Below are 235,736 nucleotides of genomic sequence, written 5' to 3'. Positions count from 1 at the left end.
ATCAGAAGGTTGGCAGTTCGAATCCCCGCGATGGGGTGAGCTCCCGTTGCTCGGTCCCTGCTCCTGCCAACCTAGCAGTTCGAAAGCACCTCAAAGTGCAAGTAGATAAATAGGTACCGCTCCAGCGGGAAGGTAAACAGTGTTTCTGTGCGCTGCTCTGGTTCACCAGAAGTGGCTTAGTTATGCTGGCCACATGACCTGGAAGCTGTATGCCGGCTCCCTCGGCGAATAAAGCAAGATGAACGCTGCAACCCCAGAGTCGCCCATGACTGGACCTAATGGTCAGGGGTCCCTTTACCTTTACTAAGCCCCATTGAATTCTGTGGGTGGGATTCCTGCTTAAAGGATGACTGGGAAGGTGTTGTTTTTCCTCATTTCCATCACCAATTTAACAGACATGTGTAAATATGGACTAGGCCACTAATTTCAGCAATAATGGATTGGCATTATATGAAAGAAGAGAGCTCCTCCCCCGTGCAATTTAATGCTTTCCCCTCAAATGGAAAATGATCACGTTTTAAATTAAATGACATTGATGAGAATAAAACAAGAAACAATTAGGTTCCATTTTTGAACATGATTGGGCTGCGTAAGGGCAACCGGGAATAGACATAGGGTGGGCAGAAAGAGAGTTGGGGAAATAGTGTGGGGTCAGCCCCCCCCCATGAATGCCTTAGCATCACTTGTCCAGATGTATGTTTAGCATGCTCAACAGGTCCCAGCTCAATCCCAGCTGCTTGGAAGTTGCAGAAGGAAGGAGAGAGAGGGAGTAGGAGGAAACAAGTAGGTGGAATGATTTCTCTGTGTCTCTGCTTGTGTCAGGGTGGGAGAGGAGGCAAAGGGAAGCGTTTCCTCTGCTCCATCCCCTCCACTAAAAGGACATAATATGTGTGTGAGCATCTATTGGATTGGGGGGGAGGCAAATGGACTCCTGTTGCGCTTCCTTGCATCTTACCACATGGTGCAGTGTGCATGCGTATGTCTGTGTGCATGACAGTGGGTAGTAATGCACATGTACATAGAAGTGTGTGTTGATGCAGGAGACATTATTCTCTCATTCCATGCCTCCCTCTTATTTATTAAGGGCCTCAATTACTTGCAGCATGCAACCAATGCAGAACCATAACACTGTCCATTGGCTTGCAATTAAAATAAACATTTGGTAGTCTCATTAATTTTATCCAGAAAGAGTTTTAAGCTGTGTAACCAAAGAGCTCTCAGAGCAGTGTACATTGTACAGCTGTAGATGAAGCACGGTTAGAATTCACAAAGCCCTTAAGAAAGAAGCATACATAAAACAACTATAATTAAACACTGGGGGGGGGGGGACCAGAATTTTAAAAAAATCACATATAGAGAACTGGGTAGGCTTCCTGATTTTTTTTAAAAAAAGGTTTATGCAGATGTTTAAAACAATGTGGTGGAGGAACCTTCCTAATAACAGACAGGAAGTTCCAAAGCGCAAGTTTTGCCGTAACACAACCATAGCACCCATGCTTAAACAGCAGTTTGGTCTGCAGATGCTAGCAGGTGATAGCATTTAATTCCATGCTGCAAAGAGGTTCATCTCCTGATTTCTGCAAATGAAACAGCAGTTAAAAGTACAGGAGGAGTCACACCCATATCTGGCCAGTTGGCCACCAACCACTTGGATGGTTTTTCTTAAGGTTGTCTGAATGCCTCCACTCTTTGAGCCTGGGTGTCAGATGCAATAGTTAGCACATCCCTGTGAGTCCCAAATGGCGGACTCCCCCGCCTCTTCAATATATTTAGCCTTCACAACTCTGGATGTTTGCTTAGACTTAGAGATATAAAAGCAGTGTTTGATCAAGGATCTTGGACTTCAGGGAATTCTATCGGACTGTGCAAGAGCCATTTTTCACTTTGCAGTTATCTGTCCTTATGGAATCTAGTCCCAGATTTCCTGCAGTGGTGACCAGAGATGCCATAGAAAATGAAACCCCCCGTATCCTTAATAATTGTGTAGATCAGAGAATTTCAGTAGAGGCCATTTTCCTCTGCAGCACCAGAGCATGACAAGCTGTCCCATGTCTGAAATATACTTTCTGCGTCTGCATTCATTCCCACCTGTATTTCCATTTCTATTCTGGGATTGCTAATGCATTGTAAAAGGCACATGAAGTAGCCACATAAAGCATCTCAGCTTCTCTTAAGCCTGTGTATATAAATATATTTTCAGTGTGATTAAAACAAAAATTGCAAATTATTTTTCTATTGAGAGATTTAAATTGTTGTACTTCTGATTGGGGCCAGTGCTACCATTTGGCAGAGGGAGCCAGCTACCCCAGGCATCAAATGCTGATGGGCAGGAAGTGGTGGTGAGGTGTTAGCAGACAGGCTGAGTTTGCCACTTGGCCTGCCCCACACCTCCTAAGCTAGCCTGCTGCCTCCAGGCACAGCGGATAATGTTGCCTGCGATGAAGTAAGATTCATGGATGATATCTTGTTATTTGCCTCAAGCGGCAAGATGGCTTGGGCTGACTCTTTTCCAGGTACTCCTTTGCTTGTTCTTATGTGAATGATGTGCAATACTTCTGCTTTCAAGGTGTGAACTCTTTGTGGCCATTGAAACATCCAGAATGTCTCTGAGGTATGTCAAATTCTACAGTGGAATAATATGTGGTCAGTGTTCTCTACCCTCCTCCCCATCCAAAGCAATCTATGATATTTATGAGTTTTATGGGTGAATAAATTTGTTTATTAATTGCCATGGATTCAGATTTTTTTTTCTATGATGTGTATATGAAAGTATAGCAGCATGAACATATCAACATGCTTTTTGTGTGATTTTTCATTACCATACTTCTAGAGGGCTGCCTCACATTCTTAACATCATGAATAGTGTCACTTCTGCATACACAACATATATTTAGAACACATTCCACCCCCCCAATGAATCCTGGAAACTCCTTGGGGCTGAGGTCCCTTCGGCCCCTCCAAAAAAATATTTGAGGGGGCTGCCCCCCCAAGCTAATGGGCATTGCCATTCAAATGGTGTGCATACCAACATCTTGTGATAGATTATGCGGGCTGGGGGCTTATCTGGCCCCCCATATTTTATTCAAGTTGGTACCCCTGCTAGAAGCTGTAGCTTGCCCCTCACAGAGCTAAAATTCCCAGCATCCTCAGCAAACCATGGTTCCTGGGATTATTGAGGTGGGGAAATATGCCTTAAATGTCTGGTGTGCAAGCAACCCAAGCCATCATGAATTGCATCGTTGCTGCAGCTTTCACCCAGTGAATCACACAGAAGAGTACAGCATCAGTGGTACCCATCTCCTGGATTCCCCCAGCCCACTCTGTTTTCCAGACTCTGATCCACTCCCTTTTAAAGCTGGAATTATCTAACAGCAATGGGTTTCACAATTACGGAGTTCATATGCACAGGCAATATTGACATTTGCATACTGCATGCAAAATGCAAGCGGTGTAGCATTAAGGTATGCAGCCTCCGTTTCTTTCAACCCAGCAATAGTTTTGGAAGGTTTACAAGAGATCAAGTTAAATTGCTCAAGGGGCTTACATATGGTCTACTGGCTGCCAGTTAGTCATCCCCGAGGTAGTCCAACCAGCTGCCAAAGTTCAAAGCCTTTTGTGCAGATCTATGACGTGTCCACAGTGCACTCTTGGGTGGACATGCTGAGTTCTTGGCTTCTTTGCCACATTTTTGTTTTTTATAAACCATGTAGATAATAAATTAGCAATCTGAGTTTCAATCAGGTTCCCAACAATTAGCGATGCTGCAGCAGCAACAGCTGGTAACTGGATGGTCCCGAAAACATCTCAGTGGGATATTTTCTTTTATATGTATTTCAAAGGGACTTCATTTCTGGGAATGGGACAAGATTAATTTGGCCTTAGTAAATAACTTGAAGACTCTGTATTGGGCTGGAATTTTGGTACCCAAGAAAAAAAAAAAAGATCATTTGAATTAATAATTCTTTCCTTCTGAGAAGCATGCTTTCCCCCAAAGACTTGATATTCCTTCTACAGAGACCAATTAATTGAGGCAGTGCTTTCTTCTAATAGCCAATTATATTAATTACCAGTAAAACAACGTGTTTGCTTTGCTAGAATCCAACCAGTATGGCTTTGTCAAACGCTTTGCATTTCAAACTGCTCAAGTCTACGGGCAACCACTATCTAGGAATCAGCAAACGAAATGCAAATTCCCCATGAATGTGGAAGGTCAGGTGCTAGCAATGGGACTGGGCAATTAAAGGAGGCATAGCTCTTCCCCCGGCTGATCCCCTTGTTCTATTTCTAGTCCTCATTAATTTCTTACACTTGCATGGAGCTGGTAATGGAGATTCATTGTACAGAAAGAGTTGGCACTTTTCACTGGCAGGGCTCCTGTGCCTTTACCAGCTGAGTGTCAGGCGTTCGACAGGAGGAATGGTTCCCGATGCCACATCGCCCTACCCTGAAATGTTGCCCCAGTTGCATTCCCAGTGCAGCTCTTAAAATGCATGGGAGTCCTTTCCTACCACAAAACATTGGCTTACTCTAACTCAGCATATCAACATGTTACCTGCTCCTTAAGCATACAGAATGGCCTCAGAGAAGTCTAAACTTACCCAGGCAAATTCTGCCATGGGGAACCGTAACTCTGATTAGCCCCATGCTTCCACCTGGAGTGTTCATTTCAAAAGGCGCTAATGGAACTGAGGAAATGGTGTGCTTTTCAGGTATACAGTGGTACCTCGGGTTAAGTACTTAATTTGTTCCGGAGGTCCGTACTTAACCTGAAACTGTTCTTAACCTGAAGCACCACCTTAGCTAATGGGGCCTCCTGCTGCCGCCACGTCGCCGGAGCATGATTTCTACTCTCAACCTGAAGCAAAGTTCACAGTGTGGTGTAGTGATTAAGAGCGGCAGTCACATAATCTGGGGAACCGGGTTCGTGTCTCCGCTCCTCCACATGCAGCTGCTGGGTGACCTTGGGCCAGTCACACTTCTGTGAAGTCTCTCAGCCCCACTCACCTCACAGAGTGTTTGTTGTGGGGGAGGAAGGGAAAGGAGGTTGTTAGCCGCTTTGAGACTCCTGAAGGGGAGTGAAAGGCGGGATATCAAATCCAAACTCTTCTTAACCTGAAGCACTATTTCTGGGTTAGCGGAGTCTGTAACCTGAAGCGTATGTAACCTGAAGCGTATGTAACCCGAGGTACCACTGTACAGTCACGCATGGAAAAGGCCCATCTATTATCTGTGCATTCTTCTACTTTGGAGAAGGTTCCAGGTTCAACCCCTGGAATCTCCTGGTAGGGCTGGGAAATACCCCCCCCCCCCATAGGAAGTGCTGGAGATCTGCTGCTGGTCAGTGTAGACAATACCAAACTAGATGGACCAGTGGCCTGACTCAGTATGAAGCAGCTTCCTATGGCCACAAACCTCTGCTCATTGTTTTACCCAGATGAATCTGCCTGAAATGAATGTGTAAGGCCTCTTGCTTCAGCAAACGCTCCCGTTCTTTCTGCTGTGAAATTTCAGAGGAGGTTTCTCTCCAGCTCTCCGGAGAATTTCTATGACCACCCCCACCCATTCTCTCCATTTCCCACTGATGTATCATCCCTCGCAGTCATCTTGGCATCTCAGGTGTTCTTCCCACAATCGTTGCTTTCAAATGCACACACACTCTTGGCTTCATTCCCCGACTACCTACACACACACACACACACAAACAGACACACACAGAGCAGAAATTGCTCATTACTGTAGAAAGAACAGATCAAAGTTCACATTCGGCTTTTTGTATCACATGTGTGGGCTGTGTCTTAATTGTGCCTCTTGTGCTCAGTGATGCTCAGCCAGGCAAAGAGAAACCTGCAGAAAGAGAGGATATGAGAAGGGGAAAGGCTGGCAAACTTTTCAAGAACCACTTAATGTTTAAAAATGCTTCCCCTCCCTCTACCCATTCGTTGAATAATTCACACTTCAAAAGGATGTGGCTGTATTATGCATTAAGTATCTCCCTATGTATGAAAAAATGTAAGGTTGTCATCACCTAGCCCCCTTTGGAGGATCTGCAGTGCCGCATCACAAGCCCAGATTTGCATGAAATTAGGGTTGGGTAGAGGAATAAAACAGAAGTCAGATTGAGTAACAGGAGTGGCTGTGGCAGGGGAGCCCAAAGGAAAGGACTTTGAGAGTGGACTTCATCCTCAGAGGTGCACTTCTTTGTCTCTTGAGACAGATGCCAACAACCACCCCCTAATAATGTATTAACCTTGTATGAATCAAATGGTCTCTCCATTTAGTTTATTTCAGCCCAGGATTTGGGTTTTTGGGGCAGACCTGACAGACACCAGTAACACTGCCTTTCTCTATGCGTGCACAAGGTGTTTGTGTTGAAACATGTCCCCCAGAAACACAAAAACACGGCTGAGAGGAAGGATTCCTCAGGCTACATTTCATGCGGTATTTTTGTTTTAAGGGCACTAGATGACACTGTGGAGCAGCATTCATGTGAGATGAAGAGCTGTGGTTCTCTTCCAGCATTTCAAAGATTTATGCAGGACACAACAGTGATAGTGACATGCATAGCTAGCTGCCCTCTTTCGTTCCTTGTCCCTCTGTCTTGCAAAAGCGTTTGTATCACAAACACAAATGAGCTACAGAGCAGCTTTCTTCTATGCGGGTTTGATGGTGGCTGTGAATTGCTGAGAAAAATACTGAGTTATCTTTTAGAAAGAAAGAAAGAAAGAAAGAAAGAAAGAAAGAAAGAAAGAAAGAAAGGCTGGATCCAAGGTTTGAGGAGGGGTTTTGGTCCCTGGAAAAAGAGGAGCACTGCAATCTCCTTCCTGCTACACAACAGAGCTTCCTATCCCAAATCCCTTATCTAGAGCCAATGGGAGCAATATACCATTTAGACTTCCTGCTCGCTTCTCTTGCCTGCTGTGTGACACACACACACACACACACACACACACACACACACACAGCACCAAATGCTCCTGCACAGGCTGATGGCTGAGTCAGTCCATTAGTCCATCTAGTAGGTGCCAGACTTTGGGCTCCTAAACTTCAGCAGCACCCCATGTGACACTACAATTCAGCCCCCCTGCCCCCCTCTCATGCTCTGTTCTATAGTCTTGTTGTGGCATCCCCTGCAGCAGGGCACCCAGTGTGACTGCCCTGGTCATGCTACCCTAAAATCACCTCGTCATTCTGCAGGTTACAACCTTAATACCAGCAGTTAGGCTTTAGTGCTCTGTTCAACAATGGGCTCCTTGCCAGGGCACAGACACTGACAGCAAGTGTCTAGTGATGCCCACCAATGGGATGCAGCAAAGTGTCTAACTAAATAATAAAAGGGGTCTTCTATTGCTTCCTAAAAATGAATACCTCTGGTTACGTACTTAATTCGTTCCAGAGGTCCATTCTTAACCTGAAACTGTTCTTAACCTGAAGCACCCCTTTAGCTAATGGGGCTTCCTGCTGCTGCCGTGCCACCGCTGCACGATTTCTGTTCTCATCCTGAAACAAAGTTCTTAACACAAGGTACAATTTCTGGGTTAGCGGAGTCTGTAACCTGAAGCATATGTAACCTGACGCATATGTAACCCGAGGTACCACTGTAGATCCCATTTGGATGCTACCTTCTTTGCAGCTTTATTGCACATTTACTTGAGTGGCCTACTCACATGAGCAGCATAGTGTCAGAGGAAGCAGCTCGTGGGAGCTTGGAAACAGGAAGTAAATAAAATCACACTGAAAGATGGGAAGCTCTTTACCAGCTTTGGTCTGACTGCCTTCTCACTTCTTCTGAAGGCTGCACATGCAAGGTAGGCTCTGTACATTTTGAACTTTATGCAGAGGCTCAATGTGTGGCTCAATCCAAAGAGAATTAATCATCTGTCTGATTAAATCTATACAATCGCAACTTTGGCTCTCTCTAGTGCCCTGAGGTGGGCAAGGGAATAAAGAACTCTGTCCTCATTTACACAATTGTTTTATTGTTGAGCTATGCAAAACTCAAATGAACATTCAAGAGAGGATTAACATAATGTGTTAAACTGGCAACTTTAAACAGAACAGCCACAATCAGCTGATTAAATTGAATAACACAACTTTAAACTACACTGCATTCCAGTATGACTCCAAGACATCCACAACATATCTGTAAATGAACTTCTCACTGAGTTAGTTGGGTGCTTTGTGGTGCATCAAGCCAAGAAGCCCTGGAAGATATAAACAACATTAGATAGAGTAGGACCATACAGCATGCTGGAACCACTAGCCTAGGCTTCAACAAAGATGAGATCCAGGAACTTGCAGCTGAAAGAGGAGAGGAGGTTATCCCACGGGACATGATGCTGAGCAATCTATTTTCTCCATTAAGCTTGAGGTGAGAAAGGCAAGGTAATTGTCACACCGTGGGAAGCCCCCAAATTGGGACCTCCCACAGTGTAACAATTACCTTTCCTTCCCAACTCATGGGTAATGAATAAAAAATATTCCAGTCTCTGATTTTGTTCCCTGGCATGGATGCAGTATATCCCAAGGGCAAGCTTGGTACAACCCCAAACTTTGACAGATTTATTTTCCCCCCACACTGCCTATAAATTGCTGGCACAGAAAGAGAATGGTTGAAGAACAATTTATGATGGAAGCATTAGCTATCAGTAAATAAGCAAGCCAACGTGGGGCTCTTTGATGTAACATATGATGACTGGGAGCTGTGTTGACACCAGGAAGAATTGTTGCTGTTGCTTCATTGAGAAACTCTCGGCAAGTAGATGGTTCCTGCTATCAGGCACTGTCTTCAAAGCTGCCGCTGTTGCTGCAGGAATGAAATCGCATCGTACTCATGGGATCCGACACGTAACCTGTGGAAGGTGAAGAGTAGCTCAGGTGAGCGAGTCACAAACGCCATTCAGCCCAGCAAACCCTTCTCCCTCCCCTCTCCGCTTCCAACAGGCCTCTGTATTTATGAAGGTATAAAAGGATGTTTTCGCTAACTAAATAAGCAATGCACAGGAAATTGTGTTTCGGGCAAATCTCTTTGCTACCTGAAATGCCCAAGTTTAATGCCATTCTCTGAAGGAAAATGCTAGGAGGCGAAATATGAAATACAGATACGCAGGCCATTCAAATGCAGTGTAGTCACAATAGCCATTTAAACTGGTGGCCGACACAAAATGGGAACCAAGGTATTTAAATACACTGTCACATTTCTATTTGATTTTTAAATATACCTATTTTGACCTTGAATGGGAGATCCAACAGTCAACAATAAGCAGCCTGCCAGAAATAATTATGCCCTTAATCCTGGGCAATTATCATGACAATAGCTGCTATTGCAAGTACCAGGTTGTCTATTAAGGACTATTATTATTCCTTTACCATCTGGGCCACTGGTCAAATGTGATTGCTACTATTATTCTTCTGCTATAATATTTGTCATCCTTGCCTAGTCATTAACAGTGCAATCCTATGCATGCCTGCTTAGAAGTAAACCCATTGGAGTTTAACGGGACTATCCACCCCACCCCCTGGAAAGAGTGTACAGGGTTGCAGCCTGTCTTTCTAAACATCAGGGTAATATTATATGGAGATATATGTATATATATATATATAAAATAATTTTTATTAACCGGCCAATCAAATCAAATCACATCACATAAATTCCGAATTACAAAGCCGAATTTTAAATTTTGTTGAGGGAACCCATATTTCAAGATCCGAAGGGGGATTCTGATCATCTTCTTGCCACTGCGTTAATGTCCAAATCAGTCCAAACAAAGTTCATAATTCTATCCAGTCTTATCTTGCTGTTTCCACATCACATCTTGTTCATATATTTTCTCTTTTTTCTTTATGATCTCTTCTGATAGTCTCCTTAAGCCGATAAACACCAATAATAATCCTGTGTGAATTTTTCTGTTCTTCCAATCCTCAAATCGAGATGGTTTCCATATACCATCGCCTTCATAGATAACAGCGCTCTTTCCATCATTAATTACAGAACTGTCGTTCTTAAGCCCCACTGAGGAGTTTCGCCCACAATATAAAAACACCTCTATTTCTCTATTTCTCCTCTCAGACTTAAGTCCTCCGACAGAACTTCCCAATATGGTGACGGAATTTTTAACTGCATCATTCCAAAGCCCTTATACATTCCACGCTCTTCTTAAAACATGCTTTGGTTCGAAAGTTTATCTCCACACAGCCTTAAATCCACAGCTTAAGTCCTTAAAACGACATTTCTGACTTGTGAGGGGGAGGGATTCTTGTTTAATCACATAAGGGAAAGAAAGGAAAGTTTTTTCCCCTCCCCCATCAGTCCCTTTGCCATACGGAGTCTTGGCGTATCTTCTCATGATTTATACTTGTTCCTCCGACTCGTCTTGTTTTATCAGAGATCTCTTCTGTTAGCAGTCTTTACTCCCCCTTCTTCCTTGAAATATGTGCATTCACTTCATCCAAATTGTTTCTTTTGAAGTTCTTGCAGCTAGTGGCGTGGATCAGAGACGGCGTCCAGGAACGCCAAAATCCCACAGGAGGGCATTGTGCCTAGTGCCCCATCCCCACAAATTCGGGGGTGGTATAGGGCACAGCAGGCAAGGGCAGTCCCCCACCACAATCCTGGGGGGGTAGGGAGGCTATTTACTCCCATCACAGCCTCCAATTTACCTCGTGTGGGTCGGAGAGATGTTATTGTCAGCCATCTTCTGATGCGCCCCCAGTGGTCCCCCATATTATATGGAGATATTATGTACAAAGGCCAAAAGGTTAGGAGAAATAAAGTATACTTTTAAAAGTTTGTGGAGGGCAGCGGGACTCAATTCTAACATCAGGACAGTCCCTATAGTACTATAATTTGGCACCTGCCCTAAAAGGCTGCAACATTTAGCACTAGGGTATAACAAAAGAGCACAACAGCACAAAGGAATGAAAACTAGTGTTGAAGACTCGTGATAAATGGATTTATTTATTTATTTTTAAAAAGAATCACATTTTTGTTCTGACCATTATTCTGCTTGCCCCACAATGCTTTGCTATGCCCAGGTATCATAGGAAAAATAAAATGACAGATCGTGGGAGGCTTCCACTCCTTAGTTAAGAGGAAAAACCTGATACTCTGTGGGCTACAAGGCAAGTTTGCCGCTGAACCATGAAGGGGACACCCAAGGGGCCTGCCAAGGACACTTTGCCAAAGGCTCTCTCAAACCGGTCTTACAGTGAACACTTGACAAAGAATTGCAACCAGTCAGAGCTTCCCACAAGTGTACCTAAATGACACCTATGTTTGTAGACATGCTCATTGTGTTCACATTTCACAGTTTAGAGGCACAGTTAAAACTTCTTCAGTGTGAAATGGCTCTCCAGTGGTGGCAGGAATCACAACAATCTCCCTGGAGGGTCTAAGGTGTAGTTAAAGTTTTTCCCGAGTCTTGGGGAAACTTGTCACATGCCTGGTTTCTACAATCTGTAATAGAAACATTTCCAGATCTTTTTACTGAAGCTGACGGTTTGCTATTTTCAGTGTACTTCCAATTTGTGTGTGTGTGCCAGCCAGTTTCATCCCAAAGAAAATGGATTAGCCCATAAATCGAACTTATCTTTGTTACATCTGAGGGACCTCTTACCATTTCGGTCAATAGGCGGGTACTGGAAATTTCTCCTCATTTCTTCCAGAGAAAGACCTTGAGAAGGGTGCTGTCCAGTGCTGTAAAATCGACAGGATGTCTTCATTATAGATGACTGAATATGTTATCTTTGTAATATTAGAGCTTTTCTACAGAAACAACATCCTTTAAAAAAAACACCAGCGGAAAACACAACCGGCTTTTTAGAAGAAGCAATTGCACAGGAAGAAAAATAACATGGATGGAGAAGGAATACATTTCCAGAACAACTTCTTCTCAGAGTTTTGAGTTTTGTTCTACAATGCTTTCAACCTGAAGAACAATTCTAGGTGACAATTCCAATATACCATAAATAATGTATCTACCCCAGTACTATCAGGTTCATGCATGTTAATTGCTTTGTGAAAGAGAACATCACCCTTCAGACGCAAATCCAAATGTCGCTCACTGAAAATATGTTCCTTTATCCTTGGAAGCAATCAGATAAAGACTGCCTGTACCAGCTGTTCTCAAATGATGGGCTAGCAGATACTGAGTACGCCCAGAGAGTGTGAAATAACGCCTCAAACTGCACATTAATATCCAGAGGATTCATAACAATATGTCTCTACTTGTTCATGGTAAGGTATGCAGTTATCTGAGGTTCTTTCAAAAAACAAGAGCTTCAAAGAATTTGTTGTCAAGTTGTGGCTGAAAGGACAAGCTGAAAGGATTATTCCCAGCAATGTACCTTCCTTGGTGATTTTGATAAGGGCAATTTCTAACTGATGGCAGGTAAGAAATTTATATATTGGTTTGGCAGATTTTTTTTCCCTTTCCCCAGTGAAAAAACTGAAGCTTTGTTCCTAAATGTACCTTCCTGGAAGTACACATAGGACTTGCTGCCAGTAAATATACCTGTAACTGTGGAGCCTGTATGGATTTGCAGTGTTGATATTTTCCCCCTTTCCTCTCATTTTAGCAGACTCTAATAGCACCTATATAGTCTTGCTAAAATGTGCCTTTTCCCCCCTTTACGTGGTATCATTGCCCCAATACAATGACATTTCCTCCTTCATAATACTCCCCTCCAAGTCTCATCAAAGCAGTTGCTATGGAAAACTGACCATGTTGCCTTCATAAACGTCTCAACACTTTCAACCATCCCTATATTTACCTTGGTTAGAATATTATACTCGAATTACAGTTTGCAATACTGTCTGTCTGTCTGTCCATCTAGCTATCTGGAGAGCGGTGACAATGCTGAGAATTAAAGTAGGGGTTATTAATTGGATCCAAGGAGCCAGTTCGGGCAAGTCTGATGTTTTGTGTGCACTCAGTAGGATTGATTGATTGATTGATTGATTGATTGATGAATAGATGGATTGAAACCTGTTTAAAACAGCAAAAATCTACTTGCCACATTGCGTGGCAGACTGTGGTTTTGAGCAGGAGAAGCTCAAAGACACTCTTCTTTAAATTCTGGCCACAAAAGCCATTTAACTAGCTAGCAACATTCACCAACAAATGGATCGCTATTTCAAAGCAGAGTGTTCCGAAATATAGTAAGCCCTCAACTTACATGGGGGTTACGTTCCTGGGATCATGCCTAAAGCCAAAACACATTGGGTGCAATGGTGGGTGGGATTGCCAAAGTCTTTTTTCCTGGACACTAGCTGCTTTCCACCGCATCTTTCTAATTCCCCCCCCCCCCAGTGGTAAAGCTGAATGTGCACATGTTAAATGTGCATAAATTGTGGGCTTCCTGTATAGCATGGGTAGGATTTGCCTACTGAACCCTGCCAGGGAAAACCCTGTGCAAGGGTTTCCACTTGCGCAATGGAACCTTCTCCTCTCCTCACCACATGCCCCCCCTCATTTGGTTATGGGGGGAGGGTTGGGAGAGCCCTAGAAAAGCATGCAGGGAGAGGGGATTCTTTCATCCGGCAAGCTGATATGTTTGCACAGATGGAACATTCATCACACTGCAATGCATGATTCTTAATACTATGATTGTTCAGAGAAGGCATTCTGCTTTAATCCCAGTCCTATTTATAACCCTGAAACCAAATGCCCATACAATGCAATTTGAGACACGAGTTGCTCCCTATCCATGTAATGTATAACCTGCAACTCTACTCTGTGGCTAGTGGAAGAGGAAATCCACATTGTTAGAGCTGCAGGGTCCCTGCTGAATTGAAATGGCTTCTTCATTTATTAGCCTAATTCAATCCATTTATTCATTCATGCTATGTGGAGTGTCTCTGTCACTAATCCAGCTCCACATTTACCTAAATGAAAACTAATGTATGGTTCCTAAACCGTGCTCAAGCAACAAAATCTAATGGGGGCCAAGGTTAAACGCAGAGCTCACCATCAACCCAGCATTAATATTAGTCAACGTGGCTGTCAGATATAAGACATTGCCTCAAACTCTATACACACAAACACTTCATGATTTCTGGGTCAGGCTATTGCTTTGCAGGGGCACCATTTAGCAACACTGTTTGAACTGCCAGCTTAGAGTGCTGATAAACTGGGAAGAATGGAGAAAATGACTAAGGTGTACAGCTTCCAGATGCATCTATTATATCAAGGCAGGCAAAGGCAGGCAAATGCCAGGTAAAAAGACAGAAAGAAGCATTCACACATTCAATCATAACACGTATATGATGGGATAGTGAGCTGCTTGTGCGTAAAAGCTTGATCCCTCTGGGGTTTGGCTGGTCATCCAAACCGAGGCACTAACGGAGCCCCCAAAGCATGACTCCGTCAGTCGCTGGTAGAATCTGACAGTGGGCGTCTACGGAATTTACACCAACATAAAAGCTGTTTGACGGACATGCGCCTTCGTGACTCTCTGCGTGACAGTTTCCGGCGAAGGGTGGGAGTTCCTAATGGGGGTTTTGTTACCTCTTCGCTGTTCTCACTAGAAGTATCCCAGAGCCTCCCCTCCGCTGTGACTCCTGCACTCCCCCTGCTGGTTCCTTCCTCTGCTGCAGATTCTCTCCTATTCTCCTGGAGCCTGTCCACCACCTGTCCCTCCGATGGCAGTTCCCTGACATCCACCTCCCCCCCAGGGCCCCCTTCACCCCCTCCCGCCTCCTCTCCCACTGGCGGTGAGGGCGGAAAGCCCCTGAAGGAACTCTCCTCGTCATCCGAGGATTCAAACACTTCTAGCCACGGCGTACCGTCTCTCTCCCCGTCTTCCTCTTCTTCGTCGGAGTCGGCTTCCTCACCCACCCCTGACTCTGGGAACCCTTCAAACTCTCCTTCCTCATCGGTGGTCCCAAAGTGTTCCCTTCTAAATCGTGCTACGGGTTGCGGTTTTCTTGGGAAACGCTGATGAAATGTTTCTATTAAGACCTCGTCATTGACTACCTCTGCTGGTACCCAAGTGTTTTCCGACTCTACTTCCCCCTCCCATTCTACCAGATATTCCACCTGATTCCCCTTCCACCTGGAATCAATGATTCCTGCCACGTTCATGTCACGCTCTCTCTCTTCTATCACGGGCGTTTGGGTGGCCTCTCTCTCACGCTCCCCCCACTCACGTCCCTCTCGGTACGGCGACAGTAATGACCTGTGAAATACTGGGTGTAATTTCATGTGACTGGGCAGCCTGAGTTTGAATGCTACTGGGTTGACCTGCTGTATGACCTCAAAGGGTCCCAATCTTTTGGGTCTCAATTTCTTACTCCCGCCCTTGAACGGTAGTCCTTGGGTGGATAACCACACCCGGTCTCCCACCCTTATAGTTTCACCTTCCCTCCTATTTCTGTCTGCTTGCTTCTTATATTCTTCCTTGGCTTTCTCTAAGTTAAGTTGAAGCTGACGGTGGATCGCTTCCATCTCTTCAAAAAAATATTCCGCCGCCGGCACGCTCCACCTCTCCCCTCCCTCTCCTGGGAATGCCCGGGGGTGACACCCATAATTTGCCAGAAAGGGACTCATCCCTGTGGACACGTTCTCCGCGTTGTTGTAGGCAAATTCTGCTAGAGGTAACTTATCCACCCAATCATTTTCTCTGTCTTTTACATAACACCTCAGGTATTGTTGTAAAATCCCGTTTGCCCTTTCCGCTTGCCCATTTGTTTCTGGGTGCCGGGCAGTTGAGAAATTGAGTTCTACGTGCAGTAAGCTCATAAGTTTCCTCCAGAACCTGGAAGTAAATTGTTTCCCTCTGTCGCTCAAAACCCTCAAGGGGGCGCCATGCAACCTAAAAATATGTTCTACAAACAACTTGGCGGTTTCCTCCGCTGTGACCGCATGTGAACAAGCTATAAAATGACACATCTTGGTTAATAGATCTACCACCACCATGACAGCTGTTTTGCCTTTGGATTTTGGCAGGTCCGTCATAAAATCTATGGATACTGCCTCCCATGGCCTTTCTGGCGTGGGTAAGGGTTGTAATAGCCCCGCTGGCGCCACCCTCTCTCCTTTCGCTCGCTGGCACCTGTCGCAACCCCTGACATATTCCCGTACGTCCTCCCTCACCTTGGGCCACCAAAACTCCCTGGTAACCAACCACATGGTTTTGTGCTGTCCAAAATGTCCCGCTGTGGGGCTGTCATGCAACTGCTTGAGTACTCTGCCCCTCAGTTCCCCATCGGGTATGTACAGTGCCCCTTTGTAATACAATGCCCCGTTCTTTTCTTCAAACCCCCCTGTGTTCTCCTCTGTCCTCCTGAGCTCTCTGAGTTTCTCTTGGGCGTATTCATCGTTCTCAGTACCCTCTATCAGTTCCCTCTGCCCCACCAATGCCGCCCCACACACCCAGCGGTCTTCAGGGATTACATGCCTTGCCTCAGGCGCTCCCTCCCCCTCTAAGTACTCAGGTTTCCTGGAAAGAGCGTCCGCCCTCACGTTCTCGGAGCCGGGCACGTAACGAATCTCAAAGTGGAATTTGGAGAACTCCTGGGCCCATCGCACTTGTCTCTGGTTCAGCACTCGGGCTGTTCTCCAGTATTCCAGATTTTTGTGGTCAGTTCGGACTTGAACCTTGTGCTGCGCCCCAATCAGCAAGTGCCGCCATTTCCGGAATGCTTCATGAATGGCGAGCAGTTCTCGGTCGTATACTGTGTAGTTCCTCTCGGATTTGTTCAACTTCCGCGAGAAGAATGCACACGGTCTCCATTCAGACGTATCTTTTCCCGGCTGGAGAAGAACGGCCCCCACCGCTCGGTCTGACGCGTCAGTCTCTACTCTCATTGGTTGTTGTAGATCCACGTGCAAAAGTTGCTCTTCCGACGCAAACGCCTGCTTTAAACGTTCGAACGCCCGCTGCGCTTCTTCCGTCCAAACAAATTTCTTTTTGCTACTAAGACAATCCGTGATGGGCGCTGTTAAATGGGCAAAGTTTTTGATGAACTTCCTATAGAAGTTTCCGAAGCCCAGGAACCTTTGCACGTCCTTCTTGGTCTTTGGTGTTTTCCATTCCAGTACCGCTTGAACCTTGCTGGGATCCATGGCCAATCCCTTGTCAGACAACCGGTACCCCAGGAATTCCACCTCCCTGGTATGAAACTGACACTTCTCCAGTTTCACCCACAGCCGGTTTTCTCGCAGCTTGCTCAGTACCTCTCTTACATCTCGCACATGCTGCTCCTCATTCTCTGAGTACACCAGGACGTCATCTAAGAACGCTACGCAGTTCTTGTAGAGCAGTGGCCCCAGGACGTGATTCATGAATGATTGAAAGCAGGCGGAGCCCGCTTGTAATCCGAAAGGCATAACCCGGTACTCAAAAGCCCCCAAGGGGGTGAACATAGTGGTCTTCCACTCATCCCCCTTTCTCACACGTATCAAGTTATATGCCCCCCTAAGGTCCAGCTTGGTAAAAATTTTCCCTTTTCTCACCCGTGTTAGAATGTCATCAATTCTAGGCATAGGGAAAGTCACTGGTTCTGACACTGCATTTAGGGCCCTGAAATCACATACAAGCCTGGGCCTGCCCGTGTTTTTTTTGTCCACAAAGAACACTGGGCTGCCCCCCACCGCTCGTGACTCTCTGATGAAACCTCGCTTGAGGTTCTTGTCAATGAACTCCCTTAACTCCTGCATCTCACTGTCTGACATTGCATACAGCTTGCCCACTGGCAATTGTGCTCCTGGGAGTAAGTTAATTTGACAGTCAAAGGGTCTGTGCGGGGGCAGTTTATCTGCTTCTTTTTCGCTGAATACGTCAATCAAGTCAGCGTATTGTGGTGGCACCCTCCCCTTGTCCATCACTTCCATCCCTGCTAGAGTGGCCCTGGCCCCTGCCTGAGCCTCTCCCTCCTTGCAGTGTTCTAGGCAATGTGCTGATCCAAAGGAAACCACTCTCTGATGCCAGCCTACTAGCGGATCGTGTAGTGCCAGCCAGCTCATTCCCAAGATAATAGGAGCTCCTCCCAAGGTGGCTACGTTAAACGCTATCAGTTCTGTGTGTCTTGCCACCCTCATTATCATTGGTACAGTTTGTTGGTTCACTTCTCCTCCCAACAGCTCCCTCCCATCAATCGTGGTAACCTGCAAAGGCTTACTTAATGGGATAGTCTGTATCTGGTGTTCAGCTGCAAACTCCTTACTCATGAAATTACATGAGCTACCTGAATCCAATAGCGCTTTTATCTTCAGTGGGTGTCCGTTTGCCAGTTCCAGCAACACCTCTATCACAAGCGCTGGTCTTGGAGGTTCCGGCGTGGGCACATTCACTACTCCCTGGCCTGGCTGCTGTGCCCTGATGTTGGCAACCAGGCGTTGGCTTTTACTTGCTCCGTGATTTCTTCTTCCTCCTTCCCCCCAACAGTTCCCGCCATCCCTTGCCATTCCTTCCTTTGCGGACAGACTCTGGCAAAGTGACCTGGCTGTTGGCAGAGATAGCATCTCTTGCCGCTCTTTCCCTCCTTCTTCCGCCCTTCACTGGTGTTTGAAACTGCGCGCGCGCGCGCTGTTCCAAGTTCCATCGGCTCTGCTGGCGGGAAAGGCTGCTCCGGAATCTCTGGAATGCGGAAGTCCTTCCAACGTTCCCCCTTTCCTTCCCGCTTTTCCATAGCTCTAGCCTCCTGGCGTGCTCCTATGGACAGCGCTGATTTAGTCAGCTGATCCATAGACTCCGCCCTAGGCGCCCGGGAAAGTTCATCTTTCACTGCCGGAGAGAGACCTTCTTCAAACAGCATTTGAATAGGTTCACTAGCAAGGTCCCACCCTAGTCTATGAATCAGCATGGTGAACTCAGTCCAGTACTCACGTACTGATCGGCTCCCCTGTTTACACGCCATTAACTGTCTGCGCACCACCCCCTGCTCGATCTCGCTGGAAAACATCAAGTCCATGGCGCGAAAAAACTTCATAGTGTCCTTTAAGATTTCATTATTGGCTGCCATCAGGGGCCGAACCCAGTCCTTCGCCCCTCCCTCTAGATGGCCAATCACGTACGCCACTCTAGAGTTCTCATCGGGGAAGTCATCAAACAGTAGATTGAGAGCATATTGCATCTCTGTCCTAAAGGCTTGATAGTTCCTGGGATCCCCCCCAAATTTCTGCACCAATCCAGGCACCCGTCTGGCAAGTGGGGTGGTTTTCCCTTTATCCGCATCTTGAGCCCTCCTCTCCTCGAGCCTCGCCGTTTGCAGCGCCAGCTGGACCTCCAACGCCCTGTACCTTTCTTCCAGGCTTGGACCTGCTCCAGCTCCTCCGGTTCCGGCTGGTTCGCTCATGATGCCCTCTGCTTGCACAAGCTGCTTTCAAAGACTGTCAGATTGCTATGATGGGATAGTGAGCTGCTTGTGCGTAAAAGCTTGATCCCTCTGGGGTTTGGCTGGTCATCCAAACCGAGGCACTAACGGAGCCCCCAAAGCATGACTCCGTCAGTCGCTGGTAGAATCTGACAGTGGGCGTCTACGGAATTTACGCCAACATAAAAGCTGTTTGACGGACATGCGCCTTCGTGACTCTCTGCGTGACAGTTTCCGGCGAAGGGTGGGAGTTCCTAATGGGGGTTTTGTTACCTCTTCGCTGTTCTCACTAGAAGTATCCCAGAGCCTCCCCTCCGCTGTGACTCCTGCACTCCCCCTGCTGGTTCCTTCCTCTGCTGCAGATTCTCTCCTATTCTCCTGGAGCCTGTCCACCACCTGTCCCTCCGATGGCAGTTCCCTGACAACGTAGAAGACAAACATGTCTGTGATACTTAAAAAAAAAGAAAAAGATCTTCATTTTTGTTAGGGCAAATATACTGGATTTTTTCCTACAGGAGTGCCATCCAAGGAAATGCATGCAAATAATTTGTTCAACAAATTCTGCTACATCAGAAGGTGGGAAACTGGTATGTGCTCAGAACTCAGAGCATCAAGCCATGCTGGCTTCTCTTGTAATCTTAATATGGATGTTTGAGAACTCCAGACTGACCTGATTGGTTTGGGATTCTGCTAATTTATTCAGAGTGTTGTCCAAGAGCCAGTGAGATATGGGGGAAAGAAGAAACATCAGCAGCTGCTTGGTGCTTCTACCTCACTTACTTTTGTGTGTGTGTGTGTATGTATGTAAAATATAGGTAAAGGTAAAGGGACCCCTGACCATTAGGTCCAGTCGTGACCGACTCTGGGGTTGCGGCGCTCATCTCGCTTTACTGGCCAAGGGAGCCGGCGTACAGCTTCCGGGTCATGTGGCCAGCATGACTAAGCTGCTTCTGGCGAACCAGAGCAGCGCACGGAAACACCGTTTACCTTCCCGCCGGAGCGGTACCTATTTATCTACTTGCACTTTGACATGCTTTTGAACTGCTAGGTTGGCAGGAGCAGGGACAGGAGCTCACCCCGTTGTGGGGATTCGAACCACCGATCTTCTGATCAGCAAGTCCTAGGCTCTGTGGTTTCACCCACAGCTGACACATTTCCACAGCCCAAGTGCCTTAAAAATGGTTGGGCTCAGGCTTGGCTACCACTGGTGGGAGCATCCTGTATTAAGAGCTCCACTCAGGACTTTCCTGCTAGTGGAAGTGTAGAAGCAACTTTTAATGCTTTCCCCGCCCCCTCTCACACTGTTCCAGAGAGCTGAGGGGGAATCCTCAAAAATCACTTCCTCCGCTATTGGCGAGATCTCCACCCACCACTGGATCAGAAGCCTCCTGTGGATGCGTCCATTCTAGCCCTGGAAAGCAATGTCTGGATCCAACCCAGTAAATATGCAATGGGAATCCTGATATGAGTGGCTTGCCAGGAAGACATTCTGGCAGTTATCATGAAGATTTAAGGAATATGAACATGTGTGTTTATAGATGTACTGCTTCCTGTATGCCATCACTTTGTCTTCCTGTAGTGTGACCAAGAAACCACATGTAGGAAGCCCACTTCTGGGAAGATTAGGTACCTGTGATGTGGAATGTATTTGCCAGAGATTCTGGAGAGCTGCTGCAAGTCCAAGTAGGCAGTACTGAGATAGATGGACAAAGAGTTATAACCATGTAGATGGCTGACTTTTGACGTTTCCCTCCTTATTAAAGGTGAGAACCAGGTGGCAGGCATTCCAGATTCCCTGTGGCAGCAATTCACTTTTATTTTCATCTTTCCGTGTGGGATAAATATTGCCTTCCTGACTTTACACAGCTTGCTTAGGAGGCCTGGGGAATGGTCAGCTTTGCAGCTCTGGGCCCCATAACCAAATGGGTACTTCCAAGGGCAGAAAGATTATCAGGGCCACGAATATACAGTCAGAAATAAACAACTCCACAATCCGTCTCTTAAAAGCACACCCTGAAGTGTAGGATTTTCGCACAGAAACTTAACTGAAAGGGAACTCTAGCTGGGGAATAGGTAATCCAATATGCCAAAGGTTCCCATAGGAACACCACATCTTTTATTTATACCTGCTTGGAACAGCTGCCTCATTTGGAGTCTGGCTTGTTGAAAGTGCAGGCGGCAGCCCCTAAAGCTGAGCGGCTGCAGACTAGTCTCCCCGCTGCTAGACAAGCTTCTTGGTGCTCTCGAGCCCCACTGCCTTTCAGTGGTTATTGGCTTCTCATGGTTCATTAAAGACCTTCATGCAGCATTTTTAAGTCTCTCTCTCTCTCAATCTTGTGCTCAGAAACATCCCTCCTGTCTCCTGTCCTTGTAAAGCCATAGGATAATCTGTGTGTTGGGCTGGAGGGGGGGGGAGTGCAGCTCCCTTCACCTGTGTGCCTGTTGCGCTCTGTCTCAGAGACACACCTGTGGAGGATGCAAAGATCATACCCAGATTCCTCTCATTAGCACTGAGCCACTGGCCATGGCTCCAAGGCTTGAAAAAAAAAAAAAAAAACCAGCAGCAGCAAGATGATTAGCGAGCCTGCTGTATTATTGCATGAGGCTGCCGGCGGAGAGGTATATGTGCCGTGCAATTTCAAAGAGAGCATCAGTGCAAATCTGGGACAACTTCTCTGCTGTGGCCTTCTTGATTCCGCCCCCCCCCCCGTCCCCCTCACATTTGCTTAAGGTCTGAAAGATGGCAGGGTTGTTCTTCTTTTAGATCAACAATGCTTGGTACTTTTGCAATAATTAAAATTAAGAGGAAACTGGGCTACCCAGAAAAAAAAGTCTTGCTGAGCACTTAGGAGCATAACAGCAGACTGCAAAGGTTTTATCAGACAGGCTGTGCAACATGGATACTCTGTGAAAGAGGCTGATGTTCCTGCGTATGTGCAGCATGATAGCTGAGAGCTAATCAAAGAATTATGAGCTCGAGATTCTTTTGCCAGGTTAAAAAGTTGTGTAAGAAGGAACACGGCAAGGCTATAAAAACTGTAGAGAAAGCAAGTCATGGAACCATGGCCCTGGGAAAAGGTTTCATGCACTTATTTTTGAGGGAAAGATGTAGAACAGGCCCTTTTCAGACCTTTCTAGCAATTGGGTGCCTTTGATTAACCACTATGCCAAGTTTCAGCAGTGACTAAGGTCATAATCCTTGCTTGCAAGCTCCTCTGAAAGCAATTACTATACAATCCATTACTTGGATCCTAATTTTAACTCTGTGAGTGGAACAGAAGGCCACACGGAGGATACATGTAGCAAACACAACTTAAATATGAAAGGTTATGGAGGGAAAAGCCACGCTGCAAGCCCACGCTGCTCACAGCAGACTAAGCAACTCACTGTGCCCAAGGGCTAACACGGACAAATCCTGGTATGGCAAGCCAGAGGGGCCAAACACTACCATGCATGTTTGCAGAATGGAGTTTCTCCAGCCTCACCCTTCCCTCCGCAGCTCCCTGCACCCACTGAACATCTGCTCCTCAAAACCCATGGGACCTTGAGGGATAGTGTGGGATATGGAATGGTGGACCACTAATGGAGGTGATGCAAGCCTTCCCTCAGGAAAGCATTCCACAATCCTGGAAGCTCAACTGCTCACCTGCCTCTAGGCATCTCAAGTGCTCACCTCAGGTGGTGGTGGAAGAAACAAAGAGCAGGGTCCCCTACTACTGATCTAACTGGTTAGGGGGTTATATGAAAAGGGTGTGCCTTAAGGTAAGGAGGCCCACTCATTCATTCATGGCAGGGATAGGGAACCTGTGGTTCTCTAGATGTTGCTCCCAGCAGCCCCACTAAGTATGGCCAGTGTTCAAGGATGATGGGATTTGTGTGGTCCAGGAACATCCAGCGGACCACAGGTTCCCCACCCCCTGATTCATGGAGTAACAATAAGGTTAAGGTCATGCCACCACAGACAGTAGTTGAATTTGGAGCTCTCTCACTTACCATTCCAGAGCTGGGTCAGTGGTGGCAGCCATGGAGGGTGGGGGAATGAAACTTTTGAACTGCGTTTGTGTGTGTGTGTGTGTGTGTGTTATTAAGTGACACTATCTCAAGTTACTTTTCTCTTCCCAATTACACAAAGAGTTGGTTGAGTTCAGTGTTCAGATACACAAGAGATCCGTGACTGTGCCCAAACACTTCAAGGCATTCATGCAAGGCTACATCTATCAGAACAAAGCTGATACTCAGTTGGGTTAAAAAGTGGCTGTTGGTTTTTAAATGTCCTAGGGAAAAAATAATAACCTGACTTGAGTTCTGTGCTTTTGAAAACAGATCCCCCCCTCCCTCCACTTGGTCTGCCTTCAGTGAATTTGCTTGCATAAACCTTGAAGAGTCTTTTGAAAATATATATGTATTTTTTTTATAAAAAAAAATTAGCCATGATTCCAGGACACTGACACGCTTTTCTCAAAGAGCAGAAAGGAGCTGTGTTACTAACACAGGACTTTGCAGAAACTTAATTAGTCTTTGGGGATATTATTTACTTCACAAGATGGGGAAGAAAACAAAGGTCTGTCACCAGCTAACACAGCTGAACTCCATAGCTGCATTCATAGCTTCTGGGTTCGATTAAAGATTCTCTCTCTTTTCTTCTTTTTTATGCTTTCAAGGTCTCTTTTGCGGAACTTGACAGGATAATAGAATCAGATTTGTTGAATTCCGCTAAACTGTAAAGTAACGTGTCATCAGCTTCACTTACTTCTCAAATATTTTTCTGTGGTGGAGCTCATTAATCTATCCCTGCTCGCACATAAAACCATGAAACCAAAAGGGCAACTCAATCGGTTATCCAAGTGACAGGAAGTTAAACATTTAGCATGACTGCATACTATGACTGGCCACTGTCAGCAAAGGGCAGACAGCCTGCGGAAAGCCTGTCTCTCCACCTTTGGATGCAGAGTGCAGATCCCCTAAGAGATTACAACTTTTTAGCTTAGAGAAAAGGTGAATAAGAGGTGTATACAACCATGGAAGGTGTGGAGAAAGTAGAGAGAGAAAAGTTTGCCCTCCCTCACTCATAATATTAGGGCCATGCCATGTAATGAAGCAGAAAAAGGCTACAAGATTCAGGACAAAGGAAAGCACTTATTCACACAGTGTGAAGCTAAACTATGGAATTCGCTCTCACACAAGGTAGGGATAATGGCCCCCAGTTTGGATGGCTTTAAGAGAGGAGTAGGCAAATTCATGGAGGACAAGGCTATCAGTAGCTACTAGCCAGAATGGCTGTGTTCTCCCTCCACTGCCAGAGGCATTCGGCCTAGGATACTAGTTCCTTCTATGATGCTCAGGTTCTGCTTGTCCGCAGGGGCATCTGGTGAGCAACAATGAGAACTGGGTACTGGACTAGATGGGCCTGATCCAGCAGGGCTGATCCTGTGTTCTTATGATGCAAATTTCATTCTTCTAGATATGTTAAAAAAGACAAAATGTTTTAGGCAGAGCAATAGCTATGGAGCAGCTAGCCAGGGTGAAGCCCCAGGTGAAGCCTCCAGAGGGGTGCCAGCCTGTGTGTGTGTGCGCGCACACACACACAAATGCATGTGGAGGAGGTGCCAAACTGGGTTTCTGACTCAGGTGAAATGAAGCCTTGTTTAACCCCTGTTTAGGTCTCCAAACATGCCCCCCCAATTCCTTCCCACTTTAGTCATCAGCAAGAGGATATAAAAGCCCGGTTCTGAAATTTCCTGCTTAAGCAAAACCGAATCAGCTCAGTGAATTATCCTGTTGCTCCATGAGCAACTGCTTCTCCTAATTATTGTTGTTGCTGTTTAAATTATTACCCACCTTTCAGCGTAAGGTCCTAAGATAGATTACATTTTTTTTTAATACAGTATTAAAATACAGTTTAAAACAATTGACAGTCGCAAGAATAGGGTGGGACCATTCTGAACATGCCCGATTGACACACGACTTCTGACGCACACATAGTTTTCGGTCCTGGAAGGGGTGGAATGGGCTGACATTTGACTGCTGACGCACACAATGACTCAGAACACACACACAACCTGTGCAAATGGGGAATTGCCTCTATATCTCATGTGTCAGAGGTGTTTCTTCTGCCTACAGCAGAAACTGCATAATGAAGATGCCAGGCACGCCTCTCTGGGGAGGGAATGCTACAACCTGTTAGGCCCAGTCATTCTGAGTTTCCTTACAAAGGAGACTAGTGTGAAGAGGGAACATTTAGACCAAAAGCAGCCTATGACTGCGTGAAGAATTGTTGGAGGTTGAAAAACCTGGGTGTGCAAATCTTGAAATACATTGGCTCTACCTGTCATTGGCTCCTGGCCTCTCTGCCTTTCCAATGGTCACTAGCTGCCATTATGTGCATGCCGAAAGGTCTTGCACACACCAAAAGCTGCTCTCTCTCTAGATTCTGAGCCAAGCTTTCATCCCCAGCTTAAGTTCCCACAGCATTCTTTGGAACACTGTAGCGTTATGAACAGAAAGGACTGCATTTACAAGGCAAGCATTGAGCAGGTAATTTCATGCCTCCTTAACTTTGTGTGTAGGTGAGAAGGCAAAAGTAGATGTGTGTGTACCTTGCTACTTTGGGTAGCTAAAATGGGTGTGGAGGGTGTGGAAAAAATGCACTGCAATGGATGTTAGCACATAGCACAGAATCCCTCTCTCGATTTGTATGTTTTAAAAAATTGAAGCCTCAAGAAACTATTGTCATTAGAAAGCTAGGTCATTAATCATCCCAGTGTGTTGTATAATTGAAAAAAACACTGAATCTGCAGAAACCATCTTCATTTTACTTTACATTTTGCCTGTGGGCGACTCTTTTAATGTTCTATTTATAGGACTGGAGTTAGTTAATTTGTATTGCACAGAATTTGAGGGGGGAAACTGTTCTGTAACCCTTTGGGTTATACAGGAACCCATTTCAGCAAGCTAATGAGCTTGGGTGGCGCACTGAGATGAACATTAAATTACAGTAGCAGGGAGGCTGCTGTGATAACTACTTTTCTCACCCTCTTGGGTATCTATAGTGTAACCTAAATGTGTCACTCGCTCATTCTTTTCATGCAAATCTATTATATGCTGCAGCACAAAGGAGGAATGTGGTATAAGATCCTTCTAACATTTCCATAACCTGCTTGTTTCCAGCTCACTCTTGTTGATCTTTCTTTTAACTGTTACAGATAGGTAGCCGTGTTGGTCTCCCATAGTCAAAACAAAAAAAATTCCTTCCAGTAGCACCTTAAAGACCAACTAAGTCAGTTCTTGGTATGAGCTTTCGTGTGCACGCACGTGTTAACAGTAGCTGTGATAACAGGCTCATCACAGCTATCTGCCAATCACCCATTCCCACCACCCTTCTGAGTAATACCCCTCCCCACCTTCTCACTATATAGAAGGGTCTGGAAACTTCTGTTTCAGTGTATCTGAAGAAGTGTGCATGCACACGAAAGCTCATACCAAGAACTAACTTAGTTGGTCTTTAAGGTGCTACTGGAAGGATTTTTTTTTTGTTTTTTCTTTTAACTGGTGAGCATTGGAAGGGTGCAAGTGGAACATTTAACCAAAGGAGTGTGGAGTATTGCTATTTGTATGGAGTACTGCTATTTGGGTTTCCTGCCACTCCATTCCATTTCCCCTGGTTTTCTTTTTCCTTCCCTCTAATACTTATGCAGCATTTGGTGCCTACTGAACATTCTCATTCTTCACTAAGCTGTTTTTCGGGTCCAACCCTTTGGGGCTCCCCAACCCCAAAGATCCATTATACTTCTGAAAACCTTACAAACCATTTTACCAGGACTTTTAGAACTAAGTTCGGGAAATAATCAACTACACATTTTTCTAGTGCTGTTGTAGATTGTGTTGCCAGAGTGACACTTAAGATGCTGAAGCACACAGATTGTGTTTTGTCTCCTCCAAGAAATAAAGAGACTAATTTTCTTTCTGTGTTGCTTTCAGGTGACATTTCTACTAGGTGCTAGTAGTTGTCCAAACAGCCGATTATTTAAGTACCAGGCAACTCTTAGAATCCCATGGCCAAGGAAGGATCCTTCCTTCCTTCCTTCCTTCCTTCCTTCCTTCCTTCCTTCCTTCCTTCCTTCCATTTGCATTCTTACCTTTGTGACCAGACAGCATAAGTTCTTGCATTCAAGGCATATTCCAGCTCAAAACGGCTTCGTAAAGCAGCAACATGGCTGCGCCCAGGGCATCCTCGAGCGACCAGGCAATCCGAGGAAGAGGAAGGAGAAAGAGAACCACTGCTGTTGCTAGAGGCTGGTGACATCAGCTGGAATTAACAGAGAGAACACTGTCAATACCCGCTTATGAGAACTGTGAAATCTTGCCAGAAAAGCTGACAGCAGCAGAACTCACCATATGCAGTATCTCACAAGTAACTTTGCTCCAGTCCCCAGCTATTTCTACTGCTCTCAACATGTTAGGTTTCAGAAATTGTTGCCAAGAGGATGCTAATCATTGTCGCCTGTACAAAGCATTCTGTTATGTTTTCTGTTCAGGGGACTGAACATGTACTCTCGCATGTATATGCTGTTCCAAGGGTTGGCCAAAGAGAGACCCTTCAACTATCCTCCAACCCCACTGGAAGATGGCAGCCTCCCCGGACCCACCACACACCCCAGATTTAATCTCATATAAACTGCTGACTATGTATCACAGGAGTTAGCTAAGTCTCCTCTGAGACAGCACAGTTACTTGTGATATACTGCTTCAGGCTGTCAACAAAACAAAACACACATGTACACACACACTTTCTTAGAGGCACTTCCACCTACACACAATGTATCATGCTGTAGCTGGAGCTTGAAAAATGAAATAGATGATGGGAGTCACTGCTCTGACCCTTTGGCTCAAGAGTGGTGATATGCTTTGATAGGAGGGGAAAGGAAATGGGGAACTTTCCCCACATGTGCAGCCCTGGTTGCCAAGATCAAGCATGTCGTCTATTTCATCAGCTCTCCTCTCAGTTGAAAGCCAAAAGGACTGGGATATTTTTTTTTAGCCATAGACTGAAGTTAAGTTCCACTGACTCAGCTGATTGCTTTAGAAAATACTTGATCTGGTATTTTCTCCCTTCAACACTGTGAAATTTACCTTTTCTGAGGGATGAAGCCACAGGACTCAAAGCAAGGAAAGGATTGGCAGGAAGAAGCCCCAGAATTTGTTTTTAAACTGCAGGGTACAGCCCTTGGACATGTGAAAACTTAGAGCATTGGAGAGCAGTGAACCTTTGGGCATGATTTTTCTTTAACCACAGTCCTTGCCCAAACCAGTGGTGCACTTGGGGCTTACCACATTTTGAAATAATACACAATGCCACATTAATGTTCTTATGGGAAGGGGACCCTCTCAAGTTCAGAATGTAATTCCTTGCATTTGGCATTAGACATCACCAGGACAGGATTTCAAGGATGCTTCAGAGCTTGTTTCTTAATGGTGAGTGTCATGGAAGTTGCTGCAGTATCATCCCTGGCCACTAAGGTGAAGTGAGAAGCCCTAGATCACATAGGATGATCTGTGGCCATTGTACAGCCATCAACCACATGATATGAGGCTCCTCATGAAAGCTAATAAAACTAGTTCAGTAATATTCGGATTCATTCACATTCTGATCTGAAAAAATATGCTGAAAGCAAAGGCATTAGGATGTTGTATGCTAAACCCAAATGCTAGACTGTAAGCCCTTGTAAGCAGGAAAAGTTGATCTTGCTTGCGCTAATTAACTTCTGCTAATCACATTATGTTGAGTAAGCTCATTTAGCAAGGACCTTTGGTATGATCTGGAGGCTCAGCTCTTACAAAACTTTTCTTGCATGTCCTAATTGCCAATAACCCTATAACATCAATGCAGACATTTACCCTTTGCACCATTTCAGTTTGTAAAGTTTAGAAGAAGAAAATGCAAAACTAAAGCAAGTAGTGTAAGGGTGGTAGTTTGACCCATTTTGTGACACCATGGATAGGAGCTGGTTGCTCTGGTTTAGAGATGCTGCAGGACAAGTGAAACATGGTTCCAGATACCTGTTTTCTGCATTGTTTCTCTTTATGGCAAAATGGGAAACAGACAAGCAACCGTTTTCTCCAGGGAGCCAAAGGTAGACATTGTAGCTTATGAAGTGCACACTCAAAATTTCACATACAAAGGGCTGAATTAGACATTACATGAAATTTCAGTGGTGGGTGGGTGGCAGGGGAGGGGCTGGGGGAGGGGAAGTTAAATAGCAGACGTGGGAACAAAGATATATATGATTGTGCACAGTATGGGAATTGTATTTATTTATACATATATAGCCCACTTTTCTTCCATCATGGAACCCCAGCCTGAGTTCATGTGGTTCCCCAGCTGCCCTTCTTCCAGGCACTGTCCAGACCCTCACCTGCAAGATGGGCATCTTGTGTGCCTTCAATTCATACCTTGGGACCAATGATGTTTCCCCCATGCCACCTTTAACTCTCATTGCTTGTTTCTATGAATGGAGACGAATGAGGACTTCTAACTTTAGGCTCTATTTTTTATGGTGTGATGTCTCTGTTCCTTCAATATTTAAATGGCATTCGTTTCCTGCATCTCCTTCCTATCTCATAGCTAAGATCGCAGCGGAGCACATCAGCTTGAGAATGCCAGGCACCATATCTTGCAATATTTCTGGAGTTCCTTCTGTGAGCAACCAGCCCAGCCATCATCACACTCGCTCAGAACCATGCATTCATGTTGCTTACCAACTGTGAATGTTCTGCCATTACCTCAATATTGCACAGGCACTCTTCTAATTTGGAGACCACTTCAGAAAATTCAGGCCTTCCCTGCAAATATATAAGGACAGAACAACAATATAAGTACAAAGAAAAGTCTGTTTTGGTGAAGATAGAGAAAAAAAAAACCACTTCCAGCCATACACTTCCAATTTCTAAAAGGTACTGGCTTGGATCCTAAGGCAAGTTAACTTAAATTACAGCTTCAAGGTTTAGGGATCCAGCACCTCAACCCACCCCCCTAAAGTGAAGCTATCACTTGTAACAACTTAAGCAGCATGTATGATGCTTATAAAAACACAGACTAATTTAAGGGCCAAATTAGACAGGGTGATAAATGTGTTTCTTATAAATGAAAACAAAAATGGAAGAATCACAATTGTTTTCCAACCCTGTAGACTGCATCAACACCTGACTTTTAAACAAGTGTAATTCTTTGAAAAGTGATGGGTTCACTGCTTAATTACAATTTTGTCATGAATAACAATATTAAAAAGTCAGGGCCAAGATATGTGTGTGTGTATACAGATATATGTACTTGTACCCTTTTTTTGTCCCTTTTAGGTGCATTGCTCAGTCTGCTTGCTATGATGATTCAGTTAACCACATCATGCCCTCCTTCATGCGTGGTATGCTCTGAAGATATTACTCTGTGTCAAGGATTAACATATATACTAGGTAACTAAGTAAGACACTTACAGAGAACTGATATTTATTCTATACTGTAAGCTCACACAGCACAGCTGTAATTGTATTGACTGCTTCTTGTGCCTGCTGCTGCGAGGTAAACTATCAGAGAGCTAGCCTTTCACATTTTGACTGGAGAGTGATAGCATTGTTTCATTTCTCTTTGCCTAGAGGCCTTATCCAAACTATTCCAAGCCCTTCAGAGGTAATTGAAAACCTTTGTTACCGAGAACAGAGTCATTTCACTCAGCCAAACGCTTTAAGAAAAACAAAATAGATCATTTTAATAAGTTTTATCCACATTTTGTGCAAAGTTCAAGCTGTCCACTGGCTGAATGAGCTATCAATTGCCTTCTAACCCTGCCAAGGAACCCTTCAGCATTAGCAAGATTAAGTGATGTACCAATGATACAGATTAGCATCATAAAGTGCATTATAATTCTGAAAGAAAGTATGCTTTTTCTTCTCTTGGTGTTAAATGAGCTGTGGAAATGCTAACAAGATACAATGCCTGTGTTCATTATGTATTGCTTGTTTAAGTCAACAATTTAATAAGACACCTGATTAACAAATTTAAAGCAAAGTGCTGCTGATTCTTAGGAAAGGAAAATTTGCTTACTGCCACCAGCAGAAAAAAAAATCCTAACCTAATAGTTATTAAAATAATATAAAATGACCCACAAAATCAATAATCCTTTTCCCTGGCTATACTGTTCCCATTTGGCATATGAGGAAGAAAAAATTAAGGGATCCAAATGTGACGCCAAATGTAAATAAATGCAGTAACTTCCTGGGTTTTGTGATGATCTCCTTTGCTGCCATCCTACTCCCATAACAAATATGCCAGTGAAAGTCTCTCTTCCTAGAAAAGCTTTGAAGCATTGGCTCTACATTAAGCTCGTAGCTAAATACTCAGTAGGTCTTTAATGGGAGATTCAAGGTACAGGTGGTATTTAGGCCTTGTCCTCAAGCTGGGAAGGCATGTGAGGAGATGCTGAAGGTTCGTCCCTGAGTCAAGCAACCTCTCTGTCAGGGATGGGGACCTCCAGATGTTGTTGGACTCAAACTACCTTCAGTCCCAGCTAGCATGGCCCAAGATCAGGGGTGGCGAGAACTGCAACCAAAATTCATTTGGAAGGTTACAGCCCCCCCTCCCCCCGCTGTATGTCTCCCTCAGCCATGTCTTAGGGGAGCATGGAAGGCTATGAAAGCAAGGCAGGACATGGTCAGAACAACTGTTTTCAAAGTCATATTGGGCCGAAAACAGGGAGGATGGTGCATGCCTATGTTAAACATTCCTCAAATGCCTTACCATGTGTAAATGTACTTAACGCACGAGTCAGCTTATCTGTGTGCAGAGCTGATGGCCTGGACAAGGTAGCTAGCAGTGGCACGCTACCTCCTCTAAACACAAACCGACTCAAGTGTTAAATGCATTTATACCTGATGGTGATTCATGGGACACTTACACAGGCAAGTGCTTTGCCCACAGTCGCCATCGAGTCTACTTTGGCTTTTAATGAGAGGCTAATTTGGCTGTGAGGATAGTAGAGGCCCAATGATTTTAAACTCTAATCAAAATCAATACAAATTAAGCTCCCACTTTGCAAGATGAATTCCCTGACTTTGAAGGCTGTTCTATGTGGAAGAATTGATGCCAATTTAATTAAACCACATTGTAATTGAAAGCTGTGTGAAAGTCGGTGGTTTCCAGGGAATAATGGGAATGTTTCTTTGCTTGCTGCTCAATGCCCATGTGTTCTCATTCAAAGTTGTGCTTTGGAGGTAGTCAAAAGCAATGTCAAAAGAACTCCATTCCATTTCAAGTGGGAATGCTATGCTACATATAAAGTCATATATAATTGTTTCAATTAAGGAGGATCAAGATTGCGTCACATAGGCCATAGTTATTTTAGGAAGAATCTCTGAATAGTCACAGAAGTCATTTAAAAGGGTAATGTTAAACTTCTGGGCTACATTTCATAACCAATTTTGATATTAGGCCATTGATATTAGGCTTTCAAGAGCAAGCGCATTCGGCCTTTGCAGAAGAAAGATTGGACAGAGCCTTGTAGGAACTAAGCTGAAATAAGGAAGGATAGATCTACAATAGTGGGATTTGCTGAGTACAACTATTTCAAAATCAAGTTTACCGTTCAGTCCATGGGTCAGAGGAAGGGTCAGGCAAGGCCGGGATGACAGGCAGGTACATCAAGGAAAGGAGTAACTCAAATGAGGTGAATACGCAAAAAACGACTCACACTACGCAGACGCGTACTTAGGGGGTGGGAGGCACTGGGCACCACACGGAAGGGGGAGGCACTTACCACAGGGCCTGTAGAGCACTCTCCTGGGAGTGATACAGTGGTTTAGGCATCTGCAGGCTCTGCCGCCCTACAGATGATGGGGAGGCTGTGGCAAGGCTCCATGCAGAGTGGCCTACCCTTGCTCACCCTGCCCAATGGTTGGCTTGCCCTGCTCCCAAGGGTGGCTAGCCCCAGCCCTGGGCGCAGGGTGTGCGTGCTGCCCCGGGTGCTCAAGCAGCTAGCTACACCACTGCACTAGCCTAGGATTAAGTTATGGAAGACTTGGATGGGGACTAGTGAGATGAGATGAAATTTCTGGAGGGAAGGGAATAGAACCAAAGCATGAAGAGGAATCTAACCCTATGTAGCCCAAGGAAGAGTCCATAGCAAAAGGCTAATGAACCTATTGCTAGCTGCTTCCTGTTAAAAGTCGTAGAAGGCAGCTGAAAGGCTGGTGCTTGAAGAGTTTTAGCACAGCTGGGTGCTGCCAAACTTATGGACTCTGCTCAATACGTGCAAAAACTGAGAAGCTTTCTGTTATTTGGTTTTTCATTTAAGCGAGAAATTAAAATGCAAATCTCACAAAGTGTTAAAAACAATAAATTAGAGCTTTTGGTGTTTTTAAGTAATTGATGGCCTGCAGGCAACAACTTGTAGTGTACTGCTGCATGGGGGGGGGGGGTACTGATTAGCCCTCTAGCCAATTGCCTCAAATCGTCACTTTAAACCTTTGTGCTGGATTGAATGTTAAGATCAGGTAACATTGTTAACAGCTGTCACAAGCATACCTGTGCTGGTATTGCAAGTTATAGAATCCGGCAGTTAAACTATTTCATTTGCAAGTAATCTAGCAGTACTTAACTACCCTTGTGCCTTTGCTGTTTTAAAGCCTGCGTTACTTTGCTCGGTGACAAATGTATCACCATATCTGTTTTAACATGCAGATGCAACGTAAGCACACTTTCGCAACCATTCTGCCTCATTCAATTAGTACACGCATGCTAATATGCTGAAGTGGCGGCGCAGTAGCCAGCGTTGTCATGATAACCCATAATAACATCAACTTTTATCTTGCGAAAAGTGCTACTTGTTTAATGGCGGCTCTGTAGTCTTCCGTCAGTCATTTTAGCAACTGTACGATACGTAAGCTAAGACTGGGCTAATCTCTATCATATAGAGGGACCTGATTAAAAGCAATACATACCACAGCAGGGGGGCTGCATTCAGATGCCTTAATGAGAGCCCTATGGGAAATCCTCCAAGGCATCAATAAGAAAACAGACCCCCTGTCAAGTTTATTACAACCGCCCGAGGCAAAATAATCCATATTGTAAAGGGAAAACAACAAATGACTTCCCAGCACAGATAAACATTAGCATCAGTAAATTGGTGAGGTAGCTCAAATGACAGTCGCTACTCAGGGGACGCCCTTGCTGGTAATAGCAGGAGTGCATCAGGTCAGGATTGAGGCACGGTGGCTGAGCAGCATGTGGGAAGCTTGCCTGCTCAGCGTGCTTATGTTAAAGTGCTGTTCGTTTCTCACTTCCATTAGAAAGGTGGAGAGGCGGGGAAAGTCTTTTTGCATATTACAACATAAAAATCATTGTGATAAGCAATGCATTAACTTTGACATCTAGTGGAACAGATGGTTTTCTGTTTCTTGAAGAAATCTGTCACACAGGAGCACAGGAAACCCCCCCCCCACCCCCCAAAAAATATTAATACACTGGTAACGACAAGAGTGTTGTATGAAGCTTTTGATGAATTTAAGCTACTGTCTGAGTGAGCATGGTGCTGGGAGAGGGCAAGCTGGCAGTGACTTAATCCAGGCAGGGCAGGGAGATTGATGATGGCAGTCAGCTGAGAGAGGCAGCTTGGAGTGCTGGCATAACACATATCTATGCCGCTCCAGTTAAGGGAAGCAGTCCACTCTTTCCATCATCTTGGTCTGACCTGGATATATTATTATTAGATTCTGGGCTGTTTTGCTATGAGTTTTTTCATTGGTGCTTTCCAGTCATAGGCTGCATCCAGGATGCAAGCAGCATGCTCCAGATGGGGTTTTGATGGCAATGCACCTCTGCAGCGATGTATACCTTCCAGCCACTTGGTGCAGAATTGTGCTGTCAGTTTATGAAGCCATTAAAGCTCTACCCTCCACAGCCGGAGTGAAAGATCACACGGAATGCCAGATATTACATGTATAGCATGCTTATTGCATTCACTAGATACAATGCGGCAAAATAATGAAACAGAAAAGGAGTGGGGCCCTGCCTTTCCATTCTGAAGCATGAAATAAGGACAATGCATAAAAACATCTTCCTACTTAATGTTGAATTTGGGGCCCTGTGATGCAGATCTACTTGGGATCTGTTCCAGGGGTTAGCGCACTTTTGCCTTAGGGATGAGCAGCCTTGGATAGCCTTTATGAACTGCCCCCAAGTACCGTATTTTTCTCTCTATAAGACACACTTTTTCCCTTCTAAAAAGTAAGGGAAAATGTGGGTGCGTCTTATGGAGCGAATGCAGGCTGCACGGCTAAGCCAGAAGCTAGAATAGGGAGAGGGAGTGTTTCGCAGCGCTCCCTCTCGCTGTTCTAGCTTCTGGCTTAGCTGTGCAAAGCCTCCGCAGGGCAGCGGGATGAAGGCACCATGCAGGACACGGGGATGAAGGCTCCCCGTGCCCTGCAGAGGCTTTGCGCGAAGCTAGACCAACTAGAGGGAGTGCTGCGCAGCACCCCCTCTAGCTATTCTGGCTTTTGGATAGGCCCCCAAAGCCTCCATAGGGCAGTGGGATGAAGGCTCCCTGCTGCCCTGCGGAGGCTTCGTGCATGGCTCTGTCCCTTCCCACATTTCCCAGAAAAGCCCCCAAGAGCCACGCTCCTTTTTAAGAGCGTGCGGATCTTGCAGGAGATGGGGGAAGGGACAGAGGGCAGCCTCTTCCAGGCAGGGGGAGCCTTCATCCCACTGCCCAGGAAAGGCTTCAGGGGCTATCCCAGAAGCCAGAACAGCAAGAGGCTATCCCAGAAGCCAGATCCCTCTTGCTGTTCTGGCTTCTGGGATTCAGAATATTTTTTTTCTTGTTTTCCTCCCCCCAAAACTAGGTGTGTCTTATCGTCTGGTGCGTCCTATAAAGCGAAAAATGCGGTAAGTTTCTCTTTCAACAGGATAGAGGTAATTAACTACATGCTCCTTTTCCTTTCCCCCCTTTTGAAATGATAAAATATTGCTTTAAAAAGTGATATTTGATTGTAAAAGCAGGTTGCTCAAATGACCTATCACACTGTACTTCATCACTGACCTAAGTTGTCTTCTAATGCTCTCTCTGACTCACACACACACACACACACACACACACACAGCCTATATCCATAGATGTGGATGATATAGATATATCAGCAACCAGACTGTTGATGGGGACAAACTATTCCCTCTACATGACTCCAGTGTTCAAAAGCTTGCACTGGTTGCCCATATGTTACAAGGCCAGGTTCAAGGCACTTGTATTCATTTGCAAAGTCCTTAACAACTTGAGTCTAAGATAGCTCGAGGAATGCAAGATTCTTGATATCCCTGTCCAACCACTGAGGTCTTCAGGGGAGTTACTCCTAGTGGTCCCCCATGACTCAGATGTATGGATGCATTCAATATTGTGGGCCCCATTTCATGGAATTCCCTTCCAGTTGAGGTCAGGCAACTTGAATTTCCAGTGCCTACTAAAGACACGTTTATTCCAGCAAGAATTTTAACTCAATTCTGAATTTATATTTTTAACTGGTTTTTTATTTTCATTGCACGCCCCTAGATAATGATTGTAATTAAGCAGCACATAAACTGTCAAAACAAATAAATAAAATTTATCAAAGCAATACTTTGTATCAATAAATTGTATATTAAGAATGCTAGTAGGTATTTTGTAAATTAGAATGGGAAGTTTTCTCTTTTAACAAATGAAAAATAACTTTTGATTCATCACCCCATTAATATGAGTTGCTTAAAATCCAAGCAAAGATTACGAGGAGCAAGCCTGCACCTCTATAGAAACTTAACTATATTTCTATTCCTTTCGTATAGCTGTTCCTGCATCCACAAAAGCTTTGATTGTTACTGATGGAAGTATCACTTCAGTAGAAGGGTTTAACCTGTCCTTCCTGTTCAATGCAACTTTACTAAGACTCAGCGCTAATGGGATTACAACCATTAGAGATGATGCTTTTCTTGGACTTAGAACCCTGAAGACTTTACTTCTGGACCAGAACCAAATATCAAGCTCTTCTATCACGTACAGCACATTTCATGAACTTCAAAAGCTGCAAGTGCTAGTGTTAAGCAACAACATTTTGAGCCGCATTCGTGGAATTTGGTTTATGAGCACAAAGGATCTTATTAGACTCCACTTAAATGGGAATCAACTAATGAGCATCACAGGGGAAAGCTTTGAGATGGCAAAGCTTGGCAAACTCAGGATCCTAGATTTGTCAAACAATTTCATTAGCTCCATTGAAAAGAGAGCCTTCCACAGCCTCGCCCAACTGATGGAAATTGACCTTTCAAGGAACAGGCTAGCCATTATTCCTGACACCTTTTCCTCTCTCGCTCAATTAAGTCTTCTAAGTTTAGACCAGAACTCATGGAACTGCACATGCAAACTTCATGACCTAGCCTCCTTTCTAAGGAAATACGTCAATTCTTCATCAAGGATGCTCAGAAATGCTGATAATGTGAGTTGCAGAGCTTCTGAAAACCCATCAGTGACCAATCTGCTTGAGCTCACAGAGGTCAACTGTAAGTCTGCACTTAAAAACCCTCCTGGTATTTTAGAAAACAGGAGGAGGAACTACGGACGAGATGTTGCACTGGTTGCTGTTTTTTCCTTTCTAGGTAATGGCACCCCCACCCCTTGCCAGCATATTTGTCACCTGATCTATTCCGAGATCCTCCTTCTTTTAAACCATTTTATGAAAAAATAATCATGAAATCATAGTCATGGAGAACCTAATAACCAGCCAATCCCACACCTTGTCCTAAGTAACATCTCCTGTGTATTAGCTATCATGAAGAGTCCAGGGTTGCCCAAACTTGGGTCTCTAGCTGTTTTTGAACTACAATTCCCATCTTCTTTGACCACTGGTCCTGCTAGCTAGGGATGATAGGAGTTGTAGTCCCAAAACAGCTGGAGACCTAGCTGGTGGTCCTTGAAGTATTGTGGTCCTGAGGCTTTATAGGTTGAAATCAAAGTGTAACATGGGCGGTGGGCTACCAGAGCAATTGCCCGAGGCACATTTTTAGGGACAAGCCTCTGCAGCTGGTGCTGCAACTGGAGGTGCTCCCCATTCTGTCTCATGTGAGCAGCATGCTGAACAGGAGCTGGGAGAGGACAGGCTCTTGCATCCCTTGGCCATACAGCATCCCCTGCCAGCAGAGATGGGCAGATGGTGAGACTCACAGCGGTGGCAGTGGTGAAGGCACACACCCATGTCCCACCACTGCTCCACTGCTCTTTCTGGCAGCAGCAGTAGCACTGCATGGAGGCACCAGTTAAGGGGCACAATACTTTCCTTGCCCTGCATGCTGGCAACCCACGCTACACCACTGGTCAAAACCAGCACTTTGAATTGGGCTCACAAGCTAATTGGCAGCCGGTCAGGCCAGGACCGGTGTAATATGCTCAAACCGTCTTGCTCCAGTGAGCAACTTGGCTGCCAAATTCTTCACCAGCTGAAGTTTCCAAACCGTCTTCAGATGCAGCTCCTATGTAAAATGCATTGCAGTAATCTGAACTAGAGGTTACTAGAGAATAGACGGCAGAAGTTAGGCTTTCTTGTCCAGATAGGGGCACAGCTGGGCCACCAGCTGAAGCTGATGGAAGGCACTGCACACCATTAAGGCCTCCTGAGCCTCAAGACACAGCTTCAAGGATGGCACCGTTCATATTGCTCAGTCGTGTGCCTCCTTTTGTCTTTTTAAAAAGGAGTGCTTCTTCTTGTGTTCCAAGGCCTGGGACTCTTAGAAATGAGAACCTGGACTCAGAGGGCAATTAGTTTCTTCCTTGCCTGCAGCAACATGCAAACTACTGTTCTTCCTTCCAGAATATGCCTTACACCTATTCTGCTTACTGTTAGTCCCAGAAATTATTTATTTATCTTGGAATGGTGGCTCCGTTGCACTTTTGCGATGACCCTGAGTTCTCTTCAACCAACAATACATTGTCCTTCTGACAGAAACATATAAAAATATATCTTGGAGTTGAAAGTCTCGCCCGGAGCTATACCACTGCCTGAAGCTATACCACCTCAGGCTGTGATCTCATTTCATTTCACAAGCGAAGAAATGTTAGGCACAGGTTGTAAGTGGAAGGGAGACTGCCAAGATGAAAACAAGACAGGGAGGCTGCTGGATGAATTGATAAGTGATATTTCTCCTCTGGTGCCAAAGAGAACCAGTTACTCTACTAGCTTCTTATTTGGAATGCCAAAGCAGTTCGAGATACAACCAGCCTGAATTTCCCTAGACAGTTAAAATGCCCTCAAATTTTCCTTCTCACTGCTTGGGCTGCTTCCTTCACAGCCTACATTACTGAAAAACATATACTGTGTCTAATGGGTTTCAAAGGTTCACATAACCTCGTGACATGGCTTAATGTATATAGCAGGTGTGAGGATACTCTGCCCCACAGGCCTAAGGTCCTCCACAGGCCCCAACTTGGCCCACAAGACCATGTTCCTCAAACCATGTCAACCTGCCCCACGTGATGTGACTACGAAAATGTGGCTACAAATAAACAACTGGGAGCTAACTTTTAAGCTTTCATTATTCCTCTGCAAGTGAGGCTTAATGACAGTGCCAATCAGCTGACTAGTGCTGTCAATGAGCCCTATTGTATAGGAATGCCTGATTTTCCCATGTGGGTGGCAACTGCCATGGCATTGTGGTACAGAGGACAGAACGTTATGTCTGGCCCCCAGGAATCTGGATTCCAATCCCACCTCAGTTTATGATTTTTAATTCTCAGGATCTGAAGAATACTCTCCAAAATTTAGTCTGTTTGTTTTTTTTTAAAAAACACACAAACCAACAATTTATCCTCATTCAATAATAGTCTTTATTCTAAATGAATTTTATTTTGTATTTGTGCAGACCCTCATAGACAAAGAAAGCCCAAGTCTAGGGTTTATTTTGCGGTCTGCAGAACTGCTGGGATGGGATGAAATTGAGGAGGAATTTAGACTTCCCAGGACCGCTGTAAACAAAGTCATAATTGGACAAATCTGGACAAAAAAGTTGTTGAGCTTTCTTTAGTCTGCTGACATGACTTACATCCAGATTTTCCCAGATATTTTTAAAAAGCCATTTTCCTTTGCGATCTAATTATGCCCTCCATTAGACTGCAGCCAAGCATGTTAATTAGCATTCCCATAGAAACAAAATTTCACAAAAATTACAAAATATTACAATTTTTTAAAATGTGGACATTTACTTCAAAAGCCATATTTTTCAAACTAATCAGCATCTCTCAATGTTTTTTGTTTTTGTTTTGCAGATGTCAAATATGAAATGTCATAAGCTGTCAACTGCTAAGTCAAATATCAGATACTGAAGTCAAATTTCAAACCCAAATGTCAAAAACTGACATCCAAAACGCCATTATCATATAATCAATAATTTGTTTGCTAATTATTCTGCTACCCAACAAGCATTCAATGTCAATATCTGAAAGAAAGAATTATGAGAATATTGGGGAGTAAATTTTTTTCTGCTATAATTTGCAACTACTTGAGAAGGCAAGAGAAATGTGACTGGATCGCTCTTATGCACACAGAGCGATAAGACAAAAATATAAAGGGGAGATCGTAATCAGATCAGGGCCACTGTGTTCTGTGCTGTCCACCTGAACAAGTTTTCTGATCTAAATTGCCTTCCACGCAACTACTATTAGTTTCATGAAGCAAAACATATAGGTATAGTTCTTAAATGAACAAACTTCCTTTAACTTCCCTTCTGGAGACTTAACCTCCTTTCATTGGATGGTGGCAGACAATAGTTCATGAACTAAAAAGACTTATCAGACTTTTCTGCAATGCAGTTACTGTCATTTCAAAGATAAAGCTTCCATCTACAACTATTTACTTTCATTCAATGAAAATATTTCTATATCACCATATCATAAAATGTCAGGCCGGTGTACAACAATATAATACCACTGAAAAAAAGAGAGACAAATAATCATTAAAGCATCTGGCTAATCAATTTTAAACATCTGCAAATGCCTGTTGGCATAAAAAGGTCTTCAAGAGGTACTTTTTCTCTTTTAAGGAGATCTCGGATATATCTCCAATCATTACAAATGCATTTGCTCCTTGAATAATTGCTGCGGATGACACAGAATGATAGAATTATATAGATAAAAATGTGTGGGGATTTAATTGGATTCCTGTTCTACCCCCTCCTCTGCTACATTTTAATAATCTCATATAGCAGGATTATCCCTTTAGTGGTTTTGTTTTATTATGTTCTGATGTGTATGTTTAATGTCTAACGAGCTCTACCTTAATTTACCTGATTTCATCTTTGATAAACCTTGTATTTGTCACAGGAGGTGTTGGTCTCACCTGCCTAGTTTTAGCCCTCTTTAACAGGAAGTTTCAACACGGCAAAGCAAATGAACACTCATCAGGAAACTGCTGTTGCAGAACCCTAGATGAATCCCAGTGTGGTCATGAGCCAAGAAATTACCTCACTAAGGGATACTGTAACTGCCACTTAACTCGGGAAAATGAAATAAAGGTCATGTCCATGTTGGGGTCTGGCAGGGAAACGCCACTTTTAAAGGAAAATAGCCATCAAGCAACAGTAAAGGCAGAGTCTAAGTGCACAGGCCTAAAAATGCCACTCAGAAGCATTCAAAAGGAGAATGAACAGATGAAAAATGACCATTTCTTGTGCCTTAACTGTAGACTGCTACAGTCTTATCCTCCAGAGTCTTCTGGGAATGCAGCTGTGCCTAATGAAGCAGATGGACTGTGCCAAAAACAATTCCAAAGGAGAGTTAGAAGCCCAGACAACTTTGGGCAGTGGGAGGAAGACACACAGGCGACAAGATCTGAGGACCATCACAAACTGAATCAAGGTGAGCTCTTTTTCCTGGGAACTGGACATCGCTTCTGTTTTGACTGATGATTCCCCAGTCGCTCCCTCTCATGAAGAGTTATCACAGATCAATAGAAGCACGTCTCACTGCTTCCATAATATTAGAACAAGAAAGGCCACAGGTGTGATGATTTCCCATGCCAATGTGCCCTGTCTGAGGTTTGGGGAATGAGAACTAAGCCCACTGTTAGCTCCTGATACATTATAGCCTTCCTGTTCTAAGGTTACTATAGCAGTGAGGGGGAGAGCTATGGGGCTGTGGCAATGATATTGTACCTGCTGAGAAAGAAGAACAAACTCATGGGGCAGTGCAAGGATCTTCCTCGATCCTGCCTTCCTGTTGGCATCCAATGTACATCTTAGGAAGGCACTTGGAGATGAAGTATCAGAAGGAGGTAGAAAATTCTGGAGTATATGAGTAGGAAAATAGGAAACTGCCTTAAAGGGAGTCCATACCCTCCATTTCTCTGATGAAAATAGGGACACCCTATTCCATCTGATTGGGTTGCCCAGCCACTCTGGGTGGCTTCCAACACATATAAAAACATAATAAAGCATTAAACATTAAGAAACCTCCCTATACAGGGCTGCTCTCAGGTGTCTTCTAAAGGTTGTATAGTTACTCATCTTCTTGGCTTGGAGGTTGCATAACTCCAACATTTCTCCGATGAAAATAGGGATGTCCTAAGGAAAAGTGGGACATTCCAGGATCAAATCAGAAACCAGGATGGCTTCTGTAAATCCAGGACTGTCCCTGGAAAATAGGGACACTTGAAGGGCCTGTAGACCATTGGTCTATCTAGTTCAGTACTGTCTACACTGACTGGCAGTGACTCTCCAAGGTTTCAGGCAAGGAATCCTTCTCAGCCCTACCTGGAGATGCCAGGGATCAAACCTGCTGGCAAATGCTCTTTCAATAAACTACAGTCATTCCCAGATGGGTAGAGAAGGGTGCCACTGAAGTATGAGATAGGATGAACTCACTCAGGAAGAGCATGTAGAAAGGTGTTAGCAGAGGGTTAAGGTTAGAGCCCTAAGATACCCCAGCTAGGGAGGGAAACACTGAAAGAGAGATTAGAAGAGAATCAACTGAGGTCAGAATTGCACAGAACTATGGCAAAAAGGGACGTGGGTGGCGCTGTGGGTTAAACCACAGAGCCTAGGACTTGCTGATCAGAAGACCGGCGGTTCGAATCCCCGTGACGGGGTGAGCTCCCGTTGCTCAGTCCCTGCTCCTGCCAACCTAGCAGTTCGAAAGCACCTCAAAGTGCAAGTAGATCAATAGGAACCGCTCCGGCAAGAAGGTACCGTATTTTTCACCCCACAGGACACACTTTTCCCCCTCCAAAAATGAAGGGGAAATGTGTGCGCGTCCTATGGGGCGAATGCAGGCTTTCGCTGAAGCCTGGAGAGTGAGAGGCATCGGTGCGCACCGGTCCCTCTTGCTCTCCAGGCTTCAGGAAGCTATCCACAAGCCTTGCAAGCCCGGTGGGAGTTCCCGCGGGCTCACAAGGCTTGCGGGCAGCAGCCTGCAGCCCGAAGCATGGGGAGCCCTCCGGAGGGCGCCCCGTGCTTCGGGCAGGTGTGCGGAAGGCTTGGGGTGGCAGCCACGGCTGGGGGGGGGGAATAATTTTTTTTATTCCTCCCCCCCCCAAAAAAAACGAGGTGCGTCCTATGGGCCGGTGCGCCCTATAGGACGAAAAATATGGCAAACGTCGTTTCCGTGTGCTGCTCTGGTTCGCCAGAAGCGGCTCAGTCATGCTGGCCACATGACCCAGAAGCTGTACGCTGGCTCCCTCGGCCAGTAAAGCGAGATGAGCGCCACAACCCCAGAGTCATCCGTGACTGGACCTAATGGTCAGGGGTCCCTTTACCTTTACCTATGGCAAAAAAAAAGAAGCCAAGCCAAGCAGAATGATCAGCTGTATCAAAAGCAGCAGTAAAGTCAAAGAGGAAGAAGACTGAGCTGAGATCATTTGGGAGAAGCAAGAATATGGTGATTGTGAAGATGGCATGCTCAGTGGAATGAAGAGGGTTGAAGCCTGCCTGGAAGTGGTGGGCGCGGGAATGTTCAAAAGGAATAGGGAAAAAGTAGAAACGGTGAGGGTCAGCAGCATGAGCCAAGAGTTCAGAAAGGAAATTGGCTAATAGTTTGAGAGAAAGCGTTTTGTTTGACTGTACCAGCAAAAGAACCAGAAAGGAGGGGGGAGGGAAAAAAATCTAGAGGCGGAATAAGGGTAGGGTAGATAGTAACCAGAAACGGGGAAGCGAGGGGAGCAAGAGGGGGCATATAAGGATAGCAGAGTGGCTTTCATCAAGTGAAATGCAACAAAAGAAAGAGTTGTGCAGGAGGAAGGCTGGGAAATGAGGGGAAGGGAAGCAGAGAAGATCAGAGAATGTGGTTTCAATGTTAGTATTACAGTGCTAAATAAATAATTGCACAGTCAACACAAGAGCTTCAATTCGGATATTTAGAAATTATGGTGTTGACAGAATTATCTTGCAGAAGCATACATGACTGATTGACTGTATAGTTCAGTACAGAGAACAAGAACAAAGTTGTCTTCATATCAGTCATTATTCAGTTCATTTTTTTAAAAATGGCCACTCCAAAAGAATACATTAGCCATTGCTTTGCAACGTAAAAATGTTTTGCTGAGCCTGAGACATTAGCTAGTTGTTTTGCATTTTCCCATAAGCAGGGAAGCCCTCTTCTTTTTGGCACCCCCGATGTAGGTGTTCCAAACATCTGTTTAGCCAGTGTAAGAGAACTCCTCTGCATGTGCTAAGTTTTAATGTTTGCTGTTTCACAGGAATCAGAAGTGACACATTCTGTGGAAGACATTCAAGAGCTGCGTGTGTTTTGGCAAAAGAAGGGCTTGGAAAACGTTTAGCAAATGAGTCGTGTCTGTCTGTATCCAAAACCGAGGAGGATGAGGACTGCTTAAAGCCTTACAGGCTGAGGCAAAGGCATTTTATTACAGCCTCATCATCAGCACCTGACACACCAGAGGAATCCAAGGACCACTGCGTGAAAGAAGCAACATTAGGAAGCCATGGATGGCAACAGGATGATCCATGTGGATCGTTAGAAAGGAGCAAAAATATTTCTCCGCAGCTAGACAACTTCCTTATCTGTAAATACATAGGCTGTGATAAATATCGCAACTACCCGACAGAAAAGAAACAGAACCATGGCAAAAATGTGAAGTTGGATGAAGGACAGAGTGAAGTTAAGAGCAAAAGAGCAGGCAGTTCCTGTATGACTGATGAAGAGATGTCGTTATCGCCAGCAATCAAGAGAATCTATCAGCCCAAGAGTGTTAGCTTTTATGTACCTGACCTGACAACAATAAAGAGGGTGGATGTGACAAGTGGCTTAAGTGGGGTGAGATCCCCAGAGAACAAAGGACAAGGCAAGAGTATTCAAGGAAACCTCACCCCTGCTCTGGGAAGGAGATTGCACTGTGATTCAAGAGCAAAAAATGGAGAAAGGAAACCATCTCCCACCTCTGCAGGACCTGGGGAAAAACTGATTGGATTCATCCAGAAGCATAAAATGAAAACTAAAAGCCGGGATTCTCTAACTGTGAAGTTAAATTTACATCCTTTTAGAAAAGCAAGAATCCAGCCTGAAGAGCTTCTCCCCAAAGAAAACAAAGAACAGTGCCCAAGTTGTCGACAGGCAAAATTGCCACATGCTTCCACGAGGGAAGACAGAAGAAGGAGAACAAAAACAAAATCAGAATCGGAATATTCTGTGGCTGCCCAAAAGATCTCAGAGTGCAGCAAAGATATTATTTATTCTAGAAAATCTGTTGGGAAACTGCCTGAAGAAAATGGTACAGATGCTGTTACAGTCATCTCTTGTCCTTCTAAGAGTGTTTCTCACATGACAATTGCTGAGGGTACTTCACCCGCCAAGCTTTTACAAGCTCAAAGTTGCACCAGGAGCTCATCTCTATTCTCACCAAATGGAACTTCAAGGATGACTGTTTCAGCTATTGCTGTTTCACCCAACCATTCACTGAGTGTTTTGCAGAATGAAGCAAATAACATTCCAGCACCAGTGAATTCTAAAGAGCTTAGTGAAGATATTACAGAAACTGCAGTCCTGGCCTTTCACCAGAGTTCTTTGATGATGGCAGCACAGGAAAAAGACCACAGTCTTTCTCAAGCTCTCTTTATTGAAAGAGAAGGGCTCAATTTGCAAAATGCCACCAAAGACGATAATATGCAGTTTCAGCAAATTGCTGAGAATATAATGCAAGGCAGGAATCCGAAGCAGTTCCAAAAACAACAAGATAAAAGCTTAACAGTGGAAGATGGACTGGAAGGGCACAAAAGGGCTATAGAGACTGAATCTGCACAAAGAAATCTAGTTGCTGTGGAGTCCCATAGCTTTGGTGAAATTCCACCATCAAGTAGACACCAAATTCCGACAGAAAAGGACATAAATAGATTCAAATCTCCAGTTCAGTTCAGCAGCACACTTTCTAAATCTCAGGCCGCTGGGTGTATAACCACCAAACAACTTCAAATGCCAGCTAGAACTAATGACATGGAAGTATATGGAACAAAATCACAGCACCAGAGAGCAGATTTCAAAGCAGAAAGCAACAGTGAGTCAACGAAAATGTTTATCCCAGATACACTCATGGTCTCAGCGGGCCTAAAAGAGGAAGGAGTGCAAACTGGGAATGAGTGGGAGAATAACAAATGCAAAACGTTTCATAAAAATGTTGTCAAAGTGACCATTATCTCTAACACATCAAACGTCCCCACTTCCCCTGAAACTGGAAACACACATCTGGAGAGCAACATCAATCTTGAAATGAACAATAAGGTGCATATGGATAATGAGAGTGATTTGCAAGAAGTTCCAAACAATCAACTTGATGAAGGTAGCAGTGATTATAAAGAATGTAAAATGCCACCAGCAACATGTCAAGAGCATCCTTTGTTATCAAAGCTTAAAGACGTCAGTTATGAGGAACAAACTGAGATGCCTTCACTTCCTTACAAGACACATAAAGCCGAAATCTCTGTCTCCAAACCTACATTGTCTCCCACATCTGCTGATTGTGATAAAGAATTGCCTTCACAGGCAGAACAAAGCAAAGCAAATATTTCAAAAAACATTTATCCTTCCTTAGTTCTCTTCAAAGACAAAAAACCCTTTTCAATATGAAAAGCTAGACTTTCTAACCCAGGACTGAAACTTTCAGACCAATATAGGATGGGGAAAAACAAGGAGCTCTTGAGCTGTGAAAGCCAAAGCAAAATGCAGAATAAAAAAGAGCATGCAATTACTGAACAGAATTGTGCTTATAAATTACAGTTAGGAAGGCATTGCATATTTTGTATAAAGTTTTCTTACAATAGAATAACTGCTTTTTTAAATAAAACAACAACTAGGAACTGCCACCCCTGCTCACATTACGCATCAACCCCCTCCACCAAACCCTCAGCCACCTTGCCAACCTGACCCATCCCTTTCCCCCTCACCCCAATCCCCAAATCCCATAACAGCTCCTTCAAGTGTCCATATTCTCAGAGCTTCTTCAAGTCCTCCATGTCGTCACAGCTCCCTCAACATGCCCCCACAACATTCTCACAGCTTCTGTGTCCCTCCATCCCTGCTTTATTCAAACATCTGTTGTTGTTTGAAAATGCCCTTTTAAAGACTGCCTTCCCATTTGCTTCCCTCTCCTGCCCTGACTTCCAGCAAATCCAGGATTGCGATAAGACAGTACAAATTATCCAATGGAGGGTGCAAGCTCTGACTTCATGCAAATCAAGATTGTGATGCAGCACGACAGGTCCTCCAATGGGGGTTGCACAATGACAGTGTTACTTTTTATGTATGCATTTTTAATAAAATGGATTAGATATAGAGTCACTATATATACCTTTTAGGAGGGTAGAATTTGATAGAGGCATCGTTTTGCTATATGTAGAAACGGACAAAGGGTTTACAAAAGCCTATCCCCCTGCTAAATACTGTTATAGATCAAAACTTGAGGGGCAAACCGAAATTTGGAGAGACTGTTGCTCAATATGTTAATTCTTCACCCCACTGCCTAGATGAATCTGAATCTGCAATAAGACATCTGTGCATCCTCAGCTTAGGGATATTTCTCCATTAAAATTCTCCTCTACCAACCAAGCAGGATTGTTGGTCTTTATAATACGTGTGACTATAAGAAATAGTGAAATATTTTGATAGTATATTACTAAGGTTGCTTCCACACATGCCCCTAGGTTCTCTGGAATGGCTGCCTTCTGTTCACTCACTTTTTATGAAGAACCTAGATAACTTCCAGATAACATTACCGTGCCACTGCAGACCAGTGTTTTTTTTATATTATCCTTCCGTATTTTTTAGAGCTGATTTTTTTAAAATAAAAAAAGACACAGTTGCAGGACCCAGTGTGGTCAAGTGAAGCACCACCGAGCCTTTTAAGAAGGCAGAAAGCAACAATATCCTGTAAGAACCCTTCTGGGGAATTGCTTACAGCATCTTCAAAGATGAGCTTCTGTTCCTGGCTCTGTGTGTGTGTGTGTGTGTGTGTGTGTGTGTGTGTGAGAGAGAGAGAGAGAGAGAGAGAGAGAGAGAGAGAGAGAGTATATGATGATGTGGAAGCTGAGCAAACAGCTGGCTCCTTAGTCTGCTCCTTGGGTGGCCAGAACAGGAACAGGAAAGGAGGCCTGTCTCACACTTTGAACTGGGACTGGCTAGTTTCCACCACAGAAGAAGCATTTTTGGTGTGCACCAGCAACATGCCATATCCAGTCACAAAATGGTGGCGGTGATGGGGGGGGGGGGAATATTGGGAACAACTGACTGGCTTGTTTACCAGCATGAACTCTTTATATCTGTATTACATTTGTATCCCAATTTTCCTTCAAGGAGCTCAAGGCGGCATACATGGTTCTCCCCCTCTCCACATTAATCTCTGTGACATAAGTTAGGCTGAGAGCTGGTGACAGGCCCAAGGTCACCCACCTAGTAGGCTTTGTGGCTAAGCAGGGATGTGAACCACAGTCTCCCAGATTCTAACCCAACATTACAAAGCGTGTTCTCACTAAAAGGAGAGCACGGGTTGCGGATGGGGCTATACAAGGCACCCCATGATTGCTAGGCAAGTTAAAGCCAGGGCTTGTTTAGATGGGAGGATCTGGTTATCTGGGGAAAGTTGATGTTGCAAACTTAGGGGTGGGGTCAGTGGCTATTTAAGCAAGGTCCACAGCTTTCTCTTTCTCTTTTGCTGTGGACATCGGATCTCATCGGATCTCTGAGTGACTACAGCAGAAGTTTGGGTCGTATACCTTTTCCCTTTGTTTTTCTTCCTCCATTTTCTCCTCTTTCTTTAATTTGTTGCTGAAAGATCCTTCCCCACTTTATTTAATTTTCCTGTTTGTTTTAATTCCCTTTAATTTAGTCGGGGGGGGGGTGCTCGGCCTGGGCCCAGGGGCCGTGTGGGGAGGGCTTCCCTCAATTCCCCTGCCCTCTTGCAGGGTCGATCCCCAGTCAAGGGAACATTTCTTCTCAGTTTGTCCTTGCTTCTCCCTTCCCCACAGGCTTCTGTTGGTGCCGGAGTAGGCCTCCTGGGCGGCTTTCGCGCGATCCCCCCCCCCCCGCCGCCTGGGCCTGCAGGTGCCGGGGGCCTCCCTGCGATTTGGCGCTCCCTGGGCCTCCGGAGGCTCCGGAGAGGCCTGCATCGGCCTCCGAAGGCAAGCGGGGCCCCGATTCCCCGTGAGAGCCGGGGGTGCGCGCTTTGTGGGGGGGTGGGCGCGCTCGCGCCGCGACGTGCCGCGGCCTGTGTTTTCGGGCCTTTTTTCCTCCCCCCCTCCCCCCCCCGCGAAAACGCTATTCAGGGCCTTTGCTTCCCTGCGGCTGGCTGCCTGGCTAGGGGTGGCTTACCTTGCCCTGTAGCAGGCCCTGGGAGGCCGGCCTGGTGTTGCTGGGGGGCTGGGTGCCGCTGGTTGTCCCCAGAGGTGCATTGATTTGAGCGGAGAGCTGTGAGGCCTCCATTTTGCAGCCTCATTAGGCGGGAGCGCCATTTTGATTCCTCTCGGCCACGTGGCGGCCTCTAGCGTTCAGGCCTAGTAATTGCAGGGCCTGGTGGTTGCTTTATCCTAGGCTGAGTATAATTGGTACTACTGCGACCTCTTGTGGCAGTTGATATGTTTGCAGGCAATTAATTTCTTCAATTGCACGTAGCCTGGACGGCTAGTGTAGGTGTGTGTGCTGGTAAAGAGCACAAGGTTGTGGTTTGTTTCCGTATTGGACAGCTTCTGATTTGGTGGCTGGTGCTCTTCCCAGCTGCTCCTGGGTTACCGATCTGTTGCATAATCTGTAGGCAAGGGGTTGCCTCCTGTCTACTGGTGCATCATTTTATAGTCTAGGTCTTAGTTTTAATTAACTATTTAATTCATTCTGCTTCATTTTCTTGCAGATTCTAGCGTCTTAAAGAACTTAGTTGGTTTTTTTTGTTTTTTTTTTTTCCCTACTTAATTTTATTTTCTTTTCTTTTCTCACCAGTAGTAGGAATGGCTCCTAAGAAGGCAGCAGGAAGGCCTGTTCCAGCCCGCTCCTCGAAGCGGCCTATAAAAGGCCCATCCCAGGCCTTGCGATCTCCGCAGCCTGGTCAGTCCTTGAAACACATCCAGGCTATGGTTTCAAGTTTGTCTGGCGACCCGGTGACACTGGCAAGGGTAGAGGCGGAGATGGATGGCCTGCTACACCGTTGCTCGACCCCGTCAACGTCATCAGCATTCCCGCCTCCCCCGGTGGATGTTTCCTCTCCTGCATCATCATCTAGTGAAGAAGGGGAGCCACTGTTAGCCGGAGTTGGCTTACCTGATGCTCCGCAGGTCCAACCTTCGGTGCTGCCTGTATCGCAGGATGCAGTGCCTAGGGGCCGTGGTCGTGCCAGGGTCGGCGCCAGAAGAAGCGCATCGACCCGGGGCCGCGCTGTACGGGGCTCACCTGTACGGCCCCCAGCGCTGGGGCATTCTAATCCAGTTCATTCACAAGTTGTCTCTGTTCAGTCAGCCCCAGGTGCAGTGCAACAGGGTGAAGCGTCAGATTCTTCGATTGAAGACAGTCTTCCTCTTCCTCCAAGGTCCTCTTCCGGTGGGCATCGTCGCCGAAAAAGGGGCTCCAGGAGGCACTCTAAGAAGAGACGGAGGGACACATCGTCCTCCACTTCAGGTACTTCCTCCATCAGCTCTAGCAGTGATGAGGGGGCCCCCCTTAAGCTTTACTGGGGCTACGGGGAGTCGTCGGGGCTGCCAAAGTGGGTTTGGGAGCGTAGGGCAAATTCTCATAGGGCCAGGTACGGCGCCGTACAGGAGTGTCGAGAAGGGGTCCTGGTGCCTGACGTAAGAGTCTCCACCAATTCTGCTAGGGATATTATTCCTGGTGCCCACTTGTCTTCCAAATTGCGGTCTAGGATTCTGGATGGCCGCTACGTGGATATTTTCAGCTTGGCTCCTCCGCTTGATGGTCGGGAGCCGCTGGACAAGGGCCTTTCCGTTCCCAAAAGACGGACAATTGTAGCAAAGGCTGACAGGACTTTTGAACGTTGGATGGATAGTTTCCAGGTTTTTGCTGGTGTGATTTCTGCAGCGTATCCCAAGAGGTCTCTGCACCTCTGGGTTTATCTGTCTATTGTCCGTTCAGCTTTTACGATGGCTGGCGAGACTGCTGCATTATCATATGACCAGAACTTTAGGCGTAGGGCGGCCAAGATACCGACGGCCCGCTGGGACAGGAAGGACTTGGATGTGTGGACCACTTATGTGGCACCACGTATTGAGAAGAAGGCTTCTGAGTTGCAAAAATTCAAGCCTGCCACCCAAAAAGTTGGGCGCAAGTGGTTCTGCTGGGACTTTAATAAGGGCATTTGCCAACGTCAAGCCTGTAAATTCGCACACCTTTGTGACAAATGCTCTGGGAGCCACTCGGCTTCTGCTTGCTCCGCGGCCAGGCGGCCCTTTCGCAGGGGAGGGGGCTCCCAGCAGCCCCCCAAGGTCCCTGCCCAGCCTCCTGTTCCCGGAGCAGGAAAGTGATATCTTTTCTTTGGCCTATACTCCGGTTCGGCTACAGCCGTTACTGGCGTTACTGGAATCTTACCCAGACAGAGAGTCAGCGTCGTATTTGAGTAATGGTTTTTCGCTGGGATTTAGGATCCCAGTGGTCGTGGCCCCTGTAGCCCAGAATCCTAGGAACCAGAAATCCGTTAAGGACATGCCTGGTGTGGCGCGTAAGAAAATTGAAAAGGAGCTGGCTTTACGTCGTATGGCTGGTCCTTTCGCCACCCCCCCCTTTCCTAATTTGCACATTTCACCCTTGGGAATAGTTCCCAAGAAGGCCCCGGGGGAGTTTCGCCTAATTCATAACCTCTCTCATCCTAATGGTACGTCGGTTAACGACGTAATTCCCCCGGAGCTCTGTTCGGTGAAGTATGCCTCTCTTGATCATGCGATCAAGATGATAAGGAAGTTTGGGCCTGGTGCCCTATTGGCCAAGTGCGACATTGAGTCGGCTTTTCGTTTGTTGCCAATTCATCCTGAGGATTTCTGGCTGCTGGGTTTTCAGTTTGACGGGGGATTCTATTTTGATAAGGCTATGCCCATGGGCTGCTCGGTAGCTTGTGCGGCTTTTGAGTGTTTCAGCTCATTCCTGGAATGGGCCTTGCGCGACAGAACCGGTTTGGGCGGGGTTACGCATTATTTGGATGACTTTTTACTGGCCTCCGCGAGGGACACGGGGAATTGCGTGGTTCTGCTGCGTGCCTTTGCGTCCCTGGCTGAAGACCTGGGGGTTCCATTAGCGGCAGAGAAAACTGAGGGTCCCACTACGCAACTTACCTATTTGGGTATCTTGTTGGATACCGTGGCCCAAACCTCTAGTTTGCCGCCAGATAAGTTAGTTGCTTTAAGGAAGGTCATTGAAGAACTGCTCCCATTGAGGAAGGTTACCTTGCGACAGCTTCAGTCGTTGCTAGGTCATTTAAACTTTGCTTGCAGGGTGGTGGCGCCGGGGCGCCCGTTCTGCTCTCGCCTGGCCAAACTTACCTCGGGGCTGCAGGCACCGCATCATAGGGTTCGTTTGTCCGCCCAAGTGCAAGCCGACCTCCGTGTGTGGCTGGAATTCCTGGAAGAATTTAATGGCGTATCACTGTGGCAGGACACTTTGAACCTCCACAATGATTTTCAAGTGCATTCGGACGCGGCAGGGTCACTGGGGTTTGGTTTGTTTTGGGACGGCAGGTGGTGTGCTGAACCTTGGCCCCAGGCTTGGTGTGGGGAAGCGATAACTCGAGACCTGACATTTCTTGAGTTTTTCCCCATAGTTGTTGCGGTACACTTGTGGGTCGAGCATTTTAAGGACCATCGGGTTTGTTTTTGGTCCGATAACCAGGCAGTAGTGACTGTTTTAGCTAAGCAGTCATCCCGGTCGTCTAGGGTTTCGGCCTTGCTTCGGGTGTTTGTTTTGCACTGTCTGCGTTTTAATATTGTATTTTCTGCTCGCTTCGTTCCGGGTATTTCTAACGAGATTGCTGATGCTCTGTCCCGTTTTCAGATGGAACGATTCAGGTCATTGGCGCCAGAGGCTCGAGACCGTCCGGAGATTTTCCCGGATCATCTCTGGAACCTTGGCAACACTTAGTTTCACAGGGAGTAGCAGCATCAGTCGCCCCTTCCACGCTAAGGTCCTATAAGAAGGCCTGGGCTGATTTTCTGTCCTTTAATGGCCAATCGGCGGGGGCGGTCATCACCCCTCATTCTACTGCCCAGGTGCTTAAGTATCTGGCACATTTGTTCCAGATGCGCCGGGCGGCTAGGACCCTGCGACTTCACTCGGCAGCAATTTCTTTCTTTAGCAGGGCCACTTTTGACAAGGACCCATGTAGGAAGTTTGTGGTGCGCCGGGCATTGGAGGGATGGGGACGGCTCACCCCATCGAGGACTGTTCCCAGAAGTCCCATCACTTTTGAGTTGCTGATACAGATGCGCAGTAAACTGCGGAGCATCTGTTGGTCCAAGTTTGAGGCCCGTCTATTTTCAGCAGCCTTTTCCTTGGCATTCTTTGGGGCACTGAGGGTAGGCGAGGTGGTCCTGGAGCAAAAACGGGATGGAGGTTCCAGGGGTTTGCTGTTGCAGGACGTGAGCATGTCACAGTCGGACCTGAGGGTGCATATCAGGAATTCGAAGACCGACCAGGTGGGTAGGGGAGCCGTCATTCGGCTCTCGGCAACGGGAGAGAAGGGTCCTTGCCCCGTAAAGGATCTTAAGAGATACTTGTCCTTGCGGCCGGCAGGCGAGGGGCCTTTGTTTATTCATGAAAATGGGCACCCTTTAGTCCGGCATCAGTTCACTAAGGTGATGCGCAAGGTGGTAGTGGCCTGCGGCCGCAAAGCATCGGAATTTGCTCCTCACTCCTTCCGTATTGGTGCCGCAACGACAGCTGCCCATTGGGGTTTGTCTGCAAGGAGGATAAAGGACCTGGGTCGTTGGAGATCGGATGCATTCAAAGTATATGTGAGGAAATAATGGTGGTGTGTGTACTGACATTTTTGTGTTTTAACCCTAGGTCTGGCCGCTATCCGTATTTGGATAGTGGGACACAGCATTGTGCACTGGGCCGCTGTCAGAGCTCGTCAATCTGGTCTGGGAGCTGGCTTGGGCCTTCCGCAGCACGTGCAGGTGTCCTGGATTTCCAGACGAGGGATGCAGTGGAGAGAATTATTGCCTCTCATGCACAGACGGGTCCTCCACGCTGGCCCCCCTACAGCGATAGTGGTGCAGCTGGGGGAGAATGATATGGTTTCCTCTTCCTGCTTTGGGCTGCGTGCTGCCATATTACTGGACTTGAGGGATTTGGCGGCCTTGGTGCCTTCAACCACACTAATTTGGTCGCAGCTGCTGAAACGCCGCATTTGGAGGGGTAGCCCTTGCCCGGCGGCCACCGAAAGAGTTAGGAAGCGGATTAATTCCGCGGCAAGCAAATTGGTGGTTGGTTTGGGCGGATTTGTGATTCCTCACCCTCTGATTTCGTTCAAGGCCTCTGAATTATTCAGGGATGATGGGGTGCATCTTTCCCCGTTGGGGAATGATGTCTGGTTGGATGCAGTGGTGTCCAAGTTGAGGGTGTGGTTTAGTCTGTGAGTGGTTGGCGGCGAGCGTAAAGGGCTCGGGTGGCGGTTAGGCATTGGTTAAAATTGGTTGGTGGAGGGGTATGGATAGGCTGGGCCTGCCCCTCCAATGCTGCACGGGTATTCCGTTAAAGGAATTCTGGAACTTACCATCCCCTTCGTCCAAACCCTTGGTGCAGGGTGCGGGCCGTGTAAGTTCCAAGGAGCATGCGGGGATTAGCTGAGGGTCTGTTTCGCAGCTCCAGTTGACCCTGATCTTGCTCTTCCGCACTGACTACGGAGTCAGGGCTGTCCCCAAGGCGGGGAGGACAGATAGTCTAACCAATGCCTAAGCAACCACTCACAATTTGTATTGATAATAAAGTTGTGGCCAAAATTATGCCAAAAACCTTAAACAAAAATAATGTGTGAAGTTTGAGTTATTGGGTTTGGGGTGTCTTGGGGACCTCAGCACGCAAAGCGTGTTCTCACTAAAAGGAGAGCACGGGTTGCGGATGGGGCTATACAAGGCACCCCATGATTGCTAGGCAAGTTAAAGCCAGGGCTTGTTTAGATGGGAGGATCTGGTTATCTGGGGAAAGTTGATGTTGCAAACTTAGGGGTGGGGTCAGTGGCTATTTAAGCAAGGTCCACAGCTTTCTCTTTCTCTTTTGCTGTGGACATCGGATCTCCCGCCCGCCCTCCCTTGTTGGGCTTCGCTTGACCTTGCTATGCCTGTCATGGGGTCGTTCGCCTTGGTGCGGGGGCCCAGTAGGAATTTACCTCTTGGCTGATTAGTGTGTGCCAATTGGGTTTTGCCTACTGCGTAGCAAATCGTCACAACTTGTAAGGTTGGCGGTTAGGCATTGGTTAAAATTGGTTGGTGGAGGGGTATGGATAGGCTGGGCCTGCCCCTCCAATGCTGCACGGGTATTCCGTTAAAGGAATTCTGGAACTTACCATCCCCTTCGTCCAAACCCTTGGTGCAGGGTGCGGGCCGTGTAAGTTCCAAGGAGCATGCGGGGATTAGCTGAGGGTCTGTTTCGCAGCTCCAGTTGACCCTGATCTTGCTCTTCCGCACTGACTACGGAGTCAGGGCTGTCCCCAAGGCGGGGAGGACAGATAGTCTAACCAATGCCTAAGCAACCACTCACAATTTGTATTGATAATAAAGTTGTGGCCAAAATTATGCCAAAAACCTTAAACAAAAATAATGTGTGAAGTTTGAGTTATTGGGTTTGGGGTGTCTTGGGGACCTCAGCACGCAACCATCACACCACTCTAACTATGGGTGAAACTGGTTCTTTGGCACTTGATCTGAACGTGGGGAGTGAGCCTTACTGAGCTATGAGTAGTTTTTCTCTCTTTTCTGGAAGCCTGCTGGGATTAAGGAAAGGGCAATGGAAGGGTATGGAACATGCATCTAATCTACTTATTTTAAATATTTATTTTAAAAGTTTGCTTGTGTTTTTTTCTTTTCTTTCGGCAAGCTCCGGTCCCCTCCCTTTTACCTGATATTTGTCAGCTAGGCTGGGCCAGTCTGGGAAGGAAGATAGTCTCTTCCCTTATTATCTCCCTTGTCATCTAGATTGCCTGTTGCCAGGACGGCACAACTGTTCTAACCATGGCACCCTGCCATCGTGAAGGTTGTTTTAATTTTCTAATATCTGTTAATTAAAATATAGAGTTTTAAAAATAATCGAAAGTGAAAAACCAGAGAAAGTAGAAAAACAACGTATGTCTCTTGACGTGGCATGCCAGATTTGCTCTTTTATGCAGAAATAGTTTTAATGGTTTTTAAACAATAGGTGGAGCTATCTCTTCTAGTTGCCCCACCAAGAAATAAAATAAATATGAAAATAATCAGCTAAAGAGTACCCAGATATCCAGCAGTAACAAAAGGCTTTAAACAGATCTGAAAGGCTCTTTATTATTATTAAGGTTTTGGAAAATAAATATCTTATTACCATATCAACAATCTACGACTGATCTCTTGCAGAAGCTGATATATTATCATCTGGGTTTAGCATTTCTGTTTTCCAAGGGAAGGAGGAGTAGGCTGCACAGAGATGAAGTCAAGGAGAAGCCAGAAGGGAAATGGCAGTGGTATTTCACAGACTGTACAGAAAGAAGAGAATCCGACTGACAGCTGGGCTAATCTGGGCTACTTTCTCACTTCTGGCTAAATCAGTGTGTTGTATGACAGGTCACTCCATATCTAGGTTACTAACCTTTTTCTTTTTCTTTGCTGGACTTCCTCCTTTGACTTCATAGCCTGATGGACAGAAATTTAGCAGATGAGTTTTCCTGGCATGGAGATCAGTTGCAGAAAAAGCTTCACCTGCTAAAATCTGGGTATGGAACAGCTGTTAAAAGACACAGGAGGAGGGCCAGAAAAAAGTGACAACCATAGCTTGGTGCCATCCTATTGAAGAATGCCTAAACCAAACCAGCCCTGTTGGTTGAAACTGAAGTGTACAAGCCAGTGCAAATCTGATACTATAGTATCAGATTATAGACAGGAAGCACTGCAGGCCAAGGCACAGGGCTCCTCTGTCCCCAACCCCCAAGACAATCGAAGGACAATGTAGACTGATTTTGGATCGAAACAGGCCACAACTTTATTGAATATAGATGAAAGAGGTTTGGCTTGCACATGGGGCAATTAATTACTTCTGGCCCGCCTGCCGGAGGTGATGCCGCAGGCCAATCCCAGAGCAGGGCTTCCTAAGACTTACATCAAATAGGGTGGCCCCTGCAGGAATTGCCATCTGAGGGTGTTCCATTTGCCCTGGCCCCTGACTGGGCATAAGGGCATAGGAAACACCAGATTCCTTTAATAGGATACCTCAGTATTGTGAGGAGAGACAGAGACAACAACTTCCCTTCCATCAAAGACTAAGATTGCCCCAATGCCCAAACCCAGTTGTGACAATTGTCATGAGTAGTGATCATCACAGCATGGCGGGTGTCCAGCTTTGGGTAACTAGCATGTCAATAATTTGCTGGTCATCCATAAAAGCACTACTCTCTCTGGACAAAGCCAGTGACTAGGAATCATATTTAGTAGGTCCAACAGTCAAATCTTCATTCGGGCACAACATTAATAAAACCATCTGTGATCCCACCCCTGTGTTTTCTTTTTGTATGTACGCCTGCAAGGAAATATCAGCAGAAAACAGATTAACACTACAGTTTCTATATCCTTTCATGAAAGAAACTGAAAATCAAAGCGATGGATCTAGGCCTCAGGTGTCCAATGTTTAAATGAGCAGGCAATTCTGCTTTCTATTCTTCATCAAGGAACAGTGGCATATATTGCTTGGAAAATTAAGAAATGGGGCCACTTACCTCAGGACATGCATTCCAGCCCCTCATTAACAATGATGAGATGGGCTTGGGAATTGAGTAGCCTATTGGAGGCCTGATGTGATGGTAGGCCATGTCTGCTGCTGCAGCCGCTGTAAATAAGAAAACGACAAGGAGGAGGAATTATTGTCCCTCCCAAAATGCAGGTGAAGGAAAAGAAGCCAACAATTAAAGTCAGTCCTCAGTCAGTAGCACTGTTTTCAACCAATTTTTATGGGCGTTACTCCTGCAGTGGCCTTTTATTTGCACTCTGTAGGATCACTTATGAACCTGGTAGGAAGTCAACATCTCTTAACAAGAGGAACAAATGGATGAAGAGTTTAATCCAGGTATATATTATCTGATTTAGTGAATATTCCTTCAAATGAGTGATGTTTGTAGAGACTCCCCTTTCCTCCGCTTCTCTCAGTTATTCACTCATTGATGAAACTATGCCGCAGTAATTTCTCCAATCAGCATGAGATTTCGGAATGATAGCATCAAACTCAGGCTGGTACACATTTAAATTTTGTATGTATGCTACGTTTAACTTGGTATTCTTGCCATCTGTTACCATGTTATGAGATGGGTAGGCTGCAGTTAGTCCCTGGTAGATGACCAATTAATCATAGTGAATTATATCTAGTAGGTCTTAATAGGTAAGGCTGCAGCTATCCAGCGATAAATATATACTTACCGTCTGGTACAGTAGCAAAGGACCTAAACATTAACTTATGCACAAGTCCTGAGCTGCAAATCATGCATCCACGTTTGAGGTGCCTGGTTTAACTGGAATCTAAACTTTTCTGTTAGTTTCAGTATTTATATTCATCATACAACTACTCAAGTGGGTTTTGCCATGCAACTATTACAGATAATGTAAGAAATCTAAAGAGGGTTCTGGACACTTGCATGGCCATAGTCTATGCCCCTGTGGTCTCTCCAAGAACCAAATGACCTTTTTACAGCCACATAGTAATGCCCATTTTAAAAGGAAGCTACTCCGACGTTCCCAAATGGTTTAATCTCTCAGATTTAGACTAGTCATTATGTGTAATTCATCTTCACGGCAGATCTTTAACTACCCAACATGGGCTGCCTCTGATTGATAAACACTATTGCTGTAGTCTAATTGGTTGGCACTTAGTGCTTAAGTAATGGGTTGTTACCTTTTTATTTCAATTATGCCTGCATTATAAAACCTAAACAGTTTCTCAGCTACATGGCCTATTCACTCTTCTTTTCTTTCTAATGTGCTTGTTTTCCACCTTCCCATCTGGCTCCCGGTATTATTTTTAAAAGTTGAAAAATTCATCATGGTTCAGCACTCCAGCCAAGCTGCATTTCTTTTTAAAAGATTGTTATGTTAACATCTGGGGTCAAAAGGTGCTTTGTGGTTAATCTTAGCTTTCTGCAAATCTTATGCATTTATATCTGTAAGAAGCGAAAGTACAGTTTCCCTTTGCTTCTGGAAGCTTTCAGAAGAGTCATGAAATGTTTAATAATTGGAATCCTGCATCTATATACCCTCCAACATCCTACTGATCAGAACTGGGATGCTCATTTTTCGATCCCAAGTTCTTGTAGGATCCAGCTGACTCTTGCAAGAGCATGAGACCAAAATACGAGTGTCTTTCGGTTCAGTGCTCTGGCACAAATCAGCTGATTCATGCCAGAACACTGGACCAAAAATTGGGACATCCAATGATCCAATCAGAAGCCAGAATAGCTTCTGAAATTAAGGGATATCCTGGTCAACTTGGGAAGGGTGAGGGGTATGTATCTGTTCTGGATTTGACAGCTGGCAAACAAGAGAAATTCACAGGGAAGGATATGAGACAGGGTCCAGACCAGGTAATGACCTACCCTCTGAGGGGGCCACTCTTGGTTCTCACCTGGACACAGAGCCTATCTTGAGTCTGGGGCAGGGTACACTCAGATCTTGCAGAGCTTCACATAAAGGGAGCCTTAGAACATCCTGGTATCATGCAAAGGTGCCTGGGATTGTCTCTTAAGCTGAATGCCTATTCCTGTGATTCACAGACAATTACACGGGCCCCACTGATGGGCCTTGAGGCACTTTCAGGTGGGCCTTAGTGCTACAGTCTGCCCAGTGCCTCCTTGCTTGCTCGCCATGCCCACTAGTCCTGCTAATGCCAGCACCAGCAACTCTTTCTAAGTCAACTAAATGAGGCTGGGAGACAGATGTTCAGCAGGGGAAGAGGGAAGGAATGTCTCCCTCCTCTAAAAGGCCTGAAGAGGTATTCAAGTAAATTAGAAAGTGAGATAAAATGTTATTACATTGCAATGATTATACAAACTGGGAATAGAAAAGAAGAGGACAAGGAGGAAGAAACAAATGCAAAAAGATTAGGGGGGAGGGGTGGAAGAAACTAGCAGGAAGGCAGAGATAAAGTTCAACCTGAGTATGAAAGGAAAATGTGAGAAGAAATCATAGGAGGTGGATAAAAATATTTTGAGAAGCATGTAGAGGTAGGAAGAGAGAAAAGTCAAATATAAAGCCTTCTCCACTGGATTTTTAGGATCAGCACATTTTGCCCCAGATGGGAAGGCTAGGTCAGAACACCTTCAGAGAAAATGTCTGTGCTTAGCTTGTGGAAAGCCGAGCTATGGAACTACAAGAAAAATGTTCTGGCAAATGTATCACTCTAGAGCAGATACTTGAATTTTTAGGGGTGGGGTGGGAAATGTTATTGTAAACTGTAGAAACAAAATAAAAAAACCATGAAGACTACCGTACTTTTCTGTCTATAAGACGTCCCCACCTATAAGACGCCCCCTATTTTGTGGGACTCAAATTTAAGAAAATGGGGGGAGATGGAACAGAGTTGTTGAGCTTCTTTTTGGAGGATTGCCCAGAGTTGTTCAGCTGGGAAGGGGAATTGCCAAAAATCGGTCACCCGCACAAGTCACAAAATCCACCTCCCGTCTGTCCCATCGCTGCCAGAAGCTGCCAATCACCCACCCAACTACTGGAGCAGCAGCCATTGATGCACCAAACAATAAGAAGAAGAAGAAGAAGAAGAAGAAGAAGAAGAAGAAGAAGAAGAAGAGGAAGAGTTTGGATTTGATATCCCGCCTTTCACTCCCCTTCAGGAGTCTCAAAGCGGCTAACAATCTCCTTTCCTTTCCTCCCTCACAACAAACACTCTGTGAGGTGAGTGGGGCTGAGAGACTTCAAAGAAGTGTGACTGGCCCAAGGTCACCCAGCCAGCTGCATGTGGAGGAGCGGAGACGCGAACCCGGTTCCCCAGATTAGGTGACTGCCGCTCTTAACCACTACACCACACAATAGCTGCTGACAGCCATGGCAGCAACCAATCAAACGTCCACCCTATGCACTACCCCTGTATAAGAAGACCCCCACTTTTTAGCATGATTTTTAAAGAAAAAAAAGTCTTATACACAGAAAAGTATGGTAATCTAAAAGCTTGACGTTTATTTCATGAAGGGCAAATGCTTATAAAAACGTGGGAAATCAAACTCTGAAATCAGATTGTGACAACATTTTATCTTCAACAAATCAGTAAAAGAAATGATAGAAACTAGAATAAGAAAAAGAAAAAGCTTAAGGATGCAGAAATTCCTGCAAACAAAAATGTATTAATGATACAATACCCAGTAAAGACACCAATAAAAGAAAATAGTATATTGTTTTTTTAAAAGGTGTAGGGAGAGAAAGCAAAAAGCATTGAACTAGTAAAATGATCATAATTCCATAAGTGGCAGAAGAGATGTGAATCTTGTTTTAATAAGATCTCCGGAGTATTTGGGAAGAGGAGAATTTTCTCCGGCTTTCCACCAACCAAGAACGAGCAAATAGGGTCAATAAATATATAACTTTAAATGCATCAGAGGAATAATGACTTTGAAAAGCTAAGCACCCTGGCTGTCTCAAATGGGAAAATGGAATGAATGGCTGTTGCACAAGACAAGTGAAGCTAATTAGTGAGAATCAATGGAGTCATGCTTAGAACAGGAAAGTTCAGGGGAATTCTCCAGACTGCAAGCTTCTCGGTGTTTAGAAAGTGCCTGGCCCTGTTAAAGTACTTGACTGTAAATAACAACAAGCACGAACCTGATAAAACTTTCAATAGGAGGAGGCTGCTGTGCAGAGGGAAGGAGACACTTTTGGATTCCTCTGGAACTCTTCTTCCCACGCCTTTTCTGCTATGTCCCTCTGCAAGTCAGCTCCAGGGAGCCTACCTGCAGCATTTTCATATAAGACCACTTTCCCCATGTTTTCCCCCCAGGTTCAGTGAACCTGACAGCATCCAGCTATAACTGAAACAGCAAAAGAACTCTCAACCCCCAGCAAACAGCCCCATTTATATGTAGATTTAAGGGCCATTTAAAAAATGAAGTTCAAGTACATTCTGAACCGGCATTCATTAGAAACTGGAGCAGTTTTCTGCTGCATTTGGTAGCTCATTCAATGCACAGTTTTGGCTCTAAAGGTTTCCCAGTGTAGAGTGAATGGCTGTGATGTCACACTGGGTCAAGACGATCTGGCTATGATGTCACACTGGGTGATCAGGGCACCTTTGCTCACAACAGCTATGTTGCTTTGATGGCAAAGTGTTGATCTCCTTGTTTTGCAGTACATTTTCAGCGATGCATGCATAAAAATATATATTAACATTCTAGTAAGCTTGAAACACCTCAGGCATCTGATAAGCTTAGTTTGGAGAAAGCACCTTAGGGTAAAAGCTAGTACAGACTCTTAAGTTGCCTGCATAATTCTTTTTCCTTGACGAAACATTGATTTCAGTGTACTGTGGCTGACTGCAAAACACCGGCTTTACAGTTCTATGTGGAAACTGAAAGCCCACGATGCAAAATTAAAACAAATACACATTTGGCTAAAAGCTGAGTTAGTGTTATACAAAGCAGCTTCTTTGTTGTGCACCAGAAAGAAGCAATCTTGATGCTAGCTTGCTGTGCATCTTACCTGGTTTGAGGTGAGCAAATGGAATTTCCCCTGTTAACAGTTCCCAGAGACACAAGGCATAGCTGAAAACATCGGCCTTTATAGTGTAGCGAGTACACTGTGTGAATACTTCAGGGGCCATCCAGCGCAGGTTCTGTACATCAAGACAACATCAATAATGCATTAATGGTATGTTTTGTTTCTTCACAGGGGCACCGATTCTCCAGCTTCATTTCTCTTTGCTTTCGGGCAATATGTTCACAAAACAATTCTCTTAATAGGAAGGGAGAATGGTGATCAGATTGTTCCTGTGCAACAGATTCCCAAGTCTTTTATTGAGTTTCAAACTGCACTGCGGGCTTCACTTCATGCATAAAACCAGGATGTTCTTCCATACCCTACAATATTTCTCCAATAAAAACAGGGGTTCCTATTTAATAATAATAATAATAATAATAATAATAATACCCTACCCATCTGACAGGGTTGCCCCAGCCACTCTGGACAGCTCCCAACATATAAAAATAAAACACTAAAGAGTAAAAAAAGCCTCCCTATACAGGGCTGCCTTCAGATGTCTTCTAAAGGCTGTATAGCAGGCTTCCTCAACCTTGGCCCTCCCGATGTTTTTGGCCTACAACTCCCATGATCCCTAGCTAGCAGGACCAGTGGTCAGGGAGGATGGGAATTATAGTCTCAGAACATCTGGAGGGCTGAGGTTGCGGAAGCCTGCTGTATAGCTATGTCCTTTGCTTGGGGGTTGCATAGCTCCAACATTTCTCCAATGAAAATAGAGATGTCCTAAGAAAAATAGGATATTCCAGGATCAAATCAGAAACCGAGATGGCTTCTGTAAATCCAAGACTGTCCCTGGAAAATAAGGACACTTGGCGGGTCTGCTCTTGGCAGCTCCTAGTCTGAGAGAAAGAAGTAAAGTTTCAGTGGCAGCACAACAAGTGGTGGGCAACAGTAATGCTCTGCATTGGTCAGGAGCTTCCATTTACATTTCCTGAAATGTCCTGAGGTGATACTATGTCGGAGGCTATGTTCAGAATGGAGGCTCCATTCTCTGGTAAGCCAACACCCCAAACCTTTTCATAGAATTCTCAGTACAAAACAACAATCCCTCCCTCTTAGAGTTCTCCATGAAAGCTCAGAAAAACAATTACAGTGCTGGGTGCCGGGGGAACTTACCCATCAACAGTCTGAAGATGATTCTGAACTACTAATATAAGAACTACTAATATAAGTAGCAAATTCTAATGCCAATTACTGTTGCAGACTAGAAATTCATTTCTGAGTGCAAAGCAGAGAGAACATTTTGTACCCACTAATCATCATTGATCTCAATTGACATGGCAAACAAATGGCATACACTGTCATTATACAATAGCATGTATGTTGGAAGAAGAAAATCCTAATCTTATTTCTTGCTCCTTGACTAGATTTTCATATACATTTGATAGTACTTATTTGTAACGAGAGAGAAAGAATAGGCAAACCCCAGGTTGTTTTGTCATATTATCTTCATCCAGAGACTGCAGAAATCTGGATTCTGGGATGTAAAAGCAAAACAAAATGGAGGGAGAGCAGTTAAATAAGTATCACTGAGTACAGGATAACCAAAGTATTTAAAAAAGAACAAAAATGCATATATATTTGTAAGTTGTATAAAGTTCAAATGGAAATACAATGACATCATAGCATTGTTTGTCAAGGACAGCATTCATTAAAAGGCTTGCATTAAATAATTAATATTTGTATTTGAATACTTCAGTTATTCAAAATCAGATTTACATCCACCACCAAAAACATGGATGCCCTGCCAGAAGCCATCAGCGTGATGTCATACTAGCATCTCTCAAAAACTCAAGCCAGCCTATATATAGGCTTTTAAGAGGCTGGTTTTATTTTTGAACCAATGGATTTTTCTGCATCAGTGCAGATAAGGAAGATCATTGGATTACAAAACATAGATTTGCATTGCCTGTTTAAAATTATGATCAGAATAGGAGATCAGTAATCATTAGCTTTTGCCCACCCCCACCCCCAAATTCCATTTGTTCCCCACAGGATATGTGACCAACAGTAATTACCCAGCTTATAATCACAGTATATCAGGATCTTATATAGCATGAGTCCTTGATCTATTTGCCTACAAGCTAGTTTTTTCTGGTTTTGACCCCATACATAGTACATCTAAAACATATGTGGGAAGGTAGCAGATAACAGGATTGGGAATAAGATGAGCAGGGGAACTGCAGAAGCCATATAATAACCTGGTATTGTGACTCAAGAACAACAGGAATGAAAGTGTAACAAGATCTAATGACATTGCAAATGAATCTCTCTCTTTCTTTTCAGAAACTTTATATATCTGATCGTCCTGAGAAATATGTTATTCAGCCCTTTGTACCATGCCAAACTTGACCCGATATTGAAAAGCCTCTTTAACTATCCCTGAACTGGGGAAATTAGTGAGTTACAAAATAATAATGCCCCTGATCCAGGTGCCTTTACAGTTGAGGATTATAGATATTCCTGAATAAACTTGAACATCTCGTATGGGAGATACTGAATGAAATTATTTCAAGTTATATACTCCTCAGAACATGGGAATTGGCAAGAATGGTGGTTATACATAAAAACAGCCAACTAATTCCAGCCATATTGTCCTATAGCATTATTGAATCAGGATTTTAAATTGTGGAGCACCATCCTTGCAAATAGATTAAATACAACAAATAGATACACTGGAGATGATCAGACCAGATTTATTAAAGAATGCAAATTATCTTCAAACATTCGTGAAGTGTTACATATCAATCATATTATCAAGTAAACAAAACAACCTTGTTTTTATTATTTCTGGGTGCTGAGAAAGTTTTTGACAGTTCATTGATGGGTGCCAAAATGATCAACTGTTATAACTGGAAGATAATGAAGAAACTAACTTTTAATAGTTAATTAAGGTTTGGGATATTGTCTGTATGGTTAAGTTCACAAATATGGGGAGAAGTGGAAAAGGAAGCCAGCCAGATAACATTTTTTGGTGGAAAAATAGAGTGTCTTTGTAATTTATTGTGGCAACAAGGTTCACGATAACGTAAACCCATTTATATTACTTGGAAATTTATGACTTCCATTTGTTCTACTTGATTCTGGTATGGAAATTTGTTCTTTGTTTTTAGATCTGGATATCTGATTCCCACCTCCCCAACCCCTTTTACAGATTTATCTGTTTTGTTTTCCCCCCTTCTGTTTATTAAACTGAGTGTAAGTAAATAATTTAAACTTAACAAAGAAAAGAAAGCAAAGTACATCAAAGGCTTCACTTGTTAGCCTACCACATAAAAACAACTGAACTCTAATAATGCAAGAGATACAATACATTAAACATCATTGTGGCTTCCTCATCAGTCTGTGGCTTATGATATCCAACCATCTTTCACATAATGGCTACCAATTCTGCCCTACAGCAGCGATGGGCAAGAGGTCTACTGGTAGATGTCATAATTTCCAATAGATAGAGCAGATCTTGCAGTCCAAAGTCTGCTCATCCTTGCTAGAGAGGTTACAAAACATACTGGGATTTTCTTTTAGTTTCCAATCTCTTACCTCCAAAATCAGCAACAACAGCATGACCATCTTCGTACAGGAGGATATTGTGACTGTGGAGAAGAATAAGTTGTTAGATTGGGTACCTGAATGGTATTGTCTTCAAAATGGATGTGTGCAACATGATCAGGAATTTTAGACTGTTTCCTGCTCTCTCTTATATTATACCGAAACAGAGTCTTAGGTTTAGTTTTTAGCTACATCCTACAGTTATTAACATGATTCAAAAATTGTCCAATATAAAAAAAATGGAGGGTGAAAAAAATTCTGACAGTTTAGTAAGTCCAAATGTCAGAGTCATTCTCTAATTAGTAGTAGAACAAGTACATCTCCTAATTAGTGGAAGATCATCTGTAACAGGTTTATTAATTATGTGACAGCATTACCTAGAAGGAATGAAGATGATGACATTTTGGACTGAACCCAGTGATAACCTTTCAATAAAATCAGAAGGCCTGATTATCCTCTCAGTTCAGCTCCACTCAGATAAAGTGGACTACTCCTAATTTACAATGGCATAAATGAGCCCAGGAAAAAGCCCATGGAATCCAGCTGTGAGCAGGCTACTGCCAGCAACTGTAAGATGCTCATAAGGAGGATATTTTGGACCGATCTCAAAAGGCTAATTTCCATTTTTTCCTCCCTATTTAATTTGACAGACAATCATTGTCCTTTGATTTTGTTCATTTCCCTTTCTACTTTGCATAAGAAAGCTTGTAGCCTCGTAAAGGATTTACATGAATCTTATCTCTTTATGATGAGGTAATCTTCACAATCATCTCCTCATTAGACCCCCATCGAGCAGGGCCTTGGGAGCATATTTGGCATGTAATGGTGGAAATCTCCACCAACCTATTCAAGGAAAGAGTCACAAATTCAGAATGGCTTGGTAGATGGTGGCAACAGGACCTACGGTAACAAACATTATGCACCTTCCGTCAGGCTTCCGTCAGTGTTGAAACCACCATGAGAGGAGAAAAAGCCCATGACAAAAGTCACGATATCGCCTGGGGAATGTCAGGCCTTGTGGGCTACCATGACATCTGGATGTTGGAGGAAAGGGCAAGGAGGCCAGAAGATATTTTTCACTTTCCCATTTGCCTCACCCAGGTCTCAGCACAGGTGATTCACAGGTCGGATAGGTTCTGAAAATCCAACCCTAATGTTAACACAACCAGACTAGCTTAGTGTTAATGTAACTAGATTTTCCAGTCCTTCCACTCACTCTGCATTTATTCCTGATGATACTTTTCTGTTAGTTTATTGAACAGTTATTTTAGGTGAACAATAGTGCAAATCATTGGCGTGGACATTTTTTAAAAACAAGAGCAAACAGACCCCAAAACAAGTGTTAACAGGATTTTGATTTTATATGAGAGACGAATTTGGGCATATTACATGCAACTAAGCTGTTCATAGCCTTTTTGCCCCTATCAATAAATGCTTCCACTTCTCCTTCACTTTTCTTTCTTACACAATACAGCGGTCCATAACTGATATAACCCAACTGCCGTATAAAGTATGAAGTGGTTTCCGAAATACTTAAAACCACACATAAGAGCATGAAAACAATGCAAGGCGCTGTTTAGTGAACATTAGGGGACATCTTATTTCAGCCCACATGATTATTTCTCTTTATATGTTGAAGTCAAAAACAAAGCTGCTGCATCAAATTCTCTTAAAAGTTTTGTGCTGCAATTTAATCTTGAATATATAAAAAAGCAGACCTTTTGACACTTTGCCATGGGCTGTTTCCTTCCACTAACAGGGGGCTCTTTAATCTAGGGGAGGCTTCCATGGGCTGAAGGGAGGAGAGGTGATTTTCACAAATCCCCCCTTTCGCCTGGAGTCCAGCGTGAACCTCCCATGCTGTTCTAGAGGGTTCCCATTAATAGATTTGGGAGAAGGGCCACATGGGTGGAATCTGTGAAAATTGCCTCCCTCCTAAAGAAAATATCCACTGAATTAAAGAACCTTCTCTCAACCATGCCTAAAGAGATATAATTGGATACAACCTTGTGAACCTTGCCCACTACTGAAAATCTGAGATGCTACCTTGGCCACCTGGAATCTGTTTGATATTTCTGATATTTATCCAGCTTGTTACTGTTGTTGAAGGTGTATCTCTTACTTCAAAATGGAGAACTTGTCCACCTCCCTTGAGATGCTTCTAGGCTACAGCCCAACATCTGGAGGGTCAGAGGTTGACCATCCTTGTCTTACTCAATACTCTAAACTTTTTGACTTATTTTTTCCCCTTCTCTCTCTCTACAGCTGCATGCACACACACACGATAAAATGTGGTTCCTCAAGACTTTCTGACCTTAGATCTCACCTTGTCCTTGATCACACATTCTGTTTACTTCCTTTTCTGTTAATTGGATGGCCAGCTCGATATAGCACAGACTCTTAAGCTGAGCTGAGAGTCAGGTTTCTGTATTTGAGAAGGAAGATTTCCGAGAGCAGTTGAGACGGGGAGCTGGGCAGGGTGCTTGCCTGTACTGGCCATGTTATCCATGTGTTCTCCATTGAACATTTTTCTCTAAGAACGCCTTCTCAAATGGAGATATTTGTAAAAAATTGAAAAGTTTTGCTATTGACCATGCCTACAGCCGCTCTTAGCTACAATATCTTGCTGTGTACTTCATCTTTCTAAAAGGGCTGTCCCCAAAAGGCACACAGTACCTGCCTGCCATACTGAGAAAATTAGGTGTCCGGTGAAGTGGGATCGCTTCTTGATGCACTGCTGAAATTTATTAACCTGCATGATTGGAGAGGCCTAGCCCTTGGCACATCTGGAAGCATTCCAAGGGTCAGCTGTGCTGTGGTAATTAGGCTTCGTTTTCAATCTCATCACATTATTAAAGCCATTAGTTTACAAACACATCTCCCCAACGTGTAATCACTCAAAAGTAACTGAAAACCAGGGAAAGTGCAGAAGGCATTTCAACAGCTTGGCACCATGTTCTTTCCTAACTAGAAACACTGCTATTATAAATGCACCACTCTTATATCAGTACCACTTTAAATATCTGGTTGTTCCACATGAAATAAGTAATATTTAAATGCTCCTTTGCTGCTTTGAATATCACACCATCATGGGGAACCCATTCATCCAAGCAAAAGTACCGATATTCCTAAGTTTCTGCTTTCATAGCATTATGAGCTGCACTATGGAAAAGACTTTTTGGTGACACTCTCAAGGGGTAGTAGCAACTAAAGCAGCTAGTAGCTGTCTCACCATGTTTTGTGTCAAAAATTATGTAAGTTATAAATGTATTTCGTGAAAAATAATTAATTTTATTCACGATGCTTACAAGAGAGAGAAAGAGAGAGGACCATCTCACTTTTTCTACTATATTTTCACTGTTAATTTCTTTTTTACAAAAATAAACCTCTAACATCCCATCCTTTCTCTACAAAGTCCCAATTTCTTATGTTTTTGTTTGTTTGTTTGTTTGTTTGTTTGTTTGTTTACTGCATTATTTCTTGTCAGGGCAACCCAGTCAGATGGGAGAGGCACACGTAATAAATCACTACTACTATTACTATTACTGCTACTTTTATTATTAATATTTCCTCAAGACTGTGAATCTCTTTCCTATTCTATTCTATCCTATCTTCACAACAACTTTCCAAGTTGGTTAAGAGGTTTTGTGAGGATTTGTGGATGATTGCCCAAGGTCACTCAGTGAAATTTATGGCTAAGTAGGAACATGAGGAGCTCCCTTATACTAAGTCAGACCATTGGCCCATCTAGCTTAGTATTGTTTAAACTGACTGGCAGCTACTCTCCAGGGTTATAGGCAGGAGTCTCTCTCGCAGCCCAACATGGAGATGCTGGGAATTGAACTTGGGACCTTCTGCATGCAAAGCAGAACTATGATCCTTCCAAAATGGGAATTTGATCAGAATTGTAGACTGTATTCTAAGATTGTCCAGTAGCACCTTAGAGATCTACTAAGTTTGTTCTTAGCTTTCGTGTGCATGCACACTTCTTCAGATACACTGAAACAGAAGTCACCAGACCCTTATATATAGTGGGAGGGTGGAGTGGGTTTTTTCTCAGAAGGGTAGTAACTTATACCCAGAATAAACTTAGTTGGTCTCTAAGGGACGCAGGTGGTGCTGTGGGTTAAACCACAGAGCCTAGGACTTGCCGATCAGAAGGCTGGCAGTTTGAATCCCTGCAACGGGGTGAGCTCCTGTTGCTCGGTCCCTGCTCCTGCCAACCTAGCAGTTCAAAAGCACACCAGTGGAAGTAGATAAATAGGTACCGTTCCGGCGGGAAGGTAAACGGTGTTTCTGTGCGCTGCTCTGGTTCGCCAGAAGCGGCTTAGTCATGCTGGCCACATGACCTGGAAACTGTACGCCGGCTCCCTCGGCCAATAAAGCGAGATGAGCGCCGCAACCCCAAAGTCGGCAGTGACTGGACCTAATGGTCAGGGGTCCCTTTAAGGTGCTACTGGACAATTTTTTAATTTATTTCGACTGTGTCAGGCCAACATGGCTACCTACCTGGATCTGTGTTATAAGGTGTGTGTACTGGAGAATATCAAGCCATCCATGTTGTAACTAGAGTAGGGGGAATACCACTACCCCTGTTTGTTTGTTTTTAAGTATGTACATCAACATACATGATTTTCTGTCCTTTCTTCTATTTGCTTTTTTCCTGTCAGAATCTCAATTCAGGACTGCAGACCAGTCATAAATAGTCTGAGAGGAACCATTTATAAAACTCATTAGTATTACAGAGGAAGTAAAAAAAAATAAAAATAAATAAATAAATGGTTTCAATTAAATCTTTGAAACCATAGCAACAGAAAACTCCAATAAAGGTAAAGGATTGCAGAACCATAACTTTTCCTACATCTGTCAGTCGATGTGTATTTAAGGCTTACTGCTAAATCTAGTGGATTTGTCCTGTAACCACTGGGACCGAAGAGGTGAATTATGAGATTTGTATTGTGGTTAAACCCATTTATTGAGGGTAATGTGAACAAAATGCTATCCTCTTTACGTTCAGTTTGCACAACACTAGGGAATGTAACAAGAGATATGTGTGTATGTAGGGGGGTTAATAATACTAGGAAATAAATTTAACTCTGCCACTGATAATAGTATTCCTCCCAAGAGGCTCACAAGTCTCCATACCAATTGAATGTCTAAAAATGTATGTGCCTTTTCATAATGGATTTGTCTCTTCCTGGCACAGAGAGGTGAGGGAACTGGAGAAGAATATATCAGCAATACACAAGGGCACCTGTTTTGTACCATTTCAACTTTTATAGCTTCCTTCCAAGAACCCTGGGAATCATAGTTTGGTGAGACTGCCAAGAATCCTGTTAAAGATATACAGTACATTTCCTTCATAGAACTACAGTTTCCTGTGTCCCCTGAGGAGAAGGAATGGCTGTTAATCCAGTTTAGGTCAAGCAGACCACAAGGGCTCTTTACTGAAATATTACAGAGGCGGCGTTGTAATTAGAGAAGAACCAAAATGCACATTTCAGTTTGTGTTTTGGCTTATAAAGGTGAAGAGATACCTGGATGAAATGTGATGCCTTAAAAACAATCATCTTCAAATCCACCTTTATTGCTATTTGCTATATGTAGCCATTACTCAGTGCCAGAGCTACTTTTCCACCGAGTTCTGAAACAGCCTAAGCATGACAGCCTCTTCTTATCTTACAATGGCTGGCACTGCAGCATAAAGGCTGCTGGACATGCCCCCCCATGGCACCTGGTTGGACGGCCACCGGGGGGGCGTGAGTGCCAACCAGGTGAGCTGGAGGCAGGGGGTGACACCCCCTGCTAGGAGCGGTGTTCGGGCTCCCGTCCACAACCACTCCCCTCTCTTTCAGGGAGGAGAGTCTTTCCTGAAATATTCAGTATGCCTCCTACCCACAAACCCTGCTCTTGACACACACTGCTACCACTTAGATCTGTTCAGCAGTGGCCCATGTTCTACTCTAAGTGACTAGCTTGGCCCTTAAGGGTCAGTAAATGAATACCATTCATTTTGAAATAAACTGCCTTTTTTGTTTTGATTGCAGTCACCTCACTGTTTGCTATTTTTGCGATTCGCTTCCAGGTATGTGTGAGGTTCTGATCAAACGACATAAATTTGATGTAGCATAATGGATGCCCTGAGAGACCTCGGGATTTTATTTGATGACTAACACTGCACCACAACAGCTCAGGATTGAACCTGTAATGAGTATCAACTCCAAGCCGATTTTTACTTGTCACGGTATCTGGTTAGTACCAGTCAGTTCCTCAGTTTTAAGGACACAAGCATTGCCTTCAAAATTGAAGAAAGACACCCCCCCCCCAAAAAAAATCCCTTAACTGTATATTTCCAGTCTGTTATTTATCCAGCTCATCTTTTTGTGTGTTCTCTTATACCACTTAAACTTCCAAGGTCAGCATTCTGAATGCAGTAACAATCACTCATATGTGAAGTTACTGAAGAGGCACAGTGAGTTTGGGCAGAAAGGGGGAAATGAGAGTAAGCAAAGCAGAGGAGAAAGGTCTAGGGAGGTTAAATGTATAGATATCAGGGCATTCAGACACAGGCACATTTTTTGTTGTTGGGAAGAAGCAAGGGAGAGGGTAAGCTTCAGCATCAAATGGAAGACTGCTCCTCCTGAACAGCAGTTGAGAAGCTGTTATTTATCCAGAACCACAGTTTCCCATTTTGCCTGATGAGCTTCCAATAGTTTAAACCTGCTTGCATCTGAGGATGTGCAAAAAAGTGACTCTCCTCTCCCTCCCTCTCTCTCTCTCTCTCTCTCTCTCTCTATATATATATATATGAATGAAAGGGTCAGGGGAAAATAAAAAGCACAATGGCGGGGGCATATTTGTCTCTCACATGCATATGGAATGAAAATGTGTAACCACTTCAAATGTGCATAAAGAACTGCAGGAAAATAAACTCCTGGAGCTGTGTTGCTACTCACACACCTTTGTGCTGGCTTCTTCTGTACATTTTCATTCGATTGAAGAATCTGAGGCTATGCCTCGGGGTTCCATTTTTATCTGACTGAAAAGTGGTGCAACTAAAAGGAGGGTGTTATGCACCTTTGCTCAATAGAACAACAGCCCCTTAACCACTGCTTACACCACTCTCTCCATATTCTTCCTGTTTCTTCCCTGGACCTGGACCTATTTAGCATCTCACCCTAGAACTTTAGGACTTCATCAAGAATCATTTTAAAATTGTAAAGACACTGAGAAATGTATTACATATACTCATACGTATATTTGGTATAAGCATGTTTATAATGTATAAACAAACAAACAAAAGGAGTGTAGTGCAATTTAGGGTGAGTTGGCATCTGCTCTTGCAATGGGGCTTCTTCTTCTTGCATGCCCCCAAAATCTGCTCCAGAAGGTCTGGAACAGTTGTGGGGAGGCAGTCATCAAAGGAAGAAAGAGAAACCAGAAGTCCTGTTGTACACATGGACTTTCGTTTCATAACATAGCTGCATGCTCCCCATATTGTAGGGTCTTTAAAGGCATCTGGATAAAGATGACCCTTTATCTGTATACATTCCTCCTTTATCCGTATCCCATATGTCCATTTGCAATTTCTTTTCATGAAAATTAATTCTAAGTAGACCCAGAACTAATTTGCATTAGCTCTGCTGAAAACAGTTCTGTTTCACCAAACATTTTTAGAGAATTAATTTGATTCAGTCCTGGTTGTCTGTTTTATATGTTATGACTTCATAATTTTATGATGCTTAATGCTTATATTGTACATCGCCATAGCATTTTTTTAAAAAATGAGTGGGTGGTTAAGAAATATTCCTAAGGACAGAATAAATTTAAAAAGAATCTTCTTCTAAAATAAGCCCATTTTAGTATGATATATATTATATAGCCAGGTTTGAGTTAATAGGAAAAAGACATTTGTCAGTAAAGAAAAAGGGGTGTTTTTATTTCTTTCATGACTAGATAGGAGCATATCACAGTGTTTTCAAACATATTTTTTGTATTTGTCCACACTTCTGCCAAAGCTTAAGATTACCAAATGTTCCTCCAGATTTTTTTTTTTAATGATGGTGGCAATTGAGCATTTGGCAGGTGCTGAAGTTTTCCTATATTTACCCCAGACATGCAAAATAGTGTCCCTATGGTGCTGACATGAAGACAGGCAAAAACAATTTACATCTTTCAGCCACTGCATGACCCACACTAATCAGTTAGGATAGTAATACCAGCTAACATTCAATGTGCTTAAGCCTCATTTTTTTCTAATCATATATAATTTCCTTATGTAGATTTCCTCTCCATTCAAATAAATTTGTTTTAAAATAGTTGGCACTCCAGTGCAAGTCATTAGAAATATGAATGTGCCTGCTTTGTAAAATCAATTTAGGGAATATATTCATTTTGATGGCATTTCTCTTCCCTGTGTTCCATACATTAATGCTATCTTGGATTTTCTTAAATGAAGAAACAATAATTACAGTTTTTTATCATCACTGGAAGTATTGTAATTTTGGAATACAATCCTAAACATACTTTTTGGAGAGCAGGGTGGCTAACCTGTGGCCATTCAAATGTTAGACTCTTAACTCCCATCAGATCCAGACACCAATGGCCTGGGATGGTGAGTGATGTAGCCCAACAACATCTGCCTAACTCTAGAGAATTAAAAAAGGAATGTCTTAAGTGTTCTCTCCTTCAAAGGAAGCCAAAACGGGAAAGCACCACACAGTAAAATTCACCAAAACTGGACAGCTCCACACAGTGGAATTCACGACTTGGTGAAGTTTGGAACATGAAATAATATGTTGCCCTATCCTCAACTTGGATGTGTCCTCTCTTAACACACAGAGAGAAATTGGGTGGTCCCAAGCATGGCCTAGAACAGCATTTGGTCAGTGTAGTCTTGGGCACCATTAATACCCTACCTGCTATGATGACAGAGAGCAGCAGCAGACCTTTTAACTCACTTCTTTGGAGACAAGTGTGCTGAATGATGGGATCAACCTGCTGGTAATATGCCTCAGACATTTTTCATTCTTCACTACACAGAAGATCCATTAATAAACCAAGAGTAAGATAGCCCATTCATAGCTAAGTAAACTCAGATACAATAGTTTGCATAGTGCAGCAGTTTAAACTCTTAGCTGTGGTCAGCAAAGGCTTCTGGGATGTCTTTGAAACATCTAGATGAGTTATAAAGCCAGGATGAGGAAACTGGAGCCCTGCAAGATGCTATTGGACTACAGCGCCCATCAACCTTGACCATTTTCTGTGCTGGAAGAAGCTGATGGGAGTTCTCTATCTGTGCTATAAAGGTTTACAGAAGTGGTGGTGGTGTGGAATTTATCTATAAAGGTAAAAGTGACACTTGGTATTTTTTCCTCCCAGAATACTATACTTAAACAAACATGGTTCCAATATGAAACTTTTTTCTTTAGTTGTATCTCAGAGTTTTCTATAAACATCAAGATGGTGAACATCACAGTTCCCAAAATATGTGAAGCTATGCAGATATATGGGACACAGGTGGTGCTGTGGGTTAAACCACAGGGCCTAGGACTTGCCGATCAGAAGGTCGGCAGTTCGAATCCCCGCTACAGGGTGAGCTCCCGTTGCTCGGTCCCTGCTTCTGCCAACCTAGCATTTGGAAAGCACATCAAAGTGCAAGTAGATAAATAGGTACCACTCTGGCGGGAAGGTAAATGGCGTTTCCGTGCGCTGCTCTGGTTCGCCAGAAGCGGCTTAGTCATGCTGGCTACATGACCCGGAAGCTGTACGCCGGCTCCCTCGGCCAATAAAGCGAGATGAGCACCGCAACCCCAGAGTCGGCCTTGACTGGACCTAATGGTCAGGGGTCCCTTTACCTTTTTATGCAAATATAGCTGGTTATGAATATGCTGATTTAAATAAACTAAATATGGATTTTAAACAATTTGACTTTGAACTTCACAATAGAAAATCTCATGAGTATTATCACAGTCAGAAGCAAATGACAGCCCAAAATAACCAACTGAACTATACCAAAATGCACATTCTGGAGTGTAAGTTGATATTATTTTATAATGAGAAAACAGAAAGCCCACAATTATATTTTACCTGTTTTTTCCCTATTTCATGACCATAGAAGAAGTGAGCAACACACACACAAACACACACACACACCACCTACCTCCCGCAATGCATGTTAAGTTACCAGAACTGAAGTTACTTAGAGCCAAAAAAGTAAGGGCTTTGTTTTCAGATCATAGCTAGTATTCCTGAATTTTGTTGAGAATCTTTGGAGTTCATTGTTCATCACTGGCTCTATTTTGATTTGTGGTAAATAAATTATTATTAATAAATAATAATAATAATAATAATAATAATAATAATAATAATAATAATGTGACAATTTAAACTCTGGGAAGATGATGCTCAGAAAGTGGAATAAAACACAGTTGTATGGCTATTGAAATTGTGGACAGAGAAATTTGGGGCTGATTTCACTCAATTTCTCCAATGGGGTGAAAAAAATCTCAATTAGTTTCTAGGAAGTGGGACTCACTATTAGCAGTGGCAGTCACTCTGAATGCCAGTTTGCACCATCCATAATGCCTCGAACCCAGCACCATTCTATACATCTCCTACCATAATAATAGAGATGATTCACACATGCATTTTCATCACTCAGTGACTACAACATCAAATGGTATATTTCTTGCTTGCACGACTGACTCATCACAAATCAAATACAACTGAGAGACTGAATCAAATACAACAACAGCTGAACCTCATAATTTTCAATAGAGTCAGTTCACACATTCATCTATTCTCACAATATGCTAGGTAATATGCTTTCATGAATTCTGAAACCAGTCATGATGTGGCACAATCCAACTTTGGTTGCACCAAACCCCCACAGAATGAAGGAAGATTCAAAAGCACAGAATGGACAGGTAAGAGCTCAGTCCTTTTTTTGTCTGCACTTTTCTCTCCGAAACCAAATATCAGATATTTTCTCCTGGTGAGTGCTACTTCCAATCACAGAGACCAATTGAAAAGGTATACCTTGCTCTCCAGATAATGGTTTGGGAGTTTGAAAATTTTGCTCATTCTGATTCTTCACATATAGTGTCTAGGCTCTTTTTAATCTTTATTTTAAAATCTATGTTGTCATATTTAAAGCAGATGTCTGTGCTTCAGTCTTTGAAAAGTGTTATGTACTGAAGTTCTCACCCTGGGCCAGCAGGGGGATACTGTAGATAGTTTTCACACAGGTCCACATATGCAAATAAGGGATTCAAAGTGACGTTCAGTGATTGGATAGTTACAGAAAATGGTTACTGTTGTGTTCTAGTGGAGCTCTATATAAGCAGGCTGGCTGAACCCTTCAGTTCAGTTCTGTTCTGGCCTGTGAATAAACAAGAGCTGTTTGAAGAATCACTGTGTCGTCGGATATGTTCGCCCACAACTTAACAAAAAGAATGTCCTTCTCCTTGTGAGTGAAACCATGCAAACTTTTTATCACACTTGAGCCACACTGGGCAAGGGATGCCAGGAGACGGATAAATTGCTTCACATACCAGATTGGATTATTCCCAGTTCTATTTAAATGGCTCCTTTATGCTCCAGTTATGCTCTAAAAAGGAAAATACTTCTCTGGGAGGAGTGAATCTTAGTGGAAAACTATATGTTACTAAGTGCTACTCATGGTGTTATTACCAGATTTACTTTTTCTAATCTACAAGAAGGGATGCTGATAGGAATTCAGGTTTTGATGAAAATGGACCTGCTCTGCTCCATAACTCCCAGACCAATGTGTGGATTGGAATGCAACTTAACCTTCAGATTTTGCACTTTTCCAAATTTTGTAATACGCTTTTTGGCTCAAAAATGCAATGAAACATTTCATTAAATGCATATATTAGGGGGAAACACATGTAGAAATATGTATGCTGATATAAAAATACATTTGTAAATATGCATTTTGTGTTAAAATATGTGTCTTTAAATACAAATTTTCATTCAGATTAAAAAAAAAAATCCAGTTAAATGTGAAAGTGGAATAGACTTACAAATTAACGTGTGTGAAACTGGCAGACCAGAAATTGGCTGATCCTTCCATGCATATGTAAAGGTGATGCAATTTATATTCAGCAAAGAATGTTTGAAAATCTTGCAGCCTCAAACATTCATGGAAGGTGAACACAAAGGCAGGATTGATTTTTAAAATGCCATTAAATGAATCGAAAACATGGCAGTTGTATCCTTTAGACCAGGATATGAACTTGGCAAGAGTTCAATGGCCGCATGTTCACACTCTGTTCTTTATCTCAACTCCGGAAGACGCCTGCTTGGGAATGTGATTACAATACTGGAGCCGCATGTCAAGTATACCCTCATCTTGTTTTGGTAGCAAGGGTATTAGTTCAGGGAGCAATTTGAATTCGGAAGGTCAGGAGTAGGTCAGGGTAAATCTTGGCAGCGTTTCTGCTTGTTTCTGAGCTCAGACCTAATAGATACACAGCAGTCGGCTGAGCTCGCAAGCTTTTGCAAATGAGTCTAGAGGGGCTTGTTCACCAGAGTTTACGTTTCTAGCAAACAGCAGCTTTTAATAAATAGCATATAACTTTATTTGAGTGGATCAGAGATATTTGTTTTTCAAGAGTTTGGCTAATATTCCCTTTATTGCTTATGCCCCTACATTTCTGGGGTTTATAGCACATGAAATATCTAGACGCTAAATAAGATATTCAGCTTTACTTTCCTCTTTCCTCTTTTCTTTCTTTTTGGGCTGTTGCAGTCTAACCTTTTGTTTTGCTTTGTTTAACTTCTAGTTCAACGTGGGTGAGTGTCAATTGAGCTTGACTGCATTGCAGGAAATAAATTATTTTGCAAGCGTTAACAAGAAAACAAGAGCAAAAGAAATTTCCCCAATAGTGAAAGGAGCTATAAATGTATCTGATTGCTTTGCCTGGTGATGCCCAAACTTCTCATAGGTGACAGGGAAGGCTCTTTTTATAAAGCCAGAACTCTGTTCCGGCACCTCTCAGGTGGGCACCATTGCCATTATAAGAAAACAAGGGAGGCATTCCTGGTGAGTTCCGGCACCTCTTTTTTCTAGAGAAACAGCACCGTTCATTAGCGTACCAAAGGCAGCGTGTTATTCCATGGAGCTATAGCTCAGAATTAGTGTTTGTTTGTACTTACAGACACAAATTTACATAAAACTTTATTCTGACTTCAGAAGACCAGCTCTGGCAGCTCTCTTGGAAAATCCTTGCACAAATGTATTGTTTTAAGTGTTCATACACACTAATCCAGGGGTAGGAGAACTTTTGAGCCCTTGGCTAACCCTCTTGGGGCCATCAACTACCACATTTTCCCAATAGTATGGATTCCTGTGAGGTCTGTCTGCAGTTTGTTCACTCCAGTCATGCCCTCACTGATACCTCCAAACCAGGAGTGTCGTAAGTGTCTTCACAGAGTGTGGGAGGTGTCAGTATAAGGCAGAGAACAGTCAAACTTGATCTTAAGAGTTTAGCTGGTTGCTTATTTTCCATCAAGGCCAATCTTTTTCTTATAAGCCCAGATGCTTCTGTTCCTACGAGGCAGCAGCGCTTGAGGTTGGAAGACTTAGCCCACATACACATGAGTGAAGCGAAGCCTGCTGCAGAAAAATATCTCAAAAAGAGAAGTCATTGTAAAGTGGCTGGTTTAGGAAGGATCATAGCTCAGTTGGGGAACATCTGCTTTGCATTCAGAAAACTCCAGGTACGACAGGGAATGTCCTGGTCTAAAACTCTGGAGAGCTTCTGCCAGCCTGTGTAGACAATATTAAGTTAGATGTTCCAATAGTTTGACTCAATAGGACAGCTTCCTACGGCCCTGTGCTACCAGACACAACTCCGAATGCTAATAATCTCTAAGGTACAAGTAAAGAAAAGCAATGCAGCAGTCACATGTACTCCAGAAATTATGGAAGTGGCTGGGAATACATGCTGGGGGTGGATTTGATTTGATTTGATTTGCATTTTAATGCAAACCTACCTAATGTTCTCTTCCTGAGACAACATACAGGCCAAAACCTTTCAACATTTGCCTCTCCAAATTTTGCGGTGCAGGTTTCCAACAAGAACAACAAGAAGAATGTACAATGAGCAAAAGCAAGTAAATGTGAAAACTAGGGCAGAAGAGAAGCGAAGCAGTTCCAAAATGGTCAGTATGGTGGTTTTGTGTTAATGGTGCTGAGAACCAGAACTCACTGGCTGTGATGCTTTCTTTCTCCTTGGCAGAGCTTTGGGAAAGGAAATTGCTGGTGCTACCTCAATTTCCTTATTGTATGATTAATACATGATTAATACATCATGGGCAGGAACATTGAAGAATATATTTGAGAACTGTATTCCCCATGTGTGTCTAGTTTGAATTGCTGTTTGTAAGTTTTTAACTGCTTCATGGTGTACGTTGAAAACAAATGCACCAATATGATGCATATGCACGCATTTTGCTGTGATTATCATGCGATTACCACAGCAAGCAGCAACACTATTTGACCTGTGCCTTAAGGCTCACTCCTCCCAGTGTGTGAAAGCACAGGTGCATGCTAAGGGAGTGGAGGAAATGAATAATTCTTCCTTTAGAGTGACATTACTAAACCAGAAAGTGCTTGTGTTCTGGCCTAGTCAGTTTTACATAAAAGATAAATGATGTTAGGAACTGGGAAAAGTTATGAATAGCCTCAACCACACACACATAGCGAGGAGCTTGCTCCATTACATTTGCCAAATCTGCTGGATCAAGGCTATTGAACTCAAACTTGCTTCCCCACCCACCTGGGCTCCCACCAATGCCTATCTGAAGGCAGCCTGAATGGATCAATCAGACAACAACTTCTCCTCAAAGTGCCTTAGCCTGGATAAATAACATACATTTGACCACACACCTAAAGATCATTTGAATTATCTCTCAGAAGCAGGCTAACAGCAGCACCCTAAGGGACTTCCAGTACTGGGTATAACATGAAACTTGGAAGGACAGTCCCTGCTCAGAATATTCTCCTTTCTCTCTTGCAGGCTCTAAATACTAAAATGGAGGGGGGGGGGAGAGATATGACCCCCCACTGATGCTCCATGGAGAGGAATCTCCCCCACCTGCATTAAGTGAGTAATCTCTCTCCCTCCCCCCTCCATGTCTTTGAATGCATTCCAATCACACAGGCCCAGCACATGCGCTGAGCTAATAAACCATAACAGCTCCATAACCGATCTGTTACTGTCTATTGACTCAACGATCCATGAAATAAAAATTCCTGCAACAGACTTTGATCAGAAAGACTAAAAGCCCTTTTAGAGCACTTACGGACTTTCACATACATAAACACCTATTTGGAAAAGGTGCGCTCGGCTGTAAGAGCTCCAGAAGAATTAGCATGCGCAGCTTGGAAAGGAGCATAATCGCACCAGTAACTAAAACTGGTTATAATTATAAGGCACCCTTCATCATATTGTCTTGACGGTGCAGTGCTGCAGTCTATTCAGTGAAAGATCATAGACTGGTAGGACAGGTGTCTTGCCCATCTGCTTCATCTAGCGATTCTTTTAAAGACAGCTTCAAAGCAGTGTCTTAAAAACAGCCCTCACATCACTCATGTTCAGGGGCACATTTCAGGATCAGCTTGGCCTCGTATTGTACCCTCATTTGGATTTATTTGAGGGATGCTGCCGTGCTCAGGCGACCCCCGTTGACTTTGACGACACTCGCATGAGCACGGAAACACCTTGGTAGCAAAGCGACGACGAGAGCTTTACTCCCTGACATGTACCCGTGTTAATTCATCCATTGACTCATTTGGAACTTGGCTACAAAGTGAAAAACATAATACGGTTGGGCTCTTGCGACTTCTTTCTAGGGCCGAGTAAACGATGGGCAGAAGGCTGTATGGATGAAACTACCTTGGAATTGTTGACAGGGATTGTTTTCCCCAGGACAACAGCCCAAAGATAACAACCTGTGAATTTTGACTGCATCATCAAGCTCCTATAGGAGGGTAGGCAATTGGGTGGCCTCCAAGTATCATTGGACTGCTATTCCCATCATCCCTCACTGCTGGCTACGCTGGCTGGGGCTGATGGGAGTTGGAGCCCAACACAGACAGACAGACAGACAGACAGACAGAGACTTCAAGCACTACTTGTACTTTTGGAGTGAGTTCCCAGTAGTGATGTATGGAAGTGAGAGCTGGACCATAAAGAAGGCTGATCGCTGAAGAATCAATGCTTTTGAATTATGGTGCTGGAGGAGACTCTTGAGAGTCCCATGGACTGCAAGAAGATCAAACCTATCCATTCTTAAGGAAATCAGCTCTGAGTGCTCACTGGAAGGACAGATCCTGAAGCTGAGACTCCAGTACTTTGGACACCTCACTTTGGAGAAGAGAAGACTCCCTAGAAAAGACCCTGATGTTGGGAAAGATGGAGGGCACAAGGAGAAGGGGACGACAGAGGACGTGATGGTTGGATAGTGTTCTCGAAGCTACCAGCATGAGTTTGACCAAACTGCGGGAGGCAGTGGAATACAGGAGTGCCTGGCGTGCTCTGGTCCATGGGGTCACGAAGAGTCGGACACGACTAATTGACTAAACAACAACATGTCTCTGAAATTGTAGGTGGGCAGAAGGCTGTTGTGCTCAGCATCTGCCTCCAGACTTATCTAAAATGGAATTTTCAGGGAAATGCCACACCTTCCTGCACTGAAAGGAATTCTGAGGCAAGGTCAAAGTGTTTTCTAGAAGGCAAGTGAAATTTCTCAAGGAGGTTTCTGCTGCCTGTCCAGATAAAGGCCATTAACTTTGCAAAACAAATTGGGAAAACGAAAAGAGAAAAGAGGAAAAGGAAATCCCTGCACAATGGCTCGTTGCTGATGTGGACTGACCACTAGAGGGGGATGCGAGACACATTTTGGACTCCTGAAACATTATCTCTGTCTTTCTTTTTCATCTGCACTCTGTTGTGCTTTTAAGGCTATAGATTAGCTATATCCTTCAGTTACATTTTATGAGCTTAATTGAACATGTTCATCCTGGAGAGATAATTCAAATTATATTTACTTTACCAATACTAAGAAGTGCTGGGTAAAGAAGCAGAGAAAACAGTAGCAGGTCTGAGAACTGCCAAGGTAGATAATGATACTATGCTTTTAACCATTTTATTTTATCACGAGCACCGCAGTTTTGTTATTTTCTGACGCATGCTTCTCGCGCGTCAGCACATTCATGAAGCGGAAGCTTACCTCTAACAATAGGTGCTCGGGAATGCCGTTGCAGTTTCTTTTAAAATAAAAATAAAATAAAACCCTATTATTTAATTTTCAAAAGGGGGAGAGAAAAAAACAGCGAAGACTCTTTCTGTTTGACAGTCTCTTAATCCCTACAGGATACCAGTGAGCCCTGAATGAAATCGGTCTATTTGACACTCTTGGCTACATCCCTCAAAAGAAAGACACAATCTGTGATCACTTACAAGACACCGCAGATTTCAAGAGCACAGCAATACTGTAAGTGGGGTTAGAGAACCTGGGGGGAAAAATTAATCTCTTTAGAAGATCTGGCTTTGCCCCATACATCAGTAACCGTGCTCTTGTCTTTTAAATGTACTGGGAAACCTAACACTTGTGCTGTTGGTTGTCTTTAATATAATGCTTTTTCACTGCAGGGCAGAAAATAGAGAAGAGAAAATGGCCACAGCACAAGGGTGTTCTTACTCTGTCTTGAACTCATTCTGTGGTTCCTAGATCTTGCAGATTAATAACAGAAGACACAGCAGTAGATTCAATTTTCTGTCAAATGAGCTGACACCTTGTCGGGAATAAAGGTTAGAAGCTGACATAGAGTAGTCATTTCATTTTTATATAGCTACTTAAATTACTCTGCTACTCAGCATATCACAAACCTTAAAGTGGGAGGGGGGGAGGTTAATTCTCTCCAGGAGTAAGGATAAATGGCCCCGAAATTTAGGAGTTTTTGTAGAGGAGGACCCAAGGGCTAAGAGGAATCTATTCTGCAGCAACATCCCACACTTATTATACAATGAAGCTTCGGGTTCTCAGCTTACTGAAGCATAGCTGTCAAGTGTCCCTTATTTGAAGGGACAGTCCCTTATTCCAGCGCCATGTCCCGCTGCTGTCCCTTATTGATAGATGTCCCTTAAATGTCCCTTAAATGATGTCCCTTAAATTTCAAAGGAAGCAGCTCCTCTCCCTCCCTCCCTGCCGGCCAGGGAGGAGGGAGGCTCCAATTGTGTTGCTTGGCTGTGTTGCTCACTCAATAAGAAGTCTAAGAACAACTGGGGGGTGGAGCTTGCATGCCTTGTGTGTGGCTAGTTAATGCAAGCTGAAGGGGTTTTTGAATGCTGGACACCATTTTGTTGCACGTGCTGCTGCAAACTTTGCAGTGCAAAGCCAGGCCCGGGAGCCATCTTAAGTTGAGGCTGCATAGGCCTTGTGGTGCATGTGATTCAGATTCTATTCAGTTGAACCTCTGGTTACAAAGTTGGTTGGACAGTGTTCTCGAAGCTACGAGCATGAGTTTGACCAGACTGCAGGAGGACAGGAAGACTGGAGTGCCTGGAACAGGTGAGGCTGCAGGTCCCTTATTTTGGCTGCTGGTCCCTTATTTTCAAGGCTGCTGGTCCCTTATTTTCAAATCTGTAAGTTGACAGCTATGCTGAAGGTTGTGGGTGTTTGCAGTTGACCTGCTCTTGGGCATTTGTTCTGATTTGTTTGCAGGGAGGTTGGATGATATTGCCTCAAAGCAAGTGTTATCCCATACTTTCCAGGGCGTTTCCCCATCACTTCCAGAGGCAGGAATGCTTCCGAATGTTAGTTGCTGAAAAACACAGGAGGGGAGAGTGCTCTTATGCTCAGGTCCTATGAGGGGGTTTCTCATAGGCATCTGTGTGGCCACCAGGGCTGGATTTAGGCTTGATGAGGTCCTAAGCTCCTGAAGGTAATGGGGGCCTTTATATGTCCAGCTGTCCTTTGTCACTGTTTTTTTGTGTTGAATATATGCTACATGGTAATTTATGGACCTAATAGGTGCCTAAAGCCATTTGCACATAACAAAATATGTATTTTATCAAAGTCATTGTTGAACTGAAATACAATTAAGAAGAAGTATACAGTGGTACCTCTAGTTACGAACTGAATTTGTTCCGGAGGTCCGTTCTTAACCAGAAATTGTTCTTAACTAGAGGCGTGCTTTCGCTAATGGGGCCTCTTGCTGCTGCTGTGCCGCCAGCGCACGATTTCCGTTCTCATCCTGGGGCAAAGTTCTCAACTTGAGATAACTCTTCCAGGTTAGCGGAGTTTGTAACCTGAAGCGTTTGTAATCTGATGCGTTTGTAACTTGAGGTACCAATGTATTAATAGTGAAATACAATTAAGAAGAAGTATATTAACAGTGAAATAATTATTAAGCTCTAACTTAAAATGATTTTTTATATGATTATGGCTTTCATTTTATGGATCAATGGTCTCGTTAGTAAAATTAATGTTCAATTGCTGCTTTAGGGGTTGTTTTTAAAAGTCTGGAACGGATTAATCCGTTTTGCATTCTATGGGAAAGCGCGCCTTGTTTTGGAACACTTTGGTTTTGGAACAGACTTCTGGAATGGATTAAGTTTGAGAACCAAGGTACCACTGTATACAGAAATGAGCAAACCAGTGATATTTTAGGGAGCAGGCTAGCAGACGGGGCCCTACAAAACACTGTTGCTGTATGTAGGATTTATTTTAATTTTTTTTATGTTATATTTTGAAAATGTACATCCAGGGTTTTTTTTCCTTTAAATTTTATTGGGGCCCCCAAGAGAGTGGGGCCCTAAGCTACAGCTTGTTTAGCTTATACGTAAATCCAGCACTGGTAGCCACTATAAGAATAGGATGCCAAACTTGATGAGCCACAGATCTGATCCAACCAGCTTTTCTTATGAGCCTTATCACAAAAAAGATCTAGGCTGAATCTAGACACATCTGTTAGAAAATAAGACTAAATTGCTTTCTAAAATGTATAAATTAATATTAGAATAGCATGGACAAGTCAAATCAGTTATGATATACTGGGCGATGGACTTTGGATATAATATGCAACTTGAAGCGTGGGAGAGGCTATGGAACCGGGATTCAAAGTTTACAGCATGTTATACTTAGAAAGAAAACTGCATGATAATGATGTGTTGGTGGTAGTTAACACCTAGTAAATTAGCAAAAATGTGAAAAACAAGGTCAAATACATGCTGGAAATGTAAGGAAAAGAAGACACCTTTTATCATATGTGGTGGACTTGTAAAGTTGTGAAAGAATTCTGGGAGATGATATATAATGAACTGAAAAAAAGTTTAAAATAACCTTTTCTTAAAAAACCCAAAGCTTTCCTTCTATGAATTCTAGTTGCCGAAATACCAATGGACCAGAAGAGACTATTTATATATGTGACCACTGCTGCCCAGATGTTAGTAGCCCAGAGACAGAAAGAAGACCTAGTACCTACCAGAGAAGAATGGCAGAAAAAACTGATGGATTATGCTGAGATGGCAAAAATGACTGGAAAAATCAGAAACCAGGAAGATCAAAATCCCAATAAGGAATGGGGAAATCATATAATTTACCTTAAAAATCATTTCAAACAATCAAAATCATTAGTAGGACTGGAATGACACTTGTAGTTTAACATTAGACTGTGTTTTTAATGGGATTTTAATAGAATTGGATTAATAGAGAAGATGCAGAAAGAAAAAAGTTAACATAAGGACCCACAAAGGGGAGGGGGGGTCCATGGGAATTTATGGAATTTTCTTTTTCTTTTGGTTGTTTGATAATTGTTTGTAAATTTCAAAATCTGAAAATTAAACAAATTTTATATTAAAAAACAGACACATCAAAAATGCGTTTTAGGAACATTTGTTGTAAACCGCAAAGTGATTCTCTCTAGTGGAAGCCTGTGCACAGTTTTCCACTAGTGGTATGGGGGTAGCTCAGTTTGTTAGAGTGTGGTGCTGATAATGCCAAGGTTGCAGGTTTGATCCCCATAAGGGATAGCTCAATATTCCTGCATTGCAGGTTGTTGGACTAGATGATCCTCAGTGTACCTTCCAACTATGATTCTATTATTTCCTCTTAGATTTTTTCTCTTCTCTCACCTACCCCCTTCAAGTTGGCTTGCAGGGGTCACGAGAACCCACAGAACAGTGCACAGGGGCAAGAAAAGTCAGATTGTTCCATTAGGAAGCAGAAATGCTTGTGCTGATGGAGGAATCTGTTTAGTGCTACCTCAAATTCCTCCTTAATAAATTAGAACCATTCCAGATTAACATTGTGAGCGCCCCAAATTAGGTATTTCCACACTTCTCCAGCTATGTAAATTAATACTGGCCATCGTATCCAAATTTAATGACTGTCAGAATATACTGATTTATCTCTGATGTTTTCGATATTGGCAAAATTATTCACATATGAATGCCAACACCCACCAGTTTTCAGACATCCACTGTAACCTATCCAGGCTTTCTCCCTCTTTTTTTAGCATTACATTTGCCAAACATACTTGCATCATGGGCACAAAGGTTATCATATGCTTGTTCCATTTTTATTCATAAGATGCATCCTATCTCACATCTTCTTTATCTCCTTTGAACGTGCATGTGCAGAAAGGCTACGTTACAGCCATTCCCCTCTTTGCCATAACTAGCTTCTTGTTTCACTTCATCACAACTGATAGCAGATCTCTAGTTGGCAGCAAAGCCCGTTACAAATGATTGTGTGCTCCTTTTGGATAGCAAAGAGAAAGGCCTTATCTCGAAACTTTATCTACTCTTATTACAGACACCCGATAAATATAGCAAGAAGGTTTATGTGGGGGAAAATGGGAGGGGGATTTAGATATGTACTTGTCTGTGATCTACCACTTGGACATCAGAGAGCTTTCTTCTCACCATGCGGAGAGGCCTCCTTTAGAATACACTTTCATCAGTATCCATCTTATCCCTTGAATGGGACTGCTATAAAATCCACAAAAGACCAAACTTTCATTGTTGCAAAGGATGTAAAATGAAAGCATGTTTTTAGCTTAAAAGGAATTGCAGCACAAGCCGAACCTTGCCTACTCAGAAGCTAGTCCTGTTGAATTCAGAGAGGATCACTCCCAGGTAAGCAGGGTTAGAATCGCCCTCTTAATTTACCAGGAAACTGACCTAGTGTTTACCTGAAGGATTCTATTCTTAAGGAGCAATAGAAAATCATGGCAAATGTCTTGCTACAAGACAATATTGCTACTGTGTAATCATGGAAGAGGAAAAGATCCCAGAATTTAATGAGGGGGTCTTAACAGATGTGGCACTGCCAAAAATGATCAAGCTAAGAGTTCAAGAAAGAGATAAATTGATACATTGGCAGGCTCAGACTACACACTTGCAATCAGCAAAATTTGGATAAAATTAGAAGAAGAATTGATGAAGTATAAGGAAATGCAGAAGAATTTTGTTAAAATCTGAAGAAGAATTGATGAAGTATGTGTATGGAAATGCAGAAGAATTTTATTAATACAAGGAACCAGAAGAGGAAATGGAGGGAAGTCATGAGGTCTAAAGAACCTCAAAGATAAGGTTTTGAAATGTTTTTGTGAATGGGGATTGGGGGAATTTGTTTTTTGTAGTTAATTATGGAAATTAATTGTGGAAAAAACAATAGAATTCCATTTCAAAAAAAGAAGAAATAGAAAGAAAGAGAAAAGCTTTAAACAATTTCCGGATAAAGCAAACATTCTAATCACGGATTGGAAGAAAACATAGCTTTTTCATTATTCCTTTCAGAAATCCTGGGGGCGGGGGGAAAGAACTGTTGCCCCATCTCTGTAAGCTTTTAAATAATGTCAAAAGAGATTGTCTAGCTGTCCTGGAAAAGCTATCCCAGAGTGCCAGCTCTGTGGAAGGATCCCCCATCCCTCCTGGAGACCAAGACAGGGAGAAGGGAATGCAGAGTGGGAGGAGCCCTGGTACTGCAGTTGCTCCCTTGAAACATTAACCATAAAGGAAGAGGAAGTCCAGCACAGCAAGGCATGCACCCAAGGTCCCTGGACAGTCATTTGCCTCATTTTGCCCCAGTTCTAACACTGGGGGCTTAATCTGGATGAGATGCCATTTTTAAATGGAAATATTCACAGCATGAATGGCATCTCGCCTTGTTTGATTCCACAGAGGACAAGCAACTGTCCATTTGTGAAGGGTTAATGAGTGGCTCCCTTTAAATAAAGAAAAACAAACAACACCGCCTTATTGTATTTACAGCTTGGCTGCCTTTAGAATATACCTTACACTTAATAATGCAGCAGATCGTCGTGGCTGATGGGCAAGATGACAAATAGTTACATTCCTCAAATAGCTTGGATTTAATAGCTTGTTACACTATACAAATGCCTTATGTGAGCAAAGTGCCTATTGACTTCATCAATGTTTGAATTACTTTCCATGTAATATTGACTTTCCCACATAGCTACACAAAGTGTGGGCAGAATAGTCTTTTGTGTTTAAAGAATCCAGCTTTCAAAACTGTTTAAAACCATTTCTGTGTAGCTGTCTTTGATCTCTTGAACGTTTCTTCGCACTGCTTTTCCAATGGCGGCATTCAGGCAGGTGAGCTAAATGTCTGTCTGCATAGGGTAGCCAATTATTTCTGCCATCTGCCTAAAGCAAGCCCTAGTATGGCTATTTTAGCCACTTAAAGTGATGTGTGTATATATAAAAAATATAGAACTTCCCATATTATTGTTAATTTGGTTGCCATGTGGACAGCCACATGCAATTATGTCAATAATAATAATAATAATAATAATAATAATAATAATAATTTATTTGTACCCCGCCCATCTGGCTGGGTTTCCCCAGCTACTCTGGGCGGTTTCCAACAAAGATTAAAAATACATTAAATGACACATTCCCCCCGCCCTTGATAGAATGCATGTGGTTCCAGGCGACCCTATCACTGCCTGAGTCTTAACAGGGAGAGAAAGGTGGCAGGAATTTCAAAGCATGTGAAAAGGAATTCTGAAATATACCGGTAGTTACACTTCAGTGACACCCCTTTTTCTTCATTCATCAAGGTTACCACGAAGATCCCACCTCCCTCCCCAGTTTCTATCTACTGAGGGGCATGTACATGTTCTTACTTCTCTCTCTATCCCCCCACCCCATTATTATTATTTTCTTAATTCCAGTATTATGTCCACTTCTGGCTTTTGCAAGGTCGTTCAACTACCTACATGCAACCTTTCTCCATTCCTGGTTTCCTCAAGGGAAGATTATTACACGTAAGATTATTAACAACAGTAAAAAAACACAATAGCAGAAGAGACATTTAAAAGAAGTCTAAAACCCCAAGAAAGGAGACATTCATAGTAGAAGAGACACATTTATCCAGCTGGGAAAGCCTGTCACAACAAGAGTGTCTTCAATTGTTTCTAGAAAGTGCAGATAGTGGGGGCCTGTCATATCTTGACAGGAACGCTATTCCACAGTACAGGGGCAGCCACACTAAACTTTTTTTGTTAAGAGACTGTACTCCATAGGAGGGTTGAAAATTTAACTGGAAGATAACATTTCAAAACCTGCACCATGAAATTAAAGAAGACCCACTGAAACCAGCCACCAGCTTCTGAGTTGTCTGCCATTTCTTGTTAGGCACTGCAATAGGCCTTCATAGCTTGAGATCCATCAAAATGAATACCACGAACCAGCCCTGTATTGTTGCCTGCAAGGTGCTTGACATCCTCATTTTTTAAAGACCCAAACAGGAAGCAGAAATTTGAGATTGACTAAGCCCCTGGTGAGCTGGAACATATGAATGGAAAGCTGTGTTTTGCTTGCCGGGCATAAAGACACAAAATTGTCCCATTCAATTTATGGTATGTTTCTTGTTGTGAAATAGTTGGGTTTTGTGTTTGTTTGTTTTTTGTACTTCAAAGAAGGCTTGAAATTTAGCCCTGGAATGTGACACCTTAGGAGGAAATGAGACCTAAAGACTAAGAGGGTAGGTGTGTGTGTGTGTGTGTGTGTGTACTAAAGAAACTATGGAAAAGAGAAACTTAAACTGAGCTCTGCTGCCCATCTCAATTGCCGAGAGGTAGAGAATGATTAGAAGAAGAGGAGGAGTTTGGATTTGATATCCCGCTTTATCATTACCCGAAGGAGTAAAGAAAAGTGGGTAAATAGAATTGGCTAGTGAGTTAGAGGGGAATTGGAAAAAGTAGGATGAGCTGAAATCACAAGGAAAAAAACCTGTATGGAAAGGGTTGCAGCACTGGCGGAGGAAGAGGAGGGGGGGGGGAGCGCAGCCTCTAACGTTTGTCCACTGAAAATAGGGACATCCTAAGGAAAAGTGGGACATTCTGGGATCAAATCAGAAACCAGGATGGCTTCTCTAAATCAGGGACATCCCTGGAAAATAGGGGCACTTGGAAGGTCTGGATTCATAGTGGAATATATTTGCAGAATATCTGAAGAGCTACGGTATGTTAAACAGTCTAAAATGTTCGCAGGGTTCATGTAAATTCAGCAGTTTAAAGCATTGAAGATCTAGGGGGGAAGGATAAATATGAATATATGGGGAAGGTAGAATATGCAGTCTTAATGGATAAATAAATGGAACCATGGAAGGGGGGAAGGGAAGTCAATGACTCAGTGTAAGGTTATATTTAATGAAATCTGAAATATTGTAATGGAAAGTTTTATATATATATATATATATATGAAGATGACGAGTGAGACCTCGTCGAAACGTCGCCTAGACACCCCAACTTTTACACGGGAAGACACCCGAGGACACCAAAACCTGCATTCCTGTACCCGTGAAAATCTACGAAAGCAAATATATATATATATATATATATATATATATATATGCAGGTTTTGGTGTCCTCGGGTGTCTTCCCGTGTAAAAGTTGGGGTGTCTAGGCGACGTTTCGACGAGGTCTCACTCGTCATCTTCATATATATATATATATAAAACTTTCCATTACAATATTTCAGATTTCATTAAATATAACCTTATATATATATATATATATATATATATATATATATATATATATTTGCTTTCGTAGATTTTCACGGGTACAGGAATGCAGGTTTTGGTGTCCTCGGGTGTCTTCCCGTGTAAAAGTTGGGGTGTCTAGGCGACGTTTCGACGAGGTCTCACTCGTCATCTTCAGGCTGGTGCTTTCGGCTTCTTGTTACTGGAACAGAGCGGGATCTCAATGTTTGAGTTCCTATAAATACTGTAGAGGGGGTGTGGAAGGAAAAACTGGATAGCTTCCTCACACATCTCAACAACTTACACCCCAAAATACAATTCACTATGGAAATAGAAGCCAACAACCAACTTCCCTTCCTTGACGTCCTAATCTACAAAAAACCTGATGGCTCCCTAGGACACACTATCTACCAGAAAAAAACACACACCAACCGCTACTTACATGCACAATCACACCACCACCCTGCACAAATAAACTCCGTAGCCAAGACTCTCATCTCCAGAACCAAACGCCTGGCTGACAAAGACCACTTGACTACTGAGTTACAGAATCTCTCAAATGTGTTAATTGCCAATGGATACCAGCAAAACAGGATTACGAAGCTAATCCAAAAGGAAACACCCCCCAAAAACCAAGACACAGAAGAAAACAATGGCATGGCCCTCCTTCCTTATATCAAGGGCACTACAGATAAAATTAGCAAAATCCTCCATAAACACAATATCAAAACAGCCTTTTGCACCAACCAAAAAATAGCCAATATCCTCAGAAACCCCAAGGATAAAATCCAGTTGGAAAACCAAGGGATCTATGAAATACCCTGCAAAGTCTGCCCAGCCACGTACATTGGACAAACAAACAGACGAATAAATGCACGTATCGCAGAACACAAGAATGCCGTCAAAAAAGAAGAAAAAACTTCCTCTCTTTTCCAACACATGAAAGAAACAGGACACGAAATTAATTTTGCAGATTCCAAATTGCTCTTTAACACGGAACATCACCACAAGAGAATAATCATGGAAGCCATCGAGATAGAGAAACACCCTCACAACATGAACAAGCGTGACGACACATCCCGCTTGCCAGACATCTGGAAATTAGCCCTCCCCACAAAAACTGACACCAGATCCAGAGGCACACAGAACGCCAACACCAATCAACCACACCAGACCCAAACCCAGACCCTCTCCACAGATGAATTACTAACACCATCCAGTAGCCAATCCATGGTGGCACCTCCGGATGCTGCACCCCCCTGCAATCCCTACACAGATCTGGCTGACACAAGCCACAAAACCACAGCTCGCCCCTATACACGAAGCCAAGCCAAAGCACAACTAAGTGCAATACAGCCATCTTCTCAGGAAAACTCTTCACAAAGTTCAAGAGGTCAAGACACAAAGACTTTAGCAACTAATCCACACCTAATGACCCACCTAAGTGGTACTCAGGATATCACTCAAGAAATCACTCAAGGTATCTCTCAAGTAATTAAGGAACAAAAGAAGAAAAGGCACACTAGCCTGGGAACTTCCTCTCTGCCCAGAACATTGGAGGCTAGACACCACACCCCCTCTACAGTATTTATAGGAACTCAAACATTGAGATCCCGCTCTGTTCCAGTAACAAGAAGCCGAAAGCACCAGCCTGAAGATGACGAGTGAGACCTCGTCGAAACGTCGCCTAGACACCCCAACTTTTACACGGGAAGACACCCGAGGACACCAAAACCTGCATATATATATATATATATATATATATATAATGTGTGTGTGTGTGTGTGTGTGTGTGTGTTCTCCTAATTTTAGATGTTGTTTTTCAGCCAAGTATTGTGTAAATGAATGTATATACCAGAATAAGTATGCACAAAAATGCATATATTGCTAAAAAATAAGATACAAAAATGCATTAGGGAAAAATTCTTTGCAAAAAATGTTTATAATAGGAGAAAGTCACACTGAAATGCTGCTGAATATTCATAGATACATTTAAATCCCCCCCCCCAATACAAATTGATGTAGAAATGTGAAGAAATGAACAGTGCAGGGGGTGGGGGACTAAGTAACTGAAATGGATGGATTCAGCTATTCCTGTTAGTAACAAAACCAAACTTTACAAGATGGACAAATCCACATAGTGAAGTTACGGACTTCAGCAACTTCACTGTTCATAACCAGATGATAAGCGAGCTCTCTTTGAAAAACATTGCTTTGTTCTTTCTGGCACTGGACAGCAGAACCATAAACATTACTGACCACCACTTATCTGCACCCAGATTAGGGAAATCATCTTTCTCATGTTGCTGGCCCCTAACCAGGATCCAAAGGGTTACACAACGTGTTCTGTGCATGCACCAAGACGTTTCCTGTTCTCTCTGAAAGCTCTTGTGCTTCCTAACTCCATTCACTTCTGAACAAGGGGACCCGCTTGCAAAATGGGAATTCCACGTGCCTCAGAGAGTTGCAGTTAAAAATCAAAATCGGCAAGCTCTTCCCTTCTGCAAGTAGAAGCACTTTCTGCTGTTTGGAGCCCAGCCTCTGTAACTACCTTGGAAACCCTTTTGAGCTTTCTGCTGAATTACCATCCTAGACTTCCCATGTGCATCTGACAGAGGATGAGCTATGAGCTCTCTGCTGGTGCTTAATAAGTCAAAGAGGATTATAATTGCAAGGAAAGGCTGAACTGCACCAGCCACAAGCAAGATTTGCAGCCTCACGGGATATGTTAGACATCTCAAGAGCCCGCCTTTCTTTTCCCATTAAGAATGTCAGCTTAGGAAGTGGTGAATTTGCTTGTAGCTTTCAGGGAAGTCAACATCAGGGCGCAGCAGTTTTTAGCACCAAGCTGTTGACAACAATCATATTTTCGGTGTTCCACAGCAGCATCTTTTCGATGCAGCGGTCAGAACTTGGACACAAGAACGCTCCTATGTGTGATCAGCATGCACCTCACAGATGCTTTCAAATTCAAAAGACCAACTATTTCTGCTTACTTGAGGAGAGGGCATCTTATCCAAGTAATATACAAAATGCAACTTTCGTTTGAATGAGCTTGTCTGTGTTGCTACCGTTCCCCACCCCTCACCCCACACAATTATTTTAAAATTCAGTGCATGAATTTCTCACACACAGTTTAAACACAGCTACACACATATGATAATTCAGCAAGGTTCTGTAAATTTATGAATTATTTTGCTACATCAGCCGCAAGGAACTGGCAGCATCTGTCTATGTTCGTACTTGCTTCTCCTGTGTTCAAAATATGTATCTATCAGTATAACAGTTCAATGATAACACATCTCAAAGCAGCATCAAAACAAATTTGGACCTGGGAAAATAAAAAATGGAGTTATCTGGGGTTGACGAAACAGGTATCAGATGAGTCTCTGGTATCCCCTCTAAAGGAGTATCCCCTCTAAAGGAAACTAAACTCTCCAGGGACTTTCTATTGCAGAAGTGGAAAATCAATATAGAATATTACAATATAAAGCTTGGAATACAATTAGCTTACAAGGCACAGTTTGGAAGGCCTTGAGTGATAAATAGAGGCATGCACAGACCTCATTCTCCCAAGCAACCCATCACATTGCTGCACATGTGCTGAAGAGTAAAAACAATAACAATTTAAGAGTTCAGTGAAGAAAACTGGCAGCAATAAGGCCAACATGTTGTTAATGGGTTACATGCAGCTTGATGCTAAGTTGTTTCAGCACTGGAATTTCTCTGTGCCAAATAGAATATTATCCCCCTCTTCTCCCTCCATGTGCCCCTAAATCATTTCTGGGTTCCAACCCTCCAGCAGAGATTTGGGGACAGTGGAGGGAACACATGCGGGGTGCGGGTGGAATCTCATTCCACTGGAGCAAATCCTTACGCTAATGCAAATATTTCATTGAATATTGCCCCATGGAAAGACCTGGCAGAGTCAGTAACAGGTGTTCTACCTCAGGGACATAAGCAGTCAAAAGTCTTGCAGCCAGTTGTTTGTACAGTGGTACCTCTGGATATGAACTTAATTCGTTCTTGGGGTCCGTTTTTACCCCGAAACATTCATACCCAGAGGTGCAATGTTCTGCGCAGGCACGGGCAGCGGAAACCTTTCCTTTACTTCTGGGTTTGCCGTGTGCGTAGCCCGAAGCATTCACAAAGGGGGCGGTTTGTATCCAGAGCTACCACTATACACAAGCTGGAGCTTCAAAACAATCTTCAAGGGCAGCCACACATGTAACACATTGCAGTAGTCAAGTCAAAAGGTTACAGTGCATGAATAACTGTGATCAGGTCTCTCTATCCAGAAAGGGCTGCAGTTGATGTATCAGCCACAGCTGGAAGAAGGCTCTTCAAGCCTCTCATGCCATCTAGGCCTCCAGGGAGAAAGCTGGACCCAAAAGCACCACATTCAGACCTGGTTAAGCTCCACCTCTCCAGACAGCACTTATTAACAGTACTTCCACCTTATCTGAACTGAGTTTCAGCTTATTGACCCTCATACTGTCACCAATACCAGGCACAGGTTCAGCACAACCATTACATCATTCCATTAACATGCAGATTAGGCTTATTGACCAACATGGTTGCCACTCTGGTACAGCACTCAGTCCCTCTTATTCAGCCTCCCTTCCTAATTAATTTATTTGCATGTGCTTCATTAGCATACTGTTAAGGGTATCGGGTGGCTGCTTGAGAGCAATCAGGCAAGATGCCTCACTAGTCTGTTCTAAAGCTTTCTTATTGGTGCTTAAAAAAACCTTTACAATGCAGAGCACCTCTATTCCACGTCTTGCTCATTCACTGGCAGAATCTGAGAGTGGGCGGTCCTTAAATCTTCCCCAGCAGAGTAGTTTCCTGACCCCCAGTCTGCGCCTCCCCTCTCTGCGCGAAAGCCTACTGCGCAAAGAGGGCTTGGGTAAAGGGGGACCTCCCTCCTCCCCACCTTTGCCAGGTGTCTTGGCACTGCCTTGAATCTCCTCCCCACTAGAGGCGTGGCTTCCTTCCTCCACTGAGGAAGTGCTGCTTCCCACAATCTCTGGGGGCTCTCTGTAATCCATCCGCCTTTTCCCCTCTCGCCCCTGAGCCGATGGCAGTTCCCTGACACATACCCTCCAATGAAAATACAGATGTCCCATTCCATAATGATAATTTTACCATTTATACCCCACACATCTTACTGGATTGACCCAGCCATTCTGGGCAGCTTCCAACATGTATAAAAACATAATAAAACATTAAACATTTTTAAAAAACCCTTTCCTATACAGGATTGCCTTCAGATGGCTCAGGGGTCAGATAATTCATTACGACCCACCAACATTTCTCCAATGAAAATAGGGATGTTCTAAGGAAAAATTGGACATTCTGGGTTCAAATCAGAAACTGGGATTGCTTCTGTAAATCTGCAACTGTCCCTGGAAAATAGAGACAGTTGGAGGCTCTGTATTAGCACTTAAGGTAAAGGTAAAGGGACCCCTGACCATTAGGTCCTGGGGTTGCGGCACTCATCTTGCTTTATTGGCCGAGGGAGCTGGCGTACAGCTTCCGAGTCACATGGCCAGCATGACTAAGCCGCTTCTGGCAAACTAGAGCAGTGCACAGAAACACCGTTTACCTTCCTGCCAGAGCGGTACCTATTTATCTACTTGCACTTTGACGTGCTTTCAAACTGCTAGGTTGGCAGGAGCAGGGACCAAGCAATGGGAGCTCACCCCATCACAGGGATTCAAACCCCCAACCTTCTGATCGGCAAGTCCTAGGCTCTGTGGTTTAACCCACAGCACCACCCATGTCTGGGAAATAAATGCATTTTTAGCTGAATCTTGGGCACCTTGTTTCATTGGCTATATATGAAAGATAGGAGTCTAAATGCTATTTACTGTCTATGAAAATATAATCCCAAGGTCCAGTTTGCCCTGAAAGATCTTTGTTATTGGCAGTGATTTAAAGCTGAGTTTGGAGGGATGGAATGAAAGTCAAACAGCAACATATTTTAACTTGCCCAGGGTAGTGTGTCAATGTGAGCATCTGTGAAATGCAATTGCACTGTGAGTGTTCTTGTGAACCATTATTTGTCATCTATTCAGAGTTAGAGGTAGGCCCATTTTAAACTACTATAAGACAGAGAAAATAAGGGGGGGGGGGATTTGAGAAATGCCCACACTGTGAATAATGCTTTCCTTAACGTTCGGATAACACAAATGGAACCATGGTTGAGTGGAGCAATATACAACTTTCTTCAAAAATAAAGACTTTGAAGGGAAAGAAGAGGTTGGACAAATTTCAGCATAAACACTGAGTAGTTCTGGAGAAAGGAATGAGTGACTGGAAGTGGGATTTGGAATGAACTTCTTGACCCCAATGACAGCATCACTGCTGCAGTAAGCCCGACTGCTTACTGTTGTAAGGAACCTGTCAGCTTTGTTGACTGGGGATTTTGTGCTCCTGTTTCTCCCACCAACCCTCATGTGTCACCCCTTTATTGTATATTACTCGATGCATAAGGAGCACCATACCTCACTGAAGTATTTCTCAGATTTCATCACAAATCTCCTCCCAGTACTCTATAAAGCTTGGTTCACCAACTATTTTTTCAAGGTAGGTAGTCACGCAATCACACTCCTGTGGTTTAAGCAAGTTAGAATAAGTATAATTGTTTCTCTAAATCTGTTATTGTCACTGCAAGAATCTTTTTTTTTTTTTTAAATGACTGCAGATTTCAGGGAATAAAAGTGAAGGTCTAGACTCTGCAATACCACCACTTTGCAAAAACATGTTATTCTTTTCCTTGCTCTGGGTTTTGGCTTTGTAGTTCCTGTGGGGGACTGGGGAATTTCTTACAGCCAGACAATGCTATGTACTTCCATTTCCTTTCTCTAAGCTTTGTTATGGTTCATCTACCAACTGGATCAATGAAGGAACTCAGAAAGAGAAAGCAGGCAGCCAGAACAGTATATTGTAGCTGCCATGTGGCCATTATCAAAATCAGTAGCCCTGAGCAGTGGCGTAGCGTGGGTTGTCAGCACCCGGGGCAAGGCAAGTAATTTGCACCCCCTAACCCGTGGATTTGCGCCCCCTAACCCTAACCCCCAGCTGTTGCGCCCGGTGCGGCCGGCCCCCCCTGCACCCCCCACGCTACGCCACTGGCCCTGAGTCACTTATTTCTCTATCATCCAATAAAATTTGGAAATGCAAAATGAGTGATATGATGCTAGGCTGCAGGTTTCCCTGTCCCTTACACTAGGTTCTGTTTATGAGCAGCAGGAAAACAGTCTGAGGACATGCTATCACATGTTTTGTATTACTAAAGGAGGAGCCACATGGCTGTTTTTTTCAATGATAGCCCTGTATTTGCTTTTAAGATATAGACCTGGCTTTACAGACCTAGAATAATATACCCAGAGATGTATTCTGAAGTATTCTTGCACTTAATAGGTAGACTTGCTTCTCTGGTTTTAAAATGACCTATATAAAAAAGCGGTATAAATACAATCTTTTGCTACTGTTTTAACAACTTTCATTTAAATGAAGTGCACAAATGTTTAGAAATAAATTCACCCATGATAAGTAATCCTGGAAAGTACTTTTGAAATCAATTCCTGCAGTGGTGATAACAGATCCAGGATAAAATATATATATAGTGCTCCAGGGCTTAGGATGAACTAGTTCAATTGAACAAAGTTCATCAAGTAGTGCAAAAATCTGTGAACTACACCTGAAATCAGATTCCATGATTGCTGCGTGAATGAACTTCATACAGAGATAAAACTTTGAATGATTTCTAGCTCGTCTTCATATTCATTCCCTTTTTCCACCCCACAACAGGAAGCCCAGACTCTTACTGTAGTTCTCTCTCTCTCTCTCTTTTTCTTTAAAAAGTAAGTCAATCAGACATCTATGAAGAAAGTTAGAAAACAAAACACAGACACAATATTCTAAGGTTTATTAGGCAGATACAGAAGTGCTGCTGTTGCTATGAATGATTAGTCACTTATTCATGGCTTATAAACAATCAGAAAGAAGGAAAGCAAGGTCTTTCCTGCATCTTCCTTGCTGAAGTAATTTGCTCTCTCAACAGGAGCAGCTTGCAGCAAAGCAAATGACACCTTGTGGGGCTGGCACAAATTAAACAGTTTAAGTTTGTTTCTGGTAGGGAAATATAATTAAGGGAAAAGCTTCACTTGTTGATATTCTGTGTTCCAAATATGTTTGAAACATTTTTAAAAGCCAAATATTTCAGAAATATTTTCTTAAAGCTAAGAGGATTCTGGGAAGCAAAGCTGGGATTGCAGCGAGAGACTGTGAAAGTGATGCACACTTTTCAGCCACATCATGACACTGTGGAGATCAAGGTACTTGAAGAGGTTTATTCATCACCTTACTATATAGTGTGTTCCAAGCATATGGAGTGTGAAAGGCGCAGCAAATTATAACATAAAAGAGTATGAATGTAGACACATCAATTCTCATATGGAATTTATCAAGAATGTTGTCTGAGCCAAGTAGATTTAGAGGGGAGAAAAAAGTATTTGAAAAGAAAGAAATGAACAAGTTGGCAACAGGATACATGATAAAGGGAAAGTGAAAGGAATATTGATGGTCTCTACAAAACAGCATAACATTACACATATTACAACTGAGGCTACAAGAAAGAACAGTCAAGTGGGGAACACCATTTTTTTATATATTTTATTTTTGCAGACAGATAAAATTTAAACTCTCCGAACCAGGACTTCCACAAATCAGTGCCTTCAAGATTTTCAACTTCACATAAAAGAAACCCAGAGAATGATAAATTAAATCGTAAAAGTTTAATGGGCACATGAGATGTTGCCATGATTCTTTCCATTCCCAGTGAATCTGATTTCAGCTCTCCCATCTATTTTTCATCAAAATGTTTAAATGGTTTGAGTATGACAAGCACAATTATTTTGAGATACCTGCACTCAGTTGTCAAGTGGAAATGTTAATCAAATAGAGGTACCCATAGGTCCTCCAGAATATTAAAGACTAAAAATAATCCAGGGTCAGCAACGTAAGGTCTGTGAAGCCTTTAGCTGGTGTCCCCATGTGGTAACTTTCTGGCAGGTTCCTGCTCCAGAAAGAAAGGGGTAGAGGAGAGGAAGACAGCTTATTCATTGTGAGAGGGTTTTTTAAAAGCATGTCTTACATAGCCTTTGCTTGATATAGATTTCTCCTTTGGGAATAACAGCAGGGTAAACTCAATGATTGTTTCCTTCTTTGGTTCTAGAATCATATGGCATGGTGTATCTCAAAGCACTCTTTCTGGTCAGATACACAGTGAGTAAAGGTATTATAATTGGATGCCCCAAGCAATACTTTGCTGGATTTTGCAGAGGCCAGGGCTCCATCAGGCCCAGAAACAGAACTTCCTTCTCAACTTCTAAACATGGTCAGCCTTCCTGAACCTACTTTGACGAGAGAACGTTTGGAAACCTGCCTTGTCAATTTCCCCAAAGAAACAGAAGAGTTTGCTCTTTAAAGATATTCCTGTCAATCCAAGATATTTCACCTGCACTCCATGATTTGTCTATATCTGTCTGTCTGTCTATCTATCGATCTGTCCATCTATCTGTCTATATTTACGTACACAGATATCAAGGGACAAAAGAATCTACCATAGCCAATAGAAGCAGAACAAATAAGAAAACTCTCCTGGACCATTGTTGTTTCAATGACACTTAAAGCATGGGTGGGTAAGTGTGGGAGAAATGTAGCCCTTTAAGCCTCACATTCAGGAAATACAAGAGGGGGGGGGGGAAATCAGCAGAATCCAGACAAGGTTAATAAAGAGTTCATCGGATTCAGTACTAAATTGCCTGCTCTTAAGGCCATCTCCATCTCAAGACTGTGGCCAAGAATACCCTTTTCCATTATTTCTATGAAAACAGTAGAAAGAAGGGGGGAAATAGAAAAAGAAAAAAGAATTAGGAGACGCATGTAATCAATCTTGTCCTTTAGAAAATCCAGTAGTTCTTCAGGCCTGCCAGATACTCTGCCTTTCAGGGCAACAGACAGGCAATGCCTATTAAATGTGTTTTTCTTCTCCAAAGAAATGGGGTCAGGGAAAGATTCTTCTAACCTTACTATGCTATAGATTTAATGAAAGGCAACTGCTATTTTAAGGTTTCATGAGGGGATTATATATATATATATATATATATATATATATATATATATATATATATAACAAAGACAAGTTGCGGACACCCGTCCCCATTATCACAGAGCTTCCATTGACTCTTTTATCTATATCACCAAACCAGCCCTTACAAACCTTCACTGATTGTTAGACCTATAAATGAGGCTTAGTCGTTGAGAAGGCTAGGTCCTGACACTCTCAGTGTTTATGAGTTAAAATAAGAGTGATATGCTGCAATGTCTGTCTTTTAGTTAAGGTGTTTTAATTATCCCAAATTCTTTTGACTAGCATACAGTTTTCTCAATAGTTGATACAGTGGTACCTCGGGTTAAGAACTTAATTCGTTCCGGTGGTCCGTTCTTAACCTGAAACTGTTCTTAACCTGAAACACCACTTTAGCTAATGGGGCCTCCCGCTGCCGCTGTGCCGCCGGAGCACGATTTCTATTCTCATGCTGAAGCAAAGTTCTTAACCAGAGGTACTATTTCTGTGTTAGCGGAGTCTGTAACCTGAAGCGTATGTAACCCGAGGTACCACTGTAGTGATGAGCAGTATTCATTAGCTTTCATGTTTTAACAGAAGAATGACAAATTAGACTGGAATTGGTTCTTAACTTGGGTGTAAATATATAGAGCACTGTCAGGGACTGGCTGGACACTGAGGAGGGGGGGCTGAATACTGATGAGTGGACACTTGGAAAGGGAGAGGCTATAAACTGACTTAGAAGAATGGTCTGGGGGAGCCTTTAAAAGCCAGGAGGTGAAAGTCAGAGAGGCTACAGGATTGGAAAGTGAAGAGCAGGTGCTGGAGAAAGGAGACACAGGTCAGGCAAACTACTTCTATAGGCAAAATATGCAGAAGTGAAATTTTTTTTGCTGATAGTAAATGATGTAAAAGATCCCTGATTCCCACACCCCAAAGACTGAAAGAAAGACATGCACATAGTGATTTTTGAGCATGGGTACTAAATATAAGAATACATGGATGGTGCTGTGGGTTGTGAATGTAACTCGGATGCTTAAAGAAGTAGGTTTAAACCCAAAATGGGGGGCAGGGCTGCAAAAGGACTGTGTTTCTGGTGCCATGTTTACTGCATGATGCCTGTCATTTTAAATGTTCATGTGCCATTCAAAACTGTTGGCACCAGTTCATAATAAATCTACTTTTTTGCATCTGGACGCAAAAGGTAAAGTATGAATTAGCCCGCTAATCAGGATATAAATACCTAAAGACAGGAAATGAGTGCAGTGGGAAATTAGAATGTATTTTGCATCTAGTTGGAGAAAAAGCATTTTAAACAGTTTTAGGCAGGGCTTTTTTCCAGGCAGAACTTGCTGGAAGTCAGATCCAGCACCTTTCAGGTGGATGCCATTGCCAGAAATGTTGAACACCATCAGGCCTCCAAGACTTCTGGGAAACCAGAGAGGGTGCTTCTTGGGGAGAGAAGTATGTAGAAAGATAGGCATCAGATATTCTTGTTTTTGTAACACATGCTCCTTCTTTCCAATGCCACCTTTTAAAATTAGTCTGTGAGGTGAGAACTGATTAGCAGGACACGTAGAAGTTTGATTTGCAACATGTTTACTCATAATTTCCTTTTAGACAAGAGAAATGGAGTTGGGAACATCAGGCTAGTGGTGCATTTTGCATTTTGCCGTTTTTCTGCACAAGATTTGAAAGCTTCCAGTTTTTACACTTAACAAAATGTACAAATATAGCAATCAAATATAAATGTGGCTATGTTCAGTCTTATGTGGACAGCATCTCCCAGCATTTTACACAAGCAACACACACTTAACGCAATTCCTACTTCCACTGCTTGTCAGGTGCAGGAATCCTAGTCCTGAATTGTTCAGAATTGGTTATTCAAAAGCTTAATGACAGGCTTTCCACCTCATTTGATTAATGAACTGTAATTAGTACAAAAGGCAGTAGTTGGGAAAGCAGATTTGGGTCTCCTGACACTGATCCTGCTCCAGCTGTACCAGCCATTAGTCAAGTTTGAAGCTGAAGCTCACGTTTTCAGAAGGCTTACATTAGCATCCCTGAAAGCACCGTGTGCTTATGTTATGCATCTATGTGTGCAAATCTTGACATTCATACACTTAGATCAGAGAGCCCTTGCAAATGTAGGAACCAATACAGGAACCATGTTTGGGAACTAGAAATTCTGAACCTGCCTAAAAACAATATTCAGCTGAATTGTTAAATCACTGTCCCTTAAAAAGTTTGTTTGTTTGTTTGTTTGTTTGTTTGTTGCCTCACCTTTTCCTCTAAGGAGCCCCAGGTGATCTACATGGTTCTTCTCTCCCTTCCTTCATTTAATTCTCACAATAATCCTGTGAGATTAGGCTGAGAGGCAGTGACTGGCCCAAGGTCACCCTGTGAGATTCATGGTCAAGTGTGGATTTGTACTGGCCAGGTCTCCCAGGTCCTAGTCTGGCACTTTAACCACTATACCACCCTGACTTTAATTTTGTCAGCAAAGGATTACTTATATCATTATCATCAGCATATATTTAGCACTTGTGCAGCACATGCATGTATTCTCGCTATGTATTCCCGCTACATAGTGAGAAGTAATTCTCACTATGTTCAATGGCTTACATTTCAAGAAAAGCATACATATTTTCTTATGCGTACTAACTGTGCAAAGCGTGCTACCCTTTTTATTCCATTTGTTCAGCTGATTCTAAAGAAATTACTGCAAGAACAGTATTTCAGAGCAGTGGTATTTCTTAAAGCAAAAAAAAGTTTGGATTTGTTTTTAAGGAAGCCTGTAGAAATCATATCCTCAGAATACAAGAAACAAAACCAAAGTTTCCTTGAAAACAATACCTTTTGGTTTTATTTCAGTAAATGTCTATAATGAAATCAAATAACCCAAGCAGGTTGAGGGCTGTTCTAATGATGATCACCTGCACTCCCACTGAGTTAATAAATCAGGATGAATTAATTACTTCCAAAATTATCTCAAGCATGACAGACAGTTGATGTCTTTCAAATTAGGTATTAATTATTACAATGAAACTCATGGAAAAAATAAAAAATAAACACCCGTAAGTGGCTTTAAGATCTGTGAAGACTAGGTAACGTACTTACAGTCAGTGGGCTACCATATCTCTCCATTACAATGGTCAGAGCCAGCTCAGACTCTTCCAATAGCTTAGGATGGTTGACACTTACAGGAATCTGTAAAGTTGCTTAGCAGCAAACAGACTGCCTCCCCCTCCACACCTCTCCCCAAAACAATAAGGAGTTTGGGCAGGCTTTAGGAAGCTTTAAAAGACAGCTGATGATTATAGATGATTACAGTGGTACCTCAGGTTAAGTACTTAATTCGTTCCGGAGGTCCGTTCTTAAGCTGAAACTGTTCTTTACCTGAAGCACCACTTTAGCTAATGGGGCCTCCTGCTGCTGCCGTGCCACCGGAGCACGATTTCTGTTCTCATCCTGAAGCAAAGTTCTTAACCCGAGGTACTATTTCTGGGTTAGCGGAGTCTGTAACCTGAAGCGTATGTAACCTGAAGTATATGTAACCCGAGGTACCACTGTATATGATTTATAGAAAGTTGGGACTTCCCTTTGCTCTACAGTGAGGGTAGAGAACTGGGTCTGGCTGGCATGTCAAGTTCTTATCTTCCCCATCACCCCATGTGCCCATTTTGACAGGCTGCTCTCCTGTCAATCACAGATGGCAAATGGAAACCTGCCTGTCAACCACAATGGCATCAGCTGACCCATTTTGGCCTGCATGCTTTGAAACCAAACTTCCAGCCTCTCTGCTTCTCACCTTCTAACAGGTTAGCATTGACACTGCCATTCAAGGCTGAACTTGTTCTGGCCTGCCTCTATTCCCATGTGCATCATTTCTCTCTCTTCTTTTTTAGTCACATGCATTGAGAGATTGGGTAATGTACTATTAAATTACTTTCTGCCCCACTGGTAATTTCACTGAAGGAAGGGTGCTTCTCCTGCCTCAGGACTTCCCCATGAGCTTTCTTATTCAGAGGTCCTGGCTGTGAGAATTGACACTCCTAACAGCCAGATGCAGAGTCTCTCATTTTGGAACTAATGCTTCAAGAAGGCATCCTCAGAAGTGAAATGTGCTCATTGCTTGAAGCCAGTGTCATGGTCCTCATTTTCCCTTAAGGTGAAGCTTTGCATTGTGGATGGCAAATTGTGACTGTTATTTTTCTGGACATTTACAGAATGTGCAGTTTCATTTCAGCTTCAAATCTGATTAATCCACTACCCAGTTGTTTGAAAATGGACTAGACAGATGCTCTGAAGAGGCAATATGGGTTCAGTTCTGAAAATACTTCAATCTTCAGTTCAGCGATCTCATTTCAGCCATTCGCAATTGTAGAGCAGGTGCCTTCCTGCATTTATTTTGGAACAATATGAAGAGCAATATATCGAGAGGCAAAAGAAAGAAAGAACTGTACCTGTTCAAGTCACGATGTATAATTGGTTGGGTGAGATTGTGAAGGTACTCCATACCTTTGGCAACATCTACTGCGATGATTAATTTTGACTGCAAGTCAAGATTCCTGCGAGGCAAGGGTAAAAAAATAATAATAATATCGTAGCATTAGTCAAATTAGAGAGAGGGGAGAAGAATTTTCCAAACTTCCTGATTATTTACATAATCCTGATTGTTGAAATCAAGTTCTCTCAAAGTAGTTTAAATTAAGAACTTATCTCAAGATGTAATTTGGAAATTGCTGAATTAAAACTTGATTAGTCATTAATTGGCCTGCTGTTTCCCACTTCCTCTACTTCTGAAGAGAAGGTCTTTCACTTAGAGAAAGAGGGAGTAGATCTGACCTTGGTCCACACAGTATGAACTGGAGTAACTCCCTATGCCCTCATTGATAGGATTATGTCTCTGTTTGTTTATTTAAGGTATGTACTGTACTGTGGTTCATAAACAATAAAAATAAATACCAGAGCAGTTTGCACAATATAACACTGAAAAACAATTTTTTAAAAAACCACCAAGGAGACAACTACAATTAAGACCCAACATATAAGCCAACCTATCAAAAACCCAGTACAGCAGCAAAAAGAAACTAAGCACACAACCATATGACTGAGGAAAACCACCAGCCACTTTGGCTAAAGATCTTGCTGAAACACTAAAGCCAGGGAAAACAGGCATTGGAGGAACATATGCCTTACTAATCTTTGTGGAAGCATAAATTGTCAGATTTGCTGCTAATAAAACTGAGAGGGGCAATACTGTGAAGCATGCCCGTCCCCTATGCACCAGAGGCAAGATTTAATGAGCTCTGCCAGCAGAAGCCTTCCACTAGTACAATGGGGCTTTCATCCCATCTCTTCCTCCACACACACCCCAAACTGGTGGGGGGGGGGGAGAGGGTGTCAGAAGAACTCCCAGATCAGCACACAGGGGAAGGAGAGCGCAGAAATGCTTGTGCTCCTCTTAGTGCTATTAGTGCTTCTTAGTGCTATGTTGAATTCCCCCCTGAGTTGCCAAATCCTCTTCCTGTATGTTCACCCTTATAATCCAAACCATAAGTATAAAGGAAGAGGAAAAAATCAAAGGTGTCTGCATAATCAATAGACTCATGCATGCCATGGTCTACATGAAAAGGTTGGTGTTTTTGTTTTTTGTTTTGGTTTTGAGAGGGCAAAATGCATCAGCTTAGGTTCTCTCACTGAACATTCTCTTAAGGCGCCCCTTGAACCTGGCATTTGACAGCTGAGTTGTACAGGCAATTCCTTGTTTACATGGAGGGTTGCATTCTGGGTCACTGTGTGTGTCAGTGGTCATGCGAAAGCTCATTCCGCCCATGCCCCCTTCCAGGGCCAAAAGAACCGTACGTGCCAGCATTTGCCATAGCTGTCAACTTTTCCCTTTTCTTGTGAAGAATCCTATTCGGAATAAGGGAATTTCCCTTAAAAAAGGGAAAACGTTGACAGCTATGGCAGTTGCACGTCGGTTGGATGCGCACAAAATGGTCACTGCCTATATATTGTTAGGGCCCACTGCATTTCTGTGATTGTAAGCCTAAAATTGTTTTTAACATTGTGTTCTAATTCACTCTGGGGCCTTAGGGAGAAAGGCAGATTTATCATCATCTAGTTTATTGTAGCACTACAACTGCTACAACTGAGGAATCCCAAATAATATTAGTCCTGTTGCTCTTTCTGGCAAGGATCAAAAAACCCAGATGTTGCTCAACCATTATTCAAATTGTGGGAACAGAGAAACAATCAAACCATGAGAGGAGCTGATTATTTACATGTGCCCCCTTTTTGAAAACTCTTCTTCGTCTTCCACTACAAACTCAAGAGTCCTTATGTGCTAATTAGCTTGCCCATATTTCATGGAAAAACTGCCTAAATCACAAACCATGTCTACAAAAATGCATGTGTTGTGGGACAAGGTGAATAAAAATGCATATATTTGTGAAAACATGCCAAAAAAATGGAGGAAGTTATGGAAAATTGCTTGCAAAAATGTGCACTGTTAGTCAAAATTGCATACAACTTTTTTTTAATTTGGGGGGGGGGGGAAACCACACTAAAATGCTGGTGAATTTTGCTGCAGAATTAAAAAAAAGAAAGAAACGGTACATTGCTGTTGAAATCTGGAGAACTGAATAGAAGTTGTGAAAGATGAGGAATTGAAAGAAATGGAAACTGACCAACGTAAACCAGTTTTACCTTTTTTGTTCATGCAGCAGGGAGAAGAGGGATCCTCCAGATATGTATTGTGTAACTATTGCAAACTGGCTTGGATCATCCAGGCAAGCACCAACAAACTGGATGACACAGGGGTGATTGAGTCGGCACAGGATGGAAACTTCTCGGCAAAACATGTCAACGTCTGATTTGGAGCAGTAGGTGTTGGCTCGGTATCTGGTTAGCAGCATCAGAAAATATGCATATATATAGATTAAAAGAATGCCATTAAAAACATTCTTAACTAAGTAAAGTAACCAAGAAAAACTCCACTAAAGCTTACCGTTTGATTGCCACTATTTTATTTCTGCATCTTCCCTTATATACTTTTCCAAACGATCCTACAAGGTATGGGATTAAATAAGAACACAGCAACATGGGGGGGGGGCAGAATTCATTCTCTAAAATGGAACCTTATTTTCTACTTCCTTTTACCTGAACCAATAATTTCATGGAACTCGATTTCAGAGAGCTGGAGGTGAAAATGGGATGGCAAACCAGCGCGGAGAAGAAGAACATCTGCTTTTTCTGCCAAAGGAAAACAGTCCATTTGTAAAAATGCAGTGAATATATATTTTAAGTACCGAATTTAACAAAAAATAAAAATGAGCAACACATTGATAGCATAGTTTCCCACTATGAATGGCTTGACTGGTATTTTGGTTCCTTTTTGTTTCAATATCCTACAATAAGCCCCCAATAATAAATACAGATTTGCAACCTTCTGACTGCCTTAGAGCTTTTTTTTGGCTTTAGAAGCTTATCACTAAAGAACACTGTTCCATATGCATATTCTATCTGGATCATGTAATGGTTGCAGAAAATCCTTTATACAAGGAATTAGTTCCTTCTCCTGTCTCTCTGTCTCTCTAACAGTAGCTAGCGAGGCTGTGTTTTTACTGCCATTCCAATACACTGTTCAATGACTCTGCGAATTGGATTTGATACACAACTGAATTTTCAGACTAACTTGTTGATCCACTTGCTTCGCTGTAACAGGTTTATCAAAACATTTCTCAACAGAACATTTGAATATGCCTTTTGATTACATGAGTAGGATATAAACTTTTTGATGCACCCAAAGCTGATAACGCGGGAAGGAAATTCTAAAGGTAGTGTGTCAAAAGAACCATCAAGAAGCAACTGACGTATGCCTCAAACATATGATTAATTTTTTGTAAAAGATTTTATTTCAAATGCAGGTAGTGAAATCTGATAGTGCTCAAATTTATATTCTTATCATCACTTTTAATGTTTAGTAAGAAAAAACAAAACAAGCTATCCTTGCAGTACCTTAAATGCCATTTCTTAGAACATCACAATTCAATTTGTGTAGGACATATGAAATACTACAATAATTTTAATTACAGAAATATATTTCTGACTGGTGTAAAAAGAGCCAGTTCCACAATTATGACACTTACCAAATTAAACTAAGGCTGCAATCCTATGTACACTTATCTTTGAAGCAAGCCCATTAAACACAGTAGGACTTACATCTGAGTAGGCTTCCATAAGACTAGACAGCCTTGACAATTATCCAGCAGCTGTTTTAAGTGACAGTTCCCAACTCACACATACTGAAATTTCTAAGCAAAAGACCCTAGTAAAGTCAAAGTTTAATATACAAAAGATGCCAAGCAAGGTCTTTTAACATGAAGGTAAGAATTGCTACTGGCTTTGACCATTGCACATGCCCACTTGCACTGTTCCAAATGCTGATGTGCCTTGTTTATACTTCCCTGTCTATTGTTGAGACTAGGTCAGGACCTAAACCAAAGATGGATCTAGGGAGCACAACTGGGTGTGGAACTTCTGGGGCCCCTGCAGTGGGCACCACAACTACAACATCTAATGGAAGGTGAGAGGCGGGGGGGGGGGGCATCAGATTTCGACATCACACAGGGCACCACTGAGAAGCCAAAGTACGCCACTGCCTAAATCAGTGGTGGCCACACTTGGCCCTCCAGCTGTTAGGGGACTGCAATTCCCATCATCCCTGACCACTGGTCCTGTTAGCTAGGGATGATGGGAGTTGTAGTCCAAAAACAGCTGGAGGGCCAACTTTGGCCACCACTGGCCTAAATGAAGGAGGGAAAGTGCAGCCAATTCTGAACATTGCCATGTGTGTATTGTTTGGAGTTGCCAGCTTTTATACCTGTGATGTAACAGTTTCCTGGCAGGCAGAAATCTGGCAGGTATAACTTTTCCAGGTATGGAGATGAAGTGATAGAAACAGCATTGCCTGTCATTTTTTCCCCATGTCAGGCCAGCTATCAAAAGTATGGGAGGCAAACTGAGTGGAGACACAGACACAGGTAAGATAGGCATGCCCAGCAGTTGTGCCACCAGCGGAACTGTTCTCATGGATGCCCAGAATAGACAAATCTAGGAAAACACCTTTGCTATAAAAGATTCAATTTGACATTAAAAATACCTTTCGTCATGCTTTTAATCTTCCCTAGAGGAGACGGAACTGACACATAGGATCCATCTGAAATAAAAAGAAAACGTAGGCTTACAGATTTTCAAAAATAATGTATCACTTTATATACTCTCTCTGTGTGTGAAGCACCTAAGAAGTCTCATTCTAGGTTATTATAAACCTGTCTTTTGAAAAGCAGGGCTGGTGTTGTAGGTGATATAGTTTTGATCTAGCTTTATTAACATGGGCATGGAAATTCCATGTTGTTCCATCAAGGCTAAGGAAATGTCATAGACTCATTCATACCTAAGCTTTAGACTGCATAAATATTTTCTAAGCTGGTTTAAATGTATACACTGGAATTTATTATTATTATTATTATTATTATTATTATTATTATTATTATTATTACCCTGCCCATCTGGCTGGGCTTCCCCAGCCACTCTGGGTGGCTTCCAACAAAATATTAAAATACAGTAATGCATCAAATATTAAAAGCTTCTCTAAACAGGGCTGCCTTCAGATGTTTTCTAAAAGTCTGGTAATTGTTCTTCTCTTTGACATCTGGTGGGAGGGTGTTCCACAGGTCGGGTGCCACTACTGAAAAGGCCCTCTGCCTGGTTCCCTGTACCTTTGCTTCTCGCAGTGAGGGAACCTCCAGAAGGCCCCCGGTGCTCGACCTCAGTGTCCGGGTAGAACAATGGGGGTGGAGAAGTTAAAAAAGTAAGGGCTTACTTTATATTTCAGTCTGTACTTTGAAAATCTTGGAACTGTGGTCCATGGTGCAATAGCATGGACCTGAGAGACAGAAAGATTTTGTGGCATCCCCTCCTGTTTTGTGGTAGTGCTGGTTATTGTTTCAGCTCTGCTTTTAACAGAAGTTCTCAATAATATTTTAAAACTGTATTGTAGGATTGCATGTACCCTGCCCTGGGACACTGTAATGAAGGGCAGAATATGAATTAAAATAATAAACAAACAAACATGCGGGGATTCAGCCATCAATGGAATGAAAAATCTTGGATATGGATGGACCATTTCCATTCTAGGAGAGAAGGGATGTAGTATTCAAAGAGATTTGGGAGATGCACGGGAGCAAGATTCATAGCTCTTCTTTTAGATATACACAATATTAAACAAGGGAAAGGAGCATTTTAAGACTTTTTGTGGTGGCTATTTTTAAAATCAGAATAACCAGAGATAAAGCCTGAGGGGGAAATCACATGTGATTGGAAGCACAGGCGGAAGGGAAGTCCATCCACTCTCCTCAAATTACTTGGCTATCTTGGAAATCAGTAAAAATAAAAATAAAATGTCCACTGATTTCTCCAGAACTAGGCTGTCATCCAATTCTGTGACTATTATACATTAACTTTGCAAAATCCATCTTCTGCCTTCAGTAAAACAGTGGGGTTTCTTTTTGCTTATACAAGGGTGTTTCCTGAGCACAAGCTGAATAGTTGGTCAGAAAATAATTATTAATCCTTGGAATTATGAACTAAAGGCATTTGACCCAGGGGTGGGAAGAAGTGAAGTTTTCGGATGAATATATGCATTTATTTTTATTTGAGGTATAAATATTGATTTCAATACAGCTAACTTCAAATAAAAGTTTTAGGACGGGAGTCATAATGCACAAGTAATCAAAGTGACATCAAAGGAAAGCAAACAACACAAAGAGAATGCTTGAACAACAAATCAAACATGTAGGAAGGGATCTTTCTTTCTCACTTTATTGCATGCAACATGGAATGACAGCTTTTTTTAAGATAAAGAGGAATTCTAAAAAGAAATAAAAATGGAAAGCATATAAAAAAATAAAGACATGGGTCAATGCAATCAAATGTGCTATTCTGCCTAAACTATAACCTACAAGCCATTGCCATTATGAAATTATGAGTGGAAGGAAGGGCTCAGCATCAAACTGACTTTCTACATCCTTGACCCAAACAGAAGCACATGCAGATAACTGCTGGTTTAACCAAATATTTTGCAAATGTACAAAGAGGGGAGTGACTCTGCAATTAATAGTCTAGCTTTTGGGGCATCTTAGGTATAGGGGGTGATGCTTGTTTCTGGAAATCTCTTTCCTTCTAATTTCTGCTCTCTGGATGTCAGAAAGAACCATTATTCCTGGGCATGGCAGGAAGTAGAACCATATCTAATTCCTTCAACCTCCAGCCCATAGCCTTCTGTAAAGTTTGCATCCCCTACTGCTCTCTCTCTCTTGCCCTCTAACCTGGAGGTTTCTTCTAGCCTTCTCCTCTCTCCTCTCTATTGGCCAAACCTGCCTAAGGATCGATTTCACCCATCTCTCTCAGTCTTCTGCCCAACCTGCTTCCCAGTTTGGTCCCTAAGAGGCTGATCAGGTTCTACAGTGGACAGCTACCTCTGCTATCTCTAGTCTGGCTCCAGGCTGTTAATTCTTTGTACTCTTATGGGGTTCTTCATGCAAACTAGTCTCTTGCCTATCTACTTCATTGAAAAGAAATCTATTAGATTGCATTCTTAGCAGTGCAAAATGAAAAAAAACTTTGTGAATACTATACCTCCCCCAGGTTGGGAGTATTCGTTACAAGGGGATTCATCCTGAGGTCTTTTGTAGTGTTTCAGCAGTGTGACAATAGCATCATGTCCTGGAAGACACCATTTGAAATAATAAGCAAATAAAAACAAAAACCAATAAACATAACTGGATGAGTGTGTGCACCATGACAGTAATAACTTAGTCATAACAATTTAAACTCTAAAAAACACATACCCACCAACACAATATAATCTGTCCTCAGCTTTTGTCGGCATTCAATTTACTTTAATGTAAACAAATAAAAGAATAAAATATGAATCACGGCAATCTTGAAATGCTATCTTCTTGAAAAAAACAGACGATGCCAACTAACAATTCAAACCTGAAAACACTGATGTCTAATAAATGAAACATGGTAATAGTTAAAATTATAATTACTATTTTATTCCCCCACTTCACCCTAAAGTCTCAGGGTAGGTTAAAGGATGCTGAATCTACATCCACCCATAAAAGACTCTCTTCTAGCAAATGGCATCATATTATTATATGGATTTTATATTTATAGAAAATATAAAATAGTTTATATTTATATATATATATATCATATTTCTATAGATGTACTATTGAAATTGCTCTCTGAAGTAGGGTTGTTTATGACTCCAGAATGGACCGAGGTTTAAGCAGGTTCATGCACATTTTAATGTAGAAACATACCCTGGCTCAGCAACAGATGAGCACAAAGGAAAGAGCTTCTGAGAATCGACCGTTTTCTAGTTGAGTTTGGAGGACAAAGAGAAGCAGAACATGAATCTGAGCTGTTGCCAGGGCAGATCTGTGAAATGTGTAACGCACGGTACAGCAAAGCAGAAACCACAGAGATATGCAGTTTCTTTGAAGAATTTCTGCAGGAAATCAAGGAGAGCTATCTATCTTTAAAGGAGGTTTATGCCACTTGCTGCCCATCGCAGTAGAACCAGAGTTTGCTTCCACATAAAATCAATAGTAGTCCCTGACTTCCTAATGGACTTCATGGATAACTGCATTCTAATGATGTCTGCGATACCTTGTTCGGTGATAAGGGCTTGGGGGGAATTTAACCCTAAATCCTTGTCTATACTTGAAGGCAGAAGATGCCTTTTCTGAACTAGGATATACAATGATGGATTTCTTATTTTATTGGAACGGAGGATGGTTTGAATTTAATTTGCCTGGAATTAAGGCTTTGGTTAGTATTTCTGAAAGCATAAATCCTATACTTGGAATGCCTCTCAGTTTCAGATGCTGACACATAAAGACAGGCTTTGTCCGTGTGCCTGGACTTATGCTCTCGTGTGCTTTCCAAGCTGCAATGCTATGTTTGTAATATAAAAGTATCCCCCCCACCCCACAACTGCTGTACCTTTCTCATAGGCCCACATCAAGCAGGTCTGCTCATCTTTCTCACCACTAGACCTGCTGGGATCGCAGGCAACCAGATTCATATCAGCTCCGTTGTCTAGTAAAAATTGGACGAGACGGATATGGCCATGATAGCAAGCAGAATGCAACCCTAGAAAATTAAAGGCGGGAAAGGGAGATTGGCTGTCATCCAAATTTCCACAACACTGTAAAAGCACTTGTAGAAGACCAACAAAACTCATCTATGGATTAGGAATATAGGAACGTTCCCCCAGCCCGCAAGCTCCAGGAGCGGCGGCAAGGCTGCACAACCTTGCCTCCGCTCCTGGACCTGTTCTGGGGGCTTGGGTCGGGGGAAGCTCAGGCTTCCCCTGCCCCAGCCCCAGCCCCAGCCCCGTGGCTAAAAATGAAGCCGCGCACAGCCTCTCCCGGCTGGAAAGGTTGTGCGTGGCTAAAGAGGAAGCCAAGACAGTCAGCGGGATGGATCCCGCTGGCTATCTTGGCTTCTTTGCTCTTTGGGGCTGGGGGGGGGGAATAATTTTTTTTCTTTATTTCTGCCCTAAAAACTAGGTGCGCCCTATGGTCCGGTGCGCCCTATGGAGTGAAAAATATGGTAATTTTTGCCGGTCTTTTTGACTTCAAAAACTCCCTCAAACAGGGCTGCTTACAAAGCATGCTTTCTCTGCTCCTGATATAATAGGCTCTTGGCATCAGGTACCAACAGGTGTTGCATAAGTTCCAGATGCACCCTGGATGGTACAGTTCTATTTAGGGGAAGATGCGCATCTTCTGCTTTAGCAGTTCCATCAGAACCATGGGGGAAAGGTGCTAGAGAAGCCAACAGATGTCCTTTTTGGGTCTTGGACTAACATGAGAAATCACCCATAAGTTCCCACAATGGAAGTGGACTTGGAATAGCCATCTAGTGGCCCAATGGCAATTGTTTTGCTTGGTTTGTACAACGGCTTGTAAAAGGGGTAACATTTGCACTGCATGGGTGCTGGCAGAGCTGAGCAAAGAAGCTCCATTGCGCATGGCTTCTCCAAATGCCAACTCTACCTCTCTCATACAGACCTTCACAGTCTTACCTGTATGTCCATCTCTTCCTTGGTGGTTGAGACTCAACACATTTTGATCAAGGAGAAACTTGACTAGTTCTATGTTCTTGCCATAGGTACATGCACTACAATAGGGAAAAAAAACACCCTGTTTAAATCAAAAAGTCCCAGCTAATAAAACTGAATACAGGTAGTCAATAAATTATAAACATTGTAAATCGTATAAAAGCACCACAGAAAACTTTGTGTGTCTCAGGCCCCATCTACTCTTTTGTTTGCCCCATGATTCCAAGTCATGGGTCTGAGTTTTTCTTTTGTCCTGCCACTTTCTCCAATGAAAACATGTTATTTATTACAGAATCTGAACAAAAGTCAATCTGCAGAAAACCCGAACGTTTGTTCTGATCGAGTTGTAAACAGTGGGTTTTCCCAGGAAATGCAACAGGACTCTGGGACCCATGACTTGAAATAACAAATATGTAGGTGGGCCCTCAGAGAATGTTAGCCGCTTTGAGACTCCTTCAGGTAGTGATAAAGGGGGATATCAAATCCAAACTCTTCTCTTCTTCTTCTTCTCTTCCTTCCAAGAGCTTTCATGTGACAGGTTGTGGGACAGCTCAGTCCCACAGACCAGGCATAGGCAAACTCGGCCCTCCAGCTGTTTTGGGACTACAATGCCCATCACCCCGACCACTGGTCCTGTTAGCTAGGGATCATGGGAGTTGTAGTCCCAAAATTACACCCTGCACTAGACTCTAAATCTTAAGGTTGTGGGTTTGAGCCCCACCTCAGGCAAGAAATTCCTGCATTGCAGGGGATTGGACCAGATTACCCTTGGGATTGGACCAGTTGACTCTTGGATAGTCCCTTCCAACTCTACAAATTTGTGATTCTATTATTCTGAAACCTGTGGTTTACAATGAGCAGACTAGGCCCTGCTCCAAGGGCCTTTGTTGAGCAAAATAAGAACCAGCTGAAAAGACCAAGGCGTTTATTAGACTTGACCTGAGGGTCTTGCATGCGGTCCCTGGCCAGGTTCATGGTTACCCTAGCCTTTCTCTTCCCTTTCTGACATATGTCTGGTTTTTCCAGGACACATCCAGAATTACAATGGCGAAATTACCACCCGGGTAAAATCAGCAAAATATCTGAGTTTTTGCAAACAACCAGGAAGCGTTTTGCAAAAAACAAACAAACAAACAAACAAACCCTCAACAACTTTTTCTGTCCGGATTTTTACTTCTTGAAATATGGCAACTCGCAACATCTCTAAACCTTTTCAGGTGGTGTTCACTGATTTCTGCATTGTTTTAATATAGTCTGTATTTTGTTGTTAATATTGCTGTCTAACAGAGTAATCAAAACCTCAGCAAGGGGGAGTGGAGTATAATAATAATAATAATAATAATAATAATAATAATAATAATAATAATTTATTATTTATACCCCGCCCATCTGGCTGGGCCTCCCCAGCCACTCTGGGTGGCTTCCATAAAAACCAAAAATACAGTAAAATCACACGTTAAAAACTTCCCTGAACAGGGCTGCCTTAAGATGTCTTCTGAATGTCAGGTAGTTGTTTATTGCTTTGACATCTGCTGGAAGGGTGTTCCACAGGGTGGGCGCCACTACCGAAAAGGCCCTCTGCCTGGTTCCCTGTAGCTTTGCTTCTCGCAATGAGGGAACCGCCAGAAGGCCCTCGGCACTGGACCTCAGCATCCGGGCAGAATGATGGGGGTGGAGACGCTCCTTCAGGTATACTGGACCGAGGCCATTTAGGGCTTTACAGGTCAGCACCAACACTTTGAACTGTGCTCGGAAACATACTGGGAGCCAATGTAGGTCTTTCAAGACCGGTGTTATATGGTCTCGGCGGCCGCTCCCCGTCACCAGTATAGCTGCCGCATTCTGGATTAGTTGTAGTTTCCGAGTCACTTTCAAAGGTAGCCCCACGTAGAGTGCATTGCAGTAGTCCAAGCGGGAGATCATAGTCACTATTGCATCAGCAGCCCTGTTGCTCATCCTGGCTGGGGTTCTCCAGGTGAGGTGCAGTCAAATACCTCCTCACACCTACACTAGGTAAAGGTAAAGGGACCCCTGACCATTAGGTCCAGTCGTGGCCGATTCTGGGGTTGTGGCGCTCATCTCGCTCTATAAGCCGAGGGAGCCGGTGTACAGCTTCCGGGTCATGTGGCCAGCATGACTAAGCCGCTTCTGGTGAACCAGAGCAGCACACAGAAACACCGTTTACCTTCCCGCTGGAGCGGTACCTATTTATCTACTTGCACTTTGACGTGCTTTTGAACTGCTAGGTTGGCAGGAGCTGGGACAGAGCAACGGGAGCTCACCCCGTTGCGGGGATTCGAACCGTCGACCTTCTGATCGGCAAGTCCTAGGCTCTGTGGTTTAACCCACAGCTACACTAGCCTGGAACAATTGAGCAGATCATGGGCCAGCTTAATGCCTATCCTTGAGCAACCCATTTGGGGGCTTTCCTTAGGTCACCAATGCGCTTTTGGTGGGCGGAACAGAGAGCTCTACAGTTCTGGGTCTCCATTCACCCCACTCAACCTCCTCCAGTATAGAAGATCAAAAATCTGGAGGCAAACACTCCTCCAAGACCTACCTGGAAGTCAGCATAACACAGCAAAGATTTATGCATGTGCCCACTTGGAAACAGATCCAGTGGTACCTCAAGTACCTCATGTTAAGTACTTAATTTGTTCTGGAGGTCCGTTCTTAACCTGAAACTGTTCTTAACCTGAAGCACCACTTTAGCCAATGGGGCCTCCCGCTGCCGCTGTGCAATTTCTGTTCTCATCCTGAAGCAAAGCTCTTAATCCGAGGTAGTATTTCTGGGTTAGCGAAGTCTGTAACCTGAAGCGTCTGTAACCCAAGGTACCACTGTAGTCTGTCTTGGAGCTGTTCACCTGAGCCTTGAGTGTACACACATTTTTTAAACTGTTCATGTTACAGTTTTGTTCTAGGGGTTGTCATTTCAAACAGTGAAAATCAGGACAGAAAAGTCCAGGGAAATCCTGGACGTATGGCAATGCTACTAGCTGTGTCAGATATTGTTAGATTAGGAGGACAAGAAGCTGGTTGAGACATAGGAGAAAGCCTTCTGTGCTGGCCATGACCTGAGTGAAAAAATTACCTTGGGAGGACTGTTTGATCACCCTTTTTCATTCTGTTTCATTACCTGTCCACAGAGCATTTGATCTGCCAGATTGGAGGGGTCTCTCTGCAGCTCTTTGTTTTGTAGAAAAGTCTTATACGCTGCACTTTTCTTGCTATTTATTTTGGGTGTTCATTGTTTGATTAATCCATGTTGGATTCTATTATTGTGTTTTTGAACATGAGCTCTGCAAATACTATGGAAGGGCTGAATATCAATATTTTTTAAATGGAGACATAAAGGTATTTCATATATACTACGTCTTGCCACCTTACTATTTTGCAGGGACTTTTGTAAGTTTCCAACTTTAAGCTCCTACGCAAGAAACAGACAATTATAATAAATATTTGATTTCACGACACACTGATATCCTTCTTATATTATGTCTACGTAGCAGATGGTGGTAACAATGTTTTTTTGTGAAAATGCAAAGAATTCTTGTGGAAGCTTGATCATTTTAAGGAGGAAGCCAGAAAACTCAATTACAGATTTTATTGCCAGCACACTTCAATAAGAAATACTTCCCAGATGTTTGAAAGATCAAAATACATGTTACCATATTAATTACTATTTCCACAGCACAGTTAGTATTCAAAATGCTTTACAGGTTGCATTGTTCACATCCTCACACCCTTTACAGCTGAGGAAATGACTTTGAGGCTCCCACTGTATGTCATGTGGAGATTCTTTCCTCTGTGATTTTCTGTAACTCAAAGCAGCCTACCGTAAGTAGGCTGTATCTGTGGGAAAAGACTGGAAAGGGAATGGCTCCTTTTCCAGATCAAAATTTGCCTCTCTATACTGCTATTTTTTACCTCTGAAAAGAAAGTTATAGAGCAGCTTTAGGGACTCAAGTATTTCTTCTTCCTACAGGCATCTGGTTAGCCCAAGCATCCCCAAACCTGGCCCTCCAGATGTTTTGGGACTACAAGTCCCATCACCCCTAGCTAACAGAATCAGTGATCAGGGATGATGGGAATTGTAGTCCCAAAACAGTTGGGGGAGCAAGTTCGGGGATGCTTGGGTTAGCCACTGTGAGAGACGGCTTGTTGACTAGTTGGGTTATTGGCTGATCCAGCAGAGGACCCAACACTTTCTGAGGCAGACTTCCTGTGCTGTAACCTTCTCAAGTGAGGGGGCAAAGCGGGCACAGGCATATAAAATGGCCTACCTGTGAAAGGCAGTTTCACTGAATATATTCTCCTTGGTGAGACTTTCTGTCCCTGAGAGTTGAATTAATTCCTTTACAACTTCGAACTTTCCATTGTAGCAAGCACTAAGGAGAAAAAGTGTCAGCTTAGTGTTTTTAAATAGTATGAGAAGATGAACCACAACGGAGGCCAAGCAGAACAGCCCTGCAGTGCTCATTACTCACAGGTGCAAAGGTGTGTCTCCATAAATATTAACCACATGGGGCTGGACTTCAAAATTACTTTGGAGCAAGAACTTGACGATGTCATGGTGCCCAAATCGAGAGCAGAAATGTAGGGGAGCGTGGTCTTCATTGTCTTGAGCATTCACTGTCATTGAATCAGAGAGAGAGAGAGAGAGAGAGAGAGAGAGAGAGAGAGAGAAATTAGCAGGTCATCTTCAAAGAAAGCTTTCCTCACAGATCACAGATGTGGCAGATAGCTCATGAACTACCAATTGGACCACCCGTGAGAATGAACCTGCTCAATCCACACCACATAATTCAAGCAGCAGAAGGTGCCTCCATAGCAAAGAGTTCTAAGCCGGCCCAGAAAAGGGAACCAAAAGTGAACTCTGCAGAGGAAGGCAAAATGCAATGTAAACATACTCAAATCAAGATCAGCTTGTGAATCTAATGTGGAGGGACATTTCCTTCAACCCCAAAAAAGAGTATACTCTGAGAACTTTAAGCAACACAATCCTCTTTGGAGGCATTTGGATCATGAAACTGGAGCAGAGGAAAGAGTTACACACACACTCTTATTTCCTCAGTAAAATGAAAACATTACTGGTTGACTCAGAGGCCTCCATGTTGTACACATGGACATATCACAGTTGTGGCAGGGGGAAATGAAGTTGGGAAACTGGAACAGGCAGCTACTCAATGCTTTGCTCCTTATCCAAATTGAGGCAGTTATCGATGGCTCCATTTGTTCTTTAAAATAATAATCAAGAAACCTGCCACAACATATCGTTTGGCCAAGGCAAACACTCTAGCCACAGCAGCACCCTGACCCTCAAATATTTTGACTGACTGATAAAGGATTTGTACTCTGAAGCTGCTCCTTGATGCCATTTTCTTGTAATTGCTTAGATAGTAATCAGTTATTGCTGCAGCAATATTTATTGAATATCATGGTGAGGTTTTTCAGTCAAGGAAAATAAGAAAGCATTGTTGAATTAACGACCTTTTCAAAGAAACCTTGCTGCCTGCATATTAACAGTGCGGAGCAAAAATGATGATCCAAAAGGCAGGAATTAAAAGGAAACAAGCACCTGGGTTATTACAAAATGAATGAGAAAGCAAAGCTATTTGATATTAAGGAGCAATGTTCTGTGGCATGGAAAATCCAGACCTACTTTGAAATACATTAATGCTGTTACTGCAGATCAACAGTAAAAGAAAAGTACCAAGAGCAATTTCAAATACTTATTTGAATCGTGGGGTGTGGTATGGGGGAGGGATGAACATGAGGATGGATGGAAGCATATAAAAGCAAGAAGTGAAAGAGATTCACCATCTCTGTAGATGTTGGTGGGGAATCTTCATTGGGAAACATTCTCCTCCGTTGCCTTCTATCCCACAACTCCTGAAAGCCTTTCTGGAGAGTGACCCCCTGTGTGGGACCCAGGTGACTGTTGGATGAGGGGTGAATTGACAAAATCAGACAGAGGCATCTTGTGTGAGCAGAGTTATGCAAGGCCTTCTGCTCTTGGGACTCGAGATCTCAATTAGAAGCTGTAATTGCTGCACAGATTAACCTCACTGGCTACTGTATTCATCCCAGGGGCTACATTCTCTCATGGACAAACGTATGCAGTCCACATTCCAATAGTGGGCGGGGAGGAGGCAGAGAAAAAAGGTGGGAAGGTCGATAGACATGATACTTAAAGGTAAAGGGACCCCTGACCATTAGGTCCAGTCGTGACCGACTCTGGGGTTGCGGCGCTCATCTCGCTTTATTGGCCGAGGAAGCCGGCGTACAGCTTCCGGGTCATGTGGCCGGCATGACTAAGCTGCTTCTGGCGAACCAGAGCAGTGCACGGAAATGCCGTTTACCTTCCCGCCAGAGCAGTACCTATTTATCTACTTGCACTTTGACGTGCTTTCAAACTGCTAGGTGGGCAGGAGCTGGGACTGAGCAATGGGAGCTCACCCCGTCGCGGGGATTCGAACCACCGACCTTCTGATCAGCAAGTCCTAGGCTCTGTGGTTTAACCCACAGTCCCACCCACATGATACTTACCTTTCTACAATAGGTGAAATTTCAACCTCAGAAAAGTTAGAGAGTTCTACACACACAAACACAAACACACACTTGCATCCAGGCAAGCCAGAGACATTATCCCAGTTCAAATGACACCTTCCAGCCATGCAAAAGAACTCAAGGAGGGTGTGGAGCAGAGATTGTGAGGGATGTGGCCTGAGCAGAGTCCCAAGGGCTGGCTAGAGGGGCTCAGAGGACCACATTCAGCCCCTTGGTCCCGAGGTTCCCCCACTTTACCCTAGTCTTCAGCAGTTGACAGCTCACGAGGCAACTCCCCCAAATAAAAACAAGTGAGAAGTCTAATTTCGTGATCAAATGTCATATTCAAAACGTTATGAAACTGGGAATTTCAAATAGTCACAACTCTTTGCTTCAGTCCCAATGAAAACTGCCCATGAATCCCTTTTTGATTGAAGGCAAAAAAGTGTCTAACTCTCAGTAGAATACAATCCCAGAACTGTCTACCTTTCTCTCTTGCGTACAATTCTCCATGAAAGGCATATTGACATGTGATGGAACGGTCTAACCAGTAATAATATGGATGCATTACTTATTAGCATCAGTGTGAGCTCATCACAGCATATATCCTGCATGTACTCCATCATTTATAGAAGGAGATACTTCAAAAATGTTTTAGAGAGAATTTTAAAGCAGTGCATTGGCATAGCTCTTGCATCTTGATACCCGTAAAACCAGTTGCCTTAGTTACCAGGAGTAAAAAGTGTAGAAGGCAAAAGGAACAGAAAGAGTGAGGGGTGAGGGAATGAATATAGTTAAAATGCTTCTTAAAAACAGCTAATCCTACCAAAGGTTCGGTTCAAATAACAAGGCCTCAAAGAAGTGTTACTTCCAAGTATTTTTTAAAAAATAAAAAATCCATCTATGCCAATAATCTGGCAATAAGTGTGCATCAAAGGATTTGGAGTGCTGCCCACAGTTCTTTGCTGGATTCACGCATTATTTCAGTTGGCAGCCAATGTCCCAGGTGCACTTTTGAAAACCTCCAGTCTTTGACATATTTGCTTATATGAAAGATGAAGCAGGTGAGCAAAAAAAATATGCAATTCATAACGGATTTCCATTTTAGCAGCATATTCTGCATAATATTCCTAGTGTAAAAGTCATCAGGAGGAAATCAGGCAAGGGACATGGGACAGGGTGCATAATATTTCTTGCTGCTGTGCCTACCTGTTTGCATAAGGAAAATCTTAGCTGAGAGCTGTTTGTATGGGTGAGGAAAAGCAAATGATGGGCTGGATGTGAATGGCATAATAAATGAATGCATATAGCCTGGATGGCAATCAGGTTAAAAAAGACTTGGTGAGAATAGCTCTAATGGGTATAATACGATCTTATACTGGGAGGCAATAGGAAGTGGTAATGGATGTTGCTCATTGTTGTTGTTGTTTAGTCAATTAGTCGTGTCCGACTCTTCGTGACCCCATGGACCAGAGCACGCCAGGCACTCCTGTCTTCCACTGCCTCCCACAGTTTGGTCAAACTCATGCTGGTAGCTTCGAGAACACTATCCAACCATCACGTCCTCTGTCATCCCCTTCTCCTTGTGCCCTCAATCTTTCCCAACATCAGGGTCTTTTCTAGGGAGTCTTCTCTTCTCCAAAGTGAGGTGTCCAAAGTACTGGAGTCTCAGCTTCAGGATCTGTCCTTCCAGTGAGCACTCAGAGCTGATTTCCTTAAGAATGGATATGTTTGATCTTCTTGTAGTCCATGGGACTCTCAAGAGTCTCCTCCAGCACCACAATTCAAAATCATCAATTCTCCAGCGGTCATCCTTCTTTGTGGTCCAGCTCTCACTTCCATACATCACTACTGGGAAAACCATAGCTTCAGCTATACATATCTTTGTCGACAAGGTAATGTCTCTGCTTTTTGAGATGCTGTCTAGATTTATCATAGCTTCTCTCCCAAGAAGCAGGCATCTTCTTGGGTAAACCACCGATAGGGGGTGCCCTATGACTTACATAAAATAGGGGCACCCTGAGGGGGGTCTCCATAGGGGCTGTGACATGGTCCTAGCCAATGGCCAGGCTTCAGACAGGATTCACACCTTGGATGCCTTTAACAGGATACCCTTACTGAGGAGGGGCAGGCGAAGACTACAACCTCCCCTCCATACAAAGGTTTACTCAATGCCTAACCACCATACTGTCACTGTGTTTGAAACAGATGCACACTACACCAAATGATGTACAGGAACAAACCTTGGGGCCATACATTGATATTCTCCCACCCATTACCTGTAGATCACAAGTGATCCGTATGCACAATCTGCCAGCCCTAAAAATGGGTGGATAAGGGATTGGAGGAGTGGGGGACATACCTGATATATGCCATACAGGGTTTACAAAGAAGGTGGGTTGGGAGGGGGGCCTCAAATGAGCTCAAGGCTCACTCTGAAACACACATTTTCTCAGTAAAATGTGAGACGGCTTATAAAAACATTGGAAGCGTTCCCAAAGATCCTCTTCTCCAACTCTGTAACTCACACCAGTTCTTGTGGATAGCCCCAGGGTGAGAGGGAGAATGTAGCAGGTAAAGACTGTTTGACTCACTTGCTCTTTGTCTCTGATATGATATGAGACCTAATATGACCCTGAGCATGGAACTACTTCGGGCAAGCAATGTCCGAATTGAAGTATGTGACATGCTCAAGGAAACACAGAAAGAAAGAAAGAAAAAAGAGGATAAGAATCTTTCAAGAAATATTCCAATTTACTATTGGACTCCCCACACAGTAAAGATTTTAAACATGAAACAGTGCTGGCAGCATCTGACCTTAACTTGAGAGAGTTCCTATTGTGTATGAATAAGACAGCCTGCTGTTGTATAATGGATTTTACAAAATCCAATATTGAGCTAAACAGTGACATTATAGTGCAATCCACTTACAACATGTGGGGTTACAAGAGACAGCTGCTTTTGGCAAATAAGAGCAGTCAAATGTGTCATAGATGGAAATGAATAAGGTGACTGTTCCTTCTGACCATCACAGGAAAACTAAATTTGCACCACCACGTCAGATATGAGACGTTTGCTGCACATATTTTTAAAATAATTAAGACTTCTGGATTTTTGTTCTGATTTCTTTTATAACCCTCCACCCATAAATTAATGAGATTGAATGGATTTATAAGTGAACATATTGTGCAAATGACACATGCTGGAAATAAACTGATCTCTGCCCATATGCGGTATTATTTTTGAAAAGAGAATTTTTTAGCCCCAGGGAGCGGGGTTCAGTCATTCCCCATCTGGAGAATTAGTCTGGCCATTTAATATCCATATCTGAGCATCCAAATCTTACCCACAGAGCCTCTGCAAGTGAAGAACCACCTGACGTCTATATGTCTGTGGTTTACTAATAAACACAACTGTACTTGGTCTAACTGCTGCAGATGGGTTTGGAAAATGCAGTTGAATAGTGACTTCACACACCCAGATGCTTTGCATTGACATTGACATGCAAAGGAATGGATGCTATAAATGATTCAGTGTGCAGAGGCAGTTGACTAGGCCTACATTTCTAGCACACAAGAACTTTTGTTTGTCACTCTGTATTGTCACTCTGTGGGGAGTAAAATACATTTCCCAGAATACTTTGGGGAAAGTCATGTGTTTTGAATGTATGGTATGTATACACAGCCATAGAGTAGAGGTTGCAGACCTGCCCTTATCACAGAGCAATGTTCCCCCAAAGAACACCCTCCACATTGGGGGACAGAAACCACCCATAGCAGAAATAAACCTTTGAGCCACTGTTGAGAGAAGCAGGTTTTTCCCCCTCTTCATAACTTGCAAGACCTTGCAGTGACAAAGAAGCTTGTGACAGTCTCCTTCTTGACTCCATTTCAAGTGGAAGAAAGAAGGGAAAACCTTGACACTACCTTTCATTGTGCAAATGTTTAGCCACATTTGACAGCATTTTGACCTTTTTGTTCTGCCTCAACAGCCACCAGTCCTCTCCCTTGGCTTCCGTGACCTGAAGTCTAGCTCTAAATGGCTGACCAGTCAAAACATGCTATACCGGATAGGTCAAAAGTACAGAGAGGCAACATGTGGTTGCGTTTCAGAGGACGCTTTCAAAACAGCTTGAGCTAATTGTAAATAATGAATTATTTTTTCCTTCTTTAATGCTTGCAACTCTATCCTCAGTTGCCATGGAGATTTGAAGTTTTAAAATGTGCCACTTTGAGGCTAAGACATTTTCGGCTTCCAGGTTCTCTGCTGCTCTCTCCCTTTCCCAAGAAGATACAGATTTTAAAATAAATCATCTGTAGCGGTGTCCTGATTTCCTCTTCTTTAAGAATAAATTAACTTGCTGATAACAAGTCCTTTTCTGCTTTGTATGGTAGGTGCACATACCACTTCTTTCCCCCAGCCCCCAGTATTATAATTAGATTGGTTCGGTGCACACACATCAAGCTGTAAATATCAAGGGCTCTCGGTGGGGAAAAAGAGAGAGAATTACTTACAAATCTGAGTCATGCTGCTTCTACACTTTTTTATGAGGGAGTAGGAGGTATGTAACACTGTCATGACTCACAGAGAATATTTTAAATTTACACTGGCAGGCACTGTTGAGTAGAGTGTGTTGTGTGTTTGTGTAGACCAATTTCCATTGCACTCTGACACTAGCAGGGTGATTACCTGTGGAAACAACCAATGTGAGGAATGAGGCCAATGCTTCTAGGCTATGTATGAAAAAACAGATAAAATGTCCATCCCCTCCCAAAAAAGTAAGTGTCATATGGACCAATGCATTTTGTATTGGTCCAGAATTTACTAAGCAAGAGGGGGGATGGAGCTGCAGGCTGGTCATCTCAGGAGTGGCCAAAATCCTTAGTGGGCAAGGTGGTTGACAGCAGAGTTGCCTCCCCCCCCCCCCCCAGCACAATCCCTATGCCTTCAAACTGCTTCAGTGACAGGCAGGCAATCAATAAGTCAAAGTTTACCATCACTACACCCCCTTTCTAGGAAACATTACAGTGGATGAATGTTGACCGGGTATACGGCTGTTAATGGCACAACACCCCTTCTGATAGGAGAACAGTAGACATAGGAATCTGCCCCAAAGTATTCTGTTCCCTTAAATCATTCTACTAGTTATTTTGTGTTGCCTGGAATTACCTCCCAGACCACCTGTTGAGTGGCACCTGTGTTTCTTGCTTCAAATCTTTTATCAAAAGTGGGACTTCCAAGGGAGGAACATGGCGGACTGAACATTTTTTTGTTGGCAGGTTGCCAATGGAGATAATTGTGTGGTGATTGATGGTAGCCAAGCATAAATCTTGCTTACTGAATTCACTCTGGCAATAAGAGTGAACAGGGGATTAACCTCCAGTGCTCTGAAAAAGCACCAGGAGACTGAGAAGTTTTCAGCTCCTGGGAACTCGGGTGGGGGGTAACTGAATTATGAGCGGAGGAATCAACATCTTGCCAAAAAGCCAAGTAAGAGAGCTGGCGGGCATGAAGTCTGCAAAAGCCTCTATCTCTTAATTCTCCGAGACAGTTGTAATTTGTGACTGAGAGGTTTCTCTGTCTGCTGGTAGAAATTCACATCTGGTGTGCGAGCTACTTTCTAGCTTTAAGAAGAGTTGATCGTTAAAAGGCTGAAGGCTGCCTCCTTCACAGGGATGCATCTTGGGTTTCTTACAATAAGAGTGCGGTACCAGACTTAACCATTTGGCAGCATCTGTTTCTCTGTACACACAGGCGTAGGCTCTATCAGGAAGATGTGGGTTGCAAGGCACAGCAGTGGAAGTAATAACTATGCTCTAGTTGTTTGAGCCAAGGAAGTTTTAAATGATCAAGAGAGTTCAGAGTGCTAAGAATTTTCATTTTCTTTATTTTTAATTATCTGTTTTCTCAGTGAAAGTGTTGCCTTCAAATCAAAAGTAATTTTGCCACGTCATACTTCCTCCATGGGAACGGAATGTGTTTTGAGAAGAGCTAATGCTGTGAATGTCTAAAGGTGGAGATGGGAGATATGATGAGACTGAATTGTTAATAAGATCAAGAACATTTGGTATGGAAAATATGTCATTGGACATTCCACTGACTGTCGATACCCTTCAGGAAATGGGGGAGAAAGGAAGAGAGAATACGAATATAAACCAAGAGGTTTGAGAGGTCAGAAACCCTGAAGTTCACAAACTGGTTTGAAATAACAATTTAAATTATGGGCTGGCAGGTAAGGTGGGAGAGTGAAGAGTCATGCCACTGACCAACAGAGAGATGGGTGAGGTAGCAGAGAAGTCTACAGGGGAGAACCAGCAGAAGGACCAGATTGGCTCTACCAATGCACCTGTGAAGTGCTGACTCCCCAGCTCTCTTCCTTTCCTGTCCAGTAAGCAGCAATGATGCTGTTGCCAAAAGACCAGGTGTGCCGTGATACCCCCCACTCACTGGCCGCTTCTGGGTGCAGGACTCTAAAACAGAACCTCAGTGTTATGTTTCTGACAACTTACCATCAGCCTTGGTGCCCTCCTCTAACAGAAGTTTTGCAATGTTGAGAAATCCTTTTGCTGAAGCCAAATGAAGGGGCCTGTCTCCAACTTCTCCACTGACGTTCACATCAGCACCAAATTTCAGCAGGAGTCGGGTTACCTATCAACATGGAATTAAAATGGTAAGCAATGTTAGTGTTTTTTATGAAATCACAGGACAATATATATAGGCTGTATACCTCAGCTTTTGAAAATTGTGATTTGTGTAACATCCAGAACATGTTATATCTATCCATCATCATGAGAACAAGGCCTGCATTTATAATTAAATTGTATGTTGATAGAATACTTGCTTTGCAGCATCAGTTGCAGTTCTGTTTCAGAAATGCTGCAGATGGTAAGAGGATGGAAACAGCTACAAGCCTATTAATTTAACTGACCCGAGTAACAATATAAAGTAAAATGCCCATGAATTAGATACATCCAGGCTATAGGCCTCCCCCCCCCAAAAAAAAAGCTGAAACCCTTATCACAAAAGCACCATATGCATTTTAGCATAATTTTTACAAAACTGTGACTATTTGTTGAAAAGCAACATACCAAAATAAACCAGCTTTTCAGCCTTTCACATGGAGGGATAAAAGGATGAAAACACACACACAAACACTTGCACATACCATTACTGAATGCATTATTACAATATTTTCACCTATCTGTTTCCTTGGACACACTCTCCAAATCATTTTGGGAAACCATTCTCCACCTTCATCTAAGTAGTGTAATGAAATGGAAAATATATCCCACCTGGGGTCAGCATCTTCCGGCTTAGGCTAAAACTCACACCTCAACAGGAATCTGCCTCCACCTGTAGCAGGAACCCCCCCCCACCCCAATCATTCTGTTTGTATAAACTTCACACTCACACACTACATACGCCACATTTCTGTTATAAATTCATAGAAAATCAACCATACATTGGATTTGCACTGTTCCATTTTTATTTTACTCCCTATGACAAGAACTAACAAAGGGGGGTGACTTAGTCAGCCATAATCCCTTCACTGTCTCAGCACATACACTGGAGCCCTGCCCATGCCAACCCTGATGATCCCAGACAGAAGACAATCAAGATCACAAAGAACCTGCATATGGGAATAGATTCAAACAAAGGACACTGATCAGATCTTCCCTCAGGGGGCAGGAAACTGCAAAATCCCCTTTGTCTCCTAGAAATTCCTGGAAGGGGAGGGGGGAAGGAGGAACCAGCCAGGTGACAAGACACTCAAGTTACCACCAACTCCTCCCTCAGCCCCTCCTTTCTGTAATGTATGCCTCCCTCAGCCCCTCCTTTCTGTAATGTATGCCTCCCACAACCCCTCCTTTCTGTAATGTATGCCTCCCTCAGCACCTCCTTTCTGTAATGTATGCCTCCCTCAACCCCTCCTTTCTGGGGGTGGGCTTGACCTAGAGGAGGGGAATTTCAAAAGTTTTTATAAGACCTTGCACACTATTCTTCTGGGTCTTTCCTCTCTCCTGCACGTGAGGGGAATACCCTGTTGCAACAGTTCAATAAAGGCCAAGCCTACAGGCTGCTGTTTTGCTCCAAGTTATCCTGGTTGGTGTCTTTGTTTTGTCCAAGGGAGCCCTCGGATTTTTCCTGTAACACACCTAACCCTTATTTTGGTACATAGGGGAGCACAGGCAGTCAAGCAGCCATCCCAGGAAATTAAGCCAAGGGCCACATGCTGTCTTCGGATGAGATAATCTAAACAGTCCACTGAGGCAACAGTATTTTAAGAACCACAAAAGGAACAGAATGCAACTTCAGGGGAGCACCTCAAAATTCATTGCTTTGCCTCAAAAGATTTGGGGGTCATGAACCCTTGCTTGTCTGGAGCACTTAGGACAATATCCAAGAGTTGGGCCCCAAGATCTCCTACTAACACTGCAAAAAAAACAAAACAACAACAACTCTGAGGAAGTCTTCAGTACATGCATACGTAAACCCAAACCAGCACTGATATAATGTGTTGCCTCCAGTATTAATTCTACTCAGCAGACTCACTGAAATCAATAGATATGACTGACTTAGGTTGATCAATTACAACGGGTTTTCTCTGAGTACAACTTAGTTTGATGTCAACCAAAGGTACTGTTAAACCTGGTAACATTCTGCAATGGTTTAGCATGTCTTTTTCAAAACATAAACGGACTCATATAACTCTCCTTTGCACAAGTGATATGTATTTGATGCAAACCAGTGTTGCAGCTGTGTGGAAAATGAGCTTTATCACTTCAGCATATGTTGTTCCGATTACTGGTATGCTGATAATGAGCTGGGGGGGGGGGAATCTCTCTCTGGAAGATGTGAGAATAGCAAAGTGAGGGTGAGTTCATACATGTTCACCATTTGACGAACATAACATGAAATGATGGTGGATGAAGCAGCCATTACAGATTAAATTCTATGGACAGACTGCTCGTTTCATTTTATAGCATCCCAAACACAATGTTTCCTGTGACAGCTTTCAAGTATCAGTTGTGAGTTGAATGGTGTGTTATCAAATTCTGCACACTCATGGGTAATCTAAACCTGGCTTGAGACTACTGGCAACTGATATGTAGCCTGTTCACACATTCATATATATCACTCTCTCTCTCTCTCTCTCTCTCTCTCTCTCTCTCTCTCTCTCCCATTGTTTGATTACTCAAAACCTGATGACTTGCAGTTGAATCAGTGAACAGTCTCCATTGAAAAGAGCTTTTTTAAAAAGCTGACATTGCGTGACGCAAAGGCTCTGTATTTGATCATTCCTTTGCATTGCTTCATTCGCATAGGCCATCACCATGTGTGAATGTGTGAACCACTTCACTATTTCTATAGCTTTTATGCATGTGTGGACAAAGCCTGAGCTTGCTTCTGTCTCTCCTCACCATGTAGCAGGGCGTCTTATACATTGCACATAAAGTTCTCCATCTGAGACCACACATTGCCAGCTTTTCCATACCTGTTCATGACCATAGTGTGCTGCAATATGTAAAGGGGAGAAAAAAACTGCATCTTGCACGTTGACGTATGCCCCATGTTGCAGAAGAATATCAACAGCCTAGAAGGGAGGAGGGAAATGAAATATCCCTATTAGAAGTGTGGCAACAAAGTCACTTTGTACAAACTTGCTCTGCCATGTTACAGCTACATTTCAAATACATTGCAATGGGACGTTGAGTGAATGTTGCATGTCAACTGCGTTGCCCCAGAAATGCATCTGGAAGTATATTTCCTGACAAAAGAACTAAATTGTGAAAGCAGGATCTCTGAATTGATTGACAAAGGATAGGTACAAACCTCCCCCCCCACACTTCAAAGTTCAAGCACAAACAGGAGCAAACACATTCTTATAAAAAGTACATAATATATATTTTAATTAAAAGTGCACACAGCTAATTTGCAAAACACAATTCCTTCCAAACACAAAAGCTTATCTATGTTTTGGAAGATGAGGAGCCTTCCATTTAAATAAATCATGCAAGGACGTTTCTTTCCAACATAACACTCATATTCAGTGAGAAGGTCGATTGTTCAATCAAAACAGCTCTAAACTATGCATCATTTGCTTGCTAAACAATGATCAAAATTGAAGTGTCAATGAGACTGCTCTGAAATATTTATTAAAAAAATAAATGTACTACTTTTTTTGAAAGCCGAAGAGCTTTTTATATCCACCAAGTGCTAATGCCAAAAGCAGTACTCCTATACAATTGTCAAATCAACTGGGAGTGTTCAGTGGATTGTATATAGAACATTGAAAGCTTCGGCTGCAGAAACTTATGAAATTCTACAGCCAAAGCAGGTGGCTGATCCAATGGCACTAATTCATTATATTTGATCATCTCAAGGTGCTTTATTAATGCTACCCCCCCATTAGCAAAGATTTTTTCAAAAAACTATATTTCTCTAATTCACCATCTTCAGAGGTTATCAGCTCCTACCTTAGACTGCTCTTCCAATCTTAAAATAAATTTAAATAACTCTAAAGAATAGTGATAGATGGCATGACCTAGCTCAGGGTGGTCCAAGGCGCAGATTGTGGGCTGTATGCAGCACTCAAGGCCTTTTTCTGGGCGGCCCTTGCTGAGTACCAAAGCTGCAGGGAACTAACACCATGAAAACATTGCCCTGGTTTGCTTGCAACCACTGAAGGCTGCCCATCCCAACTGTGGCTGAGAATCCTCCTCAGAGTGGGATGATGGGAGGAAAAAAAGAAAAGAAATGGGCGGTTTCTCCAGCCAAGTCAGCATTAGGAGAGGATTCCTAACAGCCTAGGGAGAGTGAGTGTGCATGCACAGGGGTGTGTGTGTGTGTGTGTGTTGCATCTATTGGTGGCAATGGAGGAGTGCCAAAGGAGGAGAGAAAGGGGGGGGGGAGGAATAAAAGCAGAGTGGGACTTCTCTAATCTGTCCAGCAGCAGCAGCAGCAGGCTGTTTGTTAGCACGCCCTTTTCCTGTCTCTTCCCTCTGTCCTACCCCACCAAGAGCCACTAATAATTCCCTTGCTTTCCTGCCCAGAGTCCTGCCTGCATCCAGCAATTCCCCTCACACTCGGCAGCTTCCTTGTTTTTGGATCTTTTTGGTCACTTTTTATATATATAAAAGAAAGAATGGCTCTGATCTGTTTGATAAATAAATATATTACGTACGTGTGTGGGGTGTGTGTGTGTATAATATTAACTATATTGCAAACATTTTAATTTATGATATGGACATTTGATTCAGTGTGTGGCTCCTGGGTTCTGTGTCAAAGTACTCCTGCGGCCCACTTGGTCCGAGTGGTTGGACCGCCCTGATCTAGCCAAAGTTAAGCATTTTACAGGCACTTTTATTCATCCCGCTGAAACCAATGAGACTTTAAAATGCTGACCTTCGGCTATGGCATCCCCACTATAAGACCTGGTTCCCTCATGTTACCATTCCAATTACTTGTTTCTATTTTACCAGACAGGTGCTTCAAGCCAGTTTCCCTGCTATCCAGTTTAACATACACAAACAGCCGTTCTCAAAAAGAGCCCAGAATGCAGTTTCCATGTTAATTGGGTCCCCGGAAACCAGGCTTTCAATACAATCCAGTTTCCTTTTACCTAACAAATTTCTCTTATTATAAATATGGCCTTTGCTCCTTCCTCATTGGTGGTTTTGTTAATACTTCTTCGTGGAGGGCGAGATCAAAAGCCTTTGAAGCAAATTATGTCCACTTCCACAAGAGATCATCAGTTAAGGCTTATTTAAGGGTTACAGTGTGTGTCAACAAATGCCGCCTAAGATAAACTAAGGATTTTCTCTCACGGGCAAGGGTAACAGATAAGAATTCGTCTAACAAAATTTAATCAATTATTATTGACTTTCTAGCAGGTGAAATTAAAATGAGAAAGACAGCTTCAACAATTAAGCCATACATATGAGCAAAAGGCACTCTATATTGCTGGGTTAACACATCTCAGGAATCTCTTAGATGCTTTTCTGAACTTTTTTTTTTTTAATTAAGTCATTCAACCCCAAACACAATGAAGTCTGAGCACTGGCCTAATTCTTTCCAATTTACTAGATACTGATACAATCAGTCATGTCCTCTAGATATGATTTGCTCAAAAACTGGCAAGATTTGTTAACTCCTTGAAGCTCTAGAAGAATTTCATACTGAGATAGCCATCAAATAAGACAAAGGGACGATTAAACTGTTGTGAAACTGGCTACCTCACAAATAAGAGATATAGTGAATGGAATTATTTTCCGCAGAACAAAGTATGATGAAATGTTACATGTAATCTGTCTTCTTGGGTAGAGGAAGGCATAGACATGCAATTAAGAAATGGTCTGTGTATATGTGATTAGCAGATCTCAAGGGAAGTGCTTTAAATAAATACAATTATGCTAAGGATAATTTCACTATCAAAAGATCCAGACCCTTGAAGTGTCCCTATTTTCCAGGTACAGTGGTACCTCTAGTTACAAACTTAATTTGTTCTGGAGGTCCATTCTTAACCCGAAACTGTTCTTAACTAGAGGCGTGCTTTCACTAATGGGGCCTCTTGCTACTGCTGCGCCGCCAGCACACGATTTCCGTTCCCATCCTGGGGCAAAGTTCTCAACTTGATGTAACTCTTCCAGGTTAGCAGAGTTTGTAACCTGAAGCGTTTGTAACCTGAGGCGTTTGTAACTTGAGGTACCACTATACAGTCCCGGATTTACAGAACCGTTCCTGTTTCTGATTTGATCCCAGAATGTCCCGCTTTTCCTTAGGATGTCCTTTTCATCAGAAATGTTGGAGGGTATGGAGTTATGTGACCCCTGAGCAAAGGAGCTAAGTAACTATACAACTTTTAGAAGACCCAGATTGGCTGGGGCAACCCAGTCATATGGATGGGGTATAAATAATAAAATGGTGATGGTGGTGGAATGGGACTCTATTTTCATCAGAGTAATTTTGGAGGGTGTGCTAAATACTGAAAAATATATTGAAGAATGCTCTTCCGGTCCATTATCATTGGCATCTGAGGCAATTTTGTTATGGAATTTGTCTTTGGGCCAACCACAAGATTTTTTTTTTTTTTTGAGCAAATATCAGCACATAGTTGAACTGCATATCTTTCAGATACCTTGATTTCAACATTATTATAAACATTTCACATCATTCTCATGAATAACTGAGTTGCATGTGGAAGTTATTATTGATAGTCCACCAGGGGTCAGCAAACGTTTTCAGCAGGGGGCCGGTCCACTGTCCCTCAGACCTTGTGGGGGGCCGGACTATATTTTGGGGGAAGGGAATGAACAAATTCCTATGCCCCACAAATAACCCAGAGATGCATTTTAAGTAAAAGGACACATTCTACTCATGTAAAAACACACTGATTACCAGACCATCCAGGGGGTGGATTTAGAAGGCAATTGGGCCAGATCCGGCCCCCTGGACTTAGTTTGCCTACCCATGCACTAAACCATTCAATAGCCTCTACACAGTGGTGGAGGAAGGGGTGTGGGGGTGGGGTGCGGTGTGCCCCAGGTGTCATCACTGGGGTGTGTGACAAAATGAGGGTTTTTTTATTTAAAAAATGGTCTCATGAAACTTTTTGGGAATGACGTGGTGGCTTAGGCACCTGCAGTTTCTTCACTGCCTGAAATGGCAGCGTGGGACTTGCGTCTGCCTACTGCCTCTCCCTCAGCTGCCCTATTCACCCCGCCCCCATGGGCAGCTCGCCTTGCCCCCATGGACACGGATCACCCAGCCCCCAGGCTGCAGGACACGCCCCCGCACCAGGCACCCGAGCGGCTAGCTATGCCGCTGCCTCTACAAGCCCATTATACTAAACCTACAGACAAATACTGCAGTGCCAGCTTCCCATGTATTGCCATCTATGGGCTGTAAAATAATATTCAGGCACAGATGTCTTGTGAACATGTATTTTTAAGAAGACAGCTGGTAGAGTTGTGTCTGTCGCCTGTTTCCTATTCCCACTTACATTCTGCAAATTTGCACTTTTCTTCTGGTGAAATCCAGGCTTAGGTCTGTGCATTAACAGATGAACCAACAAACCACATTTTCTAATGTAAGCACATCTAACGTCAAATTGCAGGGAAGATGAAATATTTATGCCCAAGACTAGTGCAACTGAATCAGAATGCCAGAGAGATTGAAGAGCATCAACTTCATAACACTGATTGCTAAAGTGATTTAAAGAACTGTGCCAAGACCACCTCCTAGACTTGGAGTGCAAGAGGGAATGGATAGTGTAAAGCTGGTTTGCCTATTCAGAAATTACATTGATTCATTGTTGTTGTTTTTTGCCTGGTTGATGCTTTCATTACACTGGGAAGCAGTCAGGAGAATGATTTGATCAGGCTGAGAAACAAATAGCCAAAAGCTTTATAATACTAGAAATCCTATTGGGCCCTTCAGTCATCTGACCCCTTTTGAGACGGCTACTGCAGTAGTACATAACAAGGAATAGTGCTGAAGCTTAGCAAGCAACAGGGCAGAAGTTCTGTTTTGATGGAGAAGAAATGAACACACCTGGTTCTGCAGCTAGAATACCTAGAGATCTGTATACCTGACATGGAGGTATCCAGTGGTGGTCAGGGTCAGATATGAGGGTGGAAGTTCAGGACCATACTAAGCAGATTGTGCAAGGGCTCATCACACTTCTCAAAAGCAGCAGGCATGGCTCACATTTTGAACTACATGTACAAGTAATACACATTCCATGTAAAGTGCTCCCATCACAAACAACCACAAAGACTGTACTGCTGGAGAACTCAACTACATTTCTAACAAACTAGCATAGGAACTTCTTATTTAATATCTCTTTATTTCAATTAAGGCAGGCATTACCAAAACCATTTAGATCCTTCTCATGGGAGGGAAAATGTTAGCAGTCCCATATATATTAATGTGATCTTCTGCAAAATAAGCTGTTTAACGTGGTCAGAATAATTCTCGAAAGACCAGCAGTTTCAAATTTATAAGGGGGAGGGGGAAGTAATGGCAAAGCTCACATTTTGAATGTGTAAGTATTCGAATCAAACTTATCAACTAAATCAAATGAGACAGACAAAATGCGTCTTTCCATCAGAAATGGGCTTTGTAGTAATTTGTCTATCACCAAAAGGAATAACAACATGTATTTTACAAACTGGAATTAAAATAATCCTTGCACAAATGGAGCACATTTAGTGCAATGATGAAAAGAGTTACATATGCTCACTGGGAATTATATCCCATAATCTTTTTCAGGCTCTTTGTCCTTTTTCAAATTGGAAATAAGTTACTGGACTGCAGCTTCTGCACAGCAAGAGATATGCCCCGTGGCACATTTTACATTTGCCATGGCTTCTCCAACATCCACCCTTACACAGAGCAATAGCATTTACAAAAACAAAAAACAAAAAACCAAACTTATATGGAGTACCTGATGTCAGACACAATAGGCTAGAAAGAGAGTCCATAGGCTAGAAAATTAGGCAGAAGTAGGAAACAAAAGTACACTAAAGGTGAGGGAGAAACAGTAGCTATTTATGAACCCAGGGATTCCTATAGCTTGGCGTCCAAACAACTCATTCATCCATGACATGGACTCATTTGTCCATGCTGACTTCACTCATTGGCTAAAAACAATGAAAGCATACCCTCCCAACAGTTCTTAGATGAAAATAGGGACATTCTATTCTACATAGGAAGCTTCTCCGTGTTTGATCTCCTGTGTCCATATATGTCATATGCATATCAACATTGGTCACCTTGAGCCAATTACATCCGCTCAGCCTCACCTATTTCACAGGGCTTTTGTAAAGAAAAAAATGTGTGAGGGAAGGGATCATGTACAACACCTTCAACAGATAAATGGAATGAAATAAAAATGTAGCTCTAATGTAAGCTGCATTGAGTCTCGGTTGGGGGAAAAGGTGGGATATAATAAAATAATAATAATAATAATAATAATAATAATAATAATAATAATAATAATAATGGAAACTGAGAATGACCAGGAACATACCAGAGAATAAATCCTATTAAACTCAGTATGACTTAGTTCTGAGAGAAAAAAAATGTTAGGATTGCAGTGTAAGACTGCACATTCTTTACCATGTTACCTGGGAGTAAGCTCCATGGAATACAGACTTACTTCTGAGTAGACATGTAAAGGCTTGCAGTGTAAGACTCCATTTACAATAAAGGAATAAACAATCCATATGTTTACTTAAAATGGCTGGCTAGTGAAGCCTTGCGATTACAGAATTTAAAGCAGAGTGGTTACATTTTCCTTCAAAACTATATACCAGCCTCACTATTTTTTTTTTTTCATTTGGTGCACACATTTTCAGTATAAGCAGGACTCCATTTTTTACACACACATACACAGAGCAAAGAAATGGAGGGCAGGAAAACAGAAAACTGGGATACTGAGGGATCAAATAAAAAACCAGGATGGCTTCTGTAATTTTGGGAAGGTCTCTGGAAAATCAAGACACTTGGAGGGTATGCGAAAGGTAGGGGCAGCGAGACAAGCTCATCTCACAGAAATATCGTAGAAATCTGATGACACATTTTTCTTTAAAACATTTATTTCAGGAAAGAAAGCTCAGGAATTGGGCCCCTTGTAGACATGGATAGTGGTGCAATTGCTCCAGCTGCAGCATAATAATCTGGCCATGCTTTTTGTGTTTTCTAATATTGCAGATGTGGAGACTGAGGTTGAGAGAGAGCAACTTGCCAGCTATTGAGTGCAGGGCACGAGCAGGATTCAAACCAGAGACTCCTAGATTCACACATCAGCCTCTTTGCCACTACACAACAGCGAGGTACTGATCATAAATGGTGGTGATTTTTTAAAAAATATATCAGTAAGGAGTCTTTGAACTTGACTAAGTTGTAGGCTTCAGATTCTGTTCTTTGGGAGGACAGCTTAAATGGGATTTGGAAAACAAAACTGAAGCAGGGCAGTAGGAAGGCCAGAGGGCCAAAATTTCAAAATAAGGTCTGTAGTCTATAACGTCTTCTCTCTGTAGGATCTAATGAACATAATGCAAGTTAATTGCTTTTATTAAAAGCCCTGAAAGCAGAAAAGGTAAATTAGAGCTCATCTTGCTATAGTTTTAATGAAACATCATGTATAATTGGGTCAATTTTTCCCCCTTCAAGCAATCTATCTGCAATTAAAAATTAAAGAACTCAAACTTGTACATCGAAAGATCTATTCAGAACCTGGGAGTTGCAAATTAATCTGTCTAGTTATCCAGAAATCAAAATTTATTAGCAGAACCCACACTTCTTCACTAATTATGCTTTAGCAAAGGTGAAATCATGGTGACGAGTTGTAAAGATTCTGAATGGATCTCATTGCAAAACATAGGATTGGCAGTAAATGTCAAAAGAGAGAAGCCTGCAAGTAAAGCTTGCAGTTTTATGGACAGTTCACAAATTCAGTGGTGTTTTTTCCCTGCATGTAAGTTTCCTCAGAATTGCAATTACGTCCACTGGCATGGAGAAACAAGAATATGAACTACTTATATACTTGAGGCCTTCAAAATTCAGCCGGTTCTGCTGCTATGCCTTTAGTATTGTCAAGTGCCCAGTATAGTTAAATACATGGATGTTTTTGTGGATGCGTTTCTACTCAGTGGTATAGAACACAGCAGAGCATGCTTATTCTTAAAGATCCCTAAATATAAAGATCCATAAATATGTGTGTGTGTGTGTGTGTGTGTGTGTGTGTGTGTGTGTGTGTCGGGACGCTCACTGCTCGCTGTGGGTGGCGCCCCTGTGTGCGGCTAGCCCCGGGTGCACAGCATGTGTGCCACTCTGAGGGCCAGAGCAGCTAGCTCCGCCTCTGCATAGCTGCATACACAAATATGTAAATATGAAAGCTTTAAAATACACAAATGTTAGCAATACACTCCCTGAAGCTTCATAATTTTTTTATATTGCCTTCCATTTTAGTTGTCTTGGTGCATCTTTTCAAACGCTTTGTCAAATTGCTTTGTATGCATCCAAGGCTCAAATTGGAAGGGGGAAGGGGTGGAAAAAGTTGGCTCAGGCAATTCATATTTCTGCCTGACAGATGTAGATTCTTCACATAGGTTCCATAATGCTTATTGTCCTACTTGAATTCCAGTTGGCAACTCATTATTTGCTACGATGTTGACAATGAATGGCTGCACTTAACTCTGTTTTTGAAATTAGATATATTTGGGCAGGCATCCCCATACTGTCAAACAATATCCAGTCTGTACTAAGAGGCAATTGTTATGCTGGAATATTCTGAAGAGTAGTTAAATGCTTAAGGTTGAGGGGAAAACAATTACTGGTCTTGTTTTATGTAGAAATGAATGTGAGCTTTCTCAAATGGCAAAGTACTCATCATAGCCACAAGTCAGTGAATAAACACATCACACTTATTGATTTACAATCGTGGCATGTCATTGGCAGAAATTTGGAAGAAGCTATACTCTATAAGCAGTCGCTGAGACATGGAGAGATTCTTAACTCTTCTACGGTGACGTTTGTCCAAAGGCAGCTTCAGGATTTGATGGTAGGAGCGCAAAGCACCAGTGGGCTTTCAGTTCCAAAAATATTAGAAGAATGCCTTGCTTGGCCCTTAGGCTGAAGTTGGATATACACAGAATCAGAGGAAGGGACCCTGAGGATAAGCTAGTGCAACCTGCTGCAATGCAGGAATATGCAGCTGGATCAAACCTGCAACCTTGGCATTATCAGCACCATGCTCAAAACAGCTGAGCTATCTAGCAGCTGTAGAGGTGATTTCACATTGTAGGCCTTTTGACCCAGATCTAACCAGCCTGGATCATGACTACTGGGAAATCTCAGCAGAACTAGAGGATCTTTTGCTTGAAGTGAGTTGGATGACCTTGGTGTTTTTTAGTCAGCTAGAGGTGATACAGTCATGGCAGTGATTGAATAAGTCAGAAAAGCCAGGCACTTTTCCCTGGAGGTCACAATATCTTTTATATGCTGCATCGTTCATGTATTTGTATACGCTTCATGATATTCACTGCTGTACTCTCTAAATGCCTATAACAGTAATGATTTTATCACTGCAAAAAAAGGATGCATTATTATGTGGCAGCATTTTTACAGAACATTGTAAAAGTTTTAACTACAAATCACCTCTACTTTGTACAGCTTACGAGATCCTAAAAAGGCTAAAGATTTTTCCTAGTGGAAACTAAACCTTGGGAAATGTTCCAGTTTTGCTTCCTTATTTGGTTTTTACAGCACTACGTCCTCCATTTCCACATATATACTCTTGTCTGCATTCTCAAATTCTGCACATTTTACAGTGAGAAAAGACAATCTGTTGAACAGTGGGGTGGCACCAAAGATTTATTCTAAGGCCCCTGAATTTTGGGTATAATGAGATGGCAGATGACTGTCATGTATGGGAGCCAAGCTCCACACCCATTCAAAAGTGATACCACTACCTGCCCACCACTAAAACAGCTGCCTAGGTGCCCCGCAGGGAGATGGTAAGTGGCAGTTCACCTAGGCTGAGCAAGTGAGAGGTCCTTCTGAGCCCCTCAACCAATGCCCAACCTGCCTGAGTACTGGCACTGGGCATGTGTTGAACATTGCTGACTTACTGATTCAGGCTTCATACAGTTTTGGTAACATAATGGGTTTATTATGCAGTGCTTCCAAACAGAAATCTGCAACAGTAATTCTTATACTGCAAAGGGAAATGGGGAGAGGCAGTCTGGATCTTGCCTTAAAAGGGACAATGCAAAGTTAATCCACTGTGCCACATTATCCAAGTAGTAATTCTGGGTGTCCCTCCCCCCCCCCCCAAAAAAGGGTTGTTTTATGTGGGATGTCATTTATTAATGGTCTCTTCTTTTTTATATAATGTCTCTATTACGTTTTCTGTTATCATACAACACACACAAAAATAAACAAAACAAAAAACATTCCTATGGTATGTAAGGGGAGAAAATGCTAATCTAACCCAACATAGTTCATCTAACCCAATGAAGATTTATCCCTTGCGGTATAGTCAGGTCCTGTCTTGCAATGACTTTTCAGGGTCTGCTGAAAAGACCCTGCTGAACTACGTTGGTTCTGCTGAAAACAGAACCAAGGTAAACCTGGGACATCAAAAATACCATATTACGAAGACCTCTTAATAGTGGTGATCATGAGGACACACCTCTCCTAGGTTCCAAGGCCAAAGACAGCCATAACATAGGAGTGGTGGATGAGCCTTGAACATACATTAGTAGCCCTGAAAACAAATGCAGTGAATTTTGAAGCACTTATTTGCAGGATAACAAATATATGCACAAAGAACCTCCCTCACACTTAAAATGTTGTGTCTGTCTTCACCCTAATCCTGAGTCATTGCATAAATTTCAGATAAGAATTATGTAAACTCCAACCAACACACACATATTTAATGATATGCAGACATGATTTCTCATTGTAATAAGAAGTGCATGTGGAAAGAATAATTAGTTCTAGGTTGTTATTCTGTTTGGTAGGGCCAGGGTTTTAGTATAAAATATAAGAATAAATACTAAGCATATTAATTATGCAACTGGATGGGTTTCATCTCATTATTTCATCCAAGCCTGCCAACATGTCACTGCTGCAGCTGTTGCTGAATTTATGATAGCATAAGGTTCTTACACAGTGAATGATTTTATCCCCTGGTACCACATCACTGAATACACGATGATGAAGAGGATGAAGCAATCCTATGAAATTAACTGGAGTTAAATGAAAATACAATAGGCCAGGATTTGGGATTGTGTGAGGGTCACGGTAAAACAAATATTTTAAATGAGTGGGATACCCCAACAATACTTTACCAACAGAAGTTCAAGGGACTACTGTGATTCCAAAGGCATTTTACCTCCACAAAGATAATTTCACTAAGTAAACATCAATCAGGGTTTAAAAGTTAACAATGGAACAATACCTAAAACAATAAGGGACGTTCGTGTAATGGTGTAACCTTGTTTGTTGGTGATGCTGGCATGAATTTGTTTCTTCCTTGTAATAAAATACGACAGGGATAAATCCTGCACTAGTCAGGAATGCAACTGAGGGACTAGACCGAGGTCCTGCTGGGAGGCCATGGAAAGCTCTGCAGCTATTTGCTGTTCTGCCAGTAATGGAAGCTAAAATGGTGCATTCTGGGGCATGTTTGGGGAGGCAGTGGGTCTGTGGGATTCTAATCCTCTTATTTACCCCAATGTGCCCTCAAACTATGTACCACTAACCTATAACTATGAGGGCTCTGGAGCTGGCCAACTTCCACCATGAGCAGCAAAAATAGGGGAAAAGGAAGGGGGAGAATGAAATAAAGAAAAAGCCATCTGTCAGGCCATACGTTGCTGACATAAGAAGGGCCCGATGGGTAAAGCAAATGGCCCGTCTAGTCCAGTATCCTGTTCTCATAGTGGCCAACCACATGCCTATGAGCCCTGCAAGAAGAACCTGTGTATTCTCCCCACTTGTGGTTTCTAACCATTGGTATTCCAAGGCAAATTACATCCAACAGTGGAGGTAAGGTAAAGGTAAAGGGACCCCTGACCATTAGGTCCAGTCATGGCCGACTCTGGGGTTGCGGCGCTCATCTTGCTTTATTGGCCGAGGGAGCCGGTGTACAGCTTCTGGGTCATGTGGCCAGCATGACTAAGCCACTTCTGGCGAACCAGAGCAGCGCACGGAAATGCCGTTTACCTTCCCGCCGGAGCGGGACCTATTTATCTACTTGTACTTTGATGTGCTTTCGAACTGCTAGGTTGGCAGGAGCAGGGACCGAGCAACGGGAGCTCACCCCATAGCAGGGATTCGAATTGCAGACCTTCTGATCGGCAAGTCCTAGGCTCTGTGATTTAACCCACAGCGCCACCCGCATCCCTAACAGTGGAGGTAGAACATAATTATTGTGGCTAGTAGTCACTTATATAGCCTTATCCTCAATGACAGGGCTTTGGATGTTATAATTTCTCTGTCCAGAATATCCCCACCCCCAATATCACGACTCTGTATTTTTTCAAAATAGGGGGAGGGGATGACAATATGCAACAAACCTTATTAATACACAATACATGGGTTACACCATCTCTAATGCGACACTAACTCAAACAAGACTAAGTTGAACAGTGGTGAATTTGACTGGTGAATTTGCGAATATAGCAACAATAGGCCTAACAAGAAGATAAAAGCCGTGATGATAACTTTTCCCTTTAAAGGTCCAGCTCCTTCCTTAGACACAGCTCTAATCATTATCAGGGAACAGATCAATCTGGAGTGGCCTTGGACAGCAATTTAGATCCAGGTCCTGACATAGCTAACACTCACCCAGTTCCATCTAGATACTACACAGATAGCATATTGCACATCATCAATAAAAATGATTTACAGCCGACTATAAAGTTCTTCATTCCCCAATTCCCAGAGATCACATTTATTGTAGATTGTGATACAGCAAGAGGATATATATATGTAACAGCAGAACCTTAAAAGCCAGGGAGAAGGTACTTGCTTGTGTGAGACTGGCAAAGGCAGCTCTTCAGATATATGCACAGATTTTCTTTCTTTCACTGTATTTCCATGCTTTTAAAAACAAAGCCCAAAGCAAATATTGTCCTGCTTATAAAATACCCAATTCTTGTTGCTTGGCTGGCTAGAGAGGTTGATGGGTTACTGTTAAAGATTTTAAAGCAAGTCTAGGGTTTATAATTGGAGAGGCCATATGACCTTGCAAACTAAGTAACACAAATAGGCCATATTGTGCTGCTGAGAAAATATCTACTCTACATATATTGCCCATAAAACTCTCTAAGACATCATGTGTAACGATGGCATTGTACACATTAAGAAATATACCAGGGTAGTTGGTTGCATTGCCACTTATATTTGTTAAAACATATTAAGAATCAGAACATATGAAATACAATGTTTAAAATTGGAAATTATGTATATTTTTAATAAGCAAAACAAAGCCCATTATACCTCCTGAGGTTTGGAATGCAACATTCAAAAGTGAAAACCAACACCCTAAGAAAAACTTCATGTGACAATAAACTTCCATGAAAAAATGAACCTTTGAAAGCTATCTAGCCTGTTAAAATATTCTCCCAATCATAGACCTGAGCAATGATCTTCAGATGCCACAAATTTCTTTGTCCCTTGATTAGGAGTTCCTTACTGGAAGACCACAGAAAAACACCATCCACTTAATTGAGTTTTGGGTGTGTATGTCTAACTCTCATACCTTTTATTCTATTTTCTCAAATTGACATCGCTTCACAATTTTTAGTTTTACCATTTCAGATCTTCATTATTTTTGCCTTTAGCAATGGACTTAAAAATAATGATTGCTAGTTCCCTTCATTCTGGAAGGGTTTATTCGTATTTGACTCATTAGCTGTGCAAAGGTCAGACACATTCAATTCTAGCATTTTCTGATCCATAACCCAAAGGTGAAATTACATACAGCATAATATTTTTTTTGCCTGCCCACAGTCAAGTTAAACTTTTGCTCAAGTATTTACACTGCAGTTTTTAATTCAACTTCATCTATGAACAACTTCATCTATGAACCTGCAACATCATGTCTCAGAGTGGACTGCTTCTCTTCAGAGTCCTGAAGCCACTATTTTCCTCCACTTTCTCATTTCCCTCTTCTCTCCCCAACAGCCTGGTTAACATATTAAAGATGCAACCCAAACTTCCTTCCTCCTGCCAGTAGGTCTTTGAGGATACTCACATACCTAGCACTGCTGCTGACCAGCAGACCCAATCTAGACCCAAGATCTGCACCAGCTCCAGAATCCTGGTCGATTTTTCTTTCCTAGCCGACTGACTAAAATTTCCAATGTGCCATTTTTATTCTGCTAATCTTAAAAACTTGGTTTATTCACATTCAACAGGTTTCATGTTCCATTTATTTAAGTTTTATTACTTTTGTATATGCAAGTAATTTTGATTTCTTTCTGAACGATTTAGCCAAAAGATTTATGAACACAAGTAGATGTAAATATAATCAGAAATGCACAACTGTGAACCCTTCATTATAAAAGTAATTCTGTTCATGGCATTAAACACTTTTGGAATTTTTTTTTAATGAAATAGATTGAAACAAAGCATTTCCAAGGCAACAAGAAATGAGCTGGGGTGTGAAGTGACTGAAACGAGGTCTAAGTGGTATGTGTGGGGATAAAAGGTTCATGACTAAAAGCAAATTTTAGTTAAAAGATGTTGAGCCTGAGGGCTTTACAGGAAATCCACTTAAGAAACCTTAAGAGATGGGTAGGATTCCTAAAGGAGATCTCAGGTCACAAAGGTCTTTCGGAACATTCTAGTAGGCATTCAGTGTTGTGAGGCTTTTCTTTTCTTTTGCCTACAGCATAATTATTTGCTGCCTCCATCTTACAATGATGCAGCCATGCAGTTTTATAGCTGCTTCTGATTTCCCCTTCCAGAAGAATCCATCTAGATTCAGTATCCTCACATGAAGGGCAGAGGTTCTCGGAACCACAAGAAAGGGAGTGTGGCAATTTCACAGCAGCGCTTGAAGAGACAGCTGTACACCAGGAATATGGTGTGTGCAGCTGAGGCAAAATGTTCTTTTGCTAGAAACCATTATCCTCTCTCGCTATGACCAGGTTTTTAGATCTAGTTGAAAAGGAGTGAAGAGATGGGTGTTCTGAAATGAACCCAATTGTTTTGTTACCATCTGTGCTACAATGTGGGGCTGTGAGGACATTTCACTCAAGATATTCAGGGCCCTGCAGGCACTGGCAGTGCAATTTCTATTTAGTGTGCCTCTTTTCTGCTGCACCTGCACTGTGCCTGGCCTAGGAACAAATTAGGCATTTCGTTATCACAGCAGAGTCTATGATTAAAGACTTAAATTTCACTGCTCAGGTTTGCAGAAGAATGTAATGCATATATCTAAGGCTGCAGGGTGAAGTGTGCCTTGAATTTGCATAGTAATCCCAGGACTCAGCCGATTCTTACACAGGTCTAGCCACTTTCTTGCTCACCCAGCTGTCCTTTCCCAATTCCTGAGTATAAGATAATATTTGTACTTATTTGTATTTTAACTGCTGACCTGCAGGCACAATGTGCTAACCACCCTGAGAAATGCGAGTATAGGGCAGTATACAAATTTCATTGTTGTTGTTGATGATGGAACGCCTAATTGAGAGGGGCTCTGGTTCCCCAACCCCAAAGTAGGATTAGATCCAAACACATCCACAATCCAGAGACAACCCTAATTTGATCTGCCCACCCCCACAGTTTTGGCCCATAGTTCTCCTTATTGAATCCTTTCCCCTTGTTTTCTAAGTCTTGGAATCTAAGACAGCAGTAGGAACAATTTACAGTGTGCAGGGTTGGCTACTGGTTTGACGGGAGACCTGGGTAAGGTTGGTCCTCCCTTGAAGCATACCAGGGGATTGACAGTCTGGAGCAGCAGGCAGTGGGAGACAGGGTAGCTGAAGCAGAGCAGCTCCTAATGTCCATACTAGCTCAGCACAGCACTGTAAATAGGAGTACTGGCTGAGACAGCTCTCCATTCTCTTCCTTATAGCAATGCCTTTGGGCCTTGTCCTTGACATGTACATCAAGGGTAGGGCCCAGAGTCACTGGAGATAATGTGGACAGTGACCTGGGGAAAGCTCTTCTCTTTTCAGCACTCTGCTGTTGAAAGATTCTTCTTCTAAGGAGTGATGGAGAGGGAGAAGGCTGGCATTGACCACAGTGAGCCTGACCATGCCCATTCCAACATTGGACTCAATGGCAAGTGCTATGGCAGCCAGGCTCTGGATGCTGCCAGGACCTTGCAGGCCATGCCAAGGAAGGTGATCATTTTGGTAGGTCAAGATGGGTTTCTACCACATAATCTGCTTCATCCAGTACACTGGAATTCCTCAGTTATGTAAGTGCACAATAGTACTCCTCTTATCAAAGTTTAAGGAAAGTGGAGAATGGAGGAATTCATATAGGAGGCTAATCAGCGACTCTGATAAGCCTGTTACATTTTGTTTGTTTTTAAAGGGTTTTTTTACCAGACATTGAGGCATGGGAAGGAGTTCATTGCAGTTACACATGTAAGTGAGAAGACATACCTCATGGTGACCAGCAATTGTAGCAATATGGAGAGCTGTAAGTGCTCCATAGCCAACTTGCTGGATGTCAGCTCCACTGTGCAACAAGGCAGTTAAAAGTTCTGCATTGTCCTGAAATGTAGAAAGCAAAGTTATTATTTAGAGAAACATAATTAAAAGGGGTTGCAGCTCAGGGGCAAAGATAGTGCTTTGCAGAATACAGTTCTGTTCACATTCCCCCCCCCCCCCAGCTGTACTTTATGAACAAAATCCTTCTGAGTGTAGGAGCAAAAGAGTCTCAATGAAATACAGCAATAAAGAACTACCATATTTTTTGCTCACTTTTTCCCTCCTAAAAAGTAAGGGGAAATGTGTGTGCGTATTAGGGAGCGAATGCAGGCTGCACAGTTATCCCAGAAGCCAGAACAGCAAGAGGGATTGCTGATTTCACTGTGCAACAATCCCTCTTGCTGTTCTGGCTTCTGACATTCAGAATATTTTTTTTCTTGTTTTCCTCCTCCAAAAACTAGGTGCGTCTTACGGTCTGGTGCATCTTATAGAGTGGAAAATACGGTAATCAGTATCAAATATCTCCCTTAAGAATGCTGGGTTCTGTAAATGAAACCTATTGCTTAATCTGTAATATATAACTTGCCATGAGTTTTCATATCATGGGGTCAAAATACAAATAAATGAATAAAATAGCTGCCCTATTGAAAGTGATTGCCAACAGATACTCATGTTGTATATCTCTCAGTTATCAGACATATCAGACAATTTCCAATGAAGAAAAATTAAACCAGAGGACAAGTCTCATTCAAGGCCACTTTTTACAATTCATTTTAGATTCAAATACTCAGATGCAAAATGCATGTGTTTCAATTGTGTCAGTTATGAAGAGAGGTGACAACATTTTTTAAGTTCCAAACTCAGGTTACAAATTCTGGCAGCTGATAATGCTGGCTTCCAGTATGAAGTAAGTGTTACCCTCTACCCCAAAGTTCTTTCTCAGTTCAGATTTTAATCCAATACATAGAAGAAATCAATTCCTCCTCCCTTCCCTTCAACCCTATCCCACTCAGCCACTGCAGTTTCAAAAACATCAGGAGGGAGAAAGAGAAGGAAGACCCCCTTCTGCCCACTCCCCAGCGCTGCTATGGCAGCAAGCCAAGCACTCAAGGAACTGAGACAACTTTATTTCTAGTGCTCTTGGCACCTGCCTTGCTGCCAAAGCCCAACTGCTGGAGAGGGGGCGGCTGAAAGGGAGAAAAAGAGCAAGACCGCTAATGCAATTACTTACTTAGAATTCAATTTACCTTGTAAGCTGCTAAATGCAGAGCAGTAAACCCATTTCTTGTCAACCTGGATGGGCGCAGGCCTTTCAGCATAAGAGTCCTAATATGTGATTTGTTACCTGCATAATAAATATTGGAAATGGAGGCAATTATAAAATAAAAATAGATGGTGAATTAGTTTGCAAAAACAAAACACTTCAACAGGTATTAATGCCTGCTGTGGGAAAGTTACATTGCAACTCTATGCAACTTTTCTCAGAAGTCCCACTCAGAAGTCAGTTGGACACTCCTATTTATCACACCATACAAAAAATGCAATGTGCCATAAACATAAACAAATGGCTTTTTCAGGATGATACTCATCATGAATGTTTATTTTGTAATATCTACCATCTCATTATTTGCTGATTACAATTTCTAAGGACCCATTTTTTCATATTCTCTGAGCAGCAGCATGCTCCAAACAACTGATTTTTCACTTCCAGCACATTTAGTTATAACCATGATCAATTCCTGATGAACTGAATAATGAGGAATTTACAAAAATAAAAAGAAATTCTTCCTTAGATTAAAAAAGTGCCCTCCCTACTTTAGGGTGAAATAGTGACAATTATGCAATATCCTAAGCCTGAGATTAAATCCAATCAAAATTTAAACCACTTTGTTGTTATTGTTTATAACATTCCACCTGATGCCTACATGAGATTCAACAAGAAAAGTACCAAGGCGGCAAACAGATTAAAAAGTAATAACGTTCCTGTGGTTTATTAAAAAGTAAAATCATTAAATGCACCAATAAAAGGGTTCTAAAGCATCTTAGCTGAAACACTTACCATCACAAATACAACACAAGTGCAGAAGAGACAGCCCATTTTCTGTACGGTAATTTAAATTAACTTTGCTGAAGGCTTCATCGGAGCTGGGGGGGAAAAGATTTTAGAGTTTATCAGAGTTTTCATCTTTTAGCATCTCTCTCTCTCCCCCCTTTTATTGGAAAATTTTCTAAAGGAAAAGAAGAAACTTCAGAATTATGATATTATAATGGGCAAGGTTTCTAACCTAATCTGTACCATTTCAAAATCAGAGATCCGGCTGCAAAGGGCAATACCAAGTTTTATATATCAGGTTAGGCTGCAATCCTATGCCCATTGACCTGGCAGTAGGCCTCATTGAGCTCAATAGAACCCTAGACATGTATAGGGTTTCATTGCTCACTGTTTGCAAGCCAAGGGGGCTCCTGTTCCTGAATGGTTCATAATCTATATGAGGGTCTTCCTGTCAAAACAGCCCAGGTGAAATAATTTGGTTTGTTCCTGTTTTTTGAGGGATCCTCTCCTTCCACCCCACGAAGTATAATAAGCCATCCCTGTTCCATCTCTCCCAACTATCCCTTCGCCTTACCACCTTTCTGAACAATAGATCATTCAAATGGTGCATTCTCTGGCTACTTTCCCATGCACTTCCACTCATGGGTCTTTCACATAAAGCTTCTTCCATCCCTGCCCCCACCATTTTCTTGCAAAGATCTGAATATTCAAAGCCTAAGCCATCACTGGTGGGTGGGGTGGGGTTGCAAGATCACCCTTGTAAGCTCCACTAGCAAAGTCCTGGTGCATCCCACTGTTCATAGACTCATAGAGTCGTAGAACTGTTAAGTTGAAAGGGACTACGAGGGCCATGAGGTCCAACTGCCTGCAATGCAAGAATCTTTTTGCCTAGCATGAGGCTTGAAGCCGTGACCCTGAGTGTCATGGTCTATTGACTGAACTATCCCATCGATATACAATCCCTGACCTTCCTTGTGTTGAGCAGAAAAGACATGCCTTGGGCATTTACTCATGTTCATTTCAATGCGAGTGGAATGCTTCATGCGATCATCCCAAATTGTATGGAGGGTCCTACTCATGTCCAAGTAAACAAGAATACAAGCTCCTCCACTAAACATAGGAAATGTGAGTGGGCAGAGAAATGCACCCCTGCTCCCATATCCACATGCACCATGTCCAAGTTCTTGCCCTCCATCATGGACAGGAAATCCGCTCACCCTTTTGGTGTGGTGGCATTGCAGGATGGTGGAGGCCCTTCTAAGGCCCCAAAGTGGGAATCTCAGGTCCTCTATGAGTAGGGGACATGGGCGTAAGCCTGGGCTGCCTATCAGGAGCTGGATCCTAGCTTGCACCTGGAATTTGCAAATTGGGGTGCAGGCTTGGACATGGGCTGGGTGGAGCTGACAGAACAGGAAGGCTTTCCTTGGGTCCACTCCCTGGCCATTTAAAGTCCAAATGACCAGATGGAAAAGCCAAGAGGAACACATTTTCTCTCTCTCTCTCTCTCTCTCTCTCTCTCTCTCTCTCTCACACACACACACACACACACACACACACACACAGTATGGCCTGGGATTACCTACCCCTGCCATGTATAGTTCAACAGAAACAATTCAACACCTACAATACTGCACATCTACACACATGTTATGGTTCTCCTGGATTGTACCACTAATACACAGTGCCACACTGTGCGCAGACCACTGGTGGGGGGAAAACATATGTTTGAATGCTCTCCTTGAGAGAGAGAAATCACATAGGTGGTCTATAGAGGGGCAGGTGGTCTTTCAAGTAACCTGGTCTCCCGAGTTATTGCAGAGCAATACAAACATAAAAATGCTTTTTAAAAAATGAATGGAATTGCAAACCATTATTTCTGAGCTTTGTTTCTGAAATGGTAGGATTTGAATTTTGTTAATCCACATTTAGAATCATTTGCAGGCTTTCCATTATGAGTTGCCATTAACCTGAAGTACAGCATTTCCGTTTTTCATACATGCAATTAAAAAGAGTTTCATTTTAAGCCACAGCAATCCTTAGAGAGAAATGCAATTTTCTCCCACTTTTTTTTACACTTTCTGTACTAATTGCATTGCAAACGTGAGCATGTCAAACTCTCCAGCCACTGAATATCACTTACTGCAAAACGCAATGTATATTTTTCATTTTCTCCTACACTTTTTGGTATGTCATGGTAGATTTTAGTACAACCTGATGATTTCATAAGGACATGTGTGGATGAAGTGAATAATTAAAATGAAAACATATCTACATGCCTCTAGCTACCATCCCAAACATACCAAATAGTCCATTGTATATAGCCAGGCACTACGTTACAGCCGCATCTGTTCCAATTCTACAGACAGAGACTCTCACCTAAGAGATCTACAGCAAACCTTTTTAGAACTAAAATACCCAACAGATGAAGTTAGACAACAGATCAACAGAGCCAGACTGATACCCAGAGAGAACTTGCTGCAAGACAGACCCAAAAAAGAAAATAACAGAACACCTCTAGTCATCACATACAGCTCCCAAGTTAAAACAGTACAACGCATCATCAGAGATCTACAACCTCTCCTGCACAATGACAGTTCTCTTTCTCAAGCTCTGGGAGGAAGACCTTTCATTGCCTACAGACAGCCACCCAGTCTTAAACAACTCCTAACCCACAATAATACTACAACCAGACCTAACACGGACACTGGCACCAGAGCCTGCAATAAACCCAGATGCCAACTTTGCTGCCACATACACCCGGACAACACCATTACTGGCCCCAACAACATCACACATACCATCTCGGGACTATTTAATTGCTCATCGTCTAACATTGTGTATGCCATCAAATGCCAACAGTGTCCTTCAGCTCTCTATATTGGACAAACAGGCCAGACCTTACGCCAAAGAATAAACGGACATAAATCGGACATCAGGAATCACAAGACAGAGAAACCAGTAGGAGAACACTTCAATCTCCCAGGACATTCTATACAAGATCTCAAAGTAGCTGTTTTACTACAAAGGAATTTCAGAAATAGACTGGAAAGAGAAGCTGCTGAATTACAACTTATCACCAAACTTAAAACCATGGAGAAACCTGGTCTGAACAAAGACCTTGGATTCTTATCTCATTATACATGACAAAGCCATTTTTCACCTTTTCACCCCTTGCTTTTTCCTGTAAGACCTATTGCAGTCGTTAAGAGTCGTCAACAGGCTCATCACAGCTATCTGCCAATCACCCATTCCCACCACCCTTCTGAGTAATACCCCTCCCCACCTTCTCACTATATAGAAGGGTCTGGAAACTTCTGTTTCAGTGTATCTGAAGAAGTGTGCATGCACACGAAAGCTCATACCAAGAACTGACTTAGTTGGTCTTTAAGGTGCTACTGGAAGGAATTTTTTTTGTTTTAATTAAAATGAAGTCATTGTTGCCAATGTATTTCTAATACTATGTCCCTTAAACAGGATAAATAGCCATACTGCCTCATTAAAAAAATGATATGTGGCATTTGCACCTGATGCAAACATCTTTTGGGGAAAATGCAGGGTATACTAAAAAATAAAAGTTACAGAATCTGCAGTTTTATGATTCATTAACTATGCTTGCTGACCTCCTTTCTACCACTGTATGTCAGAGAAGCAAAAGAGAATTCATTAATAAAAATAGTTAGAAAAACTGGCAATAGATACGTAAACTGAGCTTTGCCAACTTCCTCAACAACTAAAAATAAATACACAATGCACATTATTATATTACAGGTAATTTGACCAGATGCTTTCCCCAGACCTCTCTCTCTCAAGTTGTAGGGCTATAATGTTATGGGAAAGGAGCAATAATTAGCAAGCTTTTATCAGCAGTCTTGAAAATGCATTGTAAAGTCGACTTAGAAAATTGCTGCTGCTTGCAGTGTGCCGGAAATACTTTAGGAGGAAGGAGAATTTTTTTAAAAAAAGGAATTTAGAATAATCTTTTTTTTCCCCTTCTTTTTTTACTTGCATATAGTTTTTTGAACATTACCTCTTTGGCAATAGGTCAGGTATGTTTCTAAAAACCTGTCTCCTTTTGTCTTCAATGAGCCTCTTACTATTCCTCTGAGTATTCTGCAGTGTAATCTGAAAAGCTGCACTGTAATTAAGAAAAGATAGTAACAAGATTTGCAATGAGTGATTTTCATCCCACTGAGGCTCGGGAATTTTTTTCCGCTATTGCTGTCAGAGTGGGTGAGGGCAATTGTTCAGCATCAATGGCCAGATGAAGCAAGGAGGAAAGCTGGGTGGAACAGCCAATCTGCATAATTACATTCATGTAACCAACACAGAAAATCAGTTGCGCAAATATGGTTGATGTCAACCTACAGCTTGTGGGCAAGTTTGCATGTTTTGTGATATTTTTATCCTGAAATGCCTTAAAATTCTCAGCTCAAAAATACTACTACTACTTCTCTCTGCTCTTATTACTTACCTATCAGTTTCTGGGCTACAGCACATCTCATTTTTAATCTTGGCAGAGGAGAAAACTTTTTTGTGCATGCTGGAATACTTTTAAAAGGTCTGAAAGTATGGTTGCCACCTTTTACGTTGAGAATGGATGCAATGGACAAGAGAGCAAACAGAAGTATAGCATCCATATCAAGGGAAGTAATAATACCACTCCATTCTGCCTTGGTCAGACCACACCTGGAACACTATGTTCAATTTTGGGTACCACAATTTAGGAAGGATATTGACAAGTTAGAACGTGCAGAAGAGAGCAACAAGTGATAAAGGGTCTGGAAGTCAAGCCTTATGAGGAACGGTTGAAGGAGCTGGGAATGTTTAGCCTGGAAAAGAGGAGACTGAGAGGAGATATCATAGCCATCTTCAAATATCTCAAGGGCTGTCAAGTGGAAGATGGAGCAAGCTTGTTTTCTCCTGCTCTGGAGGGTAGGACTCGAACCAATGGCTACAGGTTACAAGAAAGATTTCGATAAAACATCAGGAGGAACTTTCTGACAGTAAGAGCTGTTAGACAGTGGAATGGACTCTCATGAGAGGTGGTGGACTCTTCTTCCTTGGAGGCTTTTAAGCAGTGGTTAGATGACCATCTCTCATGGATGCTTTAGCTGAGATTCCTGCATTGCAGAGGGTTGGACTAGATGACTTTTGGGGACCCTTGCAACTCTACAGTTCTGATTTTATGAAATGTGACTGCTTCAAACTGTTTAGCTTTGCCTTCTTTTTTGGGAGAAGCTGTACTGAGAGACCGGGGAACATAGTTGGCTTCTGCTATGGACCAAAGCTCCTGAAACTAGGAAGGGAGCAGCATAAGAAACTCCAGGGTTGTAATCAGTGCTTTATTCCTTAAAAAATGTTTATGGGTACTCTCATTTTCCTATTATTGAAATACTGCTCCTCAATGAGGCCTAACTTAGATTCACCCTGTGTCCCCCCAGCACTGGTTGTAATGTTCTGCACCCTTTCCACTGAAGGCTTTAAGTGCTTGTTGGCATCCGGGAGACAATAAAGGAGTGCACCATTGTGGGGTGAAGACCTGCTGTGGCTTTAGACACCAATAAGAGAGAGGCTTGGGTTTTTTTTGCAGCTGGGGCAAATGAAGGCATCTGGTTGTGCTGCTGCAGATGCACCATGACACCTGGTCTCTCTGCAAGTACAGTCACTCCTCCCCCTTCCCACTCTTTTAAACCACAGACAAGAGTGTATCTTAAGCTCCAGAGTTGTTGGATAGCGCATAAAAATGCTGATACAGAAATTAATTATCACCACTCCCTGTCCCATCTAGTCACTTACTGTCAGTGACTGATATGGATTCTCCCCACGCACCCAAAGAAAACCACCCCTCGGGGCATAGCAAAAGGTCAACCTAGCTAAATTGCTTCTGCAAGCCCCTCCCTAGTCCAAACCCAGTGTTCAACTGCATACTGAACCCTTGTGCTCTATTTACTGTCATGAAGATGCAATTTCACACACACACACACACACACACGTATATTTTCCACACAAACTTGAACATGTGCATAAACCATCAAGAATTTGCATAATATGCAAATCAGGCCATACAGATTTGTGAAACTAATATGGCAATCTCAAACACACAGCAGTTATCAGGATGCCAAGTATGTATCCCCAAACATAGCACTAGACAGATTTGCTTTGTTGTTGTTCTTAAATAGATGGATAAACAATGCTGGTAGATAATTTACCTGAAGACATGCTTTAATTCTGCAAACTCCTTTTCTTTGATTAAGAGGTCATCTTCTAATCTTTCAATGATTATAGCATATGATTCACTCACTTTTTTCTTCCATTCATCTAAAAGGAAAAACAACAACAACAAGGTTTAGAAGGAATCTTGGCTTTAAATACATTTAAAATAGAATTTCAACTTTGTTTCCTTCTCCAGGTCATTCTGTGCTATTACATAATAACCTGAGCTGGGTGGATGGATTTTATTTTTACACATTGTTTAGAACATTAAGAAAAACATTTTAATATAAAAGCACAAAAGTAGACAAGGTTAATTGTTGATATTTACCGGTAGTTCTTAATATTATTTGATATCCTGTCTTGAGAGAGTAGAATGAAGGAATAGGTTCTTTTCAGGAAACCGACAAATATATATGTACACAACACACAATATTTGAAGAAGTTTGCTTATTTTTCTGTAGCCTTGATTTCAATCTAAAAGCAAGTCTGATTTCAGTCATAATATTTTTCAGTTAGATTACTGACAACAAAACACCTTTCACTTGAACTTCACAGTAAATTAGAGAAGATTTCTTCATGAATCATTTACAATATATTTCCTTTAAAAAGAAGCAAGATTAATTACCAGTGCAAGTTTGAGTTGGTCTAGATTTATAGTTCCCCATTTGTTCAAGATGACTTCTTTGTTTCAGCAAAGTTCTTGTGGTAATATTACTCCTTGTTCAAGAGCACTGACAGACCCACAAAGGGAAAAAAAAGAACACTTTGATAGTCTTGTACCTAAAAATAAACTGTGTGCCAAATGGAATGTCATGCAACAATGGCACAGAGCAAAACAGTGTGCACTCTCTCAAGTGTAGAACAAAAAAGGTAACTAATCATACTGTTGAAATACACTCCCTGGGGGGCGGGGATTGCAAATATTTTTATAGAAATATTTGCTTACCCCTCCATTAAATGCATAGTTAGAAATGCATTACCAACTGGCTTCCTGTTTGAAAATGCAAGTATAAGAACACATTGCTTCAGGGGTTCAGACCCACAGCACCCCATGTCAACAACCTTATATTGATAGTAACCTCAGAGAGTATGGCTTTCTTCACAGAATCACTGAGCTGCAAACCATTGGATTGGTCGTCCAGTCCAGTGGGTATCAAACTTCCCAAGAGAGCCCTTTCCTTTCCACTTTATTTTGCCTGCTGATGAGGATGTCTGCATGTGTCTGGCAGAATTCTTGCATGTTGAGGTGGTGTGTTGCAGGAACCACAAGCAGTGATAGATCCAAACTAGGCAAGATGTGGAGAGGTGTGATTGGAGCTCTTGACATTTCATTATTATTATTATTATTATTATTATTAAAAAGAGCTACAGCAACACCACATCCACACACAAGAGACATGGATCAGAGCTACATCCACCCAAAAGGATAAGTAGTAAATGGGAGTTTTGAGTTAAAAATATAGGTTTAAATGGAAATGTGGCAAAAAGAATACAATTTTAAGGCACAGGTAGATTCCCTCCCCAGCCCCCAGATTAACAGCCCAATGTAATCACCATCATTACACCCATGCCATAGATTCTATAGCTTTGCATGCCTGGAGTAATTTAGGTAGTCCACTGATCAGCAGGCAAAGCCTATTATTCCCAGTTGATTATTTCATAATGAATAACCTAGTTGCTAGCTTTCATCTTCCCTTCAAAGAACTGCCCTTTGTGCACCATACTAATGTAAAGCACCCTTTGACCACCCTTTCTTCTTTCCCCCTTTCTCTTCTATTAAAAACACGTTAGCCAAAAGGATCTTGAGTTCCCATGTGATGCTCTACCTTGGAGTGCCTGAAGTAGGATGGTTTCAAATGACTTGAGGGAAAAAGCAAGTGGGATATTAGGACTTAGTTGTGGCCACCTGAATAAAATAATAGAATGGCATCCTCTCCCACTTTGAGCTCTGGTTATTCTCAAAGATTCCTGCATTGTTTTTAAATGGAAGCTGGTAAACCGTAGTCATTACTTTGTAGGTACAAATTACTTTGTATCTAGTAAAACTGTCTCAGTAGACATCCAGCTGACATAGTCAGAATCCTGTTCTCAAATGATCAAATAACTTATTGCAATGGAAGTTACACAGATTGGCACCCACTTTTATTCCTTTAAGCAAAGTAGCTATTTGACATATTGGGTATTTTCTCCAGTGGGTCACATGACAGCTTCAGAGGCATAAGCAAATTGGATCAGGAAATTGGCATGTGTGGCTAATCCTCCTTTAGTACAGAGACCACAGTCCATATAACATAAGCATATACATAGGCAGGCCATGTCCACACTAAACTATAGTTTAGCATACTTAAACAAGCCTCAGGCTTAAACACTTCTTTGTCTTCTATTTTCAAATTGGCTTATTTCAAACAAACTATCAAACAAACTATCATTAATATGAAACACACTTTGTCATTTTGAATGAAATTACAAAGCCATGTTTGTGGGAAAATGGAAGCAAAATCCAGGAAATGCTTCCATTCAACACCATGCTAGACCATTCCCCAGCATAACACTGAAACCTGGCCATTGTGGTTGATTTTTAATTTTAAAGAAAACTCTGGCAGATATTATCAGAGATCCTCCACTTCTTGCGTAGTTTGATCCTCAGTTCATGAGATGCATTGATCAAAATTGATGGGCTTAGCGAACAACACAAGCAAACAGAGAATGTGATTTGGAATGTACTCAACACCTGCATCTGTACCTTGCCAGAGGTCAGTAAAGATGAACAAGTGTCTTGAACCCCTGGCTTACCTGGCAGCAAGTCAGCATGTCTTGTCCAAAGATCAAAGCCAATTAAGGCCAATCCATGCAAGCAAAATCCAAAGTCTAAAGTCCAAATTCCAAGGTCCAAAGGACAGGAAACATAGTCCAGGTAGGCCAAGTCTGAAGTCCAGCAGTCAGAATACAATCCAGAATCAAACCTGAAGCACAGCCCCATAGAGGTGCAGGAGCATCACAACTAAGGCCCACCACCATGGGCAGTTGACCAGACACAGCACCTCAGCTTTGCTTCCCTTTTGTACTTTGCATGCTGATTGCAGCATCTGGGCTGGATGAGGCATGCAACCTTCACCTATTCCAAGCCTACTCCAGCTGATGAATCACACTTCTCCCAGAGCTAGTGAGACCCACCTGGCCAGTTAGGGAGCTGGACTGTGGGCCCTTGCCTATCTCAGCCTCCTACACCATCCCTCCTGCTGCTTCCTACACCTCAGAGCCAGGGGCTCCTCTGGCTCTGGTGATGGGTCCTGCTGCTCTTGTTCCTGTGTACTGACCCCCATCCCCTCACCATCATCTGTCACCCTGTGAGTAATTCCTTCCCCATCCCCTGGTTGTCCCAGTGTGTCCCAGCCCCAGCTACACCCCTTGTCAGGATCCTCTTCCTCCTCCCTGTCATCCTGCCAGCTCTTGATGTTTCATCTAGTATAGGGGTAGGAAGTTGTCAGGACTGTGGTGTTTACTTTTTGCTTTTATTACTTGGATCCTGAAGTCCACCAAGTGGAATGAGGTACACAATTGTGTCTTAGAGAAATAGATATAAGTTAGACGTAAGTTGCCACTCAACATTTGCTCAGCTCTATACAAGAATTTAGGAACGCGGGTGGCGCTGTGGGTTAAACCACAGAGCCTAGGACTTGCCGATCAGAAGGTCGGTGGTTAGAATCCCCGCGACAGGGTGAGCTCCTGTTGCTCAGCCCCTGCTCCTGCAAACGTCAAAGTGCAAGGACGTCAAAGTGCAAGTAGATAAATAGGTACCGCTTTGGTGGGAAGGTAAACGGCGTTTCCGTGCACTGCTCTAGTTCGCCAGCTTAGTCATGCTGGCCACATGACCAGGAAGCTGTACGCCGGCTCCCTCAACCAATAACGTGAGAAGAGCACTGCAACCCCAAATTCTGTCACGACTGGACCTAACGGTCAGGGATCCCTTTACCTTTTTATACAAGAATTTGTTTTCAGTACCAGAAATAAAAATAAAGTCCTTTCTTTTTATTTTTATATTTTAAATCCTCTCCTAGTTTTGCCCAAAAGTAGCCTATTGGAAGGAGCAGTGTTCCCATTGCCAATGTGGGATGTGTGTTCAGAAATTTCTGACAAATGTCAAATTTGTCCAGCCACTGGAGGTCTTCCGTGAGATCTCAAAATACCTTCTGCCTACCGCAAATCTAGCAGGAGAAACATTCTGTGAATCCATATACCCTGTACATGCAGAGTGTATTCTCTGTGGCCCTGCATAGACATGATTTGGAATTAGGCCAATATCTTGTAAATTTGGTTCTGCTAGCAGATATGCAGTGAAGATTCTGCATGTTACATGTTCCACTTTAATAAGAGGATGAAAGTAACTTGGCTATCTCATGAAGCGGGTGGGGCAAAGAATTAAAAGCAAGCATTTTCCTCCATTTGTTTGTTGGGTTCGGAATTCTACCAGCATTCTCTTGCAGGTTCGGAGACTGACATTCTCAACCGTTTTCTTTTCACAATATTTTATTCATTCACATATTTTCATTCATGAATCTTTTGTTTGTCTCTTTACTATTTTATGCTGGCATACATAATTAAATATTTAAAACGACAACGGTCAAGGTTAGAAGGTATTGACCTTGAGAGTAGCTTGCAAGGAAAGCTTTCACCTCAAAGTTTCCAACCAAGATAAATATGTGCTTTCAATATCATGCTGCTTCTAAAGGTAAACAGGCCCTTGCTTCTTTAACAGCATGTGATTCACAAAACAAGTGCACCAGTATTTTAGTACTTTATTGCTCATAAACCAAGAGTAACATATATTTTTTTAAAGGGGGGGGGACCTTTTAGTTGCTTTTTGAAACATTTGAAAGGGAGAGCAAGAGAGGGGATATGAAACGTATACCCAACACCTTGTTGCTAGGCAACTTGAAGAGTTATGAATTTAGCACCATAATGCCTGTCTATTTTCACTGATTGTATTAGCTTAATAAACATATTAAAGTGCATTTGTACTGATGCAACTGTTGCCATGGCCAGGACTGTTGCCCCCGGCAACTGTTCCATTCCACATCTCAGACTCCAGAGAAGATCACAGGAGTCGGGAGGTTCTTTTCACCTTGGCACATTTATTGACAAGTCTAACATGCACAGTCTGTATTCTGTTATCCAGAGGCTGCCAGCCTTTGATCCAAAGCTTTCTACACCATGCATTTGCATCACCTCAAGACAAGCATTTTTCGGCTTAGCTCAACATTGCTCTTGACCTTGTTCTCTCTAGCTAGGTCCACAACAGGGCTGTCTAACCTCACTGGTAGTCAATTTGCTGAGCAGCCCAGAACAACGTTTGAGCTTTTAGTTATTTGCTGTGTATTAATATATGCTTGGAGTATCTGCTCTCATTTCCACTCTGATACTGCTGACAGTGGGTTGGGTTCAAAGGTGCTGGAGGAAGCCATAAAGAGAAGGGCAATTCCAGACTTTACACATGATCCTTACAAGAGACTAGACAACTGAAATCCAGTTGTTGTGGTCGTTGTTTTTAGCACAAGCCATTGCTAAAGTCTACAAGCACAAGGTCATGTCCGAAGGTCCTGCGAAACATTGCAAGATGTGAGCTTCTCTGTATTGCACAGAATCTTTCACTAACTCTTGTCCAAGAGTTTGCAGAATTGCCCCACTGCAATAATTCCCACCAGCGGTATATCACTAGCTCTTGTCCAATATCCTTGCTACTATCCTGGGGAAGCCAGGTACAAGAAGGATTGTGTATATATTATATACAGTGGTACCTCGAGTTAAGAACTTAATTCATTCTGGAGGTCTGTTCTTAACCTGAAACTGTTCTTAACCTGAAGCACCACTTTAGCTAATGGGGCCTCCTGCTGCTGCTGCACCGCTGGAGCACGATTTCTGTTCTCATCCTGAAGCAAAGTTCTTAACCCGAGGTAATATTTCTGGGTTACGGAGTCTGTAACCTGAAGCGTATATAACCTGAAGCATAGGTAACCCGAGGTACCACTGTATATGAAAGTATAACTTTACTTTTTTTGAAGGCATGAAGCAGAGAAAGTCACATGATGTGCTTTAGGCAGATGAGTGGTAGCTCTTAAATGGTTCTGCTGTTTGTACTGCAGGAGAAACTGTTTCAGTTGGAAGACCTTTGCTTCCAGCTGGATTTACGTCTTGCTGGGGTGCATGGTGTGTTAGGGAGGAATAGTACCTCTGCTGAGGGGCACATTGTGCTCCTTCTGGGGTGGTTGGTCCACCTTTGGCCCCCACCCTGCACTCAGCTCTCACCTGTGGCTCCTAGAAGCTGTCAGCCACACCCCGGGAACGGTTTTGACTGACCAGCTAAACTGGGTGTTGGTAGCCAATGGGTATCAAACTGGCTGTGAGTTAGGGACTTCCCCTGCATGTGAAGACAGGCTCTGGTGGATTGAGTGGATGAGACCAAACTGTAGAGGGAAGCAAGGGGCAGGTGGGTTTCATCAACCTGGGAAGGTATTCATCTAGCAGAAGGAAATCCCTGATCCTAAACCTCTGCTGCTTGTGGGATATCTTTAGGAGAAGAAAAGCCCAAGGAGTAAACCCTACACAATCCAGAGTGGGGTCCCTAAAACAGTTGGATGGCCTCTTGTACACCGCCTTCCGGCAAGTCCCGCAGCCAAGCTGGTGCCAAACGTGTTGCTCTGCTTTCCTATGGATCGGTGAGGCCAAGAGAGGAGTCTGATTGTCTGGGCAGCCCATGACCTCCCTACATATTGCCCAGGCTTGCGCCCCAGGGAGATCATAGATGGATGACAACGATAACTGAAGCTACTGTTGTGTTTGCATCTTGGATTACTGAAATGGTTTGGTAGCTCATTCAGAAGCTGCAGGTGGGGCAGAACAAAGCAGTTTGAATGCTGAGAGGTGTATATCACACTGGTAGTAAAAAGAATTGCACTGGCTACCTCTTAGCTTAAAACCCATGTTCTGGGTCTACTTATTATTACCGTGCTGCCCACTTGCTAATAACTTGGCATCATGGTGGCAGCAGGTGACCACTTCAAAGGGGTTTGATCTCAGTGCCAATCAGTTGAAGCTAATTGCTATAAGTTCTTAGGAGGATCACTAACTTAACCAGATGACTTTCAGAAAAAGGAATAAGCCCTGATAGCCAAAATATAAATCTCCACATTCAGGAAGAGTACATCTTTTTGATCCTGTAGGCAATTGTAAAGAAAGGGGTGTCAGCAGCAGACTCTTCCTCCTCTGCCATCCTCTTCCTAGTGACATCTGCCTAGATACTGTAGGATAATGAGTGCTAAACTAGAGAGGTCTTTGGCCTACTTTGGTCATCAAGGCAATTATTATTAGAAGATAAGGAGAATGGAAATGAGGTCATCACAATTGTCTTGGGTATTCTCACAGGCAGCCCCAAAGCAGCATGCTCCCCCACTGTTCGAGATCTTTTCAGGAAACAGTTAATGCACATTTCAATTAAAAACTAGGCCATTTTTTAATAAATATTTATTAGCAATATTTGTTCTTGAAAATATCTTCAAAAAGGCGTTTAAGGACTATAAACCCATATATAGTTGTTTGATCAATGTTTTAAAAGCTTCATTTGTTTTTGAAAATATATAGCTGGCAGACCAAATTTTATAAACAAGCCAGATGCTGAATTTCTTCCTTTGTACTTTCACTTTGGTTAAAACAATGCTTCACACAACATCAACAGAGAATGGGGTCTTGTAACATTACCTTTATCCTAATGTAAATCCTTTCTACTCAGATACTCTATCCATCATTTGCATGGATAAGATGTGATTACAGCTTCATTTTGATACTGTCCCAATTATAATCTAGCGCATCAAAGACCTTTAAAATGAAACACATTATTATGGAACTAAAATACACAGAATCAATACCTCATATAACTAAACAGGTGCCTACAACATCTCCATGGTGCTGACTGATTAAAATAAGTGTACAAAATGGCCTTCCTGCTATTTTTGTTACTGCTCCATGAGAATGGCATTTGCACAGGGATTAATCTTCCACATGCCATCCACTAAGCTGGCAGAAAAACTAGTGCTGTGTCTGTTAGTTGGAGGCTGAGAAACAAGGAGAGAAGGGAACTAGCAAGCTTTTCTGTGACACATATATTCCCTCTCCAAGTCAACAGATTTTCCTTTGATATCCAAATTATTTCCAGAACTTTCCGACAACCAGCCCCCTCAGTTTTCTCTGTCCTGCTAGCACTTGTCTATCCAGCTTTAACCTGTTTTTCTCATCTACAATTCCTGATGTTGTCTGCATAAGTGGCCGGTTTTTCATATTCCAATTTCCTACCTAAGAGGTTACTGAAATAAAATCCTCCCCTCTCCAGGGTCATTGTATTAAACTCTAGCATGTCTAAATCTATGTTTATTGGAGCATGTTCTCAAAGCCATTCAGGGAAATCACTAGGATGATGTTCATTATGAGCACTGTTATTTCACGACAGAACAGAGCTAATTAAATAAAGGAAGCTGACATGAATAAAACACTCGTCTTGGCTTTATTTGAAGCTGTACACGGCTGCATAATAACACTTCAGTATGAATGGAGCCCATATAGTCTTGTATGAACTGTACATAAATGCAGTATCTGCCTAACAAGCCATGAGCATTCCAAAAGAACCAAATCATCATGTCATATACATTGTCAGCACAACAAGGTGCCACTGTGGCAAGACATCTACTTTCCTAATATTGTCTCTGTTTTGATTATGTCACTTGATTTTTGATAATACATGCAGGTCCTACTATCTAAATGCTTGTTATATGGAAATTCGATTATCCAAAAATGAGGGGTTAGTAACCAAAGTTCGCTATACACACCACATGCCCCGGAAGGTATTACTAGCGAGAAGAGTGAGAGCAAAATGCAATATTATTCTTTAATGTGAGTTTTCACCAATAACCAACTTTGTGGGTACAATGAGGTTATCCACCAACAGCAATGGCTACAAGTTTTTTCTTAGTGTGTGTGTTGTGCTATGTGCTTGATTTTGAAACCATTTTTAGTCTTCTATAAAATAATATCCTACTTTTCTTATTTCTTATGTCCCTGGGGCTTTTCTCATCTTTCCCTACTCTTCTAGCCACCACCCCTCCTTTGAATTTTTACAGAACAGAAACATCTTTCAGGAAAGGAGGGTGAGTAGGGAGAGGAAGGAAGACCCAAAGTACAAGACTGGTGATGATACATGGTGAAGGAGAAGGTCAACTTTGGTATTAAATAATGTTTGCGAGACATTACATCATGTTGCAGTTGGCACCAAGGAATGTCAGGAGGGAATTTAGAAATACTGACCTCAGACATTTATTTTCCGAGGCATGTCAAAGAGGTGGCCACAGATTTAATCAGAGAACCAATGTTTGTTCACCACATCAACTTTAAGTGTGGCTTGCCACATTTATTACATTAGTAGATAAGAACTGCAACTCTTACTGGTCTTAAAGTCATCTTTGTGATTAAGGCAGAAATCCTATAGTACATGCTTATCCAAATGCCATTGAGCTAAATATGACTTACGTCTGAGAAGACTTGTATAGGATTGCAAACGTAATGTTCATAGCATTAGTACTTAAAATTCAGCCAGTTCATGTTTCCTTGAACCATAGATCAAAGGCTCAGATCCCATGTGAATTTAACCCATCAGTGCTGCTGAGCTGTTGTCAACTTCTCAGATGTGAGACTGGTTTTCCTATGGCAAGATCATCTGGGTTGAAAAATGGACTTAACATACTCTTTCCTTCTGATTTGTTGACCTTTTGTGTGTATGTGTGCACACATGCATAAATGTGGGCAAACATTGTTGAACCCATTCATAAAACCTACCCCACTGTGGCTCTTCGCAACATGAGGGATGCAAAAAGGCAGCTCACACTACAATGAATCACCATGTGAGTTCCCTGGCAACCCTCCTGTTTTCTGCAGTTGCACAAATACTTCTTGCCCTGTTACCCTTGACGGGTAGGATAGACAGGTAGGTTAGTTCAATTTCACCCAAACTGCCACTTCTCGAGCTTCACTGTGGGGGCAGATACAACCATCTCTGCAAAACCATGGTGTACTGCATTACACACACACACACACACACACACACACACACAATATACAGCACAACAAGACAATGACATATCCTTTCCAACAGCATACGAATCAATATGGCTAAGCTGACTCAACAGCACCCCCTCCCCCAGTACAAACAAACCATACCTCAACCAACTGAATGCAGCCAAACAAGCTCTGGACGTTCCAATCACTTGCAATGCCAACGTAAAAAATAAATATATAAATAAAGGAACAACCCACATGATGCTGACACAAAACCCCCGCACAAACACTATGCAACAGAATGAAAGATAACTATCCCACATTTCTCTCCCTCAACCACATAAGACAAATGACAAAGCGTGTTCTCCCTAAAATGAGAGCACGGGTTGCGGTGGGGGCTCCCAGGCCAGCCCTCTGTTGCCAGGCAGGTTAATGGTTATGGCCTGGCGCAACGAGTGGCTGACCGGGTTGCTGGGGCAAATTGCATGTAGCAAATTGGGTGGGTGGGACCATAGGCTTTAAATATTGGGGCTCACTGTTTCTGCTTTCTCTTTCGCAGTGTGCATCGGATCACCCGCCTGCCCTGTGTTGCGGTTGACCTTGCTTTGCCTGTCATAGGGTCGTCTGCCTTGGGGCAGGGGCCTAGTAGGAATTTTGCCATTTGGCTGATTGGCTGGTGCCATCTGGTTTTTGCCTACTACTTAGCAATTAGTCACAACTTGTAAGGTTGCGGTTAGGCATTGGTTATAAAAATTGGTGGTGGAGGGGTCAGGATAGGCTGTGCCTGCCCCTCCAATAGTGCTGGAAGGTAATTCCGTTAAAGGAATCCTGGGGCTTGCCACGATTTCGTCCAATCCCTGAAATGGGACCAGGGCCAGCAACCAACATAGATAAGCCAGGCTAAACTAGATTTAAAGGCTGGGAGGAAATCTGGCCAAAATCAGGTTAAAATGGATGCCAGGTATGCCTCACTGGGAAGCCCATTCCAAAGCTAAGCTGGCTGTTTCCCTGTTTCCCTATCATGCCTCGCTCAAGGAAAAACAGGGGAAAGGGCCTCTCTCTGTGTACGAACAGGGACATGTGGAGATAGGCCACCATTGTCTGATTCCCAAGCTCTAAAGAGTTTTAAAGATCAAGACCTTATTCCCCCCCCCAATATTATACCAATGTATTAATAAAAATAAAAATATGATGTGGGATTCTGTGGCTCTGAAATTACAAGTTACCCACTTATCCAAGAAACGCAAAGGGACTTATTTCTGAAAATATTGTGCTGTATGTCACATTTCCATGGCCACATTTGTGTTACTATTTAGCTGGATGCTAGTGAGGACTGGCTCCCTCTATGACTGTTGTGAGTGAGTGAGTGAGTGAGTGAGTGGTGAGTGGTGAGTTTCTAAGTCCATCAAGTCCATCATTACCAGTCATATGGTCAACAGAGCTAAAGACAGACAGGAATTAAAAATAAATCAATACATCGCTGCATTTTAATGGTGTGAATTAAAAAGCAATGGTAAGAGCCAGGCTCTAAAGCTGTGATACAATTAATTAGTAAGTAATAAACTTTGACAGATGAGCAAAAAAATAATAATTTCTTTACAGTCTTCCTGGAAAAGTTTTTGTTTGCAACATTCATTTTCTACTATGACACACACAAAAACTTTACATTAACACATTACAAGAAACTAATGTTTCCCCTCGAAATGGGGAAAATAATTCCAGGGAAAGGGTTTTAACTCAGAAGTAGCAAACACAAACACACACACACACACACACCAAAAAACCCCACCCCAGTATTTAATTAAGAATTGTATTTAAAGTAAAATTATGGCTTGCCATCTGAATTGTTAATTCACTGAGTTTACAGAGGAAACCGGCAAAGGGGAGGAAATGAAATCCGTCACAATCAACAGAGGTATATAAAAAAAATACATGATGGAAAAAGTGACGTGGATTATAAGTGTGGCAGCCTGCTTAGAGATAAGGAGAAGGGGGAAGAGCAGGCATATCAATCAACTTAACAGAGAAGCTTCTGGAAGTTGTGTGAGGTCAGAAAGGGGCAGGGAGAGTTGCCAGAAGCTATTGGGAGATTTCAAGTTGTGTGTTAAGAGAAAAAACTGTAGGCGATTTACTGAATTGGTACTTGCTGCTGCAATGCTCAGAAACATAAGGATGTAATCTTGAAGAAGAGGTTAGAATGGAGCTGAGAAGACACCAGCATCAAAGAGCAGTAACTAAACCTGACAAAGAGAAGGAACGAAGCTCAAACAAAGAAACCAACAGATCTGCTTTGAGATTTTAAGTAAATTCTGATAAAGCTGTAAGATAGAGAAGCTGTATTAGTCCCAAAGTACGAGAAGCAGAAAGGAAGTGAGGCGGCAGTGCTTACTACATATAGTGAGCTTGGTTTGAACTAAGTTACCAATTGCCCAGAATTTTACAGGCCCAAATAAGAATTCTGCTTTCTTGGCCAGTTAAAAGAATTAGACGACCTAAAGGCAGAAAAACACCTGAAAAATGTCGGCCAATATTTTGTCAGCTTGTCCTAGCATGCACAATCACACTGAGGGATTTATTTTGGTTTGTTTCCCATATATGCTACCCAATAACAAAAGTCCTCTGGGTGGTTAACGTTAAGATTTAAACTATTGGATGATGATCCAACAAAATCATATTCTGAGTCGCCCCTCTGAAATTATGGGCAACTCCATCTATTTCAATGAATCTACTCTGAGAATGCCTTATCACCAACTTCAAGGTATTGTTGAAATTAGCGAACATGCTGGTTTATTGTCTGTTATCATCCCAGAAGGATTGTAGCAAGTTGATGTTAAATTTCACAATATTTACCTTATGAAACACTTTGCCAATTTAAAAGTTCTATTTTCAATTTGCCTGTGACCACCTTACAGAGACGGTTACAGTGGTACCTCAGGTTAAGAACTTAATTTGTTCTGGAGGTCCGTTCTTAACCTGAAATTGTTCTTAACCTGAGGTATCACTTTAGCTAATGGGGCCTCCGGCTGCCACTGTGCCGCTGCTGCATGATTTCTGTTCTCATACTGAAGCAAAGTTCTTAACCCAAGGTACTATTTCTGGGTTAGAGGAGTCTGTAACCTGAAGTATCTGTAACCTGAAGCGTTTGTAACCTGAGGTACCACTGTATTTTAAATGTGACAACAAGAGTGCAAACTTGGGCCTGCATTATTGATATACTCATTATATTTATATGCCATCTCTGAACAAGAAGTGCTCACTGCAGCTTCTGGATCAAGCACGGGGGGCAGGGGGGCACATTGCTGCAATCCAGTCTTGAATTAACCAATGCATGAACTACTATGGCAAGGCTTTCCCAATCCAAGAATGGATATAGCTGTTGAGCCAGCTGCTGTTGGTAAAAAAAAAAACCACTTCCAGACACTGAGGCAACCTGAGCCTCCAGAGCTGGATATGGAAGCATCCCCAAATTGTGAACCTGCTCCTTCAGGATGAGTGCAAGCACATCTAGGATAGGCAATGGAACAATTTCTCAGACACAGGAAGCACTCACCCAAAGTGTCTCTGTTTTGCCAAGATTCAAGCTGTTTGTTTTCCTCATCCATTTCACCACTGTGTCCAGACAATGGCCCAGGGATTGCACAGCCTCTCCTAATTATGGAGAAACATGGCTTAGTATTCTTAGCATAGTGATGGCACCTTGTCCCAAAACTCCTAAGGACCGCTCCCAATGGCTGAATGTAGCTGTCAGGGTCCTCAAAAGCTCTCTCCAAATGCTACTTTCTAGAGGTAGGGTTGGAATACAGTGCCCCTAATTCCCATTTCTTGGAGCCAGCCCAGGAAGATGCCACAGTTGATGGCAAAGGGCAACCAAGGCCAACTCAGTTCCATGACCAGGCCTGAACCCAGACTGGAATGGATCTAAATAACCTGTGTCCTCCAAGAATACCCGCGGCTGTCCCACCACAGCCCTTTTCACCACCTTTTCCAAAAGCAGGTATTGGCAACTGGCCAATAGCTGTTCCAATCCAAAGGGTCCAGTGTACTCAATACTGGCCCAAGATAAGTATAAGACAGCTGCCTCAGTATAAGACAGCTTCCTGTGTTCCTAAAACAAAAAACGATTCTCTATAGTAGGGAAATATGGTCTGCTCTCAGAAACTATATATATATTAAAATACAGTGGTGCCTCGCAAGACGAAAAGAATCCGTTCCGCGATTCTCTTCGTCTAGCGGATTTTTCGTCTTGCGAAGCAAGCCCATTGACAGCTTAGCGGATTAGCGCTACAGCGGTCTAGCGGCTTCTAGAGATCAGCTGTTAAGCGGCTTATCAGAGGATCAGCTGTTAAGCGGTTTAGCGGCTTAGGAAAAGGGCGAAAAAAGCGAAAAAACCCCGCGGGACTGGCAAGATTTTTTCGTCTTGCGAAGCAACCCCATAGGGAAATTTGTTTTGCGAAGCGCCTCCAAAACGGAAAACCCTTTCGTCTAGCGGGTTTTCTGTCTTGCGAGGCGTTCGTCTTGCGGGGCACCACTGTAACCATCCTTTGTTTTCTTGGGGAAAAGGCAATTTGCAGTTATTATGGGGTTTTTTAGCAGGAATTGCCAAAAGGTTTACCAAAATGAAGCTGGCAAGTATCTCTCTGCATGTTTGCCAATATATTTTATTATACTTATTACACTATTTACATTTGGCTTTTCCAAATACTGTTCGAAATGACCCAAATAAGGACTGGATACAAAACACACCGTACTTTTAACAAGCATTAAGAAAGGGCGCGTCTTTCTTTAACCTCTGTGGAGTCACTAAGGTTCCCACAGTGTAGCAGGAATTTTCTCAGGCCCAAAGAAAATGTTGGGGAAGACCTTAGCCTGCAACTGCTGATAGGCTCCCTTGGACCTGCTTGTTTGATTAGTTCTCTCATCTTCTCCATCTCAACTTTCCAATGCTTCTAGGATATGCAAAATGTATTTTTATTGCTCATTTTTTTTGCTCTGCACATCTATGCCAAGAGCATTTATACAGGTGGTCGAAAAGAACAGATTGCTTTGCTTCCTTGCCCTGTTTCTCGGCGTCAAGACTTTACTATGCACAGCGTGGGGCTAAACAGACAGCAAAACAGGCCTCCAGGACTTGTCGTCTAGAAGATTTGATAGCAGAAAGGAAAAGCTGGCTCTCTCCCTTCACGCACATGTGAGCAAGCACAAAAAAGGGATTTTCATCACAAGAATGAACGTGCAGGTTAGAAGGGAGTTCCATACGATCCATAGGGGGGTTTTTTGGTTGGGGGTGAGCCTGTCTTTGCTGATAATACATAGGAAAAATGAAGGGATGGTGGTTTTTTCTTTTTGTTTTGCTATGTGGGATAGAAATGGTCTTCATTGTTCATGCATTCCTGGCAGATAGGAGACCACGAATCTTGCAGCAGAGACATGGGACGTGATACTCTCTGATGGAGTACTGGGGATTTCCAGCTGATGACTAGCATATTTTTCCCCCAATGTAACCATAGCACTGTAGATTGCCTGTAAATGCCCATGCCCATACCCTGAAGTGCCAGAACCACACCACATGGTGATGACATATTGCCTTTCTCCATTATAGTGGTACCTTGGGTTACATACGCTTCAGGTTACAGACTCTGCTAACCCAGAAATAGTATCTCCGGTTAATAACTTTGCTTCAGGATGAGAACAGAAATCGTGCTCCGGCGGCATGGCGGCAGCAGGAGGCCCCATTAGCTGAAGTGGTGCTTCAGGTTAAGAACAGTTTCAGGTTAAGAACAGACCTCCAGAACGAATTAAGTTCTTAACCTGAGGTACCACTATATACCACTCACACGCTATTCTGCTTCATAGTGCACTTAAGCTGGATGAAGTGTTTTTGTGTTGGTACCAATCAGTTAGCCAGCAGAAAAGGGGCGCTCCTGATAGGATAGAATTTAATCTAGAGTGGACATGAAATATTGCAAATTACACTAAAATGGCCCCAGATTATTCTGGACACAAGCTCATACGACCTACAGTTTTCCAGTACCCGAGCCAGCCTATTCCTATTCCAACATTCACATATTTGCAGCTTTCCACAAATCAAACTGAATCATGCAGGTGAAAAGCTTTGAAGGTCCAGCAGAAAACAATGATCTCTCTTTCCCTCTCCCACTACCCCTGCCCCACACAATACCTGGAAGGATGCAAAATTTGCTTTCTGATGCAATTACTTCCAAAACTGAAAGGTGCAGGGCAGAGATCGGGGTATAGTACTTGCAAAAACTGTATATGAAAAGGTTACATTAAATTTTTTACTTGAATTGCATGCGCTTCGTACGTCTACTATTTCTATCAGACATTTACTTGTTATGCATAGTAAACACTTATTTTCCTGATACAGTAATACAAAAAGGATGAAATAGTTTGAATTCCTTGAATCCAAATGCTGTATTTAATATTCCGGTTCTATAAAGCATGTGTCAATCTTGTAGTTAAAGCTGCTGAATGAGTATTTGCATGAAAGACGGCTGGAATGAAAAAAGCTTTGGATGATTACAAGAAACAGAAATTTTGTAATAATGGAAAAGGGATTTGGTTTATGAGTCTCATTGTTAGATCTACCAAGGTAAAGCATATGTGTGCATCTATAACTAAATTGCTTCTCTTTTAGCCTGAAAAAGTAGCCAAAAGGAAAGTCTTACAAGCAAATGACCCCCATCCAGCTAGGAAGCATATGTACCTGATGAGGAACTGCATATGCAGACAGGTGCTGCATGTGTGATTCTAAGCCTAATCCAGTTGTATGGACTGGCTGTGCAAAACTCCAGCCAGAAAACTGGCAAATAGTGCCAACTGGCTTTTCCAGAAGGAGGCTGGATTTAGCCTTTCCCTCAACAGCTGATTGGCAACATCCCTGATTATTCACAGGGGACTACATTCAAGCAGCTGAATGAGAGTGAAAAGGCAGAAGTACTGGCAACAGTTTCCTTAAAAATGGTTGCAGACAATTAACTAAGCCAGTGGTTCCCAAAATCTGTACACAAAGCATCCAAAACTCACTCACCTGGATATAAAATCCAGGACTTACTTCTATGTAAAGATGTTTGATTGCGACCCGAGAATACTCACTTGTAGTATTTTGAGCATGTAAATAATCTACTAGTTGGCTAAGGTCACAATGTAAGAAGTCGCTGCTTAGCCTTTGTGACTGCGCTTTTTTCAGAATTCACTTGTAGGAAAGTTCAATAGAAGAAAGCTGCACAGACAAAACCACGCCAAATCCCACATAACTTTCCTTTGGTTATGGAGAAATTTCATTTTTTTTTATTCATATCCTTCTTTCGCATCAGATAGATGTTCAAGGCAGTTTACAAAGATGTTTTAAAATCGTAACAAAACAAAAAAACTAACCAAGAACATAAAAGACAGAAATAAAAAGGCAGCATATAAACATAATATATTAAAAGCCAACCATAATTAAAGCCAAATACTTTAGTGGATCAGTCTGTAATCCTGAACAATGGAAATGTGTAAATCCTACAGAACTCAGTGGAGCTTACTTCTAAGTAAACTTGCTTAGGACTGTAATGCACAGCTTGTGCCTAAAAGATAATAATGAAGCCACAGCCACATATATTTGAAAAATAGGGATGGTAGTGTTAAGAGTTCGCACACAAAATGTGGAATGGTACTGTGAACATGCACACCAACTGTTATTCTGATGTCTCAGTGTTTGCTCAATGAAGATTCTCCAATCCAATCCAAATAACTTTATTGCGCTAGTCATTGGCCACGGCAAATCTGAAACAAAAATAAATGCAAGCAAAAGGGATGAAGATTATACAGACATGATCAAACGCACAATTGTTTTCTCCACTTAAAACAAACCAGCCTGAGAAAAGGTAAAGTGTTGCAAGAGGTAACATCCTTCTTTGAAAAAGTTTGATTGAAAACCACTTAAAACTTCTAATTAATAAGTTCTGTTCCCCACTTGAATTAATAAAAACCCAAAAACATAATAATAATAATGGACAGCTATTTGCCTCTTTGTGTTTTTATAGATGTGAAATATTTCATTAATTTTTTCATCAAAAGAATAGTTTATCTGCATTTTTTTGCATTATTAATGTTATGCTACAATAACACTGTTAATGCAGTTTCATTATTTCTACTTCAATGAAAGACAGACGGGAGGAAAAGTGCGTGTGCTGCTAGCTCCTGGGTTTCCGCAAGCTTGAAAGCAATCAATCCTCTTCAAATTAAAGAACGGGGGGAAATGTTAACACTTCCATACACTTTTCACAAATCAGATTCCCTTTTCAGTTTCTGCAGACTGATTTCTTCATAGAGCTGATGCCTGAACCTCAACATGTCTTCTACATCTTTATGGCGAAGCATTTCCTCAACAGACAAGAGCTTAAAACCATTCAATTTAAAAGGCAACGTGTTCTGCGCAGAGTTTAGAATCCCTAAAGACACTTTCAGTGAATCGCTTAAAGTGGAGCAAATAGGGAAAAGCCGAGCTGTCCATAACCCTCGACAGGTCTCATCACCAGAAAAGAGCTCGTCCGAAATTCTCAGGCCCCAGAGCTCTAAGCACTGTTCAAGGCTGATTCCCCAAAAATTGATTAAGTGAGTATCTGCCAAATCTGTCACTTTCTTTTTCAAGTTGTCTTCTGTACCAAACGCCATGCTCACATACATTACTTCTCCATCAATCCTCACGCTTAGCGTAGCTATGAAAGTGTTTGGAGGTATGTCTGCTTTTGTGTCAATATAACAGCCGCTGATGATGCTGTTTGTTCCCACTGAAACCTCTGGTCCCAGCCAAGAATATTCAACTACTGAGCCAGGTGAAACAGAACACCTTGGACCGAGTATACTGTGAATGATACATGCCGATTTCCCAGTGTCCTCCACGCTGTCTGGACAGATGCTAAAAACATTTGGCATCAACCCCATTTCTGATTTCAACTTCCTATCAGACGTGAAATGAAACAAATATTCGCAAGTCGTCCCAATGTGATAGAATTTGGAGTTATTTAAGAGTACAACATTGAGTGGCAATCCTTTTAGAAGTTCAAATATTTTCTCCCTTATTTCCACTAGGCCCGACTCTTCTTTTGTGACGTTTTCCATGTTTCTTGCATAATTTGGTGTTGCTCCGGGCCCTAATGCCTGGAGAAAGTCGCCATAGGCATCTATTTCACAGCACAACACGCCCGTCTGTTTATAAAAGGCCAGAAGTAGTTTTGCAGTGGTGTGATCAATGTAAAATAAGCTATCTGTGTACACGCACTCAGAAATGACATTGGAGTTTCCCTGTCCTCCAGGAGAAGATGCTGGACAATGACCTCTTTCACACACTGCTCCAGACTGACGCATCCTTGCAATGCTAGGCTTATGCAGGAAATGGTGGCAAGATCTGTATTCGAGCTGTCCCTTTTCTGTCAAAAGTGATGCTGGCTCCAACACAAACACACCGTGAGTCGTACCAATGGTCAAACTGGAAGGATGGGCTAATGCAGTAAACCCGGGCTGATCAAACCTTATGAATTCTGTTGCTCCAGTACTATAAAGTTCAATATCGTCGGCACAAGTAATCAGGATGCCTGGATTCATATGGAGGGGGAAATCAATGTACATAGCCAATTTTAAATCCAGCATTTGATAAACCGGGTCCCCAAAAGGCAAAGCTGTGAAGATTTTCCCCAGAGCGCTCGCATTTGGTAAACGTTGACTGTAGCCACCTTAAAAAGTAAATAAATAAAAGAGTAACTTTTACAATATGCACACAGGTGTTCGTGCAGATACACAGAATTTAAAGGATTTCATAAGTTATATAACATTTTACCTAACCATTTTTTTGTATGATTGATGGTGTAGTCCTGTGAAAACTTTTAAGAAAAACACTGGGGCCTACCGTATTTTTCGCTCTATAACACGCACCTGACCATAACACGCACATAGTTTTTAGAGGAGGAAAACAAGAAAAAAATATTCTAAACGAAACAGTGGATATATGATTTTTGTGGTTCATGCTGTGGCCACAGACATGTGATCTGACGGTAAGTTTGGGGTAGCCCAATGCAAAAATCCTGAGGATCCATGTGGATCCATGCTTTGTAACCACGTTTTTGCGCCATTGCGGCCCCATGAAACAGTGGGTGCGTGTGTTTTTTGGTGCAGGCTGTAGCCATGGATATGCTATGTGATCTGATGGTGAATTTGGGGTGACCTAGTGCAAAAATCCTGAGGATCCATGTGGATCCGTGCTTTGTAACCACGTTTTAAGTGGGGAGGGAAGGAAAAGAACTCAAGGGACAAGGAGCACGCGTGGGGGGTATGGAGAAGGATGCTGCTGATAATGCAGAAGAGGCTCCTCTCCGGCTTTGCTCCTTTAGAAGAAGCAGGCTCTGCGTCTCTCCCTCCTCCCCGGCAAGGAAACCATGATAGTAACCACTCTGAGACAAATCAAGAAAAATTGCGACCAACACTCTCCCCCAACAAGCGCAGTGAGGTCAAAACACACACACACGCAGAGAGGGAACTGGCCCTAAAGTCGCAGGGCGCTGGGGGAGTGAACGGGAAGCAAGAGAAGGAGAAGAAGCCCTGACACACACAGAGTGTCAATTCTAAAGTCGGAGGGACAGCGCAGGGAGAGTGAACGGGAAGCAGGAGGAGGAGAAGGAGCCCTCTCTCTCACACACAGACACACAGTGTCAATTCTAAAGTCGAAGGGAGAGCGCAGGGGAAGCAGGAGGAGGAGAACGATAGCTCAAGCACACACACACACAGCCCCTACAGTGGCTAATCCAAAATCGGACAGCAAAAAACTGCAGGCAGGGACAGAAAGTACGGGGTTGTTTTAAAGCAGCCAACCCCGCTCTGCTTCTCTCCCTCCTCCCGGCTAGGCTGGCTGAAAAGCTTCGCTGCTACTTAGCAGATCAGTGGGGAGGAGAGAGGAACATAGAGGACAGGGTTGTTTTAAAGCAGCCAAGCCCACTCTGCTTCTCTCCGTCCTCCCTAGCTCGGCTTGCTGACAGGAGCCGCTTACACCTGCTTTGCTGTTTCAAAGCAAGCCACGGACTGCTCACAACTGCAGCAGATTCCCCCGCCATCTGTAACACGCACAGACATTTCCCCTTACTTTCTAGGAGGAAAAATCTGCGTGTTATGGAGCGAAATTTACGGTAATTTGAATAGTAGAGTGCTGGGTATCTGGTGGGCAGGGCTTGTGTGTTTTGCTCTGGAATCAGCCCCTCCCTTCACTGGATGCTCCGTTATGTTCAGTTAAGAATGTCAGTTAAGAGGGACCAACTGCCTCTTCTTGCAGAATGTACTAAACTGTGTGAGTGAGGGGATATTCCCAGTTTGCCAGGGTTTTGTTAATCATACCCACCTCCACAACAAAAACACAATTGCTTGTTAAGAACAACCATTAGAGAATTCATTAAATCTGAAGCAGAAAGCCATGCAATGCAGGGGGAATTTATTTATTTAGATATATAATTTTATATTCCCCCAAAGGCTCAGACCAGGTTACAACATTTACAAAACATGTTTTATTAAACAGGGAAATGAAAGCTGAAATTGCTATTTAAATTATGACTGACATATTCACCTTATACTGTATGAAAGCAACTGGCTCTCCAATCTTAGATGTGATGTATGAACTAGATCAAGCTTCCTTAACCTCGACCCTCCAGATGTTTTTGGCCTACAACTCCCATGATCCCTAGCTAGCAGGACAAAGTGGTCAGGGATGATGGGAACTGTAGTCTCAAAACATCTGGAGGGTCGAGTTGAGGAAGCCTGAACTAGACTTTTCTTTTCTCAAAAATGGGGAGTAGCCATTGCTTCTTTATAGCAGACTCTTATATGTGTGACCTGGTATCTATAGCAACCAGGAGGGCCTTCTTTAGCTTGCAATCTCCATCTTGGGACAGGGTCTACAAGCTGACCTAATGACTACAACATTCAGCCTAATTTTCGTACACTGCCCCCAAACTACTTTTTGCAGAACATTTTGCCTGATGAAGAGTTCTGGAGAACGTTAAAGCTTGCCACTTTTAAAATAAGGACTTCCACAAACATTGACTTAATTCTGATTGGTTGGCTAAAACAAACTGAAACAAAAGCCACCATTTGGGTTCACACAACACAAACCATATAGTGGCGTGTTTGTGCTGTGTGCTGCATCCATTGAGGTGGCAAAGCTGCATGGAGGGCAGGAGGCACATTCACAATCAACCTATGGTTGAAAACAAGTTATAGTATGACATCCAAACTAACAGTATATTGAGAAAATAATTGACAACGTGCATGTTTCTCTCTATGCCCAGATAGAAGATAATCCCATAACCAAGTGCATACTATTAAGCATACAACCCATAACATGTTAATGGACAGTCTAACAATGTGGTTATTACTTTCTGGTGCACTGAAAACTCACCACACACAGGATTGCACTGGATTTCTGAATCCAGTGCTATGTACCATAAGGAAGTTACATCCTGCCCTCTCCAACTTTAGGGGAGTGATAGGGGAGTGAGATTTTATTGGATGCTGGCATTGGCTTTTATATATTCCTTCTCTTTTCCTGCTTAAGGTATTTGCATCGGATGATGATTCAGATGATTTGACCTAAATAAGCCAATCCAATTTGAGTTTAATTTTGTAGTGGGGAAAACCCCTATTCATCTTCACTGCTATCTTTTCTTCAGGGAAGAAAAACACCCTACATAATGCAAGAGAAGTGTAATTTAAAGGAACAGATTACCAGAATGAATTAATATGACGGTAAAAGAATCCCATTTATCACCATAACGTTCTTCTAAGCACTGAAGGACATGAAGCGTTGATCCACCGTTTCCTACAAAACATTTCAACACATACTTCAATTTAGAAATAACAAGAGGAGGCAATCAATATGCCTTGAGTATTCAGTTCGCTCACTTCTAGTATGAGATCACTTAACTGGGCTCACATAATAGGATGGAGAGAAATATCTTTCTTTTGAAATTTATGTCAGTTCAAATCCCCTTAAAGCTCACTGGGTGATGTTGGACTAGTTCACCATCTCTCTGTCTAACTTACCTCACAGAGTTACAGTAAAGACAAAATAAGAGTTCCCATGAACTGTCCTGAGCAATTTGAAGAAAGAGTGGGATACAATAAATGTGATAAAATGAATATATGTACATATAAAGAAGCAAACAACAGGTTTCTGCTTCAAGACTGCTTTCGCTAATACACAATTAGTCTATTTTTATTTATACCTCACTGACATAAATGCAACACATTTATGTTGATTTTTTTTTTTTACTTCATAGTGACTTGGGTAATGAACATTTTATATTGAAAATTTACCTCAAAGTTGTCAAGCCCAATGAATAGGACAAAAAAGTTGATGACTGACTGGATAGAATATTTAACTTCACAGATTGGTTTCAGAATCAGTTTGAAGGTATACCTGATGCTGTAATATTTATCCAAGACTAAAATGACCATTAACATACTTCTCAAACAGACACAACTTTTATTATGACTAAAATCTGGACTCCCTGTAAGCCTGGGCTCTTTAACCTTCTAGAGTTACCCATAATGAAATCTTGGTTGGCTGCAAAGTGACTCAGTGGACTGTGACCTCTCTATGTTAATGCGAAAATCAGGCTTGGTTGAATAGTATAAAACATATATAGGACACATTTGCTAATACAGGAGAAAAGCCTGCTGGATCACATCAATAGCATATTTAGTCCAGCACCTTGTTCTTGTGGTGGCCAAAGAACTGCCTATGAGAAGCCTGCAAGCAGAACTTGACCACAAGAGCACTGTCTCTTCCTGCAGTTCCTAGCAACAGCTATTGAGAACCATACTGCCTCTGGCCCAGAGTAAGATAGGTGTGGGTTCTTATTTCATAAGGTGGAATTAAATGCAACACTGATTGCTAGCTGGGTTGCTAGCTAAGTACTCCAACCCTTTGTTCAGTTTCTACCTGTAGAAATAGCCTTGGCGTCTTAGACACCATAATACATGAGAACGCACAGATGATAATACCTAAACTAGGATAGACCTTAATGAATCTATTCAACTGTCATGTCGTCCAAAAGAACATCCGTCTCATTAATACAGATGGGAGTTGCACACTTGAATCAAAAGAAGCTTAATAATAGTATTTGAACATATTTTTGGAGGTTTAATTAATATAATTCAGCTTCTAATGGCATTCTGGAAATCTTTCAGTGAAAGAGATACAGCTGTCATAATATGCACCCGAAGGAGAACCTTTTTATCTGTCTGAAAATTAATCAAATTATGCTGAATATTTAAATCACAAACTGGCTTGGTTTCTGCTCACCAGATGACTGGAAAGTTAGCCTTCCAAACTTGAGGCACGAGCCTGCCAAAGTTAAGCAAAATATACTGTTGAGCCATGCTGGGCTCTTATGTGGGGGCGAGGTACAAGATCAAATTATTGTTATTAAACTTAAGCAAGGTTATGTCCTATGAGTTTTAATGGAAGAAAATGATAGTGCTTATTTGAGCTAGGGTTATGCTTTTAACTTTGCTACAAAGAACTTATCTGTCATGTTGTCACATTCCCAGGAAATGCGATCAGAACCCACCAATTTTTGGTCCAGGAGGATCCACGAAAACATGGTAATGAACACCGAGCGGGAGTTCCTTTCTTTTCAGCTTTTGGGATAATTGTTGCTGGTAAGCTATTTCTTGTTTCTTGTCAACTGCTGTTATTACAACAATATCCCAAAATGTTCCAGACTGGACCGTTTTACCTGTTTGAAGATAAGAACATTTTATTACAGGAGCTACAATTGCCAAGAGCACTGAAGCGCTTTAAAACGATCCTCTCTCTAATAGACTCTGAGGCTTGGCTCCCATTTCTTACCTTTCTAGCTAAACCAGGGATGGAGAATCTCACACCTGCCGGGGTGCGCGCACAAATGTGTTCCCCCCAGGCTTCTTTACCTGGCTCTTGAGACTCGCTCCAGGTCCTAATAAAGCTATTGGGCTAGGAGTTACCCAAGGGTTTCTTCTTGCGCAATGGGCTTTCCCGCCTCTTCTCCTAACACCACCCACAGAAATTGGCTCAGAGGAATTGGAAGAGCCCCAGAACCAGTGGTAGCAGGGGGCATTATCTGACTGTGGATTTTGAAGGTTTACGAACCAACATAGCTTCATCTGTAATCTGGATAGCTCAGTTGGTTAGAGTGTGGTGCTGAGACTGCAGGTTCAATCCCCATATGGGATGGCTACATATTCCTATATTGCCGGGGGTTGGACTAGATGATCCTCAGGGACCCTTCCAATTCTGCAATTCTATGATCTATGCTTTTTGGTACTACAAGTCAGTAACTCTGCATACAGAATCAGGTGATATTACAATGCCCAGGACAAGAGTGGTTCTTTTGTTACAATGCTCCTGGCTCTGTGAAAGTACAGTATGTGGCTTAGTCAGAGTAGTTATTACTTTGTGCATTAAACTGGGTGTGGCAGGGAGGAAAAATATTTTATTTTTATTTTTAAATGTCTGCACAGATCTGATAAATACAATTGCTGAAGTTTATTCTGCAAAGAAAATGTGAGTGATTAAAATCAACCATTCACTAATTAGTTTTGGAAAACAATAACATATCAGGGATTTGTGAAGAGAAATTTGAAGAAGGAGAATGGGGGCAGTTGCCTACCTAACAGCATCTATCAATATAAGAGAAAAGAAGGAAACCTAAACACCAGGCTCAATTTTTTGTTTGCTTAACAACCTAAAGGGGTCCCTTCCACAACTATTCCCAAAGGCAAGGAAAACTAGAGTCACTTAAAATTTTGACACACTTCATCCTTTGTCTTCCCTGGTCTTCCCAAGAATAAGAAAGAGCCCTGGTGACTCAAAGGACTAGGCATAGCTCCTTGCCTGAGGGAAAGAGCTGGTTTGTCCTCTCCTAGCTAACTATTTTTGTTTTGTTTTGTTTTTTGTTTTCAAAACAACTTGGTATTTATCAGGGGACAAGCAAGGAGAATTTGTGGTTTGAGTGTTGACTCCTCCCTTGTGCTGTAAATGCCAGAAGATTAAAAACAAAGAATAAGCACATGCGGCAGCTAAGATACAGGACTGCTTCTCTCTGGCAAGGAACTATTTCTATTCCTTTGATGACCAACCTGTCGAAAACAGTACCCCATCAAATCTGGTGCTTGCCTTCAAATTACAACTATTTAGTAATTCCTATGTGAGATTTCTAGCTAGTTCAATTATTGCACCTATACCACACACTTTCTTTCGGAAGCTAAAAACAATTTTCATGGGTTCCCTAGTCTCTCTCCAACTACTGGCCATACGTTGACGTGCTTGCTTTACCAATATTAAAGCATCACATTCCTGCATAGTCTCTGCAGATTGATGCACTTACTCAACACAATGTTATAGGAAAATACACTCAGAAAAACCATTTTCACTTATGAGGCATCAAAATAGAGAGAGCTATGGTGTGTGGCTCAGATAAAACAGTTTGTGGATTCTGTAGAATTATTGTCAAAATATGTCCCCATTAAGACATGGATGAGAACATACTCCAATGTCATCCCTGCCTCACACTGCTAAATAGAAAGAAAATCCTGGAGACCTCAATTATCAAGTCACTATACCTCTCACTAATCGTCTGTGCTCTGTCTCACTCGGAAAGGAAGAAGGCATTACCTCTGCCATTCCACATTCCTCTGTTGCATGGCACGCAACTAGAGTGACACAACTAGGCAGAAATCCTATGCACATTTACCCAGGAGTAAGCTCATGGAATGAGCTAGGACTTCTGTATAAACATGCATTCCATTGTGCCGCTAAAAACATTTGAACTGCATGTACAGTCTTCAAAATACCTATTTTGGTAAGAGGATTTTGTGTGCAAGGTATTTTTCTTTAAAGAACTGAAGCCTTGTTTTGGAGAATGAAACAACTGCAGTCTCAATGAAATGAGCGTCAGGTGGAAGAGATGGGTAGCAAGCTGGCTGCCTTTAAAGCGAGATGGCAGGTATCAAAACCATCCACGTTCTCACTTTTATAGTTTCTCCCTGTAACGGGATCACCTAACTTCCGGTATCAATGGGTCTCTTTTTGCCAGGCTGGCAGGGTCTGCAATGGGAGAGACTGAGCAGGTTCTACGGGTGTGTCAGCTATGAAGCAAGAGCTGCAGGACATTATTTTCCTGCGCAAGTTTCAGTCTAGCCTGGGTGGAAACAACAACAACAACACATTTCCCCTCTGTTGTCCCGGACTCTCTTCCCTCAGAATGGGGACCTGGGTGCGGAGCGCATTTTCTGCCAAGGCGGGCAATGAAAAGGCAGGGGGTTGCAGCTGAGCATGCTCCATTGCATTTGGACCTGCCCAGCAGCACCGTTACACATGCAGACCAGAGAGCGGCCCAGCCCTGGCCCTCCCGGCTGAGCCCGTCCTTCCTTTGCACGCTGGGGATACTGCGGGAGGGGAGGCCTTCGCAGTCACTCGCGAGAAGGCTGCTCGCCAGGGGAGGAGCCGGCCCCAAGGTCTGCGCCCTGAGCGCCTCCGGGGCGCAGTGAGTCCCCCAACCCAGCCCTTCCACCTCTCAGCTGCGCGAACTTCTCCAGCCTCTCCCGAGTGGCTGCTCGCAGCAAAACTTCCGCCTCTCCTGCAGCCTGCATCGCGGCAGCGCCTTCTTCCCCGTCTCGCTGCTTCCGGGCTTGGGCAGCAGACCCGCCTCCTGCTCGACGGGGCTGGCCTCACCAAAGCAGCCCGTTGCTTCGGCGACCAGGAGGCGCGCACATCCCCGCGAAGGCTGCCCAGCGGGATGCGCGCGGTGCCCTTGCCCCGCCATCCCAGCTGGAGAGGCAGGCAGGCAGGGGAGAGGACGGGAAGGAGCCAGGCGGGAAGGGGAGAGCAGGAAGTGGGATCGGTGGGTGCTCCTTTCATTCTGCCTGCAAGGGGGTACAGGCAGGCGAGAGGCAAAAGCCAGCCGAGCCGTCCCACCAGCACGCACCCTGTATCTCTTACACACCGACACTCAGGTATTCATGGGTTTCTTTTCTTAAGTAATGGACTGTGTTTTTGAAGCTGCGAACAAACTAACAAGGCGACTCTTTCTTCTTCTTCTTCTTCTTCCTCCTCCTCCTCCTCCTCCTCCTCTCTCTCTCTCTCTCTGTGTGTGTGTGCCCCCTCCCACCTTTCCACATCTCCCCGCTTAACTGTTTCCTGCCTCGCTTTATAGCCTGGAAAGACACCTTTGGGAAAGACACACACACACACGGTTGCCTCGGATACTAGTCCTACTCAGACTAGACTCATTGAAATGAATTAGAAATCCAAACACTAATTAATTAAATGCTTTAATATGTGCTGGAAGCCAACCAGCGTCAAACTGGGAAAACCCAGCCAGATGGGTGGGGTATAAATAATACTTATTTATTATTAAGTATTACGCTTAGGTAGGAATAACTAGCTGCACCAATATAAGATGGGGGACACTTGGTTCACCAGCTGTATATGTTAACAGGATCTAGGAGTCTTAGTAGACCACAATATGAGTCAACAATGTGATGCTGCAGCAAAAGAAAATAATGCTATTCTAGGCTGCATCAACAGAAGTCTAGTCTCTAGATCAAGAACCACTCTACATTATTATTATTATTATTATTATTATTATTATTATTATTATTATTACCCTCACCCAATCAGTCATTATTTTACTACCAGCTTTGGTTGGACCTTGTGGTTCTAATTTAAATAAACCCCAAACACCCCTCAAATAAATACCACAATCTGTCCACCCCTGACCTACGGAACACAACGTCTCTCTCTTTCCGGGCTGTGCAGTATAGAGGGTCGGTCGTGGAAGAAGCAGCCACCTCATACATCCTTGCCCACCTGCTTTTTCTCCCTCTGGAACAGGGATTGGCATGCATATAGTCCTAATATTAATGCATGTGAAAGATAAGAAGAACAAATCCACCAAGGCATCGGGGATATCTTTTGCAGGCAAAGAACATGCCCTGCCACTGAGATAACAGCCCTTCCCAGTGATCTCAAGGGAAGAGCGGGTGGCCTGGAATGCTGGAAGAAGGTGACAGTTGGGTGCTGAAGGGAGAAGCAGTCAGGTGGGAAGAAGAAGCCAGGCAAGAGGCTTGGTCTGAGGAACAGGGCAGGACAGCACATCTGGAAGCCCATATGGGCTTGGTACAGGTGTAATACAGTGCAATGGTTTGATGCAAGTTGGTCTCATAGTCTGCCATTACATCCAAGCTAGGTGTGGAAATCACATTTCAGATTCATTACCGTTCTGGTCTGTAGCCGAGTGCAACCCATAGTCTGCTAGTTCTAATTTAACAACGAACTATGGTTTGCATGGAAGTTGAAGTAGCTAATTGGCCAGATGGGGAAAAGAGATTCTGGAATGCTTTCAGTGGGGAGATTCTCCCGGCACATATTTTGATGTCATTTTGGTGCCAGGCAAATACTTCTTTATTTTACTTTATTTTTACTTTCAGGCCTCTTAATTTGATTTGATCTGTTGGCTGGTGTATTTTATGTTTAGGGTATGTTTTTAGTTTGTAATGTTGTGTTTTCGAATTTCGTAAGCTGGCCTGGGAATTGAATGAAAAAAATGTGAGGTGTGGATTTGTGTGCTAAATAAATAAAACTGAGAGGGAGAAGAATAGGGGAGCATGTAATCATGAGGCTTGCTATGCCCAAGCCTGGCTTGATGTTGTACATGATCCAGATCAATGCTTTTCTTTATCCAAATTTCCAAAAGATTGTTCCTTATGCTAAGAACTGTACTTCTGTGCGATGGTGCACATGATTGTAATATTAATGCAATGTCACAGCCTCTTATCTCCCTTCCGTGGGTAACTGCCTATTGCCCTCTGGCAAGAGAGACCCACAGGACACTCAGAAAGGCTCTCACTCATCCACTAGCTTGACTAAGAAAAGAAAGAGGTGGCATTCTCCTGGTGCTTCTTTCTCAAACCCTTTGTGCTTTTGAGATCACAGAAGGTAGATGTGGGATTCAACCCCCGCCCCGCCATTACAGGAATAGAAACAGGGAAGAAAAAAACATGCCCTGAAAAGCTTCCTGAAGGGGAAAAGCCGTGAGCATTTCCACGGTTCCTTATGCTCATTCTTGCACATGTCTCTTCCCCAAGCCCTCTGCTTATCAAAGATGGGGATGAAGTTAGTACCAAGAGGGACAGAGGCTTGGCTAGGAAGCCAAGCTGATATTTATAGACTCTTGCAATTGCTTCTTGCAATTTTCTTATGCAGTTTTCAACATTCACCTCTTTACCCTGGGCTTTGACACTCGAGATATATGTTTTAGGACCTACCGTATTCTGTAATTTGTTTTAATTTATTTTAATGTTGTATTTTTAAAAAAATATGGTAATATGCCCTGGTGAAGGGTAGAAAATAATTCGAACTAATAATGACAATATTACTAGTAATAATATTCTAATTTTAACAGCAACAACACCCCTCCCCAAAAGCCAGGAATCGCAACTTACCACCATGTGTATGTGTGAAGTTCTGTTCAGTGACAGTGGAATAGTGATTCCATAGGTGAGGGGTAGCAGCTAAGGGTGACGGTTTTATTATTATTTTCTTGCACCCCTGAAATACATAGTTTGCTTATTTAAAGACTTATACTCTTCTTGCTTTAAGCAATCATTATGCAACACAATGGCAAACGAGATTATACTTGTTTTAGCGATGGGGTAACAAAGAGGAAACATGATGCTGAACGCAGGAGAAATAGCCCCCTCTGGGAGGTATGGGACTTCGCATACAGGCCACACAGAATATGGCTCTTGGTGATGAGGGAAGCCCTGATGGGCTGGAAAAACTAATGGTTCAGTGGCAAGTCTGTAAAGGAAGAAGTGGTTTAAATCTAGAATTTAAAGGTCCGTAGGAGTCATCTCTATTGCTACTAATAAATCATCACATTTACTTGCACGCTCCTTTTCCAAATAATTTCAAAGCAGCTAACAAAAACAGTCAACAAATCAAAACAAACACAGTCATAAATATATAAGCTACATTCCATAAACACAGTATTTCACATCCGCATTTGCAAGTTAACAAAAACATCCATATTAACATTTCTCTAAACTTTGAAATGCATTCTAGGCCCCTTCAGCAGCAGGAGCAGCCTATGTCTTCAGAAGCTATGCCGTCCCAGGCTGAGTGGAAATGGGTCAGGCAGAAAACAGGGATCAGGCCTTTTCAGGGTTCACAGTGGTGAAGAAGGCCACTCACTGTAAACAGCAGCAATGTTGAGTTGCCTGGAGGCGACTGCTTCCTCTGTTCATCTAGGAATAGTGACAGGTGGCTTTAAAAGAGGACTAAACAAATTCATGGAGGGTAAGGCTTTCAGCAGCTACTAGCCATGATGGCTATGTTCTGCCTTCCGTGTTGAAAGCAGTGTGCTTCTGAACACCCCTTGCTGGAAACCACAAGAGGGGACAGGCTTCTCATAGGTATTTAGTTCGCCACTGAGAGAACAAGATGCTGTACTAAATCAGGCCTGATCTAGCAGGTTCTTCTTAGGTTGGCTCTTGAAAATGCTTTTTAAACCATTTCTTCCTTTACAGATTTGCCGTTGGTCAGTTGGTTTGACTCCTTTCTAGCAAATGGGCTCCGTTATATTCTTTCTTTCTTTTTTTACAAACGGCCAAAGGAAAAATGAGCCACGAGCCACGTTCTACCTGGCTTGCTTGTTCTGCTAAACTGGCTTATATACTTTCATGTCTCCACAAGCATTTTCAGTACTAAGTGCTATGCGAGCATATGAGTTCGTTTTATTTGATGCAAGTGAAATGTCCTTGCAGGGATGCGTTGGCAATCTTGATATTCGTCGAGATCTTCTTGATGTATAAATGTGTGTGGAGATCTCTTTCTATATCATTGCTCGTTTTATAATGTTGTGGCTCCTGTCAGATACTTTTGCTCTATTCTTTCTTTTTAATTTTAAGAGTTGGATCAAATCTAGTCTTCGGTGGATTATAAAAGTACAAAGTGCAAATGAAAGGAAATGAAGCAGTCGTGCCCTCTGATATGGTCTCACCATGCACAAATCCTGCAATAAAAGAAGTCTTAAAAATAAGGCAGAAGCCTCTGTATGAAATCACACAAAAAGTACATGAAACCCTGGTTTTGGTCCTAACAAAAAGATTACTTTATCCATCCCTTAAAATAAGGGCAGAAATTAAAGGTGCTGATGGTCTCCTTACTTTAAAAATAAAAGTAATATATTTCTGAAATTTCTTCACTAATCCAGTAAATATTAATTTGACATCTCTTTAAACCATGACAAAGCAGACTTATATGAGGTGCGTCTCCAAAAATTAATTTAAAATATAGCCTCATTTAATTTATCTCTTGCTCAGTTAAGGCTGAAGAAATCATAAATTAGTTTTCTGGCAGATCTCCAGTGACCTCAGTGGAATTTTGCCGGCACAAATATAGGTTGGATTATAGGGTACAAGTATCTGTTTTTCATTCCTTAGCCAGTTCAGTAATGGTGCTCATTGTACAAGATAGTTTTTTAAAAGTATTTTTTATTACTATTTTCAACATACATACTAAAAGCAGCTAAATTTCAATCTATAGTGTAGCTTATTTCCCCCAGCTTTCCCCTGATCAGGGATTTGATCAACTCCAAGCCCAGTAGAAAATTCAGGCTGCTTTCTACCGAACTTGCGGTTCTGTTACATCCTCATTTACCTTTTAATGCATGATGGGAGTATTCTCTGAAGGAGACGGAATAGCCATCTTGAGCTTTAAGAAGCTACTAGTTCAGTGTAGATATTGCAGGTTTTCTAGCATTGGCCAAAGTTATGCTGCAGGAAATGGCTGATATCCCTGAGTAGCAGCCGAGTTGGAGGAAGGACGTACTTTTACAGTCAGGTGATGTGGAGCAGCATTGGAGACAAGGGGATATGTCATGTTGATCAAGCAGTTTTCACTGATAAGTCACATCATAAGCAATTCGCATTAGTAGTGCATACCTGTATGTTGACTCCAATTCCACTTTAGTCTTTCTTTCTCCATATGTGTTTATGTGTGTGTACATCTCTGTTCACACATACACACTTATCCTATACTTGGAGATTCAGTTAAACATCATAACAATAAATATTTAAATGACACTTTCATTGAACAAACAAAAGATCTTGTTGATGACTAGTCCCTAATTGTTTTCCCCCTGAATATAAAGGTCTTGCACTGTTTCTAGAAAACACTTTGACCTAGAGTACAATTCATTGTGTTTGCCTCTATGCTTTCCAGCTTATAGGTACACTGTTTTTGTTTTCATTACATTATCCATTTTTATTGACACAGTTCCTTAGTGTTTTCTGTTATTGTGATAACATGGAAAAAACAGCAGAATTTTTGCACTTGCTTACATGTTTTCAAATAGTCTGTTAGATTTCTTTCTTCCGGCCTGCCTTCCCTGTCGCTGTTAGTCCTTTAATAGAGCAGGGGGTGTTGTCACAACCAGCTGGATATTTCCTTAGGGTACTTGAAGTTTTTCTTTTGAAAGCTGAATAAATGGAACCTACTGTGTAATCTCTCCCCCCCCCCCAGATATCTCATGGATAAACTGTAAAAGAGATCAACAACCATGGAGGAGGAATTTACAAAATACCTTGTCTCTGCTTCTGAAAGTCTGCTACTCCAATATGGGCAAACCGCCGATCAAAAAGATGCAAAGAAGCTGCGAAATCTCGTTATGGTCAGGATACGCACTCAGTATTTATGCAATCTAAAAGAGATGCAGTATTGTGTTTCACTTAAAATATGTGATTTGTCTGGAAATTTCATTGTGAATATTGATGCACTTGAGTCTTGCACTAATTTAATTAAACTGGATCTTCATAACAACCAGGTGAGCAAATTTTTAAAAATTAACATACAAAGTATGGTTTGGGGAAACTAGCCATTTTTTGTATTTGTTCCTGTAGGTTCTTGGCGTAGGCTTAATTTATGCTGCAGGAGCTTCCACCGTTTAGTATTTTTTATTCTAACAATAGAGAGTGTTTGTTTGTCTGTGAGAGGTGGGGCTGGCGAGAGAGCTAAACCCCACATCCTCTGTTTCTTCCAGTCATTATTGCAATAGAAATGTGGCCTTCTCAACATTGCCAAAATTGTATTTCTCACAATACCTAATGTATGAAATTAGCTGTCTGAAGAACTATAAGTTGTATCCTGAAATGTTGATATTAAGAGCCCAAAATGATGTCAGCATTTTCATGATGGTGGGAGTTGGGTGGGAAAAGTATTCCAGTTTCCACTTGGAGTGTTTGCTTATTTTCCACAACATTCCCCCCCCCCCCCCGAAGGCTGGAATTTTACCTTTTACTTTTGAAGCACTCAGTTGAGATTCTCATGTTCTCTTGCTCCAAAGGATACTGCGTTGCTCCCTCCTATTGAAGTGAATGGGGGAATCTCAATCACACATCATAGCACACATGCATCTCGGGATCGGGAGTGTTGTCTTTGATATATAAATAAAAATATGCAGGTGATCATTGACTTCCTTGGCTGAGGAAGCAATTTTGGTTTGACGGGTTACTTACACTACATTTTCCACAATGTATTTACCTTTTTCTCCTTTCTTTCAAAATTGTGTTTCAATTCTGTTTCAGATAGAAGAGCTTCCGGGCCCAATGTTTTGGGTAAACATGGCAGGACTGCAACTTCTGTATCTTCATAATAACAGCATTTCAGCACTGGAAGATGTGCATTCGTTATCTTTCTGCCCTAATCTGATCGCTCTCACCTTGTTCAACACTCCCCTGTGCCTGAAAATCGCATATAGGCATATTGTTGTTAACAGCATCTTTTCACTCAAGGCACTGGACTACTATGTTATTTCTGATGAGGAAATAATAGAAGATTGGAGGCTTCCTGAAAAATATAAACCCTTTACACCTAGCTTTTATATTGATTTTTGCCCTACTTCTGGAAAGGTAAGTTATCTAGTTGTTGTTTGTTTTAAGGCATGCCTTCATAGGAATAGTAAGCTTCAAGTATGTCATCATAATCTGTAGCCATTAGCTGAAATCCAGCAAGCACAATGGAGCATTCCAAGTTCTTTGCCTGCCAGGAACCCTGTGTGCAAGTATTCATTATTGTGGCAAATCATCATGGCTTGCAGTTACAATTATTGTTCATCAGATAATCCTAAAAATAATGAATGTTTTCATAAATTTAAAGCATCTGAATTTTTATCTGTTTTGAATTAACAGAAACATTTAGAGATGGGAGACACAATGGTTTCACAGGTGCTAGGACTAGAATTCATGTCTTTGTTTAGTTACACAATTTTGATTCTTTCCTTGGCTCAGTGAAATGTTCCAAATGTAAAAACATTGCCTTCCTTCATTGAAGCCAACATTGAAAATATACCTACAAAATGTGACTAGGCTGCATTTTTCTTTTTACTAGCCTGCTAAGATGCTAGTAGCATGTGCCTCGGTTCTGGCTTCAAAAGAGCCCCCTCTTTAACATCTGGCATGGAAATACATGAAGTTAGCTTTGTTTCAGACTAGCAAAAATGAAATGCCTTCTGCAAAACAGGCTGGCGGGGAAGGGACAGAGGCAAGAGAATTGTCTTCCCTTCCTCTGTAGCCAGAATGGAAACAAATCCAACTGGTGGAGAAGGAATGATGCTCACTCACCTGTATGGAATTCCTACTCACCTGTGGAAAGCAGGCAAGTTGTTAAATCCAAGGCTGGCTGAAACCACTTAGTTTACAAAAGAAATATGCTTGGACTGATGTGCTTTGAATGGTAAGATCTGCTTCTAGGACCCCTTTCTGGGTCCTTTGGTCCTGGTAAGTCAGACCCGTTTCACATGGCACAGTAAGAAACCTGAGTGAGAGAACCGATAGAAATGTAGGGTATTAAACTGGGGCCCACAATAGCATCCCTACAGGGGATTGGACTAGATCAGGCATCCCCAGACTCGGCCCTCCAGATGGTTTGGACTACAAATCCCATCATCTCTAGCTAACAGGACCAGTGGTCAGGGATGATGGAAATTGTAGTCCCAAAACATCTGGAGGGCCGAGTTTGGGGATGCCTGGACTAGATGACTCCAACTCCACAATTCTATGATTCTACTGTAACATTTGGAAGCTTTAGCCCTGGCAGCACCCGTCACATGATTATCCCTGCCCCCGGTCTGCTTTTCTGCTGGTGGGGGCAGCAATGTGATGCTTGTCCTCACTGGCTAACTACTAAATGTAAAGCGGGGGTGTGGAGAACTCTCCAGAAAGGATGAATGCTGTTTCTTTCCGATCCAATCATAGGGGGATTTATGGTCTTTTGTGAGCTCAATTACCAAGCTTCAAATAAAGACAGTTCCTTATCAGGTATGAAATATAATATTTACTGGTGAAAACTAAGGGGGCAAGTGTTGGCCTGTATGCCTGATCCATAACATAAAATTAGAAAAGTGCATGATTTGTTTATTTTTTTGGGGGGAAATAAGTTTTCATGTATGTTTACAGAAAATCCTCATTATTTGTTGTTTGTAGGAAACTACATTTCAGGAAGAAATGGAAATGGTAAAAAAGATAATTTCCAAAATCAATTACATCCTATCTTTTCATTCGCCAGTCCTGATTATTCAGAAATGGATAAGAGGATATTTAATTAGAAAAGTATTGTGGTAAGTCTATTTTTGCTTAGTTTTAATCAGGAGCTGTTTTCATGCAGGGCAGAGTAGCTAATTTAAGCTGACTTTTCAGCCATTTTACTGTACACAAATAAATATGTCTGCAATGCAACATAGCAGACATTACAAGCTTTCTCGAAATGGATGTTTGGGTGTAGTTATATGTTGGGACAGTTTAATTTTAAAAATGTTGTACGTAGGGAAACTGTTCAGCAGATGGCTCATAACTAAAGGGGCAGAGTTGCTGCTTCCTTGATCTGTCAAGTGGTTTCTCAGTCATGCATTATTTCAGTAATTTGGGGAGCAAGAGTGTGCAATCCACTTCTCAGTAAAAGACCCATGGCAAAGCATACACTAATTTTAATAGTTTTTGGACTATTGCATCCAGTATATCTGGGGGTTATGTCATAAAAAAATCCACTGCCACTCTGATTCTAAACATTTGCAGCAGTCTTCTTGCTACAACACAGAAGTAATGTCTTCTTGCTGGTGCACCCATATAGTTTGTGACATCGAGCTGGGAAAGTGTTTGGTATATATGACAGCATTCTAACCCCTTTTTGTCTTAATATATTTGGCTTCTGGTCTGAACACTGGACCTTTCATTGTATAAACTGATCTTTGTTTTTCAGATGGGAAAGACATATTGTACAGAGTTCTTGGCTGTAAGTGTATGTAGGGATAAAAAATGCGTTTATATTTATACAGAGCTTCCTATGTGATGCTGAGCCTTGAGCATAGCTGGTACTCTGTTTTCTACATAGGCCTAAGTTCCAATTATATCTTGTAAGTTCTTATAAATTCTGGCTCCTGGTTGTGATAGTAATACTGACACTGGAGCTGGAATCCATGGAAACTCACAACATAATTTTTAGTAATTTTTCAAGTCATTTTAATAATAATAAACTTTTATTTGTATCCCGCTCTTCCTGGCCGAGACTGGGCTCAGGGTGGCTAACATCAAATATATAACATTGGTATAAAATCAAACCATAATTAAATTACCTCCTAAAAAACAAGTCAGGATCAAATTAAAATCTAATTAGATGGCTTTCCGCAGGATTAGGATTGGGAACAGTAAATGTTCATCAGGCCCAGTTATTTACGCTGTTCTTATATGGGCCTGTGAGAAGTAGATATTCCAGAAACATACGTTTTTGTTCATTAGTTTCTATTTCATTAGTTTCTGTGTGGCCACTATATTATTTGGAACTGTGTGGACAGAAGCAGGCTATAGGTAATCTAAAACATTTTGTGCCTTCTGTTTTTTAACTTTGTGGTGTTGCAAAAGCAGCAGAAACTCCTGACTCTTTATTCTCCTTGAATGGAAAAAAAAAATGTTATTGAACCTTAAATATTTGCACAGTATTTGATAACTTAACACGCCATTGCCTTCACAGTCTTCCATAATAGCTTAAATGATGTCACTGAACGTTGTAAGAATATCGTACATTATTGCAAACACTTGGATTGTGTGACAATTTTGGAATATGAAAAGCTTTTGAAAAAATGTTTTTCCCATCATGGAGGGTTTATTTCATCTAATTATCACAAGCTTGTAGTGGTTCCCAGTTTTATAACCTCTAATTATTAAAAAAATATGCTGTCATTCAGATGTGTGCATGAAAGTGATATTCGGTGTGAGGAAACATATATAGGACATTGCAAAACAGATTATAAACACATAGCAAGGCATCAAAGGCAAATAAATATAGAATTAATCAACAGTGGCATTCTACAGCTAAAGCGTAGATTAACATATGCACAGAAACAATTGATCATTTAGACAATTTTGTCAGAGCTGAATAGCTGCACTCTATAATATTCCAGAAATAAGTGTCACTGGCATTAACTTTTTTCCTTTTATGTAGTCTACACACAGAATTTTAAGGAACCTATTAGATGTTGTAATATTGCAGTATGGAGCACATTGCAGCTCCCTTCCCCATCACAGGCTGTTCTGCAGGATCCCCCAATACTTTGTAAAAGATTTTAGGGTCACAGGTAGAAGGAAGAATGGGCAGAATTTACGTCCCCTTCTCTTACATCAACTGATGCCTCCACTGGGTCAACAGCTAGTGGAATAACAGCAATAGATTTCACTTTAAAATTTCACATTTTAAAGATGTGTAAGCTGCAGCAATGCATACTGTAAAAGCTTATACAGTGGTACCCTGGTTTACGAACTTAATCCATTCCGGAGGTCCGTTCTTAAACTGAAGCTGTTCTTAAACTAAGGCGCGCTTTCTCTAATGAGGCCTCCTGCTGCCGGTGCCCTTCCACCATTCGGATTCCGTTTGGTAAAGTTCTCAAACTGGGACACTACTTCCGGTTTTGCAGAGTTTGTAAACCAAATCGTTCTTAAACAGGACTGTTCTTAAACCGAGGTACCACTGTACTGCTAGTGTATAGTGATTGATTGGAAAAGTTAACACTCCACGCTGCAAGTGTTTGTTACAGGTTGCATTTGTTCTTATTCTCAAATTTTACTCTTTAATAACAGCTGGAGAACAATTGCCGTTTGGTTTTCCCTGTTGCTGTTGTAGACGTTGTGCCGACGCTGTGAACTAGCAGAGTTCTAGTGTTGGACGAATCAGGGCCACATTTTCTTTGAAATGAACACTTTTCACTGGGTGGCAAATTCTCTTGATTTCTAGAGAGACAAAGAATATTCTTTAAAATCTGAAATGGTGTGGACTGTAACTAACTTAACTGTTTAAGGTGGCTGAGGGATTTCCCCCCTCAAATATGACTGTGCTTAATCTCTTTATGATACACACACTGCTGTGCACTTGCAATCTTTTCACATAATATTTCAATCAAGGAATTTAAGAATTGATGCTACCTTATAAATCCAGTATTCAGCTTCTGTGAGCAGAGTTGCCAAATTGCACAAACATGTCCAGGGAAGAGAGCAGCAAAATACTAGCATAACTGGAGCTGAGGACACCTTTGTACGTGTGCTTGCCATGACAAGACTTAGGTTCTTAATATGCTTGGTGTTCTCCGTTGTGTGTGCAAACACACAGCCCAAACTTCTGCAGGAAGTGAAACTTTTAGAAGTATTATGCTACCTAGAGTGGCTGCAGCAGAAGTGCATTAGTATACATGATGGGGAACAATATGCATAGTAAAAGTTCACACACTTTGTTGCTGTAAATGCACGTGCCTAAGTGATGTGAATGACTAACGGACATATTTCAGATGTTAAAAGTTTTCTTTGGTCTTTTCAGTGTGATATCTGAAAGAAAGTATATTCTCCAGGGTATTCTGCATTCATGTCGTGGGTGCACTACACCCCACACCAGATGATGTTAAATTCATGCTTAGCATCATAATTTCTAAGATGAAAAGCACTGACTTGTGCCTTTGTATTATTTGTACACAGATGGTGTTCTGTGAAGCATTCAGCAAGCAAGCAAACCACATCTGTCAAAACACTCTCCATCAATTCCAGCATCTTGTGCTGAGTAGCAATTGAAAGGTTGTCAGTTTAGATCAATGATTCTCATACCATGTTGGGTTGACTGGTCATTTGTACGGACTGAAAAGCCCAACTAGCTCAGGAGCTGCAGGTAGCTCATTTGAGCAGTTCAAGAGCCGTTTCTTGGCTGATCGAGGAAGTGAATGATGAAGTCCACTGTAAGGCTCTTCTGTAGGAGCAGTCTCTTGAATCTCCTTTCCTCCCACTTTCAGTCACATGCAAGGACTGACACATGCTGGAACTCCTCCCCAGAGGAGGAGGGGAAAGTAATGGTAGGACTATGATAATCCCTAGGGGCCTTTAAACTGGCCAGTAGGAGGAAGTGAAGAAGCAGTGGTAGTTATGGAAGAGGACTGATTGGTTGGAAGAGAAAAAAACAGTAGAGCAAAGGGAGAATTAGAAATGCTGTGATGGGACAAAGTGAAATATGTCCTATTGTGGGACAGCACTGCTTAGCACTGTAGCATCTCTGTAGTTCTAAAGTTTTGTTTGTTTTTCTTCTTTGGAGACTCAGAGCACACCTGAGGTCTATGGATTTGTGCTATCTATCTACATATCTTGTCGCTTAAAGCAACACTGAATATTGACAGCCATCTTTGTTTTGATACACACAACCATTTGGCATGAAAAGTGAAAGCTACTTTAAAGATAATCTTGTCAAGCTGTTACTCTGATGAAGAGTGACAGACTCTGCATCATTTTGGCAGACAGGTCAAGTTTTCTTTGGGGAAGTGACAATTTTCCTTTTTTTTTCAACTAATGAAAAGTCTACAAAATGCGTCTTCTCTGAGCCAAATGTATTTTGAAGAGAGAGTGCACCGAATATGAAACATAAACATATTGGCACCATGGTATGCATCCACAGAAAACCTGTGTGCTGTTGAAAAGTTTAATAGAAATACAAACTTGAATGTCTTTCAACAGTGGGATGTTAGGAAGATTTCAATGGCTTTGCAGGCATATACACCAAAACAAGTGTTTTAAGATCCAAGTAACAATTTCTTATAAGCTGGATCTTTTTGGTACATATGATAGTGGAATACTCATATAAACTCTACTAATTTGTGAAAACTAGCTTTTCAGGAATAGCAGTAGTTGCATTTGAGTCCATTGGAGCTTGGCTGCAGAGGACTCCTTAGAAGATGTATAGCTGTTAGATTATTATGACCCTGTCAGAGGTCTTCTCTAAGTAAAAGTTTCTGATACTACTTGCTAGCCCTTGGGCTAAGGTTAAATAAATAAGTGATGGGAAAGGACATTTGAAAATTGACTCTCAGTACACTGTGATATCCATCAGAATAAGTTCAGGCATCATCTCAAGTTACTCAATTCTATATCAACTAGCTAAGAATGAAGTTGAGAGCTATAATAAATAACAATACATAGTATTTAGAGTGTTCAAAACACTTCACACACTTTTCAGCAGCCCTGTAAATTGTTGTCTATATATTATTGTTCCCATATTGAAGGCTGGAGGAGAAGTGAATCTCAAAGGTTTGAACATTGATTTAACCGGCTAACATAAAAATGTAGAGTTTGGATTGGATGCAGGACTTATAAAAGTCATTTGCAAAAGAACTTGCATGTGTACTTGCTTTTTCAGAATTTTATGCACAAGCTTCTTAGTATTCTAGAAAGAAAATGCTAAGAAGGGGCTACAAAGACTTAATAATTTTTCAGGAAGAGATTAAGTCTTCTTAATGCCTAAACACACCATAGCATAGTTGCATTCTGCTAATAGATGTTCAGAGCATACACCTTACATATTTCTCCTTCATGCTTATGCATTTTACAGGTTATTAATAGCCTCTAGTATATAATACTAAAAATGTCAGTGCCTCTCCAATGTCTTCAAAATAATTTCATTATTATGTTAATATGAAGCCCTCTGTGGATAATGTTTTGTCAATCTTTTTTAAAAGGGACTGGATGTTACATTATAAAAATTATATGCTTAACTCTTTCTAGTTGTTAAGTAATTACCTTGACCAGCTCCATGAACTTTGAAGATCATTTTCAAATTGTTTTCCCTAAGATTTACCCCCATTTTTGTTTTAAAACCATGGAGTTGGAAGGGACCATAAGGGTCTTCTAGCCCAACCCCATGCAGTGCAGGAATCCTTTGCCCAACACATGGCTTGAACCCATGAACTTGAGTTAGGGTCACCATGTGTTCAGAATTTCCCAGACATAGAGGAGATTCGGCCGTCGGAAATAGTGCCCGGGCAGAAATCACTTAAATGTCTGGGAGGAAAGCTCAACAACTTTGAGCAGAACTGAAAAAAGCTCAAGAACTTTGCTTCTACCCCCACCAGGTAACCCTACTTGAGTTTAAGAGTCTTGTGCTCCACCGATTGAGCTGCCCCACAGGCACCAAAACTTCATAAGTTTCTGAGTCACTCTGTAGCCTTCTCTGTCCGGAAAATGCATGGCCATCTTTTTTCTCTCTGATAAAGTGAAACCAATCTGACTGGCAAAATGTCCAGCTTTCAGCTTGAGAGGCGATATGTGTAGAGATATGTAGGGACCTTTCATTTTGATTGACATACCTAGTGTTAATCACAGCGAATTATTTTCCCAGGGTACTCCAATCACAGTTAGAACTGATGTTTTCATTGTCACATAGTATGCTTAGGAGAGAATAGCAGCATTTTTTAAATTCAGCCTGCAATTCAGTGCACACTTTCTTGAGAATAAGACCCATTGAATTTAGTGAGACTGACTTAAGAGTAAACATGCATAAGACTGCACTCTTATTCTCTCTGATCATAGTAAAATGTGTTTTGCTGTGTTTGAAAATATACATCCCTTTCCTTCTTTAAAACTGCATAGTCCAATCCATAGATCTTCAGGCATAATCCTAATTGTAGTCTCCTCCTTCTTCATACCACTAAATGCATGTTTGAAGAAGGTGACGGGCTCCACCTCCTTTCCTTTCACAAGCAAGTAGCATTCAGCTATCATAACTTGGTACAGCAGTATTTTGTGCTCTTGTGAGTCATGTGTACTCTCATAGCCTGTTTCCTGATGGAGAAAACCCACATTAAATTTAAGCTAAGCTTGAATACAGTGATCCTTTCAGCTTTTCTTTAATTTTAGACAGCTAACCACACTTTTCCTATTCCTTTTTTCAGCGTCTCTACAGGGCTTTATCAGAGATTTTGTTCACATATATCACATGTATCTGTGACAAGTTTCAGCAAATTCAGTAATATACATATAGTGACAGAGATTGCAATCCTATCCACACCTACCTGGGAGAAATTCCCATTAAAGATCGTGGGGGCATACTTCCAATACTGGGAAGATGAATGAGATGATGAAATTAAAATTAAGGAATTTGATCTCAGTGTTCTGTCAGTCACATTTTGATGCAACATACACTTTATTTGTCAACAGCATGGATAATGCTTTGGAAAATACTTTAAAATAATTAAGGCAAAATAAGAGCTGTGTTTATCATCACTACCTTGCTTTGAGTTTTCACCTCCTTAAAATAAATTTGCCAAACCTTTGTTTCTTACAGCCTGGTTCCTATGCAAGATGTTCTGCGATATAAACGTTACATGAGAGGTGGACTAAAGCTACCACCTTTAGGATCTGATAGGGATGTGAAGCAGACAGCTTTGACTAAGATGGAACAGCGTGCGGAGGTCAAAACGCGTGCCCCTGGAATCACAGTAAGTGTGCTATTTATATATTAATTTGGAAGCTAGGGTTGTGCATCATATTTTCCCGAGGCAAACTAGGCATATTCGGCAGGATTTAGGTGTCGCCTGAGTTGGATTGAGATAGTTACGGATCGCTGCAGGTCGGGTTGGGTGGTCCAGAGTGATCCAGGACTGTTAGGCATCAAGCAGAAAGGAGAGGCAGGCATCATGTTGGAAAACCCTATTGAAAGGCTGAGACATACTTGGCCAAAAACTGCATCGTCCCAGGAGATGGTAGGAGCCAAATGATGCCCCACTTTCCCGCTTACCTGATGCCTCTTGCCTAAAGCACCATCCTGCAGGATTATTGTAGAGGCATCAATCTTGCTGCTGAAGGAAAGCCACTTGCAATGCAGCAACCCACAGACTTGCACCCCCTTAGTTGTGAGTGGGGAGGCAATGCCTCCTTCCCTCATGCTCCCTGCCTGCTGTATGTTTAATTGAGGTTTTAAACAATTAATTAAGCATGATCCCTCCCCCTGAACTAATTTGGAACCAGATCCAGGCTGGGTAGATGGTACCCAGCTTGGCCTGGTGTGGGTTGGCCTGACAGACACCCTTTTCCTTCTCCATCAGGGCCATGAGTTGCATACAGCTCTATCAAAAACTATAGGAGAGAATCTGCATTTTACATTTAGCAGCAAGAATCATTCTGTGGATCCAAGGAAAATCAGTAGAACCCTGGGAAATTTGTCCATATTTGATTATAAGGAATTTACACTTGTAAATTCTGTACACCTTGTACAGATCTATTAGAAATGTGCTCCAAATGACACATTTTGGGCAACATTGTATCTGGTATATGATGTTATATTTAGCAGTACAGAAGTAAGGCAGTGGGAATCCTGGAAGATTCAAATTAAGTACAGTGGTACCTCTGGTTGCGAACGGGATCCGTTCCGGAATCCGGTTCACAACATGAAAAGAACACAACCCACAGTGGCGCACGCTGGTTGCGATTCGCCGCTTCTGTGCATGTGCGTGACATCATTTTGCGTGTCTGTGCGCGAGCGGCAAAACCGGAAGTAACCCTTTCCGGTACTTCCGGGTCACTGCGGGACGTAACCTTAAAGAACGTAACGTGAAGCGGACGTAACATGAGGTATTACTGTACAAATTTCACCATGACAATGGGATCCCAATAATGACCTCAGAAAGCAGTTTTGAAGGGTAACCAGTTTGACAGCATCTTCCCAATCCCACACTTCTGCACCATATACCGCTTGTGGGATTACCTTTCCCCCAAAAATCTTAAGTGCAGGGGGTACCAAGTTACCACCTCAGTAGCGAGTAAAGGTAAATATGGCTATGATTACTTGTAGGGTTGAGAGCCTTATGGAATCCAAATGCCCTGACCAGGTATAGTTCTGATTGAACTGAATTCTCAGACGCTTACAATTCTTAATCTGTTCTATATTTATACAGTCTATTTCCACTTATGTAGGTGTGAACTTTAGCAGACAAACCATCTTAGTTTCAGCATAACTCAAGCTAAGGAATTCCTTTTCACAAAATAATTCAAGGTCTCTGAGAAAATGTCTCATAAAGCTTGTGGCTAAGAATTGTAGGAGAAAAGTGCTGAGGCCCTTGAAGATCTGGGGTAATATTATTTATATGAAAATTGAAGGGGGAAAAGTGAGGGAGGCTAGCAGATATCCCTGTCTTGCATCCCTTGAAGTTGGAATCACCTTGTTGAGGTCACCATTAAAGCCAGCTCACCAATCTGAAAATAAAGAGTTTTAATTAATTAATTAATTCTTTGGTGTAAGGAAATATACATTTATATCTAATCCTATATACTTGATCATTTCATGTTTTTCAAATATGATTAAATATGTTGCATAATGAATCTAAATACTCTGCGAAGGGTTTTCTGCAGAATTTGATGGTCTGTGAACTGCAGTTTGCTTAGTAGTCAGTGAAAAAATATACTGTATTTAAATTATTTATTTTTTAAAAAATAGACAAAATGAGAGTTTTGAACTACCAGAAGCAATCATACAAAGTCGATTAAAAAAAAAAGCATATACAAGCGTTTTATATTATTTTCTTAAGTCTTAATTCCTTCCTTTTATTTGCTTTTTTCAAAACAAATACTAGCAGTCTGTTTGGAGAAACTAGCAGAACGAATTTCAACATTGATATGTCTAAATTACATCCGAAAAATAAGAGCAAATATTATTAAAGCAATGTGGCTGCAATCTGTGTTAGAGTGGATGTAACAAAAGAAAATGGCTTGTTCCATCGCTAGGAATTGCAATGATATATTTTAAATTGACATGAAATGGTTTCTGATAGGGTGGGCAACATCTGCTTCCACTTTGTGTGATGGTGGCCTGTGGCTCCAATATGCAGGCATCATTGCGTGAGCATACAATTCAGAAGTATGCCTCTCCATAACTCTGTTAGGAATTTGCTCTCCACGCTCCCCCCCCCCCCCGTCTTTCCTTAAGCACTAAGCTACTGAGGAAGACAGTTTCCTCTTATTAAAAGCTTGCCCTAGTAGAAATCTCACAATAAAATTTGCACAGTTGTGTCATGGGGTGCTGCATGTCCCATTAAACTTTAATTAGTTTAATGTAAATGCCCAGTGCGCTTCCATCGTCACAAGTCCCACTACAGCAGAGTATTTCGCACAGCAGTTGAAGAGCAGGAGAGGCAGTATCTTTTCAAAGAGGAGTCTTGGAGCATGCGGTTTGTAACTCAAAGATAAGGTTTATTTACAAAAACAAAAAACAACCCTGGCGAAGAACCACACATCTCAGCAAACACGCCCAAAAAGGGGAGAAAGGGAGGGGAACAAACACACAGGAGACTATTTATACAAACTCATGTTCCTGGAAGCCTAATGACCTCCAGCTGCTCAGTGATTAGAGCGTTTCTGCTACCCTTTAACCCTTTGATAGCAACACCCCCTCTCGCTCGTAACACTGAGCTGTACCAACCTTAATTCAAATTTAAACCTGAACAGAAACATTTATGAGATTGCGGACCCAAAGCTTTCGTAAAACCGTCTGCGAGATTTTCTTGGCTTGGACAATACTTTAGTTCAATTAAACCTTGTTTTACACTTTGGCATACATTTTGATAACGGATATCCAAGTGTTTTGTGTGGGCCTTGAATTGACCTGATTTAGCTAGTTTAATACAAGGTTGATTGTCTTCCCACACTCTGATAGGTAGGGAACATTCTCCAAACAATTCTTGTACCAGTTGCTTATAAAATTCCAGTTCTCTACATACATCTGATAATGCATTGAACTCAGATTCAGTTGAACTTAAAGCTATAAGTGACTGCTTTCTTGATCTCCAACCAATCAGTGCATTTCCAAATTTTATCGCCATTCCTGACACTGATTTTCTATCTGGTCCAGCATCTGCCCAACTGCTGTCGGCCCAACATTCAAGTTGTGTGCTGCCCTCTGCTGATAGTTTTAAGCGAAACCTTTTGGTAGTTTGGAGATACCTTAAAACTCTTTTTACTCCTTGCCAAGCATGCATTGATGGTTTTTCAGCTTGTCTACACAGCATGTTGACAGCATATGTTATATCGGGCCGAGTCCACTGTGCAATGTGGAGTAGACTGCCTATCGCTGACTGGTAAACCCCGGGATTACTGAACTCTGTCTGTTGCTCGGCTTGAGCATCCTTTGTGTAACTTAACTCCATTGGGGTTTTAACACCAGCACAGTTGTCCATTTTAAACCTTTCCAGCAATTGCTGGATCTTAGCTTCTTGGCTGAGCCAATAGTTCCCATTTTCATCTTGCTGAATTTTAACTCCTAGATAAACAGATACATTGCCTAGTGATTTTATCTGAAACCTTTCTCCAAGCTTTGTGGCAAATTGTTGTGCAAGTTTATCATCCTTTCCACTGTATAATAAATCGTCAACAAATATCAAAACTGCTTCTTGTTCACATCCCGAGCCTTTTAGATAAAGACACACATCTGCTGCACTCTTTCTGAACCCCATGCTCTCTAGAGCATCGTTTAAGCAGGAATTCCAATTACGGGCGGACTGTTTCAACCCATAAATGGATTTGTGTAGGCGCCAGACCTGGTTTGGCTTGTCTCCTTCAAAACCCGGTGGTGGTGTCATATAGACTTCCTCCTGTAAGTCTGCATTTAAATAAGCCACATTGACATCAAAATGAAACAGCTTATTTCCCTTCTTAGCTGAAGAGGCTAAAAGCATTCTTAATGACTCCGATCTTGAAGTTGGGGCATAGATTTGAGAATAGTGAACACCTTTGCGCTGCGAAAACCCTTTTGCAACTAGTCGGGCTTTATATTGCAACTCCTCAGTAGTTGTGGGCTTTAAACGATATACCCATCGACAACCTACAGCTTGTTGCCCTTTCGGAAGCTCTGTACTTGTAAACACACCGAGAGACTTCATTGAAGCCATCTCTTTTTCCATTGCTTCCTGCCACTTAACGGCTTCTGAGCTTGGAAGCTGTTGTACATCCATATAGCTATCTGGCTCACACTGTGCCATATTTACGTATACACTTGTCACCTTAAACCGCTCTGGCGGCTTGCCCTTTGTGGCACGATTTGACCTGCGCAATTGTTCCTCTTGTGCCCCCTCTGACCGTTGGCTGTCAGAATCTGTCTCAGACTTTATACCTGGACGCGCCCCTAGGGATAAAGACCTCCGTTTAGATACCTCCCTTGGGCTTGGTGTTGCAGGCGACCTGCTTCGCTTTTGCTGTCTGCTAGGCCTACTGACTGGCGATGTTGGAATACTCCTAGATTCTGGCTTTTCTACCTTAGGAGAAGAACCTTGTGCCTGGTCAGAATCTGCATCTGAACCATGTGCACCATCCTCTTCTGGCTCACTACTCTCTGGACTTTCATTCTCAGCATAAATGCCTAAATCATCTCTCAAAATGTCAGGGTTACCGTGTAAGTGAGTCCATCCGGACTGCTCACAAAATTCAGCGCTCCTACTGAGGACCACTCTTGTAGTATCCCCATTTGGGTTCACGAACCTCCAAGATTTGGCGTGTGGTTCGTACCCACAAAAGATGAGTTTCCTAGCCCTTGGACCTCCCTTTTTCCTTAACGCTTTTGGGATAAGTACATAGGCTGGACATCCAAACACCCGAAAGTAATTAATTTTGGGCTTCTTCCCATATAAAGCAAAATATGGGGTAGTGGCAATTACCGAATTATATACTCGGTTCAGAATATGAGTAGCCGCCTGCCAGGCTTCCGCCCAGTAACTTTGAGGGAGTTTAGCATCAAACAACATAGAGTTTGCCAACTCTTGCAGAACCCTGTTTTTACGTTCGGCCACGCCTCCTTCTTGGGGGGAATAAGGTGTAGACAGACGATGCTTAATTCCCTTTTTCTTAAAGAAATTCTGCAACACAGACCCGGTAAATTCTGACCCTCTGTCTGTCTGAAAAGCAAGTACTCTAGTACCAAATTCAAGTTCTACTGCATGAACCCAATTTTTAACTGTTTCTGCAGTATCTGCTTTTGTTTTGAGAGGAAAAAACCATGTAACCTTTGTTTTGTCATCCGAGAGACACAGTGCATACCTCGAACCTCCCATGCTAGCAACAGGCATTGGGCCACATAGGTCCATATGCACAAGTTGGAATACTTTGTCAGATTTCCTATCTGAACTGGGATAGCTGCATCTATGAACCTTCGCCCTTTTGCATGCAGTACAATCCAAATACTTAGTACATTTGTTCATTTTGCACCCTTCTGATAATTCTGGTTGCCTTTTAACATACTGAAAATTAATATGTCCCAGACGGCGGTGCCATAAATGGACACAAGAATTATGGGTAGGTGAGTTCACACAACCAGCATGAACCTGTTCAACTTCATCTGGACTTGTCTCAAAATAATATAACCCATCTCTGCATTCCACCTGCAAAAGAGATACGTTATTCTTTGAAATAGTGCAAACCCCATTTTCAAACACAGTTTTAAACCCATTTCTATCTAGTTCTGACACAGACAAAATACACCCCTTCATTCCCTTTAGCACGTAGGCATCAATTTCTGTTTGCAAACATTTCAAGAACACTGTGCCTACGGTCTCTAAGGAACGTTTAGTTGAATCTGCCATTGTCACAACTTTAAGGGTTTGCAAATGTCTGCAATTCTGCAAACGGACACTAGATGGCGCCACCAGGTGGTGAGATGCACCACTGTCGATCAACCAGCGTAGATTGCTGCCTTGGCCACGCCCTTGCATCAACGCCATTACTGAAGCCATGTGCTGTGTGCTGTGGGAGTAGCCACGACCTCCTCCTCTTCTTCGACGTCCCCTGGAACTCCTTGTCTGGTAACTAGGGGTAACGGCCTTGGTGCTGTCTTGACCAGGTTCACGTGTGCAATTCCTAATTAAATGGGAAGGGGAACCACAGCGAAAACAGTGTCTAGCTGCAAAAGCATTTACTGTGTGCTCAAACTCAGCATCAACACTCTTAGGCACAGCATAACTCCCCTTTGAAGACAAACCTCTTTCTCTTTGCCTTTTATCCTGTTCATCTGCAAGCCGAGATGAAATGTATTCAAGGGTTAATTCAGTTGAAGGCATAGCTTCCAAAGTTAGAGCTAGAGTCTCATAGCTTTTATCAAGAGAAGACAACAATATGTATGACTGCTGCTCCATAGAGAAAGGAATGCCCAGCTGTCTTAGTTGATTAAAGGCAGACACCATTTTGGCAATATGTTCTTTCACACACGCTCCCGGTTGGAGACGTAAATCAAACAAACATCTTGTAGCATGGATCTTGGCCCCCGCAGTGTTTCTGGAATTTAGCCGCTGCAGAACCGTCCAGACCTCATGCGTGTTCTTTAACTCAGAAACGTAAGGCATTTGCTCTGGTCCCACTGCCAAAACTAGTAGACCTTGGGCTTTCCTGTCACGTTTCTGTGAAGCTGCTGCTACTGCTTTGTCTTCTGCAGACGCGTCTGCAGCTGCCTGTAAAGGCGGTGCTTCAGTACAACCCCACAACTCTTTTGCTTGCAACCAAACCCTTACTCTAGCCTTCCAATCTTGCCAATTTTTCCCATTGAGTCGCGTAAACGGGACAGAAAAACTTTCCTGGGACTCTGCCATCCTCCCTGGGGCATAGGAACGATACTCACACACCTGTAGACCGTTTCCCAGCTGCTGAGGTGGCTCCTTGAAGAATAAGATGTCTTCCAGCGAGTACAAACTGCTCAGTGCCTGTTTAAAACTTTTCTAGGCACATTGCAGGACTCAAGCTGCTTTGAAAGCTTTCGTTGTCGGCAACTGCTTCTGACTTCGCTCCAGTCCTTGCATAAATCACTCTGAACTGCACTCCTTAGCTCCTTCTTGACGTACAAACATCCATAACCTGTCCCATTAAACTTTAATTAGTTTAATGTAAATGCCCAGTGCGCTTCCATCGTCACAAGTCCCACTACAGCAGAGTATTTCGCACAGCAGTTGAAGAGCAGGAGAGGCAGTATCTTTTCAAAGAGGAGTCTTGGAGCATGCGGTTTGTAACTCAAAGATAAGGTTTATTTACAAAAACAAAAAACAACCCTGGCGAAGAACCACACATCTCAGCAAACACGCCCAAAAAGGGGAGAAAGGGAGGGGAACAAACACACAGGAGACTATTTATACAAACTCATGTTCCTGGAAGCCTAATGACCTCCAGCTGCTCAGTGATTAGAGCGTTTCTGCTACCCTTTAACCCTTTGATAGCAAAAGGTTATTCTATCTTCCAATGTTTAACACCTATTTAAAGTCATTCATTAGGGAATTTTGGGGCCAGGTGTCACCACACTCATCTCTATTTCTGTATAACATCTGGATTAGGAGAGACTGTGCAGGCCCTGGACTGGGTCTGGATGCAGAGGTGGGCTGGATGAGGAGAAATAAGCTGATTTGAATCCTTGGGATCTTTGGGTGAGTGATTCTTGTGTCAGAGAAATTGATCAGTCGCCTGTTCTGAATGGGTCTTCACTTCCTCCAAAGGAGCTAGTTCAGAGCTTTAGGGTGGTCCTTTATCCAGATTTGTCACTAGCCTTGGGGGCTAGAAGTTGCTTTTACAGGCTTCAGCTGGTAAGACAAATGCCAACATTATTGGACTAGGTTAGCTTGACCACGGTGACGCTGGTGGCGCTGTGGGTAAAACCTCAGTGCCTAGGACTTGCCAATCGTATGGTCGGCGGTTCGAAACCCCACGGCGGGGTGAGCTCCCGTCGTTCGGTCCCAGCTCCTGCCCACCTAGCAGTTCGAAAGCACTCTTAAGTGCAAGTAGATAAATAGGTACCGCTGTATAGCGGGAAAGGTAAACGGTGTTTCCGTGTGCTGCGCTGGTGCTGGCTTGCCAGAGCAGCTTTGTCACGCTGGCCACGTGACCTGGAAGTGTCTTCAGATGCCGCCGGCTCACGGCCTCTAGAGCGAGATGAGCACGCAACCCTAGAGTCGGACACGACTGGCCCGTACGGGCAGGGGTACCTTTACCTTACCTAGCTTGACCACAGATGCTTTGGACTACAACTCACATCATCCTTGACTATTGGCTATACTGGCTGGGGCTGATGGGACTTGTAGTCGACAACACATGGTGGGCAGCAGGGTGCAGGTGTTTTGTTTTTGCAGCCATGCCTTGTTAAATTCTGGGTCTGCCTTTCTAATGTTTCATGAAGTTTCCATTCTGTGGAGTATTTGTAGATTTTAAAAACCACCTTGCTTGTGCTCATGGATTTGTCTCACTGGATTGAGACAAAACATTTCTTATGAATTTAACTTTCATAGGTATAACCAAATCCTCTCAATGGTCTAGGACTGGCACATTGTATTTGGTCATACAAGTAATGTAGAAATACTGGCATTTGACAGCCCTTTTACATATTTCATAGTAGGTGAATGCAAGTTGAATTCCAGTAAATATCCGTGAAGTACATAATAGCTGCAAGAGTCTGTATTAGCTCAAATAATATTAAATACAATAGTCCTTCAGATATTAAAGGCTTCCCTAAACAGGGCTGCCTTCAGATGTCTCCTAAAAATCTGATAGTTGTTTTTTCCTTTGACATCTGGTGGGAGGGTGTTTCACAGGGCGGGCGCCACTACCAAGAAGGCCCTCTGCCTGGTTCCTTGTAACCTCACTTCTCACAGTGAGGGAACCATCAGAAGGCCCTCAGTGCTGGACCTCAGTGTCCAGACAGAACGATGGCGGTGGAGACGCTCCATCAGGTATACTGGACCAAGGCCGTTTAGGGCTTTAAAGGTCAGCACCAACACTTTGAAATGTTGGTCTTTGAAGACCGGTGGCCTCGGCACCGCTCCCTGTCAACAGTCTAGCTGCCGCATTCTGGATTAGTTGTAGTTGCTAGGTCACCTTCAAAGGTAGCCCCACGTAGATTGCATTGCAATAGTCCAAGTGAGAGATAACTAGAACATGCACTACTTTGGCGTGACAGTCTGTGGGCAGGTAGGGTCTCAGCCTGCGTACCAGATGGAGCTGGTAAACAGCTGCCCTGGACACAGAATTGACCTGCACCTCCATGGACAGCTGTGAGTCCAAAATGACTCCCAGGCTGTGCACCTGGTCCTTCAGGGGGAAAGTTACCCCATTCAGAACCAGGGAGTCCTCCACACCTGCCCACCTCTTGTCCCCCCAAAACAGTACATATGTCTCGTCAGGATTCAACCCCAGTCTGTTAGCTGCCATCCATCCTCCAACTGCCTCCAGACACTCACACAGGACCTTCACCGCCTTCACTGGTTCTGATTTGAAAGAGGTAGAGCTGGATGTCATCTGCATACTGATGAACACCCAGCCCAAACCCCCTGATGATCTCTCCCAGCAGCTTCATGTAGATGTTGAAAAGCATGGGGGTGAGGATGGAACCCTGAGGCACCTCATTCCCTCCCCCCCCCCCCCACTTTCTGAACACGGATCTGGGTTTAACAAGAGCTCACTTGCGCCTATGTGCTCATAAGCAGAGGACTTCAGTTTAGTCACCACTGTAGTCATTTAAAAATGCCCCAAGAATAGCATATGATTCTGCTCAAACTGAGAAGTTTCTTTGTTTGTTTGCACAGATAAAGCTAAGGTGCCCTTGCCAGCTACAAGCTGCAGAGAAATGCATCTTGGTGTAACAGATGATGAGTGAAAGGGTTGTTTAGTTTAAAAGCTGGAATTTATTCAAGAAGCATAGAGATGTGAGGTTGGAACAAGTATGCACTCATCCATGCAAACAATGATGTTGCCTAGAGAGACAAATAATTTCTGAAGGAAGGGTAGAAAAGAAGAATTAGCATTTTTTTTACCGCATCATTAAATGGATAGCAATAAAGTTAGTAAAAAATATATAGCCAAATGAGTGTTGCTGATGGGAAGACTTTTGGAATATTGCTATAGCAATATCTCTGACAGATGAAATGTTGATTTTAACAGATTAAAGAAGTGAAAGATCTTAAGGAGCTTCATTTATATTTGAGAAGATTAAAATATCCCATTATCTCGACCTTACTCAAATTGGAAGAAAGGAAAAAAATGAAAGAAAAGAAATCCAAAAGGTCACCAAAGAAGGGTTAGTAACTTACGTATTTTGTATAGCATGTGAAGGAAGGATATTTTAGGAGATGGTTATGACATTTCTGTACTGCATACAGACCTATGGATATCCTTACACTTTGATTTCTGACTATTATATTTAGTATTTATCTACTTTCATCTCAAAATGTACTTACTTGATTTTAGTGCTGATCTGTTCATGCTATTAGTGTTTCATCTTTCAATGTTATGGACAAATATTCACACAGTATGTTTTTTTCCCCATTTTTTAGTCAGGAAGCAAGTCTGTGGGCAAGTTTGCAATGCAATGACTAGAAATGTGCCATTTGATTTACAAAAATCTGCAGAATCTGAATGTTTGTGTCAGCCCTCTCTGCAGTATTCAGGGAGGGATTGTTAACACATGGGTGCATTTCCTTAATAAAATGACAAGGACCTCTGCTAATTTCTTGAAAGTCGGCTTTGACATTGACGTATGAGACTGAGAACGTTTATTCATCCGTCATCGTCAGTGTCATTCACGTGGTGTCCGGTTATTAACTATGTATGTCTTAGAGTTCCTCATTTGGAATATATTTTGCACAACTCTATAGACTTACAGGCCTCTGACGAAATGTTTGCAAGGTGTTGGGCATCTAGTCTGTACACAGAAACATGTGATTATCTGCAGCACTGACTAGGGAGCACATGGTATTCCACACATAGCTAGCATGATAAGACTATTGTCTAGGACCATTCATATCTGGTGTGAATGTGCTGTGTAATCTCAGAGCGATTCCAAGCTCTTATCATTGGTGGCCATATTTCTGCATTTGTTTGTTTCTTTGAAAGCATCCATCGACAGTGTTGTGGCAGGTAGTGTAATGCTGGTCCTCAAATGGTTTTTCTCCCCATCCTCCTCCCTTGCAAGTATACTGTGGACATATAAGCACTGCAGTTTTACAAATAGCACTCAACTAAACTGAAATGTGCCTTACTTTTATTCAGAATGGGTCACACTTTCTTCTCTGATGGAGGAAAAGTTGTGTGATCTCTACCACACAACTTCTTTCCCCATCATCCTCCATTGCAAAGAGTTAGTGGACACTGACACATTGCAGTTTTATTATACGTAGCAATGAACAGAGCTTTGATCCTATGCTCGCTGTCATGAGTGTGTGCACAGTTAAGTCATACCTCTTCAGTAGTGAACAGAGACCAAGATCTCTGCTTGTTTGGCAATGCTTTCTTAGTCTTGCTTTAAAAAACAGCCACATATAAAGTGAGTGGGTTACTGGAAACTCAGATTTTGTAGGCATGAAAGTGGCATTGTTGAGGCCACTGGAGCTGTTAGTAAGGGAGGGACCAAGAATAAAATAGCTTTGGGGTCCTTGCCATGAGTAAAATGCAAGTCCATCTACTCTGATCTGTAGGTTAAAGCTGTCTCAACATATGAAAATTGAAAAACATGGGTTTCGATAAAGTGAAATATGTTTGTTTTTGTTTTAAAAACCAGCTATGGAAAGTTGTCATTCTCAAGATTTCAGAACATTTTTGCCAGGATACTGGGGCCTCTTGAGGCCTTCAGACCACCATGTGCTGGCCATCTCAGATTTAATGGATTCAGCAAATTTGAGTAGACAAAAATGCCATTAGTATTATATAGAACCATTCCTACATAGCTGTTTTCATTTATTTTTATTAACATTTCAGTGCATAAAGATTTTTACTGATGTGCAATGTGGGTTTCATTATTAATCTTTTATGTTGTGTTAATGAAGAGGAAATTCTATGCATACAAATGTGCTTAAGTACTCTGCTTAGCAGTGTCTGACTGTGGTGGTTGAAGGATTTCTGGGTCATGAGGAGAAGTTATAGTTACATTTTCAGATTCATTGACACTGATTTTCATTATTTTTAACGACACCTTTCTCAAGTCACCTTCTGAAAGCATATATTGTGTGGTTCATTGCGGCATGTCAAAACACTGTATTGTGACAATCCTCCAACAATCACTCAATAAAGTAGCTAAAAACATAACTGTTGCAAACACTGTCTAGCAAGGGCATTGGTATTTCTAATTGTGTTATTTTTGGTGACATTTCAGGGGGGCTTTTTATTTTCTTATAGATTGGTTTATGACTTACCTTTCCTACTCACATAAGAATTCTTCCTACTTCCCTCAATAACTTTGATGATCCCCAATGGAGTGGCTTATCTTTAACAGTGTTTTCGTTATCTGCCACACTGCATTTCTACTGGCAAGTTTTAGATAGTGGCCTGTTTAAATTTAACATCTCATATCCTTTTCTTGTGAGAAATATTCCAGTTTGATTTGGTTACCTTGATGAGCTGTTTCGACTTAAATTTATTTAAACCTAAGAGAACATGGTGTGGAACACCAGTGAGCTTGCAGTCTAAAGTCAGGCCAGTGTAGCTGACAGGAGGTGGTATGAAAAAAGGAAAGTTGTGTTGCTTCTGGAAAGGTACAGTTCAGGAAGAATGTTTTGAAGAAGCATTTGAAGCCATTCTGAGTGTAGTTTGACAGAGGTATAGATCGTTCCAGTTGCAGAGAGTGGCACAGAAATGGCACAGAAACATAAAATGTAAGCAGGTCGTTAACAAAGGCCAATAGCAGATGAGTTCAGGTGAAAAGAGGGAATTGGGGAAACATTGGTACTCTTCAATACAGAGACTAGATGAAGGTTGAGTAAGTTAAAAACATTATCAGCAAGATATTGTGTGAGTGGCAGAAAATGACTTGGAGCCAGCAATGCCAGATAGTTGTGACATGGAAATAAGTGAACATGGTTCTTCTTCTGGTGTTCTACACAAGTCAGACCCATCTCACAGGACACTAGTGAGAGAATTGATATCTGGAGTGATATGCGCAATAATAGAAGCACTGCATGCTTCCAGGTTTTGTGAATTTTCTTGCCTGTTGTTGCTGTTCTCACCTTGGGATTGAATTTTTAAAAATCCTGACCTATTGCCACTGATTTATTCTAATTCCCATTTTATTCCTTGATCTCAATGAGAAATTAGGGTTTGTTTTTTATTCTGCTAAAAACATCACAGTTCTAACATATAACATATACATATTTATATGTATTGCATTTACAATATTATATGCATATTATATGCACATACAGTCCCGCTTTTTTAAACTAACATACACATAAAAAGATACATACAATGCATGAAATGGTATAAAATGTTTATGTATTAATACTTATAAAATCATGCTGCGGGAATATACCGTATTGACCCAAATATAAGCCACACCTGCAAATAAGCTTCATCTTTAAAATTTGGCAGTTTGGGGGAGGCTTGGAATCCGCAGATGAGACGGGCGCTATTGCCCCGCACTCCTGGGCTGCTTCCTGGTGGAGTGGGGGGAGCCGCACCACTCTGCCGGCGGTGTAAGGTCCTGAATATAAGCCACACTTTAACTTTTCACAATCGGAATTTGGGGGGGAAGTGCGGCTTATATTTGTGCCAATACGGTAGTATAGCATGGGAACTGATACTTTTATTTTTTAAAAATATTTTGTGTATAATTTTGCGTGCGCACACACATGTATATATATTCACAAGCAACTTGGTGCTCAGCACAAAAGGGGATCTGATGTGGGGAAAGCTTGATTGGGTCAGAACCACCAAATTCAAACCGCTTCCTCTCCATCTCTGATGTTGTTTCTTGCCTGCTCCTTGCAATGACATTGCAGCTTCCTCAGCTGGGAAGAACAAGTGGCAGCAGCTTTTCTCTCACCAGAAAATGCATGCATTGCCATTGGCATTTCAAATTTGTCATGTCGGCTGGTATCCACTAGCCTGGAAATTAGTGAAGACACTGCCTTCTAGTTGTGTGTCACAGAAGCTAGAACTACCTCAGAGGTCACCAGTAAAAAGATTCATATCTAGTGTGCTATGCACAATAGACTTAATGTCATGTGCTTCAGCATTGCTATTCACCAACAGAGATGACATTATTCACTGACCTGCACTTTCTTATAGCTGCCTACTCATCATTAGGCTAGCCTCACCTGCAGAAGCCTTTTATCTTGGGAACACGGGAAAATGGGATCTAAAACTTCTTCTGGAGTACTTTCAATTAAATGGCATAATGCTATGGGCTTCCTTGATATTGCACTATGCTTGATTTAGATTGTTTCCTAATGGGTTATCCATTTCAGTATAGCATATGCTTATAGAAAAGTACCTTCATTAATTACAAGACACATCTGGGGAAACAATAGATTTGTAACTCTCCCGCTCCCTTCACAAAGTTGCTTTATTAATGTATTATATTTAAGCTGGTTAGCATTTGCATGTCAGTTTCCCCCAGTCATTTTAAATTTGATTATGAATGATTGGGTGCAAAGTCATAGGTAGGTGAATCGACAGGAAACCAGATGTGACCAACCAAATAATAAATTGCTTGCTTTTGATAAGGGACAAGATCCAAAGAATTATCCACCCAGTTCCCTGAGCTCAAAGAGACTTGGCCTTATGCACATTCTTAAATTGGAGCTCTTCTAAAGCGGTTCACAAATGAATCAATATTATTAATTCTGCCAGCACTATAAGTATGCTGGGAGGCCAATAGGTATGTGTTAGCTTCTCAGTCTGTTTAAATAATTTCAAGAAGCCATCCTCAGTTTTCTCCCCAGCAAGGAGGTCATGTAATAGATTGCACAATACTTAAAGGGTTATTATAACAAAGCTGACAGGAAGAAGTGTAGAGATGTATGCCAGTGGGTTATACTGTACCACATATCTTGGATAAAAGTGGTCTGTCTCTTCCTGGCATGCTGTTCACAATTTTACCAGAACAGGTCTCGTTTTGTTAAAACAAATACCTTGTTTTGTATTTTAAAAAGAAGGTGGGTGAGACGGAAGTGTTTTTTTGCCCCCCCCCCAATGTGGTTTGATTTCAAACTCCACAGGCAAAGGAAGCAGGGTTTGCAAGAGCTGCCCAATCACCTGATTGGTAGACCCTGCAAGGATTGCTTTCAGCAGGGATTGGCTTCATTTGGGAGCTCTTGCACCAGATTTTCAAGCCACTGATTACAAACCCTGCTTGCCAAGTAACAACTGGGAGCACACTTTAAGGCTCTCAGTTGTTCCTTTTCAGCTAAATCTTTGTCTTTCCCACACCTGATGTCAACATTTCGTGGGGAAGGTGAATGTGGCTCGGGGGAAACCGCCTTGTGAGCCAATTTAAGAACCTTGCTGGGCCTAATAAAGTACACAGGCTGGAGGTATCCTTGCTGCAGATATAAAAATAACAGAATGAGCAGAAATATTAAGTTACAGTTGAGAAAAGCGAAATGAAATTTAGCATGCTCATTTTCCTTATTTGCGTGCTTGGTCTTTGGCAGTGGTATACCAATGTAATATCAGATTTGGCTTACCATCAAGTGGAACAGTTTCCCAGACTAGCAACTTTGCAGGGGTGTTTTCAGCACAATCTGCTCCCAATCTTCCCTCCCTTATCCATTCTTGCTGTTGCCATTCCGAAACAGCCCCCTCCTTTTTCATTTTCACCCCCCTGTGTCTTTATTAGGCTGTAAATCTGTCACCTCTGTATATTGTACCTAATGTTGAATGAAAGTCTTATTTAATAGGAGGAGGGGAGAATATATCTTCTGTTACTGCTTCCCTCCCTCTCTTGAGCATGCAACTTTCTTATGCACATTTGAACCTAGCAAATGAACAACTGAGGGGTGTGGGGTAGCTACTGGCTAAAATGAGTGGAAGAAACATTTCACTCTATGGCAAGGTTGGAGAAGATGAAAAAAGTACCATCGTATTCTAGGATAAGCTGTTGTCAAGGGTTAGTGGGGAGATATGGTAGGCTTTGCAGGGCACAGCTGGTTTGGGCAAGCGAAGAACTAGTGCAGGGTTTTCCCAACTTGGTTCTCCAACTTTTTTGGGACTACAATTCCCATCATCTCTGACCAATGATCCTGCTACTAAGGATGATGGGAGTCGTAGTCCAAGGATAGCTATTTATCCAGGGTTCCATCTTTGCAAGCCTCATAAGTATGTCCCTGAAGCAGTTGGAAGAATTTTATAGACTTTCCATTATTTGGTTCTTTGGATGGGATTTGCTTCTTTATTTTAAAATGCTATATTGTGACTTTGTTAATGAAAACTTTAATACATTGAAAATATTTGGGGAAATACTAATGTGATTGTTGAACTGTTTTATGTTCAGAGCACTTGGGCTGGAAGGAACCTGAAGTGAAATCTGATGAGATGGCAATGAAATTCAGGCTTTCCATACGTAGAATGCATTTTTATTCATTGCATGATGAGCTGCAGTCGTGTCGAGAGAGAGACAAAGAAATTTTTGACGCTGTACATGACTTGCGTTACTTCATGCAGCCTATAACTCCAACTAAGCCTATTCATGAGCCAGTGAGCATAGATAAGAGGACCTTTGCTAAAGCATTTGGAGCTGTCAGACTTCACCCCTTGTGTGCTATTGATAAAGCATACTTGGAAAGTCAAAAGTTGGATGTTGAGCTTAAAAAGGAGCGGCATGTCATGCGGATGCAGATTATTAAATGTGAAGTTACAGACTACATCAGTCGTTTACAGGAAAATAAAATGGAGAAAGTTCAGATGGAAAACGAAGAGGGAAAGCTCATGACTAAAGATACTCTGGAAGAGCAGAAGAACAAAAGATCAAAGTCAATTAATAAACTGAGGCAAAACTATACCAATTTTGTAAACATCAAGAAGAAAAAGACATTTGAAAATACATTTGTTCAGCGCTTCAGCACTCAGCATCTTTCTTTGACAAATGGCTTGTTAAGAATGGATGGATGGAGGAAGAATGAAGAATTTGTGAAGGAACGAAAAGTTGTAGTTAGAAGAATTATAGAAGAACAGAAGCAGCGAAGAGAGATGTTCGAAAATTTCCGTGAGGAGAGGTAAGTTTGCTTTTCTTAATTATTCAGTGCACATAAAGCTTTGAAGTTTTCACAAATGTATAGATAGTCTTCAAGAATAGTTCTTGGGGAAAACTGGAACCCCCGATAAATAAATATTTATATCCTGATTTTCTGCGTCATTGTCCAAGATGCCTAAAGTGGCTACTATATATATTCCAGTTGCAATATTACAAGAGAGAAGCACAGACAACAACCAAACTTTTAAAAGGGAAGAATTTATTTGAAACCAAGGGGGTAGTGATTCACAAGCTAGCCAGTGAATTTTCATTTGGTCTTTATTTTTAAAACAAATAAATGCAATTGAGGTCATATTAATCTCCAGGGATAAGGGAGTCCCACAGCTTCATCTATGGGACATGATGAAGAGACATGATCCAGGGTCCCTCTCACTGATCTGAGAGGAAGGGCATACGCCTATGCTCAGATAACAGGATTGGTACATAATAATGTTTAGAAAACAATTAAGACAAAAGCATACCAACTAGGCCTTTCTATGTGTAAAACATACGTATCTTCAGTTCAGTTTAACTACAGTTGTTTGATGTATAAATCCAAGCTTTCACTCATCAAAAGGGTATATATTTCCCATAAATACATAAAACTATTTTTAAAGCCTGTAAATCATCCACTACGTAGGTGCCAACTCCCTGGGGCTCTGGGTACCAGAGCACCCACAAAATTCCCCATCAATGAATGGGCCGGGCACCCACAAATTTTGGTGCCAGGACCATGTACGCGCTCCCAAGTTGGCGCTCCTGATCCACTACATCCTAATTCTGCTCTTTGTTTTCTTATATGTCCAAAGCAATTCCCTCACCCACCCACCCAACCCAGTCTTCTCCAGGTTAAAAATCTTAACCCAGTGTATTCCAGCTCTTTTTTACTTCTACTAATGACCAGACTTCAGACTTTCTTGATACATGTGTGAGTGTAAAGAGAGTACCGTATTTTTCGCTCCATAGGATGCACCTGACCAAAAGACGCACCAAGTTTTTAGATCAGGAAAACAAGAAAAAAAAATCTGACTCAAATGTTGTTCTAAACTATTTAAAACAGCAAAGTGGGTGGCTCCTGTCCATTTTGCTGCTTTAAAGCGAGCCACGGTATATATTGAAGAGAATGGAAAAAGGACAGACATTCCATTATAATGTAGCTGTTTTCATTATCACTGGGAAGTCAGTATTGGCAGCAGTCACAAAAACTAAAATTTGAGCATTTTACTGTTATTAATCAAGAATATTAATAGTCAGGGAGAGAAACCAGGGCTGTGCAAATGAGAAGTGCTTAGAGTATGGAGGAACAGCAAATAGATCAAATGATTGCGCTCCAGTTCCTAAATCTCTGAAGTTTTCTCAAAACAGGCATGGTTGTTTTGAAAGGAAGATTCAAAATGGGGTGACTCAGCGAAGAACAGAGGAGGAAAAGAGGGCAGATAAATGGCTTCCATTCAATAACAAGAGAACACAATGTTTTTGGTTTGGTATAGGTGGACTGTACTTGTAAGAATTTGTATAATGAATTATAGATTTGGAGTGGAATATCAGTGCCTCTTTTCAGCAATAAAGATTAGCTACTAGGAACATGGTCCACACACAAACACACAGGATGTCTGGTTATAGTTGTGCAGTTTAAACTGTTCCTGAGCCAGATGCCTGCTCAGTTTTAGCTGAGCTCACTATTACTGGTTTGTGGAGATGCTTTGCATGTATTTATGACTATTTCTGCAAATCTGCTACTTGAAGAAATCCCCAAACTTAATATTTTTAAACTTCAAATGGAGCTCAGAATCCAGATGGCAATCCTTTGCAGTTGAATTAGGAGGCACTGAAAGACAGCAATTTGCTAATCCTCACGAGCATCCCAGGAACACACAGCCTTCCCTCTGCTTGCAAACCTTGTCGGGGGTTCAGGGGGAAAGCAAAGGCTATAGGCAGAGCAGTGTGGCTCCTCCCCCCATCCCCAAAGAGCACCCCAGGAGCGCGGGGCAAAGGCGCACAGCCTTCCCTCTGCTTGCAAACCTTGTCGGGGCTTCAGGGGAAAGCAGAGGCTGCCAGCAGAGCCACGTGGCTCCTTCCCCCATCCCCAAAGAGCAGCCCAGGAGCGCACAGCCTTCCCGCTGCCTATGAACGTTGCCAGGGCTTCAGGGGAAAGCGGAGGCTGCCGGCAGAGCACCGTGACTCCTCTCCCCAACCCCAAAGAGCACCCCAGCAGCGCAGGGCAACAGCAATTTGGCTCCAGGGACCACACATTTGTTCCATAAGACGCAGAGACATTTTCCCTTCCTTTTTAGGAGGGAAAAGGTGCATCCAATGGAGCGAAAAATACGGTACTTAGGAAGCTCACTGATACCAGGAAAGACTGCTCATTTATGCCACTATTGTCTATTCACACTGACAGTGACTCTCCAGGATCTCAGACAAAGCTATTTCCCATCACCTCCTGTCTGAGATCCTTCAACTTGGAGATGTCCTGTGGCACCTGCCTGATAAATAAGCATAAACGGAATATTTTCCACCTCGGTTTTTATTAATTCAAATTTAGGAAAAACACCTTAAATGTTAAGACATGTTGTTATAGGATAAGTTTTTATGAGCTAGACCTTCTGGAAACTGTCACATTTAGGAAGTATGTGTGCAATACATACATATATAAACACCTTCACAGCACGCATACCCCAAACTGTTCTTTTCCCCTAGCGAGATGGAGAAGTTTATCTCTAGAAGTTGCGATAAAAACAGATCTTGCCCCCTCCCATGATACTGCACTCAACAGCATCTGGATAAGCTGATAGGATTTACCCTTACCTAAACTGAGCCCTTAGCTGTAATACCTTTACTTTCTCTCACAGAAATCAATGGAAGCTATTTAGTTTTATGTAGGAAAGCAAAGGTGTTGAGGTGGAAGAAAAGCCTAGCTTTCACGTCACATGATACCGCCCTCCATGACTGAGGAGAATATTTTCTCCCACCTTAACGTTATCACCTCACTTTAAGTTTCTCCATAAAAGATAATGGAAAGCTCTTCATTCTTATTCTGACAAGTGCTCAAGAAGAGACCTTCTAGGTGAGACCAAAGACCTATTTAGCCCAGCCATTCTTTGTCCCATATTGGCCAGCAAGATGCCTATGGGAAGCTGGCAAGCAGGACATGAAAGCAGTAGCCTTCTCCTGCTGTGGTTCCCCAGCAAATCATATTCAGAAGCATGCCGTTTCTGATCCTGAAAGGTGATATCCAGCCATCGGTAGCCTTATCCTGCGTGGATTTGTCTAAGGTTGCAATTCAAACCTTCCCCTGCATCCCTGACACATGCAGCTCCTAGGCCAGAAGGTGGGAGAGCCAGGCAGATTTCTGCGCCAACCATGGTAGAAGTGGAACTTCCTTAGGATCCAATGGAACCTGGGCCAGCACAGCCACTCCTCCATTGGTTACCAGCATGAGCAGGTGTCTTGTTGATGGCCTGACCATGCTCTCAGAGGCTTAGCTAAGAAAGCAAGGCAGAGGGACTCCTCCACTCATTCCAGCCCTCCCCACGGCTCCTGTAAGAGAGGTTGAGTTGTTCTGTAATTATTTTTAAAGCTGTCTTAAGTGACCATCACTGTATCTTTTGGTGGCAAATTAAATTATTATTAGAAAACAGCGTCACAGTGTTGAAACCCAGAGTTCTCAACTGATATGCTTCATAAAGTGGCATTCTCATGGGAATCTGATGGGTCCTTATTTGGCATTCTCTATCTCATGGATATAGGATGAGCGTTCTAGTAAAAAAAAAAATCATTATAAGAAATGTTCCTCAATATTGATTTTGACAGAGTGAAAGAATTTGTTTCAGAAGCAGTTCAAGGCAGTGTGCACTACTTACAACATGCACTATGTGTTCAGGTCTATACCAAATTAATTTATTTTGAAATTATTTATTTTAGTTAAATCTTGCTTTACTTTTTTCAGCATGCCAGGTTTCTGCTGAAATTTATAGTACTACTGATAATATTCTTCGCCTAGATTTTTTCCCCTTTGTACAAAATGAATATCTAGCTAGGAATACTGTCTTATCAAGTCATGGTTGCACCCCTTAGATAAGGTTCAGGAAGCCTTGAACATGAAGGCTTGGATTTAGCAAATAATATATTTTATCAAAAAGCCATATGTAGTATGGAAGAATTCTTGACATCACTTAATTGCATTTACTAGCAGCTGTGATATAACATTGTTTTTCTTTATTTTGAAAGGCATACAAACCTAAAGCAAGTGTGTGTTTTTCAAAAGTAGTTTGGAAAGAGGAAATTTGAGTGACTTGTGTTTTCTGTTTCCCTACTTCTGTTTTAACATGGAATTTGGAAACCTCAGATATTCCCCTGGTAGAGCTGTCAGAATACCATGTCATGTATTACAACAATAGAGCCAAAGGAAACAGAAGCATGAGCCACTCACCCTTCCTCTGAGTTAATCCACACCAGAGTTCAGTGTGGATTTGAAGATGCTTTTGTCTCTATATTTTATTTTTCATGGCACCTACACAACATTCTCCTCATCAAAGGGGGCCTACACTTTCCCTATGCTGAATGGGGATTTTTCTGATCCACAGATAATCTGATAAGGGAAGAAAATGCAATATAAAAATGTATGTTACTCAGTTGTGAAGCCACTGAAGCACATTTCATGGGTTGGCTTCTTTTACATGTGTGCTGACATATTGCTGGGTGCGGTCTTATTGCCATACCCCTTACTTCCATTTTGTTTTCATCAGCCCAAAGGAAAGGATGCAGCTCTGTTCCATTGGCTGTTCCTGAAGGTGCATTTGTGGTATTTTTATTTTACAATAAGCTCTTTTGCAGAACTGCTCTTGTATAGAGCAGCTATAGTAAAATGAAAATTAGATTTGTCTCTGCAGGTAGAGGAGGCAGGAAATGGGAATAAAGGAAGGAGCAGCCTTTCATGTGAGTGACTCCAAATCCTTGCCTGGCTTGGAGCAATGCACATTTATTTATTTTTCTGACTGCTTTTTTGTACAAATCTGGCCTATTTGTGTTTTTATTCCTTTTTTAAAGCTCTACTTGCATAGCTAAACAAATACCTGCAGTCATGCCCTCAAGACAGACATACACTTGTATGTTTTGTGCAAATCTGGTATGTTGGAAAACTTGTATTCCAAAAATAAAGTATGTTAAGCAGTGCATGCACCTGTGCACAGGCTCACATGAGATCTCTGGTTTCCAGATCTTATGGTGAGTAGAGAAGTTCTTATCAATGGAAGGAATCAATTCACAGCACAGTTGTATCCCATGAAGCACCACCACTCTTATGGACAGGAAACAATGAGGTCGATTTAAGAAGCACAAAACTGAAAACACTCAAGCGTGGATTAAGGTTCTGAAACACGCACACAGAAACAGCAACCCACTTACACACGAATGCCACAGTTTGGACACAGCCACTTTCTAATGTCAGAGTACTTGCGGTTCTGTCTGACAAACTGACTCAGGACGCTTCCAGACTGTCACTGTTTTCAAGTAGGATTCAGTCACATACTGGCAAATTCCAGTTGCACAATTAAAGTTGTTTTGGAGTTCTCGTGCAATAATAATAATAATCCCTCAACAATTCCACCCCCACCCCCCAATATTGGACTTTTGTGCTATGTAAAGTCATGGGGGAAAACACAAAAATTGTGGGATAACAGTTGGCTTGATGCAAAGTCCACCAAGCTCCCTGCAGGCTGAATGAATCCTTAATAAATGGCCAACATTGTCTTCTCTCTCTGCAAACAAATAATCATGAATGCTCAATGAACAGATCATGTGGAAACAGCCTCTGTAGGAATATCTTTTGTTTTTGTTTTAAGTGAGTGCACTTTTCTGTTAGTTTCTTGCTTGGTTTACCCTTCAGCTTCTGTATCCTTGCTAACAACAAAGCATTGCATGTCAGATTAGGCCAATTTACACCTGAACAATTTTAATGTCTTTAAATTGTGACATTTGTGACACCTGGGCAACCATGCTGTTTTCAGCAGGTTCCCCGTTTGCCTGGCTGAAGTCAGTAGGTGATCTTTTGCTAAGATGCAGTACGAACTGGCACACTTTTTTCTCCACATACCTTGCATCTTCTTGTTCCTTAGTGATAGGAAACATGCACAATAGTTAGATTTCTTTATTTGCTGGTTATTTTGTAGAAAACGCATTAAGTTAGTACCTAGTCTCGCCTGCATTTATTGTTACTTTGGGGAAAGAAAGTTAATAGAACACTGATGTCGTGTATCAAATTAAAAATCAAGCGTAGGACCATAAAGGTGAATTTAATTAACTGAATGCTATTGTTATATCTCTGCATAGCTCCTTACAATTTAATAGTGAAGCAAAGGGAGGACTGAGGCATCAGTTTCACTCTTGATTGATATAGTTTCTCATTCAATATATTTCACTTTTATGTATCTTTCTATAAAAGATTGTGGATGTTTCACATTTTTTTTATTTAAAAAGTTTCATTTTATGGCACCATACATGACACAGAATGGCAGAGACATAGCTCATCCACAGTAGCATTTCTCCAGTTCCCACTGCCTAAATTTATGTAGTGCATTTTTATCCCTCCTTTCTTCCTTTGAGGAACTCAAGGTGGCCTACATAGGCAGCCTCCCATCCAAGTATTGACTAGATTCATACAGTGGTACCTTGGGTTACATATGCTTCAGGTTGCATACGCTTCAGGTTACAGACTCCGCTAACTCAGAAATAGTATCTCGGGTTAAGAACTTTGCTTCAGGATAAGAACAGAAATCGTGCTTTGGCAGCGCGGCGGCAGCAAGAAGCCCCATTAGCTAAAGTGGTGCTTCAGATTAAGAACAGTTTGAGGTTAAGAACAGACCTCCGGAACGAATTAAGTACTTAACCCGAGGTACCACTGTATATGCTTTGCTTCAGCATGGTGGCTGCATCCTGCCTTGGGATCACTGCCTTTAAAAGGCAACTGAAAGGCACAGGAAAAACTGGTTGGAATGGAATCTCATTGGAAAATTGTAACAGTGCACCCAAGGCATATTGCATCCACTAAACTACCAGAGTTTAGAAAAGAATTTTGAGACTGGGAGCGAAAAGCCGTGGTGTGCTCTGTTGTGTGCTTGCTTGTGTCTCACATTTATTGCCCAACACTTATAAAGATGGTGTGATAGTTTCAATGTGGCCTGTTTCTTTAAGTGAAGAAGTGAAAAAACCAACACACATTGAACTTAGGTATGTTGCCAAGTGCCATATTATTATATAGAATTCGTAGATTGGGGGGGGGGGGAGGAACAGAGTCAAGATTTGGGTTTTTGACTCAAGGACAGACAAGAGCAGTTTAGAACTGGTGATGAGGCTTCTTTTTCCCTCCTCCAGGCAAGATATGATGCAAAGACAAAACACAGATGAAAAACAGTTTAGGAACTGTGTGGCCCACGAAATGGCGAGAGAGAGATACAGGCAAGCCAAGGCAAAGGTTGAAGCCATCAAGCAACCCAGACAGATGGCGCTGTACTCTTTGCCCGTGATTGGCAGTTCTGGCACTGCAGTGCCCGTCATAGAGTATGACGGCTAAGATGGTAAGGTGTGTAATATGGCAAGTGGAAAGAAGACCAGTTGCAACTGGTTCTTTGAATGATCTAGATGAAGCTTTGTTGTCTTACAGGGTTTGGAATCTGTTTCTGTTGGTAATGATTTTGAAACGTAAACCAGAAAAAGACAATTTGATGAGCAGATCGACTACAACATTTGAAGTATTTCAGTATATCCACGTGAGGAAGAAAACAGCTGTAGCCTGTTGTGCTAATTGTTTGCAAATGTTGACTTTTAAGTGGCAAACATTTCAAGCGTACATACAATTACCTCTGTATTTAGCTTTAAAATTAAATTATTCAATGCCATATAAAAATAATTGGGGAAGAATTCACTGATTGTTAATGTAGCCAAGTAGCATGAGTGCAATTAAACATGTTGACTACACTTATTGCAGACAGGACTGCTGGAGCTTTGCCTCAGTGATTCCTCCGTAACTGTATATACAACAATGCCATAAGCCATTAGCTCTCGATAGAATGTATTTTCAGTTGCTCTCTGGCTATGCCTTAATGCAATAATTTGGTCCCAGCTGCTAACTTTCATTAACACGCTGTGTACTTTGATTAGTTTCATTAGCTGCTTTCCTATGTGTAATTAATTATGCTTCTAGTTGATTCTACTTTAATTCTTTGTATATATATTTCTCCATGTGTATTGAGCCCAGGGAGAGCAGACTTGGGCAGTTGCTGGAAGAGGTGTGGAGTCTTCCGTTGCTCCTCCCAGCTCAGTTACAGAAGTTGGGATGAGGTTTTCTTTTACTTTAGTTGTTACATCTGACACTGAAGACACACAGTAGCTTTTAAGAGAACTGGGGCCAAACTACATGTGACACCATTCATGCAACTAACAATTTCTTGCATTGCACATTTACAATGTAAGAAAAACAGTGACACTTTCTTGTTACTTATCATTGTCTCTCATCAGAAGAAACAGACGTAGACTTTAATGTTAGTTTTATATGTGTTGTTTCACATTTCCAAAGGAAATGGCAACTTTTCACAGGCAGCTCTCCATTACGTGGGGGTTACATTCTGAGGCACCTTGTGTTTAAGTGAAAGCGTGTTTATTGGGAATGCCATTGAAAAAGCCTGCAAACACCACAATCGCTCTCCCCAGTCCTCCTTGCTCAGACTCCCAACATTGCACAGGCCTCAAAGGTCGGTGCAAGGGCTTGTGGGATTACTCTTGCAAAAGCTCATGAGATTTCTGGACACTGTCTTCGTGCCATTTTGCCCCTTTTCAACTTGCTTCAACTTGTGGGACACCTATCCTATTAACAGGGAGAAGATTACAAGATAGAGCAGAGTTGGAACAATCTCCTTCCTCAGACAAATCCATGCCCATTTTTCTTCAGAAATCCTTGGCCCATTTATTCCAACAAGCATTTGAAAGACTGTGCTGATGCTCCTAATGGTTCTCCCCAACACACTCATATTTTGATTGCTATAGGTGTTTTTAAATCAAGGAAATGCTTCCTTTAAAAAAGAAAAAAAAATCCACTCTCCCACAATAAGTCCCTTGCTCTCCTTTGGAGAAAGTTGTGTAGCGTAGACCTTTTTACTGTTCTAGTCTCTTATAAAATTTACAATCAAATCTCTTTGTTAAATGAATGCTTTCCTTTAACCTTTCTTCTGATTTGTTTTCCAACATTTTTCACATACAATTGCTAGTAGCTTTTTGCATTATTTTCTACTAGGGATGGAGGAGAAATTTTATTCAGTGCATATCTAGAGCCTAATAATCTATCAAATACACACTTTCTGAATCAATGCAAACTGAAACACTGTTATCCTTTGGAATTTGCACCTGTCCAAATTTAGCAATTGGTTCCCCAACCAACATTTGCAAAAATGCACATAAGTAGGGGAAAGTGTGCATAAAAAAATGAAAATTACATATATAATGCATTATATTAGGGGAAATTTCTTGCAAAAAATGTGTGTATTCATCAAAACTGCATATGAAAATGTGTTTTATTATGAGAAATACACACTAATATGCTGATAATTTTTCTGAGAGGTTTATTTCATTGCAAATTGCTGCAGAAATGTGGAGAAATGAATTTAGGACTGGAAAAATTAGAAACTTAAGAGAACCAAAATTGACAGATGCTTCCATCCCTAATTTCTATTCTTAAACACACCTTGTACTGTCATAATGATTTGAATATTTAATATTTAAAAAGATTTGTCCTTATAACATCCATATTGCTATTTTGCTATGGCTGCCCCACTAGTCTTGTTGGCAGCTCATAATTAGCACTTTCTTATCTTTTTTGCTATTAATTGAATAAAACTGTTACTTACATTTCAGATTTTTAGACACTAGTCCTTTACCTCCCTTCCACTCAGCTACACAAATTCTAATTATTGTCATAAAATACAATTCTAAAAAGCATATGTCTCCTGGGTATCTCAATCTCTGCAGAATTTCCTACACATTTTGCACCTGTGCCATTTCTGCAAGTATTTTATCTACGCAGAAGATTATTTCCCCCTCTCTTATTCCTGGGCTGTAGTCCTGATAAAGAACTTTTCGTGTTCACCCTTATTGGAGGTTGGTGACTGCCACTTCTTCTTATCCATTGCTCTGCATCTAAAGAAAGGGACAGACCCATATATTATAAAGGTCTTTATCAGGGTATGAGCAAAAGAGAAGAGCACACAAAAAATTCTGGGAACAGGCTGTTGAGGCCGACAATATTTTGAGTCAAATAATTATTTGGGGGCAAATGAATCAGTTTCATTAAGAAGCATCTAAAGCAAGCAGTAGGAGCCCCTGCTGACTGGCCCGTTGTCTCTTTTTTTTGTGTACTTCTATCAAATATATCCAGTATCTGAATAAAATGGCAGTGGTCAAACCAATTCCCACTGTTTTTGTGGAGACTGTGCTTCATAAACCCCACTCTTTCAATCATAAGCCAGCATACTTCTTCTGTGAACTAATTATTGTTGCTTTTTTCCTGTAGAGCAGCAACAGAATATTTTCCCAGCCCTTCTCATTTTCTGTCTCTAAGGTGAAGCTAAACTGATGTATTCTAAAGCTAGATTTCATTGTTTGTGCCATGCTTAGTTTCAACTGTTGTGAGTTATTGTTTGCTCTTACAGAGAGCCATAATGAATTGTTACATTTTGACACCTGTCTTTCAATGTTTTCTATTCCAATCTACCAGTTTATTTATAGTCTACTCCACAGCTTGTTATTAAACACGTTTTTTAAATAATACAAAGACAGTATTCATGAATAATTTCCCTCTCTCTTTGTTTCAAGAGAATCTTACCTGGACATGAAAAATGGATATGTGAATATGGGATCTGTCCATGGTGAAAAAGTGTCTGAAATGTATAGAAAATCAAAGTCATACCTAATAACACCAAAGATAACTGTTTATGTGAATTATTGGAGATTTTTAAAAATCCATCTGCAAGAGACTGACCAGATACAGCATTCTGCAAAAATTACCAGCTGCTATTTGTGTCATGAAGAAATAATCAATCAATCAATCTTTATTGCTGTCAAAGACCAGACAGCATGAAGAAATAACAAAATTTAGATATATTTATAAATAATTTGATACATGTTGTTCATTTTTAAACAGCAATAACCAGCTATATCTAAATGTACAAATGTTCCATTTCCACAATTCACTGTAATTTTAAGTAACAATTGGGAAAAAGGAAAGTGTATGAAATAGTGGAACAGAAAAGATATTAGATATGTTGTCAGGAACTACATAAGGAGTGCCCATAGTGAAGAAGGAACAGACTGTTGTTTGAATGCCTTCGTGAACCGGTTAATTTTTTTATAGTGGTTGTGGATATGGTAAATCTGGCCTGCTTTAGTTTGGTGAAGATGGTCTGTTACATACTTTGCAAACAAAATCTGGGATTCCTACTGCTACCACAGTACCAGACCTCTTGGAAGGAGATCTTCACTTTTTTGTCATATATTATTAGTGCCGATTAGATCTTTAGGATTGTACACACTACAGGTTGTGTTCTGCTCTTTGAGCCATTCATCCTTGGCCAACAGAAGTATATCTTTCATATGGCAGTGTGCTAAATGTGATAGATTTCATTGATAATCTAACCCTTGACATGTCTTCTACCCAACACTTTGTTTTTTGGGTAAGGTTGTTGTACATCCCCACTTGCATTCCAAGCATTCTTTGTCAATATTGGATAATGAGCAATAAAAGTGTGGTCTGCATAATCCCAGGCTCCATATCATGGCTTCTAATGTGTGTGTCTCTAAGTATTAATGACTAGAAGAAATTTGATTGTGTTGGATCTTCTAAGAAATAACAAAACCATCTGAGGGAAACTGAGAGCCACTGTGGAAGTTAATATTTCCCAAATAGTGTCCTGTACCTGTGCTGTAACTGGTGGTATTAATGGATACAGGTTTTTCTGTGTTCCAATATGCGGTTTATTCTGTGTCTTCATTGTGCTTTGCTCAACAGAATGTGGATTTCTATAACTGGTCAAGCTACTAATGGCTCAAATAAAGCGAGATGTTGCATGGGAAATGCAGCACAGGGTGGACACTTCCTTTTTTCAAAAAAGAGATTATATGCACCATAGAAAAAGACAGATTTTAACAACATTTCTGGCACATCCATATTAAAATATTAAAATAATTACTAAATTTAAGTGCCACAGAAGGAAAGTCAGATCGTTTTACATCCAAATCACCACAAAAAAATTATTTGCACCACACGCCCAGATCCCCCCAGACCTGTAGATCTTCAATTAATGTGCCCCCAATTTTTCATCCAAATAGTTTTTGAATCAGAAAACAATTGTTTTAGAATAAAATTTAACAGCTGGACCTGTATTGTTGCTGGTGCTAAGGCATGGGAACCTCTTTGGCATAAAACTCAGGTTCTCATACTTCTTTGTTGTCTTTAAGGAAGATTTGAAATCCTTGAATAATATGGGCGCATGGGACGCTTGTTGGAGGGTAGGGAAAGTTTGAAGTGGTATCCTTCCCAACCTCGCTTCATCTGAGTAAATTCCACAAACTATTCTTATTCTCCCCTTTTATCATTTTCTACTCCTAAAAGCACACGGGGGCGTGGAAATAATCTGGTCTACATTTTAAAGCAAACTAACTGAATTCACACCTTCCTGACACACATACATATTTATGAACTAACATAATAGTACTTTGGAATTCACACTTCTCTGAATTTTGCAGTATGCTTTTTGGCTCAAAAACCACCAAAATGTGTAAACAGCTACATATTTGGGGGTTAAAAAAATGTAGAAATGTATACATCTTGTGACAAAATGGGCATTTATGGATATTTTAAATATGATCTTGAAAACATGGGATGGAACAGACTTCTTAGTGCATACACACTTTGCACAGACCAGAAACTGAGCAGTCCATCCATATACAAAGGAGTGGGTGTCCTTTGTGCTACCATTCTCAAGGGAGATTCCAGTGCCATCATGGACACATACAAATACTATGCGCACAGTAGATATGTTGTCTGCTTTATCTTGCTCTAGATCAGTTCTTGATTGACATGTAAATGAGGTTTTCATTCAGAGTCAAAGAAGCTCAGTCAAAACGGAACATCTTCAACGTACACACTGTACAAAGTATGAGTTTATGAGAATACAGTTTATGAGAATGGATATATTTTGCACAGGTAAGTTATTGTATTCCATTCAAATGTGATTTGGGTTTTTCCAATAGTTATATATAAACATTTTTGTCTTTCCAATCAGGCCAATGAAAATTTGCTTTCAAGTTGCTTTGACAATATCTGGTTTCGACCTAACAGTATGCAGAAACCATGCCCCCCCCCCCAATTTCACTAATATTATAAAACTCCAGGCTTTTAAAACTTCCTCAGATGTTTCATTGGCTTTGAATTTCATTTTAGATGACATTTTGGTGCCAATTCTTTTTCTAGAACCCATGTTACAGGTGCTGTTATTTCAGTTCACGGTAAAAATAGAGGAATGTAGCTTTAGTCTTTTTATCTGAATTTTCATTCAGCTTTCCAGTAGATGGCAGCATAAATTCAGCCTTTCTAAAGAGTACATTGGATAAATTGCAAAGAAAATGTCCCTTAATTGTGAAGGAAATGTTAATAGATGTCCAGAAACACAGTCATTAAGATGCAGTTTGCTAAAGGTATCCTTGTTTGAAGGAGTCTCCAAATATTGGATTTTCGTGTTAATAAACAATTGGGCGGATTTGTAGAGAACTGTACTTTTACAATAATAGAATTTTGCAGTTACCTGTAAAATGAATCTTTGTTTGCCTGACCTGGATTTTCATTTTCATTTTTCTCTTTTTTTTTGTTACAAAAAAGCTTGATACTGTGTAGCAGGAATGAACACAACAGGGGAAATGTAGCTGTTTTTTGTTTTGTTTTTAATAGATGAGATTTACTTTAAAGATCGACCAGTGAGCTATGATGAATCGTTGTCGTTACCTACAGGAAGCATTTAATTCAGATTCCATTAGCAGCATATAATTTGAAAAGTCCTCTTGCTTTAACAAGAGGAGGATTATTCAAATAATTAAAATATTCCCACCTTTATTCTGGGAATTAGTACCATCAAAACAGTGGATTCCTACACTCTGCTTTCTGTGTGCATGAAAAAGGGAGCCACAGCAATGGGGGCGGGGGGGGGGAATTCCTCCTAAATGCACATAAAGCAAAATAAAACTCTTCCTCACATGTGACAATGCACATGTTGGATCCAATTTCTTGCACAGATACAGAGTAGGAAATACATGCTGTGCAAATTGAAGCTCTAATGCTTCTGACCATCTGAACGTCAAAAACAATGTCAAAAAACTCCTGTTCTGTGACAGTAAAATGTGTTAAGCAAATGTGATGATCTTGTCAACCTGATCACCTCGGACTGTTAACCTGTGTGATAGTGATCACATTTACCAGCACCACCACACCAAACTGGAAGTTCAGGAGGCACTTAATAGGATCTGGCCTCTTCCCTACAGCAGAAGCATGCATGTCTGATTCACTTTTTGTTATGATGTCATTTGGAATTTAAAGTAATTTAATTTCTGCCAACAGGCACATAGCCTCTCTTTGGTTCCCACTATTTATTGAGCTTGAGGAGCCACAGGACTCATAATGGATTTAATAAAGGAGCCAAGATTCCACCTTTTGTTTAGGATGTGTAAGGAATGACCAACCTTCATCCTATTGCTGGGCTTGAATATTTTATCCTAACATATGAAGCCCTGAACAACTTGGGACCAGGCTACCTGAAAGATCACCTTCCCCCTGTATGATCACTTTAGTCACCAGGAAAAATTCTGCTCACAGTACTGCCACCAATAAAATATCATAGGACTATGACGCCCCAAAATGGAATTTTCTGCTATTGCCTGTGTGCTATGGAATGGCTATGGAATATATATTAAGCACCATCCATCAGTTGCTTTAGATGTCTTACAAGGACATAACTTTTGGTTCAAATTTTCCCGGACCCCAAAGAGCAGACCCTGTTTTATGTATCTTACTGGTTTTATGTTGTAATTCTATTTCGAGGATACTGTTCATTGTTTTTAGGTTGTACACTACTTAGGGCTCTCTAAATCATTAAATGGTTTTTTAATGCTCCTGATTAAATAAGTAAATAATCTCTCTCCCTCAACCTGTTTTGGTTCAAGCCATAGTTTCCTTTTCATTGTCCTTCCTGAGGAGCAATCTATTGCAGCATTTTTTTTGTCGTTGAAAAACGTTATAAAGTTTTTCTCTTTGCACCTCAGGGTAGCAAAATTACTGAAAAGGGGTAAGGATAAATGTCCAGGTTTTATTTTAGCCAAGGCAACAATGCTGTTTACCTTCCAGTCCTTTGCTTCCTGTCCTTTTGAAACACGCCTCTGAAAACAGCACTAATAGTCATGTTATATTGTTGACTGTATAAACAAGAAGGCACATAGGGGAGAGCTGAGATATGGTAAGAGCAG

The 235,736-nt window shown here is 42.3% G+C and overlaps 4 protein-coding genes and 2 long non-coding RNA genes across 19 annotated transcripts; 3 read left to right on the top strand and 3 right to left on the bottom strand.

Moving 5' to 3' along the window:
* Positions 1-7,959: 7,959 nt before the first annotated feature.
* LOC310846447 (serine/threonine-protein kinase TNNI3K) lies at positions 7,960-159,934 on the bottom strand. Its single transcript, XM_083742986.1, has 26 exons — positions 159,787-159,934; positions 159,333-159,438; positions 158,704-158,812; positions 152,501-152,586; positions 151,689-151,786; positions 150,394-150,504; positions 133,752-133,850; positions 130,765-130,903; positions 122,194-122,338; positions 121,990-122,094; positions 117,671-117,765; positions 116,584-116,733; positions 115,207-115,293; positions 112,670-112,726; positions 110,668-110,760; positions 110,516-110,573; positions 110,215-110,409; positions 107,967-108,071; positions 67,305-67,357; positions 65,189-65,241; positions 63,708-63,840; positions 58,739-58,848; positions 30,092-30,151; positions 27,448-27,617; positions 11,613-11,692; positions 7,960-8,849 (listed from the first exon to the last, which is right to left on the bottom strand). Exons 2-26 carry the CDS (start codon positions 159,370-159,372, stop codon positions 8,773-8,775), a joined length of 2,508 nt encoding a protein of 835 aa, XP_083599112.1. The 5' UTR covers positions 159,373-159,438; positions 159,787-159,934; the 3' UTR covers positions 7,960-8,772.
* LRRC53 (leucine rich repeat containing 53) lies at positions 32,983-47,430 on the top strand (the record flags this gene model as incomplete). The annotated part of the gene is made up of 5 exons (XM_083745770.1): positions 32,983-33,061; positions 37,167-37,813; positions 40,230-40,372; positions 41,633-42,219; positions 45,053-47,430. 5 exons carry the CDS (start codon positions 32,983-32,985, stop codon positions 47,428-47,430), a joined length of 3,834 nt encoding a protein of 1,277 aa, XP_083601896.1.
* LOC310846512 lies at positions 84,364-88,105 on the top strand. The gene is made up of 3 exons (XR_014565369.1): positions 84,364-84,461; positions 84,719-84,839; positions 87,732-88,105. It is a non-coding gene; the product is annotated as an uncharacterized lncRNA (long non-coding RNA).
* Positions 159,935-176,082: 16,148 nt separating the features above from the next.
* On the bottom strand, positions 176,083-187,855 carry FPGT (fucose-1-phosphate guanylyltransferase). Of its 2 annotated transcripts, none has more exons than XM_083743084.1 (4): positions 187,698-187,855; positions 183,418-183,585; positions 181,569-181,661; positions 176,083-178,536 (listed from the first exon to the last, which is right to left on the bottom strand). In XM_083743084.1, exons 1-4 carry the CDS (start codon positions 187,729-187,731, stop codon positions 177,086-177,088), a joined length of 1,746 nt encoding a protein of 581 aa, XP_083599210.1. In that variant the 5' UTR covers positions 187,732-187,855; the 3' UTR covers positions 176,083-177,085. The 2 variants fall into 2 exon arrangements, with proteins under 2 accessions (XP_083599210.1, XP_083599209.1); XM_083743083.1 differs by lacking the exon at positions 187,698-187,855 and adding an exon at positions 186,400-186,532.
* Positions 183,400-231,983, top strand: LRRIQ3 (leucine rich repeats and IQ motif containing 3). Of its 13 annotated transcripts, none has more exons than XR_014565325.1 (10): positions 186,803-186,841; positions 192,414-192,714; positions 193,475-193,798; positions 195,371-195,504; positions 202,521-202,674; positions 213,122-213,257; positions 219,444-220,164; positions 227,553-227,755; positions 227,842-227,947; positions 231,042-231,983. XR_014565325.1 is itself a non-coding variant. In XM_083743065.1 (10 exons), exons 3-10 carry the CDS (start codon positions 192,451-192,453, stop codon positions 227,881-227,883), a joined length of 1,977 nt encoding a protein of 658 aa, XP_083599191.1. In that variant the 5' UTR covers positions 187,920-188,012; positions 190,655-190,704; positions 192,414-192,450; the 3' UTR covers positions 227,884-231,983. The 13 variants fall into 13 exon arrangements, 11 of the variants coding, with proteins under 11 accessions (XP_083599189.1, XP_083599190.1, XP_083599188.1 ...); XM_083743065.1 differs by lacking the exon at positions 186,803-186,841 and adding exons at positions 187,920-188,012; positions 190,655-190,704 and having other exon boundaries at positions 227,553-227,738; positions 227,826-231,983; XR_014565326.1 differs by lacking the exon at positions 186,803-186,841 and adding an exon at positions 187,952-188,076 and having other exon boundaries at positions 227,553-227,738; positions 227,826-227,947.
* Positions 221,796-222,458, bottom strand: LOC310847842. Its single transcript, XR_014566050.1, has 2 exons — positions 222,204-222,458; positions 221,796-222,079 (listed from the first exon to the last, which is right to left on the bottom strand). It is a non-coding gene; the product is annotated as an uncharacterized lncRNA (long non-coding RNA).
* Positions 231,984-235,736: the final 3,753 nt, after the last annotated feature.

The sequence above is a fragment of the Podarcis gaigeae genome (assembly GCF_964106915.1).
Source record: "Podarcis gaigeae genome assembly, chromosome: 6".
Taxonomy (NCBI): Eukaryota; Metazoa; Chordata; class Lepidosauria; order Squamata; family Lacertidae; genus Podarcis; species Podarcis gaigeae.
This window is presented reverse-complemented; position numbering and strand designations above follow the sequence as displayed.

What these genes read in the sequence shown, in the direction of transcription:
- LOC310846447 (XM_083742986.1), bottom strand. Translation starts at nt 159,372, where the DNA reads ATGGGGAACTATAAATCTAGACCAACTCAAACTTGCACTG. An exon ending in ATTTGCTCACCTCAAACCAG is followed by an intron (nt 58,849 to 63,707) that starts GTAAGATGCACA and finishes TCTTATTTACAG; the next exon opens with CGGCTGCAGCAGCAGACATG. An exon ending in AGTGCCTGTGCAATATTGAG is followed by an intron (nt 27,618 to 30,091) that starts GTAATGGCAGAA and finishes TGTTAATTCCAG; the next exon opens with CTGATGTCACCAGCCTCTAG.
- LRRIQ3 (XM_083743063.1), top strand. Translation starts at nt 192,451, where the DNA reads ATGGAGGAGGAATTTACAAAATACCTTGTCTCTGCTTCTGAAAGTCTG. An exon ending in TGGATCTTCATAACAACCAG is followed by an intron (nt 192,715 to 193,474) that starts GTGAGCAAATTT and finishes ATTCTGTTTCAG; the next exon opens with ATAGAAGAGCTTCCGGGCCC. An exon ending in CAAAAGGTCACCAAAGAAGG is followed by an intron (nt 213,258 to 219,443) that starts GTTAGTAACTTA and finishes TTTTATGTTCAG; the next exon opens with AGCACTTGGGCTGGAAGGAA.
- FPGT (XM_083743083.1), bottom strand. Translation starts at nt 186,478, where the DNA reads ATGCAGGCTGCAGGAGAGGCGGAAGTTTTGCTGCGAGCAGCCACTCGG. An exon ending in GAAGTTCGCGCAGCTGAGAG is followed by an intron (nt 183,586 to 186,399) that starts GTGGAAGGGCTG and finishes ATCTTCAAACAG; the next exon opens with GTAAAACGGTCCAGTCTGGA. An exon ending in TCCTCCTGGACCAAAAATTG is followed by an intron (nt 181,662 to 183,417) that starts GTGGGTTCTGAT and finishes AATGTTTTGTAG; the next exon opens with GAAACGGTGGATCAACGCTT.